The sequence below is a fragment of the Camelina sativa genome, chromosome 11, assembly GCF_030686135.1.
Source record: "Camelina sativa cultivar CO46 ecotype springtype chromosome 11, ASM3068613v1".
Classification (NCBI taxonomy): domain Eukaryota; kingdom Viridiplantae; phylum Streptophyta; class Magnoliopsida; order Brassicales; family Brassicaceae; genus Camelina; species Camelina sativa.
In genome coordinates this window covers 32,393,673-32,656,491 of record NC_141890.1, presented here as the reverse complement: position 1 = coordinate 32,656,491, position 262,819 = coordinate 32,393,673, and the positions used below count along the sequence as shown (strand labels likewise).

Below are 262,819 nucleotides of genomic sequence, written 5' to 3'. Positions count from 1 at the left end.
TAACAAATGTATTGATGATTCAAAAAAAATTGTTTACCTGAAGTACAAGCTGGACAGCTTTCTTCAGACTTACCACATCCCATAACCCATCACAACAGATTTTTTTTTTTTGGTTTAATGTTAAATCCATCACTACAAATTTTTTTTTCTTTTAGTTACTGGAATAAACAAAAAAGAATGAGAAGAAGGGATGTGGTAAGTCTGAAGAAATTGATTGAAAGCAGAGTCATATATAAGCGTATTTGCTCATGCCTAAATGTTTTAGCATAATCACTTGTGAATCTCCGCAGGCGGAACGTACACAGAGACAAGGAGGTATGGTGATGTGTGCGTCTGTTCTTGTCATCCTCTGCTTCATCATGCTAGTACTCTTAATCCAAAAGGAAATTCTCTTGTGACACAAGAAAAAATGTGATAATTCATCATTATCTTATGTTTTAATTCTTATTTTTTTTATACCAGCGATCACTTGCTACTGATCTCCAAAATCTTTCTATGGAGCTTCGCAAGAAACAGTCTACATATTTGAAACACTTGAGACAGCAAAAAGAGGTATGTTATGACTCTCTGTACATTTCCTATGCTTGAGCGAGCCTTAACTATTTGTGACGCTGAAGTTGCTCATTGGTCGAGTCTCTTGTTCTGTTCTTCACTTGCACTTTTGTTTATATGAACTTTGTTATGCTCTAGTTAGTTAGGCATGAACACTTATTAATGTTAAACCCACGCTAAATACGCTTAAACATTTAGGCATGAGCAAATACGCTTATAAACAAACTGAGCAAAACGTTTATGTGTTTAACTAGTCAACTGAGCAAATACGCTATATATGACTCTGCGAAGAGCTAGAAGATGTGTCGAAGTGAGACTTCAATTTTGATTTCCTAGGAAATACAGTTTTTTCTTTTTTATGAAATCCTGTAAAATTCTACCTTAAAGGGTATGATTTTGAGTGAGAGTATTTTTAACTAAAAAACAAATCAAAATCTCCTAAAATCATTCAAAGTAGTAGTTTTTAAAAAAGTTGTGATATTTTGAATAACAGTGGATTTTAAGTAAGTTTTTTTAAATCATTGATTGAATAACAAGAGATTGTAAATCTATACTAATAAAAAGTAGAAGCTATAAGCTCCTAAGGCTGTCCACCTAGGATTTTAAACATCCAATCGGAATTCGACATGTCACTAATTAACCTTTTTAAAATTTCCAAAGTTTTCTATATTAAGATATTTTTTAAAAGACCAATTAGGGTTTGACATGACATTCGTTAACATTTTTAAAATTTACAGAATTTTTTAGAAAAAGGAAAATTTTAATTTATGGAAATAAAAAAACTATGTACAATATTTCACATCGGATAGAATTTTTTTAGACAATGGTTCAGAACCATTATAAATAAGTTAATATGCTTCCAACAACGAATGAGCAGTAAAGCTTGATTTATCAGGCGTCCAAGTTTAAAAGTTTTATTCGGTTTGATCTGGTTTTTTATCTGATCAAATTAAAAATTTAAAAAGTTTCAAAAAAAATATTATAATATTTAAATTTTTTTAAAAGTTTAAATATTATAAATATTGAAACTTTTAGAATTTTAATTTATGGAAATAAAAAAACTATGTACAATATCCCACATCGGCTAGAACTTTTTTAGACAATGGTTCAGAACCATTATAAATAAGATTAATATGCTTCCAACAACTAATGAGCAGTAAAGCTTGATTTATCAGGCATCCAAGTTTAAAAGTTTTATTCGGTTTGATCCGGTTTTTTATGTGATGAAATTAAAACTTTAAAAAGTTTCAAAAAAAAAATTATAATATTTAAAATTTTAAAAGTTTAAATATTATAAATATTGAAACTTTAAGAAGCTCTTAGCTTTTAAAAAGTTTTTAAATATTATAATTTTTAAATTTTAACAGTTTAAAATATTATAAATATTGAAACTTTTTAAAAGGTCCAAAATATTATATTTCGAACCTTTTCAAAGTTTAAAATATTATAAATATTAAAATTTCTAAGAGTCTTAGCTTTTAAAAGGTTTCAAAAACATTTAAAAGGTTTTTATAAAATTATAATTTATTAATTTTAAAAGTTTAAAATATTATAAATATTGAAAATTGAAAATTTTAAAAGGTTCCAATATTAAAAATATTTAAACTTCATAGAATGTTTTAAAACATTACAATTACTTAACCTCCATAGAAATTTTAAGACATTATATCTTTACAAATAAAAAGTTGAAGCTATAAACTTCTAAAAGTGTCCATATAGGATTTTAAAAAAATCAATAAGAATTAGATATTTCACTAATAACATTTTTGAAAATATAGTAGTAATCTATATATTAAGATTTTTTTAGAAAAAAAAGTAAAATCTATAGAAATAAAAGAAATATTTACAACATCCCACATCGGCTAGAAAATTTTAGACAATGGCTAAGAACCATTATAAATAAAACTAATATGTTTTTAACTATAAATTTATCAGGTTTGCTTGATTTATGCTTATTTATCAGGTTTCCAAATTTAAAAGTTTTATTTGATTTATTTAGCAAATTAAAATATATAAAGGTTTAAATATTTATTATAGAATATTTAGAAATATTATAAATACCTCCATAAAAATGTTAAAAATTATAACTATTTAAACTCTATAAAAATTTAAAGTGTCATTAATATTTAACTCTAAAAAAATAAAATGTTACAAATATTTAAACTACATCTAAAGTTTGAAATATTTTAAAAATTTAATCTCTATTAAAATTTTAAAATTTTAAGAACTACTAAATATTATATATCAAATTTTTAATATCTTGAAAATATCTTATTTATCTCCGTTTGTGCTTTATATATCTTATGAGCTGTAAAACATGTTTTTGTGTATGACTTTAGAGATGATTTGATACTTTTGCAGTAAAATTTTTATTTTCAAGTCTAAGAAATAAGGATTGACGTCGCAAGACATTGATTTGATGTTATTTGAGTTTAAAGAAGAAGGATCGACGAAAAGCATAAATATTGTTTTAACTATCTATGTGTTCATATTACTTTCTCTGCAAGTAATGATTTTGGTTTGAGAAGTTTCAAACCGTGTGGATCTAAAACCGAATAAGTATATGGATGAAATTATCAATAATTGGGTGCATATGTTGACTATGCTGGTCTTCATGAATTGCACAATTTTTATGAGAAAAGATATTATTTTGGTCTTGGAGTTGGATGTGTTAACAAGTTGTGTGGTAGTCTAAAAAAAAGATTTTTCAGTGGAAGAATGTGAAGAAGTTGACGAGGAAGAACAAGAAGAAGAGTATAACGAATAACCATACGGTAAAAGTAATAATGACAATTACCAAAAAATTTGACAGTTAAAATGACGAGAAAGAATATGAAAAATAAGAAAACATTGAATAAAAAACACGAAAACATAGGTGATAGCGATCAATTAAATATGAAAAATGAGATAAATTCATGATTATAAAATCGTTCCGTTTTCTGGTGGTCAAAGAAATGGTTTAGGATATGTCAGGTCACCAGTTTGATCCGCTTCGCCTGGACGTCGAGTTAAATTCATGATTTTAAAACACAACTGATTTTTATATTTTTAAAAATTGTGTATCTGAAATTTATTTTTTTCCTTAATAGTAATTTAAAGTTTTATATAAGATAATATTTCATTACCGTCATCAATCATATATAATTTTTATCAAAATATACCAAATAAACCCACGCGTAGCATGGGTTTAAAACCTAGTTATTTTAAATGATTTTACATGAATCTAAGTTGAATAACATAGGATTTTAAAAGATTTTTAAAAATCATCAATTGAATAACAAGTGATTTTAAGAATACTCTAAAATCTTCTAAAATACCAAGTTCAATACCCCCTCTTTAGGTTCACCTCTAGGAGTAAACCTTTGTATTCACCCATTTCCCTCTCAACCAATCAGAATATTCTATCTAATATTTTAGTTAAAAAATAAATCAAAATTAAATTAAAAAGTAAAACTAATTAAGAAAACAAATTCTGTATACTTTATTTAAAAAAAGTTAAATACTGTCTTGGTTTAATTTTACAATTAAACGAGGTTATATATCAGTTTGGGTTTATAAATGAGAATTAGGGTTTAGATTTTATAATTAAAACGAAATTATATGTTGGTTTGGGTTTACAAATGAAGTGGTTAGGGTTTAGATTTTACAATTTGAACAAAATTATATGTCGGTTTGGGTTTACAAATGAGATGGTTAGGGTTTAGATTTTACAATTAGAACGAAATTATATGTCGGTTTGAGTTTACAAATGAGATGGTTAGAGTTTATAATTTAACATTTAGAACGAAAGTATATGTCGATTTGGGTTTACAAATGAGATGATTTGGGTTTACAAATGAGATGGTTAGGGTTTAGATTTTACAATTACAACGAAATTATATATAAGTTTGAGTTTATAAAAGAGCAGTTTAAGTTTCTAATTTTATAATAAATGTGTACAGATTTTATTTCCTAATTTTATAAGGAGGTGAACATCTTTCCTAATTTTATAAGAGGGTGAATGAAGAGGTTCACCCATAGGGGTGAACCCAAATATTACTCATTTTTTTGATAGACCAGAAGAAGGATGTCCTCAACAAGGACAAGTTACCAATCCAAAAACCAAGATATCTCAACCATACCGAGAGATATGGAACTGTTGGTCAACATGGGCATCCAAGCAAGAGATATCTGCATGGCATTCTTTTTATCATCAAAATAGGTTGATGAACAATCTTTTTTTCTAAATGATGAGAACTATAATTTAGAAAAAAAGTTAGAGTTTGCCCTAGTCTCCTTTTCTCCCTGGCACAACCACCGAGATCTGCTCCCCTGGCGGCGCCGAACCCGATCGGCGTCGCTGGGACTTGGTTTTTTCATCTTCGTGGCCTCTTCTTCCTCTGTAGTCTACTCGCTTCCAGTTTCAGTCTTCCCAGAGATATGTTGAGATTCCATATCTCATCTCCACCAATGCATCAACTTCAAACACCTTTTCCGCCTCCACACCTGGTTACTCCCCTCGGTGAATCCCTTACATCGAGTTCTCAACACTTTGGTATTGCTCGAGAGATCCATCAGTGTCCCTCTAGGCTCGGTCTCCGTCTGTCTCACTACCCCCTTAAGCCGTCAAATATCACACCTTACTGCTCCTCGGATCCAAATCCTCTCACCAAGTATTTTGCTTGGTTGCAGCTAGACGGAAGCTCTGTTTTGACGCTGGCACTGGTGAACCGCTTGACGAAGAAACCCTTATCCTTGGTGATCTCTGCTTCTCTCTCGGTAATCCTCTGTCCCAGGTTTACTCCCCAATCTTACTTTCAAACCCTGGAAGATAGTTTACGATGAATAAACTATAAGTATAAGTCATCCCTGACCTGAAATTGCCTTAGACCCCATGACCTTAATTGCATAATTAGGCCAAATCGATTAGTATCTTTGTATCCTTCTTGATCAAGTCGAGTTACACTCGGTAGCAAATCTCTAGATACTTCGGTTGTGGTTGAATCCTCTTTGTGTCAAGGCCAGTTAATTAGATTGGTTTGGAAGCTTGCAATGCAGCTCTTTGATAATGATGTTGACCTGCCAATCAGTTTATCTCTATTGCTGGCTCTCCCTGATCTTTTATCCTACATATCACCATTAGTCCAACTGTTTCAGTGTCAACTTGTAACGAGGTCTAGTTTTAATTCCAGTCTTCCCCTTTCTAGTCAATTGTTGTTTAGCTTAAGGATACTGCTAGTTTGAAGACTGCTAGTGAACCTTAATCAACATCTGTTGCTATATTGGCCCAAGAGTCTGTTAAGAACCCTGTTACTAGAATCACTTAAGGATGACCCTCTAGAAGGAGGTAGTTTGTTGAAGATTGGCATTATGATCTCACCTCTACGGAGAGGGGGTTACCTTTGCTTCACCAACCTCTCCTTTCTCCCTCGCCCACATATTATGATCTCCAATTGGCTTTTCATCAACTTTTTGAAGTCCTCTCAGTCAAGCATGAAGATTAGTGGCATTATGACCTCTGCTCAAAGAAGTAGTGGTTACTACAACCTCCTCAAGCTACTTTCACCCAAGTACTTAATCGCAACCACCATTGCAGTGGCCGATTTGCAGAGTAACGCCACTCTTGCTCGCTCCCTTGGCAAAGGTCTTATGAGAGTATCAGCCTTTGTCGTTCCTTTGCCAATTAGTCTTTGTTTCAAGACAATGGCCACCCTCTCTTCCCTTGATCTGCTCATGGAGGATGCATCGATATGTCTTGATCTCACAAGTTCCAGAATGCTGTCAAGCCTTTGGTTCAAAGCTCTCAAGCTTCTAATATTTGTTGCCACTATCTGCCTTTATTGCATTGATGTTTTAATTTCTGGGAAACCCCCTCTTATGTTATCCTTTAAACTAGGCTTGTTCCCTTGTATGTTACTCTTTCATTAATGAATGATAACATCTGTTTGTCCAAAAAAAAAAAACAATCTTTTTTCTGTTCAAATATATGACAATTATAATTTGGAAAAATTATATATCTTCTACTGCATCGATGTTTTCAAACAAAGTACGCTTGAGGTGGAGATGAGTAATGACTTGTGTGCATTTTGTTAACTTCATGGTGCGCTCCTTGATCAAACATATATATAGATTATTAGCAATAATATTTGAAACCTTGGGATATATTGAATTATTAACTACGATTGGAAGATATTGAATTACTATTGATGATAGTTATAGAGAGCGTTGAGAATGGATCTGAATGGGATATACTAACATTGATGCTTAATTGACAGCTGCAATTAGTAGGGACCGACCCTTGTCGTTAGCCCTAGCTCCATGACTATAAAAGGTAACTTACTGTTAATGTATTTTAAGTGTAATTTATGTTTTGATTTATAAGGAACTTGATTGGTTAAATATTATTTGTCTTTTTAATGTATTTTAGTTGATTAACTACGATTCTGAAATAATAATAGAAAAGCATCATGAATTTTTCTCGCCAAAACGTGATTTTGTATTCTCGCATTAAAGCACAATTCTTGATATAAACAAAAAAATGCCATAATTATCCACCACAAATTTGATATTTGCAATTTCCTGCTAAATTGAGATTCCATGTTTCTTACCAAAAATGTGACAATACCACTGCACACGAAGTTTCATCTCGACTTTAATTCATCGCCTAACGAAGTAACCACAATAATTTGTTCGTCTAACTAAACAGCTGTTTAGCATCTAGTGTCGTCTAGACAACATCTTATCTTTTTTTTTTTTTTTTTTTTTTTTGACAAACGTCTAGACAACATCTAAATGTATGATTTCTGAGTCCAGAACTTTTTGGAACATATCTATAAGAAGAGAAACATTATCTGTGTCAGAAAAATGTTATTAATATCGTATATTGTAGTATTTGTTTTTTTTTTCGTGAAACTCAAATTGCAAAATGTTACTAATAGCGGGAATCTGTCAGAAAAAAAAGTTTTATGGACAGTTGAATAGCGGGGACCAAAGTTATAAAGATACCAATTTAGAAAAATGATACTCCAGTAACATATAAAGTTGCAATAATCAATTAAAATGATTGTGTCCTTTTCTGACATCTATTTTCGTGGAGGAAATTTTCATCACGTGCGTTGTTTGGTTTTCCAAATCTAAAAATAGCTGACGACATACAATTATACAAAGGTGCAATAATCATTGAAATAAACATAGGTTGACAATGCTAAATAAATCTAAAATATATATTAAATCAAGACAGCTAAAACATAACATTTTACAAAAAAATTAGAAAAAAAATTGGCCTAACATGGTTGATCATATAACTTGTTGCTAATGCCAAATATAGAAACATTTTGATATATGAACAAAGGCGAGTAAATCTTTTGATTCATTTAGCTTATATAAACTAGTTTTTTAAGATTCACATTGATCAAAATGCCTAGCAAGAGAGAAGAGTTTTTCTTTCATTTTCCGGCAAACTGTTAAGGGCTTTGGGTAAAATTAAATAATATATAATATTAAAGCTTTTGAGAGACAAAAACGTTCTTTTCTCTCTTCTAAAAAAAATTCTAGCCGCTTTTTTTTAGATATGAGGGAGAGGATCTTCCGACTACCGTTTTCTCTCCAGCATTACGATTTCCTCTTCCTCCATCCTAGTAGATTAGCTATATGGTCTTCATGTCAAGTGGTCGAGGTTAGCATCGAAGGTTCAATGGTGAGTAGGCTCTCTTCTCCATCAGTGGCGGTGTGGTGTGTATCCATGGCGATGTAGCTGTGGATATGGTCAAGCGGAAGAGGAGCTTTGTAGTCGAGCCCCGGTTTGAAGACGTCGGATGGTTAGCTTCAGAGTTCCTCACGGCTCAACCGTCCTCCTAGAATCTGCGGTTACAACGGAAGTCGGTAAGGATATGGTGGGTTTTGCTATGTGACGAGGTGGTTAACGGTAGGTCTCTTTTGGATCTTAGATGGCGGTCGTGGGCTCCGTGTTCAGAAGTTTTGTCTGAGCCATCAATCTTCTGTCTCGCCGCGATTAGCTTCCACCCGTCTGGATTGAAGGGTTTATGCTCTGGGAAATTGGAGAGTCCGGATCTGGAAGAGAAGGGTTAGATGTCAGTATGTCAGGTTGCTAGGTGGGGATCTGACATCGTCGATCTGGTTTGTCGGAGAGATTAACTTTCTGGGAGGTTTGTAGCTCAAGTGGTCCACCGGAGGAAAGAGGTCGATGGTGGTAACTGGGTTTCTTCCGCCGTCGATCTTCGATTCTTCGGTGGTGTTGCTAGGCCGTGGACCTTGAACCCCGCCGGATTTAAGGTTTGATTTCTCTGCTTTCCGTGAGATCACACAAGATCCGAGCTTCATGATTGGATCCGGCAACTCTTCTTTTTTCCGTTTTGTAATTGGATCAGCTATGTGTAAGACCTCGGCCAAGCCCGTTAGGATTTTTAAATGAATATTAATTATTTAAAAAAATAATAATTAAATGATATATTATATATTATTAAAAAGAAAAAGTTTTTTTGTTTATATTCATGGTGGCATAAAAGAACTCGTCGACCTAAAAACAAAAGGATTCCATCATAGAGAAATAATGTTAAAGTTACGTAGCTCATGTCATTGTATGGGGGCCTTCAACTTTAATTGACCCCCTTTAGCAAAATTTACAGGAACCTGGTATCGAAAGAACAAATTGACAAACAGAGAACTGAGAATTTGATTAAGATAGATTCAAGATAACAAAATGATACAACGTTCAAGATAAACACAGCGTCATCTTCTCACCAGCAAGGATCTCTAAACGAGAAACCAGCTGAACGATGAGGGAAGAGTTCTCAAACAGGTTCTACAAATCCAGATTTACGCATACTAGAAATGATGAGCTACAAGTGCTCTTTATACTAAGTTAACTAACAGAGTTAACTGATATTATTCGTTAGCCGTCAGGTCACCGTTACGTTGATATTCTTGGCATACTTCCTCCTTCGCAAACAGCTCACAATCCAGCTCATTTCGCACGTGACACTCCTCTTCTTATCTTGATTGCCTTGACTTCATACGCACGGTTGCCAGATCCTCATTTGCTACATCAGATCCCCGCTTAAAAAAGGACAATTAGCTAAGTAACATCTTTTGATGAATTTTTTTACGCAAATATGTATATCCAAACGTTCATTCGGTAACTAATTTTTACGCCAATATATATATATATATATATATATATGTAACATCCTTAATTGTTGTGTGATTATATCTTTTTAATATGAGTAGTTTATCATGAATTGGTCATCATGAATTCATAGTGATGCAAACCATAAAACCTATGGACAACATGTGAAAATTGCTAAAATGTTCTGAACGTTTTTGAAAGTTTTCACATATTTTCAAAAACTTTGGAAATTTACGTTAATGTAAAAGAGATAGAAGATACATAATTTTTTACGAGGTTAAGCAGTTTACGTCTTCGAACTTTGTTGAAAATATTTTTTGAATACAGATACAGTTAGCGTTCAATAACAGACTAAAACAACTCTAAAATTTTCTTTTAGCTTCTTCCTGATCTATTTTTAACCCACTAAAAAATCTCTAAGATCAACAACACTAAGGACTCTCACTTAGAAACAAAACTCTCACCATTTTTCTCTTAAAGATGTCAAAAAGCTTACAAAATTTTTTCTCTCTTTTTTACGTTCTAGAGGGCTAACTTTCTAAATCCTACACCCTGTATATTTAAAGAATTTTGTGCATCTTACCTTCTTTTACAAGACTAACAACTTTCTTGAAATTAAGAGAAAATATTTCATTTAACTTTATTCTTGTTAAACCATTATTTTTTTATCCCATTAAATCTTCTAAATTTTTTTAAGCTTCATTTTTCTTTGTGCTTCACCTCTAAGTAATATCCCAAAACATATAACTGTATTTTCATAAATCTTCAAAATCAAGACATGTAGACAAAATTAGCAGGTCTCTGATGAAACCTGCTAATTAGATGTCTGTAATGAAACAGAAGTTTGTGCAGACATCTAATGTCTGTAATGAAACAGAAGCTTATGTAGACATATTTTGTATAGCTTTCTGACATTTATCTTCTAACTTTAAGCTTGCTCAAATATAATCACAATTTATTTTCGTTTTTGTAACTTATTTTGTTTCCAAACATTTTCCTACCATTTGAGCAAAACAAAAACATTTTCCTACCGTAAGTGGATACGTTTTTCGTAATCTAAATATATATATATTTGATAATGTAACACAGTTTTTGGAATAATTATTAGGTTTCCGAAGTTTTCATAATTTTTAGAAACTAGGTAATATCATTATTCCTTTTCCTCATGTAAATAAGAAGTATTTTTAACATATCTTAATCTAAAATCTTCATTTAATTTTAAATATTTATTCATATCCGAATCTAAATCGTCATAATTATTAACTATACTCTTGTTGTTGGAAAAAAACAGCTGTATATCTAACAAACATGTTAACTATTAAAGATTATCATTCAATTTTATATGGGGCCAAACATTCTCACAACAAATACTATCATGTCCAATCAAATACTATCACGTGCCACAACAAATGTTAACCATCCAATCCAATACTATCATTATCTGGCTTATGACGACATCTTGGGATCCATATGAGTCAAGAGCGAAGTTGACGTGTCTCCCGTAAACACTTTAAACCCGTCCTTTTACTTGTGGTTGCAACAGCGGCAGCGACGTGGCAAAACAATGGTGGCCGCAACGAATAATTTTTTTGCTTTTTTTGAGTGTATTTATAAGGAGTTGTATAATTGTAATTAGTCATAAGCTAAACCGTAGTGTAAAGTCCAGATATGTTGTAAATTATTTCTCTAATTGAATCATTCAGTCTTTAAACGTAATCAGATAAAGTTTGCTTTGTATACAGGCGGGGACCTTTTTCTATGCATTGATCCACTGACCATTTTAACTCTCCAGTCTCCCAGGTAGAGAGAAAAAGACAGAGAATAAAATTTCCATGGAAGGCAGCAATTGTTTAATCACTTGTTAGTTGCTCCACGTACTGAAAAGAGTTCATACTGATTAACTTACTATATAATGTAATCAATTCATTTTCAATAAGATATATTAGAACATTTCTATCTCTATAAACGATCAGAATCTCTTAGTATATATTATTTTAATAATTATTATATAATTTTGTTATTTATTAAATCATAGAAAAATTTAACCATAAATAATTTACCATCTGTCCAAAAAAGTTTTTGATAGGATTCTTTAATGGAGAACAATATTCCTAACCTTTTCTTCTTTTTTACATAACATCAACTTTTCATTAACCAAAATGATACAACCAAATCAAAGGCACATAACATTCGCCATTATAGACTTAGACCAAATGCAATAGTTGATCAAGTAAAACCCTGAATCATTAGCGGATCCAACGCTATCTAACCGAGAACCATTGCATTTTTTAACCACAACGAGATAGATAACACACCACAACTTGGAGTGAGATCATCTCTTAAACCACCTAAATTGACCTAATGACATGAAAACAAATACTAACACAGAGAAGACCAAAACCAATACTGAAAAAATCAAATCCAAGCTATAAGAATCTCATAATCGACATGTAAAACTTGTCCCACTAGCTTCAACACCCAATGGCGCATCATCAAAAAAGCTTGGTCTCTCCGGCTTTCACTGTTCCGGTCCTACACCTAAAACGGACAACACATCCGACTGACCCGACCAAGAGTCGTAGCGCAAAACCGGCAAAATAGATGCTTCTCCGAACTAATCATACAATAACCAGAATATTAATCATCTAAAGATTAGAAATTGGAGCACAGATTAGCATATCATCACCTCACAGTGCAAGTTCGAACTGGCCATATCACTTCTGCCATGTTACGAGGCACACACTGATAAGCTCAAATTAATCCCTGGAGCTACTCTCTCAAACAAGAGATCATTGTAGTACTTAGGGATCGAATTCCTCAGAGACTCAAGATCAAACACAATGGATTATAGAGTTTTATGAATTACGCTAAACAAGATAATTTGAATTAAAATAAACAATGCAAAATATTAAATAAAAGTGTTGTGAAATCAGAAATCAAAAGGTTCGGAATTTCTTAGGAAATTATGAAATATTAAATCAGTAAATTAATTAAGGTTCAAGCAATTAAAAATCAGATCTAGAACTCTAAATTTTTGGTAAAATAAATCAGTTCTCACTGCAATTATTATCTAGATTTTAAACCAGAAAATCTAAATCTCTTTGTAAAGTTCTAAGTTAAAAATCAGCTTTAAGAACATGTTTAGATAAGTTCACAAAATTATTAATTCAAATCTCTTTGTAAGAAATAATTTTGCTCATCAATGATTTAATCAGGAAAACAATTATATTCTCATATCAATTTATTTTCCTATGATAACAATTCTAGGTGATCAATCAAGAATTATTGTGAAGAACAACCAAAGATGAAGATCTAGAAAGATAATGAATCCTAAATAAACAGATCTAAATAAATCATAAAATCTCTGTGAAAAACCCTGAACCTAACAAGCAAACTACTCAGACATATTCAACGAAGAATAAAACATAATTCTGAATAATAAGCAATTGAAATTAAAAGAGTAGAAAGGGAGTTCAAGAATTCTTCTTCTACAAAGCAGATCTCTCTCTCTCCAAAGCTCTCAAAATCTCACAGGGTTGCAGGAAAATAAAACTTGCTAGAAAATAACTTCAAGGTTTGCAAAACCTAAAAATACTATTTATATGTCCTAAAACACGTCAGGGACTTGTGTTGCAAATATGGAAAACTTTGGCTGAATTTGTAAACCTTCCAATTCTTGTTTTCTCGTCAGATAAACAGGGTGTCGATCGACACCACACTCTTCATCGATTCCAAGTTCGTATCTTCGGGATTAATGCTCCAAAATGATCCAAATTGCTCCACTTTGCTCCATCGATGCTAAAATCCTAGAAAACCTGTAAAGACTCAAAAACATCCTAGAAAACAAATCAGAAGACTCCTTATACCATGGTTAAAAACCACAAAAACCATGATATATCAACTCCCCCAGACTTAGCCTTTTCTTGCCCTCAAGGAAAACATAAGCTTAGACCTGTGAAAGAGGTTTGAAAACTGGGAACTCACTCAATTGCTTGATGATTCTTATTCTCACTCTTCATTTACCTGACTCAAGAACTTACTTCTTATACTTAACCATGATAAGCATCAACATTCCTTACTCAAATCCCACAATCCTTTGGAATCTCTGAAATCTCCATTGTCATCTCATTATATAAATTAAAGCAAGTACATGTGAGTTCTTACCTTGGTGTATCGATCAGTGGCATATGGAATCTCTTCAAGCCAAGACATTCTTCATACATCTCCTTTCCTCTCCCTTTTCTCACTTCAAAGGAGTTGATTTCTCCCATTTTTTTTTTCTTTTCTTTGTTTTTTAAACAAAGGTGTAAGCGAATACTGGGGTCATCGGTAATTTACCTACCCCTCGCTTCCAAGCTTTGTGTGATCATTTGACTCAAGAGTAGAATAATGAGGTCACAGGTAATTTACCTACCTCTCTAAACTGATCAAAATCATCTCATCTTTTATTCTCTTTTTTTTTTGCTGATCTTTCTCATCTTTTAAAGTACTGAAGGGAAGAGAGAGGGGAGACATACTTTGAAAAATTGCACTGTCTTGTATGGCCCGAAGAAGAAGTCTAGTCCACTGATTTCCAACCCCAAAGTAAGAGATTAAGCCCGGTTAAAATCCTGATAAAAGTTGAGACAACGTTAGATCAATCAGATATCCATTGAATAAGGGCTTTCAGGATTGTTGATAAGGCTCATAGTCTTTCTAAGCTTCAGTTCTGAGATCAAGCATAAACAAATAATCATTAGAGTGTTAGCCAAATAAGAGAAATCATTAATCAAGATCATAATTCCCAAAGACAAAAAGAAAAATTTTGAAAAATTTGACTCAAACTTTATGGTTTTGACTGACACAATTGAAACTCAAAAACAAAAACGTAGTTAGTAGACAACCTCCCCAGACTTAAACAACACTGTCTCCAGTGTTATCAAGTAAGAGGAAAGCTAAAAGAAACAAAAATATATGGAAATTGTAATGAAAAGATGAACTGATTCTCGGGTTACCCAGCAGTGTCGACCGATGTCATTTCAGTGTCGATCGACACTCATCACGAATGGTGTTTTTGGCCGAAACTCCTTGTTAGTTGCAGTTAATTGTGTTGTTGAGTTGTCGGGTAATCCATGGATGATTATTCTGTTAAGAAACACTCAAACACAAGTTAAAAGCAACATGATAGATAGATAGTTCATAATTTCAAACAAAATTTAAACAAAAACTGACTCAATGCAAAAAGAAAAATGACTCAAAAGGAAAAGAAAAACTTAGAAATGGGTTGCCTCCCACTTAGCGCTTGTATTTAGTCATTAGCTTGACTGTTTTGAAGCTCAGGCGTCCGGTGGATCGGAAAGTGGCAATGAATGCTGCCTAGAGGAATGTCTCATCATCCAAGGTGGTGTATAAGCTTTAGGTGCATGAGGTCTGCCAAGGATGTGAGGAACAGGACCAGTGCGGGATTTTGGGATGGGTTTGCTTCTTTTATGTCCTGCACAATCATCAACAGAAGAAATAAGCGCTCTACGATAATCTCGTGGCTTGGTTAACTACGAAACAGTTTTTGTACCTTTGAAGTTCTTATTGATGATAGGAGAGGGTTTGGGTGAAGAAGATGCATACCTTTGCCTTACATGAGGACTATGGGGTGTGGAGTGGTGACTTTTCTGTCTTAGAACAGCTTTCTGACTTGAAGCATAGAGAATGTCCTGCAAGCTCTCAGTTCTGGTCAAGTGTGGGCTCGGTCGTGGAGGGGTGTCAACCGACACTGATGGTGTGTCAATCGACACTGAGCCTGATGCTCGTGTAATTTCTTCTTTGCAGCTTATCTCAGCAATCTTCTCAACAGAAAATGTTTGTCCATCAATGGTAGGAGCTCTCCTTAGCTTATCCATCTCAAAGTTCATACTTAACTCTTCTACATTCAGTGTTATTTGTCCCTTCTTGACATCTATAATGGCACTAGCTGTAGCCAAGAAAGATCTTCCAAAGATGAGAGGATCACTAGGCTCTTTGTCATACTTCAGCACCACAAAGTCAGTGGGAATCATGAAATTTTCAACCTTAATTGGAATATCCTCTAAAACACCTTCAGGAATTCTTCGGGAGCGATCAGCCAAGATAAGAGAAATCTGAGTTGGCTTGAATTCTGTCATCCCAAGTCTCACAGCAACAGAATGTGGCATCAGATTAATACTAGAGCCAAGATCACAAAGTGAGTGAGAAAACCTTCCTGATGAGATTGAGCAATCAAGTACAAAGCTTCCAGGATCTGGTAAATTCTTTGCAGTCCTACACTGAATTGCTGCACTCACTTTCTCAGAGACTACCACTTCTTGTTTCCTCTCTTTCCTCCTTTGAACAGGCTGGTTCAACAGAATTGCACTAACATCCTTAGTTAGCAAAGCTCCTTCTTCAGGGCTCAAACTATTGGATATCATTCTCTTCACATACCGCTTAAGTGGTGGTGAAAGATTTACTGCATCAATCAAAGGCATCTCTATCATCACCTTATCCATCATAGCCTTGCATCTAGCTTCCTCCATCTCCTGCTTGGACTTTCTTGGCTTAGGAAAAGGAATCTTCGGTTTGTACACCCTCTCAACAGCTGGAACCTGAGATTTAGCAGTTTTGGATTCGGTCTGAGAGAGGTGTCGACCGACATTCAGGTGGTGTCGATCGACACCATCACCTGAACCCGAGAATTTGGTCGATTTTTCTCCCTGTGCTGCAGAAACAATTGCACCAGCATCTTCATCTCTCACTGATATGGCATTGCAAGCATTCTTGGGGTTTGATTCAGTTCTTCCAAGAAGAAAACCCTCTTGCCTTTTAACAGACCCAACAGTCTGTGCCACTTGACTCTCCAATTGCTTAACATGTACATTCAGTGCATCAATCCTTCCAGTAAGCTCTGTATAGACATTATCAATCTTCCCATTGAATGTCACTGTCATATTTTCCTGTCCCTGAAGAAGCTGATCAAGCATGGCCTCTATTCTACTCTCAGAAGGAGTTTGTGGAGGTGGAGACTGATAGGAAGAGTTCCCATTAGTCCTTGTGAAGTTGTTCCCTTGTTGCTGCTTCTGAAAATCAGGCTTAGGAGTGTAGCCCAAAGAGTTCCCACTATAAGGCTTGTTGCTTTGCTGATTACCGAATCTCTGACCCAGATTCCCATATAAAAAGTTGACATTTGTTTCCTCATTTCCAGTCTCAGGTTGTGGCTCAAATGATTCAATTTCAGCAGCAAAGTGAACTGATTTCTTACCGACCAGGAGATTATGAACTGAATCAAGCTTAGCATTAACAGAAGCTAGCTGGTTTGAATCAAATCCTCCATGCAATCTCTTCCTTTCTGTATCTGCTCTCTTAGTACTATTGCTGAAAGCCAAATTCTCAATCAAAGCTTCAGCATCTTCTGGAAATCTTGTCTTGAATTTTCCATGGCTTGCAGCATCCAAAGCTAGCTGATATTCCCAGTCAATTCCTCTGAAAAAGATACTCAATAGTTGCACCCTTGAAAAACAATGGTGTGGACAGTCCCTCTGATAGGCTTTGATTCTCACTCAAGCTGCCTTGAAAGCCTCATCTGGTCTCTGTTTGAAGGAGGAAAGCTTGACTCTTAGCTCATCTGACATTACATCATCATAAAAGTAGTTGAGAAAAGCCACTTTGACTTGTTGCCAATTTGTCAATGATCCAGCTGGTAACTGCTTCAACCACTGAAATGCCTCTCCTGCAAGTGAGTAAGGGAAGAGTTTGCAATATATGTAATCCTCAGTCACTCCATTAGCCTTGATACTGGTCATAAGATTCTCAAAATGCTCAATGTGGTCTAAAGGCTTCTTATTGGGCAAGTTAGAGAAAGGTCTCTGCCCAACTAGTTGAAAGTATGCAGGTTTCAACTCAAAATCATTCCTCTGGAATGGAGGAGGAACAATAGCAGACTGGTTCTCATACACAAGATCAGCCCGGTTGTAATCAGCAATGGGCTTGATCAAGTCTCGGTTGTTCTCCTGTCTTCGAACCGGATTATTAACGTGGTTTGCAGCTCCACATCCGTCTGCAGGAAGGGGGTGTCGATCGATACCCTGTTGGTGTCGATCGACACCATCAACAACAGCAGCTTGCTCGTCGCCAATAGCAGCTTCAGCAATCACATTGCCTTCTGAATCAAGCTTTTGGCCCTGCTCATTGCGCAAGTGGCCCTCTTGATCCCTCAAAGCACCATCCTCATCACGCATCAGAATGACTGTGTTAACCATCTTTAAAGATTTGGCTGCTTTTCGGTTTTCACGCTCTAGCTTTCCCAACTCTTGGTTTGTAAGCTTCACAGTAGGACCAGTCTTGGTGCTCCTTGTGTGAGGCTTATTAGGCATGTACCTGAAACACCAAAGAGAAGAAAAACAAAAACGTGTACGTAGAAAATAAAAACAAAAATTTAGACGAAACTAAAAATTCAAATCTAATGGTACATCAAAGAGTCCCCGGCAACGGCGCCAAAATTTGATAAGCTCAAATTAATCCCTGGAGCTACTCTCTCAAACAAGAGATCATTGTAGTACTTAGGGGTCGAATTCCTCAGAGACTCAAGATCAAACACAATGGATTATAGAATTTTATGAATTACGCTAAACAAGATAATTTGAATTAAAATAAACAATGCAAAATATTAAATAAAAGTGTTGTGAAATCAGAAATCAAAAGATTAAGTCTAGGGAATTTCTCAGGATATTATGAAATATTAAATCAGTAAATTAATTAAGGTTCAAACAATTAAAAATCAGATCTAGAACTCTAAACTTTTGGTAAAATAAGTCAGTTCTCACTGCAATTATTATCTAGATTTAAAACCAGAAAATCTAAATCTCTTTGTAAAGTTCTAAGTTAAAAATTAGCTTTAAAAACAGGTTTAGATAAGTTCACAAAATTATTAATTCAAATCTCTTTGTAAGAAATAATTTTGCTCATCAATGATTTAATCAGGAAAACAATTATATTCTCATATCAATTTATTTTCCTATGATAACAATTCTAGGTGATCAATCAAGAATTACTGTGAAGAACAACCAAAGATGAAGATCTAGAAAGATAATGAATCATAAATAAACAGATCTAATAAATCATAAAATCTCTGTGAAAAACCCTGAACCTAACAAGCAAACTACTCAGACATATTCAATGAAGAACAAAACATAATTCTGAATAATAAGCAATTGAAATTAAAAGAGTAGAAAGGGAGTTCAAGAATTCTTCTTCTACAAAGCAGATCTTTCTCTCTCCAAAGCTCTCAAAATCTCACAGGGTTGCAGGAAAATAAAACTTGCTAGAAAATAACTTCAAGGTTTGCAAAACCTAAAAATACTATTTATATGTCCTAAAACATGTCAGGGACTTGTGTTGCAAATATGGAAAACTTTGGCTGAATTTGTAAAACTTCCAATTCTTGTTTTCTCGTCAGATAAACAGGGTGTCGACTGACACCAAGGTGGTGTCGATCGACACCCTCACTCTTCATCGATTCCAAGTTCGTTTCTTCGGGATTAATGCTCCAAAATGATCCAAATTGCTCCACTTTGCTCCATTCTTGCTAAAATCCTAGAAAACCTGTAAATACTCAAAAACATCATAGAAAACAAATCAAAGGACTCTAAAAGACTCCTTATAGCATGGCTAAAAACCACAAAAACCATGACAAAAAAAAATTATTATCGTTTTATATTTTCAATTCAGATATTTGGTAAAATAACTAATTTTAATCGAATTGTTTTAATATTGAAACATTGTGAAATAAAATGTAATATATGTATATATCAATAAGAGAATAGAAGTATTTATATATACAAGAGTTGCCTATACGTGATAAAACTTTTTTTTTTTTTGAACAACCAACTACTTTCATTAAAACTCACATGGGTTCATTACAAAGCATATGTGCCCTTTTTGCCAGGGCATCGACATTGAAATTTCTGTCTTTTGGGATGAAATTGAAAGTACAGCTAACGAAAGAAAACGAAAGATGCTGGATATCAAGAAGAATCCCGTGAAGTTCCTTGGATCGGATCTTCGAATTGAGGGCTTTGACCATCGTTTGCGAATCCCGATTCAAGAGCAACTCTAACTGTCATGAGAGTTGCTATTGCTTCGGCCATCAAGGGGGAGTCGACATAGTCGGAGGACAAGGAGCCTTGGATCAGCGGTGCATCGGATCGGTTTTTGAAGATCCAGCCGAAACCCGCTTTTTTGTTCGCCGTCCAAGCAGAATCTGTGTGACAAAGTATCGTGAGGGGGTGCAAAGGTGGTCGTGGACCATTCAGGTACGAGATCTTTGATAGAATTTACTTTACCTGAGCATGTTGCCATTCTTTAGCTCTGGTGATTGCTAACAAGAGAATTTCCTTTTCCCGGATCTGTTCTTTGCGAAAAATAAGACGATTACAGGCTGACCAAATAGACCAGAAGATCCAAGTAAAGAGAGGACCTTGACCGACCCCCGAGGGTGGGAGGCTAATCAATCTGAACCCGACTGAGATTCCAAATTTGACACTGTGAATGAGTTTGGGTCGGAGAGAGCCTTTGAAAGGGGCTGAAGACCAGATCTTGGAGACGCACGGGCAGTGGAAAAAGAGGTGAAGAACATTTTCCGGGTTCCCACAGTGAGGACAGTTTGCCGCCTCGATGAATTGTCTGTAAATAAGATTTTCACCCACCGGGAGGGCGTTCTGGGCTGCTTTCCACAGGAGGAGCTTTACCTTGGGGGAACAGTGAGTGGACCAAATGTTATCTTTCCATTGGAAGGGTAAAGGGGGATTTCTCTGGGAATGGTCAGTACTTTCCGCAGTCTCCACCTTGGGTATATCTTGATCTTTCATCATCAGTCCTTCATAGTAGCCAGACTTGGTGGAATATTGGCCATCATTAGAAGGTAACCAACCCCAACTATCTGATCCATGAATTCCATTTGGTATGAGCTTAAGAATATCCTCCTCATACTGGGGAAGAATCTGATGAATGAGGTCTCTATACCAGGTTGTCGAGTTTGGCAGTAGGAGGCCCAAGACAGTGAGATTCTGGTTGGCTTCAGTGGGTGGACCGATCAGTGCAAAAGCTTGTGAGATAGATAGCCATGGGATTCTCCATATCAGTGTCAAGGCTCCACTCCCTAACAAGCGTCCCAGGTGGGGTTTGAGTAAATCCCTACCAATACAGATACTTTGCCAACCGTGTGAAGCCGAAGTTGGAGGTGAGCAGTCTATAAAAGAGGTGTTCCTGCAGTATTTCCTGAATAAAACTCTAGCAAGTATGCAGGTTGGGTTAGACAGGAGTCTCCAGCTCATCTTTGCCAGCAATGCAAAAAGTTTGGATGTCTCTGAACCCTAACCCTCCGTCCTTGAAGGATTTATCCATTTTCCTCCAAGCTAACCAGCACATTTTTCTTTTTTCCATCATTAGAGTCCCACCAGAACCGAGTAAGTGCGGATTAAATGCGTTTACACAGAGAGTTGGGAAGCTTGAAGCAGGACATTGTATATGATGGTATGGCCGCCAAGACAGTTTTAAGAAGAGTTAGTTTACCAGCCGAGGAGAGGAACCGGGATGACCAGTTCAGGGCCCATTGTTTATTCTTATCAACAATTTCACTGAAGAGATATTTTTACTTACGTCCAAACAATTCCGGTAGTCCCAGGTATTTACCTTGGCCTCCCTCCTTTGATATGCCTAGTTATCTTTTGTCTTCAATCTTGAATTCATTACTAGTCTTAGAGGAGAAAGTGATGGAGGACTTAGCTTGGTTTATTTGCTGACCAGATGCCTCCTCATATTTTTGCAGGATATTTTTTAGGGTCCGGCAGTTCTGTTTGTCTGATCGGCAAAAAAACATGGTATCGTCCGCAAAAAGGAGGTTGTTTACTCGTGGACTTTGTTTTGACACTCGCAGACCCACAAGACGTCCCTGAGCTTGAGCATTATGGCAAAGTCCAGATAAGACTTCACTACATAAAATGAAAATGTAGGGAGATAGTGGATCGCCTTGGCGGATACCCTGGTGGGGGTTCACTAGTCCTTTAGCCTGACCGTTGATAAGGTAAGTATATGATACTGTGGTTATGCATTGCATGATTCATGTAGTCCATTGGTGATGGAAACCTAATCTGTCGAAAACAGCTTTGATAAAATCCCATTCTAGCCGGTCATACGCCTTGCTCATGTCTGTTTTGACTGCCATAAAGCATCTTAGTTTAGCTTCTGATGTCTTTAAGTAATGAAGAGCTTCATGTGTAATTAAGACATTGTCTGAGATAGCTCATTGTGGGACATATTTTCTGATATACAGGTTGCCAGGATTGGTTAGAGGCGGTGAGATAGAAGCTTTGCAATGATCTTGTAATAGACAGAGCAGAGAGAAATAGGTCGATAGTCCGAGACCTTTGAGGGACTGGTAATCTTTGGTATGAACCTAACATGGGTGTGATTTATATTATGAGGGAGGGAGCCAGATATAAAGAAGGATTGGATTTCTGCAACAACTTTATCAGACATTGTCTCCCAGTTACTTTGAAAGAAACAAGCAGAAAAACCATTAGGACCCAGTGCTTTGTCCGGATGGATGGAGAAACACGCTTGTTTGATCTCATCAGCAGAAGCCATTTGGAGAGTCTATTCCCATTACTGGAGGTAAAGATATCATGGAAATACGAGGAGATAATAGATGCTATCTCTTTTTCCTCGAATACAGGAAAACCATGTTGCATTTCGATAACACTATTATTATTGATTGCCCGTCAGCCTTTTTTTACAGCGTGGAAGTAACCGGTGTTCCTATCTCCCAAAGCTAGCCATAACTGGCGACTACGATGTTTCCAGAATTCTTCCTCTTTTATGTATGCCTGAAGTAAGAGATGATTTAGGGAATCAATCTCAGATTGTCTACAGGTAGAGTCACTCATTGCTTCCTCCAATTGTTCTCTAAGGTTCAAGATAATAGCTTGACTATTAGCATGGTGCTTCTTTGACCAGCTTATGATAGCTAGGCGACACATGCAAAGTCTCTTTTCCACTTTCGCATTCGGGAGAGGGTTCCACGCTTCGGCTATCAAGATTTTGACTTCCTCGTTACTCCTAAGCCGCCTGTCGTATCTGAACAGACTTCTCCTTTACTTTTTAATAGGTTCGAAAGAAGTTACCACCGGTCTGTGGTCAGAGCCTTCTAACCGGAGGTACTCACATCGTCCTGACGGGTAAGCTAAAGTCCACGAACTATTTGCCATAACTCTATCCAGTCAACATTTGACAATGTGCGTATGTCTCTTTCCCGTCCAGGATATACAATTGCCCGAGTCCTTCAAATTGTAGAGATCACAACCTTACATGAAGGATCTAAAGTCAGAGTAAGAACCTTCCGACCGAGGAGGTCCCCCTGATTTCTCATTCCTATGGATGATATCATTAAAATCGCCCATCAGGATCCACAGTCCTCCCTATCCTTAGCTTGGGCACTTAAAGTGTTCCAAATATCTGACTTTTCGTTTCTATCCGGCTCTTCGTAAACAAAGGTAGCAAGGAAAAAATTCTCATGTGCTTTAATTTTGGCATTAATGAAGTTTGGACAATAATCGAGTATCTCTACCTCCAGATTATCTTTCCACAGGAGTGCTAAACCACCAGAAGCTGGAGATAGAGGGGGAACTAGGAAACTTTTAGGAAACTCCAAACTTTGCAGTTTGTTCAGAACAAATTCAGTAGGATTTTTTGTTTCCATCAGGAAGATAAGGTCAGGACATATTTTTTTCGAGATATCCTTTGACCTCCGAACTGTCATGGGGTTCTCCAGTCCACAACAGTTCCAACTAACCATTCATAAGGAAGAGGGGGTGGTGAATTCTGAAAATCCACTCTCTTCCTCTTTTTGTAGTAGGTATAAAATTGATATTGGGTGAACCCGTAGAGGGGGCTTTCTTGCTGGTACTTACAGTGTCAGAGGTTTCACCTTTGGAAAGATTGACTGGAGGGGAGGCTGATTTAGAGGTTTTGGATCTGCTGGAATTACCTCTGGCAATTGTAGTGGTGCATTTTCCTGAGGTTAACTTTTTTGGTGAGCTTTTCGTAAGGTATCTCTTTTGTGATTTAGCTCCTGGTAGGACTAGACTTTGTTTCCCGGTAGGTTTGTGTAGTGGAGGCCGTCCTCTTCCCCGCTTAACAGTCTGAATAGCTTCATTGACCAAAAGAGGGGAGTCCTCGGTCCTTATTTGTAGCGGGTTGGACACACTTTCTTGGACAGTTGGGTCCTCAGGGGTGGGAGCAGCGGCATTCATGATTGTAGAGGTAAGGATTCTGTCTGCAGTTTCCTCCATTAGGTTTATTGATTCTCCTTGTAGGACTCTAAGTTTATGAGCAGCACTCTCTGTAGGATCCGCACACGAGGTGTATTGGACAGTAGCCTCCATCAATTCTTAAATGATTTGGTCTCTGGTTGGGGTATTTGCAGGAGGGTTTCTTCCAGTCGAAGTGGTTAGGTTCTGTCTACCCTCAGGTGACTTGACCAAGGATAGAGGTTGAGAGGTAAGAAGGTCTCTTTGGTTTCGTTCAAGTGGTGGTCGACGGGGTCTAGAAGTGTCACAGTTGCCATTTAGTGGGGGTAGGGACAAGTGGGATCTTTCTCTCCATTGTAGGTTCCTTGGTTGAGAGTCCGTGGGGGTTCGATCTCTATTATGAAATTTGTGGTATCTAGTCTTGTCGGTAGATCTTCTGTAGGACTCCCTGGATCTAGAGTAGTTTTCATAGGGGAGTCGATGGTTTATACGGTTCTCCTCTCCAAAGTTACGGTTAGAATCCAACTCCATTCGCTCATGGGTTCTCTTTTGAGGGATTGAGCTTCTCTGCGAGTTTATGCTTCTTTTAGGGTTGTGGGGTCGTGATCTTGGAGCCATAAAGTTGTCTTCGGGGGTGTAGTAGTTTCTCACTGTTCCATGGGAGATAGGGTTCGCTCTCCTTGCTGCTCCTCTGAGTCTTTCAAACCAGGACAGTTCTTTTTTTAGTGGGTAAGCCTTAGACAATGCTTGCAGTAATTTTTCAGGTTTTTATACTCCAGATATATCAGCATCTCTGACCCGGTTGAAAACTCCACCACTGTTTCCTTGAGTAATGGTTGCAGTCCATCAAGCATTACTCTGATCTTCGCAGAGTCTGGGGAGATATCCATTTCCAAGACCTCTCCTAGTTCTTCTCCTATAGTTTGAAGCATCGCTGGTTGCCAGAAGTGTTTAGGGAGTCCCTGGACTTCTACCTAGAAGGGGATCTTTGAAGGCAAAGAGTCAGAGATAATGGGTTCCCACCGTTGCAGAATGACCATCCACTGGTCAAAGTGGTACAATCTCTCTTCTAGAACTTTGAGTAGATCTTCCTCATAGTCAAATTAAAATTGAAAGATGCCACGACCAATGTCAGAGCCTCTAGCTTTTCCTTTCAGATTCTAATGGTTCACTAAGAAAGGCAGCACAGCCCAGAGTCGATGTCCCGCAGGGTTTGTAAGACGACCAATGAGGGTAAGAGAGTTCTCTTCAATAAGAGCAGAGCAGTCAAGTTTAGGGGCTTTTATACGTTTTCTTGGTGGTGGGGGAGTAGCCTCGGGTTATTCCCTTTACTTTCTGGTATGCAGGGATTCTGGTAGTCATAGATTCAGGTTTTATGCAGCTAGATGAGGATTGTCGGTTGAGTTAGCAAGGGATGAGGAGGGAGCTGAAGATATACATGTAGGGGACGAAGTTGGGAAGCAAGGTTGTGAAGATTAAACAAAGATTTGGGTGGGAATCAGAGCTATGAGGGGGGGGGGGGGTTTGCTGCAAATTCTGGCCTGGAAATAAGGTTTGAAAGTTGACTTGGGGGAGGGTGGATTAACCATTGGATAAACTCTTAACGGTCGGGTAAAGACTAGAAAAGGGTACCTTTTTAGTGAAAGAGGTTAGGTGAGATCCGAGTAAAGACTTGCATCCTGGTTTTGGGGGGGGGGGAGAGCACAAGGAAACGTGCCTAGGCTTTATAGAATATTTACATATTTTCTAGGCTATTACCCCCTCACGTTGATGGTACGTAATCCGTAACACCCAACATGGACAAAAGCTTTTCAAATGTTTGTCTAGGGAGAGCCTTAGTAAGTAGATCAGCAACCTGGTCTGTAGTAGAGATATGTTTCGTAGTAATAAGCTTAGCAAGAACAACATAACGAACTTGATGACAATAAGATTCGCTGTGTTTTGTACGCTCATGGAAGACATGATTAGCCGCAATATGAATTGCCGCCTAGCTATCGCAATGTAGAGTGACAAGAGCGATGTGAGCAACACCAAGATCTTTGAGAAGAGATTTTAACCACTTGATTTCCTTAAGAGTGTGCGCCATTGCTCGATACTCAGCTTCAGCGGAAAAACTTGAGACAATCTTTTGCTTCTTCGTTTTCCAGGAAATAGGAGAGTCGCCCAAATAAGTGACATAAGCAGAGAGAGAACGACGAGTTAGAGGGCATGCATTATAGACGGAGTCGCAGTAGGCAGAAAGATGTAGAACACTATCAGACCGAAGTAAGATTCCTTGAGCTGGCGATCCTTTGAGATAGCTGACAAGACAAAGTGCAGCGTCCCAATGAGCCCCAGTGGGCTGCTTCATAAATTGGGAAATAATATGAACAACATAACACAGATCAGGACGGGTGATTGTAAGGTAGATTAAACATCTGATCAGACGACGATACTGCTCAGGAAGAGCAAATGCGGGACCTTCGTCGGTGGCAAGTTTGTGATTCAGCTCAATAGGAACAGGGGAAGGCTTACAACTAAGCATACCTGCTTGTTGAAGAATATACAATGCATACTTACGATGAGAAAGACAAAATCCATCCAGACCACGCGAAACTTCAAGACCAAAAAAATACTTGAGCTTACCGAGATCCTTCATGTGAAAACAAGTATGAAGTTATTCTTTGAAGTTAGCAATGGCCATAAGATCATTCCCAGCAATAATGAAGTCATCAACATAAACCAGTACATGAATAACCGAGGCACCATTCTTGAGAGTAAAAAGAGAGTAATCAGCATAGCTCTGAATAAAACCAAACTGACGAAGAGCAGTCAACAACTTTGCAATCCAGCATCGTGGGGCTTGTTTGAGACCGTATAAAGACTTTCATAAATGACAAACCTTAGTAGGATCAGAACATTTAAAACCGGGTGGCAACTTCATATACACTTCCTCCTCAATATCACCATGAAGGAAAGCATTGTGAACATCCATTTGGTGCACCTCCCAGTCCTTTGCAGCAGCAACATCTAGCAAAGATCTAACGGTTTCGCAACCGGAGCAAACATTTCTTTGAAATCAGTACCTTCTTTCTGGTGATTACCCAAAGCAACCAAACGAGCTTTCTGGTGCTCAAGAGTGCCATCAGAATTAACCTTCAGTTTTTAAACCCATTTGCTATTAATTACCTTCTTACCAGGAGGCAGATCGGTGATATCCCATGTATGGTTGGCCTCTAGTGCGTCAATTTCCTTGGACATAGCATCGCACCATTTTTTAATAAGAATATCATCTTTAAATTGCGTAGGTTACGTGCTATCAAGAATAACAGCCATAAAAGTAATATGATTGGCAGAAAAACCAACAATAGTCAAGCAATTAGAGATAGGATATAAAATTTTACCAAAGACCGAATCTGAGGATGTTGAAGTAGGAGAAGAAACGTGGCGAGAGTGGACAGAATTAGTAGCAGGCTTCTTCTTATCAGCAGAACTAGTGATGAAATCCTTTAGAAGGACAAATTTCTTCTTTTTGCGATGTCTTTTGTCCAACAACTCAGGCAAATCTGGAGATGACGAAGAGACAGACTCGTGTAGTGGTAGTGCCTAATCGACAGATGGAGTAGGAACGATCGAGTTGTCAGAGGGATCGGTCGAGCATAGAGGGATAGAAGCAGACGTACAGTCGATCCATTGCTCGGATCAGTCAATCCACTGCTCGGATCGGTCGATCTACTGCTCGGATCGGTCGATCCACTGCTCGGATCGATCGATCCACCACTCGGATCGGTCGATCCACCACTTGGATTGGTTGATCCACCGCTCGGATTGGTCGATCCACTGCTCGGATCAGTCGATCCAGAATTGTAAACAACAACAGCATCAAGAAGCGACGTACGAGCTGGAGATGAAGGAGTAGTAGACATAGTAGTAGAGCGAGCAGGAGATGTGATGGATAAGAACCAATCATCATTCGCAAGCACATGAGCAGTAGATGAACCAAACTGAGTGGGTGTATCACAGACACGCCAGGCTTTCTTACCATGAGGATAGCCGAGGAAGACACATCTCCGACTGCGAGAAGTAAACTTATCGTTGTTACGTGGACGAATAAGAGCATAACATAGGCAGCCAAAGGTCTGAAGCATGTCATAGGAGGGTCTTTTACCAAAGAGAACCTCACACGAAGATTTTCCTTGCAAGATAGGGGAAGGTGTACGGTTAATGAGAAGCCGCACCCTCTCTGGCACAACCATCGAGGTTTGTCTCCCTGACGACGCTGAGTCCGATCGGCGTAGCTAGGCCTTTAGTTCTGCTTCTTCGTTGTTCCCTCTGTCCTCTTAGCTCTGTTGATATTTTTTTTAGTCCTACCGGAGTCCTTTGCAGATCCCAGATTTTGACTTTGAACATGCTTCAGCTTCTTCCGCCCCCTCCCTTCCCTCGGTATCTGGTGACTTCTCTCGCTGCTCTTGCCCCGTTGAGTTCCCAGCCACCGGCTTCCCGGTTTGAGATCTCCAAACGCCCCAACAGCCTCAAATTCCGCTCCTCTCACCGCCTCCTCTCGCAGTCAAAATCGACATCTTTTCGCTCCTCGGATTCATTTCCTCTCAGCCATGTGCTATTTGGTTGCAGCTGGACGGGAGCTCTGTCTTGACGCTGGAGATGGTGAAGACTTGGACGCAAATATCTATATCCCCGGCGTTCCCTGTTTCACCCCTGATAATTATTCGACCCAGGTTTGTGCTTCATTATGTTCTCGGAACCCTGGCAATTAGGTTGCTCTGGTTAATACATGGATTATACATGATTTGGAAGCTACTTTGACCCTCTAAAACTGGCTTGAACCCAACTCCTTTAGACCCATGTGTCTATTTAGTGTTTGGCCATGCTTGACAGGATATCTCTGATTGTAGAATTTGCTTACTCAGAGCCGCACTTAACAAGTTTCTACCAAGCCCCAAATCTGTAGAACCAGCTGTTTCTGCTTGGTCAAGTCGAGTTTCACTCGATAGCAGAACGCTGGTACCCTCTGATTTGCTTGAAACCTACTTGTGTCGAGACCAATATCTTAGTTTGGTTTTGAGGACTGCAATGCTGAGCTCCTTTAATGATTCCAACTCGTCAATGTGGCGGTTTTTGACGCTTACATCCTTTGTCCCTATTTGCCACCTATCACCAAATGGTCGACACATTCAGCTTCATCACGTACCCAGGTTTGAATCATCTTGGGGTGTCACTTTTGAAGGAGACAGCTTGGTGAAACTGGGCATTATGATCCCAGCTCTATGGAGTGGGGGTTACACATGTTTCACTAGCCTCTCTTCTCTATCTCTACCATGCTCAAAGCTTTCCAGAGTGCAAAGCATCCGCTTTTTGAAGCCTCCGCCTATAAGCTTGAAGACTAATGGCATTATGACCACTATTCCAAGTTGTAACCGCAACCTTTTCTAGCTTAACCCACCAAACCACAGAACCACCACCACCATGGTATCGACCAGTAACCAGAGCACTCTTATCCTTGCTCTCATCCCTGGCAAAGCTTTTTCTTCAGCTGTAGCCCTTCACACTTCGCCGCTCAGTCTTCGACTCAAGATAGTGGTCATCGTCTTTTCCATTGATATGCTCATGGAAACCGCTTCGATATGCCTTGATCTCACATGTTCCAATATGCTTTGTTGCATTTGACTTATAGCTCTCAAGCCTTTAATATCGCTTGCCTCTATCTATCAATGTACTTTTATTGTTTTTATCTTTGGAGTGTGTCCTCCTTTGCTATTATGTAACCCAACCAACTTTCTTTGTATGTTGATTTCTATCTAATAGAATGAGATATATGTTTGTCAAAAAAAAAAAAAAAAATGTACGGTTAATGAGATGGGTAGAAGTGAGGATACTTTCCCCCCAGAACTTGACAGGAAGACTCCCTTGGAATAGAATCGCACGAGCAACATTTAAGATGTGTCGATGTTTGCGTTCAACACGACCGTTTTGCTGTAGAGTATCAACACACGAGGTTTGATGGAGAATACCGTGTTCTTGGAAGTAAGAAGTGAGACACATAAACTCAGTGCCTATGTCACTTCGAATGACCTATAGTGGTTTACCAAACTGACATGCCGATATGGCACAAATTGCATATAAGTTGCGAGACCTCTATTTTAGCGGTCATGAGATAAGTCCACACTGATCGAGAAAAATCATCAACTAGTGTAAGAAAGTAGACAACACCGGTTGTAGTTGGAGTACGATAAGGACCCCAAACATCGTAATGTATTAAAGAAAAACATTCCATTGTTTTATTATTGCTAATAGGAAAAACTTCACAAGTTTGTTTAGCTTGAAAACAAAAATCACAACTCTCAATTTGATCAAAACCAACTGAAGACTGATGACATTCTAGTAAAAAACGCAAAACACTAGTAAAAGGGTGACCGAGCCGATGATGCCACAATGCTCCAGAAACTGTTGATGCTAAGGAAGCCTTGTTAAATTTGTACACTCCCTCACGTTCTTCCTGAAACGAGTTCCTTTCTTGTGTGTGTGTGAAATGGAATGTGAATGAATGATGTGATGATGATGATGAACAATGGTGAAAGCAGGGTGTTTCAATTCCCCTTATGCAATTTTAGTATAAGAGGTATCAATCCTAAATGAGTGAATGCAAGCAATCAAGGTGTGCAATACTTGTCTAAGTTAAGCCAATTATAGAGGGTGTTTGTCACTAACAACCTATTGCAGAATGTAAAAGCTGAATGGACAAGATACTAAATGTAATGGAACATAATGATTATGGCTATAATGAAACTAGAACATAGATCAAACTATAGTAATGCAGGTAATGAACTAATGCAAGGAAAGTAATGAACATGAAACTTAAATGAATGCAACAGAAATGCAACTAGAATGAAATAAGAAACAAGACAGGACAGACACAAATCATAAACAAGATTTCTGGGAATGAACTCGAGCAAGCACTCGATCGAGTGCAGGGTCGAGCTGGACAAAAACGTAAAACAGAGCAATGCATACAAAACAGAGCAAGACAAAAGTAAATCAAACAACGATCAAACAACAAGATTTAGACTAAGAAATCAATAGACAAGGAAGGTCTTAGGGATGGATTCATGGGCTGAACTTAGATTGTGGTTATCTAACTTGATCAACAAACCTCAATCAACATGAGCTAATCTCTAGACATTAATCTCTAAGAACATGTTAATCCACTCTCATGGCAAAAACAATCAAGCTCATATATTTCTAGACTTGTTCTCACAAAGTAAAGAATCTATACAAGCAAGCCTTAAGAAATATGTCAAGAATCAAACAAGACTTCTAATCTCTTAGCAAGCCTAATGATAATCTCTAGATCTAGCCTTATCTATGCACCTTAGACATTGGTGTGATGCTAAGAAGCTTGAGATCAAACCCTACCCTCTCAGTTATAGGATCAGCATTAAGAACATCTAGCCTAGAAGAGATCTACAACAATCAAGTTTGACCAAATCAAATAACCACAACATCCATCCAGCCTAAACCATCCCTAAGAGCTAAGGAAACTACTCACAATCACACATGATGAACAGCAAAGTCATAAACCCAGAAAAACATGAAACTTGCATGATTAGAAAGATAAAACAGAGATCTACAATATTGGAGAAGGAATCAAACTCGAATTCTTGATACTTTGAAAGTTATGAAACAAACAAGTATGAAGAATCTTGTGTTTTTTCCTTCAAAAGAGGTGCAAGATCTAAGAAATAAAAGTGCAAAAAGCATAAATTCCCAAAAAGGGTAAAATACTAGGTTTGAGAATATCTAAAAAGATGCATCCTGGTGGCTGCAGCGTACAAGGTCCTTAAATAGGAAAAAGGAGGGGAAGCCCTAAAAATGCTAAAAGACAAAATAGCCAGGCGGCTCGACCAACTCGACCCGGTGCTCGGTCGAGTAACCGGTCGAGTTGGGTTTTCTTGTGCTCCTTCCACTCGGTCGAGTCTCTCTCAGCACACGGTCGAGTGTTTGGTCGAGTCCACTGCTACTAATATGTAGACATTCCCATTTGAAGGAGGATTAAAAGGTCCCATGAAATCAATTCCCCACACATCAAATATCTCAAATTCAAGAATTGGATTTTGGGGCATCTCATTCCTTCTTGTGATATTCCCCATTCTTTGGCAAGCATCAAACTTTGTGATGAACTTGTGACTGTCCTTGAATAATGTAGGCCACCATAAACCAGCTTGTATGACTTTCTGGGCTGTCTTGAAACTTGCAAAATGGACTCCATAAGCAGAACCATGACAATGCCCTAGCACTCCTTCAACTTCATTTTCTGCTATGCACCTCCTAAACAGCCCATTTGATCCCTTTTTGTATAAGTAAGGTTCATCCCAATAGTATCCATTGATGTCCTTGAGGAGCTTTTTCTTCTTATAAGGGTCCATGTCTGCTGGGATTTCTTCACACACCTTGTAATTGACTATGTCAGCATACCAAGGTAGATCTTCACTTTCAAGTGCCATCCACTCCTCCATCTCATCCTGCTCGATCGAGTGCCCAAACATACTCGGCCGAGTGCTTGTTCGAGTAGTTGGGCGAGTTGGAGGCCGAGTTGTCCCAATTTGCATCAGTTTCTCCTCAGGCATTGAATCATCGATTGGAATCTCATCCTCTATCCTCATTCTGGACAAATGATCAGCTACTCCATTCTCTATCTCTTTCTTATCAACTATTTCCATGTCAAACTCTTGGAGAAGCAAAATCCATCTCAACAACCTTGGTTTTGTGTCCTTCTTTGAGTAGATGTGCCTCAAAGCAGCATGATCAGTGTACACAATTACCTTGGACCCTACTAAGTAACTTCTGAATTTTTCAAAGGAAAAGACCACTGCTAGAAGCTCTTTCTCTGTTGTTGAATATCTTCCTTGAGTTTCATCCAAGGTCCTATTTGCATAGTAAATAACATGCAGCTTCTTATCTTTCTTCTGTCCTAGAACTGCTCCTACTGCAAAGTCTGAAGCATCACACATAATCTCAAATGGAAGATCCCAGTTTGGAGCTTGGACTATTGGAGCTGATATCAAAGCAGCCTTGATCTCCTTGAAAGCCTTCAAGCAATCTTCATCAAAGTTGAACTCAGTCTCCTTACAAAGCAACCTTGTTGATGTTCATATATTTTACCCTGTTTTCCCTTAATATATTCACATCTTTTGCATCTTTTGCTATCCATTTTGACTATTATTGCATAGCTTTAGGACTGTTCTTGCATTAGAGTTTAGTTGCATTGCATTTGCATCTTTTCATGCATAAGCAGGTGATTTTGGAGCTTAAGGAGCATGGAAGCAATGCTGAGGAGAAGTGAAACAATCATGAGGAGAAAGCAAGAGAGCTAAGGCTGAAGAACCAAGGTCCGGAGTCCAACTCGACTGCCCACTTGACCAGACACTCGACCGTGTGCTGAGAGGGATTCGACCGAGTGGGAGGAGCACAAGAGGAGCCAACTCGACCGGTCACTCGACCGAGCACCAGGTCGAGTTGGTCGAGCCGCCTGGCTATTTTGTCTTTTAGCGTTTTTAGGGCTTCCACTACTTTTTCTGTATATGGGCTTGTACCTGCAGCCACCAAGGGAGTCCAGCTTTTTAGAGAGTAAAAAACCTAGTTTTTACCTTTTTTGGGATTATTCCTTTTGCATTTTTTATTTTCTTAGATCTTGTACTTCTTTTAAAGGAGAAAAAGACTAAATTCTTCAATATTGTTGGTTTCATAACTTTCTTAATATTGAGAATTTGAGTTTGGTTCTTTCTTCAATATTGTAGATCTTTGATTTATCTTTCTAATGATGCAAGTTTCAGTATTTTCTGGGTTTATTACTTTGTTGTTCATCATGTGTTCTTGTGAGTAGTTGCTTAGGATCTTGAGGATGGGTTAGGCTAGATTGTGTTTGAGGTTTGTTTGATTTGGTCAAGCTTGATTGTTGTAGATCTCTTCTGGGATAGATGTTCTTAATGCTGATCCTATATCTGAGAGGATAGGATCTGATTTCAAGCCTCTTAGCATCACACCAATGTCTAAGGAGCATAGATAAGGCTAGATCTGGAGACTATCATTAGGCTTGCTAAGAGATTAGAAGTCTTGTTTGATTTTTGAGATATTGCTTAATGCCTGCTTGTGTAGATTCTTTACTTTGTGAGAACAAGTCTAGAGATGCATGAGTTTGATTGTTTCTTGCCATGAGAGTGGATTAAACATGTCTTAGAAATATATGTCTAGAGATTAGCTCAAGTTGTTTGAGATTTGTTGACCAAGTTAGATGACCTCAATCATAGTCCAGCCCATGAATCCCTCCTCAAGACCTTCCTTGTTATTGATTTCTTAGCTTAAATCCTGTTGTTTGATCGTTGTTTGATTTGCTTTTGGTATTGCTCTGTTTTTCTTGTGTTGCTCTGTTTTGCGTATTTGTCCAGCTCGACCCTGCACTCGATCAGCACTCGATCGAGCGCTTGCTCGAGTTCCAACCCAGAACTTGTGTTTATGATTTGTGTTTGTCCTGTTTCACTCTAGTTGCATTTCTGTTGCATTCATTTAGTATCATGTTCATTACTTACCTTGCATTAGTTCAATACTTGCATTATCATAGTTTCTATTTCTGTTTTAGCTTCATAATTGTCATAGTCATTCTGTTCCATTTGCATTTAGCTCCTAATTCTTGTAGTTTTACTTTCTGCATTTTACATTTCATCATAGGATTGTTAGTGACAAACAACGTTTACATATGGCTTGACTTAGACTCATATGCACATCTTGATTGATCACAAACACTCAGATTGGATTGACACCTCTTATACTACAATTGCATAAGGGGAATTGAAACACCCTGCCATACATTCATTCATAAGTCATCATTCCATACATCATTCGCCAACCAAACATATGTGTTTCAATTTGGCGTCGTTGCCCATTTGAATGTTTATTTGTGACAATTAGGGTCATTATTAGTCTAAGATTAAATTCTATTGCTACCTTGATCACTACTAATCTCGATTCTTCTTCTGCTTGTCTGTGTTGAGTTTCAGGTACCAACTCGACCATCAACTCGAGCTAGCACTCGACCGAGTGTTGATCGAGTACCTGATCGAGTACCTGATCGAGTGCTGATCGAGTACCTGATCGAGTACCAGCTCCAAGCAATTTTAGAATCTCTTTTTTGACTACTTCCTTTAGGTTGGGGTGAAGCCTTCTTTGAGGTTCAATACTAGAGTAGGATTCATTTTCAAGGTGGATTCTATGCATGCAGAGACTAGGTGAAATTCCTTTAATGTCATCCAAAGTATAACCAATAGCTTTTCTAAACTTCATTATCTCAACAACTAGCAAATCAAACTCTTCCCTACTCAAGTTAGCATTTACTATCACATGATAAGTAGAGTTCTCACCTAAAAAAACGTACTTTAGCCCAGATGGGAGAGGTTTTAGCTCTACTTTTGGTGCTTTCAGTTCAGACCAGTCATCTGTGGAGGACTCGGTAGTGCACTCGGTCGAGTGGTTTTGGTGCTCGGTCGAGTGTATGCTCGAGTAGGTGGTCGAGCTCTCTGTATTTGCTGTTTGAACTGACCAGACTTCCTCTCTTAATGCTGGTAATCCCTCAAAAACCTCTGGATGGTATGATTCTCTACAGGAGTCCAATATATCTTCATAGGCCTTGGTTTCTTTATGGATGAACCTTTCCTCTCCACTTTTGGTCAAAACAGTTCTAAGGTGATCTTGTTCTGCTAGCTCTTCCATCAACTCTCCTGATAATTTGTCCAACTCTTCAACCCAAAAGACTTGTCCTCCAATTGTTGGTTTCTTCATAGCCTCTACAATGTCAAATGTCATTCTGAGGTCCTCTCCCAAGTTGAGATCAATCTTCCCTTATCTCACATCAATTATTGCTCCTGCTGTAGCTAGGAAAGGTCTCCCCAAGATCAAAGGATCTTTTGGTTCTTCATCCATTTCCAAGACTACAAAGTCTGTTGGGACTTCCACTGCTCCAACTCTAACTGGTAGATCTTCCAAAACACCATGTGGTAATCTTATTGATCTATCAGCTAAGATCAGGGATATGTTGCATTGCTTATACCTTGTAAACCCTAGGCACTTAGCAACTGATAGAGGCATTAGGCTTACTGAGGCTCCCAAATCACAAAGGCATCTATTGAAGGTTAAGGGCCCTATAGAGCAAGGTAGAGTAAAGGAACCAGGATCTCTTAGCTTTTGAGGGTTCACTTGCTTTTGGATTATGGCACTACACTCATGGCTGAGAATCACCATCCCTTGAACTTCTTTGATCCTTTCCATCACAACATCTTTCAAGAATTTTTGGTAAGGAGGGATCATCACAAAGGCATCTATTAGAGGCATCCTAAGCTCAATCTCTCTAACTTGTTTGTCAAACAATGCCTTGTATTTTTCAACCATATGTTTCTTAAATCATCCTGGGAAAGGTAGTGGAGGCTTGTAAGGAGGAGGAATGAACCGGACTACTTTTTCTTTGGAGGTAACTGGCTTGATTTTCTCCTGAGAAGCTGCTCGATCGGGTACTCGATCACTCACTCGGTCGAGTGTGTGGTCGAGTGGTGCGTCGAATTCAACGGTGTTTTCATTCTGAGTCTCTTCTTGTTGAAAACCCTCCCCTTCTTGAATTCCACTGTCCTCAGTGTTGGGATGTGCTCCTAGTCGTGTTGGTAAGACTCTTCCACTGCAAAGATTGATAGCATTGGCAAATTCAGTAGATTGCTCAATAGCTTTGCCCTTGTGATGGTCATGCTTTGGGGCAGAAGCTTGTTGATTTTCCATAGTCATAATCCTGGAAGTCAGTATGTCAAACTTGGCATGAAGTTCACTGTAAATATCTTCTATCCTCTTGTTCAGCTCAGCAAATCTGTTTGCTGCCTCAATCTTCCCATTGGTTTGCCCAATAAACAGTTGTTGCATCATAGCTCTTAAGTCTTGTTCTTGGCCTTGGCTAGTCTGAAACCCTGGTGGGGGACACAATTGGGGCTGGAACACCTGTTGTTGCTGCTTGGGTATATAGTTTTGTTGCTGTTGAGGCTGTTGAGGAGGGTAGAATTGATCTTGTAGGTTAGCCACATTGTTACTCCTATAAGAGAGATTGTTATTCTTGAATCCTCCTTGGTTGTAACCTTTGAATCCTCCCTGGTTTTGTATGTAGCACAACTCAGCAAACTCCCTATCTCCTTCTTGGACTGGAGCGTCTTCTTCACCAATGAAGTGAATGGTCTTTGATTGGCTTAGGAGAATCTTGTCAAGCTTCTCATTGACCATCTTTAAATCCTTCTTGTATTTGTCTTCTTGATCAGTGGAGGTGATCCTTATGGTTCTATCATAATCTTCATTATAATTACCATCTGATTGAGCAAGATTCTCTACCAACTCCCAGCCTTCTTCCACATTCTTTTTGAGAAAGTTTCCATTGGAGGCTGTATCAAGTAGCATTCTAATCTTGGGTAGAACTCCTCTGTACAAAGTGCTGAGCAAAGACTCATTGCTGAATCCATAGTGGGGACACTGAGTTTGGAATCCTTTAAATCTCTCCCATGCCTCACAAAAGCTTTCATTATTTCTCTGTGCAAAACTTGAGATTTCATTCCTCAACCTTGTAGTCCTTGCATTGGAGAAGAACTTGGCCAGAAAAGCTTTCTTGCAAGCATCCCAAGTGGTTATTGCTCCAGTAGGAAGAGTCTTCTCCCAGAGATGAGCTTTGTCTCCAAGGGAAAATGGGAATAGCCTTAACTTGAAGCCATCTTCACTCACTCCATTAATTTTTGTGAGTCCACATATCCTGTCAAACTCATCAAGGTGATCTAGAGGATCCTCCATTGGCAATCCATGAAATTTGTTGGCTTGTATCATGGAGATCAATCCACTCTTGATCTCATAATTATTATTGGCCACAGCAGGAGGCACAATACCAGCTCTTTGGTTGTGTGTGTTAGGTGCATCCCCAGCACCAATGTGTCTAGGTCTTTGATCATGGTTATCTTGTTGCTCCATGATTACTTGATCCTCTTGTTCTTGTACTACTCCTCTTCTCTGATGTCTCAAACCCCTTGGTGGCATGTTGATGTTGGCAAGAATTCCTTGGAGATTGTGATTACCCTTTGACCTTGTTTGCATCAACAACCAGATTGGCAACTCGTACAGGCACTCGGTCGAGCACAGGCTCGAGTGGACGGTCGAGCTGACTGAAAGGAGACGTGCAAATATACTCGGGACGTAGCTCGATCACTCACTCGATCAGCACTCGGTCGGGTGTGAGCTCGAGTTGATGGTCGAGTGGTACCTGAAATGCAACACAAACAAGCAGAGGAAAAATTCGAGATTAGTGATGAACAAGTGATTGAAAGAACTTAATCTTAGTCTAATATTGACCCTAATTGTCACAAATAAACACTCAAATGGGCAACGGCGCCAAATTGAAACGAGTTCCTTTCTTGTGTGTGTGTGAAATGGAATGTGAATGAATGATGTGATGATGATGATGAACAATGGTGAAAGCAAGGTGTTTCAATTCCTCTTATGCAATTGTAGTATAAGAGGTAACAATCCTAAATGAGTGAATGCTAGCAATCAAGGTGTGCAATACTTGTCTAAGTTAAGCCAATTATAGAGGGTTTTTGTCACTAACAACCTATTGCAGAATGTAAAATGCAGAATGTAAAAGCTGAATGGACAAGATACTAAATGTAATGGAACATAATGATTATGGCAATAATGAAACTAGAACAGAGATCAAACTATAGTAATGCAGGTAATGAACTAATGCAAGGAAAGTAATGAACAGGAAACTTAAATGAATGCAACAGAAATGCAACTAGAATGAAATAAGAAACAAGACAGGACAGTCACAAATCATAAACAAGATTTCTAGGAATGAACTCGAGCAAGCACTCGATCGAGTGTAGATCGAGTGCAGGGTCGAACTGGACAAAAACGTAAAACAGAGCAATGCATACAAAACAGAGCAAGACAAAAGTAAATCAAACAACGATCAAACAACAAGATTTAGACTAAGAAATCAATATATAAGGAAGGTCTTAGGGATGGATTCATGGGCTGAGCTTAGATTGTGGTTATCTAACTTGATCAACAAACCTCAATCAACATGAGCTAATCTCTAGACATTAATCTCTAAGAACATGTTAATCCACTCTCATGGCAAAAACAGTCAAGCTCATATATTTCTAGACTTGTTCTCACAAAGTAAAGAATCTATACAAGCAAGCATTAAGCAATATGTCAAGAATCAAACAAGACTTCTAATCTCTTAGCAAACCTAATGATAATCTCTAGATCTAGCCTTATCTATGCACCTTAGACATTGGTGTGATGCTAAGAAGCTTGAGATCAAACCCTACCCTCTCAGTTATAGGATCAGCATTAAGAACATCTAGCCTAGAAGAGATCTACAACAATCAAGCTTGACCAAATCAAATAACCACAACATCCATCCAGCCTAAACCATCCCTAAGAGCTAAGGAAACTATTCACAATCACACATGATGAACAGCAAAGTCATAAACCCAGAAAAATACGAAACATGCATGATTAGAAAGATAAAACAGAGATCTACAATATTGGAGAAGGAATCAAACTCGAATTCTTGATACTTTGAAAGTTATGAAACAAACAAGTATGAAGAATCTTGTGTTTTTTCCTTCAAAAGAGGTACAAGATCTAAGAAAATAAAAGTGCAAAAAGCATAAATTCCCAAAAAGGGTAAAATACTAGGTTTGAGAAAATCTAAAAAGCTGCCTCCTAGTGGCTGCAGCGTACAAGGTCCTTAAATAGGAAAAAGGAGGGGAAGCCCTAAAAATGCTAAAAGACAAAATAGTCAGGCGGCTCGGCCAACTCGACCCGGTGCTCGGTCGAGTTGGGTTTTCTTGTGCTCCTTCCACTCGGTCGAGTCTCTCTCAGCACACGGTCGAGTGTCTGGTCGAGTGGGCAGTCAAGTGGGACTCCGGACCTTGGTTCTCCAGCCTTAACTCCTTTGCTTTCTCCTCATGATTGCTTCACTTCTCCTCACCATTGCTTCCATGCTCCTTAGGCTCCAAAATCACCTGTTTATGCAAGAAAAGATGCAAATGCAATGCAACTACACTTTAATACAAGAACAATCCTAAAACTATGCAATAATGGTCAAAAATTATAGCAAAGAATGCAAAAGATGTGAATATATTATTGGAAAACAGGATAAAATATATGAACATCACTTCCCCCGCCCCAATCAAAATCCTTCAAAAACGTCCTGTAAAAAACATAACGTATCAGTAAAGATTGCAATAGAACCCGTTTGTTTAAGCAATTTGGAGATAGAGATCAAAAAGCAATTGAAATTGGGAACATATAACACGTTAGTCAGCTTATACGAAGAATTAAGAGGAAGTGTGCCACATTTAGTTGCCCGAGAAGCTGTGCCATCGGGTTTTGTAACAGGAGAAAGAATAATGTCAAAGACATCGATCAAAATAGTACAATCTCCTGTCATATGATGGGAAGCACCAGTATCAAGAATCACATCAGTGAGACATGTTTTACCCGACAATCGTTCAGAGGAAGTGTTGGGACGTTGAGCTTGCAGAAGAGAGATGAGCTGAGATATCTGATCATTGCAATTCGTAGAAAGACTGGTAGTGGAGACGTGAGCGGTGTTGACGCGACCACGTCCACGGGACAAACCACGACCCCCGCCCTGATTGGTATTGCCACCACGATGAGAGCCTCGGCCACGCAACGAAGATTGGTTATCTTGGCGATTTTGCTCTAACCACCAATCAGGATATCCATGAACCAAAAAACATTCGGTGAGTTCATGACCTTTGTGATGGTAGTGAGTACATAGTAGAGTAGAACGGTCGCGAGAAAGTGATGTATTGGGAAGTGTAACACGAGGTGATACACTTGATTGTACCGAAAAACTGACTGCATCCGTCTTCACAAGATCCTTAGAGCGAGATGCATTGAGGTTCTGTTCCTCATGAATCACACGGGAGTAGACTTGGTAGAGATCCGGGAGCGGTTTGACATCGGTAATAGAAGAACGAATGGAGGCCAAGCAGAAACTTGTGCACACGATCATCCTCACGTTCTTTTTCGATGTTCGCGCCAGCCGCACAAGAACATGTACGACTAGTCTTGTAGTTCTGTAGTTCTTCCCAAAGTTTAGATAGACGTCCGTAGTAAGTAAGAACCGGTTGGCCGTCTTGAGTACAAGCAGAAATCTCATCCTTTAAAAGGGTCTTACGAACACCGTTTCCTATGGAGAAATACCGACAAAGACTCTCCAAAAGTTGGGATGCGTCAGAGACAAAAGAAACAGTAGAGCGGATTGGCGGATCAATGGAGGTTCGGATCCAACCGACGATCATAGAGTTTGTAGAAAGCCACAAACCTAACTCTGGATCTGCAGACGGCTTAGGGATGGAACCATCAAGGAAGCCAAGCTTTTGTTTAGCTTGAATAGAATTGCGGAATTCCACAGTCCATTCAGCATAGTTGTTCTCCTTTAAAACAACAGAGGAGATCAGCATCGGGATTGTCAGATGCGTTCAGAAGATAGGGAGAGGCCGTCGAGGTTGTGGCTGCGGCCGGGCTGGTAAGCAAAGCAGGAGGCTGTTGTTCTGACATAGTTGTGTAGTAGTAGTAGTAGTAAGGGTAGAAGAATAGTTAGTGTTTGTAGAAGAAGAAAAGAACATAGCAACCTGTTGCAAAGAACAACTACGGCTGCAATGGTGGCGTAGTGAAGAGAAAAAAAATTAGGTCATAGAATTTTATGCTCTCATACCATGAAATATTGTGAAATAGAATGTAATGTGTGTATATTCCAAAAAGAGAATAGAAGTATTTATACTTACAAGAGTTGCATGTACGTGATAAGACTAAATCCTAGTAAATCTAGGTTTTATAGAATATTTACATATTTCCTAGGCTATTAAATATCTTGAATCTCGACCATAAAGAATATATTAAAAATGTAAAACAAAAATTTTAATTAATTTCTTAATTTATGTGAGAAAATTTTAAACAACAAGTAATTTGAAATGGAAGAAGTATGATTTAATAAAAATAACATAACATACTTATGTGCGAATGTAAACACATATTGTTTGGACCATATAATTTGTTTGTTTGTATCATTATTTGTAAGTCCAGCTATCTAGACCTCCGACTTCTATTTCTGTCTCTTAATTTCTATTTCTGTCTCACTAATTTTGATTAACATAGGTTGTTTCTATAAAAAGGCCGTCGACCAAAAATTGCATAAATGATATTGCAATTGCCTTTACCTAGCTAGACAACTAGACAAGTGGTTGTAAGTTAAACGCAGTAGAAGAGAAGGTACCAAAGATATAAATGTCTCAAATAATTAGAAAACGACAACGTTGCTGTATTTAATTGGTAACCTGTTTTGTAAATTTAATTTTAAAAACTGACAAGATAAAAAAAAAAAATTGGAATAACAATCTGAATATCTATATTCCTTAGTATATACCTTCACGCTACATTTATCAAAGACATATTCATGAGTGTTGATTTTCATAAAACAAAATATAAAGGTTATGGAAAATATATTAATAAATCAGTTCATAATCATTTGAGAGTGTTTAGTACAAAAAATTATGCATTTAAAGTTATAAAAGACAAATAATTAGAAAATAAGTGTTATAAGAAACCGAGATAAAATAGCATAATATATTAAAAAAAATGTTGGTGAATATCCTTCTTCTGTTAACTGTTTTTGATAAACATCACGTTTGGAATGTTTTATTAGAACTAACTTTTTTATTTATTTATAAAATACTGTAATCAAATAATATGTTCTTAAGAGAGACGAGCTGTGTGGTGTGGTTGAAGACGAGCGTTTATATCTGACATTGTGTATTATGTTGTTGCATTCAAATTAAACCTCAATAGCTACCCTACCTAAAGTGGTTGTAGGAGGTTTCTTTTTTAGAATTATTAAGACGTACTTTTCGGATTGGTTGGATACCCTAAACAATCATTCAATCATCGCATGCATCTACTTTTCCCAAACGTTTAAAAAGCATTCTAGGCAAACAATTTTGTAATTTTTGTTAATGGAAAAACATGTAATTTACAGAAAACGTAAACATTTGTTTATTAATTACTGAAAACAGTCTCAATAATTAACCTTGACTATTTTAACAAAATTTGTGAAAGTTTCTTACATCTTGCAAGTTACCAAAACTTGTTTTGCCAACCGGAAAATCGTGATAAAATAACTATGGAAACTAACTTTTTAAGTACTTAATAAATAACTTTTGTTAAAACATTAAAATTTCGATCGATTTGAAGAACAAACTGTGTCTGTGTTAACACAATTAAATACGTGTATCCAATGAAGAAAAAGACATGAATAATGAAAAGAGGATGTGGTGGTAACTGCTCAGTTGCTCCTCCTTACGTTTTCTTGGTCTCCTTATCTTTTTACAAACTCTCCCTTCCACATAAGCCAACTAAATATACAAAAATTCAGGAAAAACAAAAAAAAAACACTGTAGTTTATGATATTTTGGTGTTGCAGTTATTTAAAGTTCACAATTTATGTATGTAATCTGCAAAATTTGTGGTATGAAGATAATTGAAAGAAAATCTAAGCAAATAACAATAATTTTGTCATTTCTAATTTTACGAAATGATGATTTTTCTCTTGTAACATGTTAATTTTTTTTTATCAACAATTGGATCACAATATGCCGGTCCATTAACCAAATTCCTATATTTGTAGGGAACATGACTCAATTCCTGATGTGATGGTGTCTTCTACAATTGAACTTAGTATTAGTATAAATCACTTTACCATTTAAATTTCTTTTATAACATGATAGTATAAATTTATCCAGATATGTACGTAAATGATAAATATTAATTTTGATTTAATAATTTAGACTCTAAGGTAAAAAAATAATAAAATAACATGTCATACAAAAAAAAATTACAGAGCAAATTAACTCTTTCTTAAATAAAGGAAAAAAATAAAATTGTCTAAAATTACCAAAAGTTAAACCTGAGGAACCTTTATTGGTTTGTATTTTAGTCGATTTACAATGGATGTTTATTAACGTGCGTCATCAATAAATCATTACTCGGTTTGTATCTTAGCTTCGCTTAAGATTTTGCATTCTCTTGCTTGACTATTGCCATCTCGTTTTTTCTATGCCATCTCGTTCAGTTTTCAAATAATGTGTTATTTAGGTTTTCCATTACAGTTCAGGGCTTATAGAAAAAATTATGCATTACACACGACAGTTAAATAAAATATATACTCCGACTCAAGTATTATTTATATCTAAACTTTACTCCATTTTGTTCAATTAAAAACGAAAAACCTTATTACCATGTTCTGAGTTATCATTTTATACATTCATGATTGTTGTTTTAATTATTTAAGTAAAAAAAAAAAAAAAAAAAACCTAGAAAATGTGGTCCTTTCACCTGGTGAAACATCAGCAATCGCACATGGATCATTAAAACTTATATGAAAATAAAATCCAAAAAAAGAAAAAACAAAATAGTGAATATGTAATTTTTCATGCACCCGTACGTGTGAAACAAAACAAAAGAGTTCACCCTCTCTCTCTTCTTGCTTTTGTTTTTGTTTTAGACTTTAGATATAAATAAACGACTTGAGTCCGAAGCACTTGTACTATTCCGGCGACGATGAATACCGATGATAACTTATCCATGATCGAAGCTCTCTTAACCTCCGACTTGTGGCCACCTTTACCTCCGGCGAAACATCATCTGAGCCTCGAGACTACTCTCCAGAAGCGTTTACATGCTGTGTTGAGTGGTACTCACGAGCCCTGGACTTACGCTATTTTCTGGAAACCGTCCGACTTCGACCTTTCCGGCGAGTCAGTTCTTAAATGGGGCGACGGAGTTTACAATGGCGACGACGAGGAAAAAACTGGACGAAGGTTGAGGAGGACGATCAAGAAGACGATTCCGTCGTCTCCGGAGGAGAAAGAGCGTTGGAGTAAGGTTCTCCGGGAGCTTAACTCAATGATCTCCGGCGAACCTTTTCCGGTGGTTGAAGAAGACGACGCCAAAGATGACGTTGAAGTGACGGATACGGAGTGGTTTTTCTTGGTTTCAATGACGTGGACTTTTGGTAACGGATCCGGGTTAGCGGGTAAGGCGTTTACTACGTATAACCCGGTTTGGGTTACCGGTTCGGATCAGATATACGGGTCGGGTTGTGATCGGGCTAAACAAGGTGGGGTTTTAGGGTTACAAACCATCGTATGTATTCCTTCGGATAATGGAGTGTTGGAGCTTGGATCCACGGAGCAGATCAGTCAAAACTCGAATCTTTTCAATAAGATCCGGTACCTTTTTAGTTTCGAAGGATCCAAATATTTTTCCGGAGCCCCGACTTCAGCTCAGTTTCGTTCAAGTATCCACAACCCGAATCCGAATCCGGTTTATCAACCGATTCAGATTAATCTCTCCGGCGAAGAGATGGTGATACCGGAAATGAAACCGGGGAAAAAGCGCGGGAGAAAACCGATGCATGGTAGAGAGAAGCCGTTGAACCACGTGGAAGCGGAGAGGATGAGACGCGAGAAGCTAAACCATAGATTCTACGCGTTACGAGCGGTTGTACCAAACGTATCAAAGATGGACAAAACGTCGTTGCTCGAAGACGCGGTTCGTTACATAAACGAGCTGAAATCAACCGCTGAAAACGCGGAATCCGAGAGAAACGCGGTTCAGAATCAGCTCAACGAACTTAAGAAGATAACGGGACGACAAAACGCGACTTCTAGCGTTGTTTGTAACGACGACAAGGAAAATGTATCGGAGTTGAAGATCGAAGTGAAGGCTATGGGAAGTGATGTGATGATAAGAGTGGAATCGGGTAAGAGAAATCATCCTGGAGCAAGGTTGATGAATGCTTTGATGGATTTGGAGTTAGAAGTGAGCCACGCGAGCATTTCTGTGATGAACGATCTTATGATACAACAAGCGACTGTGAAGATGGGATTGAGAATCTACGAGCAAGAACAGCTTAGGGATATGTTGAAATCGAAAATAAATTAATTAAAGGGTTTTTGCGGTGTTCTCTTGGATAAATTATTGGGTTAACGTTAAGTGTGTTTAAGCTTTGTGATTTTCTCATAAGTTATCCAGCCGTTAGATTAGCTTTCCACCAAAAGAATTGGTAAAGAAGAAAAAAAGGTTTGATCAAAAAGATTTTTAAAAACAAGTCACTAAAGGAATGTAGTAAAAGTAAATGTTTTAAGAATATATAAAAGAAAAAGTTTTCCAAGTTCCCCTAAGATTGTAAAAATTATGATTTTGATGGTTGTGAAAACACAATTACCTGCATGAGGACAAGAGCATCTAGAGAGGAACGTTGTCTTCACATAGTGTCTCCATCTCTTTAACATACCCAGCAGTAATGTCTTCATGAAGATATGTGATCGGATCATCATCAAATGCAATTTCCACAAAAAATGTTTGACCATCAATAGTGATAACCCTTCTCAGCTTGTCCATCTCAAAGTTCATAACCAAATCTTCTACATTCAATGCTATGTGTCCCTTCTTAACATCAATGATGGCACCAGTTGTAGCCAAGAAAGAGCGTCCTAAGATGAGAGGATCACTAGGCTCTTTGTCATACTTCAACACCACAAAGTCAGTGGGAATCATGCAATCGCCAATCTTGATTGGAATATCCTCTAAGACACCTTCAGGAATTTTTCTGGACCGATCAGCTAAGATAAGAGATATCATAGTTGGCTTGAAATCTGTCATCCCAAGTCTCACAGCAACAGAATGTGGCATCAGGTTAATACTAGAGCCAAGATCACAAAGTGAATGAGCAAACCGTTCTGCAGAGATAGATCAATCAAGTACGAAACTTCCAGGATCTGGTAACTTCTCAGCAGTCCTGCACTGAATTATTGCACTCACTTCCTTAGAAACAACCACTTGCTGCTTCTTTTCTTTCTTTCTCTGTGGAGGCTGCTTCAACAAAATTGAGCTGACATCCTTGGTAAGCAGTGCTCCTTCCTCATGACTCAAACCATTGGTGACCATTCTCTTGACATACCGCTTAATCCCAGGAGAAAACTTTACAACATCAACCAAAGGCATCTCTATCATCACCTTGTCCATCATAGCCTTGCATCTAGCTTCTTCAATCTCCTGCTTAGACCTCCTAGGCTTAGGAAAAGGAACTTTAGGCTTATAGGCTTGCTCTGAAGCGATTGGTGGAGCTGGAACTGAAATCGGAGCTATTCGTGGGGTGCGTCGATCGATGTTGATGTTGTGTCGATCGACGCTGGATGGTGTAGGCATCGATCGATGCTCTTGTGAAGTGTCGATCGATGCTGGCTCAACAGACGTATCTTCGTCTCCTTCCTTCACCAAAATCGCATTAAAAGCATGGTTGGGGTTCTCAGTTCTTCTAGAAAGAAGTTCCTCTTGTCTTTTAACAGACCCAACAGTCTGAATCACTTGATTCTCTAGCTTCTTGACATGAGTGTTTAATGCTTCAAACTTTTCAGTCAGCTCAGTGTATACAGAATCAATCTTTCCATTGAAGTCTACTGTTAACTTCTGTTGACCTTGAAGAATCTGCTCAATCATTGATTCCATCTTGCTCTCTGAATTGGGTGGAGGGAGGGATTGGTAAGAAGAAGATCCATTGGTCCTTGTGAAGTTGCTGTTTGGATTTCCTGTGAAACAATTCTTCTGACCAAATCTTTGATTTTGATACCCAGCTCCATACACATAGTTGACATCTTCTTCTATAGTCTCTGACTTTGGCTCAAAAGTCTCAACATCTTGAGCAAAATAGACAGACTTCTTTCCCACAAGAAGATTGTGCACTGTATCCAACTTAGCATTCACCGCAGCAAACTGATTTAAACCATTGCTTTCATGTGCTCTTCTCCACTCTAAGTCTGCATTCTTGGTAATGTTGCTTGATGCTAGCCTTTCAATCAACTGTTCAGCTTCATCCGGGTACCTTGTCTTGAAGTTCCCATCACTAGCAGCATCCAAAGCCATCTGATATCTCCAGTCAATACCGCTGAAGAAGATGCTAATCAACTGAACCTCTGAGAACCCATGATGCGGACAGTCTCTCTGATATGCCTTGAACCTTACCCAAGCAGCTTTGTAAGATTCAGTAGGTCCTTGTCTAAAGGTGGAGAGCTTAATCCTCAGCTCATCAGATATCGCATCATCATAGAAGTAGTTCAAATATGCCACCTTGATGTCATGCCAGGTTGTCAGAGATCCCGGTTTGAGTTGTCTTAGCCAATGAGAAGCTTCCCCAGCAAGAGAGTAGGGGAAGAGCTTGCAACAGAGATAGTCCTCTGTGACTCCATTAGCCTTGATGCTTGTGACTATATCCTCAAAGTGTTCAATATGGTCTAAGGGCTTCTCATGTGGCAGATTCTGGAATGGTCTTTGTCCAACAAGAGCAAAGTAGGCAGGCTTTAGCTCAAAATCATTCCTTGGGAATGGAGGAGGGACAATTGCGAAGCGGTTCTCATAGAATAAGTCTGGCCTATTGAAGTCCGCAAGAGTCTTGACAAGCTCTCCATTGTCGTCCCGTCGCCTTTGAACATTCTCTGCATCGGCTCTGGCATTGCATCGATCGACGCCAAAGTTGCATCGGTCGATTCCTTCCTGGTTGCGTTGATTGATGCCATCGTTGTGTCGATCGACGCAACGTGCATTCGCATCCACAACGAGGAGTTCCTCTTGAATGACCCGTCTTTTAGCATCAAGTTTTTGGCCTTGTTCATTGCGCACATTGCCCTCTTGATCCCTCAAAACTCCAGCCTCATCAGGTCTCAATATGAGTGTTTTGACCATCTTCACTGACTTAGCTGCTTTTGTGTTATCACGCTCTAGTTGTCCTAACTCTTGGTTTGTAAGCTTAACAACCGGACCAGTAGGATTTTTCCTGGTGCTAGGCTTAGGCATGTACCTGAAACACACAAGAAAAATAAAAATCAAGACAAAATCAAAGACTTTAATCTAAGGGTGAATCAAAAGAGTCTCCGACAATGGCGCCAAAATTTGATATGCTCAAATTTACCCTAGAGCTACTCTCTCAAATTAAGAGATCAATTGTAGTACTTAGGGATCGTATCCACAAGGACTCTAGATCACACAATAGATTTAATAATCTTTTAATTATGCTAAACATAAATAAATTGTATTAAAATCAAAAGAGCAAGAAAAACAATAAAAAGAAGAGTTAATTCAATAAAAGAGAAGATATGTTCAGGGAAATTCTCAGGAAATTCAGAAAAATCAGATAAAATAATTGTCAGGATTTATTAAGAACAATTCTAGAACTCAAATCACAAAGGTAAAATTAACCAGCTCTCGCTACGAAAATTATCTAAGTCTAAAAACTAGAATTCCAAATCTCTTTGCAAATCCTAATGATTAAACTAGCATTAAATTCATGTTTGATAAGTTCACAAAATCCCTAAATCAAATCTCTTTGTAAATAGGTATTTTGCTCATCTAAGATTATTTCAGGAAATTAATAACATTCTCATGTCTATCAATTAACCTAAAATCAGATTCTATGTTGCTCTCGCTACTCTAGAATACACAATAAACCAATTTAGATGAAGAATTCTATAGATATTAACCTAACAATCTGATAACCTAACAATTCATGAATTCCTTTGAAAACCCTAAACCTAACAAGCAAATCTACTTAGACATAATTGCAAGAACACAAATCATGAATAAAATAGATAACATTAAGAGATTAAAGGAAGAAGAAAAGGAGTTCTGAATCTTCTCTTAGGGATTTCTCTCTCAAAAGTTGCAGGGAAAATAAAGCTTGAAAATAACTTAGGTCTAAACAATGACCCAAAAATCCTATTTATATTCCTAAAAACGTCCAGGGACTAATGATGCAAATAAGGAAACTTTGGGGTGGTTCTGTAAATCTTCAAAACTTGTGGGAAAACTTCCGATTTCTTCTTTGGCCCAGCATCGATCGACACTATCATCTGCATCGATCGATGCATCCTCTGAATTTGTCTCCCAACTTTGCAGCTTCAGCCTCAATGCTTGGTTAAGCTCCAAATTCTCTTATTTAGCTCCATTATGCTTTCATCCATGCTAAATCCTATAAAGACTCAAAAAATACCAAAAATACTCTATAAATAAGACTTATATCATGGCTAAAAACACCTAAAAACCATGATATATCAATTGAAATGTCATTAGTCATAAGATTTAGGGAAAATTCATTTTACTGTAAGAGAGAACAAATATGTAACGAAAATTCATTTTACTGTAAGAGAGAACAAATATGTAACTTTTCCACTATTACAAGAGGAGGCTCTTTCATTTGATCCACTGTACAAACAAACACATCCACGAGAGCTAGCAGTGCTGATTCACCATCATATCTACAATAAAAGAAATCTATCATATACAAATAAACAAAATAAACTACAAGTTCTTATGCTCAAACGTCAAAAACAATGAGATATAGAGTCACAAACAATGCATTTTTTCTTTCATGGTCCAAACTTCACGCTTTTATGGATACTGCATAATATGTAGAGCCACTAAATATAAGGATACACATTTGATTTTAACCTTGTTGTTAACCTATCAATTGGGGGGGGGGGGGGGGGGGTGGAAATGAATTAAAGCTTTCTATAATAACAACTAGTGTTAACAAGTGACATGATCATTAGAAGCTTAAACTTATAAGCATTTCAAGAAAATTCTCCTGCTTAATAGGATACCATATTGAAATCTAATCAAGACACCGAGAGAAACAAGATATCACAAATACTTGAGGTCCACCAGATGGCATATGCATCTGTCACTGGATGAGTATTACGATACTGCAAGAAGACTCTCAAAATGAGGATCTGGTGAACTACCTGTACTAACCATTATTTATCCACACAACATAGCTCCGATGATACGATGATGATGATAATGATAATATGATGATGGTATGAAGATGTGATGATGTTGGCGATGATATGATGAGGAATACGTTGCAATCTAAGTAGAAGCTTATACGTTAGCCGGTTGAAAAATATATATGAAGACTATTATAAGAAGTAACATGGCCTAGAAAGATTAAAAACAATCCCAAGGATTTTACACTGTATAATCGATAGAAATTAGCAGTTCTATCAAGCTAAGCAACTTCATGATGAGGTTTGCACAGCTTTAAAGGTTATGTGTACTTCCAATTGTTTTTAGTAACGCCAACTTCTGACGAAGCATTGTAGTAAGATTGTTATAAAAGAGTTGCTGCCATATCGAAAAAGTAACAGTTTAGCATGACGACTTTGGGGAAAACTATACACATAAGTATCCATTCTGCCCGCACCAATGAATTTCCATGCCCCAAAAATGATAATGTTATCTCCTAAATCGTTCTTCATTAAAACAAATTCATCAACGTGAATCTTGTATCCAACGCCACCTATATATGGCATTTTGAATGGTTCGTATAAATAAAGTAGTTAGAATTTGAGAATACATATTATCAATCAATGTCTGCGAAGGTGCATATGTTGTCACGATATAAGCTGTAAACACAAAGCAACTGGAAATGGCTAAGCGAAGAAGAATAAATATATAAAGACACAATTATTATATATTTAAAACATAGAGAATAGAAGGCATATAATCAATCTAAGGATTGACAACATTCTATGCACATGCACAAACTTGAAACAACTTAATTATTAAGATACGATCACGAGAGTCTTAATACTTTTGTCACATAGATGACAATTATTGAAAACATGAAAAACAACAATATGAAAGACAAGCACCCCCTTCACCAAGATATACGTGGTCTGTTGAAAGATGGATATGATTGTCGATCTAGGCAGTTTTGACTGCATCCATCGAGCCATGGGTGCAGACCGTAGAACATGCGCTGACACATTTTTCAACCGCTTCATTCACGATTTCACTTGCATCTAATTGTCAAAAAATTTAAAAAAATCATATATATATATATATACTAGAAATAGACTCGCGCGATGCGAGAGATATATTTAATTTTATTTTTATTAATTATGATATATCTTAAATTTAGAAATATATTTTTGAAATGGATTTTTTTTTAATATGAATTTTTAAAAAAGTATTTAATATGTGTTGCTTTATATATTTGGTTCTTATGTTTGGACGCAAAATAAAATAAACAAAATAGATGGGAAATTTTTTGATTGAAGTAATTAAATCACTCAAAGTTTTGTTGTTTTGGATTTTATTGTTTTGTGATAAATTGTTAGGTTCTTAGAGCATCTCCAACCCCACTCTATTTTATTATCAATACTCTGTTATAGAGTAACATTTGTTCTAACTCTACTCTATATCTTACTCTAAAATAGAATAGATGGTAAGATTACTCTATATGCAACTTTACGTTTTTACACTAAGTCTATTTTAGAGTAAATAATATATTGATATATTGAAAAAAACTATGCACTATTTTAGAGTAAAAAATAGAATATATATTAGAGATAGTCTTAGCACATATGAGGTTTGTGTAGAGACATATATCAGACATTCAAAACGAAAATAGAGTATTGAAAATAGTTTACAAATATTACCAGATAAAACTCATCTTTCCCTACATCTTTTCCAAAGCTTTAATATATGGATACTATCAAGAAGACTTATATGATGATTTGTTAGATCTCTAAAACCAGAAAATTATTATCAAAACTTAGTAACCATGAAAATAGATAAATAAAAATTATGTTTTAGTCTCAATCGTAACGAAATGTAATTGATAAATATTTATCTTTTGCAAGTGGTTTTACAACTTTATATATTCTTTAAATCAATCATAATATTTGATTTTCTTTTTGACTCCACAATATATTGCTAAGGTTTGATTTTCTTCAATTAGCCTCACTAATTTCTTGTGAATTAGAAACTCAATATGAATGCTTAAAATGTGTTATACTTCTATGATGATGGGTTATTTTTCGGTCCTTGTCTCTATTCTTATTCATTATGTTCTTTTAATTATCAAACAAAATAAACTCTCCAACATGTCAATTGGTGTATACGGAAGAGAAGACAAAATCAGAAGAATTGATATCAACTATAGATACATTCCAATTATTTTTCTGACATAACTACATTTCTAATTTATTTAACTTACATCTAAATGTTAACTACATTTCTAATTTATTTAACTTACATATAAATGTTTTTTTAATTAACTATATTTGAACTTATAATATCTATATGTTGACTTTTTCATCAGATTTTGAAATAAAATAAATAAGATATTTGAGAAAAAAAATCAGACCGACTCAATTTCATCCAATCAATAAACTAAACTTCTAAAACCTGAATTTTGTACTAAACTAATGAGGTTATGAATCTACACAATACTCTCGCTGTTTCACAAAGAGTGACATTTTAGAGTTCTATTTTGTTTCACAAAGAGTGTCATTTTATATTTGCAATACATGATTTTATATTTTCAATGCATCTTTTATATTAGATTTTCTAGTTTTACCCTTAATTTATGACTAAATTACTCCATTAAACACTTATTAAATAAGGGCATATATGTATATTTTAATATTTTTTTAATTTGTGTGAAATGTGTCAAAATGTCACTCTTTATGAAACAGATGGAGTATGTTTTGCAAGGTAACCGAAAAATCACCAATGTTTTTTTTTGAATAATTAATAAGTTTATTCACGATTTATGATATGCTCCAGCGTTTACTCTCTAATCTTGTAATCTCCTTTAGTATAAATTTTTTTTTGGAATAATGCATATTAAATATGGCTCATGTCATAAAAATTTATGAAATATCTTAATACTATATCTCGCATTAAATTTTGAGTAAAATTCATGAAAAGAAAACTGTGTCAAATTTAATGTTTTTTAGATTCGATATAGTATCTTTATTTTATAATTATTTCAAAATAAATAGTATAATTAACATTAAATTATTTTCTGAAACTATTGTTTTCTATCATTTCATGGGGTGATTAAGAAATTATTTTATTTTTCTTTTCTTTTAGTACATACGTTTTAAAGATAGTCAAACTCTAACTTATAGAAAATTAAATATAATTTAATTTTATTTGAGTTTTGTCTTTAGTACAATATATATATGATTATTGAATACAATGTGATTTTTTAAATATATTAGAACATATTTATATTTTTAAATTAGTCTATCATAAATTAATTTGGCTTCAATTTTTATTTAAAAAGTATAACTTTTTTTGTTCTAATTGGTTTGATCAGTAGTTTTATTTTTAGGTTATATAATTATATGGTATATACTTTCATTAGAAAATATATTATATATTTATATGTTAAAACTAAAAGTTTGAAGAAATATATTTTTGTAACATTATGAAATTATTTTTTAAAAAGCAAGCTATACACCATATAATATATAAATAAAATAAAAAAAATATATTTAATTTAAGAGTAATGAGAAAAACATATGTCACAAATATAGATCGCCAAGTGTCGCATTGACATACAAAGTTAAAGAAAAACCTTCTCGTATTATATAAGATATTGTATATATATATATTATCTCTGGTCGATTATCAAGAAGAAAAAATATTGATGATAATGAGTTTTTGGAGTTTGTTTTACCAGAGTTCTGGAGAGTGGTTAAATCACCGCACACCGAAGATGTACACCCAACCTTACAGTATTCATTGGTAGCATCACCTTGAGACAAAAATCAGGATTCAAAAGACATAAGAAAGAATGAAATCTTGATTTGTCTTACAACAAATAAAGTACTTAATATATTGACCAATTTACCTCTGTTTTCCAGAATGTTCTTCATATATCCGTCAGGACATCTTGACCCATCAACGTGGTGGCAGCCACTGTGCATTGCACAATCTGGCCTGGAACCTCCGATAAAACGGCAAGCATTATAGATATTTCTAGCAAAGGTGGTCGGACAGCAGCTCTTTGCGTCAACTTGAATTTGTGCCATGAATAGACTCATTAGGAGCACACTTAGAATCAAAGTTTTGCCTTCCATCTTTCAACTGATTAGTTCTTTGATTGAAAAATTAATTTATGGGGAGAGTTATAAGCTTGTGTTGATGAAATGGTGGAGAAACAAGGCTCGCTTAAATACTAGTTGGTCTACAATTTGCAACCACAAACTTCGTTTGTTACCCATGTCTATCACATGCATGCTCTATAGAATCGGTCACGCTGTGTGGACCAACCCACGTCTCGATGGCTACCTTTACCTTTGGGCAATCTGAAACAGAGAAAAAAAAAACTGTTACAGTTTTGTGATACTTAATTAATATTCACTTCCGTATTAGTTTTGGTGGTTAAAATAGAGTATGTTCGTGCTAACCGTATCGTTTATAAGAAATAGATGAATTATACTGTTAAGATTTAGAGTTGGTACTTGGATTTGGATGACATAAACTCTTGTGTAAATAATTTCTTTATTTAAAAAGATGAATTATACATTTAACAATAATAATAAAAAATCTATGTGTTTATATACCTTTATTACCTTCTGTAAATTAACCAGCTATAAAATTGGGTATGGTGAGTGATGGGTTAACAAAACATTTACCAAATTGTGGTTGGCTTTTGATTCAGTGGAAGAACTAAGAAGCGTATGAGTATACTGAAGAGGGAAAGATAAGAATGTATGTTTGTTTTGTTACAACTTGTTTTGTGTTTGTTTTATTAATTTTCTAACCAACTCTCTTGTGGTTGTAAGACTTTCTAGCTAGTTATAAGTTATAACCAACTCTCTCTTCTGGTTGGGTACTTGGATAATAGCAAAAATTATCCAAGTAAAATAAAATAAACACTTATATCTTTATATATTATATTAGATAATAGCAAAAATTAACATATGAGACGAAAGAGTTTGTTATAATGTGTTTTGTGTTTCCTTTATTTATTTTTAACCAACTCTCTTGTAATTGTAGGAGTGTCTAATTATAAGTTATATAACTTATGTCTTTCCGGGTTATGTAGATACATAAACATTCGTTTGCTAGATGATCTTGATGGAAAATTAAAAGGAGACAAAAATCCAAATAGTTTGTTATAACGTTGTTTTGTGTTTTTTTTTTGTTTAGTTTTAACCAACTCTTTTGTTTTGAGTTTTAATTCGAACTAGACTATGAGTTATGGCATGTGCTATACATTACATATTGATTTTTTTTTTCTTTCTAAGATTCGATATTTTCAATTTATATTTTTCTAAATAAAATGATGTTATTGTAGTGAAAAATAGTTTTATATCTCATTCTTGTTAAACATTTATCTTAGTTACAATATTTTGTATTGTTATATAATACTCGATTTTCATTGAATCTCTAGATTAAAATATGTGACGAAAATCCAAAAATAGTTTTTATTTATAACACATGTAACAAGCTTCTCTGATTTTCAAACCAATCGAATCAAGATCGACACCATTAGGGATTGTGTAATCATTCCTCCACATCCCAATTCCCAAAAGACGCACGTCTTACCATCTTTCATGTATTACGAGCTGTATGTCGTCGAGATCACAAATTTCTCCATTTTTTTGAAATTCGAAGATTAAAATGAAACATCACACTAGGAATGTGTTATCCAGGAAAAAGCCACTCGATTTAGTCTGCAAGTTTCCTTCTTTTTTTTTTATCAAAAAGAGATGTTATCATTCCCTTCAAACACAAAGTAACATAACAAGGAAAGTTTAAAGTACAACACATGGTAAGCTAATCCAAAGCATAGAGCAGTAAAAGTACAAAGATAGATAAGGGCATTCGATGTAAAGAGCTTGAGAGCTGTGAACCACATGCTAGGAAGCCATATGGAACTTGTGAGGTCAAGACAAACCGATGCAGACTCCATGAGCAAGTCAAAGGAGTAGGAAGCCACTATCCTGAAACTTCGAAGACTGGGCGGAGATGAACCTGGCAAAGCTGAGTTGCCAAAGGGTTGAGCAGGGGTGTTGTGGCTCTGATAACCGGTTACTACGAAAGTAGTTGCTGGTCCAAAGTTGCTAGAGCAGGACTTAAAGAGGTCGTGGTAGCCACTCCTCCTTGGAGTGAGGGTCATAATGCCACTAGTCTTCAAGCTAATATGAAAGAACTTCAAGAAGTAGTTGGTTAGCGGTTTAAAGATCTTTGATGTTAGGCAAGATATAGGTAGAAAGTTGGTGAAGCATCGGTAACCCCCACTCCGTAGAGGTGGGATCATAATGCCAAGCTGTCTCCATAAGTGGGATCATCCCTAGGGTATCCGATTAACATGGTTTCCAAAAGACTCATATTCCATTCTAACAACAATGGTAATTTAAGGTTCAAAAGCTGTCTTCGGACTAGAGAGACCATTAAGCTGACCAAAGGTTGTTTAGGGTGGGAAAGAGTGGAGTTAAGATCAAACCCGGATAAACACTGGACTCTACACAAGTGGAGCTCAAGCAACCTAGAAAGAACCAGTGTTCTGCTACCGAGAGTAACTCGACTTGACCAAGCAGAAAACACCAATGCTGACAGATATGAACTTGGTATAACGATATCGATATCGGGTCGGGGTAGGTTCCAGTTCAGGGATGTGTTATAGTTTAACCAAAGTAAACTATCTACCAGGAAACTGAGATATGAATGGAGAGCAGACCTGGGACAAAGAGGTAACAAGGGGGAAACGGAGAACGTCGGGGATCGTGAAACCTTCGTCAAGATCTTCCATGGCTCCGACATCAAAACAGAGCTCCCGTCTATCTGCAACCAAGTAAAACACTTGGAGAGTAGATGTAGATCCGAGGAGTGGAGAGATGTTCCAGTTGATTGTCGGAAGAGCCAGATCGAGAGATAGAAATCAAGGTTACCGGGGCGGTCAAGGGTTCGTGGAGGCGGCTGTCGGGTCAGAGAAACAAGTTCACCGAGAGAGGTAGTCGGAGACGGAGGGAAAAGGGGAAGGAGTTGAAGCTGACGCATGGCCGGAGTTGAGATCTGAGATCTCAAGAGGACTCCGGTGAAAGAAACGGAAATAGACCTTAAGAGAACTTTGTGAACAGAGGAGAAGATGGAGATTACAGAACCAGTGTCCAGCGACGCCGATCGGTCTTGGCGCCGCCGGGAGAAGCTTCCTCAGTTGTTGTGCCAGAGAGGATGTCGGCTAGGGCGAACTCTAGGTTGTTGGCAGCTATAAAGTAAGTATAAACGTCTGCAAGTTTCCTTTATGTCACAATTTTTGTTGCACAGCCAAATTAGTGTATTTACATTTGGTGTGTATATATCAAAATCATTTCAAACATTTATTTTGTAAAACCAACCCATTTAATTTACTAAACTGAAATAATCTTTGGAAAATAAATAACAACATCATGAAAAGGGTGAATGGTAACCACGGTCAGGATGGACCAATCCGTCTATGGATCGGACCGCTCTGTTTTAAGTGTCGACAACAAATCGCTGTGGTCCAACTCTATTTGTAAGCAAAAATGATCCGTAGTTGGTCCGATGCGGTTTTGTCTCTGTTTCTTTTGGACTGCACAACTGCGACTACACTTAATGAATGTAAATAAAAAGCGGTTTAATCCGCAGACGAATTTGTCCGCTCCAACTGCTGCAACTATTCACACCCATATATTTCCTAATATTATCTTAGCTGTGCGTTTGACCCCTAAATAGGACATGGATAAATTACTACTATGGTCATGAAGTGCAAGTCAAAGATCTAGTAGAAGAGTTATTTGACCAGAATGTACATTGTGTAGAGAAATTTCTATAAACTACATTTGTCTAATGTCCTAAATTCACTTATCTACCAAAATATAAATTTATAAGTACTGTAGGTGCGAGGGACAATAAGTTTTCTTGCTATCCTTTTAATTTGTTTGTCAAATATTTCAAGAATAAATTTAAAGCGTACCTACCTATCTATATATTCTAGTTCGAAGCTGATCATCTTGTTGTTATATATAGTTTCGAAAACTAAAACACATCACAATTTCACAAGTGAGAATCTCATTAAAATAAAATAAAATGGAGAGTAGAAGATCTTCTTATGCTTTTGTTTCGGTTAATTTTGATCATTTTGGTGTTCTTGTTTTCAGGTAGACTCTCTGTTTCTTAGATATAAATGGTGATTTATGATCGCAAAAATTAGTGTCTTCTAACTGAAATTTGTTGACGAATTTGCAGGCCGAAAGGCAAATACGATTTGTAAGTGTCAGCAAGATTGCATAGATAGAGGATTTTACATTGGAGGAGATTGTGAAACAACTAAAAGGGTCTAACTTGTTGCTGCATTAGATGACTATCATCATCCACACACAATTAATTAGTTGAACAACTCGTTATGGGTTCTAATTGTACTAGCATTAGATGACTAGCATCATCCACAAACAATTTGATTGAACAACTCTTTTAGGTTTAAGGGTTCCAATTGTATATATCTTTAATTAATGTATGTATAATTCCCAAATAATTGTCTCAAGAAAATAAATGGCTTCTCTGTAGCCATGACATGGGAGGCTCTGACGCAGACAGAAGTTAAAAAAGATTGGGCTCATGTAGTCTGGTTTATAGGAGTGGTCCCAAGATATGCGTTGGCCCGGCCCATAAAACAATCAACTGAAGCAATTGATTAAGACATCAAAAATTTTAGGGACATTTTTTTGTAAAATTTTTATAAAACTTTTATATATGTCTAAAGGCTTTTACAAATATGTATGCTTTAATATAAGTGAAAAACATAGTTTTTGAGGTTAATTGTTAGTTTTGGTTTTGATTTTGAGTTTTTCTTTTTCTTTTTGAGGTTAATTGTTTGCTTTGTTAAACTATAAGACAAACCTTTTCATCAAATTTAATGATTTGGCTTTGGTTTGTGTTAATAAAATTCCAAAACATAAATATAAAGTCTTATATACAATTGATTTATATTTTTTGGTAATATATAAAAGCGCATGTTTTTAATTTTTGCGTAGGGCACTCGTAATTACCGGATCGGTACTGCGTTTAACATGTGGGTAAGTAACCTTTATAGATTGCCTACTTGGCAGAGAATGATGTCATTGGGTCTGATCCAATCGATACATGTTGCCTATGTTCTATGGCATGTGAGTCTCGAGACCATCTCCTCTTGGTGTGTGAATTCTCTGCCCTAAGTATGGAAACTTTTTTCAATAGGTTATGTCCCCGTCAAAGGTTGTTTTGCTCCTGGGCAGAGCTTCTTTCGTTGACTCGATTCTCCTCTCCATCAGCCCCTTCGCTTTTGAGGAAGCTCTCAGCTCACATGGTCGTAACAACATTCTGCACAACCAATCCAGGCTTCATCCACAGCTCATCTTCAAGATTGTGGATCGTGAGATCAAGAATATAATCACCTCTTGTGGCGCCAAGAGGCACTGGCAACGGCTACTATCCCTTTGGATTCGATAAAGCTCACTCAATTTTTTTTGCTTTAACACTATTCACTACAAGAAAACACGCATTTTGCGACTACACTATTAGTCACCTAGTAGTCGCAAAATCAAGAGTTATGACTAATTAGCGACTACTTCATACAGTCGTGAATCGAGAGTCGCTAATTGTTGTAGTCGTAAATTTAGTCGCAATTTTGCGACTAATAGACGAATATATACATGTTGTCACACAATAGTCATCATTTAGTCGTAAATTATAGTGACTCTTTTGTGACTACGTTACGACTATATACATAGTAGTCATCATGTAGTCGTTATTTTTAGTGACTAGATTGCGATTATGCTGTTATTAAGAAACCTGAACAAATGGGTTGTTAATTTGGTCAGTAGATAGTCGTATAAGTTTTGGTGACGTTTTGGCGACTAATATATGTAGTAGTCACTATATAGTCACTTTAGTTTTTAGCTATATTGTTAAAATTTGATGACTATTTGGCGACTAATGTTTTCTGAAACTGGATATAGAATATTGTAATTTCTCTTTTTTCTTTTTAACCCTGTCAACCAAACCAAAAAATGATTCTAAATTGGAAACCTAAAGCAACACATAATATTCATGCCAAAATACATTGTACTTAAAAGTTATTATAGTTTCCAAAACACAAAGTACAACACATAGTGTATTTATTGAGTTCATCAAAAAAGAGTTACTTAGTAGTAGGTAACACATAGAGTAACCTATGGAGTTGAAGTTGGATATTCTTGTTGAAGAGGCTTTGTCGTGGTTGTCTCTTTAGCTGAATGGGTTGTCAAGAACTGCTTGAACCGTGGATCACATTCCCGCAGAAACTTCCCCACCAAGTCCAACTCGTCAATCTTCTCCTTCTGCCCAGCAATAATTTCGGATTGTTGAGCAATTTCTGCATCACGCCTCAACATTTCTGCATCACGCCTCAACATATGAGCAGCCTGCTCCTCTATCTTCCGTTGAGCTTGCTTCAACTGTTCTTGCATAGCCACAAAGGTAGAAGTGTCTCCTGCTTGCTTCTGCTTGCCATTGACAATGCAGTCATGGAGGCTTCCAACTCCAAAAGGTTTTCCTCTTGAATCTTTCTCAGTGGACTGCAAAGTAAAAGAAAATAAGATATTAGAGGATGACAAATTAAACTCCAAGATAACATTTGTGTATTGTTAAAATAAAACGTAACCTGAAGAAAGATTTCTGTATATTCTTCAGTTGTTAGCTCCTGGGGCCGTGAATAACCATCTGAGATGGCAGAAGGATCTTCCTCGAGCTGAGACAACCTCTCTTGCACATTCTTCTCATATGTTTCTGCTATCTTCTCTGCCTTCCGATCAACATATGTCCCATCATGCTTTGTATGTGCCTTGATGAAAACCTCACCAATACGTACTTCTCTTCCCAATTCCTCTTCCTGCAATGTTAAGAAACAAACAAGTAAAATTTTAATGTAACAGCTAGGTCAAAAATAAAAGTGGCGAATGTGTAACAACAGAATTGGCTAACCATTTCGTCTTGAATCTGTCGATACGACTTTGGCCCTGAGAGGTGGACATGAGGACCAAGGCCATTACGGTCAGACATGCGGGCATCAGAATATGTTTTGCTCCTTTGTTGTGCTTCTTCAGTGTCCCAGTATTCTGTCATTGTTGTCCATAGAGTAGTTCCAATCCATTTAGGTTGGCGTCTAGTAGTTCTCACGGTGCTAACCATGTCTTTGAGCCGATTTTGACAGATGGTCTTGAAGTTAGCTTGAACAGTCCCAGTTATCAAAGGATCCCAAGTGTGGGTTTTCTACAAAAAAACAAAAAGAAAATAGCTAATGTGAGTGAAAAGAAGCACAAGTAAATAAAACAATATATGAAGAGTAAAGCAGTATAGGAAGATTAAAGCTATATATGAAGGCTAGAGGACAAAACACTTAACCGCAAACTCAATGAAGTATCTTTCCTGTTTATCCCGAGGAACACATGTCCAGCTGTAGAAAGGACCTTCAAATTTGTTTAAAAGAATTTTAGTAATCTTCCAAACAAGCTTAGATCCAGTGTCACGATCAAACCTCCATACACATGAAACAAAAAAACCAAAGTCAACCATCAGAGACACTCAAAATAACAAAACCAAAGGCTAAAGCAAATCAATAATCAAACTTAGTGCTAAGTCTATGAGTTCAACTAAACTAAGAAGAAGAAGGATGATCTCAACTAAACTAAGAAGAAGAAGGATGATATCAACTAAACTAATAAAACTTAATCCTAAGTCTAAGAAACGATACACCATAGCTTCAAAATTGACCATCAAGATTTGTGTGCACCATTATTCAAAGAGTTTGTAATCGCATCAGAGACCAAACACTTCATAACCAAGACCAATGAGACCTAAACAATGAGACCTAAGCAAGACCTAAACAAAACCAAAACCAAAGAGACCTAAACACTAATATGAAATGAGACGAGACCTAACCATACCATTCGGTCTTTGGTAGGGGAATGGGAGAGAGGACGGTGGTGAACTCATGTCTGTTTGGCACTACAAGCAGTGCATTTAGAGCCCGCAATGTGTCCTCCTGGAGTTCCGGCAACACCGGAGGATAATCAGCTTGGAAATTGTTGCCTTGAGACGATGGATGCGAACGATTACTGCGAGTCTGAGAGACTTCAACTGGAGAAGGCGGAGGGTCAACTAGAGAAGGCGGAGGATGCGACGGATTGTAGTGGACTTCTTCAGAAGGATTCAGGTTTACTTGAGGCTGCGGTGGGTGAGTGTAGGAGTTCTGAAAAAGTTGTTGAGGCGGAGGATAGTTCCGGATCTGGGCCGCCGATGACTGTCGTTGTACTTCAGGCGTCTGCAGCGGAGGAGGAGATTGGACCGCTGGCGTGAAGTTGTACTGACTGGGTAGAGTGTGCGGTCGTTGATTTGGTGTTGACACTTCGACACTCTGCGTATGATTAGGAGCAGTTTTCCTCTTCCTTCCTCCTCGATTAGGCATCGTATGAGAGATGATGCGAAGGATTAGGGTTACAGATTTGGGGGAATCGAGAGGAAGAAGAGAAGGATTAGGGTTACAGATTTGGGGGATCGAGAGGAAGAAGAGAAGGATTAGGGTTACAGATTAGGATTAAGGATTTTGGGGATTAGGGGATCGAGAGGAAGAAGAAGAAGAAGAGAAGGATTAGGATTAAGGATTTGGGGGAATCGAGAGGAGGCGAAGGCTGCGAGAGGAAAAAGAGAATGGAATAGGGTTTTCGTATTAGGGGGATCGAGAGGAAGAAGAGAATTGAGAATGGGTTTGGGTTTAGTTAGGATTAGTGTTTGGTTAATTAGGCCCTAATTTTAATCTAAGCCCAAATTTTAAAATTTGAATTACAATTTAAATTAACCAAGTTTATTTATAAAATACTGAATAATTTTTATAATATTACACAATAATATTACACAAATATTACACAGTAAAAAGAAAAAAATTTAAAAACAAATACATAGTAATTTTGCCAAATAATTATGTATCTTCGTCTTCTTGTTCTTCATCATCAGAAGACGATAAATTACACTGGAATTCATCTTCTGGATCCGCATCTCCAACATCGTAATCAAGGTTTATTGGATTAGCGTCTGCTACCAAATTGTCGACTATGAAATCTTCAACTGTAGTCATCAATACAGCATCATCATTTTCTGTTTGCAACAGATTCGGTTCCTTGTTTTCATATTCTCCTGAAATGTTTCCCCTCGGATTTACTTTCAGAACACTTAGCCACTCTCGCTTTGGTTTCTTTGTGTATGGATACGGAATATAGCAAACTTGATCCGCTTGAGATGCTGTTTGCAAAATCGCAATTTAGTATGGATAGTTACATTAAATAAACTTATATATAAATTATATTGAGTCTTACGTACCTAAAATGAATGGCTCATATTTGTTGTATTTTCTCGAAGAGTTCACGTCAACAACGCCACTATTGCTCTTCCGAGTCCCTCTACCAATGACAGGATCATACCACTTACACTTAAAAGTGTGATTTTCAAATTGGTCATCCCTTCGTACTCAAGTTCTATGATATCAGTTAAGTTCCCATAGAAATCTGCACCATCAGATGCATCAGTGTAATTTTCACCTTTAACACATACACCACAGTTACATGTCTTCCGTCCAGCGTTGTGATTCTGCGTATGAAACACATAGCCTCTTGTAAAGTATATTGGCCAAGTTTTGACCTTGTGTAAAGGTCCATGCACTATCTCTTAAACCCAAGTAGGAAATGGATTTGTGGCGTTCCAGTATATAACCTGCATATATATATATATATATATATATATATATATATATAATAAAGTCAAACATTATTATATACATATAAATATTATCAATGATATAATTAAATAAATGCATAATCAGAGTCGGTTACATGCGTTCGAGTATACTTACATAATCTTTCACCCACACATGATATTCTTCAGCTCTTTTCGTGGACAGTTCTTCTTCGGTTAATTCAGGATATTTGGTAGAAAGAAAATCCTCGAACATACTAAGAAAATTAAATATATTTAATATATATGAGAAATATTTGTGGAGTCTATATATTTGCGAGTCTATATTATATACTTCTCAATTGGTTGAAAATAGTCACAATTCCGTAAAACATATGCATGTGTGCACTGATAGTCTCTCTCTGAAAGCCATACTTCATGCATTTCCCCACTTGGACGACCGACATGAGTAAATATATTAGGGACTCCAGGGACATGATATATTGGGACTTCACCTTCATAGAATCTTGTTAACCTGATCAAATAAGATAATTAAAAGTAATTCAAATTAAGTATAAATTATAATTTCATTTAGTTATACCTTGATTTTGTTTGTATATGATCGGCAAAGTAGTGCTCAGTGAAGTAAGCAATCTCGTCATTGATATATGACTCAACGATTGATCCAGCCGCATATCTTTTGTTCTTGGCTTTTCCTTTCAAGTTTTTGAAAAATCTTTCAAAAGGATACATCCACCTATATTGGACAGGGCCTCCCAATTCTGCTTCATATGGGAGATGTATAGGCAGGTGCTCCATCACATCAAAAAATGATGGTGGAAATATCTTCTCTAAGTTGCATAAGTAAAAACAATGTTATGTTTAAGAATTTGAACGCGACTTTTTTGCAAAGTTCTTGAGCATAAGTCCCTGAAAAATGCTCCAATCCCTGAAAATGTATTCAAATTTCATGTCTTAGGAAATTATATTTAAAAATATATAGTACTTATTTGATTAAATAAGTAATCTGTAATACATGATAATGCAAGATGAACAATCCGGTCTAGGAGTTCTGTGAAGATAAATGGAAGAAGTCGCTCCATAAAAACATGGCAATCATGACTCTTCATTCCTGAAAACTTGCCATTGATCAGATCAACACAACTAGCCAAGTCTGACGAATAACCATCTGGAAATTCACTGCATGCTTGACACATTCCAATAAACTTGTTTTGGCTTCCTTTGTCAATGTATATGCTGGGAATGGAGCTTTACCCTTCCTATCAATATGTAAGTGTGGTCGAGAACAAAATTGTTCTATGTCCAATCTTGACATGATGTTATCTTTAGATTTACCCTGTACACTCATAAGAGTATACAAGATGTTGTCCACAAAATTCTTCTCGGTATACATCACATCAATATTATGTCGGAGATTGAGGTCCTTCCAATAAGGTAGCGACCATAATATGCTTTCTTTGTGCCAATTATGTTCCTTTCCATAGCCTGGCATCTTCTTTTCATGACCGTTACCACCGACTTCCCTGGTTTTGGGTGGATTTACACATTTCAAACGCTCGTAATAAACTTGCTCACCAGTTAAAGACTGCGGTGGATAGTCGTTAGAAGCGTCTCTTCCCTTCAGGAAATCTTTTTTGTTCTTCCTTAATTGATGACCATGAGGGAGGAATCTTCGGTGACAATCAAACCAACATGTCTTCCTTCCTTTGGGTAGATAAAACGACTTTGTACTTTCCATGCAAATTGGACAAGACAATTTACTGTGGGTGGTCCATCCCGATAACATGCTATACGTCGGAAAGTTGCTTATCGTCCACATCAGCACTGCTTTTAGATTAAAGTTTTGATTCAAAGACACAACGTATGCATCGACTCCAGTAGACCACAACTCTTTTAACTCCTCAATCAGAGGTTGTAGGAAGATATCGAGGCTAGCTCGTGGATGATTTGGCCCAGAATTCAGAATTGTAAGAAACAAGTACTCTGTATTCATGCACATACCAGGGGGTAAATTATATGGAGTCAAGATCACAGGCCACAGTGAATGATTACGAGACATGCCAAATGGATTGAGCCCATCGGTACATAATCCAAGGTAGACGTTACGGGGTTCTTCCGCAAACCGAGGGTTAAGCTCTTGGAAATATCTCCACTCCGCCGCATCAGAAGGATGATTCATTTCTCCCTCTTTTGATTGGTGCTCTGCATGCCATCTCATTGCCGCTGCAGTCTTTTGGCTCTGATACATTCTCTTCAACCTATCAGCAATAGGTAGATACCACATACGACTATATGGTACTCTTGTTCTCTGTCGGTCCTCCTTAGGCTTCCATCTTGGTGAACCACAAAATAGACATGTCTCTTCCTTTTCGTCTTCTTTCCAGAAAATCGTACAATTGTTAATGCAAACATCAATTTTATAATATGGAAGGCCCAAATTACGCATCAATTTCTCTGTCTCGTAATGTGAGTCGGTAGACTGGTTGCCTTCTGGTAAATAATCCCTCAAAATTCCGCAAACCGAATCTACTAACTTTTCACTCATATTATACTCCGCCTTATTTTGCATGACTCGAGCAGCCAATGACAATTGCGAGTGACCTTCACGAAAACCATCATATAAAGGAGTTTTTGCACTATCTAACAAGTTGTAAAATTTATGTGAATGGTTTTGTACCGGTTCTTCCACATTCTCATAACTATCATTTTGATGAGAATTATCATCTAAACCCACATTATAACGAAATGCATCATTCACCATATCCACATATGGATCTTCTACTACATTACCCATTTCTTCATGACTCCCATCATACGTCCTATCAGTGTAACTACTTCTTATATCCAAATTAATTTTTTCTCCGTGGTTATACCAAACATAATAATCTGGCATAAATCCATTACTAAACAGATGACTCATAACTCTTCTACCCGAGAGACATCTATTGTTTTTGCAAACACTACATGGACAGAGAAACTTACCCCCATTATTCTGAACTGTATCTTGGCTACTTGCAAACGTTAAGAATTGGTCCACCCCCACTTCGAATTCAGATGAAAAATTCCCCGTCACTTCATCGAACCTCTTGTACATCCACTCCCGATAATTACCGCCATTACCACCATAATTGTAATATCCCGCCATTATAATTATATATATATATATATATATATATTTTGGGAGAAAATATAAGATTATATAAAGCCAAACTTTTTTTTTTGATTTAGAATTTTTTTTTTAGGAAAGGAAAGTGTCTTGTCCGGAATGAAGAGAACAAATGCGTGCAACTCGTTTTTATAGACTTTCCTAGGTGACTAATAGGCGACTACATAATAAAAGTTGGTACACCAACCCTCACATGCAAAACACGTTTTTTAACTGTATTTTGCGGCTATTTGGCGACTACACGATGACTATGTAATGACTCGCGTATGAGTCGCCGTACAGTCGCCAAATTTTACGACCACTTTACGACTACCTTTTGACTCGCCAAATGAGTCGCAACTTAGTCGCCAAAGTGTACGACTATTTGATGTGGTCGTACTGTAGTCGTTCATTTAGCGACTAAATTGCGACTACATAATTCCATCAACAATATAGTAGCCTCGTAGTCGTTAAAATACGACCACCGTACCGACTGCATGAATTAGTCGCTATAAAATGACTCAGTAGCGACTAATTTCCTGTAGTCGCTACATAGTCGCTAAATCGTCACTATGTAGTCGTTATTTTTGGCGACTACATATGTAGTCGCTATTTGTAGTCGCTAATCACCTGTTTTCTTGTAGTGATTGTAACCTTGTTTTTTTTTCTTTTTTGCCAATGTTGCTCTTGCCATAAGAGTTTCTTTTTTTGTAAACCCTATATTCATTCTAATGATATTTACATATGGGTGATTTAGTGTAGTAGCCAAAATTGAAAATATATTTAAGGATATAGCACATTAATTCAAAAAATTAAGTAAATGACATAAGCGGTAGGAAAAATTACCAAGGGGGGTGTTGATAATTTGGAGGAGGTGGTGGTGGACGGTGGCCGGCGGTGGTGGTAGTGGCTGGCGGTGGTGGCTGGAGGTGATTGCCGGAGGTGGTTTCCGGCGGTGGTGGTTGGAGGTGGTTTCTGGCGGTGGTGGCCGAAAGTTGTTTCCGGCAATGGTGGCCGGCAGTGGGGGGCGGAGGTGGTGGTAGGGAATGGTGGTAGAGGGTGATAATAAGGGATTAATTTTGTAATTATTATAGAAATACATACTATATTACCTTTATATGGTTAGTTTAGCTACTGAATGAGTTATAATATATTTTTGAGTTATACAATGAAATTTTCCTTTACACTAGATTCAGACTTGCACGTACGTGCGTGGTTGGTTTCATAAACTAAGTTTGCTATAAAATTTGAAATATATTATGTACATGCAAAAAAAATTATATAAAATATGTTTGTTTATAGTTTTTATTTTGAAAATGTTAGTTTGTTTTAATTTGTAAAATGTAATAAAATCATTATTTGAAAGTAATATATGACAAATCAATCTATATGTAAAAATAGTTATATACACCATAATTGAGAGTACTGCTTTTCCATAGGTAACATATAATTAGAGGGTATAACATTTATAATTGAAACTAAGATCGGTTGTTTATATTCATTTTGTGAATGTTAGGTTGAAATAATAGCGGTTTCCCGAAGAAATTTGAATTGGTGTGATGGTGGATCCAGATCAAATAAGAACCGAATTAGTGATCGATTAGATTAATTATTATTAAACCTATAAACTATCAAACCGGAAAAACGCTAAAATTTAAAATTTTGATCGAATGACCTAAAGTGTTACCAAAGCGCTTGTGAAACCCATCTCGATAGGTTTGTCCAGTAACGAATTTAATATTTTTTGGCCCGTAAAATCACTCCAAGAAACCACATGAGTAATGTATGCATTCTCCTTGCTTGAATTTGTAAACCCCGTGGGTAACAAACATTTCAATAAATTATTTTTTCTAATACGTAAGATATATTTTAAGAGATGGGGTAAGATATTATGACGGATTACTCTATAAAATATTCAAATCTACTCAAAATTTTCGAAAATAATCATCGTAAATTAGACATGTACTCGTTCCGAAGTTGACCCATACTCAAATTAGTAAGATTTTGAGAACTGAATATATCTGCCAAAAAAGGTTACACTGTAAATCTTTACCTATTTATTTTACATTATTATGCTTTTTATTTTTTAAATTACACGTTATTATCTTATACTCGCTATAATTAGTCATGATATTTGAAATAAATAAGTCTATGGAGATTTTGAATATATTACAAACTCGTCCCATCTTCTATTTTATCAGGAATAGTTTGTCAACATTTTTTTTTATATATTCAAAAATAGAAATGTCTATAGAAATGTTTTTATGATATATAAAATTAAAATAAAAACTACTATTTAATTCTTAAATGTGTAAACATCATTTTGTTTTGTTTTATTTGATTGACAAATTTTAAATAACACACAAATTCAATGAAAATAAAGCAGATAACGTGAATTTACAATTTGTAATTAGTTTTATAACCTGTATTATGAAACATTTTCATTATGGGACATACATGTCTACACCTTATTCTATATGTTGTGTGGATGGACAAACAAATCTATTATACAATTACATGTTGTTCTTTTCTATATCTAAAGACTAAACACCGTCAATTTAATCACAAACAATGATATGAGAGTCAGAGACTTAAGCCAAACCTAAGTAACCTTCTCTCTTCATCCGGAAGAGACACCATCATCTTCTCCCTATTCCAGAGCAACATATATAGCCCCTAAATTTTAGAATGAACAAATCTAAAATTAAAAGTGTCTCTTGAGTTCTCCAATGCCTTGGAACCATATATTTTTGCTTTATCCTTTGTGTTTATGCTAATCTGTAAAGTTGAAATGGAAAAACACCATTCTCGGATTTGTAAACACCATTGATTTTGTATTTTAAACTTACAAATAAAATCACTAAGTTCAATTAAAAATACAAACCTGAGGTGCTTTTCATAAGGGGTAACGTAGTTTACATGTTATGAAAATTTTCTCTCAAGAAAATATTCTCAATTTAATTTGTTCGAGTGGCTTCAATCCAATATACTTTCTTAGTCAAGCATAAAATATATTAGAAATGTTTTCATGTAAATACGAAAACATAAACATTTGAAACAAACAAAACCATACTATCGAAACAATGATTTGTTTTTAATTAACACACTTTTTTTTGTTAGACAAACAAAAATTACATGAATTTATTTTTGGTTAGAATCATAATAGTATTTAATTAGATTTCCTAATCATAATCAATCAAAGCACTAATAATACAGTTTTGTATGATATTTAGAATATTTTCAAAAGATTGAGATCTTTTAAAATAAATATTATGTCAACAAATTATATTTTTCTTATTCTTGTTTTCTAAAATCTAGTTATCTCCACTATCACTGTTTGGAAACTCTTTAAATTGAGAAAGTCTATTAAATTTATTTCTGTTTTAATAAAAGAAATAAATATATTTTTATCAATTTAATATTTTGTAATTTTTGTTTCCTAAATTATAGTTTCAGTGGAATACTCTGTTTGGATATAGGATCCGAATAAGGTATTGTTTGGCTTCGATTTTTTGGTTAAATGTAATATCTATTTGGTTTCAAGAATTATACATATCCTTATTCTTATTTGAGTGGCATATCATTGTAATAATCTCTAATCCTATGTTTTTTTTTATTAAAAATGCTTTAAAAGTATAGAATCTATAGATATATAGAAGAAAAAAATAAAAAAAAAAATAAATAAACGAAGTTATCTTTCTATCTCGTACTACCAAAAAAAGTGATTCAGCCCAATGCTGTGTTTTATAGGCCAATAACTAACGGGCTGATTCGGGTAATTTAAACCCGACCCGGTATAAGTCAATCTATGGCGTTTAGGGTTTCGTCAATCTCTCTCTGCTCTCTCTTTCTTCCTCTTTGTCTCATTGAAATCGAACGACGATGGGGAAGAATAAATCGAAGGAAACGGAGGCGGAACCTCAGACTCAATCAGGTATCTTCACCACTCTCTTCTCCGGCGATATGGCTGAAGGAGGAAGCTCTAGCTTTGCGAGTCTCTTCTCCGACGAGAACCCTTTCCGGCGAAAACAACCTCAAGAAATCAAAGATGAGGAGAAAGGGGTTAAACGAAATGTCGATGAAGAAGAAGAAGAAGAAGAAACAGTTTTGCCTGTGAGGACGAAGAAATCCAAAAAGGAGAAGAAACTGAAATCTCTGGATGGCGTTGAAGAGAAAGAGATGAATTCGGAGGTTATTGAAGAAACTGGGTTGGATTCAAAGAGGAAGAAGAGGAAGAGAGATGAGATTGAGAAGGAATACGAGACGAAGAAGTATGGAGACGCTGAGGTGAAGAAGGAGAAGAAGGTTGGTGAGAAGAGGAAGAAGGCTGATGAAGTAGCTGATACGATGGTTTCAAAAGAAGGATTTGATGATGAGAGTAAGCTTCTTAGAACTGTCTTCGTTGGGAACTTGCCTTTGAAGGTTAAGAAAAAGGTCATCTTGAAGGAATTTAGTAAATTCGGTGTGGTTGAATCTGTGAGGATACGTTCTGTACCTATTGTCGATGTGAGTTTCTTATAGCTTAACGATGAGTTTCTTATTTAGGTTATTGGGTTTAATGGTTTCTGATTTGGTGTGGTTTCTTTGAATGATTAGTCGAAGAGGACTAGGAAAGGAGCTATAATGCTGAAACAGATCAATGAGAAAGCTTCAAGGTCTGTGCTTGAAACCATATATTGCAATTTTGATTTTGTATGGTTTAGTGAAGAAAAGTCTAATGTCAATCTTTTTTTGGGAAATGCAGTGTTCATGCCTATGTTGTGTTTGAAACAGAGCAGTCTGCTGAAGCTTCTCTGGCACAAAACATGTCTCTGGTAATATAACCTGTTTGGCCTTTTGTTTTCTGTGGTTGAGTTTAGGGAGTTATGTGTAGATTGTTATTTGATGATTTTTGAGTTAATATTCAGATTGATGGGAATCATGTCCGCGTTGATAGAGCATGTCCTCCTCGTAAAAAGCAGAAAGGTCAGGTTGATGCTCATTTGTATGACCCTAAGAGGACAGTCTTTATGGGTAATCTCCCTTTCGATGTGAAGGTTAGTTGTACTAGTAGTCTTCGGGTTCTTCTGATCAATTTGCGATAATCGAACACAATCTCAGATTCTCAGTTTTGTTTGTTTCTGATGCAGGACGAGGAAGTGTATCAACTGTTTACGGGTAAGAGTAATCTGGAGAATAGTATAGAAGCTGTTCGTGTTATCAGAGATCCTCACTTAAACATAGGGAAAGGAATAGCTTACGTTTTGTTTAAAACACGGGTATGTTGAAAGTAAACTTTGATCTTTTTGAGGTTTGAGTAACATATAAGTAGATCTGATGAGTTCTTTTGTTTTGTTAACTACAGGAAGCTGCAAATCTCGTAATCAAGAAAGGATATTTGAAGCTTAGAGAAAGAGAGTTACGGATTTCTCGAGTCAAACCTGATGCAACTCCATCAAAGAGAAAGAGCAATCCTTCTGAAGCTTACTCGCCGGTCGATAAAAGACTGCGAAAGGACAAGGTGGTCACACCAACTCCGACGGGGAAGGCTAATCTTTCATATCAAGGTGTGCGAGCTTCAAAATCTGGTGATGATAAGAAGAAGCCTTACCAGAAGAGCCCCGGACAATCAAAGATGAGACCTAGAGGAAGTAGCAGCAATGAAGACAACAAAAAAGCTGGGAATAATAGTGCTTTGAAGCAGAGAAGTCAGAAGCGGCCAGCTGTTGCAGCAAGAAAGGCGAAAGCAAATGCAAAAAGTTCGTCGAAAGAGAGCGGTGGTAAGCGATTTGCAGGGACTAAGCGTAAACAAGAAAACCGAACGCCTGAAAGCTTCTCTAAGAAGAAGAAACCGAAGCGGTTTTAGGCGGTTTCGTTCAAACATAATGATGAACCTCTGTCTTCTTCTTCAGTAGTTTTGATACTAGTCGTTTTGTATTGTTCTATATCAGTCATGATATACTGTAATGTTGCAACAATTATGTTTCTGTGCAAGTTTAAAAGGAAAGCTATTTTGATGATTATTTACACAAAACAGAATTGGAGTTTCTGTGTTTGAACTTGACTTCTCACGGGCGTTCTTGGATAAATTTTTCAACTTTCTTGTGAGTTAATCACCATAGTTTGAAATCAACATGAACAAAGTGAAAATATTATTATTACAACTTGTGTTTTGAAGGACACAACCAGCTTCCGAGGAAAAATGGGCTTTCTTTGTGTGGTTTGTAAATGAATTGGTAATGTACGGAGGCTTGACTGGTCATCTTCAAGCAAGTAACTACTGCTACATGGAGACTCTTTCCTGCCAAAAGAAAAGCGAGAACGTAAAATTATAAAGCATGAATGTGAAGGCCCTCTTAGTTGATTCGGAAAGGCCCTCTACCGTTTAAGGCGTAAGAGTAGCTTGACGGAAACGAAGATCTTTTGGCCTCGTAGAGGTGAGCACATACAATAATCAAAGTTTTGGCCTAAATACTTTGGGTTATCGGATTTTAGATGCCCATATAAAATTAAAATTAATAGACATAGACATAATAGGTTTATGATTTATTTGTATATAAAACATAAAATACATAAATTTAGTTTTAGACATAAGTATTGTAACTACAATTTTGACAAAAATGGTTGTGTCGATTTTTCGCTGAAGTCTATTACCAAAATGTCTGGTCCTAACAATAATAAGTAACATGTATATTTTGGATCGGATACGATACGGATGCATCTCAGTATATTCAAGAATTCAAATATCCTTACTCATACTTGTCGTCGCATGTATCTGAGTAACAATCCGTATCAATGAGAACCTCCGACTAGTATCTGAAAACTCATGACATAAATCAAGTCGCATGTTAGGGGTGGTTACCTTTCTAGCTTGTTGGCTTAAGCTTGTAATAACTTGAGGAGGAAGCTATCCTAATTCTAACCGAGTTATGGTTATTAAGAGATAAGGACTATAATATATTTAGGAGTTATCTAAATATATGTATTTACTAATAGGATTAGGATTGAGTTTTTCTATATAAGGAGATGCTAGAGTTGTAGCATAACTTATGAGTTGTGAGAGATATTTGAGAGAGAGCTTAAGTTTTGAGAGAATTTTCTTAAGCTCAATAAAAAGAGTTATTCTTTATACTTATATTCTTATATTTTTTAATCTTAATAATTGGTATCAGAGCTTGAAAAGATCAAACCGTTCATAAATCAGAAAGATAATGGGGGACGTTGTTATTCCTGCAACAACAGAGAAGACTATGGAAGGAGGCTCTTCATCGATCAAGTTTCCGATGTTAAATTCATCGAACTACACAGTTTGGGCCATGAAGATGAGAATTGTCCTTAAGATACACAAAGTATGGCCTATAATCGAAACACCAACTGATGATGTCGATATGAATGATTTGGCTACAGCTTTGCTGTTCCAATCCATTCCTGAAGCACTTATCCTACAGGTCGGTGAGTTGGATACTGCCAAGAAAATATGGGAGGCGATTCAAGCACGACATGTTGGTGCTGAAAGGGTCAAGGAAGCACGTCTGCAGACGTTAATGGCGGAATTCGACAGGCTCAAGATGAAAGACACCGAAAATATAGATGACTTTGCTGGAAGATTATCATAGATATCCTCTACATCTGTAGCCCTTGGAGAAAATATTGAAGAGGGAAAACTTGTCAAGAAGTTTCTCAAAAGTCTTCCTAGAAAAAAAATATTCACATTGTGGCATCTTTGGAACAATTCTTAGACCTTAAGACCACTAGCTTTGAGGACATCATAGGAAGACTTAAAGTGTATGAAGAGCGCATCAAAGAAGAGGAGGATGAAACTCATGATGACCAGAGCAAGCTGCTATACTCGAATAATGAAGAGAGATCAAGTTTTAGCACACCACAGCAGGTTCGTGATGTCAATAGTGGTTATGTTCGTGATGTCAATAGTGGTTATCGAGGTAGAGGTCGTGGTGGAAGAGGAGCTTATAGAGGACGAGGACGAGGAAGATCCTACGATGCTAGAGATCTATCAGAGAATGTATGCTTTCGTTGTGACAAGCATGGACACTTTGCGTCAAGATGTCCAGACCGTCTTCTAAAACTGCAGGAAACACAAGAAAAAGACAATAATGAAACAGAACAAGCGGATGAGCTTTTGATGCATGAAATAGTCTTCTTAAACGAGAAGAAGGTTGTGCCTAGTAAGTATGAACTGTAGAAAGGAGAAACAGACATATGGTATCTAGATAATGGAACTAGTAACCATATGACTGGGAATTTACAATACTTCTCCAAGGTTGATTACTCAATTACTGGGAAGGTTCGTTTTGGTGATGATTCAAGGATAGATATTAAAGGAAAAGGAACTGTTAAGTTCACTGACGAGAATGGTGAACCACGAACATTGAAAGATGTCTATTTTATTCCAGAGTTAACCAGCAATATAATTAGTCTTGGACAGGCCACAGAATCAGGTTGCGATGTGAGAATGAGAGGAGAAACCTTGATTGTACACGATCGAGAAGGGAAACTGCTAGTTAAGACAATTAAGTCAAGAAATCGACTCTACAAGGTTCGTATGGGGATACAGAACAACATGTGTCTTCAGTCGAGAACTACAGGTTCGAGTATGTGGCATGCAAGGTTGGGACACATTAATACTGAAACGATTAAGTCCATGGCTCACAAGGATCTTGTCCTAGGAATTCCACATTTACAGTTTGAGAAAGAAGTGTGCAGCTCATGTTTGATGGGAAAACAAACAAGACAAGCGTTTCCACAAGCCACTGCATATCGAGCATCTAAGATGTTAGAACTTGTTCATGGTGATATTTGTGGTCCCATAACTCCTAATACATCGGCTGGAAATAGATACATTTTTGTTCTTATCGACGACTGCACCAGATATATGTGGACAATCCTCTTGAAAGAAAAGAGTGATGCGTTTAGCAAGTTCAAGAAGTTTAAAACCGTGGTGGAACAAGAAAATAAGATGAGAATACAAACCTTCAGAACAGATCGAGGAGGTGAGTTCGTATCACAGGAATTTAATGAGTACTGCGAAGACTCGGGGATAAAAAGGAATCTTACGGCTCCGTATACTCCACAACAAAATGGTGTTGTGGAGAAACGAAACAGGACATTGATGGAGATGACAAGGAGTATGATGAAGCATATGTCGGTTCCTAACTACTTATGGGGTGAAGCAGTACGTCATTCCACATATTTGCTCAACAGGATGGCTACAAGAGTACTCAATGACACGACTCCGTACGAAGCTTTGCAAGGAAGAAAACCAAACCTCAGTCATCTCCGGGTATTTGGCTATATTGGATATGCCAAAGTTGATAAACCTCACTTGAAGAAGCTTTATGACAGGTCACGCGAGTTAGTTCACTTAGGGACAGAGCCAGGATCGAAGGCATATCAGTTGCTTGATCCACATACTCGGAGAATTGTGGTGAGTCGTGATGTGGTTTTTGACGAAACAAAGAAGTGGAATTGGGACAAGACAGGAACTGAACAAGAAAGGTCAGGAGAATTTAGGATCGATCTTGAAGTATTTGGTAATCATGGCATTGAAGAAGCGAGAACAGAGCATGGTCATGGAAGCACCGGAAATATTGAGGAGACATAAATTCGTGATGATAATGAGAGTAATGGAGAAGAAAGTGAGGAAGATGCAGATGTTAGTGATTCTCGAACACAAGGTCAATCCTTGGAATCTAGGCGAACTACTAGACAGAGGAAGAAGCCGGCTTATCTCCAAGATTATGTCTTGCCAAAAGAACTTGATTCTTATGCTTTGCTTGCAACCGAAGAAGGGGAGCAGTTGCTAATGTGTCTTAATAATGAGCCCAAAGATTTTTATAAAGCAAAAGGATACGAAAAATGGATGTTAGCCTGCAAAGATGAGATCCATTCAATTGAGAAGAATCACACATGGAGTCTTGTTGATTTGCCTCAGGGAACAAAGCCAATAGGGCTGAAGTGGGTGTTCAAACTAAAGAGGAACTCAGATGGTAGCATAAACAAATACAAGGCCAGGCTTGTGGCAAAAGGATATGTGCAACGATATGGAATTGACTTTGAGGAAGTATTTGCTCTTGTAGCAAGATTAGAGACAATTCGACTTCTCATTAGCCTTGCTGCAACAAATGGATGAGAGATACATCACTTGGATGTAAAGACAGCTTTTCTCCATGGAGAGTTGAAAGAAACTGTTTATGTCACACAACCATAGGGATTCTTAGTTAAAGGTGTTGAAGAAAAGGTTTACAAGCTCAATAAAGCTCTATATGGTTTAAAGCAGGCGCCAAGAGCCTGGAATGATAAATTGAATCAGTTTCTCAAGGATCTTCAGTTCAAAAGATGCTATAAGGAACCATCGGTCTATCGCAAGCAAGCAAGACAAGGTTTCATCATTGTTGCAGTGTATGTTGACGATTTCTTCGTCTCAGGAACAGATGCAAATATCATCGAAGACTTTAAAATGGAGATGTCGTCCAAGTTCGAAATGAGTGATCTTGGAAGACTCACTTATTATCTAGGCATTGAGGTTTGTCAAAATTCTGATGGGATCACCTTGAACCAGAGACGCTATGCCATGAAAATCTTAGAGGAGGCGGGAATGACGGATTGCAACATGGTTCATGCACCAATGGATGAAGGGATGAAGTTGTCAAAATCTGCAGAGGAGGAAAGCATTGATGCTTCGAAGTATAGGAAGGTAGTTGGATGCCTTCGGTACCTACTCCACACAAGACCAGACTTGTCCTATTGTGTAGGAGTATTGAGCCGTTATATGCAGGATCCAAAGGTGTCTCATGGAGCTGCAATGAAGCAATGCTTGAGGTACCTCTGAGGAACTACCACGTTGGGACTTACGTTTACAAAAACAACTTCCTCGCCTGCTACAGAGTTTATAGGTTACAGTGATAGCAGTCACAATGTTGATCCTGATGATGGTAAAAGCACAACCGGTCATGTGTTCTATCTTGGTGGAAATCTGATCACTTGGTGCTCGCAGAAGCAGGATACGGTAGCTTTATCCTCTTGTGAAGCAGAATTCATGGCAGGAACTGAAGCAGCAAGACAGGCAATTTGGCTCAAGGACTTGTTAAGTGAGGTAACTGAATCTTCGTGTGGAAGAGTGATCATACGAATCGATAACCAGTCCGCCATTGCACTTACTAGAAACCCAGTTTTCCATGGGCGAAGTAAGCATATACACACAAGGTACCATTTTATTAGAGAGTGTGTTGAAAATGGGCTTGTGGAGGTTGAGCATGTACCAGGGAGTGAGCAGAAGGCAGACATCTTAACAAAAGCCTTAGGGAGGATCAAGTTTAAAGAAATGAGGGAGCTTGTTGGTGTGAGAGACCTAGCTGGAAATGATTTCAAGTTTAGAAGGGAGAATGTTGGCTTAAGCTTGTAATAACTTGAGGAGGAAGCTATCCTAATTCTAACCGAGTTATAGTTATTAAGAGATAAGGACTATAATATATTTAGGAGTTATCTAAATATATGTATTTACTAATAGGATTAGGATTGAGTTTTTCTATATAAGGAGATGCTAGAGTTATAGCATAATTTATGAGTTGTGAGAGATATTTGAGATACAGCTTAAATTTTGAGAGAATTTTCTTAAGCTGAATAAAGAGAGTTATTCTTTGTACTTTTATTCTTATATCTTTTAATCTCAATATAGCTTAGCTAGGAATTTATATAGGGAAGTCAAGTCCTACTAATTAAATATGTTAGATATTTTGGAAAAAATAATGCATTCCTGCAAAACCTAACAAAACTAAAAAGAGATTCTTAAATTTGATGGTAAAAAATCAGTCAGAAATAACATAAATCAAAGAGATCACGGCCCAATGGTTAATTATGGCAGTGGCTTAAATGTAATCATGTTCACTATCAGTTTATAGTGTTCCGTGATTGGAGGAGGGTTTTCTAAGTGATTTCAAATTTGAAAGACTTGATTAACGCCTAAAATCTTTATTTCCAGAATTATTCTGATTGATTGGTATGTTTACTGTTTATCACCGAAAAGACTCTCAACCATTTTTCTTCTTATTATTAGACTTTAATTTTGACCGCCAAGAGTAATTCAAATAAAATGATACAAGTTCGGTGCATCCCAAAAAGTTGACAAAAATTCAAACATAGAAGAAGTTTAAGGTAAAACTACAGAGCATATATAGATTAAATGTTTCAGCAAGTCACACAAAATCAAGACGATTCTTACATAAAACAAGAAAAAATGACTCGAGTAAATATATATTTGAACAAACCAAAACACTATGATTTTAAACGAATCAATTTAAAATTTTTGTAACCCTAATCAATTCTATATATATGAAACATGAAACACGTTATTGAAGCAATCGGGAGAAAACGAAACAATTCTTATAGAAAACTAACGTTTATGAATATGGGTAAAACCAAAACCAAATCCAAACCAAAATTGTAATACATATCAAATAGACAATTACAAAACTTGGTTTTATTTCTGTTTACTCGTCAAAACACAAATGTAAACACAAAAACCGAAATTAGGAAAAACATCATATACAACACAAGCCATATATATATATATATATATATATATATATATAACATATATAGTTGTTGATGCAAATGATTTATCATATGCTTATGGTCATGCTTGGCTCCTCGTACGCCACCGGCAGCCGATTTTTAAATTAAAATCGGTATCTACTCGTGGCATACAGGGAGCCAGGCATGACAACAAACTAATACATGTATATATGAAACCTCTATATATACAGTTATATATGAAACCTCTACACAGACGTTGGACATCTTTATACGTTGATCTTGGCTGGAAAAGATAAGAAACTTTGTTTATTACTGTTGGGGGGAGAGAATGAAGTAGTTAGAGAATTATATTGGAGATTTTTGGTTGAAGAGGAAGTAGTGGTCACATATATAAAGGAGAAGAGAGAAGAGAACTAGTTATGTTCTTGCCAAATTAAAAAGTTATTCAAAAGCATATGACCAAAGTTAGGTTTCGATTTTTTAGAAGATTTTTAATGTGAAGTTGAATAAAATAGTTAACAAAACTTCACAAGGACCCATTTACTCACTTTCCTTAAAGGTTTTTCCTTTTTCCACATAATTTATTTATTTAGTGAGAGCTAAATCATGCAAAGACTTTTTTGCTTTTCAAAGCACATAATAAAAGAAAGACAATGATAATATTGAATCCTAATTCAAATTCTAAGATATTGTAAACCTTAAACTTCAAAACATAATTTACACTGTTATTGTAATTAGATGGAATCAATTATCAAAATAAGGATTCTTCTTGTAGGTAATAAAGATTACATAGCGTGCAAACCTGCTGATGAGTTATACTTTTAATTAAATAGTTATATTGGAGAATTTTATAAGGATGTTTCGTAGTACATGAGGAAAAAAAAATAAAAAAGAAAAGAGTGAATGGGCCATTGATCAATCATCTTCATCAGCATAAAGGACCGACGTACATTTTCATCCCAATATCCAGAACTTTAGCGATGGACAAATCAAAATGATATCCCATTAGGTCTTTGCTTGTCTTGTATTTGTGTGTTATTGTTGTGTTATTCGAAAGTAATTGAACAATTGTAAGTTCAAACGTGAAACTCAATGAAAAATGAACTTCATGTTTATATGTTTTTGAATATGGACAGAATTTATATACATGATATCATATATTATATTATATACGTAATATATGCAAATACATTTCTACATATATTTCTGTTTGAATTAACCAGAATCCTAAACTTTCATAACAACTTTAGCAAAACTAATCTCATAACTTGAGAAATATAAATGAAACTATGAATTCGCATTTCTTACGAATGAAAAGAATATAGTTTATTATCATAGACGTTGTAGTAGACACACAATAAACACACTCATGAGCGTGAATATGTTTTATAACAAAGATAATTCAATTTCAAAGTCTCTAAAGCTTAAAATTCGATTCTTCTTTTACAAAATCAAGATTTGGATGTTTTTTTTTCCATCATTACTCTTCATTGGTCGTGGGCTCTTTCCCTTTCACTTTATATATTTTTCATTCTTTTACAAGTAAAGACACTTTTCTTCAGTGTCATTCTAGTATTATTATTTTCTTTTTTCTTTTTTATTCCTTTAAGCCCTTTCTTTTGTGATTTTTTTTCTCTGTTTATTTTTTTTAGAATTAGTCCAAACTTAATCTGAGAATTTTTCGGTGAGCAAAAAAACTACTATCCAAAAAAACCAAACCAAAATAAATTGTTTGGTTTGGTTATGGTCTCATCTAAAAATCCATTTGGTTGTCATATTTATTAACCAAATGGTTTAGGTCTGATTTGATTAAAAACTGTAAAATCAAATGGTTTTTATTTTATTTTGATGAATATTTAGAATATCTATATATAATTATTATATATGTACCACTTTATATTGTATTTAATAATATCCCTACGAAAGTTTTTATTGGATTTATAATTATTTAAATGATTTTTTTTTTATTTTACTTAGAAGCTTTGAGTTTCTGAAATTAGATTTAGATTTTATTATTTTAAATTATGTATAACTTATTGGTTGATATATATTTCTGTTTATATTTATTTTATGTAACAAACTTAACTTTTAATGTTAAATATGGAATTACCTATAATAAAACCGTAACTAGACCGAAACCAAACTGAACTTTGATATATATGGTTTCACTTTTTAAAAAACCGATAAACCGTAAAACAGTAAAAACCGAACCAAACCGATATACATATGGTTTCAATTTTATAAAACCAAAAAAAAACGTAAACCGATAAAATCAAACCGAAACTAAACCAAAAAACCGAGCGTCCACCCCTAGCTTTGTATTCAGTTTCAGTTTAATCGATAATTCGATATTACAAAAATCTATCTTAACATTTTTGGAGTACATTTTTGTGTCATCCTCTCTTATTTTTGTATCCAAACAAGTTCCAACTAAATTATCTACAATCCTTACAACCAAACACAATGATTTCCTTATTTGATAATATTAATTTTCTAAAATCTATCTACCTAATTTAAAGCAATATGTTAGATTAAAATATAATTCTCCTTTCACTTTTATTTAATTTTATATTTAATTATTTAAATTATTATTTAATACATAAAGTTAATAAAATTTTAGTTTTTTTTCAGCATATGATGTGATTTGAATTTTTATAAACGGATATATATTTTAAAAATTGTTTTAGGATTTTTGTAACCAAACAAGTATATTCGGATATAGATTATTTCACATTTGAGTTATTTTAATATATAATAAATATTTATCTTAACCTTTTTATTAATTACTGTGAGAACACACGTATATAATAATGTAACATTTATATCAAAACTAAAAGAAACTTGATCTATTTATAATATATTTAAAAAAAATTAAAAAAAAAATTGTTTCGTGGTGTAGCACGGAGTGAATCCTAGTTAAAATTAAAAAATTAGATAAAACAATCGTGATGATAGTATTGAAAAACAAACGGTAACGGAGATAGTTTTGGATTCTGATGGGCTGGACCGACCCATATTAAACCAGCAAAACCAGGCCGTGATGGGCTTGTTTCAATCTGCAACTCTTCCAAATGATCTCCGGCGAGTATCTTCATCGGAAATAATGATTCGATATACTGAAATCAAATGGCTACCCAACGACGGAGATCGTTATTAACCCTAATTTTCATCTGCTGCGCCATTTCTTCTACTTCATCTGATCAGGTTAGAGATCTCCGTCTTGGTTCAGATTTAGCTCAAATTCGATCGATTTAGGGGTTTTCTGAATGCAATTGTTGTTAACAGGTTGGAACCAGTAATGGAGACTCCGAACAGATTCGTTCACTCTGTATCTCTGATCGTTTCGTCATGGAGTCTTATTTCACTACTTCACACACTTCCTTAGACGACTCGGAGTTTCGAAACTTCTTGCTTCTTCAACAATGTTCTTCTGAACATGATCCTCCAAGCATTGTTCCTGCAACTTCATTGATACAACACAGAAACGTGACAGGTGAAGGTTCACATCGTAACCTCCTTACGTCCATCAAGCTTCTTCCTCTTTACTCTGAGTTTCAGCTTCACGAGCTTGTGATTCTTGAACGTTTGCCTTTGGGAGTTTTCGCTGATCCTTTTGAGCTTCAGAGTCTTCAGCAACGCAGAGGTTAAGATTCTTACTTATCACATGAATAGCTTTTTAGATTTTCTGAAGTGTGATGTGATCTTGATTCTTTTTGCAGTTTTTAGTGATGTATCGGTTTTTGGAGACACGAATCTTGAGCTGCCTTCGTTTAGATCGAACAGATCTGTTGTTGAGATTCATGTCGAAGTCAGTCCTAGAGATTATGAAAATGGTGAAATCAGCTTAAAGCTTCCCTTACATGCTCGGTATCAGGTAAAATGATGGCTTGATCTTCTCAAGTCTTGTTTTGATTGATATCAATAAGATTGGATCTTTATTTCTCTATCATCTCTCCATCCAGCCTCTTGACGACAGTGGATACTCTAGAGTGGAGTTTGGAGAGCCGGACTTGTTCTTGTGCTCGAGTCATGAACAGAGAAGATGTTTGGTTTTGTCGATCGGCAGATCCAAGACTGAAACCACGTCAGTTTTCTGGGATATACCTGCCGGAATCAGGAGCCATACACAGTATGTTTCTGCCTTGACATTTGCGGCAGCGGTTTTGTCTGCATTTTCAATTCTTGTGGCATCGGTTTTGAGCTCAAAGTTTGAATCTTGTAAAAACTCAAAGCAGTCATAATAACTCAGTTTTTGGTTTCAGACTTCTTTGTGACAGTCATTTGAGTCAATTGATTTGTTTCCTCTCAGCACAGATTAGGGAATTTTAAAACTGGTCCAAAACCATGATGACCTTGCATGATCATTCTGATTTATGAAACCGGATATTTATGAGAAACACAAACAAAACAGACTTTTCTCCCAACTCCAACAAAAAGTTTGCACAACAAAAAAATCCAAACACAGAGACACTCTATTCCCACATGCCACCCTCAAACCGAACCGAAGCAAATCACACTACAAAGCCAACTTCTAAGTACTGTCTTCAAAATATGTTATATACCAAGTAGTTTCCACTCATTGACACTTTTAAGATGGACGAAATCACCCAAACGACTTGTTCTTGCGTTTTGAAATCAAGCTGCGAGTACGATGATCACAATCAGGAGTACAATGCCAAATATCACCAAGAGCAAGCATGTCTGCGTGTAAACAACAAGATCAAGACATAAGAGCGTGGCCTTATCTTTTATCCATCCGTAAGGTTTCCTAAACACCATTTATTCACTGCATTGTCTGCAAAGTTTGAGAGTTTTACCAGAGATGAGTTTGACCTTTGTGTCTTCGCGGCTTGCGCCAGCTGAGTTTTGCCTTGTGAAGTTGCAGCACGGGAGTTATCGATGTGAGTACCGATATCATCTGCGAAAGTAAAAAAACAAAGTGAGTTCTATAACTGTAGATTTGATAAGGACATGTTCATATTGAGTTTATTAGATTATCTTTACCTATCATGACTCCTTGATCGTTAACCAGAACCGCAAGATCTTTGAATATTTCGTTAACCTCGCCAATTTGATTATGAATTTCTTGTATGCCTTGCTCTCGTTCTTCGATCACAGCTTCATTGAATGCAATCTCGTTGTCTAACAACACAAGTTCCTGCCTGCACCACAATTTTTTGAGATGTCACAACATAAGTCACATCTCAAAAAAATGGAGAGAGATGTGTCAAAGATCTGTTTTTTTTTTACAGTAACACCTACCTTTTAGACTCCAGAAGTTGTGCCCGCTGTTCCGGGGCCTTATCTACCTCACTGGCCGTGTAACTATATACCAAACCAACCAAGACAAATAAGGAACATGATTATCAAAACTAGACAAACAATTCACATAGCTTAATGCTTTTTGGGTTTGATCTCTAATCTATACAAAACCAAATAAACAACAAAAATGGGTGTTACCTAGGTGGAAGAGCGGATTGAGGCACAAAAGGGGCATAGGTGGTTTCTCTTTCAGCAGCGGTTTGTTGAGCTTTCTGAAACTCTTTCAAAACGGCTTGAAAGTCTTTTGCAAGCTTAGCATCTGCAATCTTCTTACTTGGCTACACACACACACACACACAAAAACAACTCTCAATCATCAAACATGAGAAAAGATTCACATAACACAATAAGAAAATAAAGAAAGATTTGATTTTTTTTTTTTTGTTTCACAATTACATTGACACCAGTTTGATGATCAGTTTCACTAGCTTCTTTAAGTTTAGCTGAAGTATCCTTCACAAGCTGCCCAATATGCAATCTTGTCTTATGCCTATACAAAAAAAAAAAAAAAAAAAAAAAAAAAAAAAAAAAAAAAATCTCACAAAAAAAATTGAAATCGGATTCCGATCAAATGAAAATAAATCGGTTCTTTTTTTAGAAAGGAGAGAAATTTGTTTTACAGCTTTTCACGGAGCTGGGGGGTATCTTTGGGAGTACCGAGAGTGTTAACGAGTCTTTGAAAGGTGGAGACTCCGGTATTGATCTGGAATATTCCCGATGCGACGGCTTGCGTCGAATCTTGTCTACCACCATTGATCTTCCTCGTTGATCTTCCTCTTCCTGATTCTAAATCTTGAAAACTCATCTTCTTCTTCTTTGTTGAATCTTGAAATTTTTTTCACCCTAAATCAAATCCTTCTCTCTCTTTTTTTTTTTTGTTTTTTCTCGAATTGGTGAGAAAAGAAAAAAAAGTTTTTGGGGGTCAAGGCGTGGATCGTGGAGACAGATAGACGAAGAATTGGAAAGAGCGTCAGTAACTGATTAATTTGACAACCAAAAAAAAAAAAAAAGGCGATAGAAATATTTTCGTTTTTTGATCCTTTATTTTCAATATATTTAAGAATCTACCCTCGTTTCTGGTTTTTTTAACCAAATTAAACCATTGGTTTGGTTTGGCTTTCGTTTAGATTTTGTTTTTGTAGTTTCAGTTTATTGGTAAAAGCGTTTAGTCAGTAACTGATTAATTATTGTAATTGACAACAGAAAAAAGCAATAGAAAAGTTTTGTATTTTTCGTTTTTGATCCTTTAATTTCGATATATTTAAGAATCTGTCCTCGTTTCTGGTTTTTAGAAAAAAACAAATTAAACCATTGGTTTGGTTGTTGAGATTTTGGTTTTGCTTTTAGTTTTCAGTTGATTTTGTATTGGTTCAGTTCAATTACACTTAAAATAGTCGTTTAAATAATTCAATTTGGTTCAGTACCCTTAATATATGTTAACTTTACTAATAAGCATGTTTGGTACTAAACTTTACGATTTGAAGGCGGAAACGGTTCTGACGACCACGTGGAGGACAAATAGTGGTGGATAAAGTGATTATGTCACGTCTTTATATTATAAACGTACAAATGGTTGAATAATTTTCATTATAATTAGTTCCCGACAACGAAATAGCGCTAAGCACGACCTTTGTCTCCCTTCAGTTCGCACATTCGAAGTCTCCGGCGAGAATAAAACAATCCCGACGGGTTACACACGTACCAGATTTGTTGTTGTTGTTGTTGGCTCCTCTGCTTTCGTTTCAAATTCTTCCGTTTCAATCCGGTTTATAGCGGTTTTCAGCAATGTCGGTAAGATTTTTGAACCCCACAATGTCGGTAAGACTCAAGTTATCAAAACCTGACAAATTCGTTAACTTTAGCAATAAAGGTTTATCCTCTCTGGTTTCATTTTCATGTCAATGTATTGTCTAAACATTGTGTTGTTTCTCACCGCAGATGGTAACTGTCAAAGTAAGCAACGTTTCTCTTGATGCAACAGAACGAGATCTCAAGGAGTTCTTCTCTTTTTCCGGTGATATTGCTTACTTTGAGATGCAAAGGTCGGTTCTTCTTGGACTTTACATTCTCATTCGAATTATAAACTCTTTGAACTGTTCTTACATAGTTCATTATAACTGAAACTGTTGAGATTGTTTTCTACAGCGAGAATGAAGGTTCTAAATCAGCATGTCACATTCAAGGATTTACAAGGAGCTGAAACCGCAGTTCTCCTCACAGTAAAATTCACATTCATTAATTTCTCATCCTTATTCAACAAAAGTCTATATATATATTGGCACTTTGTTTCATGTCGATCTCGTTTCAGGGAGCCACAATTGTTGATTCATCAGTCACAGTCTCTATGTCACCAGACTACCAACTACCTCCTGATGCTTTAGCTTCCATTGTATACTCCTTATAAAAAAAACATTTCTTAGACCTCAAAACTCTCTTTAAGAACTTTAGTGTGAACAAAGTATTTTCTTGATCTTCTCTACAGGAATCATCAAAAGAGAGCAACAAATCACCATCTCCTTCCCGCGAAGATGTATCGGTTTTCAGAAACGCTGAAGCTGTTGTAAGTGGTATGATTTCAAAAGGGTTTATTCTAGGGAAAGATGCCATAGCTAAAGCCAAAAGTCTTGATGAGAAGCATCAGTTAACATCAATAGCTTCAGCTAAAGTCACTTCTTTCGACAAAAGAATCGGATTCACCGAGAAACTCAATACGGGGACAACGGTTGTGAGCGAAAAAGTTAAAGAAGTTGATCAAAAGTTTCAAGTCACCGAGAAAACCAAATCAGCGATAGCTGCAGCTGAGCAGACAGCGAACAACGCTGGCTCGGCTATAATGAAGAACCGGTATGTGTTAACCGGTGCTACGTGGGTTACGGGAGCATTTAACAAAGTGACGAAAGCTGCTGAAGAAGTCGGACAAAAGGCGAGAGAGAAAGTTGGTTTGGCTGAGGAAGAAGAAGAGGAGAAGAAGAAAGTGGTTGATGAAGTTGCTGCTAATGTTCATTTGTTTGAAAAACCAAAGGGTTTAGACCAATCAGAACAAGATTCGAAACTCACTGAATCACAACCGCAGCCACAACCTTGAGATACATATAAGAAACTTTCCCCAAACGTTCGGAACAAAGAAGCACACTTTTTAGGACATGGCTTATATGTTCCAAAAACGTTGGATTGCAAACTCTTGTTGTTGTTGTTGTTGTTTCTCCCTTACTAGAAAATGGTGACATTTTTTTGAAAGAATGCTTAAATTGAATCTCTTTGTTTTTTTGTGAACAATTATTCTTTTGCTAAGTTTTCATTTTAAATGATTCTGCTTAACATACTAAAAACCTTCAATATTTTGATTGGTACCTTCCATAATAAACTGACGATTCAACATGATGATTTGATCAAATTATTTATAAAATTTTAAATTTATGTTCAGCTATTTTTGTGGTGATGCAATTTTATTGACTAAGCTTTAAATGAGTTATGAATTTATATAAGTTATTCTTTGGTTTATTTTTTCAGTTTATCTAGTGATTTCCCAACTTTTATTAGATTTTCAAACATCAGAATGCAAAATGATCAACCTCAAATTCATTGTTCCAAATTCCAAAAGCTAGATAAGGATGACGATGCTAATGCTGATAAGTGAAAACGATTCATGGAAAATTACAAGGAAATAAATTCTCTTACTGACTCCAACGTTGACTATAAAATTAGATTCTGTATAACATTAATTCGAAAGCTTTGTGGATAATATTCGAATTACAAAAGTTTATCCACCGACGACTAGATGACAAAAAAACAAAAGTTTCCACTATGTACACATTCGAATGTTCTTATGTATAAACCATCTTATGAATAAATTACAGTTAGTTTGACAAATCATAAGGAAAGTACTATATAGTCGTTATATACGATGCAAAGTCTCTTTAGTTTGAAAGATACCTAGGTAATTAAATATTTTAGACAATTATTTATTAAAATTTTAAGATTATATGTTTAAAGACTTTAAGATTTGAATAAAATTTTAAAGACTTTAAATGTTATGTAGATTCAGTTGTTAATACATTAAGATTTTGTTAAACTCTGTTAGAATTTAGTGTTATTAGTTTGTGATTTGTAAGAAATCATTTAAAATCTTACCAAATTTAGGTTATTAGATTCAAACTTTTATAAAGTCAATAAAAAAAGTTTTGTTATTCAATTAAAAAGAATCTAGATTGTTAATAAATTCAATTATTATGTTATTGGTTCATGATTTTATACATTTTATTCACAAAATAAAGTCATGAAAAGTATCACAAAAATACAGAGATTGTTTGAAGGACATTACAAGATTTTAGAAAACTAAACAACATCTTTGCACAAAAAAAAAAAAAACTAAACAGCAAAATTATAGATTACTCTAGCAATTCTTAAAAATCTTTCGCTTATTCACTTTTGTTGATTTTGTTGAAGTATTCAATTTTTTTTTATAAATTAGAATATCAATAACACCCCTAGCTAAGCATTAATAAGTTAACAAAATATATAATATTAAAGATCTGTTTATTGAATATTGAAATTGTTTGACAATTGAATCTAGACTAGTTTGGATAGGTAGTACTAGGAAATAAAAGTATTTGAGAATATAAGTATAGAGTAATTAGACCATCAGCGGAGTAACCCATGTAACGTTGCTTTTAAAAATATATATATATATATATATTTTAATCATATTTATATATTTAGTATCTTTTTTAATTGTAACCATTATGTTAATGACAGCTGTTAAGTTTTTGAGAAAACCGTTTCTTCTTAGAACAATCTGAGCACCGATTTTTCCCTTCTTTTCTTCTCTCTCATCACTATATTAATTTTTTATTAATGAATCACTTAATTAGCAATCCCCACCGTAAATGCCCTTAAAAATATAGAAATATATTCTCTCTGTTCCATCTTTTTAATTTTTTTTGGCTAAAAGTACAAAGATTAAAAAGTAATAAATACTTTATCATTTTATAAAAGTTCACTAGTAATTGTCAAAAAAAAAGAGTTCACTAGTAGGAAAAAATACTACAGAATTTAAATGTTTATAAACTATTAAATTTTTTCAAAAAATATGTATAGAAAATTGGAAATTAAAATCTAATAAAATCCACAAACAAAGTTTTTTTTTTGTGTGCAACCATCCACAAACAAAGATATGTAACCAAAACTGGCTCTCTATTATATAGTAGAAGATTTCAGTGAAGTTGACTCAAGAAAAGAAGAAGAAGACGAATTTATATTCAACGAATAATGAATAACTTTCTTTTAAAGCATCAAAGAATTTATGGACTATAAATTAGTGATCAAACGATCTTTTGATTCACAAAGTAAAATCAAAACAAGCTTTTGGTGCAAACGTTTCACAAAACCAAACAGGAGAGAGAAAAAACAAACAACATGAAGGCCTCCGCTTTCTTCATTGCTGTTTTGCTTATTGTATCATGTAAGTAAATATTGAATTAATCTTAATTATTTATATATGAAGTATCAACTAAAACATTCATGTAAAGGTACGTTTTTTTGATAAATATTTATATATGGATCTGTATAGGTTCATCATCAGTGATAATGGGAGTCAACTATCATGAGGACCATTGCCATGACTTTAAGGATTGTTTTACATATTGCAAACGATATGTACCTGAACCAAGATGTATTAAGCATATTTGCGATTGTACAATAAAATCTCTTTCTACCAACGACGAGATTCCTACATCGGCTTCTTCGTCCCATCTGAATAAGTAAAATATGATTGTGATTCTATATATGTATCCTGTATCCATGATATATTCTCAAGTTTAAACTGTAATCTGTTATAATTCATTAATAAAGTAATACGTTTTATGTGGATAAACTAATCCGTGATGGAACAGTGATAACGTTTGACGAATCTGGCTTTTGTTTTTGCTAAGCCGTTGCTAACTCGCGAGAAATCTTCCGTACATCGTAGCATGCATGATGCACCACAATCCAACCATTGGTTCATGATACAATTAAATTTATGTCCACGTCGTAAGTACATATAAATTCGAAATCTTATGTTAGTCAAGTCAAGACTGTGTGTGACGGCATACTTTATATAGAATATGTAGAGAAAAGGTTTAAACATAATTACTAGCTTTGATTCTCGAAGAGAGAGAATTTTATTATACTGTACTATATAACAAAGATGCCAAACTTTTACATAATAGAGGTTTAGACGCTGCAAATATTTGAACTTACGTATAAATCATTAAAAAGTATATCTTCAAAAAATAAGTTTTAACATGGTTTCTGTCGGTCCCAGAAGATTAGTCTTTGGGTCTAGTAAGCCTTTAAGATCACTCCTGAATTATCAAAAAAAAAAAAAAGTATATCTTCAAAAAATAAGTTTTAAATAAAAGATGATGAGCTAAGATATACCTATTAATAATTAGATAATTCATAATTATATGCATATATAGTTTGTATATAAATATCATTTAAAGTTTTTTTTACATATGTAACAACAATCACATATCATAATTATATTAAAACCATAAAATAATAGCAATATGCTTAAATCTTTTTTCTGGCAACACATTAGTTATTTAAAAATGAAATCCATGCTAATTATATATATTAGAGGATATGATAATCAAGACATTTTAATAGCAAAAAAAATCTGTGTATGTCTAGTGATCTGATTAAATTAAAATTCTTAGGAAAAAATATAATTTATCCTATTATATATAGTCATGTGGATTTTTCATTAAAATCCCATAATAATACAAATTACCCCCGTATACTCACAAGTCAAGAAAAAGGAAGAGAAAGAGGATCACTTATTATAGTTAGTCGTAAGCAAATAGAATATAGTTATCAAAGTATAGTATGAACTCAAACAAAACAACCTTCTTCTTGGCCTTGTTCCTTGTATCAGCCCTCTGTAAGTGCTTAAAGACTCATATATGAATTTTTCATTATACATGTGTCGATATATATTTAAAATAAAACACACACACACACATATATATATATATATATATTTACATGTGTGTGTGTAAAACACACATATAAAAATGTTCATGTTCGGATGAGAGGATGGAGAAATATATATGAGTATTCGATTATAGTTTCTTTGATGCGGCCTTAATTAATCAAACTATCAAACAACATCTATAATCGTCAAAGAAACAAAGGTTTTCGATGCGGTTTGAATTCATATGTAAACAAACAAAAAAATGATTGCTTTCATGTAATTTTATTGTTTGATTTGAATATACTTTGTTTATCCGGATTGAACACTAAAATTTGTTTTTGTTGAAGGTATACAGATGATAGAAAGTAGGGATTGTTACACAAACGACGATTGCAAAGGCGTGCAACCATGTCCAGTGCCTCTTGCTTGTGTCTTTGGCAACTGCATTTGTCCATGGAAAAGTCAATCGAAACTCTCAAGTACTTGTCAAATCATATGTGCGCGTTTGGAAAAAAAAGCTATAAATTCTTATGATGCTAGTCCATGTGTTTGCATCGATAAGTAAATCAAGAAATATGTGTAACAACAATCAGAACAGTAATCTCAAATAACTGATTATAAAAATCAGATCGTAACAACAATTAGAATTGTAACCTGAAATAAACTGACTATAAAAATCTATTCTTGTTTCATTTATAAAACCCCTCGACCATATTACTTTTTTCTTTCTTCATCATGACTTTTTGGGGTTTTAGGCATGTAGTTTCCAATATATGATTCTGAGGCACACACACCCTTTGGAAAAGACACCAATAAAGTTATATAAGCATGCCACTATACTTTTAATTATAAGATGTCAATTTTTCATATTTACATTTGAGATAATATTAGATATATAATTTACATTTGAGAAAATATTAGATACATATATATATATATATATATATATATATATATATATATATATATTGTAAAACACAATCACATTATATGTATAATTCATTGTTATTGTTGAAATAAGTTTGGATATTTTTTTGGATGTTTTATTACAATTTTATTCCACACTATCCCGAGATAGAAAGTGAATTACACAACGACGAAACATTCAAAATAATTTAGTGAAAAGATTCATTGTGTTATCGAATTCTATAATTTCAACAAAAAAAATTCCCTTGTTTTATACCACCGCACTATCGTCGCAAAGTCTCCAAATAAGATGCACGTTGTAAGATGGCGTTGAAAGTGAATTACACAACGACAAAAACATTCAAAATAATCTAGTGAACAGATTTATGCCTTAACGAATTCTAACAATCTTTTTCCTTTGTTTTATATTGTCGCGCTTGCGTTGCAAAGTCGCCAAATGAGATGCACGTTGTAAGATGGCGTTGAAAGTGAATTACACAACGAAAAAAACATTTCAAAGAGTTTAGTGAACAGATTCATGCGTTACCGAATTCTAACAACTTTTTCCTTTGTTTTATATTGTCGCACTCTCGCCGCAAAATCACCAAATGACATGCATGTTGTAGGATGGCGTTGAAAGTGAATTACACAACCACAAAACATTCAAAAGAAATGAGTGGATTTAAGCGTTATCCAATTCTAAATTTTAATATCTTTTACCTTTATTTTGTATGTTGCTTTTTATTATAAAATCATCAACATACACAAGCGTTGTAGGATGGAACTGAAAGCGAATTAGACACCAAAATAAACAATGGATTATACAACAACAAAAACAATCTAGTGATCAAATTAAAGTGTTACTGAATATCATAAATTAAATAAATATATTATTCATTTTTATTTTATATCACGGAGTTTTCGTTGCAAAATTGAGGAACACTCATGTTGAATGTTGTAAAATAGCATTGATAAAGACCTACCTATAATCCCTATGTCGCTTTTTATTTTTGGCTTCGTCAACATCACTAAATTTGTTTATTTTTTATTTTTTATTCTGTTGTTCATTTTTATTCTAACCATAAATTATTTATTAGATATTAATATAAAAAAGTAGTGATATAGGTATAAAATACTACTTGAGAAAGAAAAAAAATCTAATAACTATCAATTGGGTATCAACTATATATTATTATCACTTAAGAAAAAACTAATATTAATGGTGTATCAAGTATATTATTATTATTACTTTTTAAATGTCAAATACTTTTAATGAAATGGATTTAATTTTGTTATCAAAGTGAATAAGTGGTATAATGATAGGTTTTAAAGGAAAAAAAATACTTACTTAAGAAAAAATCTGATAGCTATCAATGCATTGAAAATATATTATTATTACTTTTTAAATGTCAAATATTTTTTATAAAATGGATTCAAATGATTTTTTAATAAAAATGAATACAAGTTATATAACCATAGGTTCCAAAGTAACAATATTACTTATGAAAATGAAATTTCTACAATTAAAAAAGGTGTATGAAACTATTCATTACAGTTTTAAAAATGTCCAATACTTCTTTTTTTTTTTATTAGTAGTAGGTTTTGTATTTTTGTTTGTTTGGCAATGCATAGCACTTCGTGACAAAATAGAATAACTGTAGTGTAACGCACGCACGCGGTAAACGCGTGACTGTATTTGACTTAAAAGTAAGAAAAAAAGGTTTGACTTGTGGAGGGGTCGCTTGTTTCGAGGGTGTAACGTACGGACTCCCACTAACATAACTCCACGTGTCAAGACGGTCAAGTTGACGGAAAGAGTTAGACGAGCGTTACTGTTTTTTTCACACGTTACACTCCGTCAATTTTCGCCGTTAAAATTAAAAGTCTGCCGTTTACCCTTCTGGTCCGGTAAGTATTTAATGAGAAATTTACTCCTCCATTTATTGCAAAAGGAAAGAAAAAAAAAAAAAAAAACTTAGAGAGAGAGAGAGACTGTGAAAGCTCCAAAAAAAAAAACTCTTTGCGATTCTTAGTTTTTTTTTTTCATTCTTTCATTTTTCTTTGAAGCTAAACAAGGTAAGAAAGTGAAAAGAAAAATCTCTATATGTTTCTATGGAAAAAAATCAGTAGAAACAGTAGCATTATCTAGTTTATGTTGTGTTTTTTTAATCTCTACACAAACCCTAATTTTTAGATTATCTCATGAACGTTTTTTTTGTTTGAATATTTTCTTCTTAATCCATATATCTTCTTCTCATGAATGCTCAGATAGTGTCTTTATATATATATATTTTTTTTTTAAATTAGTTGGACCTGTTTTTTCTTTAAAACTTTGAAAAGATTTCATGAGCAATAAATGTTTTTTTTCATCAGTTATGTTTTTTGCTGTATTTAATTTAAAATATTTTCTGAGCAAATGAACCGATCTAGCTGTCTTCTCTGGTAATTAAATCGTTTCTTTCATGCTTTGCTCCTCCTGCATTTGAGAGATTAATTTTAAGATTTTTGTAAGAAAAATATTATTTTTTGCATATCCATGCACTGATTCCTTCTTTTGAGTCTTTTACTTCTTCAAGATTTCAAAGTAAAACCCTAACTGAGAGCTTTGTTAATCATCATTAGGGTTTTCTAAATCTTCTAAGTGATGTTGTCAATCGGAGAAGGTAATGTGATGACTTCGGACAACATGAGATTTGCTTCGCAGCAGCCGTCTTCTTCTTCTTCTCCTGGAACAATCCAAAACCCTAATTTTAATTTCATCCCTTTCAACTCATTTTCATCCATCATCCCGGTTTGTTCTTGACTAAAGCTTTCCACATTTATTTCATAAATTTTTCTCCATTTTTGTTATTCTTGAACTTTTTCAAAGTTTTTTTCTTTGACTATTGAGTTTTTTTTTTTTTTTTTTTTTTTGTAGAAGGAGGAGCATGGCATGATGAGTATGATGATGATGATGGGAGATGGAACAGTAGAGGAAATGATGGAAAACGGGTCGGCAGGTGGGTCATTCGGGTCGGGTAGTGAGCAAGCAGAGGATCCAAAGTTCGGAAACGATTCTGATGTTAATGAACTTCAAGACGATGAACAACCTCCTCCGGCTAAGAAGAAACGTTATCACAGACACACTAATCGTCAGATCCAAGAAATGGAAGCGTATGTTTTTTTTGCCATTATTTTTACTATATGTTTTATATTATATAACCACTCGGGTGTGTTAGTTCTCAGTTCATTCTCATAAGTTTTTTGGATTTTTGGTTTTTAAAATCTATGAACTATATCGAAGTTGACACATCTAGTTCTACGAGGTTTGGTACAGTTTCAATTTGGTTTTAGTTTCGGTTTAGAAATGGATATTTATTTGTTTAATCTTGATTTAAAGGTTCTCTTTGATTACGGTTTGATACTAAATTAAATTTTAAAGAAATGAAACCAACAAAAAGGTAAAAAAATTATTCTATTTGGTTGTGGTTAGATTTTTAGATTAGTTTTTATTTGTTTTGTCGAACTGAACAAACCTTTGAGACATTTTTTTTGTATTATAAAAAATCTCATGATTGGAAATTTAACTTTTGATTTAAGTAGTGATTAAGATTATATATATCTTTGTAGGTTGTTTAAAGAAAATCCTCATCCAGACGACAAACAAAGAAAGAGATTAAGTGCTGAACTTGGTCTCAAGCCACGACAAGTTAAGTTTTGGTTCCAAAATAGGCGTACCCAAATGAAGGTAATTATCAAATTACTACACTCTCTCACTTTAATAGTAATCAAACATTGCTTTTCATGTATATATACTTTTGTAACAACTTCTATTCGATAATATCATCTTAATCTTCAAGTGTAGTGTCATCTTAAGTTTAAATAGAGTTGAGCATGAAAGTGTCAACTTGTGATGATGAATTCTTGAAATTAATAAGTTCATTCATAATAATTAATTATAAAAATATAGTTTTATACAAACTAGTTAATTGATTTTGTGAGGTCAATCAATATATAGGCACAACAAGACAGAACAGAGAATGCGATGTTAAGGGCAGAGAATGCTAACCTTAAGTCGGAGAATTGCCATCTTCAGGGGGAGCTACGGTGCCTCTCATGTCCTTCTTGCGGCGGCCCCACCGTCCTAGGTGACATTCCTTTCAATGAACTCCACATTGAGAATTGTCGCCTCCGTGAAGAGGTAAACTCCAGTTAATCCTAACCATTTGCATTCAACTAATTTGTATATTAGTGAAAATGTCCTGCACTAACACATTGACTCTGGATTACACAGCTTGATCGTATATGCTGCATCACTTCAAGATACACTGGCCGTCCGATGCAGTCCATGCCATCATCTCAGCCGTTGATCGATCCTTCTTCTACGCTTCCTCATCAACCTTCATTGGAGCTAGACATGAGCGTATACGCTGGGAACTTTCCAGAACATTCTTGTGCTGACATGATGATGCTCCCTCCACAAGATACAACTTGTTTCTTCCCAGATCAAACTGTCAACAACAACAACAATAACATGTTACTTGCGGAGGAAGAAAAGGTTATCGCTATGGAAATAGCTGTCTCTTGTGTCCAAGAACTGACTAAAATGTGTGAAACGGAAGAGCCTTTGTGGATTAAGAAGAAATCAGACAAGATCAGCGGCGAGATTTTGTGTCTGAACGAGGAAGAGTACATGAGGTTGTTCCCATGGCCAGTGGAGAATCATAACAACAAAGCAGATTTTGCTCGAGAAGCTTCAAAGGCAAATTCAGTCGTTATCATGAACAGCATAACGCTAGTTGACGCATTTCTAAACGCTGTGAGTAGTAGTGAACTTTTCACAAACAACTCCGATTTGGTTACTTTGTTTATAGATTAATTTTGTGTTTATTTTTTGAATTGAAGGATAAATGGTCAGAGATGTTCTGTTCAATCGTGGCTAGGGCCAAAACGGTTCAGATAATTTCCTCTGGAGTCTCTGGAGCTAGTGGTTCTCTTCTATTGGTAATCTAGTAATTCGATTCGATGCACCCTGAACAAACGCATTTGTTTTTTTGCTAATGGAATCTATGTTTGCTATGTGTTACAAGATGTATGCAGAGTTTCAGGTACTATCACCACTGGTTCCAACTCGAGAAGCTTATTTCCTACGGTATGTGGAACAAAACGCGGAGAACGGGAATTGGGCAATCGTAGATTTCCCGATCGATAGTTTCCATGACCAAATGCAGCCACCGAGTACTAATTCTCCTCATGAGTATAAGAGGAAACCTTCAGGCTGCCTCATTCAAGACATGCCTAATGGATACTCACAAGTCAAGTGGGTAGAGCATGTGGAAGTAGACGAGAAGCACGTGCACGAGACCTTTGCTGAGTATGTGAAAAGTGGGATGGCCTTTGGAGCTAACCGTTGGCTAGACGTGTTGCAGAGACAGTGCGAGAGGATCGCTAGTCTAATGGCTAGAAACATAACTGATCTTGGAGGCTAGTATACTAGTCTAAATTAAACCATATCCCCCCTTAAAACCCTTAAAACCGCCAAAATCACTAAATCTCTGTTTTCAATTTGCAGTGATATCATCAGCAGAAGCGAGGAGAAACATGATGAGGTTATCACAGAGGATGGTGAGAACATTCTGTGTGAATATAAGCACTGCCTATGGACAATCTTGGACAGCTTTGTCTGAGACAAGCAAAGACACTGTGAGGATCACAACGAGGAAAATGTGTGAGCCCGGTCAACCTACAGGAGTTGTTCTTTCTGCTGTCTCAACCACTTGGCTTCCATTTACTCACCATCAAGTCTTTGATTTTATCCGTGATCAACATCACCAGTCTCTGGTAATAAACAACCCCAAACTATGACTCTTCCCTCTGTTCTGTTCTTGATTATTATCATCACTTTCAAATTGAACGATTCTTTCTCTCTGCAGCTAGAGGTTTTGTTCAATGGGAACTCACCTCATGAAGTTGCTCATATCGCTAATGGTTCACATCCTGGAAACTGCATCTCTCTTCTTCGAATAAATGTAAGATTTGATTCAAACCCTAATTCAAAGGTTCAAGCTTTCGAAATGTTTCTTTAACAAGTTCGAATTTTTTTTTTAACAGGTAGCGAGCAATTCATGGCACAATGTGGAGCTGATGCTTCAAGAGAGCTCTATCGATAACTCAGGTAGCTTAATCGTCTACTCCACCGTCGACGTTGACTCAATCCAGCTCGCGATGAACGGAGAAGACTCTTCCAATATCCCGATTCTACCCCTCGGGTTCTCCATCGTACCAGTGAATCCTCCGGAGGGTATTTCCGTCAACTCGAATTCTCCTCCGTCGTGTCTTCTCACCGTCGCGATTCAGGTCTTGGCGAGCAACGTCCCAACGGCGAAACCGAATCTCTCAACCGTCACCACCATCAATAATCATCTCTGCGCCACCGTTAATCAGATCACCTCCGCCCTGACCAGCTCCGTTACGCCGGCGATCGCATCTTCCGCCGCCGTGTCCAAACAAGAAGCCAGCTGATTGACCGAATTACCCCTAAACCTCCTTGCTTTTTTTCAATCTCAGCGCAGTACCAAGTTAGGGGCAAATTGGGTAAAAGAGGGAGGTTAATAGGTAATTCGGTTATGGCTTCGAGGGTAGTTTGGGTAAAAAACGTAGCGTCTAAATGGGATAAGCCTTTTAGGTTATTTTCGGTTTATGTGTAAGGGTAAGATGAGAAACTAAGTTTATGTTTTTGGCTGTTTTCGTGGGTGGGGGGAGGGCCAAAACGGTAATTAGAGGAAGTCAAGAGCGCACCAGGTTGGGTAAGTTGACCTTTTTGTTTTCTGAACAAGATTATCGGTCTAACTGGTTTTCGGTTTAACAGAAAAGTGTAGCTGGTTCGGGTATTGACTTTCAACTTGGTTTGGTTTGACTCCTTTCAAATGTTTTTGGCTTATTTTGCAATTAGTTACCTTCTTCTTTTATTATAATACTTTGGCTTTTCGTATTGAATGCTTTGGTCTTTTCAATGATTTTCTTTTATACAAGTATCGAAATGGGACAACATATATTACCATTTTTAGTTAAAAGATATCGTGTAGTACTTCTCGTGAGAGGGATTTGAATGTTTGCTGGTTGAGTCTCATTTAATGATTAGTATTATGCAATGCATGCTAAGTAGAGTTAATTAGCAAATTTTAAAATTGTTAATATCTGGCGAATGTGACAGGAGTATATAACATGATTAAGTCCGTGCAAATACAAGTATTTTAATTATAACAAAGATTCCTACGGTTGGAAATTATATTCATGTTACTTGTGTCTATAATTTAAGTTTTATATGCATATGATGTTATGATGCGTATAAATAACTTATTTTAAACAGTAGCAACCTGCTTAATAAAAACAAAAGTCTCTTTATTTCATGAATACAACGAATTACAAAAACAGAAAAAGATATCATCAGGCGAGGAATTTAAGAAAGAAAAAAAAAACAAAAATGAAATGTGGAATCTAGAATCTCAGTTTAGAATGTGTTATCTCTAGGCACATTTGAAACCAGATGGAACCTTCTTACCGCAATGGTTTAGGACAAGGTTTAAAGAAATTGGAACGTTAAGGTTGATACCAAGAAGATTAGCCTTTAGGGCGGTGCAAAGACAGACTGCGGCTTCAAGATCAACTAAATTATCGATGAGAGCGCAACACTGGGACGTTGGTGGTAGAGAAACCTTAACCAAATCCAACACGTTAGCACATACCTTGAGTTTAAGAGCGTCTTTACATGTGGCTTTGTGGTAAGGAGACGATGGTGAGGGCTTCTTGTGATAGCTCTTGGATGGTGGTGGTGGACAAGGGACAGAAGTCGAGCTGACCAAGGTGAGGAAGATGACATTGAAGAGGAAAAGAAGAGCTATCTTAGAATAAGCCATTGATAAAGAAGTAAAGTTTCAAATAAGAGTATTTCTTATAAAAGGTACAAGAATTTTTTATAACTTTTCTTCTTTATCAAGCTTGTGATGTTTGTGTGAAGAATATGGAGATATTGATAGGGTTTTTATAGGTGAAGATTAAGATTGGTTTATGTGTTTTTAATTAAAAATTGACGACTGGAAACTAAACGACAACTTTCCATTGGAATGTTCATGTGAGGAATTATTTAAAATATAATGATGTATGAATTGATCTTACAAACTGTCACGACGATATTTTGGATCGTTGCATATGTAACATGCAATAGTCAATATATGAGTGGGTATATATAAAAATAAGACTTATAACCAGAAAGAGAGGGTTGTCACCATAAAACAATACTTTTTGTAAAACGAATGAAGTATATATTTGTGATCTATCAATATACTTTTTATACAAATTAACACCGGATGAAAACTGCTCTCAATTATTTCCTAATAATTAATATCAAGTTTTAGCTTTCATTTTTGTTCTCCTATTTTTGTGGGTTACTGAGGCCGAAAAAGTTTGGTCAGTTAGCTTAATTATAATTACAGATATTGGCCAATCTTAGAGAATAAACCACCGATGAAGAAGTAAAGTTATAAAGTACTTTGTCTTTCAGAGTTAAGGGATAAAAACAAATCCCTAAAACTATCTTTTTATGAATGTTGTGACTTGTGATGTGTTGTATGACAAATGTAGAGATGAGAGTTAGGGTTTTTTAGTTGTGTTTTAAATTATAAAATGACAACTATATATTGAATGAAATAATGCCCATGTGATGGGTTATTATTCCAAGTAGAATGAAATCTTACAACCTGTCAAGATATATTGAGTTGTTACATGCGAGTATGCAACGTGCAAAAAGAATAAAAGAATCTACTTGATTGAATGGACAATGACATATTTATATAACTTAATTGAAACCGTAAACAAATCAAGAAACGATATTTTGATTTATATGTGTACTGGAATTCGATGATCTTGTTATGTTTTTCAAATCAAGTTATTATGTTGTTATGCAATTGTTCAATAGAGAATCAGGGTGGCTGAGAGTGAAATTGTTCAATGTAGTTCGACTAACAACACTAGGAGTGCAAATGGTTGCACTAAATTAATAAGTTGAAAAAGTTAAAACAAATATTTAATTCACTTTTTACCATTTAACCTTATACAACCATTTGCACCATGTACTTTGAATTACGCTGGTTTATCTCACTAAGTAACTAAAATAGGTTTTTCTCCTCTACTGATTATAAATAACTAGAAAAGTATGGAATTCTCTGCTGGAGGAAAAATGTCTATAAGAAGTTTGAACTGAATCATGTTCCAGAATTATATATGTGCTATATTATCGACGTTACAATTTAAATTACAAGAGAATAAAATAGATATGAAAAAAAAAAAAAAATTCTCTTGCTCCTTCCAAAATTCATGTATGGATAGGTTATTTTGCTGATGCATATATCATTTTTACGAAATTAGAACAGTATGTCGCCAAAACTATCTCTATTTGAGCGAGAGCATACACAAATTAGCGTTTCAAGTTTAGAGTGAAGGGGAGTGAGGTTTTTTTTTCTTTTGTTCAAACGGGGAGTGAGGCTCTATCGTAAATTTATGCCCCCATCATTGAACCTTCCACGTTGTCTTTAAGGTAAAAACCATCTCATCAGAACTGAGCAAATGTCTATGTCCTTCCAAAGTCAATGTACAAAACCATCGATTCTTAAAAGATATAACCAAAGAAAAAAGGCTAGATTAAACATGTAGCCAATAATCCAGTTTTTTATAACCAAAATGGTTCCCGATTATGATTAGTAGTTTGAGTTAACAACCACGATTGAGCCTCAATTTTATCTTGTTTCTAAATATCTTGCAGATTTCTATTCAAATTATTAATAACTTTTTCATTTTGTACCTTTTGAATGTACTATAATCGACAAAAGATACATTGTTGTAAGATGGATTTTCGATAATAATTTATAATATACATACAGTAATTGTTATAAATATAAATATACTTGAGAAATATGTTTGTTTATTATTTAAAAGGATAAAATTTTGAAAATCAGTTATATGCGATCGAATTATATAGGTTGGTCCAAAATACTTTCCGGTTTCTTGGCTCGCACCAAAAAGCTGGTTTTGAAAACGCATATTCATGGCTAGATCTATATGTTAAGCTACGAAAATGTTCGAGTGTGTGTATGTAAGAGCGTAATGGTAAATAAGACACAAGCTTTGTTAACGGGGTTCAGATAACCTACATCCCTAGGATCTAGTCCAAAATTCATTCACTAGAAAAGGCTGCAACCTACAATTGCTATATGACACCCACCACTCTTTCCTAGAATTACAATGAAACAAGACTACCACTAATTGTCTTTTCCGACTAGTGTAGATCTTCAACAAAACCATCAAAAGATCTTTCTATCTTGTTGATTGGGCGACACCACACATCTTGTGTGCATCTCTCGAAACTACCTTGAAGCGCGCAAGTCTTCATGAAGCGTCTTCTCGGTATTTATATCAATTGCCCAACCCCTAGGTTAGCAACTTTCCTATTATACAACAAATAGGAGTTGGGAGATTAACAATTGTACAACCCCTAGGATTGACAATTTTCCTATTATACAACAAATAGGAATTTCCTATTATACAACAAATAGGAAAGTTTCTCTCCATGATCTCATCTTGAATCTTCCATTCAAGATGTTCGTCCAGCTCAACAACCGTCACTTGGCTTGTCCAAGTCGGCCTTAAGCTTCTGTACTCAAATTCTTCAATTCAGCTTCTTGTACTACTTCCTATATTAATGTCGGACTAGTACAAGAACTGCTTCAGACGTTTGATACCATCTCCGTTGTATCTGACCCTCTTGGCTTGTCCAAGTTGTCTCCAAACTTTTGTATTTCAACTCTTTAAAGTAGTCACACAGCTTGGCTTCCTGTACTACTTGACATACTACCTCCTGCACTATTTCGGAACTTCACATATGTTCTTACCGTAATATTGTCAAGTAATGCCTTAACATCTTTGTTAGTTCTGCTCATTGTCTTCACATACACATGTTCTGGACAACTTATAAAACTCAGTCAACACATTCACCTTCAGGTTTTGTTATGTTTCTTTTACCACCATTATATATGCTCTATATATATCTTTTATACTAATTTAGATTTATAGAGTAACTAACAATATTAAAAATAAGAGATTGAACAGGGACAGTCTTTCTATTAAAATTAACAACTTCGATTTCAAGAAAAAAAAACTATAATTGAAGGTTATGTTTGAGACTTTCTTCATGCTTGAAATATTTGGCTTCATTTTTTCTTTTTCTCTTACGTTTTCATTCTTTGGCCGTTTACTGATTTTTTAAATATTCAAATGCATGGGATAACTCAACACTTTTAGCTTCTTCTTTTCTTTTCTGTAGCAGTAACGAACTTATAAATACTTTTGGGATAGACCCTTTTGATGGGTATTATAGACTGTATAGACTCTTTTAATTTAAAAAGAAAAAAAAATCATGGGCTTAAAAATTAGCATATTTAAATTGTTAATATCTGGCGAGAGCCGGCTTCCATGATTATATTTGTTCCCCTGAGAGGCAAAGAAAATACTAAATTTGTTCCAATAGCATTTTTTGTCCTAGGTTCAGATTTATGTTTATGTAGTTGGTATTCAAATTTAAGTTCCATGGTATGATGTTATAATGCATACATGTATTTTTCTAGACATTATAAGCTTGCATATATCCATTAGTCAAGAAAAAAAAGAGAAGAGAATACGTACGATTGAACGAATACACCTTATTTCATTGATAAAACTTGTAACAAATTACAACATCAGATAATGATGGGAGTCAAAAGAAGACTTTTAAATTGAAACAAGAAACAAATGAAGTCATGATAAGAATCTCAATTTGAAATGTGGAATCTCTAGACACATTGGAAACCAGATGGAACCTTCTTGCCACAATGGTTTAGGACAAGACTCAATGAAATGGGAACATTAAGGTTGATACCAAGAAGATTAGCCTTTAGGGCGGTGCAAAGACAGACGGCGGCTTCAAGATCAACTAGACCATTGATGAGAGCGCAACATTGGGACGTTGGTGGTAGAGAAACCTTAACCAAATCCAACACATTAGCACACACCTTGAGTTTAAGAGCGTCTTTACATGTGACTTTGTGGGGAGACGATGGTGAGGGCTTCTTGGGGTAGCTCTTGGACGGTGGTGGTGGACAAGGGACGGAAGTCGAGCTGACAAAAGTGAAGAAGATGACATTGAAGAGGAGGAGTAGAGCAATCTTAGAATAAGCCATTGATGAAAAAGCAAAGTTTCAATAAGAATACTTAAAAGGTACAAGAAAACCCTTAAAACCTTCCTTTCTTTCTTTATCAAGCTTGTGATGTGTTGTGTAAAGAATGAAGAGACAGTCTTAGGGTTTTTATAGGTGAAGATCGAGATTGGCTTGTGTGTTTTAATATTACAAATTTACGAGTGGCAACGAAATGAATTAATTCGTTAATATATTGTTTGTTCCTTTGATACGATGGATTAATAAGATTTGGAATGATTGTTCTTACAACCTGTCAAGAAATATCAAGTTACATGCAACATGCAAAAAATATTAATTAAGTGGAGAAAGACGAGCTTACGACTTAAATCTAAACCGTAAACGAATAATGGATTTTGGAGTTATATGTGTACTGCAATTCGATTTTTGTTCTTTTGTGGTTACTGGGTTGTGCAAATCCCATGTGTTTACATAGAACGTTCATGTGATTTGGCCAATCTGATGATAATGTTTTTTTTTTTTCATTTTTCTGAATGGAGAGATATTCGGATAATAAATATAAACTTTATTAGAGTATAGATGTTATATATTATAAGTTTATATTAGTATATCGGGATAGATAACTTTTGCTTACTATTCTCGTATACTCTAATAAGTATAAATATACACTAGATTATGACCTGCGGTATACACGGGATAAGTTTTATTTATTTATTTTATTAATGTACTATTTTAATACTAATTTTGCTAATGTACTCTTTTGTTAATTTTAGTGATTTTGTATATAATTCGTGGTATACCGCACAACAATTTTGTTTAATACAATCTTAATTAAATCAGTTTGATTCGACATATTTTATATTGGTGTTGTTAAAATAGTACAATAAGGACTTAACCCATATTAAAGTATCATATTAATGTATTTTATTTTTTAGTATTATCAATTCAATCATGTAATGTCATATAACCCGTCATGTAATATAACTCGTTTGTTGTTTTGAAAATTTACTATGTTTAAATATTCATAATTTTAAACTTTTTATTAAGTTTAGATATATCAGTTATAAATTATAAACTTTTTAAAATTCTATAGTTTACTATATACGGTAAATTTACTATATATGTATGTTGAACACACACTTTTTATATTAATTGATAAATAAATGTTTGTTTTAAAAAATTCAAATCACAATATATGCAGGAAAAAAATAGAAATTTTTATTAAATTTATGTATTATATGATGATTCACTGCATTTAAATTTTAAAATAAAAAAAAAGATGATAGGAGAATAATTTTTTTTAATATGGAATAAATCTTCTAAATATCTATATTAATTATATAATATTATATATATGGATATTTTAAATATTTTAATTCTGTTTGGTTATAAGGATAGTAGAGAGAATTAACTAAACTTTGTTTGGATATGAATATAAACATTAAATGGTATTTAATGGTAAATGTTTCCATAAACATATTTTTGAGCAAAAAGTGCTGCAAAAATACTAGTATAGATTGTACAACACATTGATTCATTAATGAGGATTATACTTTTACACCAAACTTAATATGGTATCAGAGCAAAATAACAAACTTTTTTAGCTTCCGCATCTTTCTCATTCGTCATCTTCTTCAATTGTGAGAGCTAAGCTCCGAACTCATACGATGAGCTTACCGATCTCTCCTTCATTTGTTCAATTGTTCTTTGTGATCTATCTCGTCGTCTTTGAATTTGTTGCTTTCGCCATTGTTGCGATCTTGTTTTCCATTTTCTTTTAGCCGAAGCCCAGAATCTTTCTTGGATCTTCGATTCTTTCCTTTTCTTCTTAATTCAACCTATTGCGAGCTTCCCAATGGTAACGAACTATGTGAATTCAGCTGCGAGTCTCCCAAATCTTGATGGACATCGCCAAATCACGGATCAATATGAGAATCCTTATTTTCTTCATTCATCGGATCACGCAAGGATGATTTTGGTATCGGATCGTCTCACATCTGGATCTGATTTTCACTCTTGGCGCCGTTCAATGCGTATGGCTCTCAATGTCAGGAACAAGTTGGGGTTTATTGATGGAAGCATTCCACAGCCTCCTAGTGATCATCGTGATTCAGTTTCGTGGTCTCGTTGTAATGATATGATGTCTACATGGATTCTGAATTCTGTTTCCAAGAAGATTGGGCAGAGTTTGCTTTTTGTACCTACTGCTGAAGGAATCTGGAAGAGTTTGATGTCCCGCTTTAAACAAGATGATGCTCCGAGGGTCTTCCAGATTGAAAAGCATTTGAATTCGATCCAGCAAGGTGCTATGGATGTTACTGCGTATTATACCAAATTGGTTACTCTTTGGGAAGAATATAAGAATTATGTAGATCTCCATGTTTTTTCTTGTGGTAAATGCGAATGTAACGCTGCAGCTTTATGGGATAAACTACAACAACATGGAAGAGTAACAAAGTTCTTGATGGGATTGAATGAGGTCTATGAGCCAACACGACGACATATTTTGATGTTGAAACCGGTTCCTTCTATTGATAATGTTTTTCATATGGTGGAGCAAGATGAGAGACAAAAGACTCTAGTTCCATCAACAAAACTGGATAATGTTGCCTTTCAAAGTACAGGTCCAGCTGATCTTAACTCTGGTTATTACTCTAACAATCTTGAGGGAGTAAATAATGGAGGTTACTCTGGTCCTATGGACAATGTTTCTTATGCTGCATTTAGGCCAAGTTAGAAACCGTTTTGTACTCATTGTAGTCGTTCTGGACACACTATGTAAAAGTGTTATAAGCTCCACAGTTATCCTCCTGGTCATAATTTTGGACCGAGGCCTCCTCCAAACTCACAGGGTTATTCAACTTCTTATCAGCCACGTGCTCAAGTTCAACAATCCGGGGTGAGACCTCAGTCACAACAGCCGCACCAAAACCAATATCAGTTTCCAAGGCCTAATGCTATGGCTAATGCAGTGACTGGCTTGGTTCCTTATATGCCACCTCCTGCACATACAACAACTAACCTTGATCTTGCTAAGTTTACTCCAGATCAAGTTCAGTCTCTAGTTCAACAACTCAACACCCATCTTCAGGTTCAAGAGCAGTCGTCCCCTTTTCCAACGGCTACCATCACCGAACATGGAGCTATGGCTGCTAATGCTTATACTGGTATTGTCTTAATAGATTTTTCATCCACTAGTTTACGTTTTGAAAATCATTGCTTCAATTTTCAACACCATTGCCTTTCTTCTCTTTATTATGTCCTTCCACTTGGTAGTTGGATAATTGATTCAGGAGTGACTAGTCATGTTTGCTATGACTTAGCTTTGTTTAGTGAGACTTTTTCTGTCACAGGTGTAACAGTCTCTCTTCCGAATGGCACTAGGGTACCTATTAGCCATACAGGCACAGTGCATATCTCATCTACATTGTCATTGCATAATGTTCTTTATGTTCCTACTTTCAAATTTAATCTCATAAGTGTGAGCTCTTTGCTGACATATGCACATTTTTACTCTGATTCTAGCTTTATTCAGGACCATACTCGGGACTTGATGATTGGTAAAGGAGCTCTCTTACATGGTCTATATATCTTGGAGACTCATGTTACTCCTTCTATCAACTCTCAGTCTTCCTTTTTCTGTGGATCCTTGCTTGAAGATGGACACCTCTGGCATCAACGCTTTGGACATCCATCTCATGCCAAGTTACAACATATTTCTGGTACTTTACCTATAGCTAAGTCTAGTTTACCTCATCATTGCGATATATGTCCTTTAGCAAAGCAAAAACGTTTACCTTTTGTCTACCACAATAGATTGTCTGCTAGTCCATTCGATTTAATTTATTTAGATGTTTGGGGACCCTTTAAGGTGGAGTCTGTAGAAGGTTATAGGTATTTCTTAACCATTGTTGATGATTGTACAAGGGTTACCTGGATTTATATGATGAAGAATAAAAGTGATGTTGCTAGTATCTTTCCTGCTTTTATTAAATATGTTCACACTCAATATCAGGCTGTTATTAAAGCGATTCGTAGTGATAATGCACCAAAACTAGTTTTTGTTCAGTTAGTCAAGGAATATGGTATGGTTCATCATTTTTCGTGTGCATATACGCCTCAACAAAACTCTGTTGTCGAAAGGAAGCATCAACATTAACTAAACGTTTCTCGTGCTCTTATGTTTCAATCGAATTTGCCTTTGATTTACTGGAGTGATTCTATACATACTGCTGTTTTCTTGATCATTAGGACTCCTTCCTTAGTCTTAGAAAAAGTTAGTCCTTATGAAAAGTTGTTTCAGAAATAACCCGATTATAGTTTCTTAAAATCTTTTGGTTGCTTATGCTATGCTTCTACATTGCTTAAAGATAGAACAAAATTCATTCCTAGGGCAGCTCCTTGTGTTTTCTTAGGCTATCCACCAGGTTATAAGGGATATAAGATCTTAAATTTGGATACTAATGAGATATGTGTATCTAGAAATGTTGTTTTTCATGAAACTATATTCCCTTTCAAAAATATCCTGCAATCTTCCATTTCTACTGAGTTGTTTACAGATTCAATTTTGCCTGTTGCAATTGACATTGTTGACCAGCCTACATTGGAACCACCAGTACAAATGCATGATTCTGTTTCTCATCCTGAACCTGTTCATCCTAATCATGCATCATCCACATCACATATGCATGATTCTGTTTCTACTAATGAACCTGTTAATCCTACTTGTGCATCAACATCATCTCACTCTAGTGCTATTCCACTAGAGATTGTTTCTACTGGTACAAAATTGGTTCCACTAACCTCTGCTATGTCGAAGCGTCATGCCAAAACTCCATGTTACTTATCTAACTATTATTGCAACCTTATTCAAATTTCACAATCAATTTCTTCTTCTCCTTCTTTATTTTTGCCATATCCTATCGAATATGTTCTCACTTACAACCGCCTCAATTCTATGTATCAGTCTTTTGTACTTTCTTGTTCTATTGAGACAGAACCACAAAATTTTAAGCAAGCGATGGCTCATCCACATTTCCCTAAAGCTATGGATGTGGAGATTACTCCTCTCGAACTCCTTGGAACTTGGACTGTTGAGAGCTTACCCCCTGGTAAGACTACAATAGGCTGTAAGTGGGTTTACACGATTAAGTATAAACCTGATGGCTCGATATATCGATATAAAGCTAGACTCGTAGCTAAAGGTTACACTCAGATGGAGGGAATTGACTACATTGAGACTTTCTCCCCCTGTAGCAAAATTGACGAGTGTTAAGTTCATTTTAGGATTGGCTGCAAAATATGGTTGGACTCTAACCCAGATGGATGTCACAAACGCATTTCTTCATGGAACGTTGGATGAAGAAATCTATATGGTTTTCCCACAGGGATACACACCACCATCGAATGGGGAGTTGCCACCAAATCCAGTCCTTCGTTTACGAAAAAGTCTCTACGGTTTAAATTAAGCATCACGTCAGTGGTATCATTGTTTTTCTGCAGTCATTCTTCGAGCTGGTTTTGTTCAATCTCCTGCAGACAACACTCTCTTTGTTCGCCAAACATCACCATCATTCATTGCTCTGCTTGTTTACGTAGATGACATTATGATTGCCTCCAATAGTGACATAGAGTTGCAGGCTCTCAAGAATGCATTACATGTTGCTTTCAAGATCAAGGACATGGGGCCGCCTAAGTATTTTCTAGGCCTTGAGATCGCGAGGGATTCTACGAGAATTTCTATTTGCCAACGAAAATATACCCTGGACATTCTCAAAGCAACATGGATGCTAGCATGCAAGCCGTGTCCAGTACCGATGGATCCAAATGTTCATCTCAGTAAGGATACATGTACTCCTTTAGCTAACGCTACATCTTATCGGGAATTAGTTGGTCGTCTTTTGTATCTTACCATCACCAGACCAGATATCACCTATGCGGTTCACAACTTAAGTCAGTTTCTCTCCCGACCCACTGATATTCATATGGAAGCTGCTTATCGTGTTCTGCATTACCTCAAGTCCAATCCTGGACAAGGTATGTTCTATTCAGTCGATTCAGAGACATGTTTCAATGCTTTTGCTGATGCTAGTTATGCGAATTACCCTGATACACGATGCTTAGTCACTGGCTATTGTGTCTATATGGGAAAGTCTCTAATCAGCTGGAAATCAAAGAAGCAACATGTTGTGAGTCGAAGTAGTACTGAAGCAGAGTATCGGAGCATGGTGCTAGCTACTTGTGAGCTTCTTTGGATGTCACAACTTATGAAAGACCTGCGGATTATAGTGACATCGCCGGCCAAGTTATTCTGCGACAAGAAATCAGCGATTCACATAGCCACAAACCCGGTGTTCCATGAACGGACGAAGCATATAGAGGTCGACTGTCACATGGTGTGTGATCAAGTCAAGAATGGTTTCATGAAGCTGTTTCATGTTGCAAGCTCCAACCAGCACGCCGATATCTTGACGAAGCCTCTACAACCGGGACCGTTTCACTCTATACTCTCCTGCATGTCCATTTCAAGTCTCTTCTCTCCTTCAGCTTCAAAAACTTGAGGGGGTATATTAGAGTATAAATGTTATATATTATAAGTAAGTATAAATATACTTTGTACAACACTGATTCATTAACGAGGATTATACTTTTACACCAAACTTAATATATTATAATTTACAAATGGTGGCTACAAAATGAATCCAGTATAAATCGATATGTAGGTTCGATTACCAACACACCACTGGCTATATATTGGATTACAATCATTATAATTTCGTTAAGTTAATATGAATGGTCGTAAAGATTTGCTTATGATATATTAGGTAGAGTCCCGTGCGTTGCACGGATTACTGTTTTTTTGTTGTTAAACATTTTTGTTTTTATAAATTGAACTGTTTCGTAATTGAATTTTTTTTTCTTATTTGATAATGGGCATTCCCTTTTAGTTTTTATTTAATTTTATTTTTATTATGTGTTTTTGTATTCTTTTCATTACCTTTTGTATAAATATATTTGTTCACTCTTTTTGAAATGATCAAAGAAGTAAAAACCATTCTCATAGTTTGAAATAATTTTATTATTCATGCTCGTTTTGTTGGATTAGAAAATGTATTAAAGCTTATACTATTTCTATTCTATAATTAAGACTTGTTGTTTTGTGATGTAACCGGCTTGCAATATATTCATGATGAATTTTTTGGTGTAAATCTGTCAAATTCGATTAATATTATATTTGAAAATTATTTTTTTCGAAGCAGTTCTTATTGGTAAAATGCTTGCCATTTCACAGCATATCACTACTATGCCTACAAATCTTCTTAATATACCATTATAAATTAAACACATGTACTTTTGGAATAAAACAACTGAGTTCATCCTCCATTTAGTTGAATATCAGATAGTCATTCTCTTTTCCAAATAATAAAATATGATTTGCCTATATAAATAATTTTGGGAGTTGACCATGTATTAAAATATACTTTTATGAGGTTGGAAAAAAAAATACTTTTATGTATTTTGATGTCATCCATTCCTCGTATGTACATAATAATCATATTTACTTTTTAAAAAAAAATTATAAAAATACGCACTATATATACGAAGAGTTTAAAGCATGGTAAACCATGATGACACATCTATATATTTGTTCTATCCTAATCAGCACATGAATTAATATTTAATAGCTAATAAGAACTTTTTGGGAGGAAATAATATATTGTCTAAAGTATGATATTAGAACACATAATTATATAGGTGATGACCTTATTTTTGTTTGGAAGATTTTGTTGATAATTTGGGATATAAATATCAAATTTAGTTTCAACGTAAATAAATCATAAGCCCAAATATATGCTTTGGAAATTTAAAAATAATTATAATTCTCTTAATTTGTATTTCAGAAATGGGGACTACTGTAATTATTGTAATTTGGATTGTAATATTTATTTGTAATAGTTTTGGAAGTTAAAACTAAAAGTAGTCATAAAATTTTGGGCTGAAAATTTGCATTAAAAATTAATTTAAATAGAGTGACAATTTAATATTTAAGCTTGGTAGGACGGGTAGTAAGCTTGGTTTGTGTGGTATCAGCGTGCGTAAAGCTCATATATCTTCTTGAACCTTATATATAAGAATACAATACAAAGATATGAGGAATTTGTTTATTATATGCTGAGAAATACAAAAAAACTTTTGTTAATTATTGAAGTGTATATTATAACCAAGGGAAAACAAACCATCAAATAAAAAAACATAACAAAGCTGACGAGAAAAGAGGCTTAAACATTAAATCTCCTTGTGTATCTTTAATGAGAGAGTGTTAGGCACATCATCTTCCATGGCATCAGACTGTCACCTACTCACCAAACTCTCATCAGATTCTTCAATAACAATTTTTGATTTGTTTTTCTAGTGGTATTTTAGAGTCAAACATAGGAATTAGCTGATGGTAGCAGCTGAATATAATATAGTATAACTTATATATATAATATATCTATTCTAAATAAGTGACTAATCACCCAATAAAGCGTTGGTTCTTGAACTATTGGGATTCGAAAGTGGATGTGTTGTTCATGTTATTGGATAGTTTAGACATTACTACCTTTTATGGGAAATTTTTGGTAATTTAGCTTGGAGATAGGAGGAATGTAGGGCTTCAGTTGAGCAATAGATGCTATTAGAGAAAAAAAAAATTAAATTTAAAATCTAGGCTAGTTGTATGTACAAGAGTTATTTATAATATGGACTCGTTAAGTGGTAATATTTGGATTTTGACATATGGACAAATGGTCTGAAAGTTTTAATAGGTTGATTTTGAGAATGTTTGTTTTGCAGAGAATAGAGATGAATCTTCAAAAAATCAAAAAAAAAAAAAAAATACATATCATATAGTCTCTAAAATTAAAATATAGAATTATGCTTTTAAAACGATATTTCATTTTTTTTAACACATACAACAACAACCAACCAACCAACAAAAAAACACAAAAAAATGTATAATATCTAAGATAAAGTGAAAGAGAATGAGAAAATTAAAAATATGAGTATTTATAGGATGGGAAGTGATGAGAGTTACAATTTGGAAACTAAAATGTATGAGAGTTAATTCTAATTTATTGTGTTTTGAATAAAATTGAGTGGAAAATATAGTTAATGCTAAATTTATTTTATTTTTTAATATTAAAGTGTGAGTTAAATGTATATGATTAAATGTGTTTTATTCATGGTTTAATTGAAAATTTTTATTTTATTTTAGATTTATATTAAAGTGTGAGTTAAGTTTGTATGACTAAAAGTGTTTTAACTATGGTTTAATTGGAAACAATTTATCAGTTTTATATTAAAGTGTGAGTTAAATTTATATGGAAAAATGTGTTTTATTTATGGTGTAATTGGAAATATTTTTTTTTTTTTTTTTTTCAGTTTTAATATTAAAGTGTGAGTTAAATTTAAATAATTCAATGTGTTTTATTTGTGGTTAATCTTATTTGTGGGGAAGAGAGAGAGACGTAGAAGAGGAGAAGACGGGAACTCATAGATTCCGTTGTCGTTATTATCTATGGGGATAAGTCGATAAATTTGCAGTAGACAATAAATTTGTTGGGCTTAGTTAAAGTGGTCTATTAACTATTTACTACAAACATAACATACAACCCATTAACAATTTGTATAAACATGAGATAACAAAAAAAAAAAAAAGACAGATGTAGGATTTACTACAGATGCCACGTGGCAAGGAGTTAGAGCCTCCTTAGAAGTGTAACCCTACTTTATTATATTAGATATCGACTAGATAGACTTCCAAACTATCCAATAGAACAACCTTGGCATACATTATTCTTTCAGGATACACCTCCTTTGGTAATACTCCATCCTAAGTTTTTTTACACCAGCAAAATGGAATCTATAATATGTATTTCTTTTTCCTTTTTATTATATATAAAGCTTATAGTCTTCCTTGCCAAAGCTAGCCTTTCTGTTATCAAAGTCACCATCTTCTCGATTTGTTTATGGACGTGGTTTCAACTCACCATCTACTCGCATTGCATGCAGTGGCGGATCTAGAACATATTTTAACCCGGGGCACAAAATAACAATAATTTTTTTTATAAAAAATTATAACGATATGAAAATAAGTCGTTAAAATAAAAATAATAATAAGTCTTACAACAAAACAAATTTATAAAGTTATCCTACGTTCTTTCATATCCTGAAACATTTTCATCACTATTTCATTTGTCACCTTATCAAATAATTCCTTTTCAATAAAAGAGACTAAACAATCATTTAGAAACTTATCACCAATACAGTTGCGCAAACTAGTCTTCATAATGTTCATTACAGAAAAACATCTTTCAACCGTTGTCGTGGCTATAGGTAAAGTCAAAACTAGCTTCAGAAGTCGATAAACCTGAGGATGCGAAATATATTTCCTTGTCTCTACCATCACATGTGCAAGATCCCCCAGACTCTTCAAATTAGCAAATCTTTCATCTTTCCGGATATTATCGATGTACAAACCAAGTTGGTGTTCAAGTGATATTCGATCGACAGAAGTAAAATCTTCGGGATAAAACTCAGATAATCTCATAACCTTCAACGGATCAAACTCATGAAATGAATCAATATGACTTAAAGAAGCAACACAACCAATTAATTCAGTGTTTACCTCATCAAAACGATCATTAAACTCCTGAATTTGCATATCCAATACAGTGTAAAAGCACTCCACTTGATAATGATGCAAGTTGGTCATGTTGCTTCTTTTTCTTGGCTTTCTTGGGTCAACAAATTCGTCATCCATAATGAGCAACTCAGTGTCATGATTCTCACAAAAAGCAAAAACTTTAGTAAGAAGAGAATCCCATCCATCATCTCGGAGCTTGCATAATTGTTGTTTGGTGGATTTCACTAGGCTCATAGCATTCAAAATGTCTTGGTCTTTCCTTTGTAAAGCCACTGATAAACTATTCGTGAGACCAAGGATAAGCAACATCAATTGCAGGTAGAACACAAAATCAAAGGTATTAAAGTATTTAAGAAGACCATTAGCTTGTCGTCTTTTGGTACTATCAGAACCATTCTTTTCGATATACTCAAGTACTTTAATGATAATAGAAAATAAATCAACCAACCGCAGTAATGTTGTGTAGTGAGAATCCCAACGAGTATTACCAGGTCTCTGTAGTGAGAGTTCTTGATTCAATCCTTTTCCTGTCTTAATTTCACCTCGACTGATTCCTTCCTCGATTCTTTTTCGATATTCTTCTCGAATCATATCCTTTCTCTTACAAGAAGCTCCAACCACATTTACAAAAACAGAAATCATATCAAAGAAGTCTCCAACTTCAAAATGCTTTTTAGCAACTGCCACGACAACTAACTGAAGCTGATGAGCAAAACAATGGATATAATAAGCAGAACTATTTTCTCTCAAAATCAGAGATCTTAATCCATTAAATTCACCTTTCATATTACTTGCTCCATCGTAGCCCTGTCCTCTTAATTGTTTCATACTCAAACCATGTTTGGCAAACAATGAATCAATAACACATTTCAGAGATGCAGAAGTTGTTTCTTTAACATGGACAAAACCAATAAATCTTTCTTTGACTGTCTCATGTTTATCAACAAAACGAAAAACCACTGCCATTTGTTCTTTATCAGAAACATCTGCAGATTCATCCACCAACAAGCAAAATACATCATGATCAACTTCTTGAATTATAAATCTAATAACTTCCTTTGAAAAGCAATGCACTATATCTTTCTGAATTTCAGGACATATCATCTGATTATTTTTTGGAGCATTCTCCAACACAACTTTGCTTACTAGCTCATTCTGCCCTGCAGTATATTTCACAAGCTCTAAAAAATTTCCCCTATTAGTTGATTCCATTGACTCATCATGACCTCTAAAAGGTAATCCTTGTCCTAGTAAATATCTACAACAATCAATTGAAGCATTCAATCTGATTTTGTATTCATTTTTGACTATGTTATCTTGCTTATAAAAAGCATGAACAATTGATTGACTTTGCTTCATCAAAGCATCAGCATTTTTTAATGCATTAATGTGAAAGCTATTCAACGATCCTACATGATCTCTTAAACTCTGGGGATTTTTCCAAGTATAACAAATGCATCACTTCCACCTTTATTTTCTGTGTAATCTCTAAACAAGTAGCAAAACAAACAATAAGCTTTGTCTGTTTTCACACTGTATTCCAACCAACTGCTATAGAGATCAAACCATTTTGGATTGAATCTTCTCAACTTTTCTCCTGATAGTGTTTTAGGAAAATCATGACTTCTAGGTTGACAAGGACCTCTAATCAAATATTTGCGTCTTACCTCATCTCTTTCATTAGGATGATACTCCAATATTCTTTTTCTATCTGCTGGATCCCAAGGCAAATCTACAGGAATTTTTTCAGGACGTTGCTTCAAACTTTCTTTTGAAATAACTATGAATTGGAACCTAACAAAAACACAATTATATTAAATTATTAACATAGTAAAAACGAAGTTTAGATTACAAAATTGGTATATCAATGAATTATCATATAAAAGACAACACACATGCCTTACAAAGATATAAATAACAAACGAACAAGATTTCATCTGAAACTGAACAAAATTTAATTTCTTCTACTGTAATTTTAATATAAATTAATAAGAAAGTACTTACGGTGGACATGTTTGGTAGCTTGAAAACTAAGGAAAAGTAAAAAAAACAGCAGAGAAATAATTTAGTTGTCGATAGAATAAAACTAGGTCAATGCCTATCGTTGTTAAAAAAGAAACTAGGACTAATCTATCATTGCACGACTAAAAAAGTATTATGGACTTTTTTCTGTTTAATTATTTTGGGCTGAAACATTAATTATGGAATTGGTTTGGAGATCTTTTGTTTTAATACACAAGGTCGAACAACTTTTTTATTTAGTTAAGTCAAAGTTAATATATTAAAATTATATATAATTATTTTTTTTGAAAAAATCAGTGTCAGGCACGTGCCCAACCCCCTCTATGCTCTATATCCGCCCCTGATTGCATGCATGTGGCAAGTTTGATTTATCGCTCAGGACTTCGAATTATGGAGATCTTCCGTCGAAATATCCTATGCATGTATCTAGCGGGGAAGCCTGCCTAATAATTTTAATAGAACGACTGTGCCGTTTAGGCCCAAATACTGCAAATTGATTTTGGGTTTTTCTCTTAAATGCTTTTTATTAAAGAACATGAAAGAAAAGTCGTGATACGAACATTGCCCTAAATTTCCGCATTTGATCATTCTGAGTTTCTGACCAATCAAGATTGACATATTTTTTCAAAACAAAGAAGGCAAAGATAAAATAAAATTTCATTTTTTCTTTTTGCTTTGTGGCGATTGAAAAGGTTTGGTTTGTCTTTAGCCTAACAAGTAGAGATATGTGGCCTTCCAAGTATATCATAATTTTCTTATAACAGTATTCTCATAAGACACGTTAGAAACATTATTTTGTCTCTTGTATCAAAGACCATGGATTTGATATTTGTAATAATGAATTTGCTTTTGCTGAAATGTGTACGAGTTCAGTGTTTCTGATGACTAGCAACCTAATTAACATTTTTTCAAACTTATTACAAATCTTAGTAGAAATATTTACACCAAAATTTATCAAAAATAAATACTACATATTTACAACAAATGGTATGGCATATCTTGTAAGCATATACTGAATCAATGTTAGTATACATTACTAGAGAATAAATAAATGAATTTATCTCCTAATGAACCCTCAATATACAACTATTTGGCTTTTTTTGGATTGGCAAATAAGAGTAACATAATTGTTGCAACAAGCTTTATACTTTTTCTGATTTATAGAGTAAGATTTCGTTGGCTGCAATAACAATCTTATAAATTTTAATATTCTGAAAAGGAGAAAAAAAATGAAAATTCCTTGAACAAAACAATAAGTCATGCATGATTCATTATTATGAATCGACTAATGAATTTGTTGATGGACTAAAATATGTTAATATCTTGACAAAAAATAACATTAAACTTCGATAGTTTGGTCCAGAAACTATAAGAGTTTTAATAAATGATAAGAATAAGGTATGTGGTGGTGCGGCCGTCATGAACACAGTGTACTGTTTTTTGTGACCTCTCGTTTTCTGTATTGTCCAATATTCACCATTTATTTGTTATCTTATCTAATTAAATTATTTTTGTTTAGCTCCAATCTTTTTTTTTCTTCATTCATTTGTTTGTTGTAAAATCAACAGTGTGTAAACGCGGGAAAAATGACGGCAGTTTAACAATAACATTATTCGACGTCGGCTGTTCCTTTTTATGTTATTTTTCACGTCTAAACGTAAAGCATAAGAATCGAATCTACTTGATAGTTTCTGTCTAACTACAATTCATGAATTTTGTTTATTATAGAATTTGGATTCAGTTTCTATTTTGTTTTTTTTTTCTCGAAATATTTTGGTTAGATGAGAATCTTAATTCAAAATCCATGTTTCGTAGTATCTTTATTCACTTTTCGAAAGATGCAATTCGACTGAAATATAGTTTTTGAAAATATTAAACACTAATTCATCATCACTTTTTGCAATTGTTCTTTGTCGTAGATTTATTCAAATTGTGCTTGGGAATATAGTTTCTTTCAAGCTACAATCGTAACCTTTACTATGTGTTGTAATTTTAAATCTAGAAGAAAAATAAATGGTGGTAAACTACTACTTAGACTAGGTTTAAAAACAAACGTGATGGAAATAAAACTGAATAAGACTTGGTCAAACAAATAGTATAAGATTAGGAGAAAAGTCGGTCAACTAAATTAGAAAAAGATACGGTTTGGTCATTGTCTCTTTAAATTCCGAAAGCAACAGACAAAATTGCGGAAAGATGCAAACACACTTGTAGTAATTACCATGTTTTGTTTCTTTAAGTAAAAAGAAGTTGTTCAGAATTTTGAGTTTGACCCGTAAATTTTTATTTTGAGTTCAAATGTTTTAGTGCCGTCATTACTTACTAACTATTTCTCGATTCGTGTATCCGTAAAAGTACCATTTTTGGAATACAGGATTTTGAACAAGTACACAGTCTCTCTCATGTACTCATTTTAGGAATTAAAGTCTAGAATCAGTTAAATTGGATTACCATCGCCAGCATTTAATTTCTTCAATATTCTTGTTTTTTTCTGAAGTATTAGTACATGAAAATACACATTAAGATTATAATTTTAGAGAGCTAATCATATCAAATTTGTCTAAGTTATGATAGCACAATCAGAATTATGCATATTTGTAAATATATTCTATACTATCTCTCTTAAATCAAATAAATAAATATTTAGTTTGGAAACGGATAATTACGTATATGGAGTTAGAAGTAGATTTGTTAATGATGGTTGGAGGTTGGAACACGTAAGATAAAAGATAAGTGATTTTTATCCACTGCCATAGCTTTCCATCAAAAGATATGATAATCTGGAATTTCTATGTGTATTTTATAGACAAATGAGGAGTGAACAGTGAGAGTATACAATTTTTTTGCCGTTTGAAATTTAATACTTTTGGTTATGTTCCAAGTGTTATTGGTTTGACTATGTGGGATGATATTATTGGATCTGCGAGTCCAAGGCATGTTTAATTGGTTATTTTTTTTATATAAATAAAATCTGGAAACTCCAATTTTTCACAAAAAAAAAAAGAAAGAAAACCAAATAAATAAATATTTTTAAAAAACTTCTGATGAGTTGGTCATAACAACAAAAAAAAGGTTGGTCGTTGCTACCACTATAAAACTAACGTAAGTTCCATACTTGCATGTTATTGCTTTATTTTTTGTCGTTGTTGTTGATCAGCAAGTGATTGTTATGCATGATTATCCGTGTTATAAGTGTAAACGCATACATGTTTATACTCTATAGCCTATAGGAGTAGTGTTTTCTAAATGATCTAAATGGCAAAAGGGTGTGATTGGTCAGAAGGTTGACTTGAGGCCAGAATGTCCATCTCTCCGCATCATCCTTATTAGCTGTTAATTGGATATTTCGTATGTTTGAAGTCATAATGAGTTTCTCCCATATCACCTTCGTTAATATGGCATATAAACATGACAGTTGGTTACATCAATAACTTAAAAACAAAACTACTATGACATATTGACATGTAGGTTACGATCCATCTATTGGTCCCATTGACTAATTTACAACTTATTTTATGTACACATGTCACAACCCATATCTCAAAGATTCCAAATCGAAAACATTTAATTCTTATAAATAATATTATCTAAGTTACCACTTCCTAACTGGATAATGCACATCTATGATATATTGTTTCCGACTGGATATCTATTGCATTTAATATATAGTCACCATATAAAATATCAAGCACTTGGCAGGAAACATATATTATATACCACGTACAAGCTTTAATAATACCAATATATAGTTGGTGATTTAACATCGGCTGGTCCATAATAATTAACCATAAATTCATAGATGATGTCATATTGAATACAATATTACTATGTGAGCAAGATATGTAATATATCATTTGTGCACAAATCAAATATATTAAAATAGTCTATGAAAATACTATGAAATGAGTATATGTTTGATCTCCAAATCAAAGTTGGATAATTAACTAAGACTTAGACGAGAGTGACATATATTTTTTCAACGTTCAAATGTATTATCGTTTTGTCGTTAAAGGGAATACAATATTTAAGAGAATATATAAAGAAACTATACATAAAAGAAATTGAAAATAGTAATTTAATTATAATAATCTGGGTAATCTGTTAGAAAATAAAATACAAATTAATTTCATTCATATTACGTCAAATGCAAGTGATAAACCAAATGAAAATTAAAGAAGAAGATATAAATGATACTATGCAATAATAAACTAAAAGATAATATTGTATGTTGTGAACAATAGAAGGTCAAATAAAACAAGCATTAAAAAAACGTCCAAGTTATTTATTGTCATGTCATTCAAATAGGTTTTAAAACTTATAACAACACCAACAAGTGAATATTTTTTGGGTGGGTCTAGTCGAATATTCTTAACCACTACACAGATTTGGAAAGCTAAAAAAATATCCTAGCAGAACCGGTTATAGAGTAGCTAAACCGGAGGATTGAAATCGGTTAATGAAGCCGAGCCATATCGGTATAGCTTTCGTTTTCGCTGACTTCACAAAACTAATCATTATAAATCACAGTTTATTTAAAAAAAACATAAAAAGTGAAATTAAACAATGGACCAATGGGTTTCGGTTGGGATAATAGCTTTAACCGGGAACCGGAAAATCCGGTGACCTCACCACCACCACCCACAGTAACAGTAACCAAGAAAAACAATTGTCTTCCCAATGCACCTGCCACGTGTAGAGAGACAGTACAGAAGTGTCACCACCTTTCGGCTTTCTGCTATTTAAATGACTTTAGTACCCTCCGTAATGACGATAATTTACTGTTGAAGGAAAACGCAAGATGAGTGAAAACGCCGTTTTAAAGGGTTGGCAGCGTTTGGTTGAACCACCTAACAACCACCACTTTCCTTCACACTTATAGTTCCTTTTTTAAAAAAATTCTTTTTTTTTTAAATTTGTTGGGAATCTTATTTCTTTTCTTTATTAGGCATTTGGTCTTATAAAATTGTTAATATAAAGCTGATTGGTACAAGTATAAAAATGGGAAAAAAGGCTGAATGATAATGGAGTTGATGATCCATATATTAATTAGCTAATACCTTTTTTATACTTATGGATAGAGCAAATCATTATAATCCAAATCCAAGATATACTGCAAATTTTTAAAAATTTACACAAATGAAATCTTATAAAGATAGTATTAGCTTTTAAAATTTAAAGATAGTAAAATCTAGAAAATTCACTTTTAAAACTATAATTGAATAACAATCCCTATAATAATAAGGATAAAGTTAACCTATATGTAATGTATAATGGATTAACACTAATAATAATAATACTCATATTTCATGTTTTTACATTATAAATGGTTTACAACCTTTTAATAAAATAATTGGACCAAAATCATCAAAACTATTTTGTTATAGTTTTTCTAAAAGATAAAAAGTATGTTTTTCAAATTAAAATTGATACTGAAACCTTTTCTGTTTTTTGTTTTTTTATGAAGCATATAATTTCCTCAAAACAGTGATTTAAAATTTAAATACAACCGCACCAATCGCAGCAAAACGCAGTGAGCGTTCATCAAATACCTAATTTATTTTATTATAGCTTGTGAAGAATTTGGGAACCTTCCCGATATCCACCAATATTTTTATTTCCATTTTATAAAAGTAGGAAAGGCTTTTGTTTATTTATTAAAAAAAAGGAAAATTAAAATTACGGTGGCCACTAAAGCATACACGTTTGGAGTATAAAACTATAAATTATGTTTTCCTAACAATTTTTTCCGGTTTTCCAAGTTTCTTCCTCTCTCTCGGGTCCTCTTTTAGCATCTCTACAGTTTCTCTCTCCTCTACCGCCGGGGAATTTTACAAAAAAAACAACCGATTTCTCCGGCCTGTTTCCGTTTCTCCGTTCCGTTCATAGCCTTTCGTTTTCTCTTCCTCGCAATCGTACTCTGGTGGTGGTTTAGTGTATTGTGGATTTTTTTTTTTGAATGTTCGTTTGACTCGGCGACGCGGTGATTCGGATCTCCGGGTTTGACTCGGTCCCTGGCTCGTTACGCGGTGTTTTCGTAGAATGTGGTTTACTTTGTTTGCATGCCAGGCTTTGTATTGAATCCGCTGGTCGAGATCGTGATCTAGGGTTTCGTCTCTGTTCTTTGGTTCGTTGCTTGTTCTGGTTGCTTTTATTTCTTTGATTCGGTTGAGGAAGACGGAGACCTGCCGAGTCAGATTGAGGAATGCTATGGTGAGATGATTTCTCCCTCTCTTGTATTTTGATCAATTTGTTTTTCTTTTCTCTCGTTGCGAATTTTGTTGTTTGCTTCAATTTCTTGGTGAATTGTGTGTTGTTTACGGTTTCGCTGGATCAGATCTCTTACATTACTCTAATTTTATGGAGATTTCGGTGTGTTTTTTTTTTCCCTTGAATTGTTTCGTCTTTCTCATCTCTGCTTCCTAGTTTGATCGTTTATCGAGAATCTCACAAATTTGTTTCTTGCTATTTTTATCCCACGTGTGAACTTGAGAGATTTGAGCTCTGTTGAAAAGGCGACGAATCTTCACTTAAGGTCATATGATTGTGTGTTTGTAGAGGGAGATGTCGATGGTCTCTGACTCGCCTTCTTCGAGGGTGTTGAATTTAGAAATGGTCACATTCTTTGACTTTGTAGGGTATTGGTCAAAGAGATAAGGCGGTACCTGGAAGTGAAAATGCTTATATGCCTTTTGAAACGTCTAGGTGTTGACTGTTTCTATTTTCTGTGTTCACTTTCATGTGTCTTAGCTTTTTTTGTGGAGTTATTATATTTTGGAGCTATAATGGGTTAAGTGTGAATGGTTGACCTATTGTGTGTTCATAACTCAGTTTTTGTATTTGTAGTACCTTAAAAACTTTTAATGTGTATGTTGAAGAATGTTTGCTGACACTTGCTTGGGTTTGTCAGGCGGAAAGGAGGATCTGTTTGTCGAAAGAAGCCAAGGATGGGTTAGAATATCTGAAACGTAAAAGGCTTCAAAAAATGAGATCAGACTCTGTTAATGAAACAGTAAGCTTCAGTACAGTGGCTAGAAGGGGAGGTGATGCTTTGAGACCAACTTCTGCATCATGTGGAATGAGATTACGGGTCACTTCTAGTGACACGTTATCTAAAGTGAATGGGGCATCTACTGGTAAAAGTGGTTTGTTGAAGGGAAAAGTGGAGAAGATTGAGACTGATGATCTAAAATGGACCGAGAGGCTTCCAGAATGTCCTGTCTACAGACCAACAAAGGAGGAGTTTGAGGATCCTTTGACTTATTTGCAGAAGATATTCCCAGAAGCTTCAAAATATGGTAAAACAAATATCTCAATATGCAAAGGATAAATGCAGTAATTTATCTCTTCATTTATTAATCTCATTAACCTCATAACCGGGAGTAGACCTATGCTTCTCAATTTATCCCTTTATCAACACTTAACTGTAATTAATCTCACTATGTTAATTTGTCCGATCTTTTACTATGCCTCTTTTCTTTTGCAGGTATCTGCAAGATCGTATCTCCGTTGACAGCAACAGTTCCTGCAGGCGCTGTGTTGACGAAAGAGAAGTCAAACTTTAAATTCACTACCAGAGTACAACCCCTTCGTCTTGCTGAGTGGGATTCTGAGGATAAAGTTACATTCTTCATGAGTGGGAGGTTTGTTTTAAATTCTGAACATTGTCTCTCTACTTCTTCACCTTTTAGTGGTATTTAATTATTTGTAAACTACTCAGGACCTACACATTTCGCGATTATGAGAGGATGGCGAACAAGGTATTTGCACGTAGATATTGCAGTGGTGGCTCTTTGCCCGACTCATTCTTGGAGAAAGAATTCTGGAAGGAAATTGCGTGTGGCAAGACTGAAACAGTTGAGTATGCGTGTGATGTAGATGGTAGCGCATTTTCATCTGCACCAGGTGACCCACTAGGAAGCAGCAAATGGAACTTAAATGTATTGTTTTACTTCAACTTGAGCTTTTCTCCTTCTTTTTTGGTTAAACATTAAGGAAGTCATATGCTTGGTTTTAAAATTTGGTAGTTATATGTCTTTTTTGTCTCTATTTTCAGAAAGTTTCAAGGCTGCCAAAGTCTACTCTGCGCCTTCTTGAATTATCCATTCCGGTATGTGACAAGTAGCACAGTTATAATTTGTCTTAAGATCATATAAGTAGTTTCTGCTTATCCTCTTCTAACTTGGCTTTGCTTGTTTCAGGGAGTTACTGAACCCATGCTTTACATCGGAATGCTGTTTAGTATGTTTGCCTGGCATGTGGAGGACCATTATCTGTACAGGTAATTAGTGTTAAAATTTGGTTCAAGTATACAGGTTACTAAATGTGAGCAATCGAAAGTATCTTAATTTCCTCTTTCCTACCTTCTTTCCAAACGCAGCATTAACTACCAACATTGTGGAGCATCAAAAACTTGGTATGGGGTTCCAGGTTCTGCAGCTCTAAAATTTGAAAAGGTAGTTAAAGAGTGCGTGTACAATGATGATATTCTATCTACTAATGGAGAAGATGGAGCCTTTGACGTACTTCTAGGGAAGACAACTATATTCCCACCAAAGATTCTGTTGGATCATAATGTGCCTGTGTACAAGGCTGTACAGAAACCTGGAGAATTCGTCGTCACATTCCCTAGGGCTTATCATGCTGGTTTCAGCCACGGTAAAACATTTTTCGTCTGAATCTACATTTTTTTTGGGTTAGAGATTGTGTTATTATATTCAACTGAAACTGGGGTTGTGTGAAAAATTCTTGTAGGTTTTAATTGTGGCGAGGCAGTGAACTTTGCGATGGGTGACTGGTTTCCTTTTGGAGCTATTGCTAGTTGCCGATATGCTCATCTTAACAGAGTACCATTGCTTCCTCATGAAGAATTGATTTGTAAAGAAGCAATGCTCTTAAACTCAAGTTCCAAATCCGAGAATCTGGATTTTACACCTACGGAATTGTCAGGACAACGAAGCATCAAGACTGCGTTTGTACACCTGATTCGTTTTCTTCATCTCGCTCGATGGTCTTTAATGAAGTCAGGATTATGCACAGGCCTTGTTTCTAATACGTATGGAACCATCGTCTGCAGTTTGTGTAAACGGGATTGCTATTTGGCATTTATCAACTGTGATTGTTACTCACATCTCGTCTGTCTCCGTCATGGTAAACCTTTTAATCTGCTATCTCTCCATCCATCCATACACATTCTTCACTATTGTTTTCTAATCGACTTCGTTGTCGTGTATCATTGTCTAGATATTAAAAAGCTTGACCTTCCATGCGGGACAATGCGAACTCTTTTCTTGAGGGATAACATTAAAGTCCTGGAAGCTGCTGCAAAGAAGTTTGAGAAAGAAGTTGGACTTTCAGATGTGACTAGAAATGATGAAGATTTATATATGTATCCATCATCAATCACACTTGCAGCTGCGAAAGAAGACGGATATTCACCGTATTCCACTATATACTTTGATTTCAATATCGAGGGAGAGATGACATCTGATGACCAATTGCAATATGGAAATCCTGTCATGAGCTGTGAAGCAAACGCTTCATGTATCTCCTCAGTTGCTGATGATTATGAATGCTCTGATTACGTAAGTTTCTTCTGACCACGAATCTGCCGCAAACTTTATCAAACAGTCTCTTTTTTTCTTATTATCTGAGTTCTGTTTTCTTTGAAAAGCAGGTAAATAGACGAGCTAACTGTAGCAGCAGTAGTGATTCAAAGCTCTCAGAAGAAGTAGCATGCAGCAGTAACAAAAAAACTCGGTTCTTCCCTGCAGTTCAAGATGAACGACTAGTCCAGGATGAGGAAAGTGATGGTTCTGATTCCGAGAGTTTCAGAGTCAAACGCCGTTCTTCGTTAAAGTTTGAGAACAGAACAGTTGTTCTCGACGCAAGAGATACCGACCATCATCAGGTACTGAGAGAAGGCCACATAAATTCACAACTTTTACATAATATTCGTTTCGTATATATTTTAAAACCCTGAGAATTTCGTGTTTATTAGGAACTTAAGAGACTGAAGAGATCGCATCACCACGAAGGAAGATATAGTAGTAGCAGTAGTATCAGTAGGCAAGAAGAAGAAGAAGAAGTGTTAGTAATTTCAAACAAGAAAGAAACACAGCAAAGTGACGTGAAGATGCAGAAGAAGAAGATGGAGAATCATTTTGGTGGCTTTAAACGTCTGAAAGTGAAAGGGCTAATAAAGCCGTAACGTGGCAGCTTCAAATTTCCTCCTAACAACAATTCTTTTTAAATGGCTTTATTATTATTATTTTTTTAATCATGGGAGAAAGAAGTAGAAGAAGCAAAAAAGCATTAACCAGCCAAGCCAACCAACCAACACTATTGGTCTCTTTTTAGGATTTACCAAATCTTTGATTCTTTGTGTACATCTCTGTACACACACTTTTAATCTTCTTGTTCCGTTCTTCTTTTGCTCCTATGATGTAAATCTCTTAACAAAAAAAAAGTTTATTTTTTCCTTTTAAAGAAGTATTTTCTTGTTGTTGTCGATGATAATGCAAAGAAATCCAATTCTCTTTCGAAAAAGATCATGAACAACATCCACCTCCTCGGGTTGTATGTGTAGAGAGAAACAGATTTATGAGAAAGATCAGGTTTATTTCACAATTCTCCATTTATGTGATTTTGGTACAGTAAAACTACAAATTAATACTTTTTATAAATTAATATTTTTTTTCAGTCCCAACTCCCAAGTTAGGCCGAGCTAAACAATGACATAATTAGATAAAATAATAAATTTTTGGAAATTTTATGTAAAAATACGATCACATTAGTATCATAAATTAATATTGATACAAACTAAAAACTGTCTATTCTTAAATTTGTATTCTTGGTAGAATTCATCTCTAATTATTCTCATTGCATCAAAAAAACTTATAATATTGTCTTCCTAATCGCATCCCAACAACTGTGGAGAGAATATATTAATAGAAAAAAAATTATTGTTGAAGTACATCTCTAATATTTTTCATCATTTAAAATATTTTTTTTTTCAAAACTACGAAAACAAAAATATATCTTCATAAATTAAAACCTGTTTAAATTAATAAAATTTGTTTGATTCTTTTCCTCTACTTTAGTCATTCTAACTTTGGTTGCTTTTTCTTGTTTCCAACTGAAAACCCTCATGGATTCTCAACAGAACTCTGCTTCCATATCATCTTCACACCTCAGAGACTCGTATCTCATCTCACTACTTCAGTTTCAACCCACCTGCACTTTCTCTAATGATTAGATGTATCTGCGAGGACCGACTATGTACACACACCTTTAAATCTCTTCTTGTTCTTTCTTGTTTTGCTCTTATGATGTAAATCTCTTTTCTATTACTCTCAACAAAAAAAAGTTTATTTGTTGTTGATGATTATGCAAAGAAACCCAATTTTCACTCTCTCTAAAAATACCATGAACAATATCCACCTACTTGTGGGATCACAATTTTCTTGCCTTAAGATACTGAAGGAGCTTGATGTGTTAAAAGTGTTTAGTACAAAACTTTCAAATAGAGCCATTAGCAAAACACAACCATGTAAAACTTATCATGTAAAAAAGCAGCATAGTATAAAATTTGTTTTATTGTTCATCATACATGCTTGATTATGTATGTTTTGCACTTTTGCTAATGTGTATTTGTAAGTTTTATTGTTCCAAATTTGTTTTTGTTTTTTTTTTTTTTTTTTTTTACATTTCCCAGAATTTGCTATTGATTGATGATATTCAAATTCCTTTTTTAACCAGTAATGTTACCATATGTCACCAAGGGCTAAACTTATTGGGCCTATAACAAAAAACCCAACTCATATTTCTCACATCTAAGCTTAGTCTGTTTCAGGTTTCTCTCAAACCTCACCCAAAAACGCCAAAAACCACAACTAAGGTTTGATTGGGGTTTAACGAGGGTTACTACAGTTTCCACCATTTCCCTGAAGACGAAGAAGACGAAGAAGAAGCTTTCATCAATCTAATGTAAGATCGAATTCGAAACTTCTATCTCTTCGATTTTCCAATTTATAATTCAGTATTGTTTTTTTTTTTGGTTTCTCGTTGATTCTATCTAACACGATCGTTATCCAAATCCTCTCTTCCAGAGAATCAATCATTTAGCCATTATCCCAAAATGCGTCGAAGCTTATCCATTTTGGGTCCTCGCAAATGGCTCAAACCTTCTTCTACTTGTACCAACGTCTACTGTTTCGTCACAAACCCTCCACTCCCTTCTAACCCTAACGGCTCCGCAAATTCCCGATACCTCTCTTACTTCGCACCTCAACGACGACAACAACAAGCTCCAGATCCGGATGATCCATCGAATCTATTGAAAGAAGATGGAGTCTCACTCTGTTCTCAGATGTGGCTTGAGAATTTCAAAGAACCTGACAAAACCGCTACCAGTTTGACCTCGTATCTTAGAAGATTCGAGTTATGGGTATTAGCTTATCAGAAAGTTTGCTGTGATGAGTTAGGTGCTTATGTTCCTCGTAGCTCGATTCTGAGATCAGCTTTAGAGAATTTGTTAGCTTTGAGGAACTCTGTTCTTGATGATCGGTTTAAATGGGGAGCTCGTTTGGATTTCTATATCAAATCTCCTAGGGATAAAACTGAGTACGAGTCTTTGTCTAAGAGGAAGATTAAAGCTATTTTGACTACTACGCAACCTACTCCGTTTCAGGATAGGATTGTTCAGGAGGTTCTGTTGATGATTCTGGAACCCATTTACGAGTCTCGGTTCTCGCAGAAGTCGTTTGCGTTTAGGCCTGGGAGAACTGCGCATACGGTTTTGAGAGTGATTCGGAGGAACTTCGCGGGCTATTTGTGGTATGTTAAAGGTGATTTGAGTGTTGTTTTGGATGGGATGAAAGTTGGGTTTGTGATTAGTTCTTTGATGAGAGATGTTAGAGATAAGAAAGTAATTGATTTGATTAAAGCTGCGCTTGTTACGCCTGTTGTCACTAGTAAAGTGGAAGATGGTGAGAAGAAGAAGACTAAGAAGAGAAAGTATCAGAAGAAACGTGTTTTGGCTGACGATGAGCCGAAGCCTGATCCTTATTGGTTAGAGACCTTCTTTGGTTTCGCTCCTGAAGAAGCTGGGAAGTCTCCTCAGTGGGGACATTGCGGGATTCTTAGTCCTCTTTTGGTTAATGTATGTCTAGATGAGCTTGATCGTTGGATGGAATCGAAAGTGAAAGACTTTTACCGTCCTTCTAAAAGCGATGTTATATGGAATAACCCTGAAGGAGATGCAGATCAAGGAAACACCTCATGGCCTGAGTTTGTTCCCACTAGCGGTCCTGACAAGACGAGGAAAATGGATTATGTTAGATATGGAGGTCATATCTTGATCGGAGTACGTGGGCCTCGAGCTGATGCTGCAACGTTAAGGAAAGAGCTGATTGAGTTCGTTGATCAGAAGTATATGCTTAGACTCGACAATGAGAATCTCCCCATTGAACATATAACCAAAGGTATAATGTTTCTTGATCATGTTTTGTGTCGCCGAGTTGTTTATCCGACTCTGAGGTATACTGCCACCGGTGGGAAGATTATAAGCGAGAAAGGCGTGGGGACGCTTTTGTCCGTTACAGCGAGTTTGAAACAATGCATTAAACAGTTTCGAAAGCTGAATTTTATTAAAGGAGATAGGGATCCGGATCCACAACCTTGTTTTAGAATGTTCCACGCAACTCAAGCTCATACGAATAATCAGATGAATAAGTTTTTGACTACGGTTGCTGAGTGGTATCGGTTTGCAGATAACCGGAAGAAGATTGTGAATTTTTGTTCTTATATCATCCGTGGTTCACTTGCTAAGCTTTATGCTGCAAAGTATAAGCTTAGATCAAGAGCGAAAGTGTATAAGCATGGTAGACGGAATCTGAGTCTTCCCTTGAAGGAGAAGAAAGGTCTGTCACCAGAATATCAAAATCTTTTGAAAATGGGTCTTGCTGAATCTGTTGATGGACTTGTTTATACAAGAATGTCTCTAGTTCCAGAAACCGATTACTCGCCTTTTCCTGGTAACTGGAGGCCCGAGCACGAGAAGTTTTTGATAGAATACCTAACGCTCGATGAACCAAAAACGCTAGAAGAGCAAAAGAGGTTTATTAGAGAGAAAGGACTCGTTTCGACTCAGGATTACACATCAATGTTGGTTTGGAACTATAAGAGAAATGCGATTCCGATGGATCAGGTTTCAATTCTAAAGGATCAACCTTTCTTGTTGGGATCATCAAGTAACTACAACCGCGACAATGATGATGATCAGAAGAATAAAGAAGAAGATGAAGATAGCGATGATGGGCTTCACATTGCACGCATGTAAGGAAAACAGAAACTGTTTTGACTTTTTACTCTTATATATGATGACGCTTGTATGATTTGATGCCATATTAGCCATGTCCTATCCGGTTTTGTTTCGGTTTCAAAACCTGTTTATGAAATTGAAAACTGAATGGAGGGTGGAGTAATCGTTTTGGTATTGGTTTTTCGGTTTTTGATTCAGGTTTCTAACGTAAGATTAGAAAACTAAATCTGTTTCTTTCCCTTTTCGGGTGTGGTTTGGATTTGTTTAACTGTGGATTAAATCTGTTTTTTATACCGGTTGTTGTATCATAACCGGAAATGTCTTGCAAAACACCAAATTTATCAGCATTGGTATTCACTTTCAGAAAGTGTTCGGTTTATCAATCATATGTGATCTTTTTATGGCTTTTATGCAGATAACTCTTTGTTCAAGACTTTGAAAAAGCTACAACCATTGTTGCTTCTACAGTGAGTAAGCCGATTACTCTTAAGGTACATTGTCAATATTGTTATCTATGTTTTATCTTTAACACTTTTGGTAAATTCATATCCAACATATTTGTAAAATCTAAAGGAATCAGAACCATATGAAACAAGACATCGTTTTCTTTCGTAAACGGAGATTTCACAGGCTTTTTTCTTTTTGTGAATCCAGTTTCGCAGTTCCCCATTGCATCCATCGCAGCACTCATAAGCATGGTGGCGATTTTGTAATCACGCGACTTAATGGTGTCTAAAGATTGGTTTAAGGAATCAATTGCGCCGGTGTAAAGCTCGAGGCAATCGCGTAGCGGCCTCTCCACATCATATTTATTCTCCTTGAGAATCTTGTTAGCCATTCCTTTCAAGCTTGTCGTTTTTGACACAGCGTTCTTCGTCGATGCGAAGACCAATCCTTCGAGACTTTTTGCGGTTTTGCTCTGCGGATGCTCTTCGAGAGACTTGATGCAGAAATCGTATTTGAGTTTCGGATCTTTCGCTGCAGCTTTCTTGCAAGAATCTGGAATCAGAGATTGTGCAGTTGCGAAAACGTTCAAGAGGAGAATGAACATAACAAAGTAAAGCAAGAACTTCATTTGTAGTTTTTTTTTGGTTGTTGTGGGAAACAGAGGATTAATTGAGAATCGATTGATGAGTGAATTTGAAACTTTCTGATCCAATATATATATAGTACAATGAAAGAAACAATCTTATGGTTATTTTATGATATGAGATTTTTATAACTAACACAATGGCTTTTTTTAGAAGTGCTCATGTCACGCTTGACCACTCTGCTTACTGTCGTGTTTCCCTAATTATTCGTTTTAACACTCTTTCTCATACGCCGTCGTTTTATTGGCTTTTTATCTCCTTTAATTCAAACTATTTCTTGTCGATTTGTTTTGCAGTTCACATTGAAATATATCACTATTTCATATCGCTTTCAATTGTTGTACTTTCTTACGGTGAAGACTTGAAGTACATAAAATTTGGATTCGTGATATGCTAATTTTTAAGTCTCGCCACATACACCACCATAAGGTCAACGTAGCCTTATTCTCTAATATCTCTTAAGAGTTTCGTATGCACCCATCCTGCTCTCCACATGCTAGTGTTAAGCTAATTTGACTATGTATGAAGCATATATATTTGCTATTCGTTAAAGATTAGTATTTAGATGAGCACATTTGAGGATTGTTGTAGCAATGCTATTAGGCTTAATTAGTTACTTTTAAAAGTGCTACTAATTTAATATTGTCTTCGTAATGTTCGTACATAATTCCTAATGAGTAAAAATGACTATATGGCGATTGGCAAATATATGCTCTTGGGAGATATTTATTTGGTTTGATACGTTATGTACATACATAGTTAGTTTGCAACACATAATGGACGTATATAATATTGACGCATGCATGTCCAAAAATCTTGGTGGGTGGGTAAGTGTATGTGAAACTTTTTTTCAGAAAGTGTTGGCTTGATCATAAGATAAATTAGATAAGTACTCTTTATTCAAGGCAATTATATATATATATATATATATATATATATATATATATATATATATATTACTCTAAGGTACATTATGAAATATTATTTTAGTAATTTCATTTCAACATATTTGTAAAAGATAAAGGAATCAGAATCATCTGATACAAAGTATCGTTATCTTTGGTAACCGGAGATTTCTGTGGCGTTTTTCTTTCTTTGAATCCAGTTTCACAAGTGCTTGGTGCATCCATTGCAGCACTCAGAACCGTGACAACAGTGTTGTAATCGCGTGATTTCATGCCAGCCAAAGCTTGGTTTAAAGAATCAATAGCATCGGTGTAAAGCTGGAGGCAGTCACGTAACGGCATCTCACTCATCTTGTTCATTTTCTTCCCCTTGAGAATCTTGTCAACGGTTCCTTTCAGGCTAGTCGCTTTGGACGCTGCGTTTTTGGTCGATGCCACGACTAATCCGGCGAGATCTTTTGCGGCTTTGCTCTGCGGATTCGTCTCGAGAGACTTGACGCATATATCGTTTTTGAACTTTGGGTTTTTAGCTGCAGCTTTCTTGCAAGAATCTCGAATCAGAGTTTGTGCGGTTGAGAAACCGTTTAAGAGGAGAAAGAACGTAACAATTAGATAAAGCAAAAATTTCATCTTTTTTTTTTTTCTTTTTCTTTGAGGAAATTAGAAAGAAAAGTTTAATGAGAATCGATTGATGAACAAATTTATTTACTTTTGTGATCAAACTTATAATAAAATGAAAGCAGAGAATTGAACGGTTGTGTTTATGACATGAGATTTGATGACTAACACAACGGCTTTTTTTAGAGGGCTCATGTCACGCTTTACCACTACGCTCATGTCGAGTGGCCTAATTGCTCGTTTTAACACTCTTTCTTATACGCCGTCGTGTTCCTGCTTTTTTTTTTGTTTTTTTTTTTGTAAAGAAATAAAAACATTCCGGTCCGTCCATATACATGATATCGTATGCACGCACTACGCAATAATGTTTTCGATGAAAATATTTCTTTTTTTTGTTGGAGTGATGAGAATTTATTAATAATAAATAAAACAAAAACCAGTTACAACCGCATCTGTCTTTGACACGTACGGCCATAGACATCATCCATTCATCCTTCAAAATGTCATCAACTGCCACGGAACCAAATTAAAAACCTACAAACCAAATGGTAACGTAAACGTAAACGTAAAACTTGCTTACCCATGCTAGACAGTTTCTATACATTAATTGTGAGTAATAGGAACTATCTAGTTTTTTGCGAAAAAATGATAACACAGACTTATCAGGAAAGTCTGAGGATGAGACTCACTTATTAGTAGATAAAAATATTATAACAATTAGTATTATAGTTTAGATTATAAGAAACATATTAGTAGATTAAAATACCTAAATGTCACTTATTAATATTTTTAATTAAGAATAATAAAATTAAAATTAAAGAATTGAACGTCACATAGTAAATTGGACAACATTCTTAGATATTTTAGTTAAGAATTTAAGATAGTATATTATACTAGAAATTTTTTCTTTAAATAATTAAAATGGCGTATGACTTAAATTTCAATATGTCAATGTTGCCAAAAAAAATCATATTTGTCTCTTTCCTCTCAAAACTTTCTATGGTAAACATAAATCGATTTCAATTATTGAAACACCTTGACAGTTTCATCATAGCATATTAGTAAAAGCCAAAGGAATCAAAATTTTCTGAAACAAAATATTGTTCTCGTTAGTAACGGGAGACTTCTGTTGCTTTCTTTCCTTGAATCCATCCTCGCAATTGCCCGGTGCATCCAAAGCAGCCCCCAGATTTACAGTAGCAGTACTATAATCATGCGACTGAACGCTCGCTAAAGCAGTGTTTAACGAACCATTAGCATCGTCATAAAGCTCGACGCAATCGTGTAGCACTGTCTCTATACCTGGCCCATATCTCTTGCCCTTGAGGATCTGTTCAACGATTCCTTTCACATTCGTAGTTTTCGCCGCAGCATTCTTCGTCGATGCTATGACCAAACCTTCGAGTGTGGTCGCGGTTTTGCTTTGTGGATCTTGTGTAAGAGAATTGACGCAGAAATCGTATTTCATTTGCGGGTCTTTTGCGGCTGCTTTCTTGCAAGAATCTTGAATGAGAGTTTGAGCAGAAGCGAAACCGTTCAAGAGAAGAGAGCACATAACCAATGAAACCAAGAACTTCTTCTCTTTTTATTTATTTATTTTTCTTTGGAGGAAGTAGAGAAAATAAGAATTGATTGATGAAGAATAAGTTCACTTTGTGTTACAATTTATAGTAGAAAAGAACATAGAAGTTTACGGTAACGTAACAACTTTGCCATAACTCACTAATTGTTCATTTTTATACTCTTTCCTTATTTGTCGTTGAATCAAATGTATAAAAGTTACCAAATTGAAAATATTGACATTATTCCAAAATTGATAATTTCCTACATTCAATTAGTACTGGTAAGATATTCAAATTTAATGTTTATTTTCTAAATGTTCAATTTATTTGTTTGAACTTGGTCAACATGAAATATTTCTTTTCCATATACGCACGTGTCTAGGTTATTATTATTATTTTTTTTTTCAACATACATTAAATTAAAAAGTAACTCCGTGATTGGTTGTCCAAACTGGAGGAAAAGAGTTGACAAAAGTAAGTTCAGAAACTAAAGACCTTGAAAAACGAGCCAGACAATCTGCTCTCACGTTTGACGTCCTCGGAACCTGGGTCAGAGTGAAGGAATAGAAGGATAAGCTAAAAGAATGGAAATCTTCCAATAGGTTCGAGAAGGTTGGCCAATCATCGGGGGCCTGCACCATCGCCACGAGCTCGGCACTATCCGACTCAAAATTCTGACAATCTACCCCCATTGCCCGAAGGGACTCCATAGCCCATATTAAGGCTTGTAACTCCGAATGAAGGGGTGAAGGGCTACGTCTAAGACTTCGTGCTCCCAGAAGTAGCGTCCTATCTTCGCGATTACCATACCACCATCCCAAACCCACCAATGGATCCGAACCTTTCCAGGACCCATCGACCTGGCATCGAGTAGAAAAATCCCGTACCTCCAGGGTTGGCTGAGGAACCAAGTTATTCACATATAATGACTTTGCCTCCTCCCAAAGAATTTTATCGTTTGTCGCCTGATTTATAATGTCAATTGGCTCTCCTCGATTCCTTGAAAAACCTTTTTATTCCTGTCCTTCCAAATTGTCCACAAAATCCATGGAAGGACATAACCGCTGCCAGATCCCCCAGAATGTGAAGAAGCCCTCCAATAGAGAAAGTCTAAATTTGAATACACTGATCCATAGGAAATCCGTCCGGAATCAGCTGAACCGGAGACAACTCCCAAACAATACGCGAACGTGCACACTCAAAAAGGGCGTGATTAATAGACTCCACCTCTGAGCTGCATCTTTTACACGTAACATCACATCTGACACCCCGATGAGCTATCCGTTCCAACACGGGAAGAGTACCAGACGCCATCTGCCAGAAGAAATGCTGGACCTTAGGAGGAACTTCGAGTTTCCAATCTTGTGCCCGTAGTACTGTGCATGATGGCCCATATTCGTCTTCCTTAAGTAATTCTCGTGCTAGCCTATAACCCGATTTCACCGAATACTTGCCTGATTTAGTGTAATGCCAAATCAGGCTATCTGGTTTCAGTGACTTACTAACCGCCAAGCTCCAGATAAGCGGAATGTCCGCTGGATCCATATACTCCTCAAGAATAGGCATGTGCCAGTCCATCGTAAGGGGATTGATTAAGTGGTTGACCATCAGGTTAGGATGTAGAATTCTCCCCCTACCATTAGCTGGTTTAGGCTGATAATCCGGAATCCAAGGATCCCTCCATACCGATATATTACATCCAGAACCTACTACCCACCGTGCCCCTTGTTCCACTAGTCCTTTAGTTGAAAATATGCTCCTCCACGCAAAGGATGGAGAATATGGTTTAGTTGCCAATAAAGGATGTTTTCTCCTAAAGTATCGACCGCGCATCACTCGAGCCATTAGAGAGTTCGGGTAATGGATTAGCCGCCAATACTGCTTAGCCAGCATTGCATCATTAAATTGTTCCAGAGCGCGAAAACCCAAACCCTCATCACATTTATCCAGACACATCTTATCCCAAACTCCCAATGCATGCCTCGAGCCTTATCATTAGACTTCCACCAGAAGTTTGATATAGCACTCGTAAGTTTAGACGTTAACGCCTGTGACAATTTATAGCATGACATAACATGCGTCAGGAGTGCTAACGCAACTGAATTGATCATAATTTCCTTACCTCCTTTCAATAAGTACTTCGCCGACCAGCCATTAACTCGCTCATCCAAGCAATCATTAAGATAACTGAAAACTTTAGTCCTCGATCCCTGTAGGCTTTCAGGTATACCCAAGTAAGAACCCATACCGCCCTCTTTAGAAATACCAATTACTGTTTTTATCCGAGTCCGAACATCAGGCGGAACTTTCTTTCCAAACATGATAGAGGATTTCTCCAAATTTACCTCTTGGCCCAACGCTTTTCCATAATTACCTATGATATCCATAACCATTTTGCATTCCGACTCCTCAGCCTTACAAAAGAACAGACTATCATCGGCAAACAATAGATGCAAAATTGTAGGACAATCCCGCACAATAGAAATCCCCGTAAGTTTCATCTCCCATTCTGCCTTGTTAATATTTGCTATCAGAACCTTTGTGCAAAGTATAAAAAAATACGGGGAAAGAGGGTCGCCCTGTCGTAAGCCCCTCTTTGGTGAAATAGATCCCCTGGGTTGACCATTCAGAAGAACTTGATACGACACCGAAGAAACACACCACATAATCCATGAAATCCACGGCCGATCAAATCCTAATCATAACCGCTTCCAGGAAACCCCATTCAACACGATCATATGCTTTACTCATATCCGTTTTAAATGCCAGAAACTCCGACTTGCAGCGTTGATTAGTATTTAACCCATGAAACATCTCATGAGCAACTAGAATATTATCAGTAATCAACCGACCAGAAACAAACGCCGATTGAGTTTCTGAAACCAGAGACGGCAGAAACCGCTTAAGCCTAAAACACAACACTTTGGAAATAATCTTATAGCTCACATTACAAAGACTGATCGGCTGAAACTCCGTCATACGCTGAGGTCGTTCCACTTTGGGAATGAGGCAAATATTCGTCTCATTTAGGCGAGGATCAAAACGACCTGAGCGAAAAAATTCTTTAACCAAAGCCACCAGGTCGCCTTTTAATGAAGACCAAAACTGTTGGAAGAATAAAGCCGTAAAACCATCAGGACCTGGAGATTTGTCAGGATGCATAGCAAACAAGGCTTTCCGAACCTCCGGCTCCGTAATTTCCCTAGTTAAGCTTCGGTTCATATTATCTGTAATGAGAGGTGAGATCTCCTAAAGCATCTCAGTTATACCGCGTACATCTGATCTTTTAAAAAGCTCCTCAAAATATTTGGAAGCAATATTCTCCATTCCCAAGGGCGATTCATCCCAAACATTATCCGGGCCAAATAAGCCTACAATCTTGTTCCGCACCCTCCTCTGTTTAGTCGAAGCATGAACATATTTTGTATTTTTGTCTCCCACATGTAGCCAGAATTTCCTACTATTCTGTTGCCAATAGAACTCCTCATCCCGATAAGCCTCTTTTAGTTTTCTCTCTATACCCTGAATTTCTTCCTGAGAAATCGAGTCATCCATCTTTGCCTCCTGCAAGGCTACCTTAAGGGAAGAAATAAGAGACAGACCAGACGACACATTATTCTTTCGCCACCACGAAATCGAATTTCGACAATTCCTAATTTTATCCACAAAAGCCGGTATTCGAAAATTATTTGTACGTGCCCACCCTGACTCTACCACTCCTAATAGGCCATCCTTATCCAGCCAGCGTTTATCAAAACGGATCTGCCTATTCCATCTTGAAACTGTTTTCAGGCAGGTTGCCAAAATTGGGCAGTGATCGGACCCAACCATCTCCAAATAATCAACCTTCGAGTTTGGAAAAAAACCTTGCCAATCCTCATTACCTAAGGCCCGATCTAAGCGACACCGAACCACGGAATGAACCAATATCCATTAGCTTCTCCCATACCTTTGCCCGATTTTGCGGGACTGGATCCCCATAAACAAAAGACAAAAATACCAAATGTTGACCAAAGAACGCTTGAACATCAATAATTCGATCACTATCAAATGTCTAGGTTATTCTTTTCAAAGGAAAAAAACACATTCTGGTCTTAAAAATAGAGTTTGAAAATTTGAATAGTTTACACTTTACAGACTTGGCCAATTATTTTGCTTGAACATATTCCGATTAAAAAATTAAATTTATTTTGGGGCATACAACAATATGTTCTCTAAATAAAATTGGACTATTTCTCAAATTATTTATGTCATCTTTGTTAATCTTTTCTGTCAATCCAGAATTAACAAATTAAATGTACCTAAATCTGAATGTGACCTTTTTAGAAAATCCATAAGTGTCCGAATGGTGACTGCGTATTTGGTTGTGCGGGACAAATAATTTAGTAGTGCGGTACGGTTCATCTGCGGTTCATGCGGGACAAATATATTTGCGGGACAAGTGCGGCTTATACAAAATAAACGGTCCAGAATAAAATTTGATTGGTGAAAAAGATAACTGTGGTACATAATTAAATAGTTGAATGATAGAAAATACAAAAAGGTGCAAATTCTAATTGAATTAATAAATTTAGACTCATGATTTTTGTTTATCTTACTATGTACAATAATACTATCTACTTTATTATTAATAAGAATTATATTTTTTGTATTTGCAACCACATGTTACAAATTTATTTGTTAACATAGAAACTGAATTTATAATTATTTACATCAACTGTTATAATTTGAAATCCATTAAAAAAATTTTTTTGGTGAAAACTCCATTGAATTATTTAACCAATATATTCTTTGTATTTAATCATTTGAAAAATACCTTATAAATCAAATGTTATATACTAATGTTTTTTAAAAAAGGTAATATGTAAGTGAGAGAAGAGAGAGGAGATAAGAATAATGTCTTTTTCTTTTTGTATTTGCATTTTTTCTCTTCAGAAAATAGTAGTATAAAAAATATTATTTTTAGTATTAAATTAAAAAAGCACTGTATATCTGTGCGTTTTTCAAAACCACTGGATAAAAGACTGATGGCTATTACAAAAGCGGTTCAGTGTATAATCCGTTGGATAAAACCGCAGATCTCTGGTTTTTTTTTCTGGAAAACCGCAAATTTTTTAAAAAACAACTGATTGGTGACTAACTACGGTTTTGACCACAAAAAGTTTGAAAAACGCTTTCTTGTTGTTTCCATTCACTGCCTAAATTTGAATATTACTGCGGACTAAACTTTTATTATAGCGCATTAAAAGCTCTCTTGTCCGTTAGGAGGACCATTACCAATTAAATGTTATACTTATATCTTTAAAGCTTTAATTTTTTCAAATCATTATTCATAATTATGCTTTTAAATTCAATATAAAATAGAATTAATAGCTACTGCACTAAACTATCTTCATTTTTATTTTACATAAATAATCTGTTAACAAAAATTTGATTCAAAACAATTGTTTTTCATCCTTTATTACTGCAAGCTAAAATTTAATATGGGGAATACATTTTTTTTTTCCATTAGCGGTTTAGTCCATCCCAACCATTATAATTTTTAATATATATATAGTATCTAAAATATAAAGTCTTATATTTTTATATATTCCAAAGCTTTAAAATTTTCTAACCATAACTCATAATTATATTTGATAACAAATTAACAAATAATTACTAAATGAAACTATATTGGTTTTTAAATACTAAAAAATAATATCTCGATAAAAATTGTCTCATCTTTTAATGAATACTATATAGGAACCCGCGGTACACCGCGGGGCTAATTTGTTTATTTAAAAAGCTAAACGTAAAAAGCTAAATGTTATTAGTTTAGTAGACTTACTATATATATGGCTAATGTTTTTTATTTATTAAATGTACATATGTAGTGTACAATGATTATGTTTGAGTTTCACCGTTTTAAAATATATGAATTATATCGTAGCGTTCATTAAGCAATGATTTAGTAGAATGCAGATATATATATACTAGAATTTGTACCCGTGCACGCGCGAGATTTTAATTTAAAATAATTCTTATCAATAGAAATTATTGAGCTCAAATATAATCATTCCAACTTTTGAGTATAAATATATAACTTACTTTACTAAGTGATATATATTTTTTAAGATGATATTTCTTTGTTATATCTATTTGCGATTTTACGTAGGATTTTAGTTAATTTTTTTATCTATAAGAATCATTGAATATGAATATAACTTGAAGATTAAAAGATAAATCTATATAATTGCCGTACTTATTTTACTAATCTATATATAACATATATTGTCTAGTGTCGCAATAATATTGTCGACAATCTTCTGACCTTTTTTTTTAAAGAGTTCATTCCATATTCATATCCCATGAAAACATAATTTTAAAGTTCTAACTTCAATGTTGATCGTTGACCTAATTATAGAGACCATTTAAACATATCGATATCTTACATTAAATGATAATATACAAAGTTTCATGAACAGTTTGTATTAAATGCTAATATTAGCTTGGATTAGTGAATAGATATTCATTGTGAGGAACATTTTTTTATATATATATATATATATAAAATACTATTTTTAATATTCCTTTTGCTAAAAAAAAAAGTCAAGAATATTCCCTACAATGAATATATATTCACTAATCCAAGCTACACATTTTTCTAAAATCTCATATGTTATTTGCAGATGTTAATTTTGTGATGCAACCCAGCTTTGTCTTCTAAAAAAAACATAGTGTACTTTAAATATGTTGTTTTTGCCAATGTTTTAGGTTAAAAGCATTTGATAATATATATACATATATATATGTTTTATATCATGTTATAAAATTGTAGCTCTAGTTGATAATATGCCTTATGAGATATGCTACACAAATCACATGCTACTTTTTGTAACGGCTTGGATATCATTTTTTCTATATTTCCTGACCATTGATTTTGTTTTTTTAGATAGATTATCTTTTCAAAAAAAATTTCATAGTTTTCCCAAGAAAAAGTGTGCCCCTTACAATGTATTTGTTTTAGATCAAAACATTTAAGTTAAGTTAAATTAAGTAATTAATCTTTTCTTTCTTATAAGTAATTTAATAATAAATCTTTATGGTATGTGTTTCTTAGAAACTAATGTTTCACTTCAATTTTATTTTCATGTTTAGATTTTTATAAATACAATTACATAACTTGTTTTTTTACTCCACCATGCATTAAAATCTTACTTACATTCTAAAACTCATTAACCCATTCTAAATTTTGGAATATAATCATTTTTGGTTATAATTTTAATAATAACATTATTACTAAAACAAATTTATAGTATTATTTTTACTATTTTAAAATTTTCATTTAATTTACTTAATTCATTTTTAGATAGTTATTATTTAATAAAAAAAATATATTATTGTTTATACTATTTTGAAATTTATTTAATTTTAGTTAATTCGTTTATTATTTATTTTTTATAATTAATATATATGCAATGAATGAATATTAAAAATAGTATTTATATATATATATATATAAATGATTAGGTGGATGCTGATGTGGAGGAAGGAGTAGTGAGCAAAGTTAACTTTATATATATAGATATATTTGAAGTTAGAGTAAATTATATTGACATATTTAAATTATATTGTTAAATTTAAATATGTCAGTAAAAGATAATTTGGGTTTGTAATTTTGTTTGTTTCATATATAAATAATCTAACACTTTAATATATATAGTTTTCTTGTGCAATGAAAATAAAAGTGGTGAAATTTTGTTTTCCATATCAATTATACTTTGAATATAAAATGTAAAAAAAACAGTCCTATGAAAGAATGGAATAAAAAACACTACATGCTTTAAGACATATATATATATATATATATATATATATATATATATATATATTGTATAAAATGGAGATAATATGATTTGTACAAAAATTTAAATGTTTAATAGAATGTAAACTTATACGATTCTGAACTGCCAAGGATGATATGGCTGTTTCAAATATTTGAAAACCAAATCCTTCAATATCCTAAAGAAATATGATGCGAACGTTGAGACAAGCTACAATAATGATGCTTTTGCCTCGGGAAACTTCCATCAACGCGCAAAGCAAATTGCATTATTGAATGGATTTAATGAATTTGAAGTTGACCCTAATCTTCTTTGTCCTCACACAACACACTGGCACAACAGACACGTCTACCCGCTAGGATTCGCTGAAGAAATACGACAAGTGTTAGCAGGCTTTCATGATCAATACACATGGCCACAATCAAATCCAGATCATCCGGTCTACAGAGTTGAAGGGGAAAAATACAAGATAAATCGATATATTCCAGGCCAAAAGATCTACGTCACAGAAGTCGCCTCAGACAGTGAAGAAGACGACAACAGATAAGATAAATGTCGCCTCTCTTTTGGATACAGGGGGAATAAATAATAACTGTGTGATATATGATAGTGAAGTATATGGTTATGAGAGAGTTGAATAAATGGAGGGTTGTAAAATAAAGTAGAGAGTTGAATAAATGGAGGGTCGTAAAATAAAGCATAAAAATATCTTAAGGAATATTCTATGTAATATTCCCTAAGACTTGTAATATAAATACTAAGGCTTGGTGAAGAGTTTCATTCAAGCTTAAGTGAGTGAGTTTGAGTAAGAGTATTAAGAGTTCTTGTAATCTTTTGAGTGTTTCAATAATAAAGTTTATCCCCTTGTATAAAGATCTTTCTTATATACTTACATAATCTTTTTCCAAATACTTCCTAAACACTTAGCATTGATCATAAAAACCTCCTAAGTGGAACCAGTTGCATCACAAAAGAGCCAAATCAAGGACCGAAGAGATCTTCAGGATTTAGTTCAGAAAAACAAGCTAGCCAAAGCTTCGCAACTCCTACTCTCTATCTCCAATTTGAATTTGGATTGTCTTCATCTCTTGTTGTTACCTATTGTTGATGATTGTATTTAGATTTTCATTCATTGTTGTAGGAGAATTATTTTACAATTTAAGCTTAGTCGCAATGATTTTAGAAAACGGTAGTGATAATTTGGATTCATGAAAATGATTTTTTGTTTATTTCGTGGTTGATCGAGCTGATCTGTAGCTTTTCGTTATCTAATTTGTTATATAAGATCATATCCTTCAGTTGATTAATAGAATAATTGGTTACATTTGTGGAGGAAGCTTAGATTTTCAATATGGTGCTCTCTGGTTTTAACAATGAGGTTATTGACATGTTGATGAAACTGATATTGTAATAGGGATAAACTTGTCTTTGATATTTGCAGGACGAGCAAGCCATGAGAGAATGGTGATGCAGAATTGTCTAAACATTTACGAGAGCTAGGTTCTTGTCTTCTGTCAATGAACCCTCATCAGATGTGACTGACAAGGACATAATTGATTTTGTAAGTTAACAACACATGTCATTCTAGATTTCAGAGAATTGGAATTTTTTTTGAGTTGGTTGTATATTTGTTTATTCTATCTTTCTCTTTGTTGTAAAAAGGATAACAAGACTATTAAGGACCTCGTAGTGGGTTTATATCTTTAGCTGCCTTCTCAATGATCTGTTATCATGTTTACATGATTAAATCATCAATGAACGTGACATCTTGTAGACTTTGCTGCTACTTTAAGTTCATTAACATTGAAATGTTCAACCATCTTGTATTTGTACGTGTCTTTTGTGTTTACTGCAAAGCTTGTCAGTGTCTAATATCAATTATTCTCTGTGTGGAAATTAAAGGTTTTAGCACAAGAGCATGGACAAGGTATGGCTAAGAAAGGGACCGGAGAGATTTACGAGCTTTGGTTCAAAAATACAAGCTAGCCAATGCTTCGCAACTCCCAATCTCTATATCGTGTAACTTTGATTTGCACATGTCTCTGTTTCGACACATGGATTCATGACTTTTAAAATAAAATATTCAGGAAGGACTATTTGTAATTCATGATGGTCTTCATGAAAAACTTAAAAAAACTTCATGAAAAGGTTTAAAATGATATAAAACGTAAAAAACGGGCTATTAAAACTGTTTATTGGAAATATGCTATTATTTTAGTCATTCTTTATGATTTGCTTTGAGCTTCAACCTTTGACATGTGATCATCTTACTTTTGTTGCCTTGAAATTCCAGTAATGGGTTCATAGAGATTTGCATAAAGTTGAAACATTTTTCTATCTTAGAATCCCTAAAACATCTCACTTTCACTCTATTTCACTTGAACTAAAACTCTTGACAACAAGAATTGCTATGGTTTTCACTATCTTTTTTAGGAGTAAAAGAGTTTATGAAATTTCTGCGTTTGTCAATAAATCGGGGCCATATCCTATGCATGTGTCATGAAACATTATGTTCGGTCTATAGATGATCGAACAAATCGTCACTATGTGTCGATCAAATTGAGAATAATTTAATTCAGGAAATTTTTTTTGAACTTTATGATAATCTTCATAAAATGTTTGGATTTCAGGATGACTTTCATAAAAATTATGGATATTGGTAAACAGCAAGATATGCATAAATCTCCTTACTAATGGAGTAATTTTTGACATATTAAGGCAAACTCCAAAAAAGAGAGTTAGAAACACATTTATTTAAGTTTAGAAAGAATTCAATAATATTTAGGAATGACACCTTGAAATTCCAGGTAGCTTTCATAAATATAAATTCAGTGATGTTTAGGAAGGATTCTTTGAAATTTAAGATGGTTTTCATTAAAAGAAAATGAGTTGTTTGGCACTACGAGAGTGTAACAAATAAGTCAAACTGGTTAACAATAAACATTAATATAGGTAAAACAAGGCTGGATGCAAACAAAATTATTCAGGAATGATTGAATGATCCTTTAAAATTCAGGTTGGCTTTCGTAAAAAAAAAGCTCTATTTTAAGTTGTAGACTTTCACAGTTAACTCCAATTTTACCTCATCAGTAACTTCAATTCAGGAGGTGATCCGTCAACACAAGACAGAGGAAAAAGAACCAATGTGGCTACAAAAGCTAGGAGTTGTAAGGAAGGGATCATTAAAGGACGTTTGTTATGACAATTATTCTCCACAATCGCTCGTTCCTCTAAAACCACTACAAGTTATAAATCTTGGAAGAGCTAAGCAGTAGAAGCCTAGAAGGTGATCGTCACTCAGATCCCACTTTTCTCTTACCATTTTTTCAAAATCTGAATCTAGTTTAAGTCTTGTTACTAGCTTAAGAATCTTAGTTGACTGATATGGAATTATAATACTGACATCATTATTTTTGATAAACAAAGCAAGTTTTGTTGATAAATAAACTATACTAAACAAGATGATCCAATTCTACATCAAGACTCTAGCTACATGTCGTATTCGTTAACTCCACCTCGTTTTACGGAGTTGATCGGTTGCTTCTTTATCCTTTTACCGTTAACTTGAGACCCATGGTTGAAGTTTCAAAAGCTGAATCTTTCTAGTCTTATAGTTTCTTCTCCTGTACCACCAAAAAAGTTTTACAGAGGTGAGAGAGAGAATGATCAGTTTTACATAGGTATGTTTTACAAGCTTAACCATGCTCTCACAATTCCGACTTGGTTCCGTTTCAATGGAATGAAGGATGTTAGAAATTAGGATCTATGAACTCTATAACTTTCTTTTTGTACTCGACGTGGTTATTCCTCACTCTCACTTCGTAAAACAAGTCAACAACGCCTCATCTGATAAGCTCCTCATCTATTGAATCACTCTTTGCTATTGAATCTCACCTTCATTGATTCAAATCCAGATCTGATAAGCTCCTCATAAACGGTGGCTCAAAATCATTATCTCCGTCGTCAACATCGTCACGATCTATCGATCCAGAATGCTCACCACACACCATTTGATTACAGAGGAGATCGAGAGAGATTGAACTTATCAAATTCATTATCGTTGTGAAAACCCGAGCTCCAAACACATGCTCTTTCCTCAAAAACAGAGCTTGTGGATTCGTCGGAGATTTTGTCCATTTAACACAAGCCTAAGCATCTTTGACTGAATCTCCAACATATTCGTCGTTAATTCCAAATATGGTTTGTGAAGAAGAAGAAGAAGAAGAAAAAGAGAGATTGAAAGCTTCACATAAATCAAAATTGGAAGATTCTTGTGATTATAATTTGTTCTTTTTTCTCTTTCTCTCATAAATTTAATAATTAATTTTAGAGTAATATTATTAATATAATAAAAGTGCTGGAAATTTTGAGCGTTTGTGCTAATTGATATTTTACAAATATCGAAGGGAAAGATCTTCCTAGTTCCTAATTGAATGTGATGAGTAATTAGATGAAATGAGATATCTCCTAATATCTGTTTTGGAAATATATTAAATCTAATCAGTTAGTTTGTTTCTTAAAATCGTTTTGTAAAATTCTTGGAGAGAAGGAAGAGCCGAGAACTTGGCTAGGAGATCTTACACTCAACAATTAAATATGTGAATATAGAATTAATGTAAAGATTTCTGTTAAAGGTAAATATTGTATATTATATATTAAATATAATGACATTCCTTGTATCTTTTCCAATTCCAAGGTTTTTTTCAAAAATATACTTAAAAAATGTATATATGGATTATATAACGTATGAGAATACCTGTTTTTTTTTAACCTAAAAGCACTATACTTTATTAATCAAGTTTGAAAAGGTTGGTTTCTAGAGCCAACCACTCCGGAACCTTCATGTCTACATGGGAAAAAAGAGAACCTCGTGCTCGAGCACTTTTTGCAAGGTGATCAGCACAAACATTAATCGTTCGATGGATATGAGAAATAGAGAAAACCAAAAACAGTGCTCTTAAAACAGAGAAAGTATCTAACTCCGTGGAAAAAATGGACCACTCTTCAATCTCCTCTATGACTTTGATAATGGTTGCGCAATCTGTCTCAAAATGTACCAATGTCAATCCTTGTTGTAATGCTGATTCCATTGCCCAGATTAGAGCCTCCAGCTCAGAGTAAAGAACCGTGAGCTGTTTCTTCGTACCTTTCAGACCGTAAAAAATGACAGGACTCAGCAATACAAAACCTAAACTAGCAAACTGATCCTTAGTCTCCCAAGAGGCATCTAGTTGGCACCTAACTTCTCCTATAGCCACCTCTTCGTCCTCCACTTCCTCTTGTTGACTGTCTTCTGAATCCTCATAGGAATCAACTATCTGAGCCAATCTCCATGCTAGTGCTTCTGAAGAAGCAAGGTCCAGCGTATCCATCAGGGAAATATCCTTATTGCTGAACATTTTTTCGTTCCTTGACTTCCATAAATACCACAAGATCCAGGGGAAAACCGCAAGCTCCTCCTCTGTTGCTCCCTGTTCCTTAGCTCGCCAAAGCAGATAATCAAAGTTAACAAAAATAGAATCACTCGGGAACACTCCCAAAGCGGTTGCAATGTTGGATAGAGCCCACACCTGCAGAGTTGGCGGACATTTGAACAAGATGTGATTAATTGATTCCTCCTCGTCTCCACATCTGGGGCAAGTCTTGTCTGTGCCACAGTGGCGCTCTACTAGTCGACTATTAGCAGCCACACATCCGGAGAGGGCCTGCCACATAAAATGTTTAATTTTTCTCGACGTTTTCGTTTTCCAAACATGACTCTTTAGCTTGGTAGTGCTAGGTTCTAAGACCTCGAGGCTAGATTGTGTAGCAATAGCATATCCCGATCTAACGGTGTATTGTCCTGACTTAATGTAACACCAAACATAATCATCAACCATAAATCTCCTGGTAGGCTAGAGACCAGTTATAAAAGGGATATCCAACATATCCACTAGATCGGTTATCTTGTCCATATTCCAAGTCTTTGACTCAAAATCAATCAGGTGGTTCACATAGAGGTTTGGGTCCCTACCATTGCCTCGATCTTTTGCTGGTCTCGATGGTATTGTAGGGATCCAATTATCCAACCAGACTCGTGTATTAAATCTTGATTGAATGTTTTTCCTCAAACCATATTGGAGTAGCGGTTTAGCCGCCATCATGCTTCGCCACCCAAAAGATGGGGAATTTGCTTTTTTTTTTACATCCATGGGATTTGAGTACCTAAAATAACACCCCTTTAGTAATCGAGAGAGGAGAGATTCTGGATAACGCAGAAGTCTCTAGAGCTGTTTAGCAAGTAGGGCCAGGTTGAACTCCATTATCCCGAAAGCCCAGCCCCATTCTCCAAGGGAATGCTGATTTTATCTCACGCCACCTAATGCAGGCCTTTATTATTGTTTTTTGTGCTCCACCAGAATCTAGCAATTACTCCTCTAAGTTTGTTAACAATTTTTTTTGCGGTAGGAGGAAACAGGACATGACATACGTTGGTAAAGCTTGTGCAACAGACTTTATCAGAACTTCTCTGCCACCCTTTGATAGGAATTTTGCCGACCAGGAATTTATCCTAGCATTTAACCTGTCCTGTACAAAGGCAAAAACTTGTTGCTTGGAACCGCATATTGTCTCAGGTAACCCCAAATACGTCCCCATTCCTCCTTCTTTTGAGATTCCAATCTCCCTTTTTAAATCCGCTTTAAGGGCATTGTTCACTTTATTGCCAAAAAGGATAGCCGACTTTTGCTTGTCCAGTTGCTGTCCCGAAGCTGCCCCATAGCTATTTATAATCTTAAGAAGCTCAGCACATTGCTGGATGTCGGCTCTACATAAGAAGAGGTTGTCATCTGGGAAGAGTAAGTGCGACATCGAAGGGCTTCCTTGGGCTATTTTTAGACCTGTAATACGCCGTTCGACCTATGCACCATGAAGTTGGGCTATCAGAGCCTTTGTACATAAGATGAACAAAAATGGAGAGAGCGGGTCGCCTTGGCGTAATCCTCTTCTAGGGATTATATTTCCTTTTGCTTCCCCATTGATGAACACTTTATAAGAGACTGATGATATACAACACATCATCATCGAGATCCATTTATTATCAAACCCCAACTTGCGCATAAGTTTTTCTAAGAATGACCATTCCACACGGTCATACGCCTTACTCATGTCCGTCTTGATAGCAAGGAACTTGGACCTGCAAATTGGATTTGATCGTAAGGCATGGAAGTTCTCCTGTGCTAGAAAGATATTATCTGTGATCAGATGTCTAGCCACAAAGGCTGATTGGGTCTCCGAAATCAGCTTCGGGAGGGCTTTCCGCAATCTGTTGGAGAGGACTTTCGAGATGATCTTGTAGCTTACATTGCATAAACTAATAGGTCTGAACTCCCCCATTTCTCTAGGTCTCTCGTTCTTGGGGATCATACAAAAATTTTTCTCATTTAGTCTTGGATCAAAGGAACCCGTCTCGAAAAAATCTTTGACCATTTTAATGATGTCCTTACGGATGGATTTCCAAAAACGCTGAAAAAGGCTTGTCATCCCGTCTGGACCAGGCGCTTTATCTGGATTAATACTAAACACAGCCTTTCTTATCTCCCCATTCGATGGAGAATGAGTTAGCGAAGCATTTATCTCAGGCGTAACTTTTTCCGAGACATATCTAAGGGCCTCCTCTACTCATGTGGTGGTCGAAGCAGAAAAAATATCCTGGAAGTATTGTGTCGCCACAAGCTCAATTCCATCCTCCGACTCCACCAACGCACCCTCTCTGTTTTTGAGACTGAAAATATGATTTCTAGCTCGTCTTTGCTTCTTAATAGCGTGGAAAAACTTTGTGTTTCGATCCCCCTCTCTCAGCCAAGTGGCTCTACTCTTTTGCTTCCAATATAGTTCTTCCTCCCTAAAGGCAACACACAACTGCCATTTCAGCTCAAGTTCTTCCTCAGCAGACATATAATCATTTTCCTGTGCTTGCACTACAACAAATATGTACATTGATAGCAGACGGATATAGCTCATTTTCCGTCACTGCTATGAAAGATGAGATTTTTTTTCGCTTACTTTTTAATAGCATCTTATTAACGCTATGATAGGAAAATTATGTAGCGGGAAACAAAAGTGACTTTTGTCCGCCAATACTTAGTGAAATTATTCACTTAATCGCCAAATAAAAAAAAAACCCAAAAACTCGACACACTCTCTCTCTCTCTCTCGTTACAACCTAAGCTCAACCTAAGAAGATTTCTTCTTCTAAATTCTCTGTGTGTGCTCAAATTCTTCTAAATTTCTTATCAATTCTTCAGTTTTATCGCCGTTTGTGAAAAGCCCCAATTTCGCCCTAAATCTCCATATCCATCGCAATTGATAGCTCGAATCCATTTTTGAGGCATGTCTTTCTTCTTCCTCCTAATTTCGTTATTTGTTTCGATTATTTGTGATTTCAAACAGCTTTTGATTTCGATAAGGGTCAGATTTAGTTATCTGTTTTGTTAGGGTTCGATTTATCTAGATTTATTTCGTTATCTGTTTTTTAGGGTTCGATTATTTACAGATTTTGAGAATGTGGAGTTTCGAATCCATCTGTTTTGTTAGGGTTCGATTATTTACAGATTTGACTCAAAAATAGCTTTTGGATTTGAGTATTTGCGCCTTCATAAACTGAACGATTTTTTTTTTTTCCCAAGTGTTGGTGATTGAAATGTTGGGGAACTGAAGCTTCTCATTTCTCTGTACTCACACAACAGGTTAGTATCACTCAACCAATAGTTAAACATTATTATTACACACGAATATTGGTGATTGCTGTGTTTTGTCCTTTGAGTCTGATTCGTATAAATAGTGATTAGATTAGTGAGATTTTACACAGTTAGATATTGGTTTAAGAGCATCTGTATGTGTCTGAAGTAGTGCAGTATTGTCTGAATTGTTGCTTAATGTGAGCTTTGTATAATATGTATCTCTATTTTATCTATAAAGGTTAAAATTTATATTATAACATATAATGTTGGACAAGGCATGGGTGCATCTATGCAGGTAAGGAATTATATTTCATAATTAGGTTTTATTTTGGGTTTGGATACTTTAAGATGTTCTTTTAGTTATGATTTTTTTCTTTAATTATCCATTGAAGAGCTGATCCTGGTTATAAAAGTGGAGCTTGGAAATTTGTAAGGGATGTGTCTGCGGCTTTAGGTGACATAGAAATGATAATATGTCCTTGTAAAGACTGTCGTAATAGACTGTCGTAATGTAGTACGACAGTTAAACAGTGTTGTGGTTGAGCATCTTGTAATAAGAGGGATGGATGAGGCATACAAGGTGCATAGTGATTGGTATCATCATGGAGATGTGAAGTCAGTAGATGAATTTCAAAGTAAACCAACTCAGTGGAATGAGGAAGTTTTTGAGTTATATAAAGCTGCTGAATTTTTTGATCAAGAGTTGGCTTTTAGAGGTGACTTAGCTGACCAACCTGTGGGCGACTTAAGTGAGATTGCAGAGGGTGAGGACCAACAAGAGGATGAGTTCCTTGCAAAGATCCGGGATGCTGAAACCCCACTATACCCTAGCTGTTCAAACCACAGCAAGTTATCGGCTATTGTGACTTTCCCTAGCTGTTCAAACCACAGCAAGTTATCGGCTATTGTGACTTTGTTTAGGATTAAGACACATAATGGCTGGTCGGATAAGAGCTTCAATGAACTGCTTCAGACATTGCCAAGCATGTTGCCAGATGGTAATGTCTTTCACACATCATTGTATGATGCCAGATGGTAATGTCTGAAGAACATGAGCAGCCTGCTACGCGTAAAAGAAAACGAGGACCAACAAAGATGAAAAACCTAGCCAAGGATCCATCTGTTAGAGTGAAAGTTGATTACAATGTACTTGGAGTAGCGGTTGGTCCAGGGTCAGTCAAGTTGGCATCATATGTAGGGACATTGATGCGAGAACACATCCCTATCAACATACCTAACTGGAAGAAAGTGAGTCCAGATCTTAAAACACTTCTCTGGAGATCTGTTCAGGTAACAAGAATTTTTTTTTGTTTTTAAAAAGTCTCTCAATTGAACATGTTTACTTTTATAGTTATGGTGTGAGTGTAAGTGAATGCAGGCAAGGTTTGAGCTTGATGAAGATTGGCAAAGGATATCTGTGATTCACCAGATGGGACATTTGTGGCGATCACACAAGTCTGTCACGGTGAAGGCTATAAATTTGGCTGCAAATAACCAAGAGAGGATGAATTTGAGACCACCAAATATTGGTCCTGTTGATTGGCAAAAATTTGTCAAACTCAAAACTAGTGCTGCATTTAAGGTAATTACTTGTGATTATAATTGTTTAGTAGTTGATTGGTGATTAGTAATTAACATGTTTCATTATTAGGCCGTGAGTGAGAAATATAAAGCAAAAAGAAAGAATCAGATACCTCACACCACTAGTCGTAAAGGGATCAGCAGACTAACAGAAGAAATGGCAAGCATATATACTACAACTATGTTGTTTATTATTATACATAGTGCTTGTACTGTTACTGAAATTTTGTTTTCTGGAACAGAAAGCTGAAAGTGAAGATCCTTCCAGCGTGACAAGACTAGATGTTTGGATCAAGTCTCGCACCAAAAAGGATGGTACACCAGTAGATACGAATGCAGCTGATTTGATTGTAAGTCTGAATAGAGTTGTACACCAGTAAATAGTGTGTTATCGACTAGTAAAACCTGAAACTGTCTTTATGTTTTTCAGCAAAAAGCAGCTGAAATTGGTGGAAGTGATGCTCCAGCATTTTTAACAAATCCAGATGAAGATCACCTCGCCAAGCTTTTAGGACCTGACAATTCTGGTAGGCTGAGGGCAATGGGTAGAGGCATGAGTAAGACCAAATTAGCTTGTTTACAAATGCAGAGCAAGTGTATGGCTGAAATGGAAGAGCGGCAAGTAAAATTAGTAAAACAGGTCAATGCCTTGGAAAGTGAACTTGGCAGAATCAAGAATCAGGTTAGATACTTAAGAGTTCTCTACTATTCATCAGCCAGTTAGAGTAATATAAATTGATGTTATTTTTGTTTATGTTACAGAGACCAGAAGCTGAAATGGATGAAAACTCAGCTGCAAGAGTAACATATTCTTACTTCTTTTCATATCAGCTAAGTGATTCTTCTTAGTGTCGTTTATGATTCTTAGTTGCTCATGAAATTGTTGCAGAGTGTAAACAAAAGAGCACATCCTAAGTGTGTGTTTGTTGATTGGTCTGACATTGATGAAAATGTTGGTGAGGGTCGGATTCTTTCTTCTGATCCGGATGACATAGTGAATGACTGTCGTCTTGGCCCTTATGATCTCAAAGTGTTAGTTGAAGCTGCATATAAACCAGATGCATTTCTATGGAGACCTGCACAAAAGATCTTTCATATGAAAGAAGCTGTTGGACATATAATCGCATGGCCAACTGATAAGTGTAGACTGGTAGACAACAACATCCAAATGGAAGACATTGCCCCTATGGTATTTATAATTTCTAGCAATGTGTTAGCAATGTATTACCCCTGTCTATAATGCTAATTAATTATATTGGATTTGTTTACTGATTGTGTTTAACAGGGTATACAAGGAAACAAATGTAAACTATTGGATTTGTCTAAGGGTGACGTCATTGTTGCTGAGGGGCGTTGGGAGACACAAGAACCAAGTGCGTTGGTTAACGGAATTCCTCTTGGACCAAAAGCAGTTAAAGTATTTGTGGATTCAGTAAAGCAGCCTGATACATCACTATGGAGACCTACAGCTGAAATGTCATTTCTTGAGGACTGTTTGATGGCTTACGTATCTTGGCCCCTGAGTAAGGTTGATTTTGAAAATCCCTCAACTCCAACTGGTCAGAATGCTACATCACATGCTTCTTTGTCTGCATCAAAGGCCAAGTCTGCAGCCACAGCTTCTAAGTCTGCTACAGAGTCCAAAACTTCAGCAACAGCTTCAAAGGCTGCATCGCAGGCCAAATCTGCATCTATGTCTTCTAAGTCTGCATCTGGTTCTGAGTCTCCTGTTGATGATGCAACGGGTCCAATATCACCAATAAAGAATACTTTACCATCACAGTCTCCTCTCAGGAAGTCTCCAGTAAGTGTTTTCATATGTTATGAAGTTGTTTTTGTTAATTATATGATGACTGATGGTTTATATTGTAAACATGGCAGCGCATTAATAAAGTTATTTCCAAGGAGAATAAGAAGTGCAAGTTGATGGATTTAACTGAAAAGAATAGGGTTGTGGCTGAAGGACGATGGGGAACAAATGATCCAGAACATAAGGTTCACTTTACTCGCTTGGGTTCTAATGCAGTTAAAGTGTGGATAGATGTTGTGAAGGTGAAAAATGTAAAAGTTTGGAGGCCATCCGATGAAATAGAGATTATTGAAGATGCACTTAGCTCCTGCATTGCTTGGCCAGAGAACAAGGTCATTATGTCTTAAACTGATGGTTTTATTGTGTAATGTTAAGTACTTGAGATTGCTTGTTTATTTTGGATGTTCTTGAGACTTTGATGGTAAACTGATGTTCTTGAGACTTTTGTTATGTATTTTGGATCTGAGACGTTTATTAATCAGATTTTATGAGATTTTATAAAACAGGTTATGTGTGCTATAATCACATATCAGAAAATGCTATAAAAGTACAGGTAAACGTTATGATAAAAGAATATACCATAGCACAGTAAACAAGATAAAACAGCATTTCGCAACAGCTATATTAGATATGTATAACATAGCACGAAAAATTAAATATTGTATAAATTTTTGCAAAATTATAATCTTGATAATACAGCAGTTTATTAGAGCTATGCTATAAAACTATAACATAGCACGAAAAAACAAATGTTGTATAAATTTTTTCAAAATTATGATCTTGATAATATAGCAATTTCTTAAAGCTATGTTATATTTTTATAACATAGCATACGTAATAAGTGCTATTGTATATGGGGTACATATAATAACAGTGCCCTAAAACAGCGCTCATGAAAACGCTATCAAAGACCTATGATAGCGTTTTTCTCTGGTTAACAATGTGCATATTTGTTGTAGTGTTGGTCCAATTTATCCTTCAAAATTTCAATTTTCTGCATCGCATTGCTCGGGTTCTCTCTTTTCCACAAAGAGATAGCCTTCCAGCATGCTACAATCTTGGAATAGACATCAGATGGACCTTCCGTAGTCAGCTCACCCCAGCCAGCCTTAACCACATTCTTGAAACCCTATTTCCCAAAACATCTTTTGTCAAATTTGAAACTCTTTTGCCACCGACGATTACTTGATGCAATTCTAGCCAACATGGGCCGATGATCAGAACCCTAGGCTTGAGATACTCCACATTAGTGTGGGAAAAGAGATTATGCCAATCTTCGTTACCAACCACTCGATCTAGTCTACATCGGATCCTCTTTCGGTTCCTTCTTTTACCATCCCAGGAGAAAAAGTTTCCTTTATAAGGGAAGTCTATCTTCCCGCAGTTAGCCAACATGTTTCGAAAAGGAAGGAAAGATGACTCAGCTTGTTTTTTTCCCCCTTGTTTCTCTTGGTTCCCAATAATTTCGTTAAAGTCACCTATCATGAACCAGGGTCCTTTCCTTGTATGACTGATTCTCGTCAATCTCTCCCATATATCTGCTTGGTTTGCCACAACCGGATCTCCATATACAAAAGTCATAAGAACTTTATTTCCTTCCAGTGTGGTTTCAATATCTATCAATCGGTTATCAGAATAGATGATAGTCACATTATGAGAATTCATATAGAACAAAGGTAAGCCTTTGCTTCTCCCAGATGGATCCACGGTAAATAAATTATCATAACCGAAAGAGTAGGTTCCTTGTAAGACCGAGACTTCCCATTCCATCTTGGCACATACTCCCATACCTTCTTAACTTGATATCTCTGTTTCTCATAGGTACCTCGCCTTTGTGTCTCATAATTGTCGAGCTTCCTTCCTTCTAAACCTGAATGTCTATCAATCCGCAACTTTGCCAGCTGATCACCTGTCTTATGGATATAAGAGATTGTTCTTTGTGATTCAGAAGTTCCCATTGAATCTCTATCTACCTCTCGTCTCTCATAACTCCGGTACTCCAGATTGGCATCCCGAAACCTCCTCTGATCTCCTTCATAAGCACCATACATATCATCCGATCGCCTGTTTCTTCCAGAGTATCTATCCCTGGCATAAGGATGGAATCTCTCCCGATATCGGGGATTATCTTGAAAATTATACTGGTCCAGCCTGTCCCAAACCCCTTTGCTACGAAGAGTCCGTTTGTCACGTCTCTGACCTCATTGATAATAATCTCTCACAATGTTTCTCCTGACATGCGCAGATGATTCAGCATGGTCATCACCCGATCCGAAGATTCCATGACCCTTCTCTCTTTGGGGATCCGAGAGGGAAGCAGAGGCACTTAAAGATTTATTCCTCAACCTGTCCAAATCAGACAATTTAGGACAAGATCTCTCTTCATGCGAGATCCTTTTGCAAGTAAAATAATACCGATGCAAACCCTCATACCGCAATGAAACGTTAACACTCCTGCCATTATCAAAAACCATCTTACTCTCAAATTGTAAGGGATTGTCTCCATTAATTGAAACTTGAACTCTAGCACCTTCGACATCCACAACCACCACTGACCCAAGGGCTTGGCCAATTCCCTTGTAGGTTTGATCCTTCTTATAAATCGTTGGGATACCTTTAATATGCACCCAAAATAACATAGTGTTTGGGAAATCCTCCCTAATATTCGCTTCCCATATTTCAAGGGAGAAGCTCCATCGATTGAAATGACATGGTCGTCGCTGCAAAACTTTAAGAAGATCCTCTTCATTATTGAAATCGAATTGGAATTTACCATTCCCCAGATCTGTGCCCTGAACTCTTCCTTCTAGATCCCATATACACTCCTTAGGCATGAAAGCTAAAAGTACCTCCGTACTCCTCCCTTAAGTATGAAACATTCTACCTACCAAGGAATTTTTAAACTTGTCAATCAGATCCGAGAAATCAAACTTTGGAATCCTAATCACTCCTTGCTCCTCCTTCTCCCGATCCCGATCGAACATTGGTTCCTTACCACTCCTCCTTTTAAACTCAGATCTAGCCATCAACACAAGACTGTAAAACAAAATCAAAACAAAGCAAGGTATAAAACTCGTAGCAGAGTGCTAGAAACAGATTTTCCACTCCAATCCTAGAGGAAACTCCAAGCAAAAAGGATTACTGGAAAAGCTTGATGAAATCGCCTAACCCTAGAAGCGCCGCCATCAGTCGAAGTTTTTATCTCTTAGAAATTTTTATGAGAATACCTCCTTATAGACGCAAGATTTTTTCAAAAATATTTTAAAGTCTACAATTAGTAATTTCATTAATTATTTTGTACAATAAAATGATTGTAGTTTTTTTTTCACCAAAATATTATATTGATATAAGTGTAACCTTGAACTTACAAAGGATCCAAGACAATCAACCCAGTAAACCCAAGCGAAATCTACACTTTGATTCTAGCCATATTCTCTACAAAAAGATAATGTAATCAAGAGGGGAAACTGATTGCTACATACGATTGGCGATGATCCTCTCTTGTTACGCTCTTCGCTATAAGATGAGTCGCAAGATTCAGGTCCATGTCTTCCAAAAACAATTTCCAATCCAAATTTTTTTCCAAACCTGCACCCAACCAAAGGGACTGCAACTTGAAAGAAGGCCAAGCTCGAGTCCTGAGGAAAAATTCTATAAACTCTTTGTCCACTGACGTAAAAATGATCTTATTGAAGTTGTGACTCTTTATGCTTTCAATAGACCATAACCAACCATGAAATTTTGCATCTAGTTTACTAAACACATAAGCAATGGACTTTCTACTATGGAGTAGGACAGAACCAGCGTTGTTTCTGTAACATCCGCAAACCGGAATCCCGGTTTGGGAGGTGCATCGGTTGATGCATAGGGTGTGTCGGTCGATGCATATGGTGTGTCGGTCGATGCACATGGTGTGTCAGTTGATGCATGGTCGGTTTTAAGTGGACGAGTTTAAGTTAAACGCTGCGTTTTGGGGTTAGGAAAACCCTTAACTCGAGTTTTTGTCTCATTCGACGAGTTGGCCGTTTTTGAGAGAAAAGAAAAGAGAAAAAAAGTTCTAAGTGTTCTTGGTTAGATTTTGAGAGTTTGAGGTTGTTCCTGTAGAGATCTGTAGCTGGAATCGTTGTAGGAGCTTCATAGGAGCGTTGTTTTGCTTGTTTGAGTTCTGAATCTTCTTAGCAAAGGTGAGTGCAGGACCATGACTTATCTAAGCTTTAGATTTCTCTGATCTGCTTGTTTAGAACATTTTTTTAAGGCTTTGTGAAGCTTTCTTGTCGCTTGGGATCGAGTTTGATGGTTGTAGGAACGGAGATCCGGCGAGAAGTTTCAGGGAAAAACGATGCTCAGCACGTGCGTCGGTCGATGAACTTTGTGCGTCGGTCGATGCAATGCGAGGACGGTGCGTTTGACCTAGGCGCGTCGGTCAATGCCATGTGGAGGCGTTAGTCGATGCAATTAGGGATTTCGAGCATGCATCGGTCGATCCAGTGTAAGTGTCGGTCGATGCAGGTTAGTCTTGTATCGGTCGATGCAAGCTTGTGTCGGTCGATGCAACCCATGTTGGTTTCGGTCGATGCATGGTTGGTGTCAGTTGATGCAGTTCCTGGTTTGTTTGTTGATTGTTGTTTGATGGTTAGAGTATCTCAATTTCTTGTGTGTATAGCCCAATAGATGGGAGGATTGCCTCACTAAGTATTTATGATAATACTTACGCATCTCAATTGTTGTTTGTGGTGTGCAGGTAAAGGCAAAGTGTGATCGTGGAATCAAGGCAATGAGGAGGAGGATGTTCTGGAAGCTTGATTGATTGTGGTCTAGCTATTGTTAGGTTGCTAGAGTTGAGTTGATATAACATTGTGGAATGTTGGAACTTGTCATTTGCTTGTTTGGTCATTGGATTACTTCTTATTGGAATCCTTATCGTTTAATGGAATTATTTGGTTATCCGCTATTGTTGATTGTTGATAGGTTGTTAGTGGGTATGGGAACCACTAGAAATTTATTATTAAAAAAAAACGGGAATGGTTGTTTCAGTTTCTAACGACCCACACCGCTCCACTAGTATTCACATTTTGGTTCCAAGAAGATGCAAAATTACTTTTTTTAACCAGCCAAGAGGAGGTGGAGATCAATAATTTTTCCTTTGGGGGTTGACTTTGCCTTGCTATCTCCTCATCTTTCTCATTGAAGGATTGGGCATCAAGCCGAACATTTTCTCTGATTTTGATAATTGTTTCAGGAGCACTTAATCTTTTCATTTCAATGCTAAACAGATTTCTGTTTTTCCATAATTGCCAGAGAATCCAGGGGAAAGCTTTCCTAATTTCCAACTGTACTTTGGTGTTTTTACTTACTAGTAGTAGATAATACAAATTCTGAAATAAGCAGATAGGATCAAACCCATTTTCTGGGCAAGGGAAGTTGTAAAGTTCCCAGATTTGTCTTTCAACCGAGCATGCAAAGAGAACATGATTTGGGGATTCTCCCTCAAGCCCACAACTCTGGCATCTTGAATAAGCTTTCAACCCTCTAGCTATCATTTTGTCTGCAACTGGAATACCCCCTGAAATAGCATTCCACATGAAGGTCTTGATTTTGGGGACTGTACTACATTTCCAAATCTGCTCTTTTATAATCAGAATTGAGGGTTACATAAGTGCCTCTGTTACTAAGTCGATATGTTCCTTTGGTAAGCTGCCCAATAACCAGACTTTACAGAGTAGGCTCCGCTTTTTGTATGTTCCCAGAAATTCTTTTGAGAACGGAACTGGCTTAACTTTACAGATCAGCTCCACATCCTTAGGGTATAAATGATAGTTCAATTATGTCAGATCCTAAGAGAGAGTGGCATAATCAATAAGCTCATTAACCTTTAAATCCAGATCAAAAATGATATTTTTCATTAAAGGGGCTCGCATAACTCCATCGAGAACCCACCGAGAGGACCAAACAAAAGTGTATTCACCATCACCAATCATTTGTCTCAACCCTCTTTTCAAGAGATCCCTACCATGTAAAATGCTTCTCCAAGCAAAAGACGGTCTATCACCAAGGTCTGCAGTTAGAAACTCACCATCCTCAAAGTATCTGCTTTTGACGAAACTGGCAACGAGACTATTGCCATCCTGTAGGATCCTCCATGCTTGTTTGGCAAGGAGAGCTTGGTTGAATATTGGGATGTCTTTAAAACCGAGGCCACCTAGATGCTTTGGAAGACACAATTTATCCCACCCAATCCAATGCATTTTCCTTTTATCTTCTGTGGAATCCCACCAAAAAGCCGACATAGCTGATGTCAATTTCTCATAAGTGTTTTTGGGGAGTTTAAAGCAGGTCATTGCAAAGACTTGCATAGCCATAACCACAACTTTCAGGAGGATTTCTTTCCCTCCTTGAGATAGAGATTGTGCAAACCAACCTAACATCCTGTTTTTCATTTTCTCGTGGATATAGGCTAACAACTCCACCTTAGAACCTGCACCGCCTTCTTTAACAGTACCCATTTTTTCTTGAATTTGAATCCTCACTCCAACTTCAACTTTATTCCCAAAGGTGATAGAAGACTTATAAAGATTTATAAGCTGACCTATAACATCACCATAATCAGCTAGAATACCTTTTAAGGTCGAGGCTTGATCTAAAGAAACTTTAATCAGGAACAAGCTATCATCTCCAAATAGAAGGGCCTTGAGGGGAGAATTGGATTCCATTAATTTTACTATCTAGTTCAGCTTTATTGAGCAAATGAGTCAAACCCTCAACACAAAGCACAAATAAAGCAGGAGAAAGAGGGTCACCCTGTCTTAGACCCCTTTGAGGATTGATAAGGCCAAAAGGCTGCCCATATATCAGAACAGTATATGAGACTGTTGTTAAACAGAACATAATCATGTCCACCCATTTGCTGAGGAAACCTATAGTAGACAAAACTCCTTGAAGATAACTCCACTCCATTCGATCATAAGCTTCTGACATGTCTGTTTTCACCGCCATAAATTTTTTTGAGATGTACTTATGAGTACAAAGACCATGAACTGCTTCATGAGCAATGAGTATGTTGTCTGAGATTATCCTCTCTGGAATGAAGGCCGATTGATTTGGTGACATAATCTCAGGCAAAAGAGGTTGTAACCTTGCCAGCAGAATTTTTGAGACCACCTTATAGAGAATAGAACACAGACTAATAGGCCTAAGATTACTCATCAGAGGAGAATTAAGCTTTTTGGGAATTAGGAACAACTGCGTGAAATTCCATTCTCTGGGGAAAACACCATTTTGAAAGAAATTAAAAACTTCCTTTGTGATTTGATCTCCAACAACCTCCCAATATTGTTGAAAAAATAGCCCAATCATTCCATCTGCTCCTGGTGAGCTAGATGGTTTTATTGAGAACACTACATTTTTTATTTCCTCTTTTGAAAAAGTGGCTACCGATTGTTGATTCATTCCGTCTGTCACTCTCGGTAGAATACCATCAAGCATAGCTTGCAAGTTTGAAGGAGTAGACGAGGAAAAGAGATTGTAAAAATAGGACGTTACAATTTCACCTTTAGAAGCCTCTGCTCAGTGCAAAATCCCATTTATATCAACCAGCTTTTCTAGACCATTCTTGCTTCTCGTGTTCTTGACTGAGGCATGGAATTTTTTTGTGTTTTTATCACCCCCCCCCCCCCCACCATCCATTTGGCTTTACTCTTCTGTTGCTAGTGACTTTCTTCTTCTTATACATCAAATCATAGTAAACCTTTAACTGTATCCTTTAGTTTAATTAGCTGTCTTTGAACCATTTCTATCAAAAACATTTTGGACTTAGATATTGATGATTGTTTCAAATCCACAATTGTAGTATATTCTCTTCAAACTCTAATACTTTGGTATTTATTTTTCCATTTTTTAAAATAATAATTAATATATAACACTGCACTTTAGGCCAACCAACTTTGGAGGTTATGGTACCAGATTCGCTCTTAGCGAAAGTGTTTAAGGCAGACTATTACCAGAATTCTAATCCTATGAAACTGATAAAGTTATACCCCCCATCTTACGACTGGAGGAGTATTACATCCGCTAGACTTCTAGTGAACAAAGGACTCATTAAAAGGGTTGAATAAAGGGAGTCTATTTCAGTATGGATGGACCTTTGGATACCAGCTCAATCCCGAGGCCAGCTCTAACTTTACATTACGACTTGAATGTTGACAGGCCAGCTCTAACATTATATTGATTTAAGGACAAATTCATGGAATGTCGATCTGCTTAATGCTACTTTTGACCTAAAAGGATGTCTCCTTGATACGTGTTATGCCCTTGAAATCGTCGCATTTATTTGATTATGTAGGTCGGCATTTCAGCAAAACTAGTAAATATACGATTAAATCAGGTTATCAGATGATAAACATGGATGCCTTGGGTGCGCAATGGTGGGTGGATGTGGCCCAGATATTCGCTCTCTCCAGGCTTTTGTTTGGAAAGTCAAATGTCCCCATAAGGTCTAACATTTTCTGTGGCAAGTTCTTTCCGGCTACGTACCCTCACAAGGAATTTACACAACAGAGGAATAGGTTGTGACCCAGGGTGTGGTAAATGCGGCGACCATCAAGAGACTATAAATCATGCACTTTTCAAATGTCTGTCAGCTCTACAAACATGGTGATATGTCTATATTTCACACTCTTTTATCATGCATTTGTAGTTCATTTTGTTCTTTTAACTCACTGTTATGCATCGTTTTTTAAGTCTTTTTTGCATGATGTGCACACTTAGGTAGGTTCTTCATATGTATATTTCATACATTCTGCATATTGGATTTGTTTCAGGTGATTTAGAGATATGCAAATCATTGGGAGCAAAAACAAGCAAGGAAGATACATTCAAGCTTGCAACTCAACCGATTGGTAATCTTCCTACTCGGTCTGTTGATGTTGTTCCAACTCGATCTGTCATGTCCCAGCATTGCCTAGCCACTTGATCTGCGAAGAACAAGACGAAGGCAGAAGCAAATAAGTAAAGATGTTCTGACTCGACCTATCAACCTCGCGACTTGATCAGGAGCTGAGAAAAGAGTCTTGTCACTTGACTGACACAAGCTGAGAAGAAATCTTGCGACTCAATCGGTCATAAGTTCTCCCACTCGAATGGTCATCAGTTCTCCCACTTGATCGATCATCAGTTCTCCCACTCGATCATTCATCAGTTCTGCACTTGGAGAGAAGGAACAAATGTTGGAGCTGATGATCAGCCATCTAATTCTCCCACTCGATTGACCAACTCAAGAGGATGACAGACTTGCGACTAGGCCGGTTGGTGATTCTTCCACTCGATTGAGCAGCTCACCAAGAGGACAGAACTGCAACTCGACCAACAGATTTCTTAATCGCCTCTCTTTTTGTCGTTTTATGTTTTACAGTTTTCAACTTTTTTCTATAAATACTTTCTTAAGTCTTTACCCAAAAAATATTACTTTTATCCTAGGGTTTATCTCTAGCCACCAAAACGTTTTGGAGTTTGTAATCCGAATTTCTCCTAATCTATTAGATTTTCCTCTTGTTTCTTTGATCAATCTTGCTTATTAGATCATTATCTATCTAATCATGTGTGTTTTAATGATTTTGGGTTTGTATTCTTGAGGATCATGTTTTCTGGGTTTGAGTAGTGATTAGGGTTCTTGAGGATGAGATAGATTATGTGGAGAATCTTATTATATAAGGTGTTTAAGCTTATATTTGAATGTTTCCCTTCTGGACTAGAGTTTGATCTCCTAGTTTCTATATGATCAATTGGAAATAGGTCTTAGACATTTCAACACCTACCAAGTGTTCTATGAAATGTTTGAACCAACATGATCATGTTTAGGATGCTTTTTGACTTGAATGAATTGGTTTGTAATGTCTGCTTGATCACGTTTCTCTAATGAGAGTTAGGTTTGGAAGTGATCAAGTTTGAGTAGCTTCTGTCAAGAGATTGAATTAGTTAAGATGTGAAGTTCATTATCTAGAGATAACTTGTTTGAGGTTTGTTAAAAAATATGTAGCCTAGCGATCATCTCAATTGGAACTTCACCACGAAGTACAACGACCTCCCATTAGCCCCTCACATAACATGTGTTTTCCTCGGGATTTAAATGTTTCATTGATGGATCTTGGAAGAACAGTGATATTTGTGCAGGAATAGGATGGTACTGTTCGCGTAGTGATGACCCCTCGCCAACCATGGGGGGTACAAATCTCCGTTGAAGTTTATCATCGTTGAACACAGAAATGGAAGCACTGGTGTGGGCGGTGAAGTGTATGATGGAAGCACATAAGAGAAATGTGGTGTTCGTTACAAACTGCTCAGATTTGGTAAAGATGGTGTCTTTTCCAGCCGAATGGCCAGCTTTCTCCACCTACTTAGAAGAGATTCAAAACGACAAGAGCCGTTTTCTGGATTTTTCTTTAATTTTAGTATCTCGTCAAGCTAATGTTAAAGTGGATAATTTTGCACGTAAAGTACATACAAAACAGCTTTTGAGTTTGTATGTAAACAATGTTACTTCGCATTAACTTATCTAAGCTAATCAAATAAAGTCGTTGACAATAAAAATAACAAAAAAATAATTAATATATAACTTTTAGTAGTATAATTATTATACTATTGAGAATTAATTGAGAGATACTTTTGTGTCATCCTAAAGATATTTCCTTATATATATAGAATACTAGAATTTGTACCTGCGCGCGTTTGAAATTTTAAAGAAAAATACTTAGGTTCACCCCCTCTCTTCTCAACCAATCAAAATCTTTTATCTAATATTTAATTTAAAAAATAAATCAAAATTAAATTAAAAAGCAAAACAAATTAAGTAAACAAAGTCTGTATACTTTTAATTAAGAAAAGTTAAATATTGGCTTGGTTTAGATTTTTAAAATTAGAATAAAATTATGTGTCGGTTTGGGTTTACAAATATGGTGATTAACGTTTGGATTTTACAACGAAAACAAAATTATATGTCGTTTTGGGTTTACAAATGAGGTGGTTAGGGTTTAGATTTTACAATTAGTACGAAATTAGATGTCGGGTTGGGATTACAAATGAGATGCTTAAGGATTAGATTTTACAATTAGAATGAGATCATACATCTGTTTGGATTTACAAATGAGATGCTTAGGTTTTAGAATTTACAATTAGAATAAAATTATATATCGGTTTGGGTTTATAAAAGAGCAGTTTAAGTTTTTAATTTTATAATAATGTATACATATTTTATTTCTTTATTTTATAAGGAGGTCAATGAAGAGGTTCACCCCTGAACCCAAGTATTGTTCAATTTTAAATTAATTTTTTTATCAATATAAATTTTTGTTCTCAAATATAATCATTCAAATTTTTAGTATAAATCTATATAACATTAAACTTACTTTACTAAGTGATATACAACATATATATTGGTGACAATAATATTTCATTATTAAATAAATAATCTGATATATATTACGTGGTAATTAAAATCATCTTAAAATTTGAAAGAAAGAATAAACGGCGTTGATGATCTTTTAACTTTTAAGAGAGTTTCTTTCTTATTTATAACCCATGAAAACATTCTTTAAGATGCTTTTATGTTGATGCTAACGTAACACTATTTTTTTTTTCAACCGTAACACTATTTCTTACAAATTCTGAATATACCGAATTTCATGATCATTACTTAGTGTAAAAATATATATATAATATCATATCGTTATAACATTTTTACGGACTTTGCTTTACCCATCGAAGCAAGTGCAGCGTACCATAAAAGAATTCACAACCAATTCATGAATCTGACTATCTTATCTCACTTTCAATGATTATATGACCAAGAGGTTAATCCTGACTTGAAATCTAATAATATATTTAATAATGTATGTAATGTATTTTTTACAAACTCATTCGTTACATACAATGAATGATGTGTCAAAGATTTTAATTTAATCATGTGCATTATTATCTTTTCAATTTTCAGTAATTTATTTTCAAACATTTTTAACTACATTTTTTTTGGCATTATTTGCCTTAATCTACTTTCTTTTCACCTTCTATTGGCTCACATATAACACATATTAGACAGTAAATTGATTTTCAAGACATATTATAACTATTATCTCTTTAATTACTATCTTTCAATATTCAAATTTGGATTAAAAGCATTTGATTCAAATTATGAAATATCAAATTTTTTTTAAGATCATGTTTTAATCTTATATTTCAATTTCAATTTTATTTTTCCTGTTTCAAATTTTATAATCACAATTACAATTTTTTTGTTTTATTCTACCATGAATTTAAAATTTACTTCTTTCTAAAACTCATTAACACATTTAATATTTTAAACTATGACCAATTTAGAAGAAACGTTGAATTATATTATTACCACTAATAAAAAATTCTAGTATTGTTTTCTTATTCTAAAATTTTATTTATTTTACATAATTAATATTTTATTTATTTAAACTTTATATTAATTATAAGTAACATAAATGTGCACTTAATAAATATTTGAAGTTTATTTTAAAGTGAAAAAATGTTGTTTAGATGGATGCTTAGGTGCCAGAATGAGAATAGAAAAGTCAACATTATAGATATAGATTATTATTATTGTTGAAAATATTATAAGAAACATATTAATAAAGAAAATTATCACTAAACCCGGTTTATAAATTAACAGATCAATATAGCAGTTTCACTTGTAACTTTAAATTAATAATGAAATAAAAAGTAATGAATTGAATGACATATCATTGTGCAGCCTTTTTCAATATATTAATTAAGATCATATAGTATGTTTGAATATTTTTTTTACATAACTAAAATCTCGAATTAAGTTTAAATTTCAAGAAAATAGTATTTTTTTAAGTTATAAAATCATTATGTCAAATTATTACCAAAAGGAAAAATCAATATGTCAATGTTGACATGTAAAGCGAAATTTTATTTAAATTAAGATTAAATCTTTTTGCTATCAACTTTACATGGTAAAACATTAGTCGATGTTTTATTACTGAAACACGTTGACAGTTTCATCATAGCATATTAGTAAAAGCCAAAGGAATCAAAATCTTCTGAAATAAAATATTGTTCTCGTTAGTAACGGGAGACTTCTGTCGCTTTCTTTCCTTGATACCATCCTCGCAATTGACTGGTACGTCCAAAGCAGCACTAAAGTCCACGTTAGCGGTTTCATAATCGTGCGATTTAACGCTCGCTAAAGCAGTGTTTAAATTATCATTAGCGTCGTCATAAAACTCAGCGCATTGGCGTAGCTCTGCTTCAATACCTCCATATCCCTTGCCCTTGAGGATCTGTTCAACGATTCCTTTAACATTCATTGTTTTCACTGCAGCGTTCTTTGTCGATGCTAGGACCAATCCTTCGAGGGTGGTCGCGGTTTTGCTTTGTGGATCTTGTGTAAGAGAGTCGACGCAGAAATCGTATTTCATTTGCCGGTCTTTTGCGGCTGCTTTCTTGCAAGAATCTTGAATGAGAGTTTGAGCAGAAGCGAAACCGTTCAAGAGAAGAGAGCACATAACCAACGAAACCAAGAACTTCATCTCTTTTTATTTTTTATTTTTCTTTGGAGGAAGTAGAGAAAATAAGAATTGATTGATGAAGAATAAGTTGACTTTGTGTTACAATTTATAATAAAAGTGAACATAGAAGTTTATGGTATGACTCTTACACTAATGGATGTGTTGAATATTTAATTCAATAGTTGAATAAAATGGAGGTGTTGAAATAGAAAAAAATATTCTATACATTAAAACATGTTGAATAAACAAAAGTTGGGACCATAAAGTTCTTTATAATTTTAATTTCATTCTAACTATTTGACATCAATTGTTTCATAGTAATCAAAGATTTTATTTTATTCTATGAATGGCATAACCTATCTTTTTTGTTTTTAATACAATATTAAACTAATTATCTCATACTCAATAACATCATAATCTCAATCAATACAACAATTGAAATAAATAACAACATTAAACCATAAATACCTCAATTAAACCAATAACAACTAATCCAATGACCATCCAACATAAACCAATAATAAAACAACCAATAAGTCATTAAACATTAAACCACCAACATAGCAACATTCTAACGACTCAACTTTAACAACCTAACAGAAGCCAAATATCAAACAATCGAGCCACTAGAACATCCTCCTCTTCATTGCCTTTATTGCACGATCACACTTTACCTTTACCTGCATCACATACAACAATTGAGACGCATGAGTATTATCACAAATACTCAGTGAGGCAATCCTCCCATCTACTGGGCTATACACACAAGCAACTGAGAATCCAATAATCAATAATCAACAAACAACACAATAAAACCAGGAAAACAAGTATCAGCTGTCTGCTGAAGAGTTGGTGTCGACCAACACTGACCACTTAGTGTCGACCGACACCCCACCTCGACCTGAAAACCCTAGCAGTGTTGACTGACACCTCTACCTAGTGTCGACCGACACTTGCCCAAGTCCTCGCGCCGTCAACTCCTTGGTGTCGACCGACAACCACCTGGTGTTGATCGACACTGACCCCGTGGACACGTTCTCCTAGAAGCTGCGAGTCAGTTCTCCGCCTTCCAACGCATCCATTGCGACCAACACTCTCCCAAGAGTCACAATAGGCCATATAAACCATAAATCAACCACAAACAAGCAATGAATCAACTAAAGCACACATAGAAACAGATAATTCTCAGGCTTAAATCATCCATGGTCATGCACTCACCTTTGCAACAAGAACATTCTGACCCTAAGCTCACGAAAACAGCCTCCTAGGAAGCTTCTACCACGTTCCCAATTCTCCTCCCACGTAGACAAATCTCACCAAAAACGGCCAAGAACTCTCAAAAACTCACAAGAACAATTTTTCTCTCTTCTAACTCTCTGAAAATCGACAATGAGTGGCTGCCTACTCCCAATGTGACTTTCCGCTTAAATAACAAGGTTAGGGTTTTCTAAACCCATACCGTTCTAATTCAACGATTTAGAATAAACCAATCAAACCAAAAATTGATAGTGTCGACCGACACATAATAATATACTTGTTTCATTTCATTTGAAAGTATAAATGTTTTTTCCTTTACTATTATTTTTCTATTAACTTCCAATTTTATTTATTTTAGTAATGAATATTTATTCTCCTTATTCGTTACAAAAAAATAATCATAATAATATTATTAACTAAGAAAGATATGTCAATTTATTTTCAATCAATTATTGTTATTATATGTAATTATAAACACATAATACAAAAATAAAAATATAGAATAAAAGTGATGGAAACAATGTATGTATTAATTTTTCTCCCTCCATTGGTGAACCTTAAAATGAGTGTCTTAAAATTTTAAAATTAATTATTTATTGAAAATGTTTTTTTTTAGTATAACTTTAAATGTAACAAATTTTGATTAAAATTTATGTAAAATAAGAAAATAAAACAATAAGACATAAAAACTCTAGGAACGCTTCTCTGGAGAAAAACTCTCTCTCGAAGATATGAAGATTGGTTTCTTTGGTCTCTGATTTGGTCTCGATCTATGATTTGGTCTCTCGAAGATATGAAGATTTGGTTTCGTTGTAATGAGGGTGGATCTCGGCTTGAGATCTTTGTTGGTTTTTCCTGGTTGTCAGTGTCGCGATTTTTCAGATCTGGGTCGAAGAGATTTCCTTCTTGGTTTTGTTCCGGAGATTGTACGGTTATTACCATGCTTTTTCTATGGGATTTCGCTGGGTTTATGGGATGGGATGATGGGGGGAGGATTCGTTCCCAATCTTTATTTGGTTAGGGGTTTCTTATGCATTGTTTTTGGCTTTGTCTTCTTGGTTTTGATTCGATTCGTTTGGAGTGACTGGGCTATGATTATGGGGATTTGGAATCTGCTTGTGAGGGACTCGTCTTCTGGGGCTCGATATAAATCAGCTTCAAGGACTGTGGAAATCTCTCAACATCATTCGCTTCTTCTATTCTCTCTTTCAAAGTTTTTGTGGGTTTTTGTTGGGCTCTCTCGGGAATTTGGTTTCTCCGATTTTGTTTGCTCTTTGCTGTCTTTTCTTTTCACGGAGGCTATGTCTCAGAAAAGAAACCGCGATTGTCCCGTATGGTATAAGTTACCAACGGTTGTCCCGTATGGTCTTTGCTGTTTTTGGATTGTCTTCCCACTTATGGGATCTCTATGTACTGGTTTGTACTTGGCTCTATGGTCTTTCTTTGTAAGAGAATTAATGAAACCTTGTTGCCCCTTTTCTTATTCTCGTTCGTTTCACTATAATGGTCTTTTTGGTTTAACTCAGAATGGGCTCTATGTTCGACGGTTATACATTAACCTTTCCTTCTCCATGAGGGTGTTGGGTTTTGTTATTTCATGGTTTATGGTTTTTATTTATCAAAGTCATTGTGTGGGGTTTCGATTATGCTTGTTCCTGGTTTCTATGTTGGGCTTTTTATGGGCCTTATTTTCCGCAATGTTTGTGCATATGTTCTATACATACGATTCAAGCCTGCGGTTGACGTTTGGTTTCTTTTCACAGTATGATGTGGCCTTGGTTTTTGGGATGTTTCCCTGCTTACTTTCTCAAGGGTTGGAGGAAGTGGTTTCAGGTGTTTTAACACCACCAAACATAAGTTTTTAAATGAATATTGTTAGTTGGAATTGTCAAGGTTTGAACAACAAAGCTACAATTGGGAATCTCAGGGATTTATGGTCTAAACATCGGCCAGATTCTTTATTTTTTATGGAAACGAAACAACCTACTGTTTTTTTGGAAAATTTCCTTGGTCACTTCGGATATAAGAATTTGAAGACAATTGATCCTATTGGTTGTAGTGGTGGTTTGGCTCTTTTTTTATAATAAAGATGATTTTCAGGCTTCAATTTTATTTGAGTCTAACAGACTAATTGACGTTGAAGCAGTTTTTAAAGGACGTATTATTAACTTGACTTTTGTGTATGGTGATCCTGTTCCAAAGAACCGTGATTTGGTGTGGGAACGCCTATTACGGATTGCTTCATCTCGGTCCTCTCCCTGGTTTATTGTTGGTGATTTTAATGAATTGACGGGGAATCATGAAAAACGAGGAGGAAGGCTTCATCATCCGGCGTCGTTTCTTTCTTTTAATGGAATGATTCGAGATTGTGGTTTTTTGGAATTTCCTTATCTAGATGATTGGTTGTCCTGGAGGGGTTGGCGTGATAAAAAACCAATACGATGTCGGTTGGATAGGGCTTTAGGTAATGAGGATTGGCATGAACTATTTCCTGATACAGTTATGGAATATTTGCCTATGATCGCCTCAGATCATACGCCTCTTGTGGTTAACATTGGCGCGAAAAGACCGCGGGGAAGAAGGAGTTTCATGTTTGATCGTCGTTGGGTTGGTAAGGAGGGTTTGATGGATGTGATCTCGTCGGGTTGGGGTGGAGACCTAGCGCCATGATCTCCTAATTTTGTGGATAAAATTGTGAACTGTCGCAGGGCGATTTCTCGCGGGCGCAAATCACATGCCTCTTTTGGTAGGGATACCATCGAAGATTTAAAGAGGCAATTGGCTGAGGCACATGCAGTGGATTTACTCCCCCGTCTGTCATCACAGATTTAAATAGTCGCTTATGGGAGGCTTATAGGGATGAAGAGGTTTATTGGTATCAGAAGAGTCGGAGCAAGTGGATGAGGGTAGGAGATAAAAATTCAAAATATTTTCATGCCCAAACAAAGCAGAGGTGGGCCCGCAATCGGATCACAGGTCCTTTTGACAAAAATAATGTTTGGTCAACCGAAGATGCTGATATTTGTAATACAGCGGTGACATATTTTGAGGATTTGTTTACTTCTATTAACCCGGTAAATTTTGAGGAAGCATTAAGGGAGGTCAATTGTATAATTACGGATGAGGATAATGGACGGCTAACAGGACCAGTCACAGAGGCTGAGGTAAAAGAGGCTTTATTTATGATGTATCCGGATAAAGCTCCTGGCCCTGATGGGATTGACAGCTTTGTTCTTCCAGAAAGCATGGAATGTTGTTAAAACGGACCTAGTGTCATTGGTAAATAGGTTCTTCGAGGAGGGTGTTTTTGAAAAGAGTTTAAATAGGACACATATTTGCCTTATTCCTAAAGTGGCTAAGCCAACCCGGATGGTAGATTTACGTCCTATTAGTTTATGCAATGTGGGTTATAAGATTATTTCTAAAGTTTTATGTCAGCGGCTTAAGAGGGTCTTACCAGTTCTTATCTCTGAGACTCAATCGGATTTTTTCCCAGGACGGTTAATCTCGGATAATATCCTGATTGCTCAAGAGATGTTTCACGGGTTACGTACTAACCCGTCGTGTAAAGGGAAATTTATGGCGATAAAGACCGATACGAGTAATGCGTATGATAGGGTTGAGTGGACCTTTGTTGAGGCACTAATGCGAAAATGGGGTTTGCAGAAACATGGATTGCTTGGATTATGTTCTGTGTCACTTCGGTTGAGTTTAAAGTTCTTTTGAATGGCCAACCAAATGGGTTGATAGTCCCGGAGATAGGTCTACGACAGGGGGATCCTTTGTCCCCTTACTTGTTTATATTGTGTACGGAAGTTTTGATTGCCAATATACGGAAAGCAGAGAGGGAAAAACTAATCACAGGGATATAAGTGGCGAATAAATGTCCGCTAATAATGCATTTGTTGTTCGCTGATGATAGTCTTTTATTCTGTAAGGTTGACAAGGACCAATGTAAGGCCATTTTGGATATTTTAAAACAGTATGAGTCGGTTTCGGGGCAGCAAATAAATTTTGCCAAAGTTTCGCTACAGTTTGGTCATAAGGTCGATGAGGACAAAAAGGCGGAGATGCAAGGGGTTCTAGGGATTACAAATTGGGGTGGTATGGGATCTTATCTCGGTTTACCAGAAAGTTTGGGTGGGGCTAAAACGAAGGTTTTTGCCTTTGTTCGGAATAAGATGCAGAGTCGGACGAATGGTTGGACAACAAAATTGCTTTCAAAAGGGGGAAGTGAAGTGATGATACAGTCTATGGCGACTGCAGTTCCGACGTTTGTGATGTCATGTTTCCGATTACCGAAGACAATTACATCCAAACTCACTAGTGCAGTGGCAAATTTTTGGTGGAGTTCCAATGGCCAGACGAGAGGCATGCATTGGTTAGCTTGGGAAAGGTTGTGTGTTAGTAAGCAATTGGGGGGGGGGGCTAGGATTCAGGAATGTTGATGATTTTAACTCGGCTTTGTTGGCTAAACAATTGTGGCGACTGCTTGAGGTTCTGGACTCCCTGTTTGCCAAGGTTTTTAAAAGTAGGTACTATAGGAATACACACCCACTGGATCCAATTCGGTCTTATTCTCCATCGTATGGGTGGAGGAGTATTTGTTCTGCTTGCTCTATGGTAAACAAAGGACTTATTAAAAGGGTTGGCACGGGAGATTCCATCTCAGTATGGACTGACCCCTGGATACCGGCTCGATTCCCGAGACCAGTGTTATGCAAGGGTCCTTTTAAGGATCCCAATCTCCAATTGACTCACTTAATTGATCATCGAACAAATACTTGGCGAATGGACATGCTCAACGAGCATTTTGATCCCCTGGATGTCGCTTTGATAAGGGCATTACCTTTAGGAAGCATTCAAAGGGAAGACCAGTTAGGTTGGCATGCTATGAAAAATGGAAAATACACAGTTAAGTCTGGTTACCTTTTGGCTCCTTGGGAAGTACCTGGAACTTTCCAAGCACCTGGTTTTGTACCGGAGATTACCTCCATCCTGGCCAGTGTTTGGCAGGTTCGTTGTCCACCAAAAATTTAACATTTTATGTGGCAAGTTTTATCGGGGTGTATTTCGGTCTCGGCAATTTTGAAAAGGCGGGGCATTGCCTGCGATCTGGGCTGTGCACGGTGTGATGCTGAGGAGGAAACGGTAAATCATGCCATATTTGTTTGTCCTCCGGCTCGACAGGTTTGGGCTTTAGCAAACGTACCAGTGGGGGCTATTTCCTTTCCCACGGAGTCCGTATATGCAAATGAGGATCATTTTCTGGGCAACAATAACCATGTGTCTCAAGTTTCAATGTTCCCCTGGCTTATGTGGTATATTTGGAAAGCAAGGAATGCACGGGTTTATGACAATATTGTTGAGTGTCCTGAGGAAATTGTCTTGGTAGCGGAAGGTGAGGCATTGTCGTGGTAGCAGGCTCAGGTAGAGAGTGAGGGTATGGATTCGACCTCTATTACTCTCGCTCCAAACCCCCCGACAGAGGGTAGCCACTGCTAATCTTCCTGTGTCTTTTTCGGGTTATCGTTGTTTCGTTGATGGATCATGGAAAGCGGGTGACCCGCTTGCTGGTGCGGGATGGGTTTGTTCGTCGTTTCAGGACACGCCGCCATTTCGAGGAGCCACTAATTTCCCACGGAGTCTCTCCTCCTTACATGCAGAAGTGGAAACTTTCATTTGGGCGATGCGGTGCATGATCAGACATGATTTCAGAGATGTGGCGTTCTTTACAGACTGTTCAGACTTGGTGAAGATGGTGTATTCTCCTGCGGACTGGCCAGCTTTCTCGGCGTATCTTGACGACATCAAGACTGACAAGGAAGAATTTTCATCCTTCTCTTTATCTTTTATCTCTAGAAGTGCAAATGTAATTGCAGATTCTCTGGCACGCAAAGCACGTGTTTATCCGCATCATGTTTTATTTGTAAACAATTTCCCATCCAATTGGCTCGTTTGAGCTAATTTTTTGTTGACAAAAATAAAATAAATAAATAAAACGATAAATTATAAGTACATTTTATAAAAACATAAATATATTACATCATAAATGGGAAACCCACAATCTGAAGGCTTGCCAAAGCTTTAGTGGGAAAACTCACAATTGCTCATGTGGCATGTACCATGAGGCATCCCAAAACCTGATCACAAGAAACATACAAGTTACGTACATAAAAATCATGGCAGAAAAAATCTTGACGAGCACACTCACACAAGTGCAAGTGTGAGCTGAATGCTTGGTCACAGTTCAATAAAGTGAAAAACACAAGTGAAGGAAAAACACTGGAGTCAATTAACACAGACATCATCGGATAATTTACACAATTAACTACAACTTCTTATGTGAATGATGCAAGGCAAGCAACAGCAAACAACTATGCTAATAAAACATAAAACATTACTTTAGCCAAAATTCTCATCACATAAAAGAAAATATTTGCATCTCAATCACTGAAAGGCTAAACCAATATACATGTTGTTTTCGTTCTCTAATTGTCCTAGCTCCAAGTAAGCGATCCAGAGAAAGTAGCCTATTCTTACAAAACAGTATCAATTAAGCAATCCAGATAAGAACCTTGACTAGTGATACTAACCGCATCCATGCTTAATAGCCTGCCCAAGAAGTATCCCAAAATTTACCAAAGGTGATTGGGCAGTGTGTTTATGAGAAAAAGGTATTGAAGAAGGCTCAAGAACAGAATCTGAATCTCCCAAGCTTTTTTTTAATTTGAATAAATGTAAAATTATATTCAGACCAAAAAATTCCTTTGTACAATAATGCAGCCTTTGTTTAAATTAAGAACCGAGAAGAAAACTTTCAAAAACCAAAAAAAGGGGAAGCTTAACGGCGAGAGAGCCTAGCCAAACTTGTAACCCATCCGTAAACTTGGTCGATTCAATCGAAAACAACTTGTTGCAGATTAACCGATCAAGAAGCTGAATAAGCTGAGCAGGAGAGCTCAATAGACCACCATGCCGACGCTTGTTCCGTTCCAACCAAATCGTATGGACTGCGCGGCTTGAAACAAAAGTCTGAGAAAGAAGCAGGTTGTCCCTTTGATGGTTGAACTGGAGAGGTAAGATAGCAGCTGAGTGAAACTAGAGGTGTAGTTATGACATAGTAGTTTTCGAGATAAAGCCTACCATATCTGTGAGGACTAAGAGCAAACAAATAACATGTGCTCTAGAGTTTCCAGAGGAGCTTGGCCGAAAGTGCACGAAGTGGATGCTCGCATGCCCCATTGTTCCAAGCAAGCATCCGGTCTTCTATAGATAGCCTATTCCGAGCAGCAAGCCAGAGCATAAAGGAATGCTTAGGGATAGAGCTCGAAAACCAAAATCCCTTGTGTCAATTGACTTGCTGGCTGGAGCGTTGAATCTGGCACCACATCTTAGAGGAGGGGAAGTGAGGTTTGTAAGTGTTATCTGGCCACCGCCATAAAGCAACATCGTTATGCAAAATTTGTCCTCAATATCTTAATTTTTGAATCTTTGACTCCACATTGTTAGCGAGGTCAGGCTGATGGTGTCAAATTTTTTGAGTCTGAAGCACTGCAACAACAGATGCATGCGAGGCAATCCCAAGAACAATAAAACTCCTATCACCAAGAGTTTCATGCAAACGACCAAGATCACACCAGGCATCATACCAGAAAGATGTCTGCAAACCACTCAGAACCTCAATCTTGTGGAAGACCTTAGCAAGGGGCCTGTACTTACGCAACTTCTTCCACATCCATGACCCCAAAGATGTGGAGTCTTTCACTGTCCAAAAAGCGCCTGAGCACAGCAGCTCCCGGTGAACCCAAGTGACCCATAGGGAACCTACACATGATACAATCTGCCATATCAATAATACACGAAAAACCCACAAACAAGCTGAGATAAGCTGAATAACATTTTAATTAGAAACCCTAATCACTCGATGTTCATAAAACACGGAGGATTACTTACCGGCTCTCAATACGAGAGAAACCCAGCGAACCGATATCGGAAACTAAGAGTTGTTTACAGATTGATTATTTTTTGATGATAATGAAAAGAGATAACATGTGCTCATATAAAGATAAGAAAGTCTTCATCCGCCTAACGACCTCTTGCTCTGAACCGTACACGTGTTACTCGATATGCCCACTTGAACTCCCACGTGACAACCCACACGTGCAACTCTGCAAAATATCTTGGCTCCCAAATAGCTGTATCAAATCTCCCCCCTTTGCAGAGCCTTGTCAACAAGGGTCTTCAAACTTCAAAGGTAGGAAATTTCTTTTGGAAGTAAAAAAGAAATTCCCAAGTCGCTTAATCTACCGGTTGATCACACCACTTCACCAAAATTTTAGTAACAGCACGACCTTGCCTGTTTACCATCTTCCTCTCTAGAACAGATTCCGGTTCCTTGTCAAAGACATCCTGCAACACGGAAGGCAGTTGAGTCGCCACTGGCACATTCCCCTCCAACTCTCTAAGCTGTGACACATGAAAGACTGGATGAATCAGTTTCAACAACGAACTCCTTATCGAATAAGGGTAGAACCAGAACTAGAGCCTTACACAGCGCCTGTTTCAAGCTGTCAAATGCCTCCTGAGCCGCTTCACTTCACTCAAATGCATCAGTTTTGGTCAACGCGTGTAGGGGGCAAGCAATGGCTCCAAAATACTTAACAAATCTTCGATAATACCCTGCTAAACCCAAAAACCCACGAAGTTGCTTCAAGTTGGTCGGTTCAGGCCATTCTGCTACTGCTTTGATTTTTGTTGGATCAGTCGCTACACCTTCAGAACTGATGAAATGGCCCAAGTACTCGACCTTGTCTTCTGCGAAAGCACACTTACTCATTTTTGCATACAACTTCTCACTACGCATTACTTCAAACACCATACGCAAATGCATTACATGATCTTCCACATTCCTACTGAAGATGAGTATATCATCAAAGAAGACCAACACAAACTTACGAAGGAAATCCTTGAATACCGAGTTCATAAGGCTCTGGAACGTAGCCGGAGCATTCGTCAGCCCAAATGGCATCACAAGGTATTCATAGTGACCACTGTGAGTCTTGAAAGCGGTCTTAGGGACATCTTCCACCCTCATCCTCACTTGATGATACCCGGCGCGTAAATCAATCTTAGAGAAGATCTTAGAACCTCCCAATTCATCAAGCAAATCGTTAATCAAGGGAATGGGAAATCTGTCCTTCACCGTCACACCATTGAGCTCCTTGTAATCAACACACAATCGCCAACTACCATCTTTTTTCTTGACTAACACCACAGGTGATGCAAAAGGACTTGAGCTAGGTTGAGTTGTTCCTCCAGATAACATATCCTCCACAATTTTATCAATCTCATTCTTTTGGTGGACAGCATACCTATAAGGACGTTGATTCACTGGGTTGGCTCCATCCACAAGCTGAATCTTATGATCATGATGCTTCCTAAACGGTGGTAAGCTAGTCGGTTCTGCGAATACTTCAGGATAAGCTTTGACCAACGTTTCCACTTCAACAAGGATAACAACATTTCCTGATATGGTATGTACCGTAATAGCTGTAGCATCATCCGTGTACTCAACTACTACCTCACGAGGTTCTACTTCATTCACGCATATCATCGAAACTTGTACCTCCTCTTCATCCATCTTCTTAAGCTTCTGTGCTTTTATATCCCTTACTGACCCATTTTGAATCCCATACAACATAACCTTCTTCTTATTCCACATGAAACTCATTTCCAACAGTTTGAACTCCTAAGTAATGGGCCCCAAGGTCGACAACCACTGTACTCCCAACACCATATCACAACCCCTTAACGGAATTAATAACACATCCGACTTAAAGAATGTTGTCCTGAACCTCCATTGGAACCCATCAATTCTACCCTCGACTCCCAACTTCCGTCCATCAGCCACCGCAACTTGAGTTAGTTTGGAAAATTGAACCTTACACCCCATCCTTGCTGCCATCCTAGGATCAACAAAGTTGTGAGTAGAGCCTGAATCCAATAGCACATAAATGGATTTCTTCCCATACAAACCCTTAACTTGCATGGTCTTATAATCTGATACTCCAGTTACTGCATTAACCGACACCATTGGCATTTGTTTGTCACAATCCTCATCACCAACCAACACTTCTTCTTCCAAACTACCTTCATCAACCTCCATGCTATACAACTGCGCATTCTTATGTTGTTGATAATGTTCAGGGGTGAACTTCTCATCACACCAATAGCAAAGTCCTTTCGCACGTCTATCACTCATCTCCTCCTTAGATAAGAATCTTTTAGGAGCCACACCATTTCCTTTAAGGTTACCACGAGTTTTACTACCTTGAGAACCACCCTCCTTAGCATTAGTAAACGTTTGCCGACCTCCATTGTTACCAGTGTTACTTTTTGTAGCTCCCCACGACTGTGAAGACTGTTTCTTAGGGTGTGCCTTTTCGTATAATCTTCCAAGTCACAGACACTGACGCACTGATTGAGGTTGAAACATTCTGACATGCATTTGTGTATCCAACCGCAACCCTGCCAAGTACAAACTCACCAAATAATCTTCAGATAAGTTAACCTGAGTCTTAATGAGGTCAAACTTCTGATGATAGTCTATGATACCATCAGTCTCATGCAACTGCTTTAACTCTGCCATCAGGTCATCTTCCTCATCTTCAAACCTCTCCTTCAACAACAAAACATACCCATTCCAATCATCCAACAAATCAAGGTCAATACCGGATTGAACAAAGGAATAGTGCCATGTTGCAGCATGTCCGTCGAAGTGAATCGCCGCCATTTTCACACGCATCTCCTTAGGTGTGTAATCCACCACAAAAAACTCTTCCACCTTAAACAGCCACTCGTTAATCTGACTACCATCAAACCTAGGGAAGTCGATTTCGCCCAAGCGAGTAAGACTACCGTAATTATAGTGTGGGTCAAGTCTTACCGGATCAGATCTAACAACCTTGGGAGGATCCAAGTCGGTTGAACGAACTTCCTGGGACAATGACGACCTTTGATTACTCCGATCCCAAGATGTTTCACACCGCTCAGCTTCTTTTTGTACTTCTTTTCCATGAAGAGCCGTAGATCTGCCCAAAGCATCAGTCATATCGACGATGTGCTTCATCACCTTTTGATTCTGCTCCGCGAACATCTCCGTCATCTTCCGATTTTGCGCCATCACAACCTCCTCCAGTCGGCTCAACCGCGTCTCCAACGGTTCCATCTGAACCTCTTCCTGCGATTGATCTTCCACTGCCTGAGATCTCGTGCCTACCATTTCCAAGGATCGTTTAGCTCTGATACCTTTAATACACGAAAAACCCACAAACAAGCTGAGATAAGCTGAATAACATTTTAATTAGAAACCCTAATCACTCGATGTTCATAAAACACGGAGGATTACTTACCGGCTCTCAATACGAGAGAAACCCAGCGAACCGATATCAGAAACTAAGAGTTGTTTACAGATTGATTATTTTTTGATGATAATGAAAAGAGATAACATGTGCTCATATAAAGATAAGAAAGTCTTCATCCGCCTAACGACCTCTTGCTATGAACCGTACACGTGTTACTCGATATGCCCACTTGAACTCCCACGTGACAACCCACACGTGCAACTCTGCAAAATATCTTGGCTCCCAAATAGCTATATCAATCAACTTGTAACAGATGACATTATTAGCCTCAACAATCGACTTTAGCCCCAAATCAACCTCCTCCTTAGGCAAACAAACATCTGTCCAAGCCAGCTTATTCTTCTTTGCATTTAGTTTCGGACTAGACCATAGAATAGCAGCACAAAGCCTGTCTAACTCCTTAGTACACGCACTTGGTAACCAAAAAGCCGATATCTAAAAATTAGTGATACTAGCAATGACAGAGCGTAAAATCTGCAGCCTCCCTGCAAAAGATAGAAACCAATGCTGCCAGCAACTCATTGTTTTGCGGAGTTTTTCAAACAAAGGGAGACAATCATGCATCAATCTCCCAAGCTTTTTAACTACTTGAACCAATGAGGTTATAAAACAGTGCTTCTGAATCATAAAAAAATTGATTAAATCTATTTTACCATTTTCAATAACCTGATGTTGAATTATTACATGTATTGTGGTGATAGCACCTGAGTGATGTAGCAAACGAGGATTAAGCGCACATGTGGGCGAATTGGGATAAGGTTTTGGAAGTTGCAGGTGCGTGAAGAGCGAATAAAAAGTTGGCAAGTTGCAGGTTTGTCAACATAACGACAAAGGAAAAATTATTTAACACTAATTGTTAACAAGTTAGTATAAGAGCACTGTTAGCTCAAACTTTCTCTTTAATTCATTTTCAAAACTTGTATTCTTTCTAGAACTTTCTAGAGTTATCCATTTCCTCATCGTTAGGAGAATCTCTTCCGAGACTCTTGCAGGTGGGAAGATGAGGCTGTGTTTCTTGTGAATGTTGTTTTATTATAATATGTTACAAGTTTTGATTAATAGATATCATTTGGTTCTCTATTCAATTTTTTGGTTATAGATTCACGTTATCATTGGTATCAGAGCTACCGGTCCTCGGAAACGATGGTCGAAACGCGATCACAGATGAACAAGATTGGCAAAGTGGGTGATGGAACATCAGCAGTGGTTGGTGAACCATGAGCGACGAAGGATCCATGGTTGATTCAAGTTCTCAATCGTACAAAAGTTTTGGAGTTTGCAATTTTGGAACAACAAAAAAAAAACTCGATCGGAGGATGGGCGGAGATGTTTGAAATGTTGGGGTTAAATCCAGGACAATCGCGTGGTGAGAAGAGTCCCTTGGCTGTGTCAGCAACACCAGATTCATTTGGAGGTTTCTCTGATCAATAGCGGTGTGGTGGATCTGCTTTTCCTGGCCATTACTCTGGAGTTGGTCTTGGTAGGTTTGACTTTCCCCATTTTGATGTTGAGCGAATCACGGAGTGGTTTGGTAAGGTTGAGGATTTCTTTTCTCTGGATGGTACCCCTCATGAATCTAAATTTAACATGGTTGTTATGCATTTTGATAGTCATGCTACTACATGGCATCATTCGTTGGTTCAAACTCCTTTTGGAAGAAATTTGTTACGTTATTAGGTTTCTTATAAGCTATTGTTGAAGGAACGTTTTGAGGATGTATTGGATGATCCTATTGCTGAACTCAAGCAGCAGCAGGAAACAGATGGAATCATTGATTACCACCAAAAGTTTGAGTTTATCAAAATATGGGTGACTTTATCTGAACAGTATTTGGTTAGTGCATACCTTGCTGGACTCCATTTGGATACACAAATGCAGATCCGTATGTTTCAAACTTTCAATGCCAATCTATGCGTCATTGTTTGGTATTGGGACGCCTGTATGAGAAGGCTCACCCCCAACAGAAAGGTAGTTCTGGCGGCTGGTCCCATTCTAAGGCCAATTTTGGTGGCTCATCTGTTAAACTTCAACCCCTAGTTAAGAAGGATAGTTTTACTGACATGCCTAAATCAATTTTTCAGGCACCTGCTAACAGGAGGTTCTTGTCTCAAGAAGAAATGAGCGCTACGCTATAGGGCTATGTTTGATTTGTGATGAAAAGTATATTCCAGATCACTATCTCAAGCACAAGAAGTCGCAGGTGTTTATGATTGAAGTAGAGGATGAGAATGGTGAACTAGATGCAAAGGGAGTTCAATCTTGTGATTAGGAAGAACGAGACATGCCACATGTATCAATTAGTGCTGTAGCAGGAATTTCTGATTACAACACCATGAAGGTTAGAGGGGTGCATTGGAGGAAATTTCTGTTTATTTTGTTGGATTCAGGGTCAACCCATAACTTTATGGATCCTCTCATGGCTAAGATGCTAGGCACTTAAGTGCAATCTGTAGGAGTTACCAGGGTGGCAGTTGATAATGGCAGCAAATTGGGAGTGCAAGGAAAGGTCTCTCAGTTTAATTGGTCATTTCATGGCACACCATTTCAGGATGACTTCATGTTGATACCCTTGGGGGGCTGTGACTGGTTTTGGGGGGTTCAATGGTAGCTCCATTAGGCAATATGACTTGGAATTTGCAGAATTTGGAAATGAGTTTCTGGTGGAGGAAACAGAAAGTGTTACTCCATGGCATCAAACAAGGGGCAGTACGAACGATAAAGGCTTCCAAATTTAACAAGGTTGAAGAAGAGGTGGTTCAAATTTCCATGATTTATGCTCAGGAGGAGATTATGTTGTGTGATGAGGAGATGAGCCAACGTGACGACGCCAATAATTCTGCTATTTTACAGTTATAGTAGAACTTCTATAAATAAGCGCTTTATAAATTAATATTCGTTATAAATTAATAAATTTTTCCAGTCCTGAATTGGACCAGTATAAAAATAACACAATTCGATAAAAAAATACTTTTTAAAAAAAATTTATGTAAAATATGGTCCCATAAATACCATAAATTAATAATGATATTAACTAATATATATATATATATATATATATATATATATATATATATCTAAGATAATTTAGTGAAATATGACTCTATTGTTATTTTCCTATTATTGAATTTGCATTCTTGTTGGTGCCTATTATTGATATTGCATTCTTGTTGGAGCTCATCTATAATATTTCTCATTGCATCAAAAACTTTTTGTATTATTTTTCAAATTGCATCCAAAAGTTGTGGAAAGTCCTAGACGAGATAGTTGTTTTCTTACGTGTAATTGGTTTTAAAGATACTGAAATATCTTCTTATACTTAATCATGAAGAATAGTGATAACAATTTCTTCAAAATTCTGAACTTCTAATATTAATCATTTTAACCTGGATAATCTAGTAAACTATTGACATCCATCATATTAGGATAGCCGAAATTATAAATTAAAAAAATTCTATAAAAGTGAGAATTATAACAAAAGTATCATATTTTTAATAAAAAAATATTCAAAACTATTAAAATAAAAAAGTATCTTTATAAATTGATATTTTATTAATTTATCGATAAATTAAAATCTTTATTAATTAATAAAATTTCATTGTCCCGACCTTATTAATATACATGTTTTACTGTATAAATTTCTTATGCTGACATCTTTGAGGAACCTGCTGGCCTGCCACCCTTCAGAGAGAGTCATAACCAAAAGATTTGTTAAAAGATGGTTATGATCTAGTTAACTAACGTCCTTACTGCTACGCCATCTATCAAAAGGACGAAATTGATAATATTGCTCGAGAAATGCTCTTTGCAGGCACAATCCGTGTCAGTTCAAGTCCCTTCTCGTTTCTGGCGGTGTTGGTAAAGAAGAAGGATGGTTCCTGGGGCATTTGTGTGAATTATAGAGGATTGAATTGACCCACCATCAAGATTTGTTTTCCCATTTCTTTGATTGAAGACTTAATGGAAGAACAGGGAGGTTCCACAGTGTTCTCTAAGATTGAACTGGGAGCCAGAGGATATTCAACCGCTTTTAAAACTCATAATGGCCATTTTGAGTATATGGTAATGCCATTTGGCCTGACCAACGCGCCGACAACATTTCAAGGGTTGATGAATGTTATCTTGAAGGAGTTCCTGCGCAAGTTTGTCCTCATTATTTTTTATGACATCTTGGTTTATAGTTCTACTATGGAGGATCATGTCATTCATCTGCAACAAGTCTTTCACACTATGAGACAGAACAGCTTGTTTGCTAAGGAATGTAAATATGAGTTTGCAACAGCAAAGGTTGAGTATTTGGGGTATTATATTGCTGTTGGTGGTGTATCTACAGACCCTACCAAAGTTAACGCTATTGCAGAGTGGCCAATCCCTTCATACTTGAAACAATTACGAGACTGATCCTAAGTTAGAACATCTGATTACTGAGCTACAGGCCAATCCAGCAGCGAAGAAGCATAATTCCTTGGTACAATATGTTTTACGGAGGAAAAACAAGATTGTGGTGCCCAATGATTTACACCTTTGGAATTCTATATTGCAGTGGATGGATTGCTCTGGTACTGGGAGTCATTCTGGCTGTGACGCAACATACAAAAAGGTGAAGGAGTTATTTTTCTGGAAAGACATGGCAACTGACATTCAAGCGTATATTTGAAGCTGCACTGTTTGTCAGCAATGCAAGTATGATACAGATGCGTATCTAGAGTTGCTCAAGCCATTTCCCATTCTAGACACCATATGGACTGATTTGTGTATGGACTTTAATTTATACATGGTCTTCCTGTCTCTTATGAAAGACGATGATCTTTGTTGTTGTTGACCGTCTAACAAAAGCAGCTCACTTCATGGCGCTGTCCCACCTTTACACAGCTATATATGTTGCCCAGGCTTTCATAGATATTGTTTACAAATTATATGGTTGCCCTCGATACATAGTAAGTGACAGAGACACGGTGTTTGTTAGCAAATTTTGGCAGGAACTATTCTCTTTACAAGGTGTGGACTTGAAGTTTTCTAGCACATATCATCCACAAACCGATGGTCAGATTGAAGTCGTCAACCATTGTCTGGAGATCTACTTGCAGTGTATGTGCAGTGATCGTCCCCAGTGTTGGAGTAGCTGGCCTCTTTTTGGCTGAGTTTTGGTAAAACAACAATTTCCATTCCTCTACTCAGCTCAGTCCTTATGAAGCGATTTATGGTCAAGCTCTACTAGTACATCTTAACTTTCCGACGAGTCTAAGGTGGCAGTAGTAGGTTCTCTGCTCAATTTGTTGGTTACTGATTCACGTTATCACTTAGAGATTATAGACTGGATATTACGGGGTTGATTTGTAAATATTACATTGTATTTAGGTTTCCTTATTTGTCTAATACCCTAGGGTTCTCACGCTTGTGTATATATACTTTGTATCATCATAATAATAAGGTCAAGTCGTTCTATTCCTATCTTTACATGGTATCAGAGCCATCCTAGATCCAAAAATTCTGATAGTCTTTTGAGAACGGTTTCAATCATGACAGAAACAGAGAAGATTACGACTAGTGAAGGGAAAGGTAAGAAGATTGTGAGGGTGTCTGAAATCTCAACATCCTCGCCTCTTTACTTGCATCCGTCCGAAGGACCTGGTAGCTTGATTACCATGGTGCAATTGAAAGGGGATAACTATGAAGATTGGTCTAAGCATGTGCGGAATGCCTTGCGTACTAAACGAAAGTTGGGTTTTATCGATGGGACTTTGGAGAAACCGGTTGTGGCTGAAGAAATTGAGCAGTGGGAGGTTGTTAATTCAATGATAGTGGCATGGCTGATGAATACGGTCGAGCCGACGTTGAGAACGATGATTTCGATTGTGCATGATTCACACATATTATGGGAAGACTTGAGGTTGCAGTTCTCGGTTGGGAATGGACCGAGAGTGCATGAATTGAAATTAGAGTTGGCTAATTGCAAACAGTAAGGAGATAGTGTGATGATTTATTTTGGGAGACTAAAGAAGATATGGGATGATCTAGCGGTTTACAAGCCTTTGAAGTCGTGTTCGTGTGGTGAGCTTGCTGCACAACTTGAACAAGAAAGAGATGAAGAACGCACACGTCAATTTTTGATGGGCTTAGATGATGTTTGTTTTGGCGGGATACGCTCCACACTAACAAACATGGAGCCAATGTTGAAATTGTCTCAAGTTTATTAGCGAGTGGTGCGAGATGAAAGGCAACAAGGTATCACTCGCAACAAGGAAGATCGTGTAGATGCGGTTGGCTTCGCTGTTCAAAGTGGGAAGAAAGGCAAAACAGGGGAGTTTCAATACCGTGAAAAGGATGTTACATGTACACATTGCGGTAAATACGGTCATGCTATCTCCGACTGTTTTCAGATCAAAGAATATCCAGACTGGTGGGATGAACGTGGTAGAAACTATGGAGAAGGAAGAGGAGATGGAAACAGAGGAGGTCGAGGACTTTTTGGGCGAGGGGGAGGAATGGTTGGAAGCTTTGGTCGAGGGAGAGGTTCGCATCTCGCTCGCGCGAACGTGGCTCAGACTCATCTTGCGGAGGTTGGGACCACAAATTCAGCACTCGCTCAGCCTATTGCGAACTCGGCAGCAACTGCTCGTAAAGAGCTCGATCGAGCTTCTCTCCCACAACTTAATGACGAGCAGATTACATTTTTGATCCGTTTTCTGAATCAACAGAAAACAGCACCTTCTGCATCCAAACTTTCTGGTAAGACGGATATGATCATAGACTCTGGTGCGTCACACCATATGACTTTGAATATTGATCTTTTGAGTGATGTTCAAACGATATTGCCATGTGCTATTCGTCTTCCCGGTGGGGATCGAGCTATGGCTGAAAAACAGGGGTGGATGTGTTTAGGTGGCGACATACGGTTGAATGGAGTTTTGTATTCTCCAGATTTGACGTGTTCTCTTATTTCTGTTGCCAAATTACTTAAAACAACTAAAGTTTCCGTTACTTTTACTGAGGAAGTGTGTGTTTTGCAGGACCGTACTTTGAAGATAATTGGTGCGGGTGAAGAGTGTGATGGGGTCTACAAGTTCAGAGGGATTCTTGGCGGACAAGCAAACAAAACAACAAGCAGTGATCAACGTGAGTTGTGGCATAGACGTCTTGGACATCCTTCTGATCGTGTTTTGTCTTATTTATCTAGTATTTGTGGTGTTGGGAAAACTGTTGACACCGACGGGGTTTGTGATATTTGTTATCGAGCTAAACAGACTCGGGATTCTTTTTCTGAAAGCAATAATAAAGCTAGTGCTATTTTTGATTTAATCCATTGTGATATTTGGGGAGATTACTGTACTCCATCTATGTCATGAGATGTTTATTTTCTAACCATTGTGGATGACTATGCACGTGCTGTTTGGATTTATTTGTTACTTGAAAAACGAGAGGTATCTGTGTGTTTGCAGAATATTTGTGCTATGAACTCGTCAGTTTGATAAAAAGGTGAGTGTAGTTCGATCTGACAATGGCACCGAGTTCACGTGTTTAAAACATTATTTTGATTAGGAAGGGATATTGCATCAGACGTCACGCGTGTATACACCATAACAGAACGGCCGTGTGGAACGGAAACATAGGCATATTCTTAATGTCGCACGTTCTTTGATGTTTCAGGCTTTTTTGCCGGTGAAATTTTGGGGAGAATGTGTGCTTTCTGCAAGTCATCTTATCAACAGAACTCCCACATCGTTATTGCAGGGTAAAACTTCTTATGAGATGTTATATGGCAAGCCACCCTCATTTGACAGTTTGAAGGTGTTTGGATGTTTGGCTTATGCACCCAAGCTTTCTCGGGATAAGGATAAATTTGGGGAAAGGAGTCGCAAATGTGTCTTCTTGGGCTATCCGTATGGGAAAAAAGGCTGGACTATGTATGATTTAGAGAAGAATGATTTTTTTGTTTCTCGTGATGTGCAGTTTCATGAGATGGTGATTCCTTTTGCCATAATGTCTACTACCGTAAGTGACATTGTCCCATATCTTTCAGCTCCGTTGTTGCTTTCTGATGATGATTTCCGACCAACACCACAGGAGTTAGTGGAAGCAGGGGAACGAGTGTCGCTTACTGGTGTCAACTCATTGCCCTCCGTTAAACATAGCGACGGTTCTCCCCGTACCGTGCCTGACGACAGGGGGAGCGTTGATGCTGCGACTCCGGTTTTGACACAAGAACAGGTTGCTGAACCACAGATTGAACAGCTTGGACGGGGTCATAGACAGAAAATGCCATCCAAGCGTTTGCAGGGATATGAGGTTTCATATCATTCACTGACCAACGACCTTGCCCCATCACCCTCTTCTGTCCCCGCCACATCTTCTAGCTCAGGTACGGTCACTTATCCTATCGCTAATTATGTCACCAACGAGCGGTTTTCTGAGCTCATGCGGTTTTTCTAGCCGCTATCTCGGCTGAAATCGAACCTGATACATATGAAGAGGCAATGCAACTCCAAGTGTGGAGAGATGCTGTTAAGTTTGAGGTTGATGCTTTAGAGGACCAACATACATGGGATGTCGGAGACTTACCGCCGGGAAAAACAGCTATTGGTTGCCGCTTTGTATTTAAAATTAAATACAATTCGGATGGTACAATTGAGCGTCATAAAGCCCGTTTGGTGGTTATGGGAAATCAACAAAAAGAAGGGAATGATTATAAAGAGACTTTTGCACCAGTTGTCAAGTTAACCACCGTAAGAATGGTTCTCAAAGTAGCTGCTGTTAAGAACTGGATTGTGCATCAGATGGACGTTCATAATGCTTTTCTCCATGGGGATTTAGAAGAAGAAGTTTACATGAAACTTCCACCAGGTTTCAAAGCCTCGGGTCCAAATCAAGTTTGTAAGCTTCGCAAGTCGCTATACGGTTTGAAGCAGGCACCTCGGTGCTGGTTCTCCAAGCTTACCAATGCTCTACTTGCATACGGTTTTTCACAGTCTTATGCGGATTACTCACTGTTTGCTCTAACACGCGGGAAGATGTGTCTTTATGTGATTGTATATGTCGATGATCTTCTTATCGGTGGCAATGACGCAGACGCCATTTGCCGTTTTAAGGGGTATCTTAATCAATGCTTTCATATAAAAGATTTGGGTTCTCTTAAGTATTTTTTGGGGGTTGAAGTGGCTCGGTCATCTAAGAGCATTTACTTGTCTCAGTGGAAATATGTATTGGACATCATCAATGAATGTGGTTTGTTAGGTGGGAGACCTGTTTGTACGCATATTCTTCAAAATCATAAGTTGGAAGAAGATACGGGTCAGTATTTTGACACTCCGAAGCGATATCGTCGTTTGGTTAGACGGTTGGTGTATCTGACAATTACTCGGCCAGAGCTCATGTACACGGTCCATGTGCTTTCTCAGTTCTTGCACCAACCTCGGCTGCGCTGCGTGTTGTTCGTTACCTCAAGAACAATCCCAGTCAAGGGATTTTATACACTGCAATGGTGACTTACACGTCTCGGGATTTTGTGATTCAGATTTTTCCACATGTCTGATGTCTCGTCGCTCTCTCACGGGTTTTGCTATCTTGTTGGGTGGGTCTTCTATTGCTTGGAAGACTAAGAAACAGAGTGTTGTGTCTCAATCTTCTGCAGAAGCCGAGTACAGGGATATGGCTTTCACGGCTCCCGAGCTCACTTGGATACGTGGTCTACTTGCTGATTTCGGTGTATCTTCGAGAGAACCTTTTAGCCTCTATTGTGACAACAAAGCTGCTCTTCATATTGCGGCTAATCCTATCTTTCATGAGCGAACAAAACACATTGAGTGTGACTGTCATTACGTACGCGACGAGATTCAAAAGGGTTTGATCGCGGCGGAATACGTTCATACTACTCAACAGCTTGCAGATATATTTACTAAAGCTCTTGGTACACCAGCGTTCGATTATCTTTGTCGTAAGTTTGGCATTTTTGGTTTACATGCGCCAACTTGAGGGGGGAATATTACGGGGTTGATTTGTAAATATTACATTGTATTTAGGTTTCTTTATTTGTCTAATACCCTAGGGTTCTCACACAAGTATATATACTTTGTATCATCATAATAATAAGGTCAAGCCGTTCTATTCCTATCTTTACACTGGACTCCCGCAATCTCTACCCGCGCTTATCAGTTTCACATCTTTCACCGTCTTTGTCCTGTTCTCCTTATGTGCTCACTTTTTTTACAACCGAGCAAAACCATATGTCATCTTATTAATTGAGAGATCTTGATTTCTCATCGCCACTGATATTCTTTTCATCTTTTTATATTAAAAAAACTCAATATGTCAATGCTACCAAAAAAAAAAAAAAAAGTTAAAAATCATATATGCAAAGCGAAATTTTATTTCCATTAAGATGGCTCTTAACTTTACATATCGATGTTTAATTAGTGAAACCCTTTGACAAATTCATCATAGCATATTAGTAAAAGCCAAAGGAATCAAAATCTTTTGAAGCAGAATATTGTTCTCGTTAGTAACAGGCGACTTCTCTAGCTTTCCTTCCTTGAATCCATCTTCGCAATTGTCTGGTGCATCCAAAGCAGCACTCATAAACACGTTGGCGGTATTATAATCATGCGATTGAACACTTGAGAAAGCAGTGTTCAAAGCACCATTAGCCTCATCATAAAGCTCGACACATGTTCTCAACACTGCCTCCATGCCTGGCCCATACTTCTTGGCCTTGAGAATCTGTTCAACGAATCTTTTCACGTCCATAATTTTTGCCGCAGCATTCTTCGTCGACGCAAAAACCAGACCTTCGAGAGTAGTCGCAGTCTTGCTTTCTGGATCTTGTGTAAGAGAATTGACGCAGAAATCGTATTTCAGCTGCATGTTTGTAGCAGCAGCTTTCTTGCAAGAATCTTGAATGAGAGTTTGTGCAGATGTGAAATCGTTCAAGAGAAGAGAAAACATAACCAATGAAACCAAAAAGTTCATTTTTTTTTCTTTTTCTTTTTTTTGAGGAAGTAGAAAAAAAAATCGATTGATGAAGAACAGGTTCACTTTGTGTTTTTCAATTTATAGTAAAAAGGACACATAGAAGTTCACGGTAAGACTTTTTATCTAACGTAACGTCTTTGCCAAGTTGAATCATATGAGCTTTTATTTATTTTAAAAAATCTAATGTAAAAAAGTTACCAATTTGAATAATATGACATTATTCAAATTGAGAAACTTTGTACACTTAATTTAATACTCTTAGGATATTTAACTGTAATGTCTATTTATTTAATTCTCGATTTATTTGTTTGAAATTGGTCAACATTCATGAATCATGATATTCTTGATTTTCGTTTTTTGTATGTTTGTGTTATTTTAAGTCTTTTTTTTGTTGTTTTTCTCAAAAGAAACGTTACGGTTCAGTTTAATAGAGTTATAAAAAGCTCCGACCAAACAAATACCTGCCTTGCATGGTCGTCGCGTAGTCAACTTCTTTTAATGTGTTTCCAGTTACCGAATCATGCGTAATATAAGAAAGATAACTCTTTTACTAGTTTACCATTTTCATCAACATATTAATCTTATACTGTAACACCTTATTTCTTAAATCATTATTGTTCTTAAACCCTATTATTTACTACCTCTGATTTTTTAGTTGTCATTATAGGCTGTTGCACACATATTAAGAAATTTATAAATAATCTATTACACTTTTATTTGACTATTAAGATTCTAAAATATTTAATATTTTATTTATTTAGTAAAAGATAAATGAGATCATTTTCTATTAACAAAAACATTGAAAACAGAGAATGACAAGTAAACTGAAACAAAAAAAATTATGTCTGACAATTAAAAAAAAAATACGGAAGGAGTATTAAAAAAGGAGTGTGATATCAGCCTCTCGATCATGGAGGTAACCTGAGGTCCGCCCTCCTCCCTTGTGGGGAGAATTTGTTCATCTCTCTTAGCCATCTCAAAGTGGTTCGCGTCCACAGCCATTGAATTTATGTTTCTGAACTTCTATGGATCTATCAACGAAGTTTAATATTTTCTTCTTCTATCTACTTATTAATTGTTGTTGTACGCTTGTTTTTGATTAACGTCTCTTATCCAACCATGGAGTTGATGATCTTGTACTACTTATCTCTCTTTGGGATTGATTGAATGGACACAAGTATGTTTTGCCCAAAAAAAAAACTTATTAGTAGTTTTTTTTTTTTGGTTTTTGTAATAGGGAAGGATTGAGTGAGTAAATTATTGTTCATCACTTCATCTCATTTATATACTACGCTAAATGTGCGTATATGAACGTAGGATTCCTAACAATGCATTTAAGTATGTAGTTTCATTTCAACATAGATGTAAAAGCTAAAGGAATCAAAATCATTTGAAACAAAACATTGTTATCTTTTGTAAACGGAGATTTCAGAGGTTTTTTTCCTTCTTTGAATCCAACTTCGCAACTGGGTGGTGCACCCATTGCGGCACTTAGATCCACGTTAGCGGTTTTGTAATCGCCCGATTTAGCTATCCTTAAAGCTTCGGTCAAGGAATTCTTAGCATCAGAATAAAGCTCGAGGCAATCCCGTAACGGTTTCTCACTGTACTTTTCATATTTATTCTCCTTCAGAATCTTGCTCACAGTTACTTTCATGCTCGATGTTTTGGACAAAGCGCTTTTCGTCGATGACATGACCAACCCGTCAAGAATACGTGCGGTTTTGCTCTACGGATTCTCTTCGAGAGACTTGACGCAGAAATCGTAATTGATGTTCGAGTTTTTATCTGCAGCTTTCTCGCAAGAATCTCGGATCAAAGATTTTGCAGTTGCTAATTCATTTAAGAGGAGAAAGAACATAACGAGGTAGAGCAAGAACGTCATATTAAAAAAAAAATATTTGGAGGAGCATAGACATTGACAAGGAAGTTTTAACTTATTTATAGTAAACAGATTAAATAATCTTACGCTTGTTTATCGATCAAATAAGACTTGTTGTTATCTAACACAACGGCTTGTTTTTAGAGTGCTCATGTCACGCTTTACCACTCCACTTACTTGGTATGGCCTAATTGTTCGTTTTAACTTTTAACACTCTTTACTTATACATTGTCGCTTTTCGGGATTTGTTTTTTTTTTCTTCAATGTTACAAATACTAGGACTCGGGAAGTATTTAAGAAAAAAGTAAATAAAATTTAAAACTTAAAATTATACAATATGAAATCATTTGAATGTAATAAAATAGTTTGAATACATAAATTAAACATAAACTGTTACTAAAAATACAACCATCAAAATGAAAACTTGTAACAAATAATATTATGTAGAATAGACGCAAATTTGCAACAAAAAAATTGTTTAAAGTATTATAAATATAAGGTTTTTTTATGAAGAATTATGGTAAAGCTACAATTAAAAAAATCATTATGACAAAGTGACCCTAACTGAGAATATTGAACTAATAGTTGTAATGAGTAAATATAATTTTCTATTAAATAATTATAATTAAAAATAAAATAATATAAATTTTGAATATTAAATTAGTTTTTAACGAAAAGTTACGATAAATAGACCCAACGCAAAAATTCTATATTCAGTTTTATTAAATTTCTATATTGCTATAATTATTTCTAAAATTTTAGATAGATTATAGAATAACGTTGAATATTAGATATTAATATTCAAATTATTTAGATTTAACATAAAACGGAAAATTTGTTTCAACGAACAATGATTTGTTAGTTATTGATGAAAAGACAAAATATATAGAAAGTTCAAAAGACATTACTATTTAAATAGACACACCTATTAGAACGAAAAGTTGTGATAAAAAAATATGAATAAAATATAGTGAATAGACATAACTCTAAACTGAAAAGATACAACTGTTTGAGTTTTAAAAAAAGGGATAAAAACAATTTTCTTACAAAAAAAATACTAAGCAAAGTCGCAACTGTTATTCGTATCAGACTGTTATTCTTATTTTTAAATATTAAAACTATTTTCTTAACAAAAACTTACGATAAAAATAGACGCAACTGTAAATTCTATATTAGTTATTAAATTTCTCTATCGCTATAATCATTTCTAAAATTTTAGTTAGATTATAGAATCATGTTGAATATTAGATATTAATATTTAATTATTTAGATTCAACATAAAATGGAAAATTTGTTTCCACGAAATTGTTAGTTACTGATGAAGAGACAAATATAAAGAGACTTCAAAAGAAATGACTATTTAAATAAACACACCTATTAGACCGAAAAGTTGTGATGAAAAGATATAAATAAAATATAGTGAAAAGACACAACTTTACAATGAACAGATACAACCGTTTGAATTAAAAAAAAAATTATGAAAAGGTGCTACGAAAAATTGTAAATATTGTGTCTGGACTTGATTTCACCTAATAACCCATATAAACTACTTTTAAATAAAAGACATCTTTCTTATCATATTGAGAAGTCAAATTCAAAAACTCACTATATAATCCATCTAACTCTTGAAAAAAAAACTCTAGGTATTTTCATGAAATTTTTATATTTAAAATTAACTAAAAGTTGTAAATTAGATTCGTCATTCCAAAAATCTTTTGTTAAATCAAGAATTGGAGGAATATTTTTACTTTTAAAAGAATGAATGCCAGAGAATAATTTATAAAGCTGTAAAAACTGTTGATATTGAAATTTTATATTATTTTGTGTCATGGCAAAAAAATGAAAATAGTTCAAAAAGACAAATATTTCTAGATTTCAAAAGATATGAATATTCGAACAAACACAACTTTACAGTGAACAGTTGCAACTTTACAAAAAACCGTTACAATGAACAATCACAACTCTTTGTAAAAGATACAATTTATTTTTTTTACAGATTTTTTTAAACAATTATCCAAAAGGTACGATTGAAAAAACACAACTTTTGGTGGCATTTATTCGGATTAGGTTTAAATATATTGAAAAGTCAAGTCCAAAAACTCACTATGTAATTCATCTAAATCTTGGAAAAACACTCTATTTATTTTCATTAAACTTTTATATTTAAAATTAACTAAAAGATGTAAATTAGATTCATCATTCCAAAAATCTTTTGTTAAATCAAGAATTAGAGGAATTTCTTGACTTTTTAAAAAATGAATGCTAAAAAATGTATAAACCGTTGAGATTGAAATTTTAGTTGATTTTGTGTCATGGCAAAAAAAAATGAAAACAGTTCAAACAGACAAATATATATAGATTTCAAAAGATACGAATGTTCCAATCAACACAACTTTACAGTGAAAAGTTGTAACTTTTCATAAATAACTGTTTTAATGATCCATCACGATTTTTCAGAAAATATCCAAAAGGTACGACTGAAAAAACACAACTGATGGTCGCATTTATTCGGATTGTTATTATTATATAGATTTTAAAAAATTATCCAAAAGGTACGATTGAAAAAACACAACTTTTGGTGGCATTTATTCGGATTGGGTTTAAATATATTGAAAAGTCAAATCCAAAAACTCACTATGTAATCCATCTAAATCTTGGGAAAACACTCTAGGTATTTTCATTAAACTTTTATATTTAAAATTAACTAAAAGATGTAAATTAGATTCATCATTCCAAAAATCTTTTGTTAAATCAAGAATTAGAGGAATTTCTTGACTTTTAAAAGAATGAATGCTACAAAATAATTTAGAAAAATGTATAAACTGTTGAGATTGAAATTTTATTTGATTTTGTGTTATGGCAAAAAAATAAAAACAGTTCAAACTGACAAATATATATAGATTTCAAAAGATACGAATGTTTCAATCAACACAACTTTACAGTGAACAGTTGTAACTTTTCATAAATAACCGTTTTAACGATCCATCACGACTTTTCAGAAAATATTCAAAAGGTACAATTGAAAAACACAACTGTTGGTCACATTTATTCGGATTGTTATTATTATATAGATTACGCAGTATACAAAAAGAAAAAAAAAAAAAAAAAAAAAAAAAAAAAAACATTGTGCTACACGTTTTGGATAATATCTTTACACGTTTTGTAATGATTCAGAGCAAAAAAAAGAAGTGAACATTATTTAGAAGTATTAACCTAATGAAACGGTAAAATTGGGAGTTCTTGTATGACTTATAGTGCAAGTTTCCTGCTTTTGAACCTTTTGGTCAAGGTTCTTTAAACGGGGGAACATTGATGTAGCAAACGAGAATTAAGCGCACGTGTAGGGGAATTGGGATAAGGATGTGGAAGTTACAGCCGCGTGAAGGACGAATAAAAAGTTGGCAAGTGGCAGGTTTGTCAACGTAATGGCAAAAGAATAATTAGTTAACATAATTTGTTAACAAGTTAGTATAAGAGCATTGTTAGCTCAAACTTTCTCTTTTATGCAATTTCAGAACTTGTACTCTTTCTAGAATTTTTTAGAGTTATCCATTTCCTCATCGTTTTGCTGGAACATCTCTTCTGAGATTCTTGCAGGTGGGAAGATGAGGCTGCGTTTCTTATGAACGTTGTTTCATTGTTATCCATTAGATGATCGTTTCGGCCTTGTAATGGGCAGTGAAACCATTGTCGTCTATGTAGTCTCAATATCTGAAGTAGCTCCTCTAGAGTGTATATTATCAGATTGTGTAGATGATATTTGAAACGATGATGATGCATTTGATAAGTCATGATCAATAATGGGATCATTGTGCAATGTAGGAATAGAAGGGGCAGTATCAGTCGTTACAGAAACATGTAAAGGCAAAAAAAATGATCAAAGAAATTAGAAACAGGCATGTTGGTCTTGAAAAGAAAAGTTGTTTCATGGAAAATAACATTTCGTGATATAGAAATGACATTAGTATCAATATGCAGTACCTTATAACCTTTGTAACCAGATGATTATCCCAAAAACACACATTTATTTGTCCTAGGACTGAATTATGTCTATCTTTAAGCAATGTAGAGGCATAACACAGACAACCAAAGGATCTTAGAAAAATATTGAGGTTTCTTTTTAGTAAGTAATCCATATGTAGTTAGATTTCCTAAGACTGCGGAATGTATTCTATTGATGAGGAGAACTGCAATAAAAACAGATGAGCTCCAATAAGGCAAGGGAACATTAGACTGAAACAAGAGAGCTATTGCAACATTTAGTAAGTGTTGATGTTTTCTTTCTACAACTGAATTTTGTTGAGGGAGTATAAGCAAAAGAAAACTGATGAACTTTACCATGTTTATTGATCAGATCAGAGAAAGCCAATTTCGGAGCATTATCAGTTTTAATAGCCTTGATTTTGCAATTATATTGAGTACTAACATAAGAAAAGAAAAAAATTGGAAACTCCTTTGAAACATCGCTTTTATTTCATAACATGTATATCCAAGTTACACAAGTACAATCATCAACTATAGTGAGGAAGTATCGATAACCTTCAATAGACTCTACAGAGAAAGAACCCCAAATATCTAGATGGACAAGATCAAATTTCATTGAAGACTTATGATTATTAGTGATATAAGAATGGAATCACTCCAACTTAAGATCACACAAGGATCAAGATATTCCAAGCTTAACTTGTGGAAGGTGGAATTCACGAGATACAAGACTCGGTGGTGAGACTCGTATGGGGATAGATATGGCGGCTTCACAAGCTAGCGGTCGCTTCTCTCTTGTGAAGAAATGATGGTCCAAGATGGAGATCTGACACGCTGGCAATCGCTTCTCTCTTGTGGGATCAAATGAGGGTTGTGATGGCGGAATGAAGTGCACCAGAGAGTTGTGATAAGACTCTGATACAGCACAAGATCTATGCCTTGATGACTCGCTCAAAAAGACATAAGAACAAACGTTTACTAAGTAAAGGAATCCACCTAACTTAGATAAACAAAAATAAAGCCTAAGCTTCAAAGTGAGAAAACTCTCTCTTTTATTTTCCAAAAATCTTCTATATCTTTACAATGAAACAAATGAGAATTTTATAGCTCTTACATGGTATAATCTACATTAATTACAAATATGTCTAAATTAATTACAAATCAATTACCATAATGGAGAAATCATAATTAATGGTGATGATGAGGAATAAATGGTGGATATAGGATTTCTAGCAAGATATCTGGCTTGGCAATCAATATTTCCTTGTGTGGTTCGTCGGAGAGTAGTTCAAGAAGTCCATCAGGAAACCCGTCTTGAAGTAGTTCAGCTACTCGTTATGCATATGTGATGACCGCATCAATTAGGCTCAAAAGACAACCTTTTTTGTTTAGCTAAAGGACAAACATGACAAATTGAATCATTATTGACTTTTGATATATCTAAGGTACTAGATAAGATTTTTAACTTGTCAGAAGATGGGTGTCCAAGGCGCTGGTGCCACAGATTTTCATCAACTTGAAAGGATCCAGAAAAGTGTGACAAGAAAGAGGGTGCATCGGGTTGGAAGATATAGAGATTGTGCAGAAGTACACTTTTACCAATCGTCAATCCCTAAATACACTTCTGTATATAACAAGAATCAATGAAGAAATGAGCAGACATGTTATTAGTCCATAAAAGACTACTAACATGCAAAAGATTGAATTTTAAAAAAGGAACATCATGCAAGATGATTGATGATGATAAATGCACAGTGCCACAATGCATAATATTCACTCTGGATTCATTATGAAGAGAGATTGTAACTACAGAGATTGTCATAACTTCATTGAACAACTCAAAGTTGTAACAAACTTGACTAGTAGCTCCAGTGTCAATAATCCAACTACCATGAAGAAGTTTAGTAGATAAAGCAGAAAGACATTGATGTTGAAAAGTGAATTTGTTGTTTTCAAAACGAAGTGAAGTAGATGGAAAAGATTGTGGAAAAAGATTGTGCAGCCATAATACTAAGCTCTGTAATAGACGCAACCATTGAGAAAGGAACCGGATTCTCTGAAGACTTCACATGAGCAGAGAGTTGTTGAATTAATGATGTAGCTTGGTCATGAGTGGTCTGACTAACATCCAGATTAATAACACTCGCTGGTGGAGGAATGTAAGTTGATGTAGTATTCTCCACAGCTGATGAAGATCCAACCATAACATTGGCAATAACATGAGATTGAGACTGAGAAGCAGGAGAAAATTGTCCTCTTTGTTGAAAAAATTGAGTAGGATAACTCGGTGGCCTTTGAGACACTTGATAGCCTGAATTGTTACTCTTGTAACCAAAGATATAACTAGGAGGATAGCCATGAAGTTTAAAACATTTCTGAACAATATGACCAATCCGCCCACAATAAGTACACACGGGCCTAGAAGAACATGGCCTAAACGAGTTCTGAACTGCAGCATAGACATTACTGTCATAAGAGCCAGTGTATGCGACAGACTGTGAAGAATCTTGCATCGAAGTATCGCCATGAGAAGCCTGAAAGATAACATTGTTACCCTTGGAAGCCGGTGTAATAGTCTTCTACCTCATTTTGAGTGACATGTGAAAAAAATCTTCAGTTGATGGTATAGGCTTTAACATCACGATATAACGGCGAGTAGCTTTATAGGATTCATTCAATTCCATCAAAATATTTGTGACTCAACTCCGCTGTTTGTAATTAATTTCTCCCGTAACATAGCGGCATTACATTCACAGCAACCACAAGTACATATTGGAACCTAAACGTAATTGCAACACTCTTCCCACACAGTGACCAACTCGGTATAGTAAGCACTTATATCTAAAGATCCCTATTGAATGTTACTCAAGCGTTGTTCAACCTCATAGATGTGAGGAGCATCATCTTGTTTGAATCTTAAGATAATTCTTCCAAACACACTCAGCCATGGGTATAAACAAGATACTCTACCTATTTTCTTAGAAATTGAGTTCATTAGCCACATAGAGACCATATCATTGCAACTAGATCATGAACCATAATCACGATAAGTCTCAGGTGGTTTAGTAATCGTACCATCAGTAAACCCTAGCTTGTTACGCACATACCGACGCCATGAGTGGAAGTCAGCACCAGTAGTGTGTCGATCCGAGACTAACACCATATCAGCATGATCGGAATTATGAAGGAAGTAAGGATTTTCATATTGATCAGTTGATAGACGAGCATTACCACTCGACCATGCCATTAGAACGAATCAAGAAATTGAAGATGGGAAATGAAGAAACGAAGCTTCAATCGTGGCTTAATCAAAAAGCCAAAGCACAATCAAAGACAAAATCGCATAAGCAATAAGCTCAAGAACAGTAACAAAGACAATGAATATGAAGACAAAGACGAGTTGATGTGTTGATGTATGCATTCTTTGATATGAGCTGAATTTGAGTTGAATCTGAGTTGGATCGATGAAGAAAATGATGAATCGTTGATGAGGAACGATGAATCGAAGATCTAGAAGAAGAATCTGAAGATCCGGTGATGAAATTCAGAGGTTTTAGATTTTTCTTTAGTTTGTTAGAAACGTTCTTGAGAAAAGATTGAATGAGAAATTAGAGAGAGCATTTCGTGCTCTGATACCATATTAACTTTATAAAGTGAATTTCTAATTAACCAAATAAAGGAGTACAAGTGAGCCTTATTCACTAACTAAAATATAATACATAAGTATAGCTTAATGGGAAAAATATCATTTAAACCATGAACTTTCAAATTTTGGCCATTTAAACCATGAACTTTGTTGTAGGCCATTTAAAACACCAATTTTTGTTGACTAGCTTTTTTAAACATGAAATTTCGTAGACCAAACCAAAAAAGACATGACGTTAAATCCAATAATTGACCTACTAACAGACGTTACTATGCCGTTATTCACTCCATTACTGACAAAACGATGTCGTTTTAACGGAAGTTTTAATTCGAAAAAATGTCATTTAAACCATAAACTTTTAAATATATGTCATTTAAACCATGAACTTGTAAATGTATGTCATTTAAACCATGAACTTGTAAATGTATGTCATTTAAACCATGAACTTTCAAATTTCTGTCATATAAACCATAAACTTGCCCTGCACGTTCGGTGAAAACTAGACAACCTGAAAATTTTGGTTATCGAAGCAAACCGGAAAAAAAGAAAGCCTAACCGTTCGGCACAATTGATTTGGATAATCGGATTTTGGTTCAGTTCGGTAATCGGACTGATTGGTTTATTACAAACCGTAGAAGTATATAAGCCTAACCGGTTAAACTATTTAACCATAGTTTAGTTACTATCTTTTTTCTTGGACTCTACCTCATGATGCGATTCTGAAAAAGAGAAAGAAGAACATCAATTCATCCTTCTTTTTCGATCTTTGTCATGTATTTTGTGTCTTTTTTTATTTGTCTTGAGTCTTTTTCATTTATTAGGACACTACAATAGAGTTTGAAGGATTGATCACATTTTTCATATATTATGGTTTAAATGACATAAATTTAAAAGTTCATGGTTTAAATGACATACATTTACAAGTTCATGGTTTAAATGACCTATATTTAAAAGTTCATGGTTTAAATGACATTTTTCGAATTAAAACGACTTCGTTTTGTCAGTAACGGAGTGATTAACGGCATAGTAACGTATGTTAGTAGGTCAATTATCGGATTTAACTGTCATGTCTTTTTTGACTTGGTCAACGAAACTTCATGTTGAAAAAAGCTAGTTAACAAAAGTTGATGTTTTAAATTGCCTACAACAAAGTTCATGGTTTAAATGGCCAAAATTTGAAAGTTCATGGTTTAAATGACATTTTTCCGATAGCTTAATAGGATATAAAGATGTATTAATGGTGAAGAGGGTGCATAATCTGGTGGCGGATTGTGTGACACTATGGTTCTACAAAGCCCTCAAAAAGTACATTGATTGTCATTCTGTTCTGTTTATGCTTTTTTATATGTTTTGGTCATCTTTCCTCAGATTTCTAATTAAGTTATGTTTCACATGACTTTGGTGAGTAGAATTGTGTTTAACTAAATGACGTTTTGAATTTTAGTGATAGGGTTGCTGTATTGTTTCCCAAAGTGGATTATGATATGAACACTCTTTTCTAATCTTTGAAATGATTTTTTCCCGGAATATATATGACATTTTAGGCTTGACAGTTCTTAACTGAAGCAATTGATGTAGAAAATTGGTTTGATGTAAAGAAGAGAGAAGAAGCAGATAAGAAATTACACAAGAATGGTCTCGAACATAGCGAATGTCAAATTGGGAAAGACTTCATCCAACTCCATCCAATTCGATTTTGCATTCATTTCTCGAGTACGATTATAACTTGCTAATTGTTTTAAGTACGAGAATGATATCGTCCGATCCCTACTTAACAGAAGCATAAAGCCACAACATTATCTTAAAATTAGTTTATTTGTGGGCACTAGTTCTATGGATCACCTTATTGATCTTACATGATCTGTAATTTTTTTACCCCAAACAAATAGACTGTTGAAGAAAGAGAAGCCTAGGTGGAAATTGAAGTTGAAAAAGATCATTTCCTGGTAAAATAAATATTTGTCAAATGCATCCATACATGAAACTACTATACACTTTGAATTTTAATGTCATCTATTTAGTGGCCACTTTACACTTTGATTCATGGGTTAAATAAACAATATTGTTTCAAACCTAATTTATATTATTATTGTCACTCCAGTACTTCAAAAAAATTAGTTGATGTTTGATTCATGAATTATGTTCGGTTTTGTTCACGGTTTTGCCTACCCAAAATTGCTAACATATTATTTGTTCAAAAATTTTAATGCGTCAAAATCATGCGGTAAAACTAAATAATTTTAAAAATATTTTTTTCTCCTCCATTATATTTAAAAGCTCTGCAAAAATATATATATATCTTTTTTACATATTATATTTTTACAAATTAATTATTCTCATTTTTTTATTTTTCTTTTAAGATCCATTTCAATAATAATTTTTATTTTTTTCATCATTAATAATAGTGTAAATGATTTATGAAATTCATCGTTAGTAAGAGAGTATCATTCAAAACAATGCATTAATAAGTGTTAAATGGTTTTTTGAATGCTAGTATAACTACTCAATTAAAAAAAACATTCAAAACAATTAAAAATCAATCAAAAACTAATCACCAAAAACAAAAGAAAATCAGAATTTTCAAACAAAATCATATATTTGATCGACTTACATTTTAAAAAATATTATTTATAGTTAATAAAAATTATTTTTGTTATTATGGATTATATTCTGACATAATTTATATTCATTATAATTATATTATTTATATCTAATGATAATAATAAAATAACTACAGCTTTAAAAGTTGTTAGTAAACAATCATATTTTAACAGTTAAAGTTTTTACAGTCAAAACATCTACAACCAAAAGTAACAGCCGTTGAACATGACCCTTCTTTTATGAATTCACTTCTTCTTCTCTCTTTTGAATTATTCATGAACAGTTACGTACTCAAATTTTGCCCCATTACCAAGCTAAATCCATTTTTTAACTTTCTATTTTTGTGCATTCTTCTGAATTTTCAATATCTTATAGCATATCTTCTTGATGTATATTTTTAATGGCGATTTATGTGTACACAAATTATAAAATTTGAGAAGTGTGGAAAACAACCTTTTTATATTAAAAAATGTGTTTTAGACTTTTAGTTAGTGAAAAAGTGAAAATAAGGACAAAGATTGAAATGGTCCATCTTAGAACCATTGTTATCCCCATGAAAGTTTTATATATGTATGACCTCATATTTTCTTCACTAACTCATTCTTTTATAATTTCACAACAAAAAAGCATCACCACCTAATTAAAACCGACGACGTCCTGTTTGGGTAGACACTCTACATAGGCGGCGGCTCTAAATGGGCATTATAATTAAAATACTGAGCCATGTCGATGATGTCGTAGAGAACATCGTTCTCTTTTTTCACCGGAGATTTCTGTTTATTATCGTCATTGAATCCCATTTCGCAAACTCTTGGAATAGCTTTTACATTATCAATACTAGTGGAGACTTTCATGTAATCCCGTAGCTTGAGATACTCTAAAGATTTTGTTAATGAGTCATTGCCCTCAGAATAAAGCTTAATGCAATCACTCAAGAGCTTCCCAGTCAGTTTACTCTTTTTTTTTTTTTTTTGAATAAAATGTAAAATTTATTCAGAAAAAACTTTTTTACATCGGTTGCAGCGTTTGTTTTAATAAAGAGCATACATTTTAAAAGAAGAAAGCTTGAGAAACTTGTGCCTTAGTTAGGATGATAGCGTGTGGCGAGCCATGTGACTAGACCGTCGTGTAACTTCCCGTCTCCCTGTTCTTGGATTGAAAGCAATCGATTTCGAATTTGTTGATCGAGTCGTCGAACTAGCTGAGCTGAAGGAAGGAATGTGTCCCCAATGCGTCTTGCGTTTCGTTCCATCCACAGTGAATGAATGGTGAGCTGAAAAAAATATCGTAATAGATATAGTCTAGTAGAGCCCAATGAGGTATCTGTCAATAACGGTAGTAGGTGAGTCCAAGAGGGTGTGTAGCGCGTGAGGAGTAGTTTGGACGTGAGGCCAGACCAAACCTCCCGAGAGTAACAACAAGCAAAGAACAGGTGATTTCTAGTCTCCAAAGACTGGTTGCAGAGAGTGCAGGTCGGATTGACACCCACATTCCAAGCCCGCATTCTATCACATGTGGAGAGTCGATTGTGGATGGCTAGCCAAACCATAAAAGCATATTTTGGAGTGGCGTGCTTGAACCAAACCCCCTACTCCAAACGTTTTTCTGTTTGTGCAGTCGTATGGCTTCCCATGTGTCTTTAGTGCTGAACGTATCACGAAAACAGTCCCCTTTACCCTCCCAGAGAACTACATCGTCCTCTGTTGCCTGCTGGTGAGACTGCAGCTGATCAATGAGCTGCTCAACGTGGTTGAATAAAGCATTGCGATGGTGCCATCGGGGGTGAGTTACCATAACTTCAGCGACAGTCGAATGTAATCCAATACCCAAATCAATACAGCCTCTTTGGCGTGTGGACTCAATCAAGCGCCCGTAGGGAGACCATTAATCATACCAAAAGGATGTGTGATGGCCGTTATGCACCTCATATTTCACAAAACCAGAGGCTATACCACGATATTTCAGGAGTTTCTTCCACATCCAGGATCCTAGAGTAGTGGTAACTTTGATCGACCAGAAAGAGCCTTTGCGTAACAGATAGAGTCGTAGCCACTGAACCCAAAGTGAGTTAGTCGACAGTATCCTCCAGATAAGTTTCAAACAGTTTACTCTTATACTTTCTCTCCTTCAGAATCTTCTCCACAATTCCTTTCACGTTCGTCATGTTCGCAATAGAAATTTTTACTGCAACCATTATCAATTCATCAATATTTTTCACGTTCTTACTCTCTGGATTTTCACTAATACATGCGATGCAGAACTTGTAGTAATGTGGTTCCGCATATTTTAAAGCTTTCTTGCAAGCATCTTGAATCAGAGAATCTGTAACTCTGTTGGCTTTGAAACCATCAAAGAACTGAAAGAACACAACAAGGTAAATCAATAGTTTCATTCTTAAACAAAAACAATTTGTTTGTAAAGCAGAACACTAGAGAGAATAGATTGAAGAACTATACTTACTTGTGATCCAATTTATAAGCAAACAAAAATCGACGTATTCAAACACTATTTTTAGATATCTTGCATCACCATTCCCTTATGGCCTATAATGATCAACGACAACTGCGGTGGACCGTAAGCTAAGCTCAAATTCATCACAAAACAGCAATCCCAATTGAAACGTTTTGATGATACTGAACTCAAATTTGATATATACTTTATTCGAACTAACAATTAGCGGAGTATAATAATAATTACCCATGAATTTTGGCGCAAAATTGATTGTGTCTTACTGGAATAAATCTGGACTAAATAAATTACATAGCTAACCATTTACAATGAAAATCATTGTATACAAAGGCTGGAAAATCGAATTTAGTAAAGCATAATATTTCACTAGTAAATTCAAATTGCACACCAAATGGATGATATGATAATATTCCTCTCATTTCATATTCCTAATTCTTCATCTCATTCATTTTCATCACATTTATTTCTCTTGCATTTACTCTTTGCTGCCTAAATCATATAAATATAGTTTTTACTGTAAGTATTATAGTTATCACCCTACAGTATATATAACTGACGAACTGTTCGGCTAGACAAGCACTATACTTTGTACGGGTTTATATGAGCATTGTAATTAAAAGACTGAGCAATGTTAACAATGGTGAAGTCGCTAAGTATGTCTTCAAGTGCGACTCCACCATGGTCCCAATAGATTTTTCAAGCATTGCTAGCCTCCCAAAATCTTGCACCTATTTAGAAAAACTATGGAACCAATATTTCTATGCTTTGTAGCTTTTCTATGCTTTGTATTTAAATTTTCATTTGTATTAATTCTCTTTTTTGAAGATTTAAGTCTTTAAGACCATACTCATTTATTAAAAAAAAATAAACAATAATAAAATAAGAGAGAAAGTAATTGAGATCTTGGTTTTGGAATCGAACTTGCCTCCATTATCAGCGCACACAAGGTTAGTAATTTACCATATATATGGTATTCCAAAATAGAACCAGTGCAACAATTATATGGATGTTGGAGAGACACACTGATATTGGAGGCTAGGAAGAAGGGATATTTATATGAAAAGCCGGTCAGAAAATATTTATCATTATGTCGACAATCATGGATATTATGAAAGAGATGGAAATATGTATATGTCTACAATCAAGAAAGATGTCATTTCTTGGTACAAGAGATGGCAATATGTATATGGTTTGCGATGTAACACATGGATCACAACTACTGATTTTTGAAAAAATTATTGGAGTTTCATCAAAAAGATGATAGCGAGAGAAGGAAGATCGAAGACGAAGACGAAAAAGAAAAATAACAGATTTATTACCCTGTTAGCGTATACGTCTTATCTAGTAAAGAAAACAGCGTGTAATTTCACTTTTTCGATTATTTCGTTTTACTTTACTATTGGTTGTATATATATGTTCATGAATAACTATGTATTTTCTGATTCAAGATAATAAAATCAGATGTTAAAAAATAATATATATATATATATATATAAGAGAGAAAATGAGAAACGATTCTCAACCGAGAATCTATAGAACCGTTTCTCACCACATGTCACATGACTATTAGTTGAATTCTTTTTCTAATTTAATTTTTAAATAAATAATTATATTCTATTAAAATAATATATATTGAGAACTCATCTCATTTTAACCTGTGGACATGCTCTAATGAAAACCTGTTTGTCAAAAAAAAATCCTGCAGCATGTACACATATATCTCTGTTTATTGAACTCTTTTGTACACATATATCTCTGTTTATTGAACTCTTTTAAATTTTAATCGACACTTCACAAATTTTCTAAATTTGTGTACATATATCTTTATACAAATACATACATAAAAAATTGAGAAAAAAATTATATATGTACAGACAAAAGTCTTTAATGATGTGTGAGCTGATGGTGGACTAAATTTAGAAAAGGTGAAAAACCGATAAAATATTTAAAATGTCCAACTTATATTTATTCTACCTCCATGAAAGTTGTAATCTATTTATGACCTTATATTTCATCAATTCATTATTTTATAATAATTCACTACAAAAAAAAAACACATTATCACCCTACAGTATATGACGGACTGTTCGGCTACACATGCACTATACTTTGTACGGATGTATATGAGCATTGTAATTAAAAGATTGAGCAATGTTAACAACGTCAAAAAGAACATCATTCTCTTTCGTCACCGGAGATTTCTGTTTATTATCGTCGTTGAATCCCATTTCACACTCTCTCGGAACAACTCTTGCATTACGAAGACTATTTTGGACTTTATCGAAATCCTTTAATGTAATGTACTCTAAAGATTTGGTTAACAAGTCATTTCCGTTGAGAATAAAGTTTAAGGCATTGGCGCAACATCTTCTCACCTAATTTACTCATTTTCTTTCTCTCCTTCAAAATCTTCTCCACAATTCCTTTCACATTCGTCATGTTCGAAATAGCATTTTTCACTCCTACCATGGTCAACTCATCGATATTTTTTGCTTTTTGACTCTCCGGATTTTCGCTGATAGATACGATGCAGAACTTGTAGTAATGTGGTTCCCATTGTTTTGAAGACTTTGATGATTTCTTGCAAGACTCACGAATCAGAGAATCTGCAACTCTGTTGGCTGTATAACCATTTGTAGTAATTTGCTTCCTCTTTTTTTTTTTGGTAAGCAGAACACTAAATAGAATAAATTTAAGAACAAAATTAGTAACTTGTGATCCAATTTATAAGCAACCAAAATTTTCCGACATGAAGAAGTGTTATTCAAACATATGCTATTCATAGATGGCCAGCTCACGTCAAGCGTCGCCACTCCCCTTAAAACACTAGGCTATAAGAATAAGTAACGACAATTGCGGTAGACCTAAAGCTAAGCTCAAGAACATCACAACAACCGTACGTAGTTAAAACGTTTTGATGATATACCATATTAAAATATACTTTTTGATTAATATTGTATTTCGTAATTTTTACGGCATTTTAAGGCTATACGCATTGAAATTGCTATTCAAACTAGTAATTAGCAAATGTTTAAATATTTACGCATGTATGGTTGTGTTGTGGTTTTACTAGACTTTTACCATTTACAATGAAGTGGAATAAAACTAGTTTTTTTTTTTTTTTTTTTTTTTTTTTTTTTTTTTTTTTTTCTTTTGTTGACAAAAACCCAACTAGTTTCAAAGCCAACTAATTGCAGTGGAATTGAATGAAATGACAATATTAATTCCATGTTCCATTATTCTCTTTTTTTTTTGTGTGTGCAAAGTTCCATTATTCTCTAACTCGTTCATTTTCATTCCATTTATTTTCTTGCATTTACTTTTGGAGACTTGATATTAATCACAGGCTTATCATTCTGTGAATTTCTGTCATTGATGTGGATTTTTTTTTGTTTTTTTGCAACAAAGGATTAGTTCAGACAAGCCAATTGGATGGGAAATTTACTTGGAAAAATTATAAAATATCAACTATAAAATGTATATTTAACTACAATTGTTCGATATATAATATCTTTTATCTATATTTCATGGAAACATCCCATCTTGAATTAGTACAAGATCTTGCTTATAATACATAGTTATAAACATATATATACCACCAACCAAATCGTTTATTCTCCTCAATTAATTTCTCCTTCCACGCAAATATTTAAAAAAACAAAAATAGTATTATAATATTGTTATGTGTTTATTTTTCTATACGTTGAGATTGTTAAAGTGGTCGCACCGACGTCTCACTTCTCCTTGTCCATCGCCCTTGACGCCGACCGTGCCTAGTTTCTCCATCGCACGTGCGAAATCCTCAAAGAATACTTTCTCGTTAGTTGCGTATAGGTCCACGAATGGCTTCGTGCTATTGTCTTTAATAAGGATGTGGTCGGAAGCTAAAAGCCCTAGCCCTCGCTTTAGGTTCTTGAAGTACATGTTGTCGAATTTTCCCGGAGTCATCACGTCGTTAAACGCCGCGATTGTGTCATCCACGGTGTGGTTTTTGCAGAGATCTTTGAGAGCGGCTGCAAATCGCGGGTTGATTTCTTTATCAGCTCGTGATCCGTAGAGCCTGTCGGAGAACTCTTTGCAGTGAGAGAATCCGATGGTGTGAGCGCCGCTTAACGCTACCATCTCGCGAATACTAAATCCGTTTTTCTTGAACATCCCGTGGATGTCACGAACCGTCTGGTTTGCCATGGGGACGTTTCCTCGGACTTTATGGGCTTTGGATTCGAATCCATCTTTACGACCAAGCTTTACGTCAAAGAAAGGTCCTCCCACCATCGTGACAAGGTCACGTGTGGCCTGTGCTAGGATATCTGCGCAAGACACAACACCAGGACAAGACAACTCGAGAGCTGTCTTGATGCGAGTGACGATGTCAAAAGCATCTCCAGGGAGGGAATCGTTGAGATCATCATCACGTTCCGCTTTGTTAAACGAGTTGGTCGCTATCAAGACGGATGCATCACAACCTTCAAGGAAACAATCGTGGAAAAAGAGACGGAGTGTCCCGGCCGCAGTTGTTGGTTGTTGAAGTTGTTTGGCTGTAACGGCTTCACGCACGATCTTGTGGAAATCGGGACATGTTTTTTGGTAATAGTCCGTTCTCAAGATAGCGACATCAGCTGATATAGCTGGTGCGGCAAGGACGATGAAGAAGAGGAGAACGAAGGGATTAGGACGACGAGAGAATTGCATATTCGACATCAAATAACAAAAAAAAATAGGAATTGAATTTGATTTCAGAGAGATGCCTACGAGGTAGACTTCTCTACGATCGATTGTCGTCAAAAAGCAATTAGAAACGAAGAAGAAGAAAGGGCTTTGCAACTATTTCATGGCTTAGGAGGTTACTAAGATGAGGCTACGTAAAGGATGGCTTCCATTTCCTTATATGTACGTGTGGTTGTTTTTCGTTCATTCTTTTCTATTTTTGTAATCTATCTATTTTTTTGTATGGTTTTGGTTGCTCTGAATTTTGTTTCTTAATTTTGGCTTGGTATATTATATAAATAAACTGCTCAAAAAGGGAACTAAGGAATTTTTTTTGTTTTCCGTTATACACAAATCCTGAACTTAGAATTTGTTAAGTTGGTTCTATAAAATTTCGTATGTTCAACAAATGTGGCAGTGGTATGATAATTGATTAATAGGATGTATAAACAACCTACCACGTAAATACGTATAAAAATTTAGGTTGAGTTTTTCTAAAATTATTTGAACTTTAATTAGTACATATTCCACATATCGATTTAAACTTCATTGTGCAATACAATTAAATAAAATTGAAATTTAGTTCCATTCATTTTATCTCAATAAATAAAAATATAATTTTCATATAAAAATTAATATGCGCATTATATCAAAATTAATATGCGCATTATATCAAATATATACTTTTACTAGAACTCTACCTGTAAAGTTGCGGATATTAATACACAAATCTGCATTATAACTCCGCATGTGGTGTGGAGAGGCGGAATCTATACTGCATTTGCTCTTTCTCTGTACGTTTGCAAAGGAGGTGTGGAGTTACGCTCCTCTGACACAGGAGCTTCCTTATATTCAAGTGGACAGTGTAAGATCAGGATTATGTACAGCCAACAACCTCCTCTGTCTTCCTCCGTCGGGGATAAGTGAGGGTCCCTTGGCACCATGGGTTTGCTGGAACCTATGGAAGGCAAGAAACCAGGGGGTCTTTAACAATCGACTGTTCGGGGCTCAGGAAACCATGATCAAAGCCATTACTGATGCAAAAGAATGGTTTGGGGCACAAGAGCAAAGTCTGAAACGGCCCGACCTATTACGCCACCTACCAGGTTTATCCAACCTCAAGGAAGACGGAGTATGATCTGTACTTCAGATGCAGTCTGGCGGTCAGATCTAAAAGTAGCGGATCTGGGATTCTGGGACCCTATCCCACCACTCAGCGATCTGCGAAAATGTTTCTTCAGCTCGTATGGCAAAAAGCCTTGCGTGTAGAGCTGCAATTCAAGATGCAGTCAGACTAGGTGTTGATCACCTCTACCTGGAGTCTGACTGTCTACAATTGGTTGGAGCTATAAACTCTCTATCAATTATTTTGGAACTCCATGGAGTAATTTCGGATATCCTCTTAACGCTGGATTCTTTTGCTAGTTTCACCTGTCGTTTATTCCGAAAGCAGCAAATGTACTAGCTGACTCTATTGCGAAGAACTGTCTAAGTGTGTATATTGAAAACTTTGGTTGATTAATATATATTTGGTGCACACACAAAAAAAACTCCGCATGTGGTGGTAGAGTTAAGTCATTATGATAGAGATGAGAAAAAAAAATTAGACTAAAATGGCAGACTTAACTTAAATGACATCATACATAATGAAGTTTGACATATAAACGTTATAGTAGAGTGATTTATTTGAAGCATAGTGGTGATTAAGTTATATATACTACCGTAAATCTACCATAAACTCATGAAGACGTAACAACGTTGGAGACTTAACAGTTACTGAAATAAGAAAAGGGACAATAGATCTCGAGTAACAGATGTCTGCAAATATCAGTGTCAAAAGTTTTCAAAAACAGATGGATTCGAGAAGTTACGGGCGTTGCGTTCTGACCAAGCAACTGCATAACCCGTCATGAATATTTATAGTAGTATATTTGCACCACTTTTTACAAATAAATCCTCAAAATTTCAATTACCATTCAATGTTATTGTCTTTAACTAGGTTGTATGGAAACGGAAACGGATACGCGGAAACGAAACGTTTCGGAAACGGGAAACGATTTTTTTTCAAAAATTAAATAATGGAAACGTGTAGGAAACATATATATATATATATATATGTCTATACAGATATATATATATAGATATAATAAGTCTCCAAACATAAAAACTATATTAAAAAAAATTTGAAACAACACAAATTCAAAACAAAATATTAAATAGTTTAGTTAAAAGTAAAACTGTAAAAAAATAAACGTTCAAAATCAATTTTTTGACCAGCATCGCCATATATTTAGGGATTTTAACTTTTAAGCTACTAATTATATTATTTTGTTTTTCATTATATGTATCATGAGTACTTATATTTTCAAATTATTTATTTATTAAATTTTGAAATTATAAAAAAGAGTTTTCGTCGCGTTTCCAAAACGGAAATGGAGTTTCCATCGTGTTTCCAAACAGAGATTTTTAGGAATCGTGTTTCTGTGACTTGTTTCCGAGTTTCCACGAGTTTCCGTTTCCGAAACGTTTTGGAAACGAGAAACGCACCTCAAAAAGAGTTTCCATGCAACATAGGTCTTTAATATTAATTACCAAAATTTCAAAATCAATTATAGGTAAGATTTTTAAAAATAATAAAATCTTTCTACCTAAGTCAAATCTCAAATATATATAATTATATGATTTCCTTTCACTTTTATTAGACTTTATATTTAAATTTCATTTTGAATTATTATTGAATACATTTATTTAAAATAATTGTATTTTTTTCTGCATATGATGTAATTCAAAAATTTTAAAATAAATACATATTACTCAATCAATGAATAAAAAAATATGGATAACATTGCTTAAAATAAGCAATGGTTCAGGTCATAATATAAAAGAAACCAAAAATGATTCAGAATATGAATGAGTAGGAAGATTGATTTATCATGCATTCAAATTTAAAAGTTTTATTTGGTTTATTATGGTTCTTTATTTCAAAGAATTTAAACTTTTAAAAAGTTTCAAAATATTATAAATATTTATACTTTATAAGAAGTTTAAATATGATAAATATTTCAACAATTAAAAAAGTTAAAATTTGTAAGACTATTAAAATATTAATAATATATTTAAACTTTATAAGAAGTGTCAGTCTTATAAAATGTAAATGGTTACAATCATAATTAATATCATACTAACTCAATCTATTATTTATAATGCAAAATAATAAATATTAAAAAAAAATTAAGATGATATACTACGAATTTAAAAAGAAAACTCAGGACAGAGTTATATGGTGGAACGGGTTTTTTCATATTGATATAAATTTAAAATATTATTAATTTGGTGCTATACGGCTAAAACATCATTTCATTATTTTGTTAACACTATCGATATTAGAGAAATATGCATATCTAATTAAGTTGATTAAATTCATATTATGTAAAAACAAATTATTCTGTGGTATTATGCGTGTTAAACCATAAAATTAACAATTATTGTACAATTATAATATTAAACAAAGCAAACAAATACAACTTATAATTATTTTTTTTTTGTTACAAATAAATTACCCTGCAGTATATCGGATTCTAATCTAGTGTGTTAATATAAATTAAGAAAAAGTGTGTGCCTGCTGGAAGTTTTGTGAGACAATTTCCCAATAGAGTAGAAGAAGGTAGAGCTTTTTTTAGGAGACTTTGTAATAATATATTTGCAAGGAATTTAGTGCAACTGACTGCTTTGTCAATTGGAGTTAATCTCCATCCGCAAGATATGATGCAATGACTTCAGAGGATCAAGGAAGATATATGTGAAATCTGATCTGGCCAAAAGTTAATGGGGAGCTTCATGAATCATGCTGGAGCATCAATGGTGGGATTAAGAATCCAATGGTTAATTGTTGATTTCATGTGTTTCTCAAGACAAATACTGTATAAGGTTCTTTGAGTGTAAGCGATATAAGGTTATATATTGATAGAGAAATTAAATGAAAATATTGGCATCGACCAAATAGATACATCGCTATTTCTTGTCTTCAAACGCATTGTTACAATGATTTATCTATGAAAGTATTTTTTTTTTTTGAAAAAGGTGTATAGTTACACCAAGACTTGGAGTCGTCATACGATTATGATACCAATTATGACTATCTTATATAATATGTTATGGTTTTTCTCAACTTTTGCTAAGGAGATGACACTTGGCGTGTTATCTATCTAACATCGGTCTTATTTGTTGTTTGGACAACAAGATTTGTTTGGTCATTAGTAACTACTGGTCCATTAAAAAAAAACAAAACTCTCAAGATTTCTTTTTTCCTTCTTCAATAAGAGCCAGTTGTACTGTTATACGCCTTTTCATATCTAAAGCCACTATTTATCAGTTTGTGGTTTCATCTTAGGAAAAATTGATGATAGTTTATTCTGAAATGATAAATATGGGTTTCAATCTTATGTATGATTCATGGGGAATAAATGATTCTAGATTATGTTTGATTGTGGGATGTTTATGTGTTCTCAAAATTCTCTTATCAGTTCATAAATTTTTGGCTCAAATTTTAAATTTTGGGTTTTCATTCCTGCTTAGTTTATGGTCTTTAATCTTATATAATGTACTGGTGGGATGTTTTGCGTAAGTAATTTGATAATTGCTTACTCTTTTATTGCTCATTAGATCTTACCAAATTTTTTTCCATAAAAGTAGAATTCATTACGTTTTCCATAAAATTAGAATTCAATCCCTAATTACTCGCCTTTTAACACAATTTTTCATTCATTATTATTTAATTTCAGCCATTATGTTCTCATGAAGAATTATATTATTTTTATATATCTTTCCAAATTTTAATAGGTATTGTTGAATAATTTTTTAAATTTTTTTTGCAGGTTATCATGTTTGTTATTCGCATTAATACTACAAAGAAAAAAATTATGTGAAAATGTTTGAAAATTTTATTTATTCATTAGAGTTTTATGCATATTTTTCCTACTCTCCATGGGTCGGTCCGGCAATTTTGGATGCCATACATCAATTTTTTTTTAAACCCTTTTTATTATTGTAAATAAAATTATTGAAATAGTAATATAAAAAATTATTTTCATTATTTCTATATTGTAGTTCGTTTTGTGTGCTCATATTTTTCTTTGTCTTTTCAATGTTTTCGTGTTCATTTAAACATTTATACGAAAATAAATATCATATTGCCTAATAACTCATTGTTGTTTTAAAACTTTTCGAATATGGAAACTTTTTTATTAGAGTTTGAAATTTGTTTTTCTTGATTAAATTTTACTTTAAATCTCAGTAGCAACAAGTTTAATTAATATTAATCTAATGCTCATTCACCAACAATTCAAAAGATGAAATAGGTTTTTATATAAACCTAATAAAATTTCATCTGTAAATTGAATATATCTACATGAATAATATACTGTTTTCTTATAAAAAATTTGAACTTCTAAATTTTTTTTTGAAGTTATAGAAAAAATCTAATAATAAGTGAACTTATAATTTTTTTTCCTACATAAAAGACCTAACACTTTTGGTCTAAAATATGCCCGAGAAAATTGATGCCCTAATTCTTGGCTTCACTTGCTTGACCTATGGGTCCAGTCTTGAACCATATTTTATTTTTACTTCAAGTTGTCGTGTTTGTTGATTGTGTAATATTACTACATCATGAAAAAATGAACTATCATGATTTTATATGTTGAACATGTTCGGTTTTGTTCCTTTCTTATATTTTAGAATCTCTATTTTTTTTTTTCTTTTGGGTACTAATGTGGTAAAGCAGACTAAAACTTCTTCTTATTGGACGATGCATATGAGTCTCTCCATTGTACATTTAGTTTCTTATTAGTCTTCATCTTTAAGAAACAAATGTATTTTAAACTATTATAAAAAAGGAAAATTGTATGTTACTATCATATGATTTAAAAACCATGTTGTTAAGCTTGTGATGACTTTTTATCTCATGGTAAAATATGAGTTGCATTTTTCTATACTATATCTGATTAATTTGACTTCTATATATACTTTTGAGTAGTATATTGGTATCACATATTTTTAGGAATCTTAGTATCAAACAGCGCGTTTTCAATAATATTCATTTTCCTATGTCAATTTTCGATAATAGCCTTTCATGTTGTTCATTTTCAAAAATATTCATTTTCAATATATAAAATGACTAAATTCTAACAAATGAACCCAAAAAAAAAAAATATGATCAATATATTTTTAAAATCATAAAAATAACCATTGTTGAGTAAACAAATAAAGCTAATAATCTCCAAATTACTAAAATTGAAACAACAATGTAAACTAAATCCGTGCCGGATGACTTCTAGTATAGTATACGAGTGGGTCACTGTTGATCCCATACCTGGCTCTTTTGTCGTCAACGTCGGCGATCATCTCGAGATTCAATTATTCTTGACGACAAAATCAATATATCATACCTGCCTCTTTTCTCGAGGTACTTTTGGTTGACAAGAATGGTTCTCTCCTGCACATTCCAATTGCCCATTCTTGTCAACCACAGTACACATGTGCGTGTGATCTGTTCATAAAGACATGATTTATATCCATATCATCACAAAATCAAATGAAGATGCATGAGCGAGTGAGGCCCTGAACAAATGCACACGAGGATTGGAGGAGGTTGCTTCCAGTTGTAACTTGTAAGTAACTCTCAATCAAACTTCTCTCCTTGAAGCTCGTTCGTCTATGTTTTTCATCAACGCTCTGCACATAGGTGAGTAAGTGACTGGTGTTACTCGTGATTTACAGTTTTTATATTCAGAAAGAAAAACAAATAGACTTGCCTTTGCTGTTTTCTGCAGTCTGAAAAGTGAAAACAGAACCTTTACATTAGGGTGTAGTAGTTTCTTGTGGAAACACCAGAGAAGAGTCAGAATACCAAAGAGTTTGGATTGGAGATATGATTTGCCAAAAAGATAGCCTCAAGGAGATATTTCTAATCAACTGTAAGCCATGTGAACTTCTGAGTTCTGATCCAACTGAAAACACTCAATAGAAACAGGTCAGGTGAGTCAATGTACGCAACAATTAAGCAACGATGCCTTATATCTATTGCATGCATCATTTTTCTCTGTTGCATATAAACCAGTTTTTAATCTTGATGTGTATTGTTTTCCTTACGCATTGCATCTTCTCTAACATGACCAAAATGTACTCTCACCTCCATTCTCATGACTGTGATCAGCCTTTTCTTAACTTACTTCTACTACCCGCTTTAGCTTCACCTCGGTGTGATCCTCATTCAGAACTCTAGGAACAGAAACACAAAAAGAAACATCTTCTCTTATGTTTTCGTTGCCCATGACCTCATCGTTCTCATCGTACGTGTTGATGTTGTAGAACATCATCAATATAACCGAAACTCCCGGAAACAAATCATATCAGAAGAAAACCAAACTGGAAATCAATAAGAAAACAGAACATGAAGCAGAACAGAGAAGCAAGCAAAACTGATTTTGGCTTTAATGACTTATTGATGACATTGTAATAGACCTCTCATGTGGGTCAGGAGAGTACATAATATAAAAAGGCTAGGGAGCTTAATCATTGAGCATTCATAGAGGGGGAAGTGTTGCACCAGGTGAAGGAGACGGTGCTTCACCTTTTCGTAGCGGCGGACATTGCTTGAGGCAATTTTCTGGTTCGCCGAAAGGGAAGCAAACGGTAATATCTTCGATACAACACAAAAACTCGAGTTGCCATGGCTCTCCCATAAAGTGTTGAAAGCATCTTTCTATTCCCTTTGGATGATCGGGATCATCGTCTTGACCTACAAGCATTAGGTTAAAAGTTTAAAAAGTTATCATGTGGCAACAATGAATTGAATTCCTGGGGTTTGGAGAAAAAAGGATTGAATCACTTCTTACATTGGTGGAGTCCGAAAAGAGAGACGATAATGAGAATGATAACAAAACTGTTACGACCCATCTTTATTTGATTTTCTCTACTGATGCAACTTTCCTCTATGATCAAGCAAAAATAAAAAAACAAATGTGTGGTGAGTGTTGATGCTTGCAGATACATATATATATATTGAAAATTATTTAAGAACAGGATCCATCATTAATTAACATTGATCCATAATTTGGTGCATTTTAATCAAAAATAAAGAAATAGACAGTACAAGGCTATGTATGAATCCCTTAAGATCATACAATTTGGGATACATATCAGTATCACACTATACATGGTAATGAAATAGACTTATGTGCGGCCACTTTTGTAAAGTCATTGAAGAGCACAAATAGTCACATAAAAATGTTATTTTTATTTTCCAAGAAACAAAAAAACCCTAAAATGTTAACTGAGTACATATTTTTTTCTTTTCTATTTCACACTTTTCCCTTATTGTATCTTTTTTTCTTCTTCTTGTCAACCTTTGCATTGAGTTGCAAAAAATCAGCATTACATTTAGATCGTATTATTTGATGATCATTATCTTTTTAGATTAGATCTTCTCCTTTACCAAAAAAAAATTATCTTTAGATTAGATCTTGGCCAATAAGCTATGGGCTAACGTTTCTGTTATGGGCTTAATATCATTAAAGGTTTATGGTTCTTTCCTTTCCTTACACATTTTTTTTTTCTGGTCAGCGGTTTTCGTCTCCCTTTCCAAGTGGGTAAATGTTTTTTTTTGGTTTAAATTAGAAGAAAATTTTTTGACGTGGCAAGTTTTTATTGGACAGGTGACTTGTGATTTATAAGATAAAGGATATTATATTTGTGTACACATTTGATATATGAACATATAAATAAATAAATATATATATATATATACACACATACAATATATCATATATGATGTAAGTGTTAAATATCTAAGAAAATTGCACAAAAAATGCTTAACATATGCTTAAAACATACTTAAAATATGCAAAAAAAAACTTTCTCCCTAACAAAAAATACAAATATGATTAGACAACAAATCTAAATATTATAAGCAAAAAGAAGAAGATTAGAGTGAAAGACTAACCTATAGATGCCAAGATTAATGAGTACGAGGGTCTTTGTTACAATTGAGTCAATACTTGCATCAATGGCATCTTGGATCTTTGTGAACCTTCCACAACCTTGAAGAGATACCTTGAACACCATAATGTATCCTTTGGTGGGAAACTTTGAGAACTTGTCACATTTCCAATTGAATTGGAGAGATGATGGATAGAAAGAAAATGAGGAAAAGCATGCTAGACATAATATATCAAGAAGATAAAATGTAGAATTTTTTTTGAAGAGTTCATAAGCTTTTATTAACTTGGGGAAGATGAAATGAGGAGAAAATTGTTAAGAGGACAAAGCTTTTTCTTTCTTTTTAAAAAACATGTGGAAGATGACGATGATGATGTTGATCAATTAGTATCCCAATTTTCATTTGATATTTCTTACTGTCATCACAACTAAAGATTCCCTGAATTTTCTTAATTTGTTTTAATTTTTAAAATTTTACCTCGTCAACTTCGTATGCAAGTTTAAAAAGATACATTTTCATCACATCTACATAATGTAATCATGATTTGGACATTTACATCGAAGCAAACTGTCAATGATCGTCCCTTACCCAAAGAAACTTTTACATCTATATTTATTTTTCTTTAACCTCTTATGAAATATTGCCATTTTGGTTTAGTATAACAAAATATTAAATGGTTTTGTAGTTTGTGCAATTAAGAATTCTTACAGGTGTATGAGGGTTGTTGTCTCTTTGTACAGAACTCGTGATGCTTTTACACTCCTCTTATGTTTTTATTTATTACTAGGGACTACACCCGGCTACGCACATGTTTGTTTCACGTTTATTTGCATCAAAACTATAGAGTTGGAATGTAGTTTTGTTTTTATTTGTTGTTTATTCACTACAAAAAAATAGGTGTATTGTATCACTTAAATTGTATCATAAAATTAAGTAATGTTACTTTGAATTACTTATTTAAAAATGAAACAAATAAATATAATTAAGCATCAGTTATTAAAGTGATGTTTTAATAAACTAATTTGACATCAATTAAATAAAATTGATTTAACCTGTATGCGTTTGTATCACTTTTTAAAAAAATTGATATAAATTATAGATTCACATCATTTAGATAATTGATGAATCTTTTAATTTTATTGAAATCACTTTTTAATATGATACAAAATTTATATCGATAAAAACTGATGTTAATTTACACTAGCTATAATCAAAAAATAACTTACTTATTTATTTATTGTCAACAAAAAACCAAGGAAAGAATTAATGAATTAATGTAATTACTTATTTTTTATTGTTGTCAATATTTTTTTTTTTTCGTTGGTAGTTAAGGTGGGATTTTTACAATCCCACATCGACCACTTCTTAAGGAGAGGTGAGATCTATCTATTATAAATACTTAAACCTATTTGATTGCCATTACTTAAGTTTAGTGGGATAACAACTAATTGTGGACCCATCATAAATATAGTAGAAATAATATATACTATAGATATCAATATAATATATAAACAAATATGATTGAAAATATAAATAATTAAATATTTTACTACAGAAAAAATATTTTCAGATAATTTATTATAATATTGATTTTAACATCATGCTTTTAAAAATGGTATAACTATTTTACATTAGTTTTGATAAATGATGCAAATATTTTATATCAATTTAGTAAAAATGATGTAAGACTTGCAACATTTTTTATAAGTGATGTAAATGAACATCAATTCAGTAATTGAAACAAATATTTATTTCAAATGATACAAATTATTTGCATCAACAAAATGTAAATCATTTGTTTAAGTAATGCAAATTATTTTAACATCATTTAAACATGATACAAACAAATGAAATAAATGATGTAAAACCATCATTTTTTTGTAGTGATTGTTTTACGTCTGAAGATCGTTTCCATACATATTGGGGGTTTTTTACATGTAACTGGTTTTTTTTTTTGTGCTTGCCCTGTGTGTTTTTTGCATACTTATACTTGCTTCATTACATTCTTTGTTGTTTTTTTTTTTAATTTTGTGGTTATTTAGTGCATTGTGTATATATGTATATATTATTTTTTAGATTTGTTTAAAATTTATGTAATGTGTTTGATTACATTTTGTTTGTTAATTTTGTTGAGGCATGGTTTTTTGGTTTTGTATTTATTTTTTGATTAATATATATATATATATATATATATATATATATATTAGTTTGTTAATATCTGTTTTATTTTTCCATTGTTTGGATTATTGTAATTAAAGGTTGTTTGGTTTTGGAAGGTGTAATAGTTGTATGAATGAATGCACCCATGTTATTATTTTTTAGCTACTTAAAGGTCACAGAGTTTTGTCTTCCCTTTCGAGATAATGATGTTGACTGTGAAACTCGGAGCTACACTCGGAAAGACATTTGACAATTGAGTTAGTTTATGTATTTATGAAATCTAAATTGATTTTTCTTTATATGTAAAAAATACGTTATTTTGTATCTGACATTATAACTAAGCATGTATGGTATTATTGGAGGTGAAGAAAAAGATTATAAACTTAATATAAAGTAATATTTAATATTTAAATTTGGTATATCTTTGGAACTGAGTTATTATTGATGGTCAATCGACTATTATCTAAGTTGCCGATGTATGTAATCACTAAACATCAAAACACACGAAATATAAAGAGGAACTCTCATGACACAATTGACTGAGATATGTTCGCATGGAGATAAGGTAAGGTTACAGCACAATCTGGTAAACAATTTGAGCATTCTTGTTTTTTTCTTGATTGGTGGCATGTGTGATTATATCCAAATATAAGAATCATTTAGAGTTGTGTTAATTCTCTAGGTGTGTTGAACTGTTGATATTCCCACTTTTAGCCTTTGTTTCTTTCTCAGAGGTTTTTTTTTTCTTCTCTTTCTCTCTTTGTTACACTCTGTTTTAGTTTCTTTATTGTAGAGAGGAAGAAAATGTTGTACTCATACAAACTACACAAGCCACACTCTAGACCTTACTTCTAGATCTTAGGCTCTTACACAAGCCACACTACTCATGCTTACACCACATCAAAAACTACACTTAGATTTTAGACATTAACTAGCACAACACATTTACTCATTTGAGCCTAACTAAATAATTAGCCCCATTACTTCTTAACTTAAGTCTCAACAATTTCACTTGTCTTCTTGGTTAACCTTGTTTTTTCTTGTCGTTGACTCCTCTTTGCGTCTTCTTCCTCTTTTTGTGATTGTTCTTCTTCTCTTTTTTTTTTTGCCTCACAGTGATTGTTCTTATTCTTTGCAGGATTAATCGAAGACTCAATATTCCACATGAACATGTCCATCTTTTTCTTTGAAAGATTTAGAAAGAAATGAAAGCACCAATCCACAAGTTATATGAAACGCAATTTCAATATTTGGATTAACTATACATATAACTCAACCACATTCTTTTTTATTGGTATCCAGACTTTGAAGTCCAGAAAAAAAAAATGAACAGCAATGCATCTTTTCTTTATTTAGATATTTCGTAAACAAAGATAATAGCAGGCCTAACCAATTTCAAAACAGAACAACCACGGTAGATCGTATATATCGTTTAAGAATCTACTTCTAAATAATTCAATTTGCTAAACTGAATGTTTGAATCGGTGTTGTGTTTAGGACCTTATCAATACATAACCTCAAACTCCAAAAGGTAGATAGAAAGCCTAAAATTTAAACAAATGACTATTAACCTATTAATGTAGATGAAGAAGCATAATGATGTTTTTGTGGACAATTGCAGACTTTGTTTTACCTTGATTTTTGGTGGATCATTTTCTAGGGTTTCCATCGCCATCTCTCTAGTACGACGAATGACCATAGGGGCTGTCGTTGCATTTCGTTCTCTCAAATCACTTATCGTCTATGCTCGTCAAATTACGTACCATTGATTTGGTTTGCTGTTTCCAATAGGCGAGGCTCTTCAGTCTTGTAATCCGAAAACGTATAATCTATACTAAGAGGGAGAAAGAACACAAAGAAGATGAAACAAATCATAATGCCAGAGGTGGGGTTATTGGTTTTATGAAGGTGAGGTTATTGGTTCTATGATTTTAAAAGATTTGGAAATCCAAACAAAAATCATGTGTTATTTAATCATTGATTTTAAAATATTTATCAAAATTATGTGTTATTGGTTATATAATTTACAAATCTTATATATACATTTTTGGAGACAATTATGAAATAAATCCTGAAGTTCAAATCTATTTATAAATATGTCATTGACATTAATTATTAATTTAATAAACAAATTAATTCTACTTATATTCGATTTTTTTAATAAAAACTAAGTGTTTTAAAAGGTAACAAACATAATTGCAAATGTATACAAATTTTATTTCCTTATTTTATAAGAAGGTGAATGAAGAGGTTTACCCCTAAGAGTGAACCCAAGTATTGTTCTTTACTTGATAAAAATTTGAAAAATTGACTAGATAAAAAGTGATTTTTAGTCTCACATACTATATTTTACTTTCATGGGTTTCGTATGATGAGTTTTTGCGGATTTAAAATCTTTGAACATGTTGCGTGATCCGCCTAGCATGACGGGTTTGGACTATAGAACCAACACTAAAATTATTAGTTTATTTCATATACTATAGATTTGTATTCATAGTTTGGAAAATTACTTTATAAATTATTTAGTATATGAACTACAAAATATTATACATACTACAACACAATCTTAATATTCCAAAAAAAAATTGTATACACATACATATCATATAAGCATATACCTCTGTTTAATACTAGAAAACAAAACTAAGTGTTTTGAAATTTTATATTCTATCTAAAAACAAATTTAATGTAATTAGGTTCTAAACTTTATAAAACATAAGAAGAATGAAAAATCATTCTAAACAAAATTATAAGTTAATTAGATAAAAGTTAATTAATTAGAAATTTGAAAACTAAATAAATTAAAAATTATTATTTAAAATACAATAATTTATAATTTAGTCTCGCAGTGTTCCGCGAGTGAAAACATAGTACTTGTTAAAATCCCATGTTATTCACTTAATGATTTGTTTTTGGATTTCAAAATCCACATTATGTTTTAAATGGATTTGAAAGTGTAAAATAGAAGAATTCAAATCCAAGGATAAAACTTGTTATTTCAAATTTCATATGTTTTGATTTCCATTATTTACAATTCTATATGGATTTAGAAATCACATCTCCAATACCGAAGAATCTAAAATAGGAAACTCTTCAACTGTAAATGTTGAAAGTCGTCCTCATGTTCATAGCAAAAATGCCCATTAAGCTTTAAGTGGACCTAGAAGCCCAGAAAGACTCTTTCGAAAGTGTATTTTTTTCTTGGTTTTTTTTTTTTTACTTGTTTTCCTTATTTTTCTCTAATATTTGCTGATGACGTGGCATTCTTTAAGATGAGTGTGAACTTTGCTGATGTGAACACTCTTAAAAGGTTAAAATTGTCCCATTTATTAGTAGTAATAGTGGAAAGAAATAAATCTGTGTATGCAGAACCAATACCAATTCTAGCATCAAAAGAAAAAGAACTCAATTCCTCAAATATATCAACACCTTATATAAACAAGTGATGAGATTTAAAAGTATGGAGTAAATAGCTCAATTGATCTAAACATCTTCACTCAAAACCACAAGTGATGAGATCTAAAAGTCTGGTTTTCCACCTAGCGACGGAGGTGAACGAGTTTGTCCAACGTGACCACACGGAAGGACCATAAGGTATGAAGAACAGTCGAAACAAATCCAAAAAAACAACAAGGACAATCACGAGCATAGGACAGCTAAATGCAACAGCTTCCCATTGCAAAATTGGAATAAGAAACTACAGCCGAAATAAACTATTTACACTCCAAAGAGCAGAGTTTGTGACATGGATCATTAGAAATGTACATTTACGAGGAATACAAATCTTGTTCCACTTAGGTGTTAGATTAGTTCTCCTGCAAACCCCTCCATTTTAAAACGATAAACCAATCATTCAAAACGTTTAATAACACTTAAAACCGCAGCTGTCTGCTTCCGCAATCTCAAGCCCTTAATTTGGAAGAATGTTTTACTCAAACCACATTTGTCTATACTCTTACCACTTTTACTCTAGTTCGGCCACCGTGTCCGACTAGAAGTTAATTGTTAAACCTCTCGGGAAAGGGCCCAAAGCGTAAAGCCCATAACACATAGACCACGGCGCGTGTAAACAACGCACAACTTATTATTATTATTATTTTTCCCCACGCGCCCCTCTTTCTTCTTCTCTCTAACCTTTTTTTTCTTTTTGTAAGGGTCCGTTTTCACTTGTGCATAACCCTAGCCCTAACTCTCTCGTTCGTACTGGAGAAAGAAAAAAAAAAAGCAATTGAAGAAGAGACGAGTCGAAGAGCGACACGATCGTAACCAGGGAGCTTGATTTCTCCCCGGATTCTTTTCTAATGGATTCTCAACAGAGCGATCTCTTTGACACCGTATCGCAGCCTGACACGGTGGCCGACGCGTATAACTTTTTGGAATTCGATACTCAAGGTGATTCGGAGTTTGATTACCCGGAGTTTGGATCACCGACGGCATGGCCTACCCCGTCTGATTCTATTTCAATCGCTGACGCTTCCGATCGTGGTGGAGGAGGAGCTGCTGCGGATCATCATTCCGAGGCTTCGTCACCTTCTTCCCTCTCTGCCGTTGCCGGGAATGGTGCAAAAGCGGGACGTGGTGGTGTTAGTAGTAGTAGTCAGGTTGATGCATTGGCCGCTGGTATCGGAAATTTGAACTTCGAGGAGACTGGAGATGATGATGGTTTCGATTATGGTCAGAATGATTTCACGGAGCACGCTTGTAAGTATTGTGGTATCTCGAACCCTGCTTGCGTGGTTAGGTGTAATGTGGCTTCCTGTAGAAAGTGGTTCTGCAATTCAAGGGGGAACACCTCGGGCTCGCATATTGTGAATCATCTGGTTAGTAATCTGTTTTTTTTTTTTTTTCTCGTCCTTCCTTTGTGGAATTCATTTTTATGGACGTGTTGTGGTTAAGGCTGGTAGTATTATGTATCTAGTTTGGTTTGTTTACTGCACCATTGTTATGAGATAGGATTACTTCTGTAATTTACCCTTTTAAACAATATTTCCTTCTGTTGGTTATTTTTAAGGTTCGAGCTAAACACAAGGAAGTTTGTCTCCATAGAGACAGTCCACTGGGGGAAACAATTCTTGAATGCTACAACTGTGGGTGTCGAAATGTCTTTCTCCTCGGTTTCATCTCAGCAAAGACAGACAGTGTCGTCGTCCTTCTCTGTAGAGATCCTTGTTTGAATGTTAATGCCCTCAAGGATATGAACTGGGACCTAAGTCAGTGGTGTCCCTTGATTGACGATAGGTGTTTCCTCCCCTGGCTTGTTAAGGTTAGTTTCTGTCCTTGCATTTTTCTTCTTTTCAAGACATGCTCATGTGAGAGCTATTATTAACTCTTGTTTTTACAGGTCCCATCAGAGCAGGAACAGCTGCGGGCACGCCAAATTAGCGCACAGCAAATAAACAAGATAGAGGAATTATGGAAGACAAATCCGGATGCTACTCTTGAAGACCTTGAAAAACCTGGTGTAGACGATGAACCTCAGCCTGTTCAACCTAAGTATGAAGATGCATATCAGGTATAGATTTTCTCTGCCTTATATGGAAAAAAAAAATAACTCTCTGTTAGAGAAACCGCAAATTCATCATGCCAAATTACTGGATGTGGTCAGTCTTAGTATTATTCTTTACACTTATCCTTTCTGGTGGTTTGCAGTATCAAAATGTGTTTGCACCTCTAATCAAGCTTGAAGCAGACTATGACAAGGTGTGTATTTAGTAATTCATATATTTTTTGGGGATTATTTTTCATGCCCCTTTTATACTTGTTATGTTGGGGCTTATCATCTTGATTCTGCTGTAGATGATGAAAGAGTCTCAAAGCAAGGAAAACCTCACAGTTCGGTGGGATATTGGTCTTAACAAGAAGCGTGTTGCATACTTCGTCTTTCCGAAGGTGGTTAAAATCTAGTCGTCGCGATTAAGATTTGATTAGAACATTTCCCGATTTGAACTTTTGATGCAGGAGGAAAATGAATTACGATTGGTGCCGGGTGATGAACTACGTCTGCGCTACTCGGGAGATGCTGCTCATCCAGCCTGGCAATCAGTTGGACATGTGGTATACCTCTTTCTCGGTTTTGTTAGGTTTACATAATATTGTTCTGTTAGTAGGGTGGATCCTGTAATTGATATAGTGCTTAGGTCCTTAACGATTCAAAAAAATTCTCCAGATCAAGCTAACGGCACAAGAGGAGGTTGCTCTTGAACTCCGAGCTAATCAGGTTAGTTTAATTCCATTGTTAGTTAGCTTTGCTCTTGACATCAACATGTAGAGATATGTTCAACCTTACTTACTCGTCTGCAGGGAGTTCCGATTGACGTGAACCATGGATTCAGTGTTGATTTTGTTTGGAAAAGTACAAGCTTTGATCGAATGCAGGGAGCAATGAAGAACTTTGCGGTAGATGAAACAAGTGTGAGTGGGTAAGTTAGTCAACGGAATGCCTATCTCCTTCTTGGTGCGTGTCCCTTTGTCACTTCATGCTAATTTAACCACTAAATCACTCTGTTTGTATTCTTTGAAGTTATATTTACCATCAGTTGCTCGGACATGAAGTTGAGGCGCAGATGGTTCGTAACACACTATCTAGACGTTTTGGGGTACCTGGTCTTCCAGAACTGAATGCATCTCAGGTAATCAATTGCTTTCAAGTTCACAAAGAATGTTTCTCGTAACTGTCTTCTTGGAACTTTCAGAATTGTTTTGGATCCCATTTGCTTTGGTAACAAAATGAGTAATTGATATCTGTTATCTATAAAACGGATTTATAACAGTTTCTATCGTATCCTTGGGCAGGTTAATGCGGCAAAAAGTGTCCTTCAAAAGCCCATCAGCTTGATCCAAGGTCCACCTGGCACGGGTAAAACTGTGACTTCTGCAGCAATTGTGTATCACATGGCAAAACAGGGCCAGGGACAGGTAAAGCTGATTTTTATCGACCCCCTTAAGATGCTTTTTGTAAGTTGACTACCAGATATTTATTATTACTGCGTGACAGGTTCTCGTTTGTGCCCCAAGTAATGTTGCTGTAGACCAACTAGCTGGAAAAATTAGTGCTACTGGTTTAAAGGTAAACTCTTGAACCTCCGCGGTCCAGTTTTTTTATAAAAGGTTTTCGGAAGACGCTTGATACTCCTATTTATTTATTCTTTTGAAGGTTACCGCCATCAAATTTTAATTTAAGAGTACACTGCTTCTTTTGAATCTTTCTACTATGATGTCAGGTTGTTCGCCTTTGTGCAAAATCTAGGGAAGCTGTAAGTTCTCCTGTAGAGCATTTAACCCTTCACTACCAGGTTAGTAAACGTGGGGACACGCTGTAACTCTCTGATTCATTCTGTCCCTTTTACCTTCTTGTTTTGAAGATAATTCATATAAGTGGTTGCTTTCAGGTACGGCATTTGGACACATCTGAGAAGAGCGAGCTGCATAAGCTACAGCAGTTGAAAGATGAACAAGGTCCCGCATTTTCAACTTGTTGACATCTTCGAATTTTCATTTACATTCCTATTGCCAGTTTCTTGTAATTGATCTGATGAACTTTCTTGTTGTGCCTGCACCCTGTGACAATTGAAGTGATCATAGCTTTTAAACTATTTGCTTTTTGTATTTTATTATCACTAGGTGAGCTGTCGAGCAGTGATGAAAAGAAATACAAAAACTTGAAAAGAGCAACAGAACGTGAGATAACCCAGAGTGCTGACGTCATATGCTGCACGTGTGTTGGTGCTGCTGATCTTCGGTTGTCAAACTTTAGATTTAAACAGGTTAGCAATATTTACTTAATGTTGAGCATCTTTAATTGTATGGAAACTGATATGATGTTCCTCTCTGATAGGTACTTATTGATGAGTCTACTCAAGCAACAGAACCTGAATGCCTTATTCCTTTGGTCCTTGGAGTAAAACAGGTATTGGGGTTCCAGTGAACTGACTTGTTATCATTATTTGCTATTGATTGCTAACAGAAGTTTCTGCTTTAGGTTGTTCTTGTTGGTGATCATTGTCAGCTTGGCCCCGTCATTATGTGCAAGAAAGCAGCTCGTGCTGGCTTGGCACAGTCTCTCTTTGAACGACTTGTGCTTCTTGGTATCAAACCAATCAGATTGCAGGTACTATATCAATCACTCTGCTCTAACGTTGCAGATTTCATTTTATGAATGAGAATGTTCTCATTTTATTAAAAAAAAACTATGTAATTAATTTCTCGTTCTTGTGATGCTTCACAGGGAATAAGGGATATACTATCTTATATTTCCCTTTCACTGTGTGTACGACTCCTCATTTAATGTTTTCATATCATATTCTTCATTTCAGGTTCAATATCGTATGCATCCAGCTTTGTCCGAGTTCCCATCTAACAGCTTCTATGAAGGAACTCTACAGAATGGAGTCACAATTATTGAGAGGCAAACAACAGGGATTGATTTCCCATGGCCTATGCCTAACCGGCCCATGTTTTTCTATGTTCAGGTATCAAATCACAGTGGAATAGTTTAGAACGATTTATGGTAAATCAGATCCATTGGCCTGGCACCCAACTTCAGAAACTCATTTTAAACAAGCCAAATATTTCTTCACTTCTCGTCTTTTAATTTGTAGCTGGGACAAGAGGAGATCAGTGCTAGTGGAACATCGTATCTTAATAGAACTGAGGCTGCTAATGTGGAGAAACTTGTGACTGCTTTCTTAAAGAGTGGAGTTGTCCCCAGTCAGGTGAGTGTACTGAGATCCTTAACTAATATCTATTGTAAATTCTTTCGGTATACGTTGACGTTATCAAATTATGCTCATGTTTATCAGATTGGTGTGATAACTCCATATGAGGGACAAAGGGCATACATTGTTAATTACATGGCAAGAAATGGTTCTCTCCGACAGCAACTTTACAAGGAAATTGAGGTAGTATTATCAAGGGCTGTTAAAAAGGTTGATTTGATCCTATCATGTATTTAACCGGCTCTCGAATGTACAGGTTGCCAGTGTTGATTCTTTTCAAGGAAGGGAAAAAGATTACATCATATTGTCCTGTGTGAGAAGTAACGAGCATCAGGTGTGTATTGTACTTTTCCTTCTATAATACTCTACAGTTCGTACTTTGTTTAATGCTTTTCCTTTTCCATGTGGTACATTACTTCTTAAAAAATTGTTGGAAATGACATGTAACTACTGGTTATTTGGTTTTCAGGGCATTGGATTCCTTAATGATCCACGGAGGCTCAACGTTGCACTTACGCGTGCTCGTTATGGAATAGTTATTCTTGGAAACCCGAAGGTTCTTAGTAAACAGCCTCTGTGGAATGGATTGTTGACACATTACAAGGTATATAGGGGGAATGAGTTATTTTACTGGATGGTTGTCTTCACCATTTGTTGCCACTCAGCTATTACAATCTGTTCTTGTGAACTTTTGGGATGTTTCCTTTCGAGTCCAGAATTGATTAGAGAAATGACTGTATGATACTATATTGAGTACTTTGTTTTCCTTTAATTTGCAGGAACATGAGTGTTTGGTCGAAGGACCTCTTAATAATTTAAAGCAGAGCATGGTACAGTTTCAGAAACCAAGAAAGGTACCAAATGAACCTCTATGTCGGTCAATCTAGATTACAGTGACATGCAATATGAAATTTAATCCTCTTTCGTACTTGTTAGATTTACAATGATCGGAGGCTATTTTATGGTGGGGGCGCTGGCATGATGGGAAATGATAATTTTGGTTCGGGTAATCCTAATGCTGACAGAAGAGGCAGTCGAGGAAGGGGTAAATGTCCAGTATTCCTTTTGTGTCTTGTGTGGTTTAAATGTGCTTTAGGCATTCATATTGAAATCTTCTTCCATTTATTCAGCTGGTGGTTCCTATCTTCCTTCTGGCCCACCTAATGGTGCTAGACCTGGACTACACCCAGCTGGCTACCCGATGCCGAGGGTTCCACTTTCACCCTTTCCCGGTGGTCCTCCTTCTCAGCCATACGCTATTCCAACTCGTGGACCTGTGGGTGTTGTTCCTCATGCTCCTCAACCTGGAAATCATGGTTTTGGAGCTGGTCGTGGGACTTCAGTTGGAGGCCATCTTCCGCACCAACAAGCTACCCAACATAATGTTGGAACTATTGGCCCTAATCTAAACTTCCCGCTTGATAGTCCAAATAGCCAGCCTTCACCTGTTGGTCCGCTATCCCAACCTGGATATGTAAATACTGCCTGGATCTCTTTCAAAGTTTATTACTTTCATCTAATTTTTGAAGCATTAGACCTCAGTTATTTTGTTTTATTCTGGATCATGACGTGCTAGTTACCTCTCCAGGGTAGCCAAGCATTCAGGGATGGATTTTCTATGGGTGGCATATCACAGGTTGTCTTCTTATATAATGTTATTTTGTGATTCAGTCGCAGTGTATTATACCTATCTTTCTGTAATCTAATCTCCTTATTACCAATACCATCAGGATTTCTTGAATGATGATGTTAAGAGCCAGGGATCTCATGGTCCTTACGACATGGCTGACTTTTCTACACAGGTGCAGTGTCTCTTCGTAGCCATTTGAAATTTCATACTTTGGATATGATAATGGGATAAGCATATTTTCTCCTTTTTAGTCTCGTTCCTAGGATCACTACCTTTTTTCGCGATGACTGTATTTCTAAACTTCTGGACCATAATTGTTGTTGGTAGGCCTCACAAGGTGGATATGCTGTTGATTACGCCACACAAGGAGCACATGGGGCGTTTCCTGGAAACTTCATGAACCAGAATTCTCAAGGTGGCTATTCTCGTTTCAGCGGAAATAATGATTTCATGTCTCAGGTTTGTTTCACGTTACCTTTCCTTGTAAGACAGTTTTTTTATATATTCTTACACCCTTATCTGAGCCGTGTTTTTTGCATATGCAGGAGTACATGGCACATGGAGGTCAAGGTCTTTTCACCCAAGCTGGCTTTATCGACACATCCCAGGATGATGGACAACAAAATCCTTTTGGTGTGAACAATCCTAATCTCCAGTCTCAGGTTTGTCCTTCTGATGTGAACAATCCTATTTCTTGATTCTTTGTTTGCGTCTACGTATACAATTAGCAAACATTTGAGGATTTACTTGCCTTCGCTTTCTTTATCTATACTTACACATATTTCTGGTTAAAAGATGCTAACGACTCTTGTCTAAAACTCCGGCTCAGGGTCTCCCAAATTCGCTTTACTCGCAGCCTTTCTCACACTACAACACACAGCCACTAAACCTTTCAGGCCCACAGCAATCTCAACCTAACCAGACGTCACAAAACCCAAAACATCCTTACAATGGCTGAGGGTGAGAAAGACAAAACTTGGATGCAACGGGTTTATAAACTCTTTTGCAAATACACCGGCTTGGTTCCATGCTGTCACAGGTCCAAAACAAACATCTGGTGACTTCCGGTTGCTTGCAAGGTATTATGTGCCTTTTTGGCTCGCCTAAACACAGCAACAGGTAAATGGTTATGCAGAGAAACAGGTACCTAAGTAGTAAGCCTGGGGGAAAAAGTATTTGGTCCGTAAATCCTTAGGGCTTATATGTTTTTGGTTTTTGTTTTTACCGTGTATTATTAAAATACGCTCAGATGCTTTATTATTGTAGTCAGATATCTGAAGCCTACCCATAGTTAAAACTGGTGGTGGTGTTTGGTGATATTGATATGATTACAAGCTTTTTGCTTTATATATGGTTTTTGAATATTTTATTGTCGGTTTGTCTGAAATTATTGATTCGGTATATGTGCAAGTTTTGGTTCGGGATCCGTCCATGGCTTTATGAAGTTGTCCATTTTGGATTTCAAAGTTTCTCGTTAACACTGATTAAAACTGATTTCGATCAGTTTAATACGGTCTAGGTTTAGATTTAGATTCGATTTTATATCCTCAAAAATATCCTCAAGTTTAAAGTTAATATATCCGAGGTTGGTCTGAATTGTATTTGGCGTTGGGCAAGGTTGTTTGGATAAAGAAAATAGCCGACATGGTTTTTTTGGTCCTTTTTTGGCTTGATGAAAATGGATTGGGCAGCATAGGCTAATAATAGTCACGAAAACGTTAGATTTTGTTTGGACGGAGTATTCGTGTCTTAGATGGGTTCTTCGTGATCTTTAACACACGTCATGACGAACATGCGACGGTGATGAATTAGACTCATTGTTGGGTCCACAAGTTTAAAGATCGTTTTCCCGAACGACACGAAACACTCTTTGTATTTCTGGTTTAACCTCAAACAGACAAGAAACCCTCGAGGCTTTTTTTAGCTGTGGCTTTAAATTCAGATACAAAACATAGAGGTAGAGACACAAAAAATGAAAGAGTCTCTCTCTCACGGACTGGAATTTATTGTTTCTTTGATGTGAAATAATAAAAAATATCCCGAAATGTGTAGATAGATGCCGTGAACTTTATACGTGCTTACTCGATTCAGGGTATAGTTGGCCCTTTTAAATCAATCTCTTAAACTTTCCCCTAAATATTGGCTTTTGTCACGCCTCATATTTCCTCTTTTTAAACTACTGAAACATGCCAAAAAAAGGAAAATAATTAGAAATTTAATCATATACAGCTCTTGTTTCTTACTCTTATCTAACAATTTATATTCGAGTATATTATAAGGATTGATATGAACCGATGGAGTAAACCGTCTCTAATATTTTAAACCAAATTGGATATTTATTTTTTTCTGTCAACAACTAAACTAGAGATATACATATATTTTTTGCCAACAACTAAATTAGATATTTTTTGCCAACAACTAAATTAGATATTTTTTGGACTCAATTCTTTAATTTTGGTTTTCCTACTATATTATCTTTGACCCGCCTCAAGTATTTCAAGTCTAAGATATTATAGTACGGACAAAAGAAAGTTTGTAACGGTTGCATCACACACCTGCAGACTCAGAAGGGGTAGTCTCGTGATTTGTGGGGAAAAACAAAGGGCATTGTGATTAACTCAAGTCATTAAATTTATACTAATTTCAATCATATCAAAGCAAATCAATTTTTTCCAACTGAATTATGTGATTTTTTTTATAGATTACACAATAATCAAATTTACTTAATGTGAAATTAATAATTTACATAAACAAGATTTGAATGAAAAAGAAAGTTAAATAAATTATTTATTTTTTGGATGCAGAGGACAGCTGTACATTAGATTTAAGCGTAGCTTCAACTCCATAACAGTCCTCTCTCTTCTCTCTCTCTCTTTTTCATACGCTGAAGGAAAAGCAAAAAAAAAAAAAAAAAAAAAGGGGAAAGCGAAGTAAAACAGAAGAAGACCATCTCTGACTCTCACTTCTCCTTAAGATCCCAAAAGCTTCGTACTGGGTTTTTCCTTCGTTTTCTCGCTCGATTTCTGAATCAGGTTTAGCATTTCTCCCACTCTCCTCTCTTTGCCTTCTTCGTTTCTCTGTATGTTGTTGGATGACGTATCGCTGAACTCTCTTCGCGTCGCGTTGTTGCGTACTCATTGTTTTTTCCGCCTTTTTAGGTTTTTTCTTCTTTTTTTTTTTGAAAAAATTCTTATGCGATTGTTTGCTTTGCTGTTGCAGAAGAAGAATCTGTTCAGATTTTGTGGAAGTAGTTGGTGAATTCAGAGATTAGTTTCGCTTTTTTTTTTTTTTGTGGAATCGCTACGGAATTGAACTCAAGGGAGACTGGGAATTGCGACTTTTTCTTCTTCTTAGATGTCGTCAGTGTTGTTTTGGTTCTCTGGGACAGTGTGCGACTGATTTTGGCTTTCGTTGGTGATGCTTGGATTCGTGTTCTTGTGTGTCTTTTTGGTGTCCACGCCATGTTTCAGCTTATCACAGTATGGAGGGGACACTGAATTTGAGAGCCCTGTGAGATTGTTTTCAGATGTAGATTCTGGGAATTCTAGTGCTCCCAGTAACGTCACCTGTCAGGACCTGGATGGTGTTGGATCGTTGAATACCACTTGTACAGTGAACTCGAATTTGCGTTTCGATTCTGATCTTTATGTATATGGAACGGGCAATCTGAACATACTTGCCCATGTCTTAGTTGATTGCCCCATTGAAGGATGTATGATCACCTTCAATGTTTCTGGAAATATTCATGTGGGTCAATCAGCAAGAATCGTTGCCGGTTCTGCGGTTTTCTCTGCTGTCAATTTAACAATGGATACCAATTCTTCTATCTACACGACAGCATTGGCTGGACCACCACCTTCTCAGACTAGTGGAACACCATATGGTACTGATGGTGCGGGTGGAGGCCATGGTGGCAGAGGTGCTTCGTGTCTCAAGAGCAATAAAACAACCTATTGGGGTGGTGACGTTTATGCTTGGTCGTCTTTGCATGAACCGTGGAGCTATGGGAGCGAGGGAGGTGTTAAGTCCACTACGGAATTCGGAGGCAAAGGTGGAGGTCGTGTCAAACTCCTATTGAATGACACAATACATATGAATGGAACTGTTTCAGCAGATGGTGGTGATGGTGGACAGGAAGGGGGTGGAGGATCTGGAGGAAGTATCTTTATTCATTCTGTAAAGCTGTAAGTTCATGCTTCCCATTTGAGTCCTATCTCAATCACTTGCAAATTTTGGGTGCACTTTAAATTTGATTTTACTATCTGTTTAGTGCTGCAACGTGGCAGTAACAAATTTCTGGATATACTTTGAAATTGATCTTACTATCAGATTTTGTCATAGGAATGTGGTATATCAAGGGTTTTGGATTTTCACTTGTTAATTTTGTTTCAGTTCAATCTTTCTCATGTATCATTTGAATATGCAGGAAGGGTTACGGTAAATTATCTGCATCGGGTGGAAGGGGATGGGGTGGAGGTGGTGGAGGAAGGATCTCCCTTGACTGTTACAGCATACAAGAAGATATCAAAGTTCTTGTGCATGGTTTGTTTTTCGTTTGCTACCTTTCAGCGCTTATGCAAGTGTTCTGTTTTAATCGTTGCTTTCAAGTAGTTTTTATAACCCATATATTTCCCTTTTCCCTGTTATGGGTAAACTTGATGTCCTTTCTTGTTTCCTGTGGATATAGTTCTTTATATTAGGCTGTGTTGAATATCAGCAGTTAATCCATACAAAATTGTCTGGTTCTATTCACTGCAGGTGGCGCAAGTATCGGGTGCCCAAAAAATGCTGGAGCTGCTGGAACGTATTTCAATGCAGAATTAATTAGTTTAAGGGTTGGAAACGAAAACATGACTACAGAGACAGAAACTCCGTTGCTGGATTTTCCTACAAGACCTCTGTGGTCAAACATCTATGTAGATAATAATGCAAAAGTTTTGGTCCCGCTGCTATGGACCAGAATGCAGGTCAGTTAATTTTCAGAATTTCTATTTTCTTTTCTTTTGATATAGTCCTGAATTATCTTCTCTCCCCTGATTCTTTTGTGATCCGTGCAAACCTTTTTTAATCGAAGGTATATACCATAATATGAATGCTTTCTATATTTTTTCTTTTCAACAGTGACCTTGCAATTTTACAGTTCTTGATCTTATTAAAGGATGCTTAAATAGAAGCTCCTTCGTCTCTCTTGCTTTAAATATTTTTACGGTGGCACTACCCCTAAATGTTTTTTATTTATTATTCTGATTGTGAAGGTCAGAGGTCAAATCAGTCTTTATCGGGGAAGCAGCATTGTCTTTGGGTTATCAAAGTATCCAATTTCAGAATTTGAGCTTGTTGCAGAAGAGCTTTTAATGAGTAACTCCGTTATAAAGGCAGGTTCTTGTTCCTAACCATTCAGCAACAATCTCGTTTCTCGTTTACCATCCTGCTCCTCCTAGATGCTAAGTTATATTGTCCTTAAATGAAGGTTTTTGGTGCATTACGACTTGTTACGAAGATGCTGCTCATGTTGAATTCTGTGATTCAAATTGATGGTGAAGGAAACCCTGCGGTGCCTTCCTCCGTCCTTGAAGTTCGCAACCTTGCAGTTCTAACGGTAAACTTGTAAATTTTATAATGTCTTATTTACCCCGATTCTTTGATTGGAAGACAGATTTTGACTTTTTCTCATTGTAGGAAAATTCCGTCATTACTTCTAATGCGAACTTGGGTGTATATGGTCAAGGAATGTTGACGCTCACTGGTCCTGGGGATGCAATTAAAGGCCAGAGACTTTCCTTATCTCAGTTTTACAACATAACTGTAAGTAACTATTCTTCAAAATGATATATGTCCAACTTTTGTTGACCTATATATCTCTATGTTATTATGAGATCAGGTTTCTGTCTGTCATTTACAAACATTTAGTTAGGCATTGTCATCGGTGAACTATGAAAACTCTTTTTTAACTAGTTCCTCAATTTTGCAGGTTGGACCAGGTTCAGTACTTCAAGCACCACTTGATGATTACGAAAGCAAAAACGCGTGAGTATGACTTCTTATACGCTTACATTATTCTTATGAGGGTGGTTAGAGCTAGACTTAATAATTGGAACCCTTGTGCTAGAAAATCTCTTTCTTTTTGACAGGGTTACTCGGACCCTTTGTGAGAGCAAGACATGCCCAATAGACTTGATTAGTCCACCGGATGATTGCCATGTCAATTACACACTATCGTTTTCCCTTCAGGTTTGTTTGATTAAGAAGTATCTTGGTGGTCAAAATTATTTAGACGTTGTACTACGTATCAGGTAATTACGCAAGTAAAGAGTCTACTATTGGATAATTATTAGGCTGAACGAAATTGTTTGCTAAAATAAACCAAACAATTGGGAGTTTCAATATTCCTATAGTACTCTAGTTTAGTTGTGCATAGTAACCTTTTCTGTGTTACCCTCCTGGAGTAAGAAAAATTAGACTTGACTGCTACATAATGATTTTCTCTTATTTTTAGCTTCGAACTTTTCATAATTCTTCAACTTATTCATTTTCTAGATATGTCGAGTCGAGGACATTCTTGTGAGTGGTCTTGTGAAAGGAAGCATAATTCAAATCCACAGGGCGAGAACGGTTGTAGTTACTGATGATGGCTTGATCACTGCATCTGAATTTGGTATATAAACTATGAAAATCACCCTTGTGTTCCATTTTCAGCAAAGTTCTACAGCTGTTTGCCTTTTCACTGCAGAGGGATTCTCACTAAGTCATTAATTTTTGAATAGCTTTCTTTGTATTCAATAAGATAATTGTGGTTTCTTATACTATACAAAAAATTATATGGCAGGTTGCAGTGGTGGCTTGGGAAAGGGACTTTATTCAAATGGGGCTGGTAGTGGTGCTGGGCATGGAGGAAGAGGGGGGTCAGGCATTTTCAATGGGAGAGTATGCAACGGAGGTCATACTTACGGCGATCCTGATTTTCCCTGTGAGTTGGGGAGCGGAGCAGAAAGTCCAGATAAATCATATGGGGATGTGACTGGTGGAGGGATGATAGGTCAGTACTTAACTATTTTTCTATTATTTTAAGAAAAGCTGGCAGCCAATGGTACCCATTGAAATACCTGTTGACTCATCTGGCACAGTCAAGTGACCTATACACATATTTGTTTTCCACCTTTTCAGTTATTGGCTCCATCCAGTTTCCTCTTTTCGTACTTAATCTAAGTGGATCTCTGAGCTCTGATGGCCAAAGCCTTGGGAAGCCAATAGTGAATGGTAACAGATCTTTGGTCGGCGGAGTTGGTGGAGGATCAGGTGGGACGATTCTTCTTTTTCTTCAGATGCTTGAGCTCTCAAAGAATTCATCTCTATCAGTTCGAGGGGGGCGGGGGGGCCCTCTTGGAGGTGGTGGGGGTGGAGGGGGAAGACTTCATTTTCACTGGGACATGTTACACACTGGGGACGAGTATTCTCCTGTTGCAACTGTCAAGGGGTCCATTAGCAGTAGGTATGTACCATTGTCATGATAACTGTAGCAATCTCTCTTCTGTGGTTGCTACCTTTTGGGTCATTTGTTATTACCAGTATAAAGCATGCATATACACGTTAATTTCGTACTAGCGTCGCCATGAACATGAGAGGAAAATGGTACCTTAGTATTTGATGCTTGAGACTGTGCCTGTCCTATTTTCTTCATGAGACTGACAAAGTTTTTAATCTGCAAACGTGTCTTGTCTTCATGAAAGTTATACACAGACTTTGAATCGCTTGCTTTTTTGATGTCTTCAGAGGAGGTGCAGGGGACAATGGAGGTCGTTTCGGGGAAGAGGGAACAATGACTGGGAAAAAGTGTCCAAAGGGACTATATGGTACATTTTGCTTGGTAAGTCTTATTGTTTATTATGTCGTAGTTTCTTCGTTACTAGCCACTAATGTCTTAGCTTTTCGCCAATTTGCTTGTCCCTTATGCCAGCAAATTAATGGGCATAACAAACCACAAAATTAGACAGTCCCAGTACTGTTCTTTTTTCTTGAACGTAAATCTCTGCCTTGTTTACTTGTGCCTGATACTTGATATCTCTGGATCCATGTGTTCTTCCAGGAATGCCCCATTGGCACTTACAAGAATGTTGAAGGCTCTGAAAAACGTCTTTGTACACCCTGCCCACCTGAGCATCTTCCAAGTCGTGCAAAATTTGTATATGTACGAGGTATTTTATCTAACAGTTCTCTTGCTCTTCCATCCCCCGATCTTTTGTTTCTTCTTAATTGGATATCTTTTGACGGAAGGAGCTTTGAATCTGCAGGAGGAGTTAGTGAACCCGTTTGTCCCTATAAATGTGTATCTGACAAATACAGATTGCCAAACTGCTACACACCTTTGGAAGAGCTTGTCTATGCATTTGGAGGGCCATTGCCCTTTGCTCTTCTTCTATCTTGTGTAGTGGTAGTTTTGGGTCTGTTGCTAAGCACATTAAGTATCAAATTGCTCAGATTGAGTTTCTATGGTGCCAATTCCATCGAACACCAGAGTGCTCATTGTTTACCCCATCTTCTGTCACTCTCTGAGGTATCGAGTTGCGAAAATTCTCTTTTCCCAAGTCCCGTCTTTTCGCAGTACGACTTACAGATCCAGTATCTGTCAACCAAACTCTAATGCCGATTTCTCATCGTTCCAGGTTCGAGGCGCAAAGTCTGAGGATACGCAAACCCATGCCTACCGTATGTACTTCATGGGTCCAAACACTTTCAGGGAACCTTGGCATCTGCCCTACTCTCCGCCTGATGCAATCATAGAGATAGTGTAAGGATATAACTTGACTGCGTTGAATTCTGTTCTGATTGTTGTCGTTCAGTGTCTCAATGAAGTGTTGAACTAAAAACTGTTGGCAAGATAAAGAAAGAATCTCTATTGTGCTACTCATAACCAGTATTTCTTGAAATAGTGACCATGTATGGCATTAATCCCGAGTCTATTTTCTTCTCGTCTACTCTTTGCTTAACATTGGCCATCGGCTCACTTTATCCAAGACATGTCCACTCATCTGTACGTTTCTGTTTCGCAGGTATGAAGATGCTTTTAACAGATTTATTGATGAGATCAACTCTACCGCAGCGTATGATTGGTGGGAAGGCTCTGTCCACAGCATTCTATCAGTTCTTGCAAATCCTTGCGCCTGGTCATGGAAACAATGGCGTCGCAGGAGAAAAATTCACCGCCTTCAAGAATATGTCAAATCTCAATATGACCACTCTTGCCTCCGCTCATGCAGATCTAGAGCTCTCTATAAAGGGATGAAGGTTTGGGTTCTTATCAGCTAATATTATCCTTAATTCTTCACCTTCATGTAGCTTTGACTTCTTATTTTGACCGTCTGTGTCCAACGTCGAAGCAGGTTGGAGCCACTCCAGATCTGATGGTTGCGTACATAGATTTCTTTCTTGGCGGTGATGAGAAGCGTGTAGATATGGTCTCTATTATACAGAAAAGATTCCCAATGTGCATCCTTTTTGGTGGAGATGGAAGTTATATGTCACCTTATAGTCTCCATAGTGATACACTGTTAACAAATCTTCTTGGCCAGGTTAGCTTATCTCTCTCTGTGTTTTTGTTTTTCCAAAATCTCCACGTTGAAAAAACTCCTAAAGGCTCCAAATCACTATTGCAGCACATCCCACCAAGTGTTTGGCACCGGTTTGTTGCCGGTTTAAATGCCCAACTTAGGACTGTGAGGCACGGATCTATTCGTTCAGCATTACTTCCTGTCATTAGGTGGATAAATAGCCATGGAAATCCTCAACTCGAATTCCATGGAGTAAGAATTGAACTTGGATGGTTTCAAGCTACAGCTTCAGGATACTACCAACTCGGTATATTGGTTTTTGTTGGCGATTTTCCTCTGAACAACGTAAATCAATCAATTTCATTCAGAAGTGACGACGAGTCCCCTCGGTGAGCCATGATAGATTGTGCTTCTCTTTGATCGAACCTAATTGTGTATTGGGTTAGACTTGAAGCCTTAACCTGCTTAATCTTGACTCCATTATCTAGGAACAGCGCTGCATGTCCCAGCAAATCTCTTATCGAGTTGCAACAAAACTTGATCCAACCAGGACATGGCTTATCTCGAAAGAGAATCAATGGTGGGATCAATGGAGGCCTCATCAATGAGATTTCACTAGATTCTCTGCAGTACAGAAGGGATTTACTTTTTCCATTTTCTCTCTTATTGAACAATACTCGACCCGTTGGGCGTCAGGTTACAATTTCTTCTCTCCTGAATAACTGTTGTTGTGATTTGTTTTCTTTTGTTTGTTTTTGTTAACACAAGCCAAAAAAATTCTTGTGCCTTATGCAGGATACTCTTCTCCGTTTGATCTCCATCCTTCTCCTTGCTGATCTTTCAATTACGCTACTTGCATTACTTCAGTTCTATTGGCTTGCCCTTGCAGCCTTTCTTGCTATCCTCCTGATTCTCCCTCTCTCTCTGCTTTGCCCATTCCCTGCGGGTCTTAACGCGTTACTTAGTAAAGAAATGAGAAGAGCCTCACTTACTCGTATCTACGGCCTTTGGAACGCTACATCTCTAACAAACGTCGTAAGTCAATACAAACGGTGTTCAAAACAAGCGCCCTCGTTTTTTTTCACTACTGTGTCTTATTCGGCATGTATTCTGCAGATTGTGGCTTTCATTTGCGGTGTCATTCATTCCGGGTTTTTCTCTGACGAGCTACCAAACATCTGGAACGCCATAAGGTAATGTTTTTGTCCATCCTAATGTAAATTTGTGAATTTTAGATTTTGATCTCATGAAAGTAATCTTTGGCATCCATATCAGTCTTAACCTTAAACCCTCATACTTTGTTGGAACTAGAGGCATATACTTGAGCTCTTCGCTGTTTGATGATTGCTTTTGTTTATTGAACATCAAACTTCTTTACTCGTTACCTGTATAAGTCGTGGGTATTAAAATTTGTTATGTTATTTTGCAGGGATGATGATAAGTGGTGGGTGTTACCAACAATCCTCTTGTTACTCAAGTCAATACAAGCTCGGTTCCTTGATTGGCACGTCGCAAATCTCGAAGTGCCGGACTTTTCACTTCTTTGCCCTGATCCAGATACCTTCTGGGCATATGAATCAGGTGCTTGACCATCCGAAGATTAATCAACATCGTTATAAAGAAAGACAAGCAAAAGGTATATTTTATTTTTCATGTAAATCATTTAAAAAGTACAAAGTTCTTCTCAGTGAATAGTTGGGTAAAACAGTTCTCTAGAACATCTGGATATATTTCTGGTGCCGATTTAGGGTTTTGCCAGATGAATGGTAGTTTTAGCAACTAGAGAGAGAGAGAGAGAGGTTGTAAGTTATGTAATCCTTTTAAAGTTTTGCAACAACATGAAAATTTAGAACACAATGGAGACTAATCCTAAAACCTAATCATTTAACAATACTTTTTAATTTTTATACATATAAACTCTAAATCGAACATAAATATAGAAAACTAACAGATCCTTTCTATTTTTTTATTATTTCTTGAAATGAAATGGACCCATTTTTTCATCAAACGTATTTTTTAAACTTATAATGACACTCCGTTATATTTTTGGTTGCAATTTTCTCTGAACATAAGAATTATAATGTTACGACTAAACTAAACCTAAATCTGTATTTGACAAACTTGATCAAGAACAAATTCAAGATGGTTTTTAACAAAAAAAATAAAATAAAATTGTCCATAAATGGGCTTCAACTTTATGCCTTTTTCCCAGCTTATGCGGGCCGAAACTGAACTCGCATCACGCGCCACAAAGATGCGCGTGAACTTTGAGAGTGAGAATCACTTGAGCTACAACATTTTTTAAGAGTTTTCGGATTCTCTCTCTCATCTGCGACGTTCCCAATTTCTCAGAGAACTCAAATCACCACCACCAGACCCCAAATCGCCGCCATGTTCAAACAAGCTTCTCGCCTCCTCTCCCGATCTGTCGCCGCCGCATCTTCCAAATCGGTGACGACTCGTGCCTTTTCATCGGAAGTTCCATCGACGATCGATTCGACTTTCGTCGAGTCATGGAAGAAAGTCGCACCGAACATGGACCCGCCCCAGACTCCCTCCGCCTTCATGAAACCTCGTCCTTCGACTCCTTCTATCCCGACGAAGCTCACCGTCAATTTTGTCCTCCCTTACGCATCTGAGCTTACCGGCAAAGAGGTTTGGTTCTTTTTCCATCTTCTTCGATCTTTTGGTCCCATTTTGTTTTTTTATTAGGGATTGATCTATGAGTTTGTTCGTCGTGGATACATCTGGATATTGGATTACACCTCTTTTGGTTTGTGATTGATCTGTGAAAAAAAAATCTCCAACAGCATTTCGGATTTGTTACGCTGGTATATGATTCATCTAAAGTTATAAAAATGTGCTTAATTAGGTCTTAGGACCTTTGATTTTGATTAGATCTGACGGCGCTCAATTTTAGGGTTTTGATTGCGATACCTGAGACTAGCAATTGTTGATTTTTGCGTTTGAATGACAATAGTTATTTATTTTATTTCTGGATGTACCTCTTGGTGACTATAGTTAGTTATACAATCATCTTAGACTTCACAGGTTTAACCATGTGCTCACTATCTGAAAATGTTGCTTGTTAGCTTCCTTTTCTCAAGTGAGTGTCTGGTTAGATTGATCACTGAAAAGTGTAGCCTAGTGGATTATATTACTGCTTCTATTTTCTCCTCTGATCCAATCATTGAAATGGGATGTTTTGAATTGCGACTCTTAGGAAAAGGGGTCTGTAATTGAAACTCTATTCACGGAAATGATCCCAAATATAGTGTTCTTTCTGGCTTTTTGTTTGGTTTTTGTTACAATCTTCTATTGATATATGATGTTGGTATATGTGTAGACTGAATGTTGATTACAAGGTCTTAATTTGTATGAGTTAATGTCCGTAACCAGTTATCAGATACCTTTATTATATTGTTATATTATATAGTTTTCAGATTCTCGTAGTTCATATGAAGATCAGTATGTTGTAGATAGTGCATTCACTGTGAGTGTAGAATGCAACAATAACTAATATCTTGCCTGACATATTTGCTGATGCATTTTCCAACTGTCTTGTCGCTGCGCCATCATCTTTGTATTCTAGAGTTTCGTTACTTATATCTTTAACCATAATTGATTGGTTTCTCTTCATCTACTTGAAGGTCGACATGGTCATCATTCCTGCAACAACAGGACAAATGGGTGTCTTGCCCGGACACGTTCCAACAATTGCAGAGCTTAAACCCGGTATCATGTCCGTCCATGAAGGCACTGACGTGAAGAAATACTTCCTGAGCAGTGGTTTTGCATTACTCCACGCAAATTCCGTCGCTGACATTATCGCGATTGAAGCTGTGCCACTTGAACACATTGACCCTAGCCAAGTCCAAAAGGGTTTAGCTGAGTTCCAACAGAAACTTACTTCTGCTACAACAGATCTTGAGAAAGCAGAGGCACAGATTGGTGTTGAGGTTCACAGTGCCATCAACGCAGCTCTCTCGGGCTAAAATAAGGGTTTCTCTCTTTCTTTCTTCCTTCTTTATATCTTCGAAGAAAAAGAAAAAAAAAACTAAATCATTTGGCTTTCAAGTGATTAGTGAAGTCCCTTTTTACAAGAAAGGATGGAATAAACTAGAAATTGATTGTTCTTGTTTAATCGTGTTGGACTTTTGTTTGAATAAATGATTTTGTTTAAAGGGCACAAACCCGGAAAGTGTTTGTTGTGTTCATATCCTCGCACCTTTACTTTTGGGTATGTTTTTTGTTAATGTTGAGATACTCCTACGTTGGAAATTGGAATTTTAATTTCTTTTAAACTGAAATTGGAATTTTTGTTAATGTTGTGTTCATATCCTTGCACCTAAATTATAACTTGTCTTTAAAATTTTTTCTTTCTTTTACGAAACAAAAAAAAAAACAATACTCCTTCCGTTTCAGTGTTTAAGTGATGTTTTTAACAAAAGGAATACGTTATATTATGAATTTATGATAGAAAACGTTTGGACCATATTTCAGGATTCTCTACGTAGTTGGATTTGTTCATCGTAAGAACATTTACATATTAGGTGGCTTGAATAAAATAGCAAACCAAGCTAGGATCATGCTAATGTCTGGTGACGAGTCTGCGCTTATTTGACCATTTCTTGGGATGCCACCTCCTCGGCACAAGAGTACGCTCATAAAAGTTCTTGTTATAACCATCTAACGCTTGGATCAAAGTATTTTAACATAACATAATGTTAGAAGTGGTAGTGTTCTAAGCTTGATTGAAAAGTGGTTGGAAACCAACATAAAGTTCATTGAGATGAGATGACAAAAGTAAATTTCTAATGGTAGGAGTAGGATTGAAATTCTCTAAAAAGCAATGGGATCAAAGGATGATCAAGATCGAGGATAGAGGAAGAGGTAGTTGAGATGATCAATTAAAGACGATGGATCCTAGTCTCTCCACAATGAACTGACCTCTCTTCTCTCCCGAAGAATGAGCTCAGGAGCTGGAAACTTAACTTACGAAATATGAATCATATTGTAGGTGCAAGGACATATCTTTATGATTCCACTTCTCTTTGCGAGCTAGCCCGGTTTTTCATAATAGATCAATTTTCGGAGGGTATCGAGTTCGTGAAGAGATAAGTAAATTAAATTAGTTGATAAATTTAAACCACTTACATACACAAACATACGATATAGGAGAGGTGACTGGGATAAAACCATATTTAGGATATGCAAATATTCTGGATCCTTACCAAATACGCCAACATGGTCTGATTCTGACTCTGCGGTCTTAAAGACAGCGCTACGGATTTGTCATAATTTAGAGTGGTTGTTCCGCCATGGACAACCTCCTTCGAATGCATTTTCCAGTACGTCCTCCATTCTCTTTGCCAATATCACCTGTTTCCACCATTCATACCAATTTTAGAACTATTCAAAAACATTACAGACCAGCCCGATGCAGCTTTGCCAGAGCCCAGTTCTAAGGTTTTTGAAAGAAAACAAGACTTAGTGCACAATTCTTTTCTTGTGTTTGGTGGTCAGCGGACTAGTCAGCAAAACGAAATCACGATCAAATCAAAACCAGACCTCATATGGACCAAACACTGGGCCGGAGTAGCATAGAGCAAAATTCTTACCTACAATGTAATACCAAGAACAAGACTAAAACTGAAGTTAACAACTTACCTCCAGACTGGAAAGTACAGCGGCGGGTACTTCAACTAAGTCTTTTGAGTTTCTCTGCGGTAGAATCACTCTCTTGATACCATAACGGTGAGCAGCCAATATCTGTTCATCAATTTAACATGGCCCTCTTAAATATGTTTTTCAACTCAAGAATTGTTCCAAAGACCATGAAAGATGGTACCCAAATTCGGGCTTTTAACTAGATATGAAGCTTCGGGATGCTAGAACTAGAAGCAGCGTACCTTATCTTTGATTCCACCAACAGGTAGGACGAGACCTCTAAGTGTCATCTCTCCGGTCATGGCTGTGTCTGCTCTTACTCGTTTCTGACTGAACAACGAAACCAGAGCAGTCACCAAAGTCACTCCAGCTGAAGGTCCATCTTTTGGCACTGCACCAGCAGGAAAGTGAATGTGGATGTCTCGACCATCAAGAACATTCATATCCCCTGCAAGTGCCAGCTTGAAATCCGATGCACGGGCTCTTACCTAAAAGACATCAATACACGATCAGCGAAAGAGTTCTGAAGTATCTTTTCATGTTCTGAATAGTAGATGCAGTCGAATAGGAAGATTTAAAAATTTAATAAGTGAAGATCTTTACCCATGTAAGAGCTAATTGAGCAGATTCTTTGATAACATCTCCAAGTTGACCCGTCAAATGCATTTCGCCCTTGCCTACCATAGATGTAGCCTCCACGAACTGGACCTCTCCACCAAAGGTAGTCCACACAAGACCCACAGAAACGCCAGCTGAAGCCACTCGATCAGCAGCTTCACTGTCATCAAACCTTGGAGGCTGCATTGCACCCAACAAAACAGCACATGGTAAATTTCCACAAAATATGACGTTTGTATCACAACAAAATATCACGTTTGTATCACAACATAACACAACCACTACAGATTATATTCCGTGATACAAATATTTAGAAGTGAACAGAGTAGAAAAGAGCTTTACCCCTAGAATTTTCTCAAGCATAGTCTCATCCACCACCATAGCTGAGGGACTCTGGAAGGTACCTTCAATCTCATGATCATTTACACCCATTGGAATAACTTCCATTTCCACTTCGCCTCCCTCCGCCATTCTACCATTAAGCATAGGAGAGGTAAGTTTCTGCACATCTTTACTCAACGGAAGAGTTTGTTCATGCTCTGCAACCATCACAGCAGCTGCACGAGCCACAGCAGCCAAGTTTCTCTCTAGACTACGAACACCGGCTTCCCTTGTGTACCTCTGAATTATATTCTTTACCATAGCCTACGACGACCATACAAAGGAACTGCATAAGCGCACCATGCGAGAGACAATTATTGGCAATACATAAAAATTAAATAAAATAATAATCTACCTCGGGAATCTTGAGGAACTCGGAACTAAGCCCATGTTGCTCTAGAACTCGAGGAATCAGATGGCGCATAGCTATCTTAAGCTTTTCCTCTTGCGTATAACCTGGCAACTCAATTAGCTCCATCCTATCTAGAAGAGGCGGTGGAATAGGTTGAACCCTATTTGCAGTGGCAACAAAAACCACCTTTGATAAGTCATATGGGACATTCAGATAGCTATTTTTTCAGTTAAGGTACCATTGAGTTCATAAAATAGAGTGGCAAACTAAAGGAAGTATCATCTGTGCATCTATGAGAGAAGATGGTTGTTGCCTAAGAGTAGGCGAAAGTACAATTTCAAGATTTAAAACTCATGCAAAAAACTTTCAACAAGCCTAACAATGTTTGGACGCTGAATCTAATATATTTATTGAAGAAGTAAACATGATAGGATACTGATCATTAAAAGATTTGTTCTGCTCTGGATCCAAAACCTCCAGCAGTGCTGAAGCTGGATCACCCCTAACATCCGAGCCTGTTTTGTCAATCTCATCCAACAGCATCACTGGATTGCAAACACCAACCCTCTAAAATCCAAAACATAGAGCGAAACCCTTAGTGATGAAGAGATATCATATCACAAACCATCCATCATGATTGTTATCGAACGGGACATTCACATATTAGAAAAGCATCTACACCACAGTTATGCCAATGCCAATGCCTTTTTCGGAAAAGCTAACTAGCAATCATTTTTATGGTCTATAATACTCTATTTCCCTTATAATCGTCAAGGTTAGAGACACAGAGATATCGAACTTATATGGTACAGCTTAGTTCCTTGATTTAAACAAATCCCCAAGGTTGATTTCTTCAGCACAAGTTAGATAGAAAACAAACCACTCACCTTTAACCCATCAATAAGGCGCCCTGGCATGCTTCCTATATAAGTCCTTCTGTGTCCTCTAATGTCAGCTTCATCTTTCACACCACCCAAAGATAAGCGAACAAATTTTCTACCTAATGCAGCTGCAATAGATGATGCCAAAGATGTCTTGCCCACACCTGGTGGACCAACGAAGCACAAAACTGGGCCTCTTGCATCTGGTTTTAGCTGCAATAAATAAGATTCAATCAAGATAAAACCAGAAAACTGAAGACGGATCACTGTCAAAGAGAAAAAGATAAACAACAACCTTCCGAACAGCCAGATATTCAATGATCCGTTGCTTGACCTTGGCTAAACCATAGTGATCACTGTCAAGACGTTCTTTTGCAGCTTTTAGATCCAACTCATGTTCTTCGCTTGCCTTCTCCCAAGGAAGATCAGCCAACAGCTCCAGGTAAACTCGTGAACTGTTATAACCGGGTTGCTGAGGTTGCATCTTTTTTAGTCGCCTGCATTAGGAAATGAAAAAGGAAAATTACTAGTAATAAATTATGTCCTCAGTTGGTCCACACTCACACAACTATCAGCTATTGTCCTCTAGCACAGTATACCTCAATTCCCTTTGAGCATGCTTCCATATGTTTGATGGCATTCCGGCAGCTTGCATCTTTCTTTCAAGTGCAGCTACATCATCTTCATCATCATCATTGTCGCCAAGCTCCTCTTTAATAGCTCTCATCTGCAGAAACCATTTTCAATTCTCAAGTCATACCTCTGAAGGAGATCACCCTCTCAAATTGACAACAAGAGCAAAAAAGATACCAAACCTGCTGGCGCAAGAGATACTCCTTCTGTGACTTTGACAACTGGCCTTCCACCTTCTGAGTAATCTTCTCCGCCACGCGAATTGACTGTCACAAGTAAACATCAACATGAATTCAAAATGCCCAAGGGAAAAGTGAAGACAGATACAAGAATATGACAATCAATAGCTAACCTGCAAATGCCGATCAACTAGTTCAGTAGCCTTTGAGAGTCTTACTTTCAGGTCAACTGAATCCAGCATGGATAGTTGCTCTTCAAAACTCATCTCAAAGCTAGCAACAAATATGTCTGCTAGTTTATGGATAGGAACTGTATCCAAAAGAACTTTTGTCCTTCCACCAGTTTTTTGTTTCTGAATCAAGAAGTAATGCATAAGTTACTAATTCCATCACGAATCATCCAGATTCCATGAGATGAAGATTATATAACTGCTCCCATGGAAAGAAAAAAAAAATCCCAAAGAATTTATTTCTTGATAACAGATACCTATAACTTCAGCGTTGTAATCTTGGAAGCACAAACGAAAATTTGAAGGAGGAACCAAAAACAGACAGCCGTTTAGTTTCACTAAAGTTACCTGCTCAAGCACAGAGACAAGCTCCATAGCTGTGGTTTTAAACTGGCGTGACAGGGCTAAAAAATCTGAGTCTTGTTGCACTTGCTCCAACTCTGCAGATGGACAGAAAGGAACCAGCTAAAGACATCAAAGGACTACCATGTAGCCAAATGTAATAGAAATAAAAAATCTCATGACCCAAACTGAAATTAGCCAGAAAAAAAAAACTATCAATACCAAACAAGCTCCAACTCAAAATTATTATCTTAGAGAATCTTTAACCTCAAATAATTCTCATAAGCATAAACTTTTCTATATATTTATTAGGCACAAACAGGGCTATCTGCAGAGATCAAAGTGTCAATGATCACAATAGAGGCAGGAAACTAATTTAGTGGGAAAAGAATATCTCTGTTGCATGTTGAAGCATCGGAATAGATAGGTCCTTACCATATGATAAGACACGAAATTAAAGAAAAATTTGAAGACCAGTAGACAGTAGTCACATAAAAATACAAGAAAAGAAATGTTATATCTTACCTGCCTTTGTCATCTCGAGTGATGTAATCCGCGCAACTGAATATGGTCCTCTTTTTCCAAGCTCTTGAACATTAAACCTGCTCAGACCTTCAAGGACAACCACATATGTAACTCTTCCACTTGGTTTCTCCACCCCTCTTGAAAGATGCAGAGCCCGAGCTGCTACTCCCCTATATATTCGAAAAGAAGAACATCACTCAGCACTATATAAACTCTGGAAACACGGCATCCATATCACATTTACATAAAACATATTATGAAATCACAGTCTAAGAGGAGCAAAAATAAACCAAACCTGGTGTGCCATTGAGCTTCCTGCTGATCTTTAGCATCAGACTTCTGAGCATCTGTTGTACCAACTAGAAATTTCAAGCTCCTTTCTACAGAATCACTTCCAGCACCTAGGCGCACAAGAAATCAAATCAACACAAGATACACCTACTGAATCAAAATTCATCCGGTTATCAAAATCATATCGCCAGTACCAGGATTAATCATCGTCCCAATTGAAGAACCCTCAGCATCATCACGAACAGGCAAAATGCCAATTAAACCCTTCTCTTCTTTCTGCCATAGCTCTTGCTCCACCAGTGTGACGCTAAATTTTGAGAAACAAGTAACCAAATCGATTAGGGTAATCTAAATGTTGTGTAGCTATAACGATCGCTCAATACCACACAAAATTAACCCTAACTCAATAGATTTTAGCACTATACGATCTTTTGGAACTGATTCGAACAAGTACAAACATGAAATTACCTAAAACAAAACCAAAGTCCAGAGGAAGAAGAAAGAAGAAGGAAATGGTCGAAGCGTAAGAGAGTCGTGTGATACCTGCTATGAGAAGTACAACGGATTCGAATAATGGCGCCAGGCAAGAGAACCTTGTTCCTGAAAGGAAGAATCGCTAACCTACTCGGTAGCTCCACGGTTTCCGCCATTAACGTCTTCTTCGAGAGAGATTGATTTTGATCGTCTCTTCTTCTTTATATTATAACACCGACTCTTTTCTTCGTCTACATTATAGGAGTTTCTGTTTTTATTTTTTTATTATTATAAATACATATTTCAATGAAATTTGTATTTACGTCCTTATATTAGTATCTTCATTCAAAGAAGTACCCTTACTTTTGCCCAAAAAAAAAGAAGTACCCTTACTATTTATATTTTATATTATAAACCATATTCTTGAAATTCGTTTTTACTTTGTCACATTCAATGGTTCAGATTTTACTAGTAAATTGAAAAATGGTGAATTGAATCTTGTAACCAAGAAAAAAAAAGATAAGACGACTTTTTACAAAACTTTTAATTTAGTTTCAATATTTTTATCAACATTATAAAACAAATAATGTTTAGACAAATAATCATCTTTCATTTTTAAGATTCAAAATTAGAACTGTCTACATACAACATTCATAAAAAAAGTTGGTATATTCAAATTATTTAAACACACAAATCTAGTTATTAGTCTATGATATAAGCCTAACCTAGATAAGATAATTTTCTTTCCCAAAACTAATTGATATTTTTTCACTAAAATCAAATAGTTGTAAAATAATAATAAAAAGTTTTGTTTTATGCTAAATTATACTTTATTATTAAGATCTATTTCATTTTAATTAACAAAATACGTCTAATATTATTTTCGTAATAGTATAATGTGATTTTCCATTTTTATTTTTGATAAAATATAGATTATTTATAATTATATTACGGCTATCTAATCGTTCTCATGTTGGATTTAATTTGTTTATAATTCTGCTCTTTCTATAGTTTATAATTTTATATGTCTATTGTTTTATCACTTATAAATTTGTCTTTGTAGCTTTAACAGTTTTAAGGGGAAAAGGATGTGTCAGTCGAAAAGACGAGGGATGAATTTGATATTTTGAGGAAATACCAATACTTGATTTAAAATATTATCAGTAATGAGTTCGTTCATAGCCGTTGGATCATTCGGATAAGATGGGAGAGACATCAGGGGAGCGGGAGTATAGGGTCCCATTCTTGTAATAATGCCACGTGTCAGATAAAGATAAGGTAATAGCTGGGGGAACTCAAAAGTCTACGTGTTATATCCACAGCTACTCGCTACGGTCCATACCGTATTCCAAATACATATATGCGTCCAGGTGTTTATTATTATTATTATTACTTCTTCCACAAATACTTGTAAATATTTTTGTATTTTATCTTCTTCTTCTTTTTTGTTCTGTATGTATTGTACGTCACTGATTTATTTTTTATTTTCTTTATTCGAAATAATTTGGATGACACACTTGCATTACGTATTATGTAGCATGTAAAAACAGAAACAAAAAATGTGGAAATATAGGACCCACCTACTATTTTTCTCTCACAAATATCATACCGTTCCAGTTTTCCATTGATCTTTGATATTTTACCAGTTCTCCTTCGAACTTATTTCCTTTGTTTATTTTTTCCTGAATCCATATTTTTCCGTCTATTTTCCCATCGAACTTAATCTTGTCCGCCTATTTTCCCATCGTATTAGTTTTTATGGTTTACTGTTTTGAATAACCAACAATCGAAACTTATTAACCAAATTAAACCGGATTACAACCCGATTACATAACTAAACCTAACTAAACCTAAAAATAAAAAAAACCCCAAATCGATTTCCCTTTTCCTCTCTCGACGAACCCTAGAAATTTTTCAGAATTCTTCTTCTCGTTTCTTCTCTCTTGCCGGTTGTGATGGCGTTAATTCATGTTCCTAATCCGCCTCTTGGAGTAGATTTAGACGCAGAAGCTGAGGATCGGGATGAGTTTCATATCGACAAGATGGCGACTGATTTTACGGAAGCCGAGGAATCGATTCGTCATAACGTGTACCCAGAAAATGACGATGAGGATGAGGAACATGTTCATATTGGTGCTGCGAGAAGGGGGACAGCCATCATGCATGGTGATGGTTCAATGTACAAAGGGCAAAGCTTCTACAATGGAATCGCCTTTAAGGAGTGTGTTCTCGACTACGCACTTGTATACGGTTGTAACCTCAAGCAATACATGTACGATAGAGATAGAATCGGTTTTAAGTGTGTTGGTGCTAAGGGAAAATGTATGTGGAAAGTTTATGCGGCATCACTTCACAATGAGTCGATGTGGAGGATTACTTTGTATACGAACAGGCATATTTGTGTACCTAATGGAGAATGTGAAATGTTTAAGACACCAGTGATAGCTAGGTTGTTTCTGGATAAGATAAGAGAAGAACATGAATATTACATGCCTTTGAAGATGGAGCAGACTATAATGGAGAAGTGGAAGATATCAGTTACTAGAGATCAGTGTCAAGCTGCTAGGAGAAAGGCATTGGCCTGGATAGAGCTTGAATATGATACTCAATTTGAACGGCTCAGGGACTATGGGGCCGAGATATTGGAAGCAAATGAAGGTTCTGTTGTCGAGGTTGATACGGTGAAGAACGAGGCTGGACAGGATGTGTTTAAGCGATTCTATGTATGCTATGATGTTCTTAGGAGAACATGGAAAAAATCCTGCAGACCACTAATAGGAGTTGATGGTTGTTTCTTGAAAGAAAAGATCAAGGGACAGTTGCTGGTAGCTTTAGGAAGAGATGTTGACAATGCTATCTACCCAATAGCTTGGTGTGTTGTTCAGGTTGAGAACACAGATAATTGGTCATGGTTTGTGAATAGGCTGAAGATCGACTTGGAGTTAGGTGATGGGGATGGTTACATTATGGTGTCTGATCGACAAAAGGTTAGAATGTGCTTTGATTTGTTTTATGTTTTGATAAAGGTTGGATCAGATAATTAATAATGTTTTCTTTACTTCAGGGGTTGATTAAAGCTGTTGAGTTAGAGTTACCAAAGATAGAGCATCGAAAATGTGTTAGGCACATTTATGGGAATCTAAAGAAGAATCATCCGAATAAGATGCGGCTGAAGAAACTCCTGTGGGATCTAGCTTGGTGCTACAACAGTAAAGACTATGAAGAGAGTTTGGAGAGGATCCATGCATATGATAGTAAACTATATGAAGATGTAATGAAAACTAAACCAAAGATTTGGTGTAGGGCGTTCGACAAGATTGGCAACTACTGTGAGGATGTTGAAAACAACTCGGTGGAGTCCTTCAATAACACAATCAACAAGGCAAGAGAGAAGCCATTTGTGGCCATGTTGGAGTGTGTTCGAAGGCTTGCCATGGTTCGGATTGCTAAGCGGTCTGCAATTTCTCACTCACACGAAGGTTAGTAACATTACACTTCTTTTATCTTTCATTCATTTTGTATTGAATTCAAAAGTTTAATATGTACTCATGTATTTGTCAGGGATATGCACTCCATATGTGAAACGTTTCTTGGCTGAAGAGCATAAGGCAACTTCTCTGTGCTTTGTACATCCCAGCACAAATGGAGCTTACGAAGTTTACCTGGGATATGACAAACACATAGTCAATTTGAACGATAGGACTTGTACTTGCATGAAGTTTCAGATCTGTAGAATCCCCTGCGAACACGCGTATGGACTGATACTAAAGAAGACATTGGAAGCTGAAGACTACGTGTGTCATTGGTTCCGAACTTTCAAGTGGAAGGAGAATTACACGGAGGGGATTGTTCCACACTATTGGCCTTGCACTGGAGGTGAAAGTGCATCCACCACCAAGGCCGGATGATGAAAAGGTAGACAAGAAGAGGAAGAAAGGTGTTCATGAGTCACCTACCAAGAAGAAACCAAAAGAAAAGAAGAGAATCATGCATTGTGGGATTTGTGGTGCAGCTGATCATAATTGTAGGTACCACCAGAAGAAAAAGAACAAGAAGAATACAACACAGGTTAGTTATACTTTCTAATGTGATGTTTGTTCTTAGTTTCATGAAATTGATTCTGATATTTGATTAAATTTGTAGGGTGGAACTCAAGTGGAATCTACTCAAGGTTGTCTAACTCAAGAGAAGTAATGGATGGATGAAGTAATGTGGAGGATTAGCACAAGGAAAAGTGTTTTTTTTTTTGGTATTATGACATGTTTCAGAACATATGTTGTTCTGCCTTAGTAAGGTCTATGTGTCTTTTGAACCTTATTATTAAGCACTCTTTTGAACAAGTTTGTATGGTCTCTTTTGAACAATTCTAACATCTCTTCTTTTGAATTAGTTTGTCTCATAAAAACCAAAGATGTCATCATATTAGCTTAACATTGAACCTTAACAACTTACAATGTCATCATATTAACTTAACTAAACCAAAGATGATCAAACAACCAAATACTAAAACAATTATCATCCTATTCATCTTTGATTTGAATTCAGCTTTCACATCTTCAATCCTCTCAAATATCTCTTTCTCAAGCTCCATTTCCATCTTCTTCTCAAGCTCCATTTTCATTTTCTTCTCAACCTTCATTGTCTCTGATATGAACTCTTTCATTGTCTCCACCTCATCCAACAAAGTCTCATCAATCCACTTGAAAATGTGATTGTCATTCATAAGCTATACCATAGACAATTGATTATCATTATCGTTTAGAACCGAGTTAATAATAGTCTAGACCATAAATGTGATTGTCGTTACCTTATTTCCAGCTGCATACACACAATGAAAGTATCGTCGATTTGGGTTATGGTCGGATTTGGAAGTTTTGGCCACAATTGCTTCTCCACACCAACATCTCTTAGGTACACCAACAACTCTTCCTCTTTCGCGGACATTTGTCAAAGAGCTCGAAGATCCAGAGACATTGCTCATTATTTTGAGAGAAATAGAGAGAGATTTTCTTATCAATTTCGATTTTAGGGTTCTTAGTTGTCAATTTGGGGGTTTTCGTTTTAAATTAGAAGAAGAAGAAGTCGGGTCGGGTTGTATATGTTACCCGGGTTATAAATTGGTTTCATACCGGTTTAACATGGGTTTCTATCGGGTTTTGTACCAAAACCGTGTAAACCCAGTTCGATGGAAAAATAGACGGAGAAGTATGGATTCGGGGGGAAATAAACAGAGGAGATAAGTCCGAAGGAAAACTGGTAAGATATCAAAAATCAATGGAGAACTGGAACAATATGATAGTTCCGAGGGGGAAATAGTACTTCGGTCCGCAAATATATATAGTCAAAATGTTTTGCAACGAAATTTTCCCTTTTCTCTTTTATGTAGTTTTCGTGGGCCTCTCGACCACAAGAGAAAATAAAATATAAAAATTAATTGGGCCTCTTTGTAACAAATTAACAATGAGCTGCCCATTCAATGAACAGAGCCTGCATTTTTTTAGTTTTACAAAAAGGAAATGCTAAGAGATTATTATCTTGATTAGATAAGTTCTTCATGCAAAATATTTGATTAGAAATGCAAAACTTTTGTTATATAAGTGCAACGTTTTTTCTAGATTAGACAAGTTAATCTAGAAACAAAACACTAACGAGTAAAAATAATGTCTCTCTATAGAATTAAAGAGCAATAATGAGACAAATGCATGAGCCATTTCTTTATATTTTCCTCGTTGGCCGTCTCGGCGCTGAACCATCAACCTCGTCTTAACTAAATCCAAATCCAATGGTCCAAAGCATAACGTAACGGACATGTGGTTCATTTATTAACTGCCATGGATGTTTGCAAGATTTTATCATCGATCGCCTTCATGTTTATGATTATCATACTGCTTTCACTTAAATGTTTTATGATTATCACGAACACGTACGATTCTATATATTTTTGCATGATTCGGCGTCCAAGCGATCACTATTTTCCTTCGTTGCTGATTGCTGAGGGAGAACACTTACGTGTTGTTTATTTGGCCTGTGTGGACTTCGCCTTTTCCATAATAAACCCTCCGGTCCAGTGATCCATTTTTGAAAATACATATATATATACTCATATTTTCGTTACATAAACCATTGTTGTATTTTCTTTATCGTATTTTTGTTACATAAACAATTGTTGTATTTGTAATTTCATTGATAATAATCTTGTATATTCATATATATCAATAAAGTGTTTTAGATGTTAAAAAAGAAGTAATAGATATGATCACACAAAAATGAAATAAGGAATGAAGATTGGGGAAAAAAAAAGGATGAAGAGTTCACGTGTTACTTTACCTCTTCGAAACCAAAAATCAAACATAAAGAAACAACACCCAATAAGAGAATGGTATATTCCACCCTTAAATAACAGTATAACGTGTTATAAACTTATAACCACATTTAGTGGATCTAATGGTCATTGACCTAATATTCTCTCGATTTATGGCTACACACCAAATTAATCTTATAGTAGACGATGTCTTCATGTTGCTTTTTTTTCCCCCACAAATTACTAGTAGTTACTAAGTTTGTATGTCTTCATAAGATTGATTGTCATAAATAAGCTTTTAGATTTGTAGAAAGATGATACCTAAGAGGGCTACATAGCCGATATGAGATGAGCTCTTAAAGAGCAATAACTACTTTAATTGTTTAGATTTACCATTTCAGTTTATGTGAATCCGATACCTTGTCATTTTTAGTCTAGGTAATTTATTAAATTTTGATGTTCATTTTGTTTTTCAGTTTAAGTAAATTACTATATTTCCATGTTTTAAAGATCACCAAAAAAAAAAAAAAAAATCAGATTTTCGATCTATATTTATTTCGAAATGTCCATAACAAGTGAAATCAGCCCCTCTTCCCACCGTCGAGATTTAAACTCGTGATACTGAAGAAGTTTTTCTTGAGCTGATCTTCAGTTCAGCTACTTGATTATAAGTTACCTTGACGTTGCTTGTTTGATTTAACCCATAATTGGTTGTTAAAGCTTGTTCGATTTAAAATATTTTGGCCATACCCTAAAATATGGTTGGTTCTCGGTCTCCCTCATAAAGGGTTACAAGAATTTAAAGAGAAGTAGAGGCTAGATTGATGGTTGAGAGAATCTAACAATAACAACAACAACAAATAGTATTCTTATTTAATGGTTTTCCTTGTTTGCCTTATCAAACCCCATTTTCAAAACTTCTCCTTTTATTTTTCCACCAATATCACCTTTCTCTTTTGTTGAAGATTTGGTATAGATATTTCAAATCTTACATTATACTTTTCATATGGTACATAAGAAAGTATATATGTATTCTAGTGGTTTTATTGGGTCTATTGAGATGGATGAGCAACTTTTAGTGGACATACCATTTATAGATGCTTTATTTTGTGCCAAATATGATAATACAAAATTATGAGATTAATTTAATATTTTATGTTGTTACAAACTTACAATGCGACATTTAAATTAATGACCACGTTTTTCAACCCGCGAGAGGAACCCCAATTTTAATGAAACAATTGACAAACGGAGCCACACTAGACCAAAGAAATTGGTTAGTGATATTTATATTTCTATTGTTATAATTTATAATAATAATAAGTAGCAAGACACATACATGTTTGTTCGAGTATTCAAGCTTGTTATACATTTACATTATCCAAAAATTGGATGCTCTAAAACTCGAAATGGATCAAAATGGATCAAAATGGTTCTTAGATTAGTTCGAATCTTATCTGTATATTTTGAACTTGTGATAGTTATGTT

The 262,819-nt window shown here is 35.8% G+C and overlaps 31 protein-coding genes, 4 long non-coding RNA genes, 2 other non-coding genes and 12 pseudogenes across 55 annotated transcripts; 23 read left to right on the top strand and 26 right to left on the bottom strand.

Annotated features, from left to right (window-relative positions):
- Positions 1-23,117: 23,117 nt before the first annotated feature.
- On the bottom strand, positions 23,118-24,102 carry LOC147934721 (uncharacterized). Its single transcript, XM_087472761.1, has 2 exons — positions 23,629-24,102; positions 23,118-23,483 (listed from the first exon to the last, which is right to left on the bottom strand). The coding sequence occupies exons 1-2, from the start codon at positions 24,100-24,102 to the stop codon at positions 23,118-23,120; spliced, it is 840 nt and encodes a 279-aa protein (XP_087328887.1).
- Positions 24,103-37,492: 13,390 nt separating this feature from the next.
- On the top strand, positions 37,493-37,599 carry LOC147934720 (small nucleolar RNA R71). The gene has a single exon (XR_015573374.1). It is a non-coding gene; the product is annotated as a small nucleolar RNA R71 (small nucleolar RNA).
- Positions 37,600-39,635: 2,036 nt separating this feature from the next.
- On the bottom strand, positions 39,636-41,833 carry LOC104724690 (uncharacterized; annotated as a pseudogene).
- Positions 41,834-44,530: 2,697 nt separating this feature from the next.
- LOC104724689 (transcription factor bHLH28 pseudogene) lies at positions 44,531-46,219 on the top strand (annotated as a pseudogene). Its single transcript, XR_015570307.1, has one exon. The product of XR_015570307.1 is annotated as a transcription factor bHLH28 pseudogene (transcript).
- Positions 46,220-48,103: 1,884 nt separating this feature from the next.
- LOC147934719 (small nucleolar RNA R71) lies at positions 48,104-48,210 on the top strand. Its single transcript, XR_015573464.1, has one exon. It is a non-coding gene; the product is annotated as a small nucleolar RNA R71 (small nucleolar RNA).
- Positions 48,211-51,627: 3,417 nt separating this feature from the next.
- Positions 51,628-55,283, bottom strand: LOC104724688 (putative thionin-2.4). The gene is made up of 3 exons (XM_010443226.3): positions 54,827-55,283; positions 54,653-54,730; positions 51,628-51,980 (listed from the first exon to the last, which is right to left on the bottom strand). The coding sequence occupies exons 1-3, from the start codon at positions 55,053-55,055 to the stop codon at positions 51,883-51,885; spliced, it is 405 nt and encodes a 134-aa protein (XP_010441528.1). The 5' UTR covers positions 55,056-55,283; the 3' UTR covers positions 51,628-51,882.
- A 4,230-nt stretch (positions 55,284-59,513) lies between these two features.
- On the top strand, positions 59,514-60,432 carry LOC147934718 (uncharacterized). The gene is made up of 3 exons (XM_087472760.1): positions 59,514-59,564; positions 59,979-60,110; positions 60,181-60,432. The coding sequence occupies exons 1-3, from the start codon at positions 59,514-59,516 to the stop codon at positions 60,430-60,432; spliced, it is 435 nt and encodes a 144-aa protein (XP_087328886.1).
- Positions 60,433-63,937: 3,505 nt separating this feature from the next.
- LOC147934717 (uncharacterized) lies at positions 63,938-64,963 on the bottom strand (annotated as a pseudogene).
- A 65-nt stretch (positions 64,964-65,028) lies between these two features.
- LOC147934716 (uncharacterized) lies at positions 65,029-67,852 on the bottom strand (annotated as a pseudogene).
- A 3,773-nt stretch (positions 67,853-71,625) lies between these two features.
- Positions 71,626-73,865, top strand: LOC104724686 (uncharacterized). Its single transcript, XM_010443225.3, has 6 exons — positions 71,626-72,358; positions 72,449-72,507; positions 72,597-72,666; positions 72,760-72,888; positions 72,982-73,110; positions 73,197-73,865. Exons 1-6 carry the CDS (start codon positions 71,735-71,737, stop codon positions 73,695-73,697), a joined length of 1,512 nt encoding a protein of 503 aa, XP_010441527.2. The 5' UTR covers positions 71,626-71,734; the 3' UTR covers positions 73,698-73,865.
- A 9,547-nt stretch (positions 73,866-83,412) lies between these two features.
- LOC104724685 (uncharacterized) lies at positions 83,413-84,691 on the top strand. Of its 2 annotated transcripts, none has more exons than XM_087472065.1 (4): positions 83,413-83,488; positions 83,668-84,026; positions 84,103-84,257; positions 84,346-84,691. In XM_087472065.1, the coding sequence occupies exons 1-4, from the start codon at positions 83,424-83,426 to the stop codon at positions 84,622-84,624; spliced, it is 858 nt and encodes a 285-aa protein (XP_087328191.1). In that variant the 5' UTR covers positions 83,413-83,423; the 3' UTR covers positions 84,625-84,691. The 2 variants fall into 2 exon arrangements, with proteins under 2 accessions (XP_087328191.1, XP_010441526.3); XM_010443224.3 differs by having other exon boundaries at positions 83,430-83,587; positions 83,669-84,026.
- Positions 84,692-84,706: 15 nt separating this feature from the next.
- LOC104724684 (syntaxin-22) lies at positions 84,707-86,862 on the bottom strand. Its single transcript, XM_010443223.3, has 7 exons — positions 86,326-86,862; positions 86,102-86,195; positions 85,844-85,983; positions 85,646-85,708; positions 85,388-85,545; positions 85,201-85,301; positions 84,707-85,084 (listed from the first exon to the last, which is right to left on the bottom strand). The coding sequence occupies exons 1-7, from the start codon at positions 86,508-86,510 to the stop codon at positions 85,019-85,021; spliced, it is 807 nt and encodes a 268-aa protein (XP_010441525.1). The 5' UTR covers positions 86,511-86,862; the 3' UTR covers positions 84,707-85,018.
- A 496-nt stretch (positions 86,863-87,358) lies between these two features.
- LOC104724683 (binding partner of ACD11 1-like) lies at positions 87,359-89,020 on the top strand (annotated as a pseudogene). Its single transcript, XR_015571238.1, has 5 exons — positions 87,359-87,496; positions 87,644-87,747; positions 87,851-87,924; positions 88,014-88,094; positions 88,188-89,020. The product of XR_015571238.1 is annotated as a binding partner of ACD11 1-like (transcript).
- Positions 89,021-91,011: 1,991 nt separating this feature from the next.
- LOC109127545 (defensin-like protein 308) lies at positions 91,012-91,577 on the top strand. Its single transcript, XM_019232488.2, has 2 exons — positions 91,012-91,166; positions 91,275-91,577. Exons 1-2 carry the CDS (start codon positions 91,121-91,123, stop codon positions 91,466-91,468), a joined length of 240 nt encoding a protein of 79 aa, XP_019088033.1. The 5' UTR covers positions 91,012-91,120; the 3' UTR covers positions 91,469-91,577.
- Positions 91,082-92,012, bottom strand: LOC147934715 (uncharacterized). Its single transcript, XR_015571239.1, has 2 exons — positions 91,562-92,012; positions 91,082-91,456 (listed from the first exon to the last, which is right to left on the bottom strand). It is a non-coding gene; the product is annotated as an uncharacterized LOC147934715 (long non-coding RNA).
- A 450-nt stretch (positions 92,013-92,462) lies between these two features.
- LOC109127164 (putative defensin-like protein 303) lies at positions 92,463-93,364 on the top strand. The gene is made up of 2 exons (XM_019231517.2): positions 92,463-92,630; positions 93,011-93,364. Exons 1-2 carry the CDS (start codon positions 92,576-92,578, stop codon positions 93,226-93,228), a joined length of 273 nt encoding a protein of 90 aa, XP_019087062.2. The 5' UTR covers positions 92,463-92,575; the 3' UTR covers positions 93,229-93,364.
- Positions 93,365-95,511: 2,147 nt separating this feature from the next.
- Positions 95,512-100,561, top strand: LOC104771956 (homeobox-leucine zipper protein HDG5-like). 3 transcript variants are annotated; one of them, XM_087472061.1, is made up of 11 exons: positions 95,512-95,645; positions 96,192-96,360; positions 96,487-96,722; positions 97,179-97,296; positions 97,567-97,749; positions 97,843-98,367; positions 98,454-98,552; positions 98,639-99,032; positions 99,121-99,389; positions 99,482-99,577; positions 99,660-100,561. In XM_087472061.1, the coding sequence occupies exons 2-11, from the start codon at positions 96,214-96,216 to the stop codon at positions 100,068-100,070; spliced, it is 2,478 nt and encodes an 825-aa protein (XP_087328187.1). In that variant the 5' UTR covers positions 95,512-95,645; positions 96,192-96,213; the 3' UTR covers positions 100,071-100,561. The 3 variants fall into 3 exon arrangements, with proteins under 3 accessions (XP_087328187.1, XP_087328188.1, XP_087328189.1); XM_087472062.1 differs by lacking the exon at positions 95,512-95,645 and adding an exon at positions 95,988-96,076; XM_087472063.1 differs by lacking the exon at positions 95,512-95,645 and having other exon boundaries at positions 96,102-96,360.
- Positions 100,562-100,928: 367 nt separating this feature from the next.
- On the bottom strand, positions 100,929-101,564 carry LOC104724682 (14 kDa proline-rich protein DC2.15 pseudogene; annotated as a pseudogene).
- Positions 101,565-105,283: 3,719 nt separating this feature from the next.
- On the bottom strand, positions 105,284-105,931 carry LOC104724681 (14 kDa proline-rich protein DC2.15-like). The gene has a single exon (XM_010443221.3). It carries the CDS (start codon positions 105,812-105,814, stop codon positions 105,428-105,430), a length of 387 nt encoding a protein of 128 aa, XP_010441523.1. The 5' UTR covers positions 105,815-105,931; the 3' UTR covers positions 105,284-105,427.
- A 1,714-nt stretch (positions 105,932-107,645) lies between these two features.
- On the top strand, positions 107,646-108,527 carry LOC104728512 (uncharacterized). Its single transcript, XM_010447477.1, has one exon. It carries the CDS (start codon positions 107,646-107,648, stop codon positions 108,525-108,527), a length of 882 nt encoding a protein of 293 aa, XP_010445779.1.
- Positions 108,528-108,749: 222 nt separating this feature from the next.
- LOC147934714 (uncharacterized) lies at positions 108,750-111,065 on the top strand. The gene is made up of 5 exons (XM_087472758.1): positions 108,750-108,957; positions 109,144-109,718; positions 109,806-109,875; positions 110,350-110,571; positions 110,788-111,065. The coding sequence occupies exons 1-5, from the start codon at positions 108,750-108,752 to the stop codon at positions 111,063-111,065; spliced, it is 1,353 nt and encodes a 450-aa protein (XP_087328884.1).
- A 4,905-nt stretch (positions 111,066-115,970) lies between these two features.
- Positions 115,971-118,201, bottom strand: LOC104728510 (uncharacterized). The gene has a single exon (XM_019232007.2). The coding sequence runs from the start codon at positions 117,834-117,836 to the stop codon at positions 115,971-115,973; it is 1,866 nt and encodes a 621-aa protein (XP_019087552.2). The 5' UTR covers positions 117,837-118,201.
- Positions 118,202-123,815: 5,614 nt separating this feature from the next.
- Positions 123,816-129,006, top strand: LOC104724680 (lysine-specific demethylase JMJ13). The gene is made up of 11 exons (XM_010443220.3): positions 123,816-124,709; positions 125,407-125,794; positions 125,983-126,139; positions 126,217-126,436; positions 126,553-126,606; positions 126,698-126,777; positions 126,877-127,154; positions 127,251-127,646; positions 127,740-128,080; positions 128,173-128,406; positions 128,497-129,006. Exons 1-11 carry the CDS (start codon positions 124,707-124,709, stop codon positions 128,704-128,706), a joined length of 2,361 nt encoding a protein of 786 aa, XP_010441522.1. The 5' UTR covers positions 123,816-124,706; the 3' UTR covers positions 128,707-129,006.
- Positions 129,007-129,625: 619 nt separating this feature from the next.
- LOC109127152 (nuclear intron maturase 2, mitochondrial-like) lies at positions 129,626-133,978 on the top strand. Of its 2 annotated transcripts, XR_002033830.2 has the most exons (4): positions 129,626-130,484; positions 130,607-132,833; positions 133,235-133,310; positions 133,474-133,978. XR_002033830.2 is itself a non-coding variant. In XM_087475876.1 (2 exons), exon 2 carries the CDS (start codon positions 130,636-130,638, stop codon positions 132,835-132,837), a length of 2,202 nt encoding a protein of 733 aa, XP_087332002.1. In that variant the 5' UTR covers positions 130,175-130,484; positions 130,607-130,635. The 2 variants fall into 2 exon arrangements, 1 of the variants encoding a protein (XP_087332002.1); XM_087475876.1 differs by lacking the exons at positions 133,235-133,310; positions 133,474-133,978 and having other exon boundaries at positions 130,175-130,484; positions 130,607-132,837.
- LOC104728508 (pectinesterase inhibitor 12) lies at positions 133,291-133,894 on the bottom strand. The gene has a single exon (XM_087475877.1). It carries the CDS (start codon positions 133,892-133,894, stop codon positions 133,328-133,330), a length of 567 nt encoding a protein of 188 aa, XP_087332003.1. The 3' UTR covers positions 133,291-133,327.
- Positions 133,979-134,805: 827 nt separating the features above from the next.
- LOC104724679 (pectinesterase inhibitor 12 pseudogene) lies at positions 134,806-135,601 on the bottom strand (annotated as a pseudogene). The gene has a single exon (XR_015573097.1). The product of XR_015573097.1 is annotated as a pectinesterase inhibitor 12 pseudogene (transcript).
- An 832-nt stretch (positions 135,602-136,433) lies between these two features.
- On the bottom strand, positions 136,434-137,045 carry LOC104724678 (pectinesterase inhibitor 12 pseudogene; annotated as a pseudogene).
- Positions 137,046-137,414: 369 nt separating this feature from the next.
- On the bottom strand, positions 137,415-138,573 carry LOC147934713 (uncharacterized). Its single transcript, XM_087472757.1, has 2 exons — positions 138,120-138,573; positions 137,415-138,004 (listed from the first exon to the last, which is right to left on the bottom strand). The coding sequence occupies exons 1-2, from the start codon at positions 138,571-138,573 to the stop codon at positions 137,415-137,417; spliced, it is 1,044 nt and encodes a 347-aa protein (XP_087328883.1).
- Positions 138,574-138,860: 287 nt separating this feature from the next.
- LOC147934712 (uncharacterized) lies at positions 138,861-139,496 on the bottom strand. Its single transcript, XM_087472756.1, has one exon. The coding sequence runs from the start codon at positions 139,494-139,496 to the stop codon at positions 138,861-138,863; it is 636 nt and encodes a 211-aa protein (XP_087328882.1).
- A 748-nt stretch (positions 139,497-140,244) lies between these two features.
- Positions 140,245-140,826, bottom strand: LOC147934711 (uncharacterized). The gene has a single exon (XM_087472755.1). The coding sequence runs from the start codon at positions 140,824-140,826 to the stop codon at positions 140,245-140,247; it is 582 nt and encodes a 193-aa protein (XP_087328881.1).
- A 4,771-nt stretch (positions 140,827-145,597) lies between these two features.
- Positions 145,598-149,193, top strand: LOC104724677 (uncharacterized). The gene is made up of 4 exons (XR_015570705.1): positions 145,598-146,379; positions 146,721-147,834; positions 147,909-148,104; positions 148,733-149,193. It is a non-coding gene; the product is annotated as an uncharacterized LOC104724677 (long non-coding RNA).
- LOC147934710 (uncharacterized) lies at positions 148,177-148,851 on the bottom strand. 2 transcript variants are annotated; one of them, XR_015570707.1, is made up of 2 exons: positions 148,713-148,851; positions 148,177-148,441 (listed from the first exon to the last, which is right to left on the bottom strand). It is a non-coding gene; the product is annotated as an uncharacterized LOC147934710 (long non-coding RNA). The 2 variants fall into 2 exon arrangements; XR_015570706.1 differs by having other exon boundaries at positions 148,530-148,739.
- Positions 149,194-149,608: 415 nt separating the features above from the next.
- On the bottom strand, positions 149,609-151,667 carry LOC147934709 (uncharacterized). Its single transcript, XM_087472754.1, has 2 exons — positions 151,288-151,667; positions 149,609-150,704 (listed from the first exon to the last, which is right to left on the bottom strand). The coding sequence occupies exons 1-2, from the start codon at positions 151,665-151,667 to the stop codon at positions 149,609-149,611; spliced, it is 1,476 nt and encodes a 491-aa protein (XP_087328880.1).
- A 2,917-nt stretch (positions 151,668-154,584) lies between these two features.
- LOC104720974 (uncharacterized) lies at positions 154,585-157,432 on the top strand. Its single transcript, XM_087471756.1, has 9 exons — positions 154,585-154,828; positions 154,917-155,120; positions 155,190-155,279; positions 155,362-155,469; positions 155,550-155,801; positions 155,882-155,920; positions 156,009-156,308; positions 156,405-156,923; positions 157,001-157,432. The coding sequence occupies exons 1-9, from the start codon at positions 154,634-154,636 to the stop codon at positions 157,274-157,276; spliced, it is 1,983 nt and encodes a 660-aa protein (XP_087327882.1). The 5' UTR covers positions 154,585-154,633; the 3' UTR covers positions 157,277-157,432.
- A 1,698-nt stretch (positions 157,433-159,130) lies between these two features.
- LOC147934708 (uncharacterized protein At4g02000-like) lies at positions 159,131-159,763 on the bottom strand. Its single transcript, XM_087472753.1, has one exon. The coding sequence runs from the start codon at positions 159,761-159,763 to the stop codon at positions 159,131-159,133; it is 633 nt and encodes a 210-aa protein (XP_087328879.1).
- Positions 159,764-169,854: 10,091 nt separating this feature from the next.
- LOC104724676 (pectinesterase inhibitor 12 pseudogene) lies at positions 169,855-170,561 on the bottom strand (annotated as a pseudogene).
- Positions 170,562-175,626: 5,065 nt separating this feature from the next.
- On the top strand, positions 175,627-177,151 carry LOC147934707 (uncharacterized). The gene is made up of 3 exons (XM_087472752.1): positions 175,627-176,111; positions 176,377-176,746; positions 176,921-177,151. The coding sequence occupies exons 1-3, from the start codon at positions 175,627-175,629 to the stop codon at positions 177,149-177,151; spliced, it is 1,086 nt and encodes a 361-aa protein (XP_087328878.1).
- A 6,246-nt stretch (positions 177,152-183,397) lies between these two features.
- LOC104724675 (uncharacterized) lies at positions 183,398-186,191 on the top strand. 2 transcript variants are annotated; one of them, XR_015570656.1, is made up of 4 exons: positions 183,398-183,757; positions 183,858-183,967; positions 184,256-185,124; positions 185,238-186,191. It is a non-coding gene; the product is annotated as an uncharacterized LOC104724675 (long non-coding RNA). The 2 variants fall into 2 exon arrangements; XR_757737.3 differs by lacking the exons at positions 183,398-183,757; positions 183,858-183,967 and adding an exon at positions 183,980-184,148.
- Positions 186,192-193,498: 7,307 nt separating this feature from the next.
- On the bottom strand, positions 193,499-194,178 carry LOC104724674 (pectinesterase inhibitor 12). Its single transcript, XM_010443215.3, has one exon. It carries the CDS (start codon positions 194,113-194,115, stop codon positions 193,585-193,587), a length of 531 nt encoding a protein of 176 aa, XP_010441517.1. The 5' UTR covers positions 194,116-194,178; the 3' UTR covers positions 193,499-193,584.
- Positions 194,179-195,381: 1,203 nt separating this feature from the next.
- Positions 195,382-196,003, bottom strand: LOC104728507 (pectinesterase inhibitor 12 pseudogene; annotated as a pseudogene). Its single transcript, XR_015570308.1, has one exon. The product of XR_015570308.1 is annotated as a pectinesterase inhibitor 12 pseudogene (transcript).
- Positions 196,004-206,709: 10,706 nt separating this feature from the next.
- LOC109127377 (pectinesterase inhibitor 12-like) lies at positions 206,710-208,649 on the bottom strand. Of its 2 annotated transcripts, none has more exons than XM_087471134.1 (2): positions 208,309-208,649; positions 206,710-207,169 (listed from the first exon to the last, which is right to left on the bottom strand). In XM_087471134.1, exons 1-2 carry the CDS (start codon positions 208,621-208,623, stop codon positions 206,906-206,908), a joined length of 579 nt encoding a protein of 192 aa, XP_087327260.1. In that variant the 5' UTR covers positions 208,624-208,649; the 3' UTR covers positions 206,710-206,905. The 2 variants fall into 2 exon arrangements, with proteins under 2 accessions (XP_087327260.1, XP_087327258.1); XM_087471132.1 differs by having other exon boundaries at positions 206,710-207,185; positions 208,334-208,649.
- A 1,995-nt stretch (positions 208,650-210,644) lies between these two features.
- LOC104728506 (pectinesterase inhibitor 12-like) lies at positions 210,645-211,679 on the bottom strand (annotated as a pseudogene).
- Positions 211,680-212,140: 461 nt separating this feature from the next.
- LOC104724673 (peroxidase 65) lies at positions 212,141-213,557 on the bottom strand. The gene has a single exon (XM_010443214.3). It carries the CDS (start codon positions 213,399-213,401, stop codon positions 212,397-212,399), a length of 1,005 nt encoding a protein of 334 aa, XP_010441516.1. The 5' UTR covers positions 213,402-213,557; the 3' UTR covers positions 212,141-212,396.
- Positions 213,558-214,155: 598 nt separating this feature from the next.
- LOC147934706 (uncharacterized) lies at positions 214,156-214,925 on the top strand (annotated as a pseudogene).
- Positions 214,926-228,607: 13,682 nt separating this feature from the next.
- LOC104728505 (regulator of nonsense transcripts 1 homolog) lies at positions 228,608-236,273 on the top strand. 2 transcript variants are annotated; one of them, XM_087470815.1, is made up of 29 exons: positions 228,608-229,385; positions 229,577-229,828; positions 229,907-230,077; positions 230,215-230,265; positions 230,362-230,454; positions 230,524-230,619; positions 230,732-230,782; positions 230,866-230,984; positions 231,086-231,194; positions 231,358-231,480; positions 231,560-231,631; positions 231,786-231,857; positions 231,954-232,020; positions 232,186-232,328; positions 232,400-232,471; positions 232,544-232,672; positions 232,878-233,033; positions 233,163-233,276; positions 233,364-233,462; positions 233,536-233,613; positions 233,749-233,883; positions 234,059-234,133; positions 234,216-234,324; positions 234,410-234,753; positions 234,868-234,915; positions 235,010-235,081; positions 235,237-235,368; positions 235,455-235,571; positions 235,739-236,273. In XM_087470815.1, exons 1-29 carry the CDS (start codon positions 228,867-228,869, stop codon positions 235,865-235,867), a joined length of 3,747 nt encoding a protein of 1,248 aa, XP_087326941.1. In that variant the 5' UTR covers positions 228,608-228,866; the 3' UTR covers positions 235,868-236,273. The 2 variants fall into 2 exon arrangements, with proteins under 2 accessions (XP_087326941.1, XP_087326940.1); XM_087470814.1 differs by having other exon boundaries at positions 228,694-229,385; positions 233,163-233,462.
- Positions 236,274-237,661: 1,388 nt separating this feature from the next.
- Positions 237,662-246,345, top strand: LOC104760196 (uncharacterized). 6 transcript variants are annotated; one of them, XM_087475616.1, is made up of 23 exons: positions 237,662-237,941; positions 238,129-239,093; positions 239,336-239,451; positions 239,668-239,876; positions 240,165-240,284; positions 240,380-240,508; positions 240,589-240,714; positions 240,881-240,936; positions 241,041-241,140; positions 241,447-241,564; positions 241,736-241,945; positions 242,074-242,398; positions 242,680-242,773; positions 242,993-243,101; positions 243,198-243,460; positions 243,570-243,694; positions 243,957-244,191; positions 244,287-244,475; positions 244,560-244,843; positions 244,943-245,150; positions 245,250-245,489; positions 245,571-245,647; positions 245,884-246,345. In XM_087475616.1, exons 2-23 carry the CDS (start codon positions 238,327-238,329, stop codon positions 246,041-246,043), a joined length of 4,260 nt encoding a protein of 1,419 aa, XP_087331742.1. In that variant the 5' UTR covers positions 237,662-237,941; positions 238,129-238,326; the 3' UTR covers positions 246,044-246,345. The 6 variants fall into 6 exon arrangements, with proteins under 6 accessions (XP_087331742.1, XP_087331743.1, XP_087331747.1 ...); XM_087475617.1 differs by having other exon boundaries at positions 237,756-237,941; positions 244,949-245,150; XM_087475621.1 differs by having other exon boundaries at positions 237,789-237,941; positions 240,881-240,940; positions 244,949-245,150.
- Positions 246,346-246,664: 319 nt separating this feature from the next.
- Positions 246,665-248,764, top strand: LOC104724671 (ATP synthase subunit delta', mitochondrial). The gene is made up of 2 exons (XM_087475623.1): positions 246,665-247,109; positions 248,105-248,764. Exons 1-2 carry the CDS (start codon positions 246,846-246,848, stop codon positions 248,447-248,449), a joined length of 609 nt encoding a protein of 202 aa, XP_087331749.1. The 5' UTR covers positions 246,665-246,845; the 3' UTR covers positions 248,450-248,764.
- Positions 248,765-249,179: 415 nt separating this feature from the next.
- On the bottom strand, positions 249,180-255,330 carry LOC104724670 (lon protease homolog 2, peroxisomal). Of its 2 annotated transcripts, XR_015572614.1 has the most exons (18): positions 255,100-255,300; positions 254,751-254,863; positions 254,561-254,666; positions 254,266-254,435; positions 253,747-253,838; positions 253,342-253,521; positions 253,172-253,255; positions 252,956-253,083; positions 252,652-252,853; positions 252,363-252,569; positions 251,912-252,042; positions 251,479-251,692; positions 251,085-251,387; positions 250,728-250,922; positions 250,367-250,612; positions 250,125-250,226; positions 249,689-249,836; positions 249,180-249,515 (listed from the first exon to the last, which is right to left on the bottom strand). XR_015572614.1 is itself a non-coding variant. In XM_087475622.1 (17 exons), the coding sequence occupies exons 1-17, from the start codon at positions 255,204-255,206 to the stop codon at positions 249,750-249,752; spliced, it is 2,667 nt and encodes an 888-aa protein (XP_087331748.1). In that variant the 5' UTR covers positions 255,207-255,330; the 3' UTR covers positions 249,561-249,749. The 2 variants fall into 2 exon arrangements, 1 of the variants encoding a protein (XP_087331748.1); XM_087475622.1 differs by lacking the exon at positions 249,180-249,515 and having other exon boundaries at positions 249,561-249,836; positions 255,100-255,330.
- Positions 255,331-256,985: 1,655 nt separating this feature from the next.
- LOC104728502 (uncharacterized) lies at positions 256,986-259,224 on the top strand. The gene is made up of 5 exons (XM_087472751.1): positions 256,986-258,017; positions 258,095-258,509; positions 258,592-258,824; positions 258,907-259,098; positions 259,174-259,224. Exons 1-5 carry the CDS (start codon positions 256,986-256,988, stop codon positions 259,222-259,224), a joined length of 1,923 nt encoding a protein of 640 aa, XP_087328877.1.
- Positions 259,225-262,819: the final 3,595 nt, after the last annotated feature.

What these genes read in the sequence shown, in the direction of transcription:
- LOC109127152 (XM_087475876.1), top strand. Translation starts at nt 130,636, where the DNA reads ATGCGTCGAAGCTTATCCATTTTGGGTCCTCGCAAATGGCTCAAACCT.
- LOC147934711 (XM_087472755.1), bottom strand. Translation starts at nt 140,826, where the DNA reads ATGGTTGGGTCCGATCACTGCCCAATTTTGGCAACCTGCCTGAAAACA.
- LOC104724684 (XM_010443223.3), bottom strand. Translation starts at nt 86,510, where the DNA reads ATGAGTTTTCAAGATTTAGAATCAGGAAGAGGAAGATCAACGAGGAAG. An exon ending in CAATCCGCTCTTCCACCTAG is followed by an intron (nt 85,709 to 85,843) that starts GTAACACCCATT and finishes TTTGGTATATAG; the next exon opens with TTACACGGCCAGTGAGGTAG. An exon ending in CGATCAAGGAGTCATGATAG is followed by an intron (nt 85,302 to 85,387) that starts GTAAAGATAATC and finishes TTACTTTCGCAG; the next exon opens with ATGATATCGGTACTCACATC.
- LOC104720974 (XM_087471756.1), top strand. Translation starts at nt 154,634, where the DNA reads ATGAAAAACCTAGCCAAGGATCCATCTGTTAGAGTGAAAGTTGATTAC. An exon ending in AAACTAGTGCTGCATTTAAG is followed by an intron (nt 155,121 to 155,189) that starts GTAATTACTTGT and finishes TTTCATTATTAG; the next exon opens with GCCGTGAGTGAGAAATATAA. An exon ending in GCAGACTAACAGAAGAAATG is followed by an intron (nt 155,280 to 155,361) that starts GCAAGCATATAT and finishes TTTCTGGAACAG; the next exon opens with AAAGCTGAAAGTGAAGATCC.
- LOC147934721 (XM_087472761.1), bottom strand. Translation starts at nt 24,102, where the DNA reads ATGGAGGCTACTGTCCAATACACCTCGTGTGCGGATCCTACAGAGAGT. An exon ending in AAGGTGAAACCTCTGACACT is followed by an intron (nt 23,484 to 23,628) that starts GTAAGTACCAGC and finishes TGTGGACTGGAG; the next exon opens with AACCCCATGACAGTTCGGAG.
- LOC104728512 (XM_010447477.1), top strand. Translation starts at nt 107,646, where the DNA reads ATGGTAACGAACTATGTGAATTCAGCTGCGAGTCTCCCAAATCTTGAT.
- LOC147934708 (XM_087472753.1), bottom strand. Translation starts at nt 159,763, where the DNA reads ATGCCTAAGGAGTGTATATGGGATCTAGAAGGAAGAGTTCAGGGCACA.
- LOC147934709 (XM_087472754.1), bottom strand. Translation starts at nt 151,667, where the DNA reads ATGTCGCACTTACTCTTCCCAGATGACAACCTCTTCTTATGTAGAGCC. An exon ending in GTTGCACAAGCTTTACCAAC is followed by an intron (nt 150,705 to 151,287) that starts GTATGTCATGTC and finishes CTAGCCTACCAG; the next exon opens with GAGATTTATGGTTGATGATT.
- LOC147934713 (XM_087472757.1), bottom strand. Translation starts at nt 138,573, where the DNA reads ATGGACTGGCACATGCCTATTCTTGAGGAGTATATGGATCCAGCGGAC. An exon ending in CGGATTTCCTATGGATCAGT is followed by an intron (nt 138,005 to 138,119) that starts GTATTCAAATTT and finishes AGGAATAAAAAG; the next exon opens with GTTTTTCAAGGAATCGAGGA.
- LOC104724686 (XM_010443225.3), top strand. Translation starts at nt 71,735, where the DNA reads ATGGGGAAGAATAAATCGAAGGAAACGGAGGCGGAACCTCAGACTCAA. An exon ending in ATCAATGAGAAAGCTTCAAG is followed by an intron (nt 72,508 to 72,596) that starts GTCTGTGCTTGA and finishes TGGGAAATGCAG; the next exon opens with TGTTCATGCCTATGTTGTGT. An exon ending in TGGCACAAAACATGTCTCTG is followed by an intron (nt 72,667 to 72,759) that starts GTAATATAACCT and finishes GTTAATATTCAG; the next exon opens with ATTGATGGGAATCATGTCCG.
- LOC147934707 (XM_087472752.1), top strand. Translation starts at nt 175,627, where the DNA reads ATGCATTTGTTGTTCGCTGATGATAGTCTTTTATTCTGTAAGGTTGAC. An exon ending in CAGACGAGAGGCATGCATTG is followed by an intron (nt 176,112 to 176,376) that starts GTTAGCTTGGGA and finishes ACTTATTAAAAG; the next exon opens with GGTTGGCACGGGAGATTCCA. An exon ending in TCCTGGCCAGTGTTTGGCAG is followed by an intron (nt 176,747 to 176,920) that starts GTTCGTTGTCCA and finishes CCGGCTCGACAG; the next exon opens with GTTTGGGCTTTAGCAAACGT.
- LOC104728502 (XM_087472751.1), top strand. Translation starts at nt 256,986, where the DNA reads ATGGCGTTAATTCATGTTCCTAATCCGCCTCTTGGAGTAGATTTAGAC. An exon ending in AATTTCTCACTCACACGAAG is followed by an intron (nt 258,510 to 258,591) that starts GTTAGTAACATT and finishes TGTATTTGTCAG; the next exon opens with GGATATGCACTCCATATGTG. An exon ending in CATTGGAAGCTGAAGACTAC is followed by an intron (nt 258,825 to 258,906) that starts GTGTGTCATTGG and finishes CTTGCACTGGAG; the next exon opens with GTGAAAGTGCATCCACCACC.
- LOC104724673 (XM_010443214.3), bottom strand. Translation starts at nt 213,401, where the DNA reads ATGTCGAATATGCAATTCTCTCGTCGTCCTAATCCCTTCGTTCTCCTC.
- LOC109127164 (XM_019231517.2), top strand. Translation starts at nt 92,576, where the DNA reads ATGAACTCAAACAAAACAACCTTCTTCTTGGCCTTGTTCCTTGTATCA. An exon ending in GTTCCTTGTATCAGCCCTCT is followed by an intron (nt 92,631 to 93,010) that starts GTAAGTGCTTAA and finishes TTTTTGTTGAAG; the next exon opens with GTATACAGATGATAGAAAGT.
- LOC109127377 (XM_087471134.1), bottom strand. Translation starts at nt 208,623, where the DNA reads ATGAAACTATTGATTTACCTTGTTGTGTTCTTTCAGTTCTTTGATGGT. An exon ending in AAACTTATCTGGAGGATACT is followed by an intron (nt 207,170 to 208,308) that starts GTCGACTAACTC and finishes CTGACTGGGAAG; the next exon opens with CTCTTGAGTGATTGCATTAA.
- LOC104728505 (XM_087470814.1), top strand. Translation starts at nt 228,867, where the DNA reads ATGGATTCTCAACAGAGCGATCTCTTTGACACCGTATCGCAGCCTGAC. An exon ending in AGTATGAAGATGCATATCAG is followed by an intron (nt 230,078 to 230,214) that starts GTATAGATTTTC and finishes GGTGGTTTGCAG; the next exon opens with TATCAAAATGTGTTTGCACC. An exon ending in TTAGTGCTACTGGTTTAAAG is followed by an intron (nt 231,632 to 231,785) that starts GTAAACTCTTGA and finishes CTATGATGTCAG; the next exon opens with GTTGTTCGCCTTTGTGCAAA.
- LOC104724681 (XM_010443221.3), bottom strand. Translation starts at nt 105,814, where the DNA reads ATGGCTTATTCTAAGATTGCTCTACTCCTCCTCTTCAATGTCATCTTC.
- LOC104728508 (XM_087475877.1), bottom strand. Translation starts at nt 133,894, where the DNA reads ATGAAGTTCTTGCTTTACTTTGTTATGTTCATTCTCCTCTTGAACGTT.
- LOC147934714 (XM_087472758.1), top strand. Translation starts at nt 108,750, where the DNA reads ATGGCTAATGCAGTGACTGGCTTGGTTCCTTATATGCCACCTCCTGCA. An exon ending in GGCTGCTAATGCTTATACTG is followed by an intron (nt 108,958 to 109,143) that starts GTATTGTCTTAA and finishes TTTCTGTCACAG; the next exon opens with GTGTAACAGTCTCTCTTCCG. An exon ending in ACTAGAGATTGTTTCTACTG is followed by an intron (nt 110,572 to 110,787) that starts GTACAAAATTGG and finishes CTATTGAGACAG; the next exon opens with AACCACAAAATTTTAAGCAA.
- LOC104724670 (XM_087475622.1), bottom strand. Translation starts at nt 255,206, where the DNA reads ATGGCGGAAACCGTGGAGCTACCGAGTAGGTTAGCGATTCTTCCTTTC. An exon ending in GAAGCTCAATGGCACACCAG is followed by an intron (nt 254,436 to 254,560) that starts GTTTGGTTTATT and finishes TCGAATATATAG; the next exon opens with GGGAGTAGCAGCTCGGGCTC. An exon ending in AATATCTGGCTGTTCGGAAG is followed by an intron (nt 252,570 to 252,651) that starts GTTGTTGTTTAT and finishes TATTTATTGCAG; the next exon opens with CTAAAACCAGATGCAAGAGG.
- LOC104760196 (XM_087475616.1), top strand. Translation starts at nt 238,327, where the DNA reads ATGCTTGGATTCGTGTTCTTGTGTGTCTTTTTGGTGTCCACGCCATGT. An exon ending in TATCAAAGTTCTTGTGCATG is followed by an intron (nt 239,452 to 239,667) that starts GTTTGTTTTTCG and finishes TATTCACTGCAG; the next exon opens with GTGGCGCAAGTATCGGGTGC. An exon ending in CTCAGTTTTACAACATAACT is followed by an intron (nt 240,715 to 240,880) that starts GTAAGTAACTAT and finishes TCAATTTTGCAG; the next exon opens with GTTGGACCAGGTTCAGTACT.
- LOC147934718 (XM_087472760.1), top strand. Translation starts at nt 59,514, where the DNA reads ATGACATGGGAGGCTCTGACGCAGACAGAAGTTAAAAAAGATTGGGCT. An exon ending in TTAAAAAAGATTGGGCTCAT is followed by an intron (nt 59,565 to 59,978) that starts GTAGTCTGGTTT and finishes ATTTTTGCGTAG; the next exon opens with GGCACTCGTAATTACCGGAT. An exon ending in TTGCCTATGTTCTATGGCAT is followed by an intron (nt 60,111 to 60,180) that starts GTGAGTCTCGAG and finishes TTTTTTCAATAG; the next exon opens with GTTATGTCCCCGTCAAAGGT.
- LOC147934712 (XM_087472756.1), bottom strand. Translation starts at nt 139,496, where the DNA reads ATGAAACTTACGGGGATTTCTATTGTGCGGGATTGTCCTACAATTTTG.
- LOC109127545 (XM_019232488.2), top strand. Translation starts at nt 91,121, where the DNA reads ATGAAGGCCTCCGCTTTCTTCATTGCTGTTTTGCTTATTGTATCAT. An exon ending in TGTTTTGCTTATTGTATCAT is followed by an intron (nt 91,167 to 91,274) that starts GTAAGTAAATAT and finishes GGATCTGTATAG; the next exon opens with GTTCATCATCAGTGATAATG.
- LOC104771956 (XM_087472061.1), top strand. Translation starts at nt 96,214, where the DNA reads ATGTTGTCAATCGGAGAAGGTAATGTGATGACTTCGGACAACATGAGA. An exon ending in CAGATCCAAGAAATGGAAGC is followed by an intron (nt 96,723 to 97,178) that starts GTATGTTTTTTT and finishes ATATCTTTGTAG; the next exon opens with GTTGTTTAAAGAAAATCCTC. An exon ending in TTGACGCATTTCTAAACGCT is followed by an intron (nt 98,368 to 98,453) that starts GTGAGTAGTAGT and finishes TTTGAATTGAAG; the next exon opens with GATAAATGGTCAGAGATGTT.
- LOC104724674 (XM_010443215.3), bottom strand. Translation starts at nt 194,115, where the DNA reads ATGAACTTTTTGGTTTCATTGGTTATGTTTTCTCTTCTCTTGAACGAT.
- LOC104728510 (XM_019232007.2), bottom strand. Translation starts at nt 117,836, where the DNA reads ATGAAGCAAAGTCAATCAATTGTTCATGCTTTTTATAAGCAAGATAAC.
- LOC104724685 (XM_010443224.3), top strand. Translation starts at nt 83,510, where the DNA reads ATGGCTACCCAACGACGGAGATCGTTATTAACCCTAATTTTCATCTGC. An exon ending in CTTCTACTTCATCTGATCAG is followed by an intron (nt 83,588 to 83,668) that starts GTTAGAGATCTC and finishes TGTTGTTAACAG; the next exon opens with GTTGGAACCAGTAATGGAGA. An exon ending in GAGTCTTCAGCAACGCAGAG is followed by an intron (nt 84,027 to 84,102) that starts GTTAAGATTCTT and finishes TTCTTTTTGCAG; the next exon opens with TTTTTAGTGATGTATCGGTT.
- LOC104724680 (XM_010443220.3), top strand. An exon ending in ACATTCTTCATGAGTGGGAG is followed by an intron (nt 126,140 to 126,216) that starts GTTTGTTTTAAA and finishes TAAACTACTCAG; the next exon opens with GACCTACACATTTCGCGATT. An exon ending in TCATGCTGGTTTCAGCCACG is followed by an intron (nt 127,155 to 127,250) that starts GTAAAACATTTT and finishes AAATTCTTGTAG; the next exon opens with GTTTTAATTGTGGCGAGGCA.
- LOC104724671 (XM_087475623.1), top strand. Translation starts at nt 246,846, where the DNA reads ATGTTCAAACAAGCTTCTCGCCTCCTCTCCCGATCTGTCGCCGCCGCA. An exon ending in CTGAGCTTACCGGCAAAGAG is followed by an intron (nt 247,110 to 248,104) that starts GTTTGGTTCTTT and finishes ATCTACTTGAAG; the next exon opens with GTCGACATGGTCATCATTCC.
- LOC104724688 (XM_010443226.3), bottom strand. Translation starts at nt 55,055, where the DNA reads ATGGAAGGCAAAACTTTGATTCTAAGTGTGCTCCTAATGAGTCTATTC. An exon ending in GAACATTCTGGAAAACAGAG is followed by an intron (nt 54,731 to 54,826) that starts GTAAATTGGTCA and finishes TTTTGTCTCAAG; the next exon opens with GTGATGCTACCAATGAATAC. An exon ending in AACCACTCTCCAGAACTCTG is followed by an intron (nt 51,981 to 54,652) that starts GTAAAACAAACT and finishes TTTGACAATTAG; the next exon opens with ATGCAAGTGAAATCGTGAAT.